Source organism: Erithacus rubecula, assembly GCF_903797595.1.
Source record: "Erithacus rubecula genome assembly, chromosome: 1".
NCBI lineage: Eukaryota > Metazoa > Chordata > Aves > Passeriformes > Muscicapidae > Erithacus > Erithacus rubecula.
The window spans coordinates 39,422,793-39,711,150 of record NC_136658.1 but is presented as its reverse complement, the minus strand read 5'-3'; the positions used below and the strand labels follow the sequence as shown (position 1 = coordinate 39,711,150).

At 39.4% G+C, this 288,358-nt stretch overlaps 1 protein-coding gene across 4 annotated transcripts; it reads left to right on the top strand.

Annotated features, from left to right (window-relative positions):
- Positions 1–112,712: 112,712 nt before the first annotated feature.
- On the top strand, positions 112,713–249,737 carry PDGFD (platelet derived growth factor D). Of its 4 annotated transcripts, none has more exons than XM_079331872.1 (8): positions 112,713–113,301; positions 193,051–193,237; positions 197,125–197,305; positions 197,969–198,010; positions 220,440–220,499; positions 225,733–225,934; positions 235,416–235,630; positions 246,333–249,737. In XM_079331872.1, the coding sequence occupies exons 1-8, from the start codon at positions 113,172–113,174 to the stop codon at positions 246,465–246,467; spliced, it is 1,152 nt and encodes a 383-aa protein (XP_079187998.1). In that variant the 5' UTR covers positions 112,713–113,171; the 3' UTR covers positions 246,468–249,737. The 4 variants fall into 4 exon arrangements, with proteins under 4 accessions (XP_079187998.1, XP_079187997.1, XP_079188000.1 ...); XM_079331871.1 differs by having other exon boundaries at positions 193,033–193,237; XM_079331874.1 differs by lacking the exon at positions 197,969–198,010.
- The last annotated feature ends 38,621 nt before the right edge of the window (positions 249,738–288,358 follow it).

Here is a 288,358-nt window from a genome sequence, read left to right as displayed (position 1 = left end):
TTCTCAGAAAATTATTAATTAAACACCAATTATTTATGTAAATTTACAGGTTGTTTTGCCTGCCATTTAAAAATGTCACCCAAAATTCAACACTTGAATTCCCTCCCCAAGGATACAGCTAAGTTCCCTGGTGTTTTTGATGAACACACAGCTTAATTGATTAGGAGAACACTTTCCTATTTCCTGCCAACATCTTTTTTTCCCTTAAATGCAGTGCACCAATTACCGGGTCAAGGCAAGAACTGCATTGACTAGCTCTGTGAATCTATATTACATTAAGCCAATACAGTAATTTTTATCTACAGCAGCCTTCAGAGCTGCTCAGAAGTGAGCACTGGCCAGGTGGGAGTGATGCAGCAATCCTGTGGGCATTCCTCACCATTACTGTGTGTAGCAGTACTGTGCTCTACAAAGCCCCTTCTTTTTTCAATAGGTCCAGTTTGAGTGGCTGATTAGGAACTCTGAGGTCGTGAGGATCATTGATTTAAGTGATTAATTCCATCAGGATATCAGTTATGACAGGTGGTTGGTGGAGACGTTGAAAGCACTGTCTTCTTGCTCCTGATGCCACAGTTTCTCTTTTTGCATCACTGCAACACCAGAGATTTTTTGGCCCAAGGTGCAGAAATGACCTGAGAAACTGGGAACTGCCTGTGGATTATTTACTGGGCAGACAAAATCTCCCTACACATGGATTGAAGCATATCATTCCCCAGACCACTCCAAGTAGCATCAGAATTGAATCCCAGCCTTAGGCTTTGAAAGAGACATCTGAGAGGCTTTTAGGAGAATTAACATTTGTAAGTAAAATGAGGGGTTATGTTTTTATTATTGGCCTTTTACTGTGAGGCCTGTGGAAAATTCTGCTTGTACCGCAATGGAAATACATATGAAAAAATATAATTGTATTTTGACATGTTACAGGCAGTTAGATATGTTGATAGTTGGGTAGTTATGCATCAACTGTAAATAAATGTCTTCCATCCATCAAGCAAGCATACGAGCAAAGTGTCACTGGAAAAATACACATTGCATTAATGCAATCTCTGATGAAATGTTTTTCCATCTGTCACAAAATTTGCCACAAGAAATGAGAACTCTATGTAAGCTTTATTTTAATGTATGATTTAGCAACAGGCCTTTTACATCGTAAATAGTTAGTAAAAACAGTATTTCAGCAAATTTTTATTGACCATTTATTTCAATGCATAGGGTTTGATAGTATCTCTTTCCTCTTTCAGAAAGACTGGGATAGCATTCTATCTAGCTGGCATGACACCAAGAAAGCATCCTCTTTGTGCTCTTCAGTAGCAGATACCTTCTCAGCAGAGGTTCAGGCATCACAGTATAAGTTACCACATTGTTAGATACAAGGAAGAAGTCATTAACAATGATGGTGGCAAAACACTGAACAGCTGCCCAGAGATGGTGGTGGATGTCTCATTCCTGGAAGTATTCAAAGTGAGGTTGGTCAAGTGTCTAAGCAATTTAACTGAGCAGAAGGTGTCCCTGTTCCTTGCAGGGGGGTGGACTAGATGACTAGGTCCTTTACCACACAAACTGTTCTATGATTCTGCAAATGCTCCCTGGAAAACCACAAAGGAACGTGTGGGGCAAATAATCTTCTTTCTTTAGTCAGTCTGGGTGGAGCAGCTAAAATGGGAAGGAAGACTGTCATTGCCTGCACAGTGTGCAATTCCCTCTTATCACTGTGCTGAATGGTGGATGCCCTGGCCCTGCCTCTGTACCTTCATGTGCTTCATTGCTAAATGAGCTGCCATATGAAGAAGATACCAAGTGCTTCCTGGGTTTAGCTCAAATAGTTGCTGTCCAGGAGTTGAGGCATATTTCTACTGGTTTTGCTGACTTCTCTGCACTGCAAGAAAGCATCAAGTATTGACCGGATGCACCAGAGCATCTTTCACCAAGGTTACACCAGGAATGGACTTATTATTTCACCCTTTGAATGATGATGAAGGAAATAGATTCATTTACAGGAATATTTCAGTATTTGTGATTAGACTATGACCTGTGCAGTGACAGTATGTCTGACAGTGAGAATCCTAAAACTTCAAAAATCCTAAAACTTCAAAGTTTTAGAGATCAACAACAGTGGCAAAACACAGCACTACAGTCATGGTACCAGAGTTCAGTTTAATCAGGAGCATTAAACATTAATGCTGTAAAACTTACTCTGCTGATTGTGTTAGAATGTCTTCTACATGCACAGGCTGTTTGTACCAAAAGGCTGGTGGGTTGGCTGTAATACAGTCCCTACAGAAGCAAAGAAAGTTAAAATTTAGATTTAGAATGTGTATTTCATGATGTAGAGTTGCACTTGAATCTCTTTGGGAGTTCAAGCTAGAGAATTGCACCAGTTTTCCACAGAGTTCCAGATAATGAGAGAGTGAGAAAAAAAAAAAAAAAAAAAAAGAAAAAAAACCCCATGCTTTATGTTTTGTCTACCTTCTTATTTATGTATATTTAAATATTTTAAGCAATAAGTTTTTCTTTGCATTTAAATATAGTGCTTCTTTGCTAATATCCAGTGAATTTACTCTTTGAGTTTGCACAATACATTTCTTGCTCTATGAAGAAGGCTATAAATTCAGTATATTTCCTTTTTTTCATTTTTAATGCATTTTCACCTCTGTCATAAGTACATTTGTTGAGAAATCTGGAAGCTCTAAAGATAAGACTAGGTTATATATATTTTAGTAGTTTAGGGAAGGTGCCTGTTCTGGCCTCTGGAAAAACCTTGTGATGAAACTCAGAGATTCATGGAAGGAACCTGCTGAAGAATAAAAATGTTTGACTCATTTCCCTGGTGAATTCTGCAGAGTGAAAAGCTCAGAGGGGAAAAGGCCAATTCCTATGTAGAGGGTAGGTACAATTTTTTCAGTAGCATGCTTACTTCTACTACAGCCAATGGATGAAAAATGTGTGGAATTCCTATAAAACCAGACAGAAATGGATACTGTAATATCCAACAGGTGAGATCTTTAAATCATAGTCCTTTTATTTACTTGTGTTTGCTGGAGATCTTATTACTGCAAAACTAAAATTATTTTTCTGATTTTCCTCCTTCTGGGTGATATGCCTTGAAATTTGTTACTGGGTTGTAACTATTCTTCAAGAATTTTTCACCCTTCCCAAGTCATTTGATGTAGCTGTCCTTACATACTTTGATTTCTTTCAAGTGCTTCATTCCACTGAGGCTCTATCCAGGAGATGTTTTGAGGAAAGACAATGCAGCTGTTGGTGCTCCTGTGCAGTGTGCACAGTCCCACACCGGGCTGTGCTGTGGCTCCCCCCATTGCATACCCCACAAGGCCTTTTCAAATAAGCCAGGATTTTGGGAAAGACCTTGTGAATAGCCAGTCCTCTCCTGATCTGCTCTGGGTACACAGTCACAGAACACAGCCAGATCTGGGAGCTGAGAATCCTTAAAAAATCAGCTTAGCCCTGAAATAAGAGGTCTTCTAGAAGTTAGGTCAGAATGGATTTTGTATGGGATCCTAGGACAAAAAAGACACTGAGCTATGTACTCTGCATACATCTTTACTATTGCTTTTGCCATTGCAACAGCTCAAAGCTTCAGTACTCAGTTCATAGACTTTTTTCTGGGCCTTTTATGCAGTACAAATATGAAAATACCAGCTGAGTGAGCAAGTGAACACCTTCTGAAGAGAAAAACCAGCTGGCACGTTAAATAAAACAGTTCTGTTAATACAGCCCATTGTGACATTTACACAATGCACACAGTGACACCTGATGCTGATGACTCGTATTCCTACACTCTTGAAGTTTTACAGAAGCAGTTATTTCCTGCATTAAGCTGATGTTTTTGATTACCTTAAATCCAGCACTTTCTATTTGACCTTAACAAATGTCATTGTCTTGTTTTTCACATTTTCTCTAGTTTATATTGTCTGGATTTTGTCTCCACACTTCAAAAGCTTCTCACCCTTTCCGATTGGTATCATACTGACATTAATGCAAATTACTGAATAAGTAATTTCTTGAAGTATTGAGTGGGAGTAATCCTAGGACAGATTCTTCCTGAAGAAACCAAGACTTCCCAGAAAAATTTTCCATTGATAATAGTGCATTGAATTAGACATCAATAAGAAGTAGCATTACAGATGGAGGAAAGATCAAAGCAATGATTCAACAAAAGACAATAGCTGGAACAGCACCAGGCTGTGGAAGTTGTTTATGATAAATAGATTTTAACAGTGGGAAGTATATGTGAAGAGGGACATGCCACTTTGGGCTTTGGGGTTTTTTTTTTTTAAGCATCAGCATACAGAGAAAATTCTTTTCAGCAGCACAGTAAATCGAGTTCAGAATGAGAAAAGGATGTGCAATGGTCAAGTCAAGAGGGCAAAAGAGAGTTGCATGAGAAGCTGAAGTGTTTAGAAAGAAAAAGTCTAGATACTTGAGATACTGGACAAGAAAAACTTATTTATTCAGTGCCTAGGTGCAAAGTAATACCCAGGATGAAGCAACCAGCTCTCTACATGTACTTTGTTTACAAGCTCTTTAATAAAGATACTCAACCTAATTCCAGATGAGTGTTTAGTCCTCACAGTATCATGCAGAGATAGCAGCTTGCATTTAGCTGTGGATATGTTTTGCTACCTATTTGTAGAGTTGTTCAGCTGCTGAATACATTTAACTACATAAGTGAGTTACCTCAGCACTGTTTTTTTATTATGCAGGACAGATTTGCACCGAACAACACAGGGATTGCATAAGAATTACTTGCTTTGAAATGCAGACAAATCAAATATTTCAGAATCTTGCTGAAGTCACTGAAGTAAAAGCAGAGAAAAAAGAGTATAAAATTTGCAGTTTAGCTTAAGAAGAAATGTAACTCCATTCTTTTCATATGTTTGTTAACAGTAAAATCATCTCTCACACAATTAAAGTTCTGCAGTGATGTTTACCTATCCTGTACCCTTGGAGAGTCAAGACACTCATACTCTCCCTGTCCATTTCTGGCACAATAATTTCTAATCCCTGCTTTCAAAAGGAGGAAGAAAATTACTTAATTTACAGCTAAAATCTATTAAAAACTTTGAAATACTGGGAAACAAAAACTTATATCTGCCAGTTTAATCTGGAAGGAGAATGATGGGTGATAAGGAAGTTTCCGACAGGTACATTAGCAGCAAAAGATGAAGGGAGACTGTGGGTCTGTTGCTGGGTGAGAATGGGGACCTGATAGCATAGGGCACAAAAAGGCTGAGGTACTCAATGCCTACTTCACCTCTGTCTTCACTGGCAAAACTGGCTATCAATAACTCAAGACCCCTGAGGCCAGAAGGGAAGTCTGTAGCAAGGATTACTCCTTTTCAGTGAAGAAGGATCAGGTTAGGGAACATTCAAACTCAAAATATACTAGTCAATGGAACTTGACCAGTCAATGGATACACCCAGCAGTGCTGACCCTACTGAACTATGTGATTGCAAGGCCAGTCTGGACTGTCTTTAAATGGGCTCAGTGATGCTGGAAGGTTCTTGAGTCCCATAGGCAGGACCTCCCACCAGACCAGGTTCCTCAAGGCCTTGTCCAAGCTGGCCTTGGGCACTGCCAGGACTGGGGCATCCGCAACCTCCCTGGGCAACCTGTTCCAGTACCTCACCACTCTCAGAGTGAAGAATTTCTTTCTAGAATCTTGACCACAACTCTTTTCATAGAATAGAACCATAGGTAGTCATTCTTAATTTCTCCTGTTACAGAAAAAAATCTTCAGCATCCTGTTTATCAATAATTCATTGTATATGATTAGCTGGTTATCTCACACTGCAATCTTTAATATCTCACTGCTGCTAGTACCAGACAGCCTGCACAAAATGCAGTGACTGGTACAGTGGATAGGCTGCAAATGATGTCAAACTTCTGCAGCTTCCAAACATATGAAGTATATTTAGTTGTCTGAGAAGACACAGACATAAAGTCATTCTTGATTGCTGTGGGTTAAATATAATGCAATTTCACTGAAGCCTTTCATTTATGATGCCATAACACAACATGAGCTATGACCTCTAAACTAGTGAAATTAAATTGTTCATCCAAAACAATGTTGCCAAGCATTGCAAATGGAAAACATTGCAAAATCAATACTCTTTGTAACATTACTGCCACTTAACAAATCATACCCAGGCCCCATACAAAACAGCCCTAAATAGACTAACATGTAACTTTTATGGCTGAAAATGTGTAATACAGAGCAGTTGCAAAAACAGAACAGTTACTGGTAAGTTTAAACGTGGATATAATTTCATCATTACCATTTTTCTACTAAATATTTCAATGTTATTAGAACTCAAAGACCTGAAACTTCAGTGTCTTGATGCAATATTTTTAATTTGTTTTAAAGCACTGAATCAAGTAGTATTTCTTCAGCCTTATCTACTACTTTTGCTCTACAGCACAAATGTAATGAAAATTATTGAAAAAACGGCTAGTGATATAGCATGGCACAGCCACAAAACATATAAATATGTAAACCTAGGGAGTTAGGCTGATCTCTGGATGCATAGATCAATAGGATACATAAAATCAGCAATAAACAGTTATAAGATACAGGGAACAAGCATAACTTTTTCAGTCTTGCTAACAGAGTGACTAAACTTAAGCCTGCATGCCAGCTTTATAACAGTGTGGATGTCCCCTCTAGTGTGTACACAGTGCATGCTAACTGTACTTAGTGGTGTTTAAAATGGTCCAGATTGTGGCAGAACAGAGAATTGGGCAACATAACTTGGAAACAGCAAGTGGGTCACTGCATATTTCCAGAGAATTTCCATCTGCCTGGCTGGCTGCCCCGCTGCTGCCTGCCCAGGAGCAAAAGAGACAGGAGGGCCATTGCAAAAGGTGGAGAGAGCTTCAACCCCTGCTCCCATCAGCCTATTCCTTAGGCAAAAAGAGGAGGGAGAGGAAAGAGAAAGCATCTAGCAAAACAACTCTTTCCTAGTGGCACTGAGCTAAGAAGGATGGGGAGCACAGAGAAGGAAGCTGGAGGAGCAGCCAGGACTTCAGTCAGTGCTGAAGGACTGGGTGAAGGGAGCAGATTGGAAGGGACTTGCATACTGGCAAGATATCTAAATGCAGTAATGGCAATCATTCTTATAAACATTTTTCAGGCTAGCTTAAACACTGAGTTATCTACTTTAAACATACTCTCTATCCTGCTCCTCCCTCTTTCTGTTTTCTCCCTAAATCACTAAATAGATATTCCCATTAGAAGCTGTGGGAAATAGGTTGTTGTCAAGGTAGCTGAATATCTTATTCTTCCAAATGTGTGCAATTTTAGGTTTTATATTCAGTCTTTTAATCTTCTCCTCTGGCTCCTGTGCAATGTTCCACTTAAACTGATTTTCTGTCTTAGTGATTTTTATTATTTTTATATTTTACATCAGGTCTCTATTTATGACTCAGTCATCATAGTCATGGTTAAATACTGGTAGTCCTCACCATATTTATGCAAGAAGGGAATCAGGAACTCACTATTCAGGAATCCAAATAATAACAATATGATGGATTGAATTATGCTCTGATTAGTGAAAATTGTATGCCTGTCAACAGGCAGAAAGTCTGTCTCAGAATTCAGAATACAGAGGACTATTGTGTTCTGGTAAATGAACCAGATTGATAAAAAGCCTTTTAGAAGAGTGAAAGAAATCCCCAGATTCATACCTCAACTACTGCTCCGAATGCATCCCCCAAAACTTGGGACTCTGGAAAATATCGGACATTCTTATATTTCTGTTGCTGCAGAGTATGAGAATTTATATTATTTTTAATATAATGGAAGCAAAGTTAGCTTGAGAGATAGACTACATTCACAGAATCATAGAATCTTATAAATGTTAAGGCTGGAAAAGATCATCAAGTCCAACCATCAACCCAGCACCACCATGTTCAGCATTAAACCATGTCTTCAGTGATTTATCTACGTGTTATTTAAATATTTTCAGGGATGATGACTCCACCACTTCCTTGGGGAACCACTTCTAATACTTTGAAACCCTTTCAGTGAAAAAAGTTTTCCTACTATCCAATTTAAATCTCTCTTGGCACAATCTGAGGCCATTCTATCTTGTTCAGTCACTTGTTACCTGGGAGAAGGAACAAACCCCCCCTGGCTCCCCTCCTTCCAGGCAGCTGCAGAGTGATGGGTCCCCCCTGAGCCTCCTTTTCTCCAGGCTGAACACCCCCAGCTCCCTCAGCTGCTCCTCACAGCACTTGTGCTCCAGACCCTTCCCCAGCTCCGTGTCCCTTCTCTGGACACGCTCCAGCCCCTCAGTGTCTTTCTGGCAGTGAGGGGCCCAGAGCTGAGCACAGCATTGGAGCTGTGGCCTCAGCAGTGCCCAGGGCAGGGGGACGGTCACTGCCCTGCTCCTGCTGCCACACCACTGCTGGCCCAGGCCAGGATGCCACTGGCCTTCTTGGACACCTGGGCACACCCTGGATCATGTTCAGCTGCTCTCTGCCAGCACCCTCAGGTCCATGATCCAGCCTGTCCAAACCCCTCTGCAGAGCCTTCCTGCCCTCCAGCAGATCAACACTCCCACCCAACTTGGTGTTGTCTGCTAACTTGCTGAGGGTGCACTTGATTTCTTCATCCAGATTATTGATAAAGATATTAAACAGGGCTAGCCCAAATACTGAGCCCTGGGGAACACCTCTAGTGACCACTAGCATACTCTGGGCCCAGCCAATTTATTCTGAAAACACAGAAGACTAACCAGATATTTGTTATCAGTTATCTGAAACCTTGCACTGGTGGGCTGCACTTAGGTTCTTTTTATTAACATTTCTGTATGTGGCATACATTATATATAAAATTAATCTCAACTAACCGGCTTAAGAATTTTTCTTGAGACATTCTGTATTGTTCCAAAATTGTCTGAATACACATTATGTATGTGTTGAGTAAAGTTGTAGTGGAATACATAACTTGAATATTTCATAAAGCACATGTACGTTTATGTTTAATTTAGTTTATGCTTGCCACACAAAGTAAAAATGCATTTATTTTATTTAGAGTGATTCCCTGCTAACCAGCTAAGTCAGCTGAAATCGGTCATTTATTTTTAAAGTAAATCCAGTGCTCCTTCTGTCCCTGTTTATTCTTTATTTATATATACAGATATAATTATGTGTATGTGTCTGGATGAAACTGTAACTGCATTTTCCTCTGATTGTGAGCTTTAAAATTCTGCCATCTATATTTTGTTTCTGTGATGTCACTTCAGGGACATTTTATACTTTCAGTAGATACTGCCTTGAGGTTCTGGAAAATATACGGCTTCTTTAAACCAAGATAGAACAGATGGAAACTTCATTGCTTAAACAAATGGCTACAATTTTCCTCAGGGCACAAAATAATATCATGAACTTGACTGTGAACCTAGGAAGCTTCCAGAAGCTTTTAGTCTTTCTTTGTTGGCTAAGGATAGAATTTACAAATTTTGTTCAAGAAACGTTTTATGAAAATCTCTTTCTGTCTTTTTCTTTTTTTTTCTGATTTGAAGGACAGAACTGACATTCCTGATTCAGATGACCTTTTGGATTAAACTATTAAGAGATAGATTTTGCATGACAACACAATTTTCTTGTTAGCTGTAAAAATTACAGTGCAGGTGCACCAACCTAGACTATTTTAACAGACTTCACATTACTCAATTACTAATTCTTGCAATTTAATCTAGCAAAAAAGTGCTGATGTGAGATGACAAATAAATTTTCTATCTTTGTAGCATTTTTCATCCTTGAAAGAAGGCATAGAACTGATTCTTGCATAGCCTGTACCAGGCAGAAGCAGGACTATCATTTTCCCATAACACACATTAACGTAACTCACAACACATCCTCTGAGTCAGGGTCTTTATTGATCTCAGTTCAGAACATGCTTGTATCTTTGTGAGAGAGAGAATAATCCTAGTGCTTTTACAGCCGTTTTAATTTAAACTCCACTGATAAAACACATCTATAATAAGGTCTGCTGGAAGAGTTCCCAGCCCTGACAGTTATCTATAAATTAATGGCAGTCATATATTTGTGCTTGTTTGGAAAATATGTACGACAGCCTAAAGCAGATAACAGAAGTCACATCTGCTGGAGGATGCTTGCAGCAAAGGTAAGCCTTGTTACAAGTCTCTAGTTCTGGCAACACAGTCATGGTCCTAAAATAGTCAAGAATAAGCTATGCAGTTTAGTTCGAAAAACAAGTTCAATGTGTTTCTGTGAATCAAACATAATGACAGTAATAACCTATGGCCCAGTCTCTAAGTTGTTCTCTATGGTACTGTAAGTATTAACTTGATTTTGGCAAAAGTCCAGACTAGAATTCTTTGAACCTTAAGAAAATTGCTAAAGGTCTGTTCATTTCATGTTCTCTTGGCATTGCTTCAGCACCTGCAAATTAGTGAAAATAGACGAATCCTTAGCATCACATAGAGCAGATTTCCCCATGAGACTTACACACCAAAGGCTGTAACCTCCATTAATAAGTTTTGGGGCTGGGGAGTGTGACACAGCAGCTAGATATTCCCCCTATGTTTGGATTCTGCAGGCTCATTTCTTAGAATTGACAAAGCAAAGACAGCTATGCTGTGCTTGTAAACCAGGACCAAAGTGTGGAGTGAGAACAAGATGAATCTGACTGCACTTGTTTACACAGAAGACAACAGGAAGGCACAAAGGGAGTGTGAAGCAGCCATGGGACAGTGCTGGTGAATGTGGTGGGGAGTTGTCATAGCACAGTTGTAATCTGGTCAAATACATGAGTTCTGTTATCATCTCTACAGGATTTTGGGGAGGGACTGTAAAAAAGGTAGTGAGGCAGATTCCTTCAAAGAAGTTGGTCATATAAGCATGAAAGGCAAAGTTGGAAGAAAGGATATGTAAGGTTGTTTGGAAATTACCCAGTGCACAAGAGAATGGTAGCATAAACTTATTGGGAATGACAATGTGGCCTCCCAAAACCTTTAGGATTAGGGAGAAATCAGTATGTGAAAAATTGTGAATGTGAGGATAAGCTAACTAGGCTTATTGCAGTAACTGTTGTTATTGGAAGGGCTATCTAGCCAAATATTGGGCTATCACTGCAATGGCATTCTGCATCGATTCATTTATTTAGGGCAAGAGAAAAAGATATTGTAAGAACTGAGTCATAAAATCATGTTAGTCTAGATAAATTTTAACTATGAAGATGAGGTTTTAGACAGAATTTCAGGAAATACATGAGCATGCACACTGAAGACCTGCAGATAAGTCAGTCTGCGACAGTGGCTCATCTTTGAGTCCAGGTGATGGGCAGGTTGATGATTCCCACACTGACAAAGAAGACAGTTGTAAAAGATATGTTGGATAAAGACAAATTAATATGAGTTCAGCCATTTTTGAGATTCAGGCTTTGACTACACTCCCTGTCAGATGTGGGAAAGGGACTGAGATTTTTACTTCAGTAGATTTGTGCTTATTTATATTAGGGGATTATCCGTCTCATTAAGATAAAAATTGGATAGTGTTAATCTTTCTTTTGAAGTGCCTACATGTAAGTTCTGTACCCCATGAACAACAGTTCAATCCAACAGAATCACACTGAAGTGCAGTAATATACACACACTTGCTTATTTAATAATTGAGAAATAATGCTCTGCTATGCAGAGCACCTTTAACAGGTGAATATTCCTTTAAAATGCCCTATAGTAACAATTTTTATTACAACAATTTGATGTTTTCCTTAACACGGAGGGGGCCTAAATTCAATCTTACTTAGTATAACAGCTTATTAAACCATCCTGAGTACTGTGACTCCTTGTTTTTTGCCTCAGTTTCTCTTAGTGTGTACAAACAGAGTAGCAGTGCTGACTGCACTTGTCAAACATTCTGAGAATAGCTGAAAATGAGTGTGTAAGATGTGGGCTCATCATTTGCAGTTTTTTCCACACATCAGAGTTGCATTTTGCACATACAGGGAAATGTCATAGAAGATGAGTTTGTTTCTCATTTATTTAAAAATCTCATAATAGAGTACATAAAAGAGAGTTTGTATTGCAGTTTAGACATGGAAAGAAAACAAAACAAAACAAAAAGTAATAAAACATGAAGTCTTATTCTAGCTCATGTACTTCTTTCCTGAAATGGAGCCAAGTCCTAATACTAAACTCTCTGGTTTACCATAGTCAAGTCTTAGTCATTCAAAAAATATTTAGTAGTCAATGTTCTAGTGAAAAAACTTCATTTACATTTTGAAATATTACCATTTTCTCTCTCATCTATCAAAATTTCCCATTATCTCAAGACCAGACTTTCCATTGCCTGTGTGTACAATTTCAAGTTAAATAAGCATTTTGGGGTTGTCTAGGTTGTACGATTGAGGCCTTACGGAATAAACACTTATCCCTCAAAAATCTAAACAAATTAATTTTTTGACAAATAGACTGTTTGAAATGAAAGAATATAAAAGAGTGGATGTTATATTCATTCTGTTTCATTTTGCTGTCTGTGTGAGTGAGAACACTGGAAGTTGAACCAGTACATTCATGTGTGTAGGTGGTGATGACAGAAGGAATAGAAAGGTGGCACAAAAGCTCACATTTTTTTATTTTAAATAACAATTCAAATTTCAGTTTTAGGGAATAATCGTGATTGATTATACTGCCTATAATTTTGAAAAATGGTAGATGTGTCTCAGAGAGCATTATGGAGTTTATCCCAGATCTAGGATGTCAATAAAAAGACAACTGGATTGGAGTTATTTTGTTTATTTAAAAAAAATAAAAAGGAAAACAATGCAGTTCAGATATCACTCAGAGGGTAAAAAATGTAGTACTATCAATTGCCAAGCTAACTTGTAATTTTCATTACATTTGTGCACAACCTTGTCAATAACAGTTATAGAGCCTATTCCCACATGACCTCCCATGTACTCCACACTAACATGAAGTCTTCTTCACCATGCAAATGTCCTCATTACTCCCAAACCCATTCTTCTGCATAAACACGACAAAATAGAATTTTTACTCCTTAAGAACAGATTAGTTAGGAAAGTCAAAACCCCACAATATCTCTGTGGCATGGAATTTTACTCACAGCTGTATCCTGCTATCCATCACCCTAGGTAACACTTGAAAACACTTTTTATCCAAAGGCAACAGCAACAGTCACCCCAAGGGCATTTCTGACTCTTTTTTATTAAGTCATTATGCTGTTGGGAGACCTTCTTTAGAGGAAGAGGCCAATGATACTTGCTCTGTGACAGCCAAGGGATAAGAATTTCTTCATTCTTCATGAGAAGTGACTAATTTTGCCCCATTCTTGTCTTCCACTGTGGCATACACAAATTTGGGAGCACAATGTCTTGCTTTGCCAGAGTAAAGAATGGAGGCATGTTTGGGGCCTCTGTCTTAGAACAACTATCACTTTTTCTCAGAGACAGGCAATGAGTAGGAACCTTCCAGTGTTTATCTTGTTATGGAGTACTGATCAGGTTTTTTTATTTGAAGTATTAGAAATTGTTAATATAATGCTTTTCATTTCATGTTACATTCATAACAATCCCCTGCGTCATTCATCAGCCAGCTCAACTTATCAAAGAAGGAAGTAAATAATAACAATTAGTCTGTTCAGTGTTACTTAATAATAGCAAATCTACTCCATGAAGCCAGGAACAATCACCACTAAGTGTATTTATACAGCAGCTGAGAAAAATTGATTTATAAACCCAGATGCCAGGCTGCAATCTAATAGTGGAGATGTTATGTTGTAGAAAGCTGCAGTAATTTGGGATATGACCCCACTGAAAACTTTGGGAGAGAGTTTGCTGTTATCAGTAGTGACATCTACACTACATTTTATATCATTCTCAAGAGCTGCCCCCCAACCCTGGCTGATGTTCTTAATTTCTGCTTCACATCTGCACTCCAAATGAAATGCCCTTGGGACTGTCAGCTCTTCTGCAAGATTTTGCCTGCTGTCTTTTTGCTGCACAGGATCAGTATCTGCTACAGTCTCTCTGGTAGATATCACTTTGTTCCAGACCTACCTACAGAAAAAGGGCATCTCTTGGCAGGCACCCTGTCTGACGTGGCCTTATAACACTTGCACTGGAATGGTCCAGGTTGCTCAAAACTTTGAATCCTTAAGGTACAGTTGAAATGCCACTCTGTCCTCGTTCTATGATAGTAGGAAATAATTTATCTAGAGCAAGACTATCATTAAAAGTCCAGAAGAGAATTAGTAGTATTGCTTTTGAAAATTAGCTGTGCTGCACACTTAGATAATGTGGTAATAACATTGGATGCTCCCTCTCTGCCTTTACCCATCCCTATCAATGTTTATCTTCCATCCTTCCTTCTTTTCCCTACAACTCCATTTGTGGACAATATTAGGAAGCTGTAGTCTCCTCTGAGCTAGATGATAATTTAGGTTCTTTGGCCAACTGACTGTCCCCGAGTATTCCTGACTGCTGTCATAGGTACCAGCTCTTCTTTTATCACTCACTTTGCTTTTTCACCTTCTTCAATTTCCATTAAATAGACCAGAGGCTTTCCCATCTGGAGTGTCACTCTTTCCCTGGCAGGGCACTTGTTTTGGGTTGCAATACAGGATGTGGCCAGAAATGTGTATTCTTTCACCATCTGTTGCAGCTGGATGAGGCAGTGATTCCTTATCTCTGTGGCACATACCATCTGATAATGGGCCACCTTTAACACAAGATAGGGCAATCATCTTTATCTTTTCCACAATCCATCCTCCCTGCAGGAAGATATCATCTGCTGCTGGGCCATTGAGTCCCACTGTATGACTGATAAAATTACATCATCCCACTGGTAGATGCTCCAGCCAGGGGGAGGAGCCAAGCCTTTCCTACCCAGATAGAAACTGAGATTTTGGACAGCAAGATACCTTCTTTCCACTGGATTCCAGAGGAAAGTCAGACCTTTCCACATCATTCCTGGACCTTCACAGGAAAACTGCACCTTCTACAGCAGCACTGCTTCAGCTGAACCACATCTGCCACTGCAGGAGGATGCAGCCACCATTTAATGGAACTGCTACCAACACCCTGACTGACTGACAGGGTGTCAGGTTGCATTCTGACTCTGTCAGTGTTTTGGGATTGTTCTTTGTAATACTGTATTTCCATTTTAATTCTCCTAGTAAAGAACTGCTATTCCTAATTCCCCTATCTTTGCCTGAGAGCCCCTTAATTTCTAAATTATAATAATTTGGAGGGAGGGGGTTTACATTCTCCATTTCAAAGAGAAGCTTCAGCCTTTCTTGGCAGACACCCATCCTTCAAACCAGGACAGCAGTCCACTCAGGGCGCAAGCATGATCATCCTCATTTTCTTTACCATATTTGGCACACCTCAGGTCAAAATGTGCTGCCTGTGGAGAGAAGGTAAAAGTTTTCTGTGGAGAGAAGCTAAAAGTCTGCCGAGGAAATGGCAGGTCTGTGTCTGTGTGTCGACCCAGACAGATCCTTCCTGCTCAGCACACTCTGGGCACCCACCTACAGCTCCTGGAGGCCAGTGGGGGACAGAGCAAACCATACTCTGAATGGCACAGGAACATGGAACAGTCTCCCATCAGCTTCAGGGCAGAAAAACCACTTCAGTCTCCTCAAAAAGCAGTCTGTGGCCTGGTCTAAGCCATCCATTTTTCTTTCTGAGCTATCTTTACCAGCAAGTAGTGTCCTAGCACCTGTGGCTTGGCCTCCTGGTATGAAGAGGTCATGTACAGTTGTTGACTTAACTGCAACTTCCCCCATGCAGGGTCTCCAGAAGATAGGCATTCAGGTAGGACTGGCTAGCCATAAGGGGCATTTGAACACATTTTAACAGTGTAATTACAATCCTGTAGGCAAATCAGTGCATCATTTTTACAGTCATGAATGGGCAGGCCACAACTACTATGTCATCCATCCAGAGTGGTCAGGTCTTCAAGTGGCACAGCTGGCATCTTTCCTGGCTGCTGGGAGACTGTATATGATTGAGACAAAACAGCCTCTGAGGAGCCAGAAAACGTAATTTGGAACTATTTCCTGGTTAGGTGGACTGCAAAATCCATGAGCATCTGTCTGAGAGCTCCTTATCAGAAAGCCAGGCCAGGGACAGTCAGGGTGAACATGACAGCTGAGCATGGGAACAGACATTTGGAAGGTACTCCTGTGGCTGACCAGCACGAGCACTTGGCAAACTTGAGGTTGTTTTTACAAAGCAATGTCAATGTTTTCCTTTTTGAACTAATGAGGGATTACAGTGGCATTTTTAATGACTAAAAACAGATAAGCATAGATCTCTTAGCTTCTGGAGACAGAACATCCAGAAAGGCACTGTAGTCATTGCAATGTGACTCATTTGTGGCAATAAGGAAAAGAGCAACACACTTTTCAGACAAACCAATGTTATTGCTGCTAGGTTCAAACAGAAGCAAACCTTCATAGGGTTTATTTGGGAAAGAAGGAAACCTTTCTTTCTGATGCATCATTAGGAAAATGTTGGATTTGTTGGAGACTTAGCCTAAATAACATGACATCTAAACAACATGACATCTTTCATTGTGAAAAATGTTGCAAAAATCTCAGTGACAGTTTTACCTAGGTATTTTTTGGTACCTTCAGTTGTTTCTTGCTAATGGTGCCTTTTGCTCTAGTTCAAACCCATTTTTATCCCACTGAAATATCTGTGCTGAAGTCCATGCTGCCTAAGGCAGCAGGGTATGATATATTAGCAGGAAGTTAGGAGACCTTATTTCCATTCCTACTTCTGCCAGTACCAGCTTTATGACCCAAACCACCAACTTCCAAATTCCCTCACACAGTGAGCCTTTAAGGGAAAGTTTACATTAGATACATTAGATCTCTCCAGTATTTGCAAATATTTTTCATACTATTAATAAAACATAATTTGGCATAGGGTTAAAGGTTGCCTTCCCTCAGCATCCTCATTTTGTCCATACTAGTCAAGAGACATAATATACTTTCAAATCCCCCAGTTTTCTGTGGTATTATTTCTTTTGTGAGAACATGAGTAGAATATGCCTACTGACACTGCCTATCTCTTATCAGTTGCTCCCTCATGTGGGGATCTGTTAATATTATGTACAGTTCATATAAACCTTTTTTTACCTACCATGCAAAATCAAGAGTTTACAAGCTCTTGTAAAGTTTACAAGCAGAGGGACAATTTTAAATGCAAATATGTGAGTAACTGGGTCTCATAAATGTTATTGTTCATTTCCCTCAAGTGAGCCACCCTCTTACACAGCTTTGCCATACTGATAGGTCTGGGAAGTCTGCAAACCAAGAAGTAACCAGAGTGTTACTGTAGTTGGGATCACAGTGTGGCTATTCCTGCTATGTTTATAAATTGATGTTTCCTGTAGATGTAGCACTGAATTGTGGGTGCCACAATAAAAGCTCCTGGTCTCATCATTCCATCCCATAATCCACTGATAATGACAATAGCTGGTATAATTTTTTGTATTCCAGGTTTGTTATCGCAGTATATGTGAGAGAGACTGTCAAATTTCAGAGGGAAAAAAATGCCATGACTGTAAGGCTTGCTCAAAATTATAACAGCATGTCTTGTGAACAGTTAAGATAAAACATGTCTTGTGAGCAGATAGGTATGACAGGCCAGGGATGATATCATTTAGTTATAATTTCAGACCAGTATTGCCCTAGGCCCACCAGATCAACTCCTCCCAGAGGCACTTCTGATTGCTAGCACTGATCCACCCTCCATCCTACCCCTGTATCCTAAGCATGAAACAACTGGCTAATTCTGCCAGTGCTGATGTCTCATGAGGTGTATCATATCACAGAATCATAGAATGTTTTGGGTTGGAAAGGCCCTTAGAGATCATCCCATTCCAGCTCCCCTGCCACAAGCAGAGATGCCACCCACTAGACCAGGCTGCTCAAAGCCATCAGCCTGTTCTTGAACACTTCCAGGAATGGGACATCTACAGTTTCTTTAGGCAACTGTGCCAGTGCTTCACCACCCTCACAGTAGAGAATTTTTCAGTAACATCCAATTCAAATCTACTTTTTTCAGTTTAAAGCCATTCACAAATTTTCTATTACTACATGCCCTTGTAAAAAGATCCTCTCCAGATCTTCCCTCATCCGCCAGTGCTGTAGCCCAACCACAGAACATAACATTTCTTGGGTTTAATTTTCCCTTAGTAAAGCCATGTTGGTTGTCACCAACAACTTTGTTATTTTGCATGTGCCTTTGAATAGTTTCCAGAAGCATGTTCTCCATGAGGTTTTCCTTCTTTAAAAATGGTGATTATGTTTCCATATTTTCAGTTTTAGGAACTGCATTGCCACAGTTTTCCAAATATGATGAATAGTAGCTTAGGCACTTTGTGTGCCAGTCCCTATAGGATCCACAGATGCATTTCATCATGTCCAATGGACTTGTTCACCTTGAATTTCAATTTCCTTAGATGGCTCCTCTTCTGCAACTTCAAAAGTTGCTTCAGTCTTGCCTAATGTGTCAAAACTTGTGCTTTGCATCAAAATAAGCAATATGAGTGATTTCAAGCCTACCTTTAAAAGGCCATTTACATTTTTGCCTTTTACTCCTTTCAAATGTCTTTAGATTTGGATTTTTATTATAGTCACTAGGTAAATCTCTAATTTGTAGACTCAATCTCTCTGGGGTTTTACTTTTATATAAGTGGTACTTACTTACAGAAGATTTTACAAAAAATTAATGAAGGCATTTTATGCACAGCTTCATCCCATTGTTTTAATAAGGCAAGTCTGGTGAGAGATTAGATAAGAAAACCTTGAGTATTGAGATGAACTCCCATGAGTACAGAAAACATACAAAAAGTTGACTTACAGTTAAGGTTATTGAGAGGAGACTATGTCCTATACAAAGATATATTTGATAGAACTGTGTTTCTATACATCTCAGTGTCTTGCATGCATTGGCATACAATCAGTAATTTAAATATGCTGGTAAATTATATGTATTACTTTACATATCAAGACATAAAGTAAACTAGATATATTGGCTATACCAAAAAACCTTGATTTTGCTATTATTGAATGGTTTAAGAAAGAAAAGAAAAATCAGATCTTTACTTTTTCCACCTGGCAAGATATGTAACATTAACATGCTGCATGGGACATTTCAGCTTTATTTATGTGATGGACAGCTTGTATGAAAATTTCTCTCATAGGTTCAATATGAACATTTTATTGCTCAAGTCGCAAGAAGAAAACTCAGAATGACCTTTGAGTATCATATCTTCTTTTAAAGTCAGATTGATGGCTTTCCCTCTTTTCACTCTCCTGTGCCTTTTTCTCAGTAAAGCATAAAAGCCTGGAATAAAATCTCCAGTGTGTAATGCATAACTAATTTTATTTTTTTACTCCAAACCCTAGCAATTCAAAGCCAAGTAAACACCAGCAGGCTGCATTCACTTACACTATGCATGTTGATGCTAATTGCAGTTCCCTAAGCATTTTACATTGTTTGCACAAAATAGCATTGCTCTGCCTTCAAACAGTCAGTTCAGTGACAGCTGGAATGAGTTTATCTCATACTGCTTAGTGTCAGGTGCATTCTTACAGCTTTCCTGTCTCGTTTGGAGGGCTAATTAAGGCATTCTTCTCTCTTGTTTAACATTTACATTTAAACAGCTGCATCTCATTTGGATATAATGCAAAGATGGGCACCTGCCTTTCTTTCCCTGAAATAATTCTGGGCGAATTTTTTTTTTTTTTTTTGCTCCCCCTCCCTTCACCAAAGCTCCAAAATGTTTTTTTTTTGTGCTTATGTAGGGAAACAAACTGAAGCAGCTGTAAATGGAAAGAGCTGCTCTTCATTCCCAAACAGGGTGCATCTTCCCAGGATCCTTCACAGCTAGTCTCCTTAGGATACTGGGGATGAGAGCAGAATGCAAAGCAGAGTCCTTGAGCCTTTCATCACTCTGCTGGCTTTGTCAGGCTCTGGTCACCTCAGGGGCTTCTTCATTGTTCCAGTCCTTTTTGCATCTGGGGTTGTTTGGTTGTTTCTTCCCACATAAACAAAGAGTTTACAGGAAAAAGAAAAAAAGTAAAGAAACAAAGCCTAAACCTTATTATAGCAGAAAAAAAAGGCAAATGTAACCAAAGCAGTTCCATAAAACCTCTTGTTCCAAGTTAGCAGGAAGGGGAGCAGAGGTGAAGCCCACTTTGCTTTCAGAGGTCAACACTGGCCCAAGTTCTCCAAGGAGCCCAGAGAAGAAGCCAGGAGTGCAGCTCAGCCTTCAGGCACTCAGCATTTTGACAGATTCAGCAGCACCTTTCACAACAATCATGGTGCAAGGTACAAGCGTGTCAGATGTACCACCTTTTGTAGTTTTCTCCATATTTGCAATCTCCATCTTCAATAAAGTGATTTCTTAAGATCATGAAAAAAAGAAAGAATATTTCCAGGAAGCAATGAAAGATCCAAGGGCAAAGATATACATCTCCATACATCTCTGTGGGACAAACACCATCATCTTTGCTCAACTTTTTATGTTTTTTTCTTTTCAGTAAAAAATTACTAGGGACATTATGTATTAATTCTATGCTTGAAGAAACTCTGTATTAGGCTGTAATAATACAGATAATAATAGTCTGTATACACACATGAGAGAATTAATGAAAGAGGAAAACTAGACAGTGATCATACATTTAAGGGCAATATGTTTATTGATATATGTAAATGATGCCATATTCTTATTTCTAGGCAATTGATCTTCATTTCTCAAAAGGAATGGGGAAAGAAAAGCCTTCTCTTTTTGGGGGAAAGAAAAGCCTTCTCTTTTTGGAAAACATAATGGGAAGCAAAGGAATGCTAGAGAGAGTTGGGGGGATCAGTGGTGCTCCTGGGGATTACTTCTTTCCCTGCCAGGCAGTATCCAGCCTGCAGCTTGGTCCCCCTCTGCTTTGGCCCATACCTATCTCTGCCCTTTGTCCTTGCCCTGGAGGAACCAGAATTGATGCTCCCTTTCATCTTTCTCCCATTCTCAGACTTCTTGCCTGATACTCCATCCTGCTTCATTGACTCTAATTTTCCTAATCTAATATGATGGCTCTTTGGAAAGCTTCTTTTGCTATCCTACCAGCTTCTACTTGATGGCTTTGCTCTGCCTGTCCTGAATTCCCTTTCTTCATCCCTCAGTCTACAAGCTGCTTGCACTGGTGTGTTCTTCCTAATCACACCTCATTCTCTTCTAATTTCAGTAATATAGCTTCTCCTTTGGTTTGGTTGGTATGGTTGGGGTTTTTTTTGTTATTGTTGGTTTTGTTTTTTGTTTTGGTTTGGTTTGGTTTTGGTTTTTTGTTGTTGTTGGGTTTTTTTGTTTGGATTTTTGTTTGGTTTGGGCCAGGGATTGGTTTAAAGAACTTCAAGAGACTCTTGGCATAGGGACTCAAGAGGGACTGGAACAACAATAAAAACCGAAGAAAAAAGATGGAAGTCCCAAATAACATTCAGTATAGGACTGCACACAGATAGGACTTTTCAAAAGACTTAATTATGAAGCTATAGCAAGTCTCAGCATGTGTAAATTCAACTTTTTACCAAAAGGTTTGTAACTGGGCACATTATTGAAAATTACAAATGGTACATCTGGTTTGGAGGCCAATAAAATTTTCAAGTTTGTATGTGAAATTATGGGACACTAGAGAATCTAAAGCTGAAGTGTAGCAAGGAAACATTCATCTGACTACATATGAATGTCTTTATTTGAGCTTGCAGTCATTGAATATTCAAGGTACTAAAGGAAGAAATAGGCACATCTATTGCAGACTACTAAAATAGTACAAGCATCCATTATAAAGGTTCCTAGGAGAATTATCTCACATAAAAAGCTCTGAAGTATAGATCTCTGAAATAAGGTGAGATTGATATCAAAATTCAACTTGAGCAGCCTCCTTTCCAACCTCCTACTTAAAAACACCCAACAGATATTTACTGAACCACTCTGTGCAGAGCAGTATGAGTCCTGAATATAAAATATTACTGGAGCATTGCATGTGGAATGCACCAAGCAATCCTGAGAAGACAAGCTGCTTCCTAAAACAAAGAATTTTATTATTTTTTTTTCTTTCACCTAAAAAACATCAACCTTTTATGTTACAGCAGAAGTACATTGTCTCTGAGGAACAGGACTGCACTGAAGACAGATTGTTGCTTCTCATAACCCATTTCTGTACATATAAGCTTTCTGTTCCTCAAATATTTTAATGATATAACCACAAGGGAAATATCTACATTGATCACTGTGTAAGAACTGAAGCTTTTTAAACTGCCTATCCTTGCACAAAGGTTTATTATCAACTTGAACAGTAGTGCAAAGTTTGGAACAAGGAGCTGGGTTTGTTGCCAGATTTTATCATCAGAAAAAATGAAGACTAGATGAGATGGTTGTCATCTTGTTCTGGTTTTAAAAGAATATTTTTCTACTAGAATAGTCAGCTCCTTCAGAACCTAAACTTCCCTCAGGAACTTATTGATTTTCACATACAAGTATCAAAAGGCAGTCTTTAAATCTCTCAGTTTAATTCAAGTGATGTTTAAGTGCTTCATGTAGACCAGCTGAATAATTTCATTGAATTTGAGTAATTGCATTCAGTAAATGTTTCTCTGAGAATGTAGAAGTATTTTACTTGGGTTTGTAATTTTTTTTTCCAGTTCAAATTCTAAATTACAGCTTTCATATTGTAGCTGTATTTTCCTCTGTCTAGCCTGGTTGACATCTTTCACTGTAAGTCCTTTCTCCATTATTAATAATGGATCCTGACCTTTTTTCTTTTTGATAAACAGTTCAACCTGCATTAAGACTAAAGTTAGGAGAAATAATACATGATAATAATGTGTGATCCATGTTAAAAGATCATGGTGGTGTTTTCTTTGAGCCACAGTAAGGCCATTCTATGAGGCAAGAGATTACACCGCTGTGAAAATTTAACCAAAAAGAACTTTTTCACAATTGCTTTTCACACACACTAAAAGATGCATTCTTGAATCTGTTTCATCTCCTGAAGTTGCCTGAGACATACATTACCTCCCCACCCAGTTCAGTTGTTCACTCCTCTCACCAGTGTAGGGCACAAGGATGTCAGTGCTATGACCAGAGATCAGATGAGCACATGCAGTACCAGAAAGAAATTGGCACAGAGTTTGAGAGACATTTTGTCCTTTCTGTGAATGTCTCTCAGGCAGCAGAGTTCTTCAGATGGAGAAGTAGGTTTTGAGAATACAGAAAAGTAAAAGTGAGATGGGAAGAATGTAGAAAGTGGGAGGATTTTCAAGTGTGAAGAGAAACAGAGATTTGGACAGGAAAGAAACTACTTTTAGGAGTTACAAGAGAGTTAATTGGTCAGAGGGAGGAAGAGTAAATACTGGATATGCAAAATGGAACTTAAAATGTTGGAGTGATTCTACAACTAGCCACTGATGAAGGTAGCAGGATACATATGTGGTAGAGAGAGATCAAGCTAAAATCTCTGGCAGTTCATGCCCTCTGATAAAAGCACATGAGCAAATAGTCAGAGAAAGCCAAGGAGGTCAATAAAGCCACCAAGAAACAAGGGAGAAGATGAAGTGAGTGTGATGGAGTAAGACAAACTCAGGACTCGGGCTGTGTGCAGGTAAGAAGACATTAAGGTCAGTAAAAGCACTGACAAGCAGTTTGAGATGCATGTGAAGGTTTTTGCATGAGCCAGGAGACCCATGAAAAGATTAGGAACTTTTGTGGGTTATATGATGATGGTTTGTAAGGATGATAGATTATGTGGAGGCAAGTCCCTCATCTGAAGCTGAGTTCTGGTTTTCCTGCAACCAAATAGTACAACAGCAAAAAGGTGGTTCCAGAGAAAATGGCTTTCAGAAACAAAAAAAAAAAAAAAAAAAAAAAAAAAAAAAAGTGACTCTATTTTACTGAAAGATAAAGAGAAGATAAATAAGAAGGTGCAAAATAGAGACATACAAACTAATGAGGAGCATTCAGGTTTGAATTGAACACTGCTCTGTACTTTCTCCATACCTCACTGTAACAGGGGGACATCTGGGGAAAGGCAGATGTAAAACCAGTAAAAGAAAGTGTGTTTTTCCTGCTCAGGCTCTAGAACACCTGCTCATGAGGCACTAACACAGTCAAGAGCTCAGCATGACTGAAAAAGGGATTGAACATTTGCATGGATCAGGCCATGCAAAGTTACAGGTTTATAAACTGTAAATAAATCAAAAAATATTGGAAAGGATAGAAGCCTCCTGCCTCAGGATGTTTCCCAGCTTTTAACAAAACAGCAAGAAAGATGTTTCTTCCTTAGGGGCAGTTTTTGAGATTTCCAGTCTCATATAACTCAAGACAACTTTATCATATAATAACATTATATTAATCTTCTCTGATTTTTTGGTGATTCTCTATATTTATTGTCATTAATTATGTACTTTTCTAGCTGGTTGTTGGTCACATGCACATTTCTGGCTATGTTTGAGCAATCCCCATGATGTGCCAATCACTGACTGATAACTCTTGTCTAAAAGTGTGTTTGCAGAGTCTACTGGTCACTCTTGCTAGGGAGGGCCTTTAACACACCATTCAAATCTGACTTGTACCCAAAGGTATGACTGCTATTGTTAGCACTCTGGAATAGGTGTTAGTCATGCATTAGCTGCAAATCTGACCTTTCTCACTTAAATTAGGTGACCTCCTGCTGGGGGCAGACTGTTTCACAGCCTTCTAATGCAGGGGTGCCTCTGCTTCACTCTGGGGAAAGCTTTACACCACTGCAGGCAGCACATGGGCTCCCCATTGGTATCCATATCTCAACATATGGCCAAATTCACAGCAGGGACAGATAGGTGAGGACTACCACAGAAAAGCTTTATTGTACATGTCCCAGCCTTTAAAAGTCTGAACTTTCAGGGGCTCAGATTCAGCAAAGAACTAAATGTGAGCTCTAGGAACTGTATATCCTTAGGTACTTTGTTAAATAAGTGCCTTTCATTCCAGCTCTCCCACCTCTATTTCTAGCTGCTACTTGTGAACCATAAGAAAATAAGAATATTGCTAAAAACAAGCCATTCAGTGCTGCAAAATGATATACAAGCTCCTCAGTGTGTGCTAGCACAGGATCTTCTGATGAGTTACAACAGTACATTCCACCCAAGTCCCAGAGGGGTGCCTATTTTGGTGTTTCAATTTAAAGGAAGAGTGAGATTGTGAAACAAATTGCCTATTGTCTCTTTTTGTTGTGCTTTGATTTGCACCACAAAATGGTCTTGGAGCACATGACCTGGATTCCTCCTGGATGGAGCTAAGCTGGAAGATGTGCTCCTGGGTGTGCACTTAATGCACTCCAGCTGTAAAGGACACTCAGGTCATGGGACTGGTTTAGTCCTAATATAAACCCACTGAAATGGGCATATTGCAGATGTCAGGCCCTAAGCATCAACTGTTACTTCTACAGGTCTTACTTTCCTTCATTGCTAAATAATACAGACTTAGCAAAACTCACCAAGACCCAGACAAGTATAAGAGAAATTACTGCAAATCTATTATCCTGTTGCTCTTTCAGATTCAATATTCAGGCAAAATTACCATATACTGATGATCATCTTTTCCTCAGAGGTACCAAGGCATTTATCAACATGATATCTAAGCACTGTAAAAAAAGAAAAAAATGTTGTGAGCACTATTTTAAGTCTAGTTTTTTCTATTTCTCCCTCCCATCTATCCCCTCTCCAATTTTTAAGATTTTTTTTAACTTACAGTCACCTGCAGTTACGATTTCTGTAGCACTCCCTTAGCAAGTATACATCTCTAACTAATAAAAAGGATCCTCAATTTAGGTACAGTGCTTGGGGGATGCAAAACATTATGTGACTGCTAAGTACTATTAAAATGAAGAGAAAATAGATTAATGAGGAAGGCATTCTGCTCCAAGATGAAAGGGGCTGTATTAGCTTTTCATACAAAACCTTGTAGGGAAATCCTGTTTTTGTGAACATCACAAGCTTCTGATAATTTGTTTGTGTAATGTCATCAGAACCAAAACACCTTCCCTGTTGATCTTTAAGTGATTAAGCAGGTTACAATAAGATGCTGAGGTAGATGGATGGCATAGTACTTCATAAGATAAACAGAACAGGAAATACTGATTCTCTGGAAAATAAAGAGGAGAGCCTTGACTTGACTTTATTTCAATATTAATGACACGATTATCATTGAAGTTTTGAAATTTTTGAAATTTTGAAGTTTTTCTTAAATTTTCTATTTTTTTATGTTCTACTTTATTAAGAACAAATTGTAATATTTCTGTTTGCAAATACAATTATTTCAAAAGATTTAAAATTTACTTGTTTATAAAAACCAAACCAAGTTAAAAAAACCCAAGTTTTCCTTTAAAACTTAGTGATGATGGCCAAAGATATTTTGGACCAAATTGCTTGTGAGCAACACTGTACAGTCAGATAGGTATAAGAAAACCATTTAAATTAACTTCTTCTGATTTATCTTTGGATTTCTATAAATCAAAGCTCTGCTGTAGCTCACTGCTCAGCCACTTCTCACCAGCTTTACAAAGGTACAGCTGGACACTGTCTCAAGTGCCAGGTCCTAACCAGACCCTTGGGGCACTGTTTCAGTTTGACCCTAATATTCTCACTGCCATTGTGGAATCTGGCATAGACTGAAAATGCCAGGAGGATAAGATGGGCTGCATTGTACTTTTGAATAATGGCTATTCTTCATTGAAAGGAGAATCCCTCAGAACACATTAATATGTGCTTAAATATGTCAATATTTAGATAACATCACAATATTAAATGGAAGTAAAGCATTTTCCAGATATATCTGCAAACAGAGTTCATTATTCATAAGTTATCCAATGTGCAAACATTCTTATTCAGTAAGGAATATACCATGCAGAGATTTTATTGCCAAATACCTTCATGTAGGCAGGAATTTGATGAAAACAAGATGGAAGCCCCTGAAAGATAGAAGTATCTGAAAGGCAGGAAACAGCAGTGTCTAAATTTAATGATGACTCCATTTCAAATCAGTAGTACTGGGTCTGAAAAAGAAGAATCCAAATAATTTTTCTCCATAATGCTTAACAACACATATGTTAATTGAAACAGTGAGGGGGTGGGGAAAATAATATAGTCACATGTTGTAAGGCCAGAAAAGGCTTTTTTCACACAGTCCTGCAGTAATAGATACCTCAGGATTTTCCAGAGTTGTACCTTTGACTTCCAATATTCTCTTATCCTTCCTCCTATGAATGGATTAAATAATCTCACTCTGAACTGATCTTATTTCACTCCCAGGGAAATACTTAAATTCTGTTATCGAGCTGCTCTTCAAATTCCCCCCAGGCTGGCTGAATTGGGTGAGTGTATCAAACTGACTGTGAAAAGAGCCTCACTGGAATCACACTGTAAGTCATCCTGGGAGCCCTTGCAGCTCTTGGCCACAACATGGACCCTGGGCTCCTACTCCTCATCTCCTCCCTACAGAGGAGCACTACCAGACCTGTACTCCTCCTCAGCCATAATTTCTCTATGCATGTTAACTCCCTCAGCCATAACTGAGTGCTCCCTGTTCAGCTGACTCTTTTCAGGCTGCTGCCTTCCACAGCACAGTCTCCACACTGCCAGTACACTCTCTGCTGCTTACAGATGTGTAAGATCCAGCACTAAACTGTTTTAAGCTTTCAAAACTAATAAAAGTTTCCTGGCAAAGGTTGTTATATCATCTAGAAGATATCTCTGTGAATATTTAATGGGTATTAATTTGAAAGAAGAAATTTAATTTTTTTTTTTCCTGAAAAACATTCTATGTGATCTCTGACCTAAATTTTTTTATTGTTACCTTGTAGAAATGAAGTTCAAAGTAAGTAATTTGTGGTAATGTCCTGCTAATTCTGCCAAAATATACATCCTTAAACAAGTACAGGTTTCATTCCAAACCTTACTTTGGGATTTCATACAGTCATGAGTCAGATTTTCCATCCTGCTAACACCCAGGCTGTTCCAGTGGTCCAAGCTATGCAGTCCAAGGACCAAGTCATAAAGTTTACATTTCTCAATTGGACCAGTGCTATACCATTTCCTACAATCACTGCCTATCTGACAAGCCTCTTTTCTGCCATAATGCTGGTATGGCCTTTGTATCATTGTTGATGTGCTTTTTCAAGAGAAAAATAGTGTTGTTACACAGCATAGCTTCTGATTATTCAGGCTTGATAAAACTCAATATTGTGCACTACAAATGGCTGCTTCTGGCAGATGCTGTTATCAGTTCTTAAAAGTGCTGGCATTAGATGGGAAAATAGGCAATAGGAAAGAACAGTTTCTCTCACCCACATTAACACAGCAATTTACTATAGCAGTGGGAAGTTCTTTTTTGCCTTAAAAATGATAATAGAGAAGAAATATTAGCAATTTTCTTTGAGCATTAATTGAATTGATCTAGTTCTGATTACCACAATCTGAAAACAGCTTCTGCAATGTACAGAGGATCTAATTATTCCCAGAAGAAATGTCCTGTAAATCTGAGGTATAGTAAGTATGTGAACAGACTAAATATTCTTGCAGTTCATAACCCTGTAGGTGTTTCTCTTCTTACATGGCAGAAAAGCAAACAGAAACATCAGAGGCAAAAGCAGAAAGAACAGCTTAAAAAAAGGGTTATATCTGGCAGACAAATGTACACCATGTGGCCCCATGTGCTCTCTTTGAAATCTAAGTATGCTAGAGGACTTCAGAGGGTTGTAGGGAGAGTCAGAACAAGGACACCAGGGCACCTCACAAGGCTTCAGCAAAGAACAGACTGTTAAAAAAGAAGTTCCAGATTATCTCCTGCTTGACAAAAACAAGACTGTTTTGTAAAGGCAGCATCTAATGCCATGTGGCTGAGGATAAAAGAACAGCAAGAGTCATTACCACAAGTAGCAAGTCATCAGCTTTCTCAGTATGCATGCCCAATCCTTTAATCATTTACCATACACATGCATCTTAATGGGAATTCTGCCAAAGTATAAACTGTTAGATTAACTGCTACAAAATCTTGAAAAATTAGAGCAAATGATCTGTACAGGAATGGTAATGCTCAAAAAATATCAATAACTTTTGCATTGGCAGCTGAGCCATGAGCAAGAAAATAGGAAAGCCACTTGATCATGCCATTTACTTCACTAATATGCTCAGTTTTTGTACAGAGTATTTTCTGAGATGCTCCTGCCATGTCACCTGCTAAAACAAGCCCACCCTAAATGTCCTGGGTACAATATCAGGTCCGAATAGGAACAGTTTCCTGAACTTGTTGGAATTTCATTAGGCAGACAAAATTATTTTTGTTTCATGGTTTAATAGCATGCTACTGATGTTATTTCTATGGTAGAAATATAAATGTAATCCAGTATGGAATTTCTTATGCATTTCATTTGCATACTATGTAGTGCAGGAGTGATTAACATTGCTCACGAACCTAATTTCAAAACCTGAGGTGCCTGGGACACACCTCTCCAAAAGGCCTGAGAGGAAGAGGCATCAAAAGTAGCACTTGATAAGTGGACAATGACAATAGATTGCCAGACTCTCTGTTGCAGAATGGCTGAACATTGAGCAGAGACCCCATTAGCATCCACCTCATCATTTCTAGCCTGCTACTTCCCCTATTTGGCGACTGAGCTTTCCTTCCATGTCAACAAGGCCCCAGACTGCTCCTAACCTAGTGAGCCTACATTTATTGATAAACAAAACAATATTCCTATTACAGGAGCTTCCCCACTAAGCCTACTACTACTACTACTACCAAGCATCTTCCAAAGGGACTAGGATCTCACAGAATCTATAAAATGCCAAGAAGCAGTGCTGCTGTGAGCACACTCATCTGCACTTTTGAATGCTAGATTACTCTGATCAACAACAAAGAGAACATTCCTGAGGCATATGGAGGGAGAATCTAACCAAGGCAGTCTACTTCTAGGCATCTGGCCTTGCTGTATAAGCAGTAAAACCAACAAACAATTTTGGAGAGTAATTGCCAGAATTTAGGCTATTAGTATGGACCTAATGTATTTCACTGTAGAGGTGGCTGTTTTTATCTCCTGCCTTGACCTTGCAATGGTGCCCTGGAGCAGCACCTTGCCTTCCTCCCCTTATGCAATGATGGGCTGCTTTGAACCTGTCAGAGTCTCATTCTCACTTCCAACAGAGTTAGAAGAGGACATTAGATGTGCCAACTCCTGGTTGTCCTGGTAATCTTGAAACACAGTCAGAGGCCAATTTAGGGTACCTTTGCTCACAGCTGCAACTCCTTAGAGCCTGCTTTACCATGATCCAAAAATATGAGGGTTTACCTAGAGTTTAGTAACTAACCTTAAAATCATCTATAAAAAGGATCACTGGCTGAGGAAGGGGCATCAAATATTTTCACTTGGGGGATTTTGGTAGTTCATTTTTCCATAGAAAAGCAAAGTTTGTAATAAATGTAATTCATCCTGAGTTTTATATGTTCTATTGATAACAGAGACTGGTGTGCTGTTATTTCAATCTATATACACCATAGAAGTCTCAATAAGCACACGAACTATAAAGAATTTCCTGTGCTGCAGCAAAGTGTTTAGTTAGTTCTGTAAATAGGGACTTGTGGTAGTGATGACTATTATTTCAACAGGATTTCCTCAATGAAAGCTTCCAGAATCATCTCTGATTGGTAAACCCATGAGTTCAGTACAATTGATGCCTTCCCACCCAATGATCCATAGGCTGATAGAAAGATAATTCTTTTTTCTTTGCCTCCCCAGAGACCAAAGTGTAGTCATATGAGCTATTTTAAAAGGTTTTTTAAAATATAGTATATGCACACACTCTTCATTTGGGCATTAACTCACTAGTATGATTGGTGCATGTTTTTCTATTTCTAAAGCCTTGCTTTTCATTCACCTCTGTCTCTGTGCTGAAATCCCAGCCTTTCATAGGCTTCCAATAGGTAAATTTAAATGGCTAACCTATATATCTGATGGATGCAAAACCAACTTGGCATCATTATGTCTCAAAACACCCTTTTGTGGACAAAAGGCAATCAAGTTCAAAGGAAAGCAAAACATTTCTTCCTTTCTACATTACATGTTTGTCCCACATATTGAATAAACAAAGTTCAAATCAGTGATTTCTTACAAGTATATATCCATAAAATTGGTAAAATAAATAAGCTACTTGTATTTTTTCCTGAAAAAAAGTGGAACTGGAATGAAAATCCAAGTCAAAATGGGACAAAATCAGAGTACTGAAACAGGTAGCCCAGATTTCATCCTTTCAGCATTGAAAAGAAAAAGTCAACTCATCCAGAAGAAACAGGAAGGGAAGAGAGGATTGCAGGGGCAGGCACTTGTGATTTGTGCCATTGTAAAAGAGACTCTGAAGTGTCTGATCCACTTATAGCACATTAAACTTAAAGGAGACAAAGAATCCCTCCTGAAATGTTCTGTCATCTCTCACAAAAGTGGGAATCAAACCTTTTGCAGAAAAACCTCACACCAGGTGCTGGGCAATAGAAGGAATCTGGGGCTCCATTTGCTCACACCTCAGCTGGAAGCAGCCACTGCGCTGGAGGGACTGAGCTGCTGTCACCTCTGGTGGCCCAGCTTTTCCCCAATGCCCCTTGTCTTGAGCTTTCCTCCTTCTCTTGGAGAACTCTCCTGTGTTCAGGGAGAGTATTTTCAGTATTTTCTTAGCATGTGCTCCTCATTCTGCCTTGCTTTCTTTTCTCCAAGCTCTGCAGCACAGGCGTGGATGGGAACACAGCCTCTGCCAGCAGCACCAAGGATGAGCAGTTCTGACTCCTTGAAAATAGGAGACAAGACCTTGGCCCACCAGGAGACCTTTCTCACCATAGAGGAGCACAAACACATTAATTATAAACATATGGAATTCCTGCTTCATCTTTTCTTCCTTTGCATCACTGAAAAAATCTATTTTTCTGATATCATGCCCAGACAGCAGTTGCCATTTGGTGTCCAGACAGATGTAGTCTCTCTAATTCTTAACGTTCTCAAATTCTCAACTTTCTGCAGTGACAACATTAAAGATCAGAAGATTAGCTCAAATACTGAGAGTAGCAAAAAGAGCAGATGAATACCCAGGGGTACAAGGAGAGGCAGAGGGAAAAAGAAAGGAGGAATATCTGAATTCATGGCAGCATGGTTGAAGTGTTTGTCTTTAAAGTGTTCAAAAGAATATAATGGTGATCTAATGAATTTCAGTCTTACTTTTTAAGTCCTCAAATATACCCTGAAGCAGAGTGAACTCTCTTTATTGTTAAGTATCAAAATAAATGTTGTGTGGTTTTGTTGGGCATTTTTGTTTGCTGGGGGTTTTTTTAAGTGAACATGAGTTGTCAGTGTACAAAAATTATTCAGATGAGGCCTTACAATTGTGATACTGAAATTTTTTTTAGAACTGTGCTCTCCTGATTAATTTTCAAAGGTTGACTTGACCTTCAAAAGACTATGTTTTCTGTCCTTTTTCTTGTCATTTGATCAAAGAGGCTTTGCCTCTATCTGGACAAGCTGAAATCACATAAATGCTCCTTTCCTTTCCTTTTTTTTTTTTTTTTTACTTTTCTGGGAGGTTCCACCTTAAATTTTGCTTTCTTGCTTTTCTAGGCAAAAAGTAGTGTCTGTATTCTAGCTGCTGACACCAGCTTTCACATCCCTCCTGAAATTTATTCAGCTAATCGTGCCTTTTCAGTTAATACACTTACATGGAACTAATAACATAATCAAAACACTGAGAGGTTCCTTGTAATAAAATATATCCTGACTCACTGTGTTTCTACTTTGACCTTGACAATGAGCTTTTTTTTTTTTTTCCTTAAAGTAATTAGTTAGATGGCTACTACTCCCTCCAGAAATTCTATTCCTTTTTGTGATCTGAGGGGTGTGTGAAATATTGCTTCAGTGTTTTGTCAGTTTTTTAAATCATTGCCCAATTGGGCTTTTTCTTTTCTTCATGGACACTAGTGTAAGGACTAATTTCTAATACAGATGAGAGCTTCTGGCTGAGGTGAGCAGGAGACATGTCAGTGGTCACCAGTAAACTGAAGTCATTAAAACCCAAAAATGGCAGAGCTACACCCCAATGATGAGAACCTGAGATATGACTAAGAAGGAAAAAAATAGAATTTTTTCCATGCACCTTTTCTTTCAGCCAAAAGTAAAAGAAATATTATGTTGGTTAGAAAACCAAATGATACACATTAACTTATAAGGGGTTTTTTTATGCTACTCAAGGCCAGGAAATGAGTCACAGTCCCATTTTCTTCTACAGTCTGGACTTTCAAATAGGACCACACTTTCCATGAAGCACTGTGAGGGAAGAAAGTTCCTCACAGCCTTAGAGCCTCAGAGCTGGTGAGGCTGTCAAGAAATGGAGATATGGATATCCAAACCTCTATCCTGAAGTTCTGTGGCCACAAAATATTTCAAATTATCTATTCTCTTCCATCAAAGAATTTTTTTTCCCCTAAAGGAAAATAGTGATATTTTCCATGGAAAATCTATCTAAAACTGTTTACTGCATAACAAGTTTCATCATTTTTTTATCTCCCTACCTTATTCCTTTTCCCCTTTCTCAATTTCCTCAGGGAAAAAGAGCCTTGAAAATTGAGAAGATGCGCAAGATTCCCTGATCATATTCTCTCTCTGCTTTTTTTTTTTTTTTTTTTTTTTTTTTTTTTGTGCAAGAAAACTTGAATTTTCCTTAGCAGCTGCTATTACTTCCAGCTAGGGATCTTTTAGAAATATATTAGACCTCAAGGAAACTATATTTCCACATATAAATTATACAGTATTTTACATTCTTGTAGAGAAATTTGCAAAAGAGTCATTATCTGAAAGGACACCTCTAAAAAATCAGATTTATGAAGCATCAAGCTTTAAACTAAAACATCAAAACGTGATATTTTAGAAAATTGTGTCAGGTTGGACTAAGAAAAACTTACCCTTAGTTTGCAAAACTTAGGGCCAGGAAAGTACATCTCATTCCTTTCTTTCTTCCTTATAAACCTTTTTACTTTTAGAATAGTTCCTTATGTGTGACCCCATCGTCCAATGTTACATAACCTGAAACTATCTCTTTTTTGTATTGATCATCTCTAGCCAAAGACTTAAGGGATACACTCTGCTGTTGGATCTGCAATGTAAATGACCTTTTTTCTTTTCCTGTGCTAAATTCCTGATACAGCTGGTGCAAGTTCTGTGCAGACAGGAGAATAGCAATCTGTTCTTACAGGAACAAGAATGCTGAGAAATTGAGAATATTTTCCTTATCATTATTTTACATGAAAATGCTATGGTATTAACAACAGAATATGTTAGCATGCGCTAAGACTCAAACTCCTTTTAAATCTTCCTTTTGCAAAAACATTTTTTGAAACATGTTTTCCACCACTGAGCCTTTTTTGAAAGGATCTTTAGACAGGAAATCTTAAAGAGAGTTTGATCATGCATTTCAGAAAATACAAGGCTGAAAAAATTCCATATGCTGCATTTTCAAAACGGCAATAAAATCCAGTTCATATTCCATTTTTCATTAAAGATATATAGGAATGAATAACATTTGAGAGTTATATAAAGGTTGTGCCAGTAAAGCTTTCTTTCTGCCTTTTTCTAGCACTTATTCTATGTAGGTCATATAATTTACAAAAACCCTCAACCCAACTTTCCAATTGTGTCATCTCTCATAACCTTTATCAAGTCTTTTCATATCCTCCATCACTTTCAGACATGCCTGGTACCCTAGGTCTGCCTACGTACACCTCTGGGAGACAGGGAGAGAAAACAAAAATGTAAGTTATATCCTTTAAAAATTGTGAACATCCATCAAAAACTTGGGTTAGCCAAGTAATATATGTGCCTAACTTTCTTACAAGCTTTCATAGGATAATTGTAGCATTGGGAAGCTTTTGAGATGTTTTGTTAAACAGAAAACACTAACTTTAAAATCTCTGGTACAGGCAAATGTTGACTATTGTTACAGTTCTCACAACATGCAGCAATGGCCATGCTTCACCTTTCTGTAGTTAATTTGGATCACAGTGACTGAACAAAGCTACCTAAAACTAAAGGTAAGGATAATGCTACTGTGAGAACTCTGGAGAGGATGGCATGGCAAAATTTTATAAAAGACAGGATACCCCAAAATATTGCTCTCAAAAAATATTTCAATTTGCATCAGAATTTCCACAACTTAATAAATATGCTTCATGAAGTTTGAGTGATTGATTTCCTAGCTTTAGCTTTATGCAAAGTTTTGCTTTTCAGACTGCCAAACTATGATCATCACATGCACACAGTACTAACCAATTATTTGTTTTTTAGTGTAGCTACTGACTGAGAACTCCTTACTGAAAATGTTCCTGCTGTTCCACTTGGCATATAAAGAGATAAACTTACCCAGTCCCGGAAACAACTAAGAAATTCACAATATCTTACATCTTAATTTGAACTCCAAGAAATGAAAAAAAAAAAAAAATCCTAAACCTTTCAGAAGAAACTCTAAAGACAAGCTGACACTTTCTTTTTAATAAAGGATGTTGCCTCTGCACTGGAAGGCATCCACTTCTTGTGTTGTACATGATGCGCAATTATTTATATTACAGAAAGATAAAGCCCAAAAAGTAATTCTGGATTGAGCTAAGCATTCACCTCTGCAAAAGGTACTCATGGTCCTCCCCCACCCCCCAACACTCCAATGTCAAATTTTAATTATTAACTCTGACAGCTTAGTCAATCTGAAAAACTATTCCCAGAAGAATTGAAGCAGAACTGAGTGAACAAAGTTAGGAGTCAAAATCATCTGTCTTCTAGCACAGACTTGTTCCTGAATGATCTTTCCTCTCTGACACTGGATGTGAGGGGAAGTAGACTCTGCTTTGTTGTCAACCTCTGATTAATTAGCTCGTGAATTTTGCAATTCCAGAGGCTTGAACATGTTTATGTAATTTGTACATAGTATACATAGTTAATAGAGAATACACTGAGCTCAGGGGCAGGCTCCTGTTATTGTTGCATAAAGCAATCTAAATAGAGGGTTTTTTTTTTCAGTGCAGCATTATTAATTCCTTCCCTGTTATTGTGTAACGTGAGGAACAGAAGGCCTTTATCTCCTTTGTTGGCTGCAGGCTTTCAGCACAGTTTAAACACATATTTTGTTCTGCAAGTACAATCTGGTTCAAAACTAAATGCAAACAAATGCAGGTTGAAAAATGTTTTTCTAAAGAAACTTTCTCTAACAACCATCCTTCCCCATAACAATCAGTTCCCTATTAAGACTGAACAGTCTTCACTTTTTATTACAGATTTTGGAGTCTGCTCTTCCTCTGCCTCAGTATTTTGTCTCTCTCTCTACAGACATGCCAAGCTTTCCTTTTCAGACACATCCCAGTAATGTTCTCACCAAAACTGGTGTAAGGCATGCAGAAGCCCCATGCCCCCAGCCCTTCCCACCAACCCAGGCAGCTCTGTTCCCAGTGTCCCTGTCCCTGTCCCAGCAGGCTGTCTCCACTACTGGAGGAGCACTACTATGGAACAGGGCACTAGCAAGGCTCCAGCTCTTTGGGAACCCACCCAGCACTGTGCATACTTGAGGGAAAACTCTCTCTGTGGCTGAGAAAAGGATGAAAAGGAGTAATCTTGACAGCACAGCAGAACAAAAAAGGAGGAAGATGCAAAAATTATTTCAGGGAATAAAAAATAGACAATAAAAAATTTCCTCTTCCACAAAATTCCTTTACTGTTGAACATCTGGATTCAAAGCTATATTCCACGTGGTTTTTGGTCATTTGACCTTTGCACATCTCATCCAGCATCTTGCTGGGTTGGAGGCCCTTGTGTTTGTCTGATGGGCAAATAAAAGTAAGTGGCATTGGCAGGAACCTGAAATAACTGCAGATACCATTAGTATATGTGAGAAACCACATTAAACTAATTTTAATCTGTGATCCTGCCCTTTCTAAATGGAAGTTCTCTCTGCTTAATATGGTGTGTATCTAGAGAAATCTGCAACAAACCACTTACCTGATTAACCAGGCAAAAGGTATGGGAATTAAATGCCAACAGATATTTCTTCTCATGCCTCAAGCTTAAACATCCTACTCTCTACCCTGAAATATACACTTTAATTCTGTATTTGGTGAGAACAGATGACAGTCTCTGCTGTAAGACTGGGAATTTGTTGGTAGCATAATGCTTTCAAATAGCCAGGAAGCTGCCTTCTGTTCTGTGCTGGTGAGTAGAGGACTCAGTGGGCTGACACACATTTCACAGCTCTGCATATTAGAACTTCAGATTTCAATTATCACTTCAGGTACACGTGAGTGAGAAAAGAGGGCAGAATTGTAGTGGAAAGCTCTTGCAGGCATAATTTGTGCTTCTTAATGTGCTTGGTTGTGAAAGAGAAGTACAAATGACCTACACAACACTATTTAGCAAGTAAGAGACTAAAAACAGATGTAATCATTAACCCTTGGTTTTCTAGCAAAAGAAAAGTCTCTATTACTATTTTCTAGTATATTTTCCCCTAACACTTTCAGACTGTCCCAGAGATTCAGATCAACTATCATAAACATTTACTAGCCCTCTGTCACAGATGACTACCACATTCACTTTGATGACCATCAAAATCAAGGTTCAGAATCTTGTGAAAGAAAACTGAGTAGAGAATGAGGCCCAAATAATTTTCAGCATTACTTCCTTTAAATTACAAATACTATGAACCTTACAAATACTATGAATCTTACAATGTAGGCTGCCAGAGCAAACAAGCAAATCAAAAGAGGAGAAAAAATAATATAAAACTCTACTGTTCAAAAATGTTGGCATACCTCACTGTTTTCCATCAGTTTTCCATAGCTTTTTTGGTGCTACATATGTTCATTTTTCTTCTTAACAAGTTATGTGCCAGGCTCCCCCCCTCTAGCAATGCACTGAGAGCCGCTGTGACTTGCCTGACTCGCTCTGGGTGTCCATGGTGCAGGCATGCACATCTGAATGGAATCACGGATCTTTTACTGTCAATAGAAATTGAGTTCATGCAGTCAGTGGAGAATAAATGCAATTCATTGTCTTCAAAGTCAATAAACTTTGTTTGATTAGACCTTCACTGTAAGGCAGAACAGGATGATTACTTCACATACAGATCCCCAGCCAACAACTTCAGTTATCTAAGTATAGATGTCTCATGTCATGTTAGGTACCATGGTTCATCTCCTGGTGCCTCACACAGCCATCTCAGAGAGGAGCAAATCTATTGGAACTCTTGGCACAAACATACCATCATTATTTAGAATTTCATGACAGTACACAACAGCTTCAAACAGACCTAGATGCTGCTGTTCATGCAACTGCAGTGAGATGAATCCCATGAATCCCAACTGTCAGGACAGAAGAGCAAGTGAAAAAACGCAGGGCTTTTTAAGCTTAGCTCCAAGCCCTGTAACAGAGTTTTCATGTGTCACACAATGGCAGTCAGACCTGACACTGTGTCATACTACTGGCCTTTGGGAATTTTCCTACAAAATGTAGAAGAAACATTTTTGAATGCATTTCTTTTGGGGGTTGTTGTTATTGCTGTTGTTGTATTTTGGTACTGTGTAACCAAACAAGTCAGGCAATAGAGAAGAAATAGAGACACTAAGACATCATGAATCCAAAAGCCAAGTCTTAGATCAGCAGAAAGCACAAGAGCATAATCTGGCTTTCTAAATTCTAATCTGAAGCCAAGGCTCTGAGCCACATGGATTCTGTTCCTACTTCTTCCCACCAGTTTCCTATTCTTACTCTTTTCCTGAGTACCACAGCAGTTGAAACAGCAACAGAGAATGAGACCAGTTCTTCTAATTTTTCTGACTTTCTTTCCTGACCCCAGATGAGCACACTTCTTGTTTCCAGGCTGGGACACATTTTTTGTGAAGTCATCCAGCTCTCCCTCTCCACTGAGCCCTTCCTGGCTGCCTGCTGCTGTGTTTGCCTGTAAAACACACTCTCCCCTGCTGACTCTCAGCAGGCTAACTGCTGGCATAGATTTTCACATTTTCTCTATTGGATAATTACATGGAAGAAATCCACACAACTGAAATTACCTGTCTGTAAAGATTCTACTTTTTCTGGGGTGCTGAAGCTAAAGCTGGACTTCCATCCATGATACCACAGAATGAATGCCAGACTTTTTTCCAGTCCCTGCCCTTCTCAGGCTTCTCTTGCTACATGCAGTTCTAGATCATTGCCTGGCACACTAGCTAAGGGAAACCTCAGACAGGCTCTGTTCCATTTCTACATGAAAAGAAACAGTTTCTTGAATGAAATTGATAAAACCACTCCAGAATAGAAAACATTAATTAGAAGTCCCCAGGAGCATGTACAGAGGAACTAAGCACCTCACTCACTCCCAATTCAGATGTCACTCACTGTCAAAACTGAACTCATTGCTACAGTTATGCACACAATGAGGATATTCTTGGAATTATGGTGGTACAATATGGAAAACATTGATGGACATACAAAAATATCTTACTTGGTTTCATATTCCTAGATTTACCTGTGCCCCTTAATCTGCACAAACACTGTGATATTCAGAAGGTTCATGGAAAATAAGGAGGAATGAAAGTTGGGTAGGGTCAGTGTGAAGAATTTGCAATCTCAGAAAGTAAGCTGAAGCATTTAGATACTAAATAGGGAGTAGGTGTTTACTCCCTTGAAGGCTGAGAGGTCCTGAAGAGACACCTTGACAAATTAGGGAGCTGAGAAATCACCAGCCATATGAAGTTCCATAAAGAGGCAGATTCTGCACCTGGGATAGGGCAACTGTGGTTGTGTGCATGGACAGGGGAATGAGATGATGGAGAGCAGAGCTATGGAAAGGGACCTGGGGGTCCTGGTCAGTGGCAAGTTGGGCATGAGGCAGCAGAGCCCTGGCAGCCAGGAGAGCCAGCCCTGTCCTGGGGGGCATCAGGCACAGCATGGCCAGCTGGGCAAGGGAGGGGATTGTCCTGCTCTGCTCTGAGCTGGGGCAGCCTCACCTCCAGAGCTGGGGGCACCTTTGGGTGCCACAGTATAAGAAAGATATAAAACTAATAGAGGAAGGCTGGGAAGATGGCAAAAGGCCATGAGGAGAAGCCATAAGAGGAGTGGCTGAGGTCACTTGGTGTGCTCAGGCTGGAGAGGAGGAGACAGGGGACACCTCTGTTCGTCACAAGAGAATACACACACAGTCCAAGTTATGCTCACCGTTGCATAATCATGTCAAAAGGTCACTTGACTGGTAAGTTTTTAAGATTCTCCTGCTAAGTAATGCTCTCTGGAGTTACCCTTAATAGAACAGATTTACACTTCATTTATGGAATAATGACAATAAAAAGGTGGCCTGACAGAGAAAGTGGCAGGAACTTGCTGATATTTTTAAAACAAGCATCAAATAAATCAATCCACTTACCCTTCTCTTGAGCTGCCTTCATTATGTCAGTTGTTCAAAAGAAGTTGTGTGACCTCGAAATACAGTAATCCAAGCATTCCACGTTTTCCTTCCACCCTCTCCCTAATTTTTGCAGCTGTGTTTGGTCATGCCTGGCTGTCAGATCAGGCCAGGGCAGAAGGCCATAGCTAAAGTCACCAAAGGCTGGCACATTTGGCTAGGATTCTCTACTTCAGTATTTCTTTCTGTACATGAAATATGTTCTACAGGCCTGGTGCTAAAAACCATATATATTGTATGTCACAGTAATAATGACTCTGATACAGTGTGACATTAGGCACATTCAGAATCATGATATGGTGTCTGCTCCAACTGCATTGCTCAGTGTCATATGAGGCTTTCACTCTCGACCTTCTGAAATATTAAATATTGATCAGAAGGCATCCCTGTTAGCTCCAGAGGCTCCACAGCCTCTGAATAGGGATACACTAGGATCTCTGCGCTCCAAAATCTATTAGGCAAACTGAGAACATCAACACAAGCATCTTAGTCTTGTGAAAAATTCAATTACAGATCTTTTTGTTTTGAAGGGGTTTTTTTTAGGTGCTTTTAAAAAATCTTCTCCAGCTACAGTTTTCTTCACCCACCCCAAGTTAAATATGTTCATGGCGAAAGAAATTTCAATTTCATGCATCTAAATTTGCCTCTGTAACTGTTTATCTGATAACTGCTGATATACTTATCCAATCAGAGAGCAAATATAATTTCTTTTCAATCTATGAAATTAAATGGTGAGGCCTAAATAACCAAAATGAGCTGCTTTCAGATCCCTGGTCCTGCTATATTTTGAATCAGGTGCATTAAAGTGAAAATTTAATACAGTGAAATAAGATGTCCAGAGACGATGTGAGGGGGAAAAAATGACTGTTGGCTAATTTAATACAAATTGAGTGCAAATGACCTGGTACTTTTTAATAAAAGCCACCACAGAATCACTGTGATACTGTATAGACAAGGAAGGCTGAACTACCTAACAACCTATCATGGATGTTTCAGCCAATACAGACTGCAATACAGATGCCATGCAAAAGTCATTTATATATCAGTTGTTTGGTGACTTGAAAAACCACACAAAAAATTCATGTCAACATAAGAAAATACTCTGAGGGATTAGAATAACATCATGCCTCTTAGCTTAGTGTTTTTGACAATGTGTTAAAAGTGTGGCTAATTAGAGACAGAATAATACAATCTATAAAATTTTTAGTTTTGCATTGAAAAATAGTCTTCTAATTTGGACTGAACACACCATTTGCAGAGAAAATTGAAAAGAGATGCAGTAAAGCATATGAATCATCTTCAGTTTCTTAGACTGTAAAAAAAGGGAGGAATTTTAGTTACAATTAATCTCTTACTTTACAGACAGTAATATTACTAGTAATGCCTACATGTTTTCACAGGAGTAAATAAACTTTTTTTTTTTTTTTATGTTTCTACAGTTTAAAAGACCAAGCATCCCTCTGTCCTTCTTCTTTGAAGAAGATTTATTCAACACTTTGGATTTTCTGAATGCCCATGTAGGTTATCTTGCACTGTTACACATTTCACAAGTGCCTGTGGATCTAGATTCCCAAGGTGTACTGGACACAAAACCCAAGGGAAGTACCAGAATTTCATATACAGTCATTGGGGAGAGCCAGACACCAAAAGGGCTTCCAATGTCACCTTTGTGTGTACTAACAAGAAATGAGAGAAATTATTTTCTTTCTTTACTTCTTTCAGTGCCTAAGAGAAAAAAATTATAGCCTGAAAACCCTTCCTGCATTACCACATCCCTTCCCCTTCATGTCTCTAACAGCCTGCTAGCCACACAGGTAGCAGGAGCAAGAAATTTACTGCCACAGATCAAGCTGTAGATCCTCATCAATACTCTTGTAGAAGAGCTGAAGGCAAAGACTAACCCTTCCATTCTCCATTGAAAAGTTGAGCCAGACACCAGAAGGGAACCCTTTCTACTCCTGTACTACTTTAGAATATAAAGTTTTAATCCATTAATCTAAGAAATGCTGCGGTCCCTTGTCCTCAAACAGCAGCTTCAACATTCCTTCTGCCTTCAAGGAGACTTGTAAGGTCACTCATTGCCATGTCAGATGCTAGGGGAAAACACAGGCAATGGCAGGAAAGGAGGCAAATTCAGGAACATAATTTGTAAGGTAAGACTTTTCCACAGGGAAGGCAAACTACATCTACCCTGATAACCACCGTGAAGCAGATCAAGCTGGAAGTGGTGCAAAGGAAACACAAAATGGGGGGGTGGTTTTGCATTTACAGGCTGGAAATTAATTTTTTCAATAAAGCAAGGGCTGCAAGAATTTCTAAGGAATTTTGACCAAGTCTGTCTCAGAGGTATTCAAGACAGCATTTACTTTTCCAAGAAACTGAAATTGTTCTTTGGACTGTTGGGAGTTGGACTGTTATTCTTTTCCAGAATAATTTTCTTTAACTCTCCAAATTCTTCAGTGTACTTATGTGAGTGGTCAAGGCTGGATGACAATTGTGATTCTCAGTGGCCTTGAAATCTGTGAGGTTCAGCCTTTCTATCATCAGTTTCATAGATGAGTAGATGCTGTTTTCAGCCTTATTTGTATCTGGTCAACACTTGCATTTTCACTTGTTATGGAACTTCTAATACAGCATTCTTCTCTGCAGCAGCTGCTCCTCAGCTCATTTCAAACATTTCCAGTATAGTGCTGTGATGAATGACTAAGCTGAAATGGTTGCAACTTTTTGAATGTGGCTCTTTAACTGGAACCTACTGGAATTTGGTACTTTCAACAAAACTTGACCTGACTGTATTAGTAAAGAAAGATATTTCTCAACCTGGTGTCATAATCAAGGAATCAGATGGTAGCCTGACTTGTGTTTGGTTAATTTTGGCACATGACCACTCTGTCATGGTTTTATGTTAATAAAATGATAGCAATTACTGTCTCCAGAGAAAAACTATGCAGTGTGAGATATTCAAGGCCCTATCTGAGACCTACAAAAACACCTAGGTTAGGTTGCTAAGAAAAACCTCCCTACAAGAAAAGGGCAGTTGTCATTAATTCTTTCCTAGTGTTCAGGTCACCTTGGAGATTATACAGACATAAGGAAATCCTAGTCAAGAGTATTAGTGGTGTTTTTAGTGTTGGAGCAATCTAACAAAAGTATCAGAAAGAGAATTTAGAGTGTTATTTGTTGTCTGAAGTCAATTAAGGTCGGTAGAGATAATATCTTTCATTAAGCTAACTTGTATAATCTTAAAAAGGTAAAGATATTTGATTAGGGGTGCTTGAGATATTCTCACATTAAAAAAAAAAAAAAAAAAAAAAAAGGCAGCATAAGATTTCATAACTGTGGAGTGATTCAAAGGCATTCAAAGAGCCATACCTGCTCTAATTCAAAGCAGGTATGTCAATCAATTAGGTAGGGCATCTGAGGGAAATAGAAATTTATACTTGCTCAACAAGTAACAGGAAGGTGAGAGGAGATTATGGCCACTCCCATAAAAAGCTGCTGATAAAAGTATTCTGTGCTCTTTAAAGGAGCATTCAAATATGGCAAAACAAAGTTCTTGTTCCATACAAGTGTGTTTTTCAAACATAATATCAAAACAAGCTTTTCTGTACTGACCAACAACTTTTGAAGCCTTAAAGAAGAGGAATTAAAATATTCTCATCACTCTCAGACACAACTTCATATTTCATGTATGAAATCTGAAATAGCATATTTTTTAAGTTTCAGACTCTGAGCTAGAAACCATGCAATAATTTGTGAATTTGGGATTGGATGCCAAACCATTTTGGTATAGGAAATGACAATAAAATTATGTCTTTATTAACTAATACTAATTATCCCAAGAAACTTCTTTGCAATTCATATGCTAATTTCACACAAACTGCTAAAATTACTTTTGTAAAAGCTGTTCAAAAGATTGGATTTTAATTTGCTTATCTGTAAAGAGCTCATATTTTTCCTTTCTTACTGGCTTGCTCACTGTTGGAACACCAGTGTTTTGTAAACATCCATCTCCATAACATGTTATTATCACCATCTCTTTCATTATCATCTCATAGCACAAGATCTTCTACTCCCAAATATACCTATAAAGAGTCCTTCCTCTTAGTGCAATTCAACAATAAAAGTTACTGAAATAAAAGGATGTTTCCCAAGCAAATGATTGTAACAGTCTGGATCAGGGAAGCAATTCTAGTTACTACAGCAAAGTATCAGCACAAAGTAAAAGCACATTTATATATCAGAGAACCATATCTGAAGAAGACAGAGCAATGTTACATAGCTCCTGTCTGTACCAAAACTGTAGCAAACTGCTGTATAAGTAGGGAGGGAAAAAATTTACTGAAAAGCATTATGAAGGTGATAGATTTTTATGAATTTACTAATATATACTCTTGCACATTCAAAGGCAACTCCTCCCTTCAAAGCAATCTCAAAATCTATTAAGCATTCTTCCCTTGTGTTCTTTTAAGAAGCCTAACTTTATTTCTGTCTGGCCTGTTTTGAGTGTTCCAAAAGATTCACGTGTTTTGTTGTAAGTATTGAATACAGGTAATATCTGAGCCCTACTAGTATTCTGCATAATTTACACTGATTTAAACAGGTAAAATGAAAAGGGCTCATATTGTAGAAAAAATTATTATAGTCAGATTTGATTTTCTTTGATTTTTCTGGCCTTGGTTTTCTTATTCAGAAGCTTCCATTTTTCCCTTATGCCTCCCTGACATTAGTGAGACAAACTGGACATAAGTAACTTATGTTATCAGGTCAAACAAGCTCAACATGATTATTCATGGGCCAGACAACTGTTCTGAGAAAATTTCACAGGCATCTAAGCCTGGGAGCTTTTACATTCCACTTTTTTCTCTACATAGAAGAGAATGACTATCACTTATTGGCAGAAAGAGCCATTGGAACACTGTGGCACAGAAGCCTCTTTCTGCCAGAACTGTCAGAAGACACATGAGGTATCTGGTAGCCCTACTTATCCTAGGCATCAACTCTCTGAAGCCAGCAGACTACAAGTCAGGGTGCAGTGCAACCCTGGGAGGCAGAAATGAGGTAAAACTGTGTTGCACAACCCTGGAAGCTACTGCCCAGGATGCAAACTGGAAGAAAGCAGGGAGCCCCTAAGCTTCATTGTATGCCCATTCCTAGTGGTGAAGCAGTTATGAAGAAGGGGAAGCAGCACAATCTCCAAGTCTGCACAATAAGAATGGGAAGATTTCAAGCATCTCTACTCTTCTTCCTTCAGTTCTCAGATACAAATGCATTGCCTGTTCATGCAAAGCCACAGTTCTTCGTATCCAGACCCCTCACACTGTTCATTATTGTTTCTAAGCACAAATGTATTGTGTACATAACATCAGAAATTGCATTATCTTGAAATAGCTACACTTTTCATCATCCTTCCTTCTCCCATCTTATGTCTGCCTTAATTGCTTCAATCAAAACAGCTCTTAGAAAGAAGCATCAGCTAGACTTCAGGTACTTAACAAGATTTAAGTCCTTCTGTTTCCTCCCACATAATGTAAGAGGATGAAAATAAATGGCCTTCTACAAACAGATGATCTGAGTATTCCCTGACATCGTATTCCACTTTGTGACCAGAATGGAGCTGTTTGGGGTTTTTTATTCCCAGAATTTTAAAGAATGCTCCTTTTTCTTGAATCTTGCATTTTATGAGTGAGTTACCATTCCCTTAGGTCAGGAAAAGGAAGCTTTGCTAGCCAGAGACAGCTGCAACATAGCTGATATAGTATATCCATTATGAGTTTGGTTTAGTCACACATAAAAGTTCTGTTGATTTAAGTATTCATGTGTGTCTAATTCTGCTGCATGAGACAGAGTTTTCAGGCATCTGTGTGCAATATATCTTTCTATTTACCTTCCATGTGAAATAAGAGAATAGTTTGTCAGTCTTGAGCCTGATTTTTTTTGTCTGTAGTGCTCTGCTTTGCCTTTTGCCATGTGGGCATCCCTGCATCCCACTTTTCAATTCAATTTTAGTAAGGAAATCACCTTAATTGTCATTTACAGACAGTAAGAGGACAACTGGCACTGAAATTTTTCAATTTGCATCACATAGGATTTCTGGAAGTTTACAATTCCAACTTCATTTGAATCACATTTTCTAGAAATTAAATAAAATTGCATGCTAATTAAGGGGGGGGGGGTTGTGGGTGGGTCCTGATTCCTTCTAAACTCATGCAACTCTGATAAGTCAAACCAGCTTCCCTAAATTTAAATCAGCTGAAACCTTAGTGTTGACTTTTTTTCTACAAAGAGTTAAGAAATGGGATAAAAGACATATAAAACCAGATTTCTTGCACAATCAAATGAAAATTTTAACCTTTAATCTGTCCAGGTGTTGAGTAAATGTTCTTTAATTTGGAAAATATACCTATTTAAGTAGGAGAAGAGGCTGGAAGGAACACCACTGGTATTGCAAAGCACACTGCAGGATTCACCACATCATCCAGCTGTATCTTGGGCCACTGTCACTTGAGAAAAAATGAACTTATCCACATGCCTAAGATTTCACACTAAATTTTGTTATAGTCCCCATGAAATCAGTGCAGCTATTGCCTTAAATAACTGCACAGTGGGCATTTATATAAACAATGGTTGTAATTTGGTCACACAAACAGGTCTCTCAGAGATCTGTTGGCTGAATGATAGATAAAAATAAATAATAGCAGAAGTAAAAAATCCAAAACTGTGTCAGTACTAGAAATGCACATTAAATCTTGAAAAAAATAAAAAGAAGTCTCTTTAAAAGTTACTGTAGGAAGTCTTTTCACTTGTTCAGGAGAAAGTCATGTAAGCACAGCTGTGAGTGAATGGGATTACACATAGCTCAACCCTTGTCAGCCCAGTAACATATAAGAATTGTTTTCCAAATGCTCCTTGGAAAGGGAATTACACCTTCTGCCTTCATATCCTCTTAAGAACTGCTGCACCAGAAGATAAAACCTTGGGTCAGTCTTGTCCCAGGGATTTATCTTTATTCCTTGACTGAATAAAGGACATTAATGAATTGAGTGGAAATTTCAAAAAAGCATTAAACTTTCACTCATTTCTGAAAAATTGTCATTTTCTGGCTGCCTAATTTGTCACATACAAAACTGTATAGAAATACATATGCCACCTGGTAACATGTTATTGTGTACTACCTTTTATAATGCTCTCCAACAGGTGGTCAGATTAGTAAAAATATAAGGTCAATATTTAAATCATGGAGTCTTTACATATATATATATATATATGTATGTATGTATATATATGTATGTATATATGTATACATGTATATGTGTATATTTTAATTGATTCAATTTATAGACTTTAAAGTTAAGTCACATTTTAGTATGCAGAGCTATTTGGTGTGGCCAGTAGAATTTTATGCATCCATTCACAAGAGCTGTAAATTGATTTTCTACTTGAAATCCCAAGGTTGCTCAGTAATTTCAAACTATTATAGAAAGATAATTTTCATTATATTTCCAAGGATCTCATTAAAGACTAAATTTGTTTTTAACATCTTCTTGCTCTTCATTTTCACCAAGCATTTCTGTGAATCTTGTGCAACATTTTTAAAAAACTGTAAATAATATGCACACTAATTTATAATTTTTGTGGATATTGTCCATATGTATGCAACTGTGTGTGAAAAGGAAGAAATTAATTACTCCAAAGCTATAGTTTATCTGCTAAACTTATTAGTTACATATGGATCACAGAACAGGATCATAATTTTGTGTGAAATTTGTCTCAGTGTTTTGCAAACCCAGCAAACATTGTTAACATTCTGTCAATTTGCATCTTCTGTTTTCGGCAATCTTTTTTTACTATTATTTGTTACAATCAGAATAACATTATACAGTCTTTTACCTATCTTCCTTGCAGCCTCTCCAGGAAAAACACATGGACTCCTGAACACTCACAAACAAACAAGCCCAACTTAATCAAACTGTTTTTTTCAGATGAGAAGGCAGCAGAGATTGTCACAGCAAATGTGTTACTAAATTATTGCAAAGCCATGGGGAGAGCATGGTAAATTATGCCAAGCCATTGTCTTCTAGGTCAGAGAGTGGGCACAGATACCAAAGCAATCCTGAATTCAGGGCTGCAATCCTAAATCCTGTTAGCAAACATTGCAGCACAGATCCCTGCACTTTTCACTGGTATTAATCAGCTGGATACACCCTTGTGCTGCTTAGCCAGACTGCCTCCAGCCAGCCAGGGCAGTTCAACCTGATGCTCACAAACCTCTTGCCTGTGCAGCAATGTGTGGTACAGTCTATCTTTAGACAAGCCAGAAAGAATGAAAATCAAGAAGAGTCATGAGATGAATTTATTTCAGTGATTTTTAAAAGTTCGCTACAATTATATACTGTATAAATTTCTTCAGCATGTGAATGAAATGCAGCTATGCAACTGAGGTTTTATTCTTTAAACTTCCAAGGAAAAATATTATTTGCATTCAGAAATATCTGCAATTATTTCAGTGCTAAAATTATTAATCTATTATTTAAAAAAATCACTAGAAAACAGACTATATCCTGTAATGATAATTTTGTCATTTAGATGACTTCAAAGTAAAACCTATACATCTTCTCCCCCTCCCCCACATTTTTATGCAATCCTTCTATCAGGATAATTTTCCTTAAAGTCTGAAATACATCTCAAGTCTTTATTTGTAAAGGTAAGAAAAATAATAATTTCTATGCACAGGAAAGCTACCTTCATAGCATAGGGTCACAGCTAATAAAAGTCCCTACTAAAGATTTGCCTTTATGTCTATTAATCAGTATTTCTACCTTTTCTTTCTCCTCTTGCTTTTAATATAATTATTTATTTTTACTAAATGGTTTAAAATGCTGCTCTGCATGCAAGCTTGCGCATGTAAAGCATTGATTCTGCAAGTGATAGCAAATAATTGAAGTATGAACTGCTGAATTCTGAGTAATTTGTATGCAATGTAAATCCATACAATCACTTGCAGGAGTCTGTCATGGGAAAAAGCAGAAGTCTAGAAGCTATTCAGAAACCTTTTTTATCTATCCATCTACCTCTCTGTCTATTTCGACATTTTAGCTTACAGCAGTGCTCAAAATGATTGCAATAGTTAAATCTGTATCTTAGCTCCTGCTTAAATTCCAATCTTAAAAGGATGAGAACTCAGAAAAATCCCCTCCAGGCTGGTTTGACATATGGTTTCTGACAATACTACAGTGCAGCATGGTGGGAAAAAGACAAGTTAAAATAAATTTCAGGATGAATCTTGTACACACCTAGTCCCACCCAGGAGTCCACCCAAAGCTTGAAAACCGGGCTCATGAGAACCTCATGCAGTTTAAACAAGGACAGCTACAAGGTGCTGCACCCAGGTCAGGGCAAACCTCAGTGTCAGCACAGGCTGGGGATGAGCAGACGGAGAGCAGAGCTGAGGGGGACTTGGTGGGTGAGAGGCTGGACAGGAGCTGTCAGTGTGCACTCATCCCAGTAAACCAAACGTGTCCTGGGCTGCATCCAGTGGTGGCAGCAGGGCCAGGGAGGGGATTCTGCCCCTCTGCTCTGTGAGACCCCACCTGCAGGGCTGCATCAGCTCTGGGGCCAGCACAGGGAGGACAGGGACCTGCTGGAGAGAGCCCAGAGGAGAGACACCAGGGTGATCAGAGGGATGGAGAACCTCTCCTGTGAGGAAAGCTGAGAGAATTGGGATTGTTCCATCTGGAAAAGTTTCTGGGGTGACCTAGCTGCTGCCTGCCAGTACCTGAAGGGAACTACAAGAAAGATGAAGAGAGACTATTTACAAGGGAATGTAGGACAGGGGGAATGGATTCAAACTGAAAAAGAGAGTAAGTTAGATTAGATATCAGGAAGAAATATTTTAGTGTGAGGGTGGTGAGGCACTGGAAAAAGTTGTCCCATGCCTGGAAGTGTCCAAGGTGAGGTTGCATGGGGTTCTAAGCAACCTGGTCCAATGAAGTGTCCCAGCCCTTTCTCTATTACATCAAACACTCTGTTTCCTTTTCCTGATGGTCCAAGACTATTTCTCAGTTTATTTTCAGAGAAGTATTTTCATGCCTTCTCCTTCACTAGGTATCTTATGGCTCTATCATTGTAAAATGTCACTGCTTTCTTGTACCCTTACACTTTGACTGTGCATTGCAATACACAGTTTTAAGAGAAATCTATTATGAAATAGAGCTCTCTGAAACAGAAGGCAGCCCTCTGCTGTGGTGGCACTGCAGTTGGGATCTAGAGCCATTAGCAGGTGTTTAGACAATACAATCAGCAAAAATATTATCACTGCGCTGAACCATTGTGATGGAGTTTCTAAGTCTCCCAGAAATTAGCATGACATCCTGTATGCCTTCACAGGCACAGAATTGTCACTGAAAATTTAACTTAACTGCAATCCTACTGAGGGCAAACATGCATTTTGCCCCCTGTATCTCACTGAGTTTACCTTAGTCTGAATATATTGCTTACTCTGTGTACTTAATGCATTAGGAAAAGAAGCCTGCTTTAGTCAGAATAAACTACAGGAGGTTGAAATGCAACAGATAAATCATCAGTAATTACAGCTTCATATCTCATTTCCCCTAGAATGACAAATGATTCCTCATTCTCATGTGGCCTAACAAGCCTTCAAGTTGACTCCTTATGAGCCGAACTATGACTTTCTTTTCAGTACAATTACTAACTTGTTCCTTTGCATTATACCTGGAACATCACCAAAAATGGTTATTTATTTAGCAATCAGAATACTGTGATCATAAGTATTTATTTACTACATCACCTTAAAATGTCATTGAGACACTGAGTCCTTACTACATTCTAAAATTAATGAGATCACCTCCCTGCTCTAAACAACTTTCATGGAAATTGTCAGAAAGAAGACACCAGCCCCAGCACAACAAGTTGAATAACTAAATAAAATTACAATTAACCCCCCACTCCTTTCCATATTTAACCACACAAAAATTAATGAAGTTTTAGTTATGAGAAGTCATTCCACACAGAATAATACTACTAAGTTGTTCTCCACACATCAAAAACCAGTTCAAAATCACATGGGTCTGATTGCCATTTGCACAAAAGCCACTAATCGCCACTTTGGCAGTATAAAGGAGCTTTGAAGTGGGTACAAATTCTTGTTCTGCATTCTTATTAAGGCTCCTTTCATCTGTCAGAAACATCTAAAAAAAGACAATGCTCGTGTCTCCAAAAACCTCTCATCTCATTGTAAAATACACTCAAACTCATAGTAGTTGTTTATCACAATATAAAATTCAGGGAACTTACAGCTCAAGAAACTGCATCAAAGTAACTGTGTCTTGTGTAGCACTTTACACTGAACTGTCTGTCTACAAAAGTACTGATAACAGAGTTTTCTGATAAGGATATAAAATCCTGCATCTTATTAGATTCTATTAGATTTGAATAGAGTACCAAGTTGTTACCCCTGGGTCTGGCAGTAATGATCACTTCATTATACAAAGGCAGGCTTTTCAATAGGAAAGTGCTCTGCTATTTCACCCTCATTTTAATCTTCCTGTCCCATTTCAGAAAAACAGATATATGATTTAAAGAGGAACATGTGATTAAGTCATTATGAAACAGTCCCAAATCAGAAAGATTAGCAGAGGGATTCTTGCCTATAACAGATCTTGTTGGTGAGGTGCATGTGTGGATATATCTGTAGATATGAGGCCCACACCCATGCATGTCAAAACACTTTCAAATGATGTTGGACATACAGGTGAATAAAAACTGATGTTATTGGAAACAGTCTGAGTGTACAAGCACAAATAAATGCTCTTGCAAGAATCACATTATTGACTATGCTCTGACTCCTCTCATCTACTTCATGACCTTTCCTTGGCCTATGTTCTCTAATCATTCTGTAAAGTCTACAGGTCACAAAGCTCAGTGTTGATTTCAAAGGTCTGTTGCCATCTAGAGTAAGTTTTTCTAGCTGTACTGCAATCCTCTACCCCTGGTCATTCATGGCTGAGACACCACCAAAACATGATGAACAGGAAGGAAAAATGGTTTATTTTCATTTGTCCTGTACTTCAGCAGTAAGGTTGGTATGGAAAACAATTTGCAATGCACCAGCCTAACATTGTACCAGGAAACCACATGGCAAGTCCCACCCACACAAAACAGCTTGAATTCCCTAGTGTCACTTATCAAAAACAAAGAATCCATCAATTCATTTAAAAAACAGCAAAGAAAAAAACAAAACAATAATTCCCAATGACAACAAGAAAATCCAACTACCACAACACAAAACTTAAAGAAAAAGAGATGTAAATTTGAGCAGCAGTCATATTTGAATGAGTCCTGACACTACTACAGTGTTTGAGAGAGATCTGTCTTTGTATTCTTTCATAATGAATGATTTTAACAAGCAGGTTTCAGACAGTGGAGTGGGGTGTTCATAAAGTCCAACAGTAACTTGGGGAGAATGCCACCAGTCAATAGGGTCTAGGGACAAACAAAAAATTGACTCAACTGAGAAAATGCAGGAAATTATTTTCCACATCCTGGACTGGTCTGTCTTGATGCATTTCTCCCCATCCTTAGCTATAATTCCATGGATAATACTAAGATTTGCAGATGATCCTTCCCTAAGTGATTATTGTTTACTACTTTGAATATCATCCACTCATAGCTGGCTACTTGCTGTGTCTGCCTAGCCATGAGCTATTGCTTCTGTCTGTACAATGGATGGGTTTCAGTCCTAAGGTGTTTTTATTCTGATTTTTAGCCGCTGCCAATACAAGGAGGGCATCTAGGCACACAAATGGTAGGCTCCATTTGTAGGAATACTCTGATATGAATATTCTATTAACTTGCTTGTCAAGGAAATTGGTTTTGCATGAATCTTAATTTTAAGTGACTAAAGGGATCACAAATATTATCTTGGTGATTGGTTTTGTATCAGTCTTGCAGCTATATTTCTAGTTATAGTTCCCTGGATAACAGAGAGCAATTCATCTCCGTCCAAGGAACATATGTTTTTTAAATAGTACCTGTAAATCGTTATTAAAGGCAGAGTAATTGTAATTTAACCAAGCAATATGTATAAAGTTATTTTAATCTTTTCTCATAAATCACTTATCTTAGCCATTCAATCAATTAAGTAGAACTCCACTAAAGGCCTGCTAATTTGAGAAAAATCTGCTGGTACAGAGACTTTCAGTACTTCAAAGTGTCCTCTAGACATTATTTTAGGAGTGGCAGATTGAAAAAAAGTCTTTCCTCAAGTAAGAGAGCTCTGCACTGCTTTCCAGAGAATTTGGTTGACTAGCTCATAGGTATATCACATCAAATGAAATTGAGAGGAACCAGAACACTGTAAAACTAGGAATTGTTGTCTTCCAATGCTCATCAATAACACAGACAATATATCCAAACATTACCTCACTACCCATATGCACTGCAAATTTCATTTCCTGATCCCAAATTAGCTGAATGAGCTCTGACTGTATATAAATGTTCTTCTACTGGTAAGCAAGCACATAATCTTATTCTTGGAGAAGAGCTTGTCAAGATAGACTGAATAAAATTGAATGACTATTTAAACTATTCTGTCATTTAAAAAAAATTTTGGTAGGCTATTCTTTACTCAGAGATTTACTAGTGCAACATGACAAGTCTTATCATACTGACGATAAGTTGTTTTTAACAGCAGTGTTGAGTTACTCAGGAATAAAACTTTAGTCTGTAATTAGGGAAATAGAATTGTTTGCTGTCACACAGCACTGGAACATCTCACATCTTTAGTTTAAACAAATGTGTGCCACATATGTCATAGGAAATCTACCTTTCAGTTTGATCCTACTGGATCTTTGCCAGCATAGAATTTGAGGGCTTGAAAAGTGAATCCTTTAGTGGTACATAATCCTGGCACCTGGTGTCTTTAAAACCACTGCCTGTCAAACCAGCAAAAACAGATGTTCCTGTCAGTTTGGCAGTGCTGTTGCAACAGGTTAAATTGACTGTATCTATCTTTATAAGGAAGACAATATTTATAAATTTTCTGACCTCTATTTTTCTAAGAATCATTAATCTGCTTTGCAGTTTATATACTACAGAAAATACACAAGCCCTTCTCTTTGGCCATCCACATCTTATGTAAACATTCCCTACAGTAATTATCCTGGGTACTTGCAAGGAGAATTGTCTTCAAATGATCTTCCACTCTTTAACTCACTCTATTTCTTCTTTTCTTTTCCTTTTCTTTCATGGAGTGTAGATGGACTTAGTACAACTTGCAGGTTCAGCCAAGGCTATCAGTCTAAGCTATAGTCTCAATCAATCAAGATGGTAAAATGCACAAATTTCCACCTCTGGCTAATCACAAGCAGCTTTCCTAAGAGGAGTATTATCTATCTAGTTTAACCACAGTGACCTACCTGCACAAAACCTCTGTACTGTCTCATAACAGTGATATTACAGTCATCTGTAATATCAACAGCAGCCTGTCTTCCTTTTGCATTTATATTTTCAAGAAAAAGGATCTTCAGCCATAAAGTCCTGTTAGAAGGATGTTCCATTCCCCCGATCATACCAGTAACTTTTCCCAGTATATGGTACTATAAATAAAGAGAATTGCACAGGGGCTATGAGGGCAACCACAGCTTCAATGCTTCCTAGTCTTTACAAAAACAGCAGAACCAAACCTGTTCCACTATGTTCTAAATGCATGACTGTGTTTTTGTAGTGTCTTCACTTTGGAATACAGACTCGTCCTGGTATCAACTTCTGAAATCCGCTGCCTCCAACACCACCCAGCTGCTACTGAAGTTTGGTCTCAAATGTACATTCATTTGGTCTAATAAAATTAATTTAACAGCACCTAAAGAAAATAGCTGAAGCAATAGCAGAGCCATGAATGTTTCTCTCTGAGAAGCAACAGAGTGAAAAGGTAGGAAAATACTTGGAATGTGGAAAAAAACCCCCAAAAAAACCCCAAACCGAATATTGTGCTGTTTTTAAAATAAGGAACAAAGTAAGAGATGAACTGCACACTGACCATTTCGACCTAAATTCCCAGCAGATTTTGTAATAAATAAATAATCTAGACACTAGCAAACAGCTGGCAAAATACATGCACAATGGCTATCATGTCCTTTTCAAAAACATCTAGTATTAAATCAGTCTAACTGTCTTCTACAAGCAAGAATACACAGATAGCAAATACTCAAGTCTGGACATGAGCTATCTGACATTTAGGAATTTTGACTCCAGGTAGCTCAAATGATGCTTACAAAACCAAGTTATGAACATATTATCTAGATTTAAATATTATACTATTTATTGGGGTTTTTTTAATAATATATTTACCAGCAATAAAATAGAAGAACATCCAGCATAAAGTTTCACCTGGGTTTGGATTTATCTTTCCCTTCATGACACAGATTATGAAGTAGAGTTTATACTTATGAAATGTGCAAGAAATGTGAAAGTGGGAGTGGAGGGCAGGATTCAAAGTAATCTTGACAAAGTGGACACAGGGAGTAGCAATAATAAATTAAATTCAAAGGGCGAGAAGGGGCAAGTTGTACACTTGTGCAGGGAACAATCCATTTGAACAGAATAAAGAACAACTGCTTAGGAAACACTTCAGAGTAGGGTCTGAGATTACAGCAGATGACAGCTGAATATGAGTCAACAGTGCCACACTTGTGAAAAAAGCAGCATCGTCTCCAGATCATACTGAAAGAATAAGAATCTGCAATTCTTGAAGAAATTTCATGCTGAGGCAGATGCAGCATTTGGATCAGTTTTGATCAAAACTTTCCAAGCAAGAAAGTCCAAGAGAGAATTTTCAGAATGATTAGAAGTCAGGAAATTCACCCATAATTGTTTAGCTCATGGTGTGAGCTAAAACCAGGAAGACTGAAAAAAGTTTAATTGTTTTGTCCAAAGAGGAGAAGATTGAGGAGGTAGCTGATAACAAAGTATGGCTGCCAAACAGAGAGAGAATAATCTGTCTTTCCTGCTAATGACAGCTAGTACAACAGATAGGAGGTTGAAATTGTACTAAGAAAAATTCAAGGAGGACTTTAAAGATGTTTTTCCTTTGGTAAAGATAGTGAATTTCTGAAATACACTGCAAAAAGGAAAGAGAGAAGTTGTTTAAGAATAAACTAACTAAGGATTTACCAATATATATCTTCTGGGACACCTCCAAAAACATCTTCTGTTATACTTTTTCGTCATTCTGTTACATTTCCTTTTTCTGGGTATGGATTCAACTATTTTTTAATTTTCTATATAAATGTTTTATGATATTAGCTAATCCCGTTAAATCATCCCTTGGGATGAGGTATTGATAATAATATCAGCTTCTAGAAAGTTAATAAAATGTCCATTTATTTGAGATATGTCATTTCAGCTTTGCAGTTAACTATCCTGCATTTGAGCACTGCTGAGCTGTTTACTGTTGCATCTTTGGGATTTGACAGTTTTTATTTGATAGATGTTGATTTATTCTTTCAACATTATTCATTTAACTACATAAATAATACTAGAGATGAGCGTTGAAATATCAACGCCTTACACTGCTGCATGGGTGAAACAATACTTAATAGCAGACCCAAAAGTCTATGTGGTGGTTGCATCACTTGTAACACATCAAACTCCCTTCTGAAGGCTTTCTTGAGATGGAAACATTTTTCATTTGTGGAATTAATCATCACTCTTTAATCCCTAAAATGGGGTGGCCAGATCCAATTAAGCCAATGCTTATTGAGGGTTATCCCCAGCCCTTGCAATCTCCAAAATCCCTCCTGCTCTCTGTCTGGAAGATTTCTGTTAGGCCTAGGCTCAGACTTAAACGGAGTCCAGACTGACAGACTTGGAACTGTGCCTGGCACTGGTAGCTTGTCTGCCTTTAGCCCATTTTCTGGCACCAGTCAGGACTGGACTTGGCATCTGATTTCTGATCTCCAGACTGAATCTAGTTTAACTGAGGCATTCACTGAAAAAAGGAGATGGACAGAGATTGCCTTATGCACAGCTATTTGCAGTCACATATACTCCAGAACATGAGAGTCCAGACACCACTGTAGTGCCATCACTTCTTTTTATCTACCTGAAGAAAGCCCCAAAGCACACACGGGGCTCCTCTGAAAACCTCAACTGTTTACCACTGACTGCAAAAGAAGGTTAGGATTGTTTTATAGATCCTCTATATTATCTTGCAATGCAGTGCCCAAGTTGGAAGTGCTTAAGAAAACACTTTAGGTTTATAGAAGGATAATTATTCCATAGTTCTGAAGCAGAAAAGAAGAATTTGCTTTCAAGAGTACTCTAGAGTTATGAGTTCTTTCCTGTAAGGGTGGTGTGACACTGGAAAGGCTGCCCAGAGAAACTGTAGGTACCCAGCTCCTGAAAGTGTTCAAGGCCAGGTTGGATGGGACTTTGAGAAAACTGATCTAGTAGAAGGTATCCCTGCCCAAGGCAAAGGGGTTGGAACTAGATGATCACCAAGGTCCCTTCCAATCCAAAGTATTCTATGATTCTATGGTCCACCTTGAACAGAAGATACCTGAGAAACCTGAATAAATTTTCCCTGGATGTTCTTCCCTGTTTGCAATAACTACAGAAGCACACTACAAAACTTCATGTAGCTTTTAAATGACAATGTAAGGTTACATCTATCCAGTCACATGATGTTGGAACCCTGGAAAATGAGGGGTTTGGGCTTTCTGTGCTGACAGGCACTGACCCCCAGGAAAATACTGCTTTTGACCTGAGGCTTTGGAGAAGGCTTCCAAAATTTGATAATAGAGCTGGGATCGCTGGTGTGTAGTTTGAATAGAAGTGTGTAATACCCTGTGGTGGAAAATTTGAAATTTAAGGTTTTAAAATATAGTAATATATATGAACCAAGATGGAGGTTTTAGGGCAGAGGTTTCTTTCTTGTTCGACTTCTTCTTTGTGGGTCTAAGTGGCACTTTTGTAATTGGATAGAAAATTCCACATTGCAAGTCATGTGTGATTAGTTATTGGGTTAAAAGTAAAAATAATTTAGGTGTTGGTTCTTAATTGAACAGACTGGCCCTTAAAAGACTTTGTAGAGAGAGAAATACATTGCCATTTCTGACTTGTTAACTGGAAGTGCTGTAAAACTCACTGTAACATAGATAAGAATTAATAAACATCTGAGTCCGAACACGAAATACCATCTCTAGAGCAATTAATCCTGACTCTGGAAAGAGAAAAAGAAGATAAAATGCAATAACATCTAGCAAAACAAATAAATTTAACTATATTAAGGAGCTGTTCTACCTATAATCTTTCTATACAAACTTCCTCTGACATCCTTGTCAGATCTGTTATGGACTCAAAGGAATACAAAGAACAGAGGTACAATAAAGGTACAACCTGTTCTAAATCAGTGTGAAACCCCTGCATCAATGCCATGGTTCCAGTTTCCCCCCAAAATACTGTGACTTTTCCCAACTGATTTCACTGAATTTTTCCTGATAACCTTCAGCACTTGAGAAACAAAGAGTCCTTTCTGAGCTCTTCATAGTACTGCTTCAGTACTGCAAACCTCAAACTTGCCATTCCAATCTTACTTTACATATTGATGAATATCACATTATAGCACCCAGCTACTAATAATCCACAAAGAATGGCCTGCCATTGCTTTATTTTCAAAATATAAAAACAAATTTCAAAATCTGGCCTTTCTTTGTATGTCCCTCCTTTAGTCAACACTCATATACAGGTGATATTAAAGCACATTATGCAATCCTTTAAGACTGCATTATCCATGAGTAAAGGATGCATCCATCCATTATTCATGGGTAAAGGATAGGTATCCATGCACAAAGGAAAAGTACTGCAGTATGAAAAAATGAATGTGATATATAGTAGAAATAATCACTCTATCTCAGTTAACTTGGCTTCTGAAGGATTACAGAGCAAAAATTAAATTTTATTTTATTTATTAATTTATTGCCTTTAGTTAGCATGTGCTTTTCCAAGATGCCTTGGAATTGCTGTCAATAAGAATTGAAAAATCTGTCTGTACAAGTTTCTATTAGGTAGCAGTGTACATGTTGGGGCAGACTTTTTTTTTCCCAGAAAAGGTTGTCACAGTGTCACAGCTTTCTGAGCGTTCATTCAGATGATAAAAAAATATTTAGGAGAAACTGATAACCTGACAATATCCATTCATGTTCCTCCTATCCCTGACACTGCTGCAAGCCTAGTTCCCACTTCTTCAGAAAGGCCATGAATCAAAGGGGCTCATGATCATATTTGCAGAAATCACACAATTACCTCGTCATGGATTTATTCAAGGAATGATGCCCTCATTAAGAATGTATAAGGCTTTAAAAATACAACAGACACCATCACTAATAATTCAATGCACAATGTCAATTTGATATGGCATGAGACAGCCTTGCAAAGAAGATGTACTTCTGACTGGCTTTATGTGTCTTTTTTGCATCATGTTTGAAAATAGGCCTGGATGCAGTACCAGAAGCTTTTTGGTTTCATTTCTTTCAAGTTGAAGTCTAATAATGACAGCAGTAACTCTGAAATGCAAATTAATAACAGCCACATGGAAACAATATGAACTGTATCATGATGTATTAAAGATATCTTAACTCACTACAGTGAATACTCTACTAAACTTTTGAAATAATGCTTGGAGTTGGAATATCATATGATAAGCAGTGCGGTATTATTTATTGCCCTGTCAATCCATCCTCATCCTCACCATTAAGTCTTTCATTTATTCAGTTGTCTCTCTGAGTCCCTGTAAGCCTTTTCATAAAATGGGATCCAGGGATTTTTCAGGCTCAATTTATCATACAGTAGAGTTTGAAACATCATATCTTTTCCAGTAATTTATAGCTGTGTGACTAATAACTTTTTTTCCACGACAGTGCAAACTCAGCCAAGATAGAAATATCACTAAGTTATGACCACTTGTCTGAGATACAAAACCTCACAAAAATGAGTTGATGGTTTCAGTAGACCACTGTTCTCAGCAAGACCCATTATAATAGACACTAATACCTACTCATACCTCCAAATTAGACTGAGCTAGCAAAATTATATTTCTTAGATAGTCTTCCTATTATTCCACATCACAGACAAACAACAGCAGTTCTATAGTTTTCACAAAATAAAAATTCAGGCTTCATGGAAGTGTTATAAGACATGGTCTTTCAAACACTGTTTTTTTTTTCAGGAGACATAATTTGCAAAGATAAGATGCTAAAGCAAATGTTATATTAATGTTTTGAATACTGATATAATTTCTATGCATAGAGGAAGAATTTTTCATGTATTTCTATGGCCATGCCAATAATGAGATAAAATTTCCTTGACTAACCAGGTATGTAACACACACAATATGTATATTGTATGTACTTGATGTCTACAGTATTGCATGTATTATTACAGGTGCCACTGGGGTTTCACCTGCTAAACATTTGTTGTGCAGCATTCAGTGCCTGTACAAACTTTCACTGAGTTGTGCCAAGAAAACTTTATGTTATCTATAAATACCAACCAGGTTAATTAAATCTGATATGCAGCATACTGAATATAAACTTGCAATACAATTAGGAAATACCACTTAAATCTAGGATACATTTGTTTTACTCCTGACTGCTCTTGATTCTGTGGTTCTGGACAATGTCTCTTAATATTTAGTCTTCCTGAGTGACATAATTACAGATTTATAACTTCCTACATAGGCCTTAACTTTAAGGGTTGGTGGGTTCAGCTGGTTGCAAGTTCTTAGTCACAGATACTCCCAGAGGTGGAATGATGTTGCCCCAAAAACTCACTGTATCCCATTAGAGTTAAAGTAGTCAGTAAGAAAAATTGAATTGCCTAAAGCTCCATGGAGAAATAGCATAAGCAAAGGGGACTGGTAAATATAGAGGCAGGACACTTAAAACACTTAGTTTTTTATCAGTAATTGTGTCCTTTAAAGATATATTATTTAATCTAATTTAATAATTTTAGTGCACTTTCTATTATCTTTAGCTTCCTAAAAACTATTTCTATTTCTTTTGGAAACTTTTCAGTTTTATAAATGAAAAATTGCTTGATATACTTTTTTGCTCTTCAAAAAATTAAGAATAGATAAGAATAGTCACTTCTTCCTTCCTTTTGTCTCACTCACTAGATAAATTGTTTTGCAGAAAAGTTGCATGAAATCTAAAGAAGCACAAAGTTTTCCACAGTGCAGACATTAAGGGCTTATGTGCAAAAGAGCTTGAAAGCTTTTCCCATGTCTCCTACATATAGTTTATTTGTTTATGGCTTATCAGGAAACTAAGCTTTCTGAAGGTGCTTGAAGTTGTGTTGCTGAAGACAGGCAACAGCTGACAGCAAGCAAGCTGACAGATTCTTTGCTTAGAGTGCAAGAGACAGATTTTCAGCTGAATGATGGAGCTATCTGGTTCCAACATTAGCCAAGAACTCTCCACCTCAGCAAAATGCTGCAGTCTGACCCTCTGCTGTGATGCAGGATGTTTAATTCCATCCATGAAATTCAGGAATCTAGCCTGCATACATATTGCCAGAGAATGCTCTAATTCAAGAGCTCTGCTGCTAAAAGCAGGCAGTGAGTGGCTTGCTCTCATAGAGTGTGCTTTTTACACACTTTTTACACTCATGCTCCTGGCTGTAGTGGCATGGAAATTAAGCTGAAATGTGTTTTACTGGATAAAGCCCCTTTGGCACTCCCTCTTTGCTGGTTCAGCCATTCCCTGTTTAGCCTAATAAACACTACTGCTGCAAATCTCATCTTTTGGCACTCACCCTTCCTCATTCACTGTCCTTCAGTTTTGTCTCTACTGTATTCTTGAAGCCAGGCCACCACATCTTTGTGCTGTCACCCTGGCTGCCATGGCAGGAAAGGCCCTTGGGCAGTTGCATTGTCCATATCTGTATTTTTCTCCTTTTTCTCACCATTAGTTTTTCTGTTCACTGACTAGTTTCAAAATCTGTTTTATGGAAAGACCTGGTCAACACCTGAAAAATATCTGTATATACAATACTTGTAGCAGTAATCAAGCAGATCATCAAGCAGATGATGAAGCAGAAAAGAAAGAACCTATTAACATCCCAAGTAAACAGTATGGTGATACAGGAATTAAAGATGTCATTGGTGCTACAAAACATAAGAAGAATGAAGTTTTACCTTCTTCCTCTCTTTCCCCAATGTACCAATCATAAGAAAGCTTCACTTGGATCTCACAAAGTGACACATCAAAATCAAACAGCCATGGGATACAAATCTGCACAAAGCCAAGATCTTTTAGTTTCCTGTACTCAAAATACTACTTGGATCACTCTATTCCCAATAACACTTTCACACAACAATATCAGAAGCAGCCATCAGGTAGGCATAAGGATTAATTGTCAACAGATAATTTATGGGAAAGGTTTTGATTTGCTCTGCTTACAGATTGTCAATTTGCAGCCAGCTTCCTACTAATGAAGTAATTCACCAGGTACTTTTCACTCTTTAAAGGTGCACAGGATATTCACACCTTCAAACTAGAACAGAGTAAATGGTTGTATCGGTTATCCCACAGTTAACTGTAGCAGCTCCTTTGGATAGAACAAAATCAATCAATCCATGTTTTCACATGATGCATAATATGTTTCTAAACTTGTAGTGAGTAACTTGAAAATGCCTCACTGAATATTTTCCCTTTTTCTGTCAAGCAGCATGTTCTGGCATACAGCTAAAAGGATGATGGCCAACACTTGTACTTTTGTGTTCTGGCTCCTAAAAACAGGTGTTCTAAAAAGACAAATGCACTTTATAGATCCAGAGATTATCAGAGTACCCGAAAGCAACAAATGTTAAGTTGTAGATTATGAAACAACAGCATCAGTTTTCTATCTGGAAGGAACAGAAGTGAATTTAAGAACAGCAACAAAATGGGATTTTTGACAGCAAAACCTGAAACAATGTTACCTAGTTCCCACTGCAAAAATTAGAAAAAAAAAAAAAAAAAAAAAAAAAAAAAGACATAATAAATACCACAGAAAAAAGAGGTAGCATTTCAGTTTGTTGCAGGCATAGAATCATAATATCATAAAATGGTTTGGCTTGGAAGGGACCTTTAGTATCATCTTGTTCCAACCCTCTTGCCATGGGCAGGAAACCTTCCATAAGACAAGGTTAGAATGGAAAGTTCACAGAATCTTTTGACTTATAGATTTATTTGTTCTTTTTTCGTACAGAGGTATAGTAGAGGATGAACTGAGAGGACACAAAGGAAAGAAAGAAAGAAAAAAAGAGCTATCTAAAAGCCATGTAGCTATCACAAAATGTCCAGGGGCTTGACTAGACCTATTCTTTTTAGGTTGGCTAGATGGTAAACTAATGAAAGGCAAAACTGAAGCAACAGATATACACAATGTATACCCTAACAAGTTTGTTTACAAATAAACTGAAAATCTGTTGTCAGCCTTGAGTGGTGGTAAGCAAAAATTTAGTAAAGAACGATGCTTCATCATTTCATGGCTTTGCTCATGAGTGAGTGTAGGAATTATATACTCTGCCTCAGATTCACAAGGAATATCTTAATTTTATTTTCTCATTCATCAAAATAAGTATTTATTGAAAAGCAATAAAATGTTTCTTTTCAGTACTTATGGTTTTTCACCTCTTTGCAGTAATTGGTACCATGTAGAAACTCATCACCATACCTCTGCTAAGACAGGAAACAAGGCCTTAAAACTCACTATATTGAATTTTCTAAATCACATCAGAGTGGCAGGCTCATTTTTCATTAAAGTGGAATTACTCATCCCACTGAGGTACTGTCCATGCGGTGCAACAGTTGCCTGTAGTACTTTATTTAAAGATGCATCTTTGCAAAGGCTTCCAAAAATTCAAAATACAATTCCTTTTTCAATTATTTCAATTTCAGTCTGATCTTCAGTGCTGTTTTCTTCGAAAGTCAGAGGAAAACATGGTTCTGACTATAAGAAATGTGCAGAAGCCAACAAGACAATATTCCTCTGATGCTGAATTCCATTGCACTGGTTAGTCACCACTCTTACTATGAAGGACCAGGCAGACTCATTAGTGCACAATGTAAGGATCACTCAGGATGCTCATGCAGGGGGCTGAGGAAAGCCAGTAGCTTGCTTGTGGGTGTGCTACTCTCAGAGGCCAGAGACCAGATCCAGCTGTATCTAGAGCTCATCTGAAAAGCTGGCTCACACTGTGAAGCCAGAAAGTCCAAGCACTTAACCAAACACTGCTTAGCACCAGCCCTCTCTATTTATCTAGGAGATAAGTAGATGAAATACCACCAAACTGGGCCATGGAAAGAACAAATCAGCAGTGCAAATGGTCAATGTCCTAGCACTTTGAATACTTTTCTGAGTTGCTTGTTCAGTCCTTGAGTTACCTTGACAGACACACGGCCACAACATTTTGCTCTCCCTATCCCTGTAACCTCCTACAAGGAAAGCAAAATTGAGAGATCATACAGCACATGGATTATGGGCAGAGGCTGGAAGCACAGGGGTCATGCTTTTTACAACATGCATGCTGAGAACCATCAGTTCTTGCAAACCAGCAAGAGCAGATGTGTGATGAAGTACTCCTTAATGTTGGGTTACTATTGAAAAAAATGCTTGTTTGCTTTCCCCAAGGCTTCTCCTAAAGTAGTTAGGCCTGCCATATTTCCTGAAAGAAAATACTGCAGTTCTACCAGCCTATGATAACTAAGTGGCCTTCTGAGAGGATAGAAATAATAGAGAGGAACCTGGTTTCCATATCTCTTTTATCAATTTACAGACACTATAAATACCAATTTGCAGACACAGCTGCAGAATAAAAGGATGCCTGTTTTCTGTATCAGGCATCCTTCACCCATAAATCATTCCAAAGCTAAACTCAGTAAATAAAAAATGAAAGGAAGGGTGCAACAGAAGGATTTCATACTCATGAATTTAATGTCAAAAGTTTCAACTCCATTACATTTATGCTCCAATTTTGGGGCCCCAAAGTAAAGCTCTGCCAATGGAAGAGCCCTCACCTCAACATTACTGGGAAAGCCCAGCTCCTTCTTGAGATCATCTGTACAACACTGAGGTAATTTAAACTCTCCATCTAAAATAACATACGAATAATAGTGTTACTGTAACTAATAAGGGCAGCAGAAGGGACAGGCACCCTTAAGTATTCAGATCCTATGTGATCCTTTAGAGAAAGGAGGAGAATAAATTTTGGATTTTATTGTCAAAAAACTAGAAGGGAGTAGAAGTGAGGGGTTTTTTTGAGCTTGTTTTTTTTTCCTAGGTTTGGGTCTTTGCTTTTTTGAGAGCATGTTGGTGGTTTTTTGACCAAGCATAAAGGCTTTTCCAAGATCTTAGGAAAACAAAGAAAAAAAATGTCTTTCCAATGCCACAGCTAGACAAGCTCAAACTTGGTAAAAAAATGTCAACCCATGTAAAAATTAACTGAGTCCTTTCTCTAGCAGTTTCACAGTGAAACAAATACTGTGAGCAGTGACCTAGCTAAAAACAACATTTTTTGAACAGTTGAATATACAGCATTTGAACTTCCAGTTTTAAATATCTTCTTGCTGCTCTACCATATTTTTCATGTTTTTTATTTTTTGAGGGGGTTGGGCAGGGGAGGAAAAACATTACAGTCAGGTGAATTCAGCTGAATTTGTAGACAAGCAACCCCCTTATGGGCATCACAGAATGACTGAAAACCACCACTGGTCTTGTTGCTCAAATACAGCAAGCTCCCTGTGCATACTAATGTCAGAGACCAATTTTTTTCATGCCAGAAGCCCATAACTCACCCAACAGCTATTTTCAAATTTTCTGCATTGGGTGAAGAAGAGGCATTGAAAACGTGAGTTAATCAATGGAGGGGAAAGCATAACAAACAGAAAAATGGAAGAGAGGTTTTATTCAGTGTTTTAGGCTGAACAATAAATGTTTGGGCGAAATTATTTCTAAATATTTCTAAATCTATTACAATTAGCATGTTAGACAGTTTTCATTTTATGTGCTGTGCCACTCATTAGATATAACTTCACTGAAACAAAATCAAACCAGAAATTTAGTGTATTGTAACAGATCTTGTCATTCTCAAAGGAAATTGTCCAATGTTTCCAGCCTATCTGATGCTCAAGTTTATTTTGTCATTCAATATAGGATGACCTTGGCTACCAGTTAACAATGGACCTTGTCTACTTAATAGAGCTGACAAAAGGCACATAAAAGACAGTGGAATATACATAATACTTACTAACTATGGCTAAATCCCACATGGCACAACTTTAAGAAAGAACACTTATGTCCCATAATCTTTCTTTATGACTGGGAGGGTTTATTTCTCCTATAGTGTCACAAAAAATCTGGCATGCAAAGCCTTGGTCTCAATGAAGTGTATAAATCCAAATTAAGTTTCCTTATATACTGAGATTACAAGCTAGGAAAAAAATTGGACAAAACATCCAACTAACATAATGGATATTCAAAAGCTAGAGAAGCTAAGAAAATTGAGAATGTAACTCTTGGCAGTATTTGGGAGAAGCCATTAAGAAAGATGGGGTGGAAAATGGACTAGCAGAAGAAACTTGGCTGCACCACAAATTCTGGCCTTGCAAAGGCAGATATCACTTCTCAGTTCCACCACAATAAACACCACAGTACACAACTAGATAAATGTTGTTTATACATATAAAAAATTATTCAACAACAGGGAAAACAGTTTGCTTTGTGAGAGGATGGGTTAAAGGATTTCTCTTCCCATTACTTCACATTATTTGTCCTGTGTGAAGAAGGGCAGAGAAGGGAAAAAGAAGGTACAGCTGGTAGTATGTGACCTGGCTTCTGAGTGCAGAATGGGGGTAATAACTTAGAGACACCAGTCTCTTCAAAACCCACATTGTTATAGCTGAAGACATGATTTCTGATAATTCAAATTTTGGTACATCTTCTCTGTGTCCAGGGAGATCCAAAGGAGTCCCACTGTGATATTTTGTAAGCTGAAAGGCAAGTGTAGTCTCCAGAGGTGCTGATGGTATTATCTGACATAAAAGCTGCAGAAGTTTGTTTACCAAAAGCTGTGCATAATTTAACCAACTATTTTCCTACACTCTGTTTTCTAGATGGAAGATTTTTCAAGCTTCAGACAGAAAGAGAACAAAAGTGTTTATTACATCTGAGAGAGAAAAACCCTTTTCTACCATATGACCTTTATATTTGTATGCATGTATTGCCCAAAAATTAAAGTGGGAAAATACAAATTGTTTAAGCTGCAGTATAACTAATATAATTTGTTTCCCTTTCCTAAGAGTTATTGTCAATACTACAGAAACTTGAAGCAGGTACAGAAATTAAGTTAATTTTAACAAGGATTCTATAGCTCAAGTGTGTGTTATCATATTCTCATAGGCCCAAACTCTGCTCTTTTTAAACAAAGTTTAAATTTCTGAATTCTACTTCCAGTTCCATGAAGGCTGAAACATATGTAAAAATTAAATAGTTGAACAATTATTTTCATGACTAAAGCCTAAAATGTAGCCTACATGAAGTTTGACATTACACTCAAAGGGCATTATAGTTGACATCTTTAAAATACCTGTTTCAAACAACCTAGACTTTGATAATGTTTAAGACCTTCTTGTAGAGCAAAAAGGGGCATTTTCCATGAGAAGCAGTTAAATCTCTCCATGAGATTCCTATGCAATCCTTTCTTTTTAGCATGCTTAGCTATGCAGATTAAAACATGCAACTTATCTTTTTCCAGCTTGGCCTTCAAGACTGGCACAGTTACAGGTTTAACTTCCACTCTTAGACTGAGACAAATTGCTCTATCATTACTATTTTACTTTTATAGTCATTCCAATCTAAAATTTTGCCTTAGTAGTGTGGCTTTTTATTAGCCTTTTGAAAACATTGGGTCAGAAAATTCAAACTATAAAGCAGCCTTTACTCGGTTATTGATTCTAACCCTTTGATAGGTCTGAGGAAGTCAGGTACATTATGTCTGGGCCTTTGAACATTTTTTTCCTTTTCATTTCAGCAAGCATTAACATCAGAGACATCAAGCTAATCCTTTCAGCTTCTAATCAGTGTTGTGGGCACTTTTATTTCATCAACTGAGCCTCTCTTCAGCAGTGAGAATTTTAACTTGAAATGTTAATGATTATAACAATGTCACTGAGATGACATAGTGTCCCTTTCTGCTGCCTGCAGTTTTGTAGGAAAACAAAGTTACTGGAAGTGGCACTTGTTCATGCTAGGGAAGTACAACACTACCACAATCATCTTACATGTGTAAACTGACTTTTTGGAAAACACACTATCCTAAAGTGCCACTGCTAATAGTCAGCATAGATCTGTCTGCTCTGGTCAGTGCCCTCTTTACTCAAACTCCAGGAGGTGTGAGTTGGCCTTTCTGGTACTCAGTGGCATCTCAGACCTCAAGAGTTTTCCTATGGTGGGTTTTTACCTCCTCTAGAAGATATCTAGAGAGATGCCACGGAGGAGTCAGAGAGAGTGAAAGAGTTCTTTTCTGACTGAACATGTTGAAAGCTAGCATCTCTTATTAATTGATCAAGCTTGGCTTTGCTTTCCCTTCTTCCTCTCTTGTGACCAAACAGCATGAAATAAAAGTGAAAAGAGTGCCTTTAATTTACTTTTGAACAATGTGGAGCTGCTAGGGATCATACTTTAAGCCCCCAAGAAAACAACAACAACAAAAAAAAAAACAAGATAAAACAAAACAAACAAATTGGGAAAAAAAACCCCACAAAAAACAAAACAACAACGAAAAACTAAAAACAAACAAACAAACAAACAAAAAAAAACCCACCCAAAACCAAACCAAAACAAAACAAAAAAACCCAAAAAAAACCAAAAACAAAAAAACCCAAACAAACACCAAAAATATTCCTTTGGTACAAGCCAGGATTTTCATGTAAGTCCCAAAGCCCCAGTTCTCAAAATCTAAAGAGAATATTAAAAGCTTCTGATGATTAATCTCCCCCACCACATTTACAAGACTTGACAGTACTGAAACATTTAAAACATTTTGTCCATTATAGAAGCACACTAAAGAACTTAAAAAGTTTTCTTATTTTGCAGGGAAATAAAACCTTTCTCTTCTACCTGCTAGGAAACTTTGATTCAGAGTGAAGGGAGAGACAGTCACTGGTGCTTGTGATATAAATAAGGCAGAGTAATTACTCATTGCTCCTACACATAAAGGCACAGACACTTCTAGAAAGATTATCAAAATAATAACTGTTCAAGATTTCTAAAACCATTAACAAATCTCAAAATTTTACTGTATTCAAGCATTGGTCAAACATTTTTTGCTTACTAGTTGTTTTCTTATATTAACTGCAGAATATTTCAGTACTGGTGGAATATTTTGACCTGGCTGAAAGTATACATGCAAAACACTTAATACAGAACTATGGAACTCGGAAATGTTTATAAAACCAGAATTTTCATCTCTAATCTGTGCTGCTAAATACTTTTAAAAGGCTTTATTAATAATGTTTGCAGTCAAAATCAACAGCAAAACCATTTTTTACAATTCTTATACAAATTAATTGGTTTAACATCTGCAAAGTCTTTCTAAGAATGAGCAATGATAAGCAACACCACTATCCCTCCATCAAACATTTACATGCAGAATCAGTGCTTAGCAAAATCTGAATAAATAGTGAGGGTTATCTGCCCTATTACAGGTCATGTTGATACATCATGATAGGTCAAGCTCTTAAAATAGACATTGTGCTTCAGAGTTTAGAAACTTCTAAATTTTATTATAGGCTTCATTGATACACTTCTAAAGAACCAAGTTCCCTTCATAACATTGATTTTATTTTATGAACAGGTGGGGCTGCAACTCATTTTTCAGGAAGGGCAAGTCAGGTACATTACTGTTAAAACCAGTGGGCACTGGTGTTTCATTCCCTTGCACTCTACACTGCATATAGCTTACAGCAGAAACTGTCTTCATTTTGCCTGCAGCTTTCTAGATGGGTGGTGGTGTTTATTTAGTGATCAAATTTGGACTTTCCCATAATTTATGTACAAAGACTACAGAGTTCTCAACAAAATAGTGATTTTTACTTCCAAGCCTTTTTTGCAGTATTTGCAAAAGAATATGGTGCACAGCTCACAGAATTATGTTGACTAATTCTGGTAACATTTTTCATTGGTAAAAGTGTGTTTTGGATTTATTCAGAAGTTCCTCTCTAAGTAAGGGTTCACAAAGATCCTTGGCAAAAAGTAAGACACACAGACTAGATCTTTCTGGATTCATGTTTGAATTTTCTTGAATTGTCACTATTCTGACTTAAAGATGGATCTTGTATTTTCCATGAGATGGATAATGTTGGATAGCTTTTTTTCTGCCATTTTTTTAATGCACCCTGGTCTTCTGCTTATGAAATAATCTATTTCAATTAGGCAAATATTTGCATGCAGTGACCAACTTTGTCTTCAAAGCATTTTGAGGATGTTCCAGTTTTTTAGAGCATTCATCTTTTTTTTATTATTATTATTACTAATTTGGAATTCCAGTAGTAACATTTGGTTTATTCTTTTTTAAATAAGGGGGAAAAAATCCTCAATAATCTCTATTGATTGAAGTTTCCAAAAAAATCTTTACTTTCTAATTTTTGCAGTTAAATTAAAAGTCAGTACTAACACAAGCAATAGTTTGCCAATAAATGCAAACTACTTTGGCCTTTCCTGGGTCCTTCTAAGACAGCTGACTCCTAGAATAAATGACAGTAGCATTTTCAAAGCTGCTAAATTATTCCAATCCAACTGAAGCAGATACTGTCTGGCATGAAGGATTCTAAGACTGGTGAATCTGAACAGACAGGAGTAACTGAGTGAGCAGAATTCACTGCTAAAAATGTGATAAAGAGCTTAAGATAAAAGGAGAGATTTATATTGAAATAGCAGCTTACAGTAGCAGATCAGTTTAATTTACTCTGCCATGTAGTAAGCAAAAAGCGTGTAAAAGGTGGGTAGACAGATTTGACTTGTGGATCAATATTCTGTTGATCTCTGGCCACAAAACAATTAATCTCTGCAGTACAGGACAAAAGTAAAGGGGAATTTAATGTCAAATCAGTTAACCACAATCTGAAATTGAAAAAGCAGTATTGATAATGATGGTTAGCACAAGTTCCTCCTATTAAGTGATATCATCCAGTGCATTCATTGCAATGTATTAATTACACAGCGCAGTCCGCTTGATCTGCCAGGCTAACATCATAGCAATCAATTGCAGCAGTGTCCCCACCATTCTGTTAAGAACTACATTTCCTTAGCTGATTCCAAACTTCTTAGAGAGAAATTTAATTTCAGCTATCTGCCATAAGCTCTCTTTATCTACACAGCTTGCGTTTTGGAGGGAACACAAATCTTTGAAAAATAGATTCTGACACAATATCATCATTATTTTAATATATGTGAAAATTCCATTTGGAGACCAGATTTATTTGTCAGGTCTCCAGTCAAAAATCAGTAGACTTTAAGAGACACAAATAGATTCAGAGTTCTTAAACAAGAAAGAAAAAAAAAAAAAGAAAGCATGCAGAGATTGATAGCACAGGAGATGATGGTAAAAAAAGAGAAAAGGAGAGGAAACAGATAATTAAAGTCTTTTAAGAAGAGGATATTTTTAAGGAACAGATACAGACATAGTGTGCATATTAAATTAGTAATGGCAATGATTAAAAAACCCCACTATGCAACTGGAATAACTGTTTGAAATTACAGGAATATTCCAAAGACTAACATTCTTACTTCTGGCCATCCTCTCAAGTAGTTGAAAACTCGTCCCTCATTTTAAAAAAGTCAGACCTTGTCAGCTCTCTCCTGATGCTTGCAGTTTTACCATGAGTTTCTCACTCAAATAGGTTAAATAGATTTTTTTTTGTTCCTCACCAGAACCAAGGCTTCTCAGTTTTCCTCATGAAACAGGAGTAGCCAAGCAGACACACTGACCATGTTGGACTGAGATTTATCCACTTGATTTCAGCCAGCCACCTGAGCTCCCTGATCAAGAATTATCACTGAGGTTCCAGTACCACCATGGAACACAGCACTGCCTTCCCACACAGCCACGAGTCAGATCTCATGGCATCAGCTCAGTGCAAGAGACCCTCGCTAGAACCACATGTATTGGGTGAATTTGGAACACAGCACCTTCCCTTTATCACAGCCACTGCTCTAAAACTGAGCCAGGTAACATCAAGACTCATGTAAATGTCTGCTCTAAACTAGTCACTCAAGGATCTCCTTGTAAACACACAGAAGATGTTTTTGTTTTTAAGGTTTGGTTCATCTGATCTATTTTAGCTGTCTACACGCTAAATCTCAGAAACTCCTATTTCTCTCCACTGATTACAAAACAAGGTTCAACAAGAAATATGAATTTGGTCAGATAAATGCATTGCCTCCTTCTTTCACTGGCTCTCCATGTGCCACCCTGTATCCTACTGTAACTTCTCAAAAAGGCATTCTTCCCTATCATGCACTCTATTTTTTTTTAAAGAACCAGTTATTTACCTGCAATCTCTGCTATTACTGATCCTTGAAATGAACAGGACAGAAAAAAATAATATTTCAGGAAGACTTTTTGCATGAGTTTAATGTATTTCTTTTGAAACTGCTTCAGATATATCAATTATATCAGTCATTAGGGATTAAAGAAATGCTCTTGTTTCATTTATAATCTACCTTGAGGAGAAAACATGAACCAGAGCTACAAACACTTGAAATTTATAGTGGAAGAGCAGCAGAAAAAAAAAAAAAACAACTAAAACTACAACAGATAATGGAAGTATGTAAAGGGGCAATACTGTCAATTAGAACTAATTTTTCAATGAGAAACCCTATCAGTGTAAATATTCACATTACAGAGGCTTATAGTCTCAGCTATTAAAGAGAATGTGTACATATATGTAGATTCACTTGGGGAGGTAGAGAATAAGAATTGTTGAGCCTTCACCATGATGTGCCATTATTGACTGCACTAAAAATGAATTATGGCATTTTAATATACTTACTGATATTGGCAAAACTCCTTCTGGATGAATCACTGCACTAGAAATCAGGGAAGAACTATTTAATCAAGATCACTGGCCCAAATGCAGGTCAAACCCAAATTAGTAAATTCTAAATGGAAACATATTGGTAAGCCAAAAAATTAATTACTCCTGAATGAATTACAACTTAAACTAAAGTAATGCTACTGAGTACCTGCAAGACATGAACATTCTTAAGTACATTTTGCTATCACAGCCATATCACAACCCTGTTCCTACTTCAGAGGCACTCACAGCTCAGCTCTGCAGGGCATCTTTTTTCCCCCAGTTGCCTCAAAATGTCAAAGGAGGTGTAGAACATATAAGCACCTCCTCCAAAGTGTCAGAGGAAATGTTACAAGGGTGTGTCTCCAGAGTTGAACAGTGATATCAGAGGAGTAACCAGGTTGACTCAGGCAGCTCTCAGCAGAGAGTAATGCCAAACTTAGACCAGCTCCTGGTGTATAGCCAGTGGTGATTAGCTCATCAGTGGTTACAGGCAATGGAGGCTTTAAAACAGCTCCACCCATACCTCTGCCAAAGGGACTTGAGTCAGCTGTACACAGGGGGTGCCCACAGAAGAAACAGACAGAGCAAACAGTTCAAATTCCAACCCAACTCGAATGCTTAATTTTTAGACTACATCTAATTGTTTATATTCCAGGTGTTTTCCTTTTTCCTTTTGCAATGTGAGCTGGAGACATCAGAAAACATGTGGATGGTTGAAATGTACAATAAAATTAAGGAAGGACGTAGACTTGTTTTCTCTGAACTGTATATTAAACCATTAAACATTTGTTGTTACATTCTCTGCTGCTGTAAAGACAAGTACTTCTACTTAATCCCAGAGAGATGCACCCACTTAGACCTGTAAAACAATCTGACCTCCTTCAGTGATGAGTTTGTCTGCATATCACTCAGGTCAGAAGCACTTGTCTGTGTTTTCTTGGTTTCTACCTTTTAATGGCTGCTCTTTGCCCTTTCTGCCAAGAGGGAGTTAGCAAGTGAACTCAGAGCAAGATATTATTTTTGAGCATGAATAATGTTTATGTCCCACCAGTCCAGCAATCCTTCCTTTCACACTAATGAGCCATCAAAATCTGTGTTAGAGGATCACTAATATTTCAGGAGGTTAACATGTACCTCATCCAATTCTAACACTTCGATCACAGAAGCAGGAATTTGGGAACAGAGCATGTTTTATTAAAAAGGAAAGGAAACATATGGAAAGAGAAATTCATTCTCATGACTTAGGAGTGCCTGTGTTATTTCAGATATTTATACTGGAATAAAAGCTTTCACTCTGACCCCATTTTTCCACTGTTTTTTCCCACAATGACATCAGTCTTCTGACATGATTATAGTCTTAAAAATGCACAGTAGTGAGAGGTCAAAGATGGGGCAGAGAAGCAAAAGTTAATAGCAGTGATCATAACAGCACCTCATAGGAGGCATTTGCTATGTATCTTCAAGGCAATAAGTATGGACAGAGAGAGGCCCCTTTTGGCACAATGGAGGTCACCAAGAGGACCCCAAGAATGAGGGTTCACCAGAAGTCCAGGTCACCAAGTGATGCATGGTAGACATAGGTGGTGTAGCTTGTTCTCAGACTCTGTAACCTGAGTTTTATCCACCAGGAAGAAAAATATCTTTAGTGTAAACATGAAGCTCAAAGGGCTCATGCAGTGCAGCAGCAGAATGCATATGCTTTCAGCAATTATAGCAATATGCAGTTCAGAAACCAAATCCTCTGCAGAGATAAAGGTGGAATGTGCCCCTTTTCCAGCAGGAAAAAGAAGGGTGGTTTGGTCTCCTGCCCTCGCCTTGTGTTAGTACTTGTTTGTGCCCTTGGTGGACTCAGCAGACATATTTATCAAGAGTGAAAAAATAGCCTCCAGGTCATAGCATCCCACAGTCATATGCACTAAAACCTCCCTTTCTCAAAATGCAATCATTCCTTCTTCCTCCTCCTCCATCCTTCCATCTCATTCTTTGAGTTGGATCTTTACATTCTAATTCATCTATGAAATTCACTGGAATTCACAATATAGAAGAGAGTTGCAGGGTCCCCAGCTACACTGCACGTAGTATAAGAAAATTGCAAATCAAATAGGCTTACCAGCAGCTCTCTGGTCTCTACTGTAACCTGTCAGCGCCACTTCTCTGCAGCAAGTGACAGCAACAGGAAATGATGGGAGGCTGACTGCTGTCTGCACTGCTGGGACCCAATAATATAGTATTTCCTTTGTTGTACCAGAGGAGCTACCTAGACCTCAGAGATGAATTCTCTAAGGAACTTGCAAAATACTAGCAGCCTCTTTCTAAGATATTTGGAAAACCACTGAAAAAATAATTGAGTGATCTCTTGCTGCCTGTAGCTGATTCACAATTTGGTGAGCTCTGCAGAACTATGCTAAACAGAAGCATCTGTACATTTCCTGCTACTGCTATGCTAGCTTGGCTGTTTCATTGTAGCAACATAACAAAACACATCCCAAATGGGAAAACTGACTGCAGCTGTTGTGGGGATGGCTTTATTTTATACTACATGCTCACAAATTATCCCTTAGCAACTCATGGAGTTTTTTCAGTGGTCCAGTCCACTACTTGAAGCTTTTGTTAGATAATCTCCAATAATCTATTCTGAATGTCAATTAGAAGAGTTCAAAATAGGAATGGTTTTGGCTGGCGGATGAACACACTGTCTCAATTCTCAAACAATCCGAGTTCAAGTCACTGCAAGCACTCATCAGAAAAAAATATGGATCTTTAACTTCTCAAACCTTTTATGGCACAGTGTCTTGGTTTGAAAGACACATGTCTGCTAAGGAAGGCAGGAGCCCCTGTTGGAATGCACAAATATGACCCCCTTTCATATGAATTATTACAACTTTGAAATTAAGGGGTTCTCAGGCAAAGGTATGAGAATAAGAATAATAGTTCTTTACTGGTGTGTACAATAAAGCAAGCAAACAACACCAGCTGCAGCATTAACACCAACCAGAGCAGGAGCCCAGGGACCCTTCTCAGCCATGGGCAGTTTCCAATAGTGCAGTTCCGGGCATGGCCAGCGGGGGCGCTGCTGGCTCCTGGCCAGGCAGGGCGGTGCAGTGATTTCCCGCGGCTGCAGGGGGCGCTGTGGCGCGGGGAGGGCGTGGCGATGGCGGTGGAAGCAGGCGGCAGGAGAAGATGAAGAACAAGCCTCTCCTACGAATCTCCAGGGGTGGCCGATCCCAGCACCCCCTCTGGACAGCAAAGGAGCTGCACAGGAAACCTCTGGAGAAGCCAGCAAGAACGGCAAGACCTCAGGCAGAGGGTGAAAAGCTACGGTGTAGCATAAACCCGGTGCAATGGGGGAGGTGGGGTGGAGGTTGGAGCAGTCTGGCTCTAGAATGCAGAAAAAGGGCCCTCGGGCTTTTCTCACATGTGCTGGCTGGTTCATTGGATTCGGGCTCTGTGCAGGATGGGGGCAACTCACCTGGGCGGTCCCAGGTCCTGGTGGGGCACTCATTGGCTCTGGGCTACCCAACAGCAGAGCAGCAAAAGAAGCCCAGCCAGCAGGCTCAGTCACAGTGCTGAAACAACAACAAAAAAAAAAAAACAACAAACCAAATCAAAAAACAAAAAACAAGAACAAACAAAAAAAATCCCAAACAAACAAATTAAAAAAATAAACAACTCTACCAAAACAACAACAACAACAACAACAAAAAAAAAAAAAAAAAAAAAAAAAAAAAAAAAAAAAAAAAAAAAAAAGAAGCCTCCAAAAAAATAAACAGAAGCAGGAGGCAAGTGCCACAGAAACAGCAGGGTCTCTGGTCAGAGACACTAGTGTCCATTCAACCCACCCTCTGAAAAAGAAGATTTCCTCTTACCTCACCTCCAGCTCTCCAGAAACCACAGCTCAGCTTCTATTCCTTGTGACAGCCCTGGAGCCAGGGAGGATGGGGGTGGGACAGGGACAGCTGCCACCCCTGAGCACACAACAAAACAAATACAGATCAAAGTCCCCCAAAATGGGATGGGATAATAAACCATCCCCAAGACACACAGCCTGATTTATGCAGCAGAAAACCAAATCTCTTCATGTTGCAGAATAGAGAGGAAAAACATCAGTTCAAAAGCCGCTCTATGCACTTCCCATATGGATATGGCAGCGAACAGCGTGGCAGAAAGTTTGTTCTGCTGTCTCTTGGTCTCTAAATGTAAGGAGAGGCAAAACACAAGAACAGCAAATAGATCAAAAGTCCCAGAAACTCATGAAGAAGGATGAGTAGACTTATCTCAGAGAAAAAAAGACATGAGGTAATCAAAGTGGGTTAAGATACGGTGGGTTACACTTTCTCATTTGTGAACAAACTTATGAAGACCAAATCTTTCCTTGTCATGCTCAGTGTCACCTGAGGGAACAAACCAGGGCTTCAGAAGCCCCTTTTGGTCCATGTGCAGGACAGAGCAACAGCACCCTGCTCTTGCCTCCACATAAAACCACGTCATTATTTCTGCAGATGTCCTAACAAAGGGCTATGGAATGAATACAATAAATGTCCAGACTAGGTCCTGTCCAGTAGTTGCCCAGTTGCTCTGGCTGAATTATTTTGCTGTTAAACAGCTCGAGTGAATTTTTGAGAGTTGCCCAAAACAATGAAAATAATTTTTAAAAAGCACCAATAAAATAAACCAGGCCCTCAACACTGAGCAGGTGAAAAAGATTTTTTTAATATATATTTATTTTACAAGAGATAAACACCTTCTGTTTCTGTTTCTTCAGAAATATTTTCCACAAAGCAAGCAGGAATTTCAGCCATTTCTTATCAGTAACTGGAGCTGACTAAATCACTCAAAGAACATCTGTTTTAAAAATACCCTACATCATATTATAGTCTTCAGTGAAAATAAAAGTATTTTAAAAATCACTTTCAACTGGATGTCTAACAGATTATAAGTCAAAGGAGAAGCAGACGAGGAGAGATAACTGGCTGTGATTTAATACTGTGGCTAATTTTGTCAAACCAACTGCCCATTTTGTTTGACACATTCTACTAGTTATTGAGTTACATCTTCCTTAGTATTTATTGATATAAGAACCAAATAATTCACTCTAACTGGCATTACTGTTGTAAGACTGTGAAATTCAGTATGACTGAAACAATTATAAATTATTAAACTATTTGCTCCTTATTAATTTTCATGTAAATGTTCAAATGCTATTCATACTTCCAGACTTCAAAAATTTAAGGAAAACTAAGCCAAAAAAAGCTTTAAAAAGAGAAGGGGTGGGAGGGCAGGGGAAAGGCAACTTAAGTATATTCTGTCTAGAATATCTAGAATACAGACAATTGCAGTGAGCTGGTATCAGTTTCTAGTGCAACTCTACAAACAGTTGGCATGTAGATGGCATAACAGTACCACTAGTCAAGTGTAAATCTATATGCACTACGTTCAGACTGCAGCTAAGAAACACTATCAAGACTACAATGGAACAACAAGAGTAGCTTTTACTGAAACACAAGCATCAAAACCCTCTTTCTCCCCATGAAGCTAAAAAACCTGATCTTATATTATATTTGATATGGTTTAGAATGCCTATAGTAGTTTTTCTGTGATTCTAGGAAATGCACTAAAGAAGACTCATGGCTGTTTCAAGCCCATACACCTCAATTTACTAACCCACTTCACTTATTGGAACTGTTGCAGAGGAAGCTGGATCTGTATTTGATATATTGGCAGAAAATACTCCAGTTTACAAAAAGTCATTAGCTTTTTATCAGAAGCATGTGACAAGCAGACTCAAGAGGCATGCAGTAAATGGTTAGTTGTTAAACGTGAATTAAGTAAAGCCAGAACAAGATATATGATCCCCTATGCCAACCTTTTCTATAGCTCTTCCTATAATTCTGCTTCCCATTATTTACCTGAAATAAAGTATACAGATTTTCAATATCCAAAAAGATGAAGACCCCACCACTCCTCATGGTAGCCACTCCCCAGTTTTTGGTCAGAAAAATGATTTAAACAAAGCTGTCTTTCCCTCACAGCCTTTGGCTTTTGCCTCTTCCCTGCATCACTGACACACATTAAAGGTGTCTCCCTGTCACTGCTTCAAAACTGTGAGTCACATTCTGTCATCACCTGCTTAGCTCCTGCAACCTGACTGAAATTGTAAGTTAACAGTAGGCAGAGGTGTTGAACTCAAGAACAAGCCACAGGGAGGCAGGAAGACATTCAAAGCTCAGGCCACACAAACCATCAGATATCTCTGAAGAAAGAAACTCTAAAAACCTCAAGCTGTGGCCCCCAGCATCACAGCAACCAACCTTCAGCAACCAACAGGCTGTGTTCACCCTGGGGGTCCTTCCTGTAGACACCTGGATTTTGCTGAAGAACGACCATCCTCCAAGTTTCAAGGCATGATTGCTCACTGGCTCACTGTCAGAAACAGTACAAGATAAATGTGGCTTTGGGCTACACTGCTACTTGGAAGTATGTATTTTGTCAAATTTTCCTGCTTTTCATGGAAAAGATACCAACAAGGTATGTGAAGAGATAACAGCAACTCTATCAGATTGCAGAGAAACTTTGAAAATGCTATACAGAATCTGAACCCATCTACTTTCAAATTTGTGATGTTTATACCTTTTTCAATAATAATTATTCTCATAGGTCTCTAATATTCCTCCTAAAACACCTTAAAGTTATATTGGTTTTAAGTAAGGACACTCCAGGTACTTCATCTTACTGTAGTTCTTACTTCTATGCCTTTTTAAAAAAATAGTAACTATTTTCTTAAAATGCATTGAGAACAGATCTTTCTAATTTAAAAAATTTAGCAAGTAACTGCACTTGGTAGGTGAGGAAAGGCCCACCTAAAGACATAGGGAAGGTGGGGAAATGCTCCTTTGTGTAGCAATCTTAAACAACACTTACATGTTTTTAGACTTCTAGTCTTGACATGTTAACAGATGTTAATGGGTTCGATTGCAGACAATTTTTAAAATTATTTTTGTGTTTTATAAGGAGGTTGTCTGTGTCAGGCAGAGCGGGTGTAGTCTGAAATATGTCTTGAGAAAAAATAGCAGCACCATTAAATTCAGTCTGAAATGCATTTAAAGAAAAAAGGTAAGGGGGTTTGATGCTTTTCTGTGTGGTTAGCAGTATTTTGACAACAGCTGGTCTTTTCATAAGATGTATCATGATCTCTTAACAGGCAAAAATAGTCAATGTCTCTTGCAGTCACTGAGGCAGACAGATTTGATTCAAGAGATATATCACAGCTTTCCTAAACAAAGCCCAGGAACATGGTGTTGGACACATGCAGCTGATTGTGGACATGGGAAAAAATTCCTTTAACCAAGGTAAAAGGAATATTTGCCATACTGTGTGTTCATTCCTAGTAGGAAAATAGCAGTCACTACATGAACAGCACACAAAAAGCCTGACATAAAGCCCATTAAGAAGTAATGGGAAAATTTCTGCTGTCATAAACAAGTTTCAGATCTGATGAGACTCATCCCTGAAATTCTTACATAAAGAGATTGACTGTAGTTTTTGTAAACATATATAAGAAAGAATAAGTTCTTCAAAATTTTTGCCAAAATTTCTGATTGCTGTCTTTCCAAAGTGCTTATAAAAAAACAGAAATTCTGTCAATCTTCTGTAGACATGTTCTAAGCAAAAGCACCATTTAAATAAACTGCAACTATACTGTTAAGACTGTCCTTATTCACATGATTCCTGCACTCCTCAAAGGTCATCAATAAAGAGACATATAATGATATAATTCACAAAGGGAGGTCATGTAGTACATCTTGTCCCTGGACACAATTATTTCTGCTTAAATCACTCCTGACCTATTTTTTTTTTTATTCTAGTTATGCAGATTTCACAGTATCCCTAAACAATCTATTTCAGTGTTCGGCTCCTTCACCATTATAATAATTTTCTTTCTCCTAAACTAAACTTCCTATGTTCCTCTTTCTGCCCATTCATTTTCTTCTGCACTAATCTACTGTGATCATTTAATTCCAAATGTGTGCTTCAGTATGTGCCATGTTTCAGAGTACCACATTTCCCCTCTGATTTAACTACTCTTAACTAAAGGAATACACCTGATGGTGGTTTCTTGCTTTTTTCCTAATGTACATATCTAGATAATAAACTAACTCAGGCTGCTGATGATGATTACCTTTTATGGTTTATTGGATTAATTAGCATGAAATACATATCATGTGTGTCTTATCAATAACTTGTAGAAAAATCCATTATCCACTTATAATTTAAAATGCATTCAAAGAATTTCCTTTCAGGAAAGGGAGTGAAATCTTGTGATTTCAATGAGGATCATTTGGGCAAGATTTGGTTCATTTCCCTGAGCTTCATGTAATCCCATTCACTTTTCTTGTTTTTCACTTTTTTTCAGGTTTTTGTTTTTTGTTTTGTTGGGGGCGGGGGGGGGGGGTTGTAGTTGTTTTTTGGTTTTTTGGATGCAATTTCATTTCTTCAGTTTCTTCTCTGATTTCTGTTTGGTTTTCTTCCCTGATTTGGGATTTTAGTGGGACTAGATTCGGCAAGTTTTGGTCCTTTTCACTGTACCTCATTTCATCTCTATACATTTATTGTAGTGACTGCATCTGATGTTTTTCAATGGCAATTTTATTTTTCATATCTCCTTTCTTCACTTGGTCCTCCTATTTCAAGATTTCATTCCCTTTCTTGAAAGGAAGAATTTCCTTTCAGGAAAGGGAATGAAATTTTGCCTTTCAGTGAGGATCAATTGGACAAGCTTTGGTCCCTTTCCATGCACTTTAGGTCATCCCAATTGTTTTTCTTGTTTTCACTTCCATTCAGTGTTTTGGGGTTCGCTTTTTTTGTTTGTTTTTACAATTTAATTTCTTCAGGTTTTTTTCTCTCTCTTTCTTTACCTTTCTTCCTTATTCTTTAGGGATTTCAATGGGAATAATTTTGGCAAGTTTTAGCCCTTTTCACTGCACCTCATTTCATCTCAGTGCAATTGGTTGTAGTCTCTGCATTTCAGATTTTCTGCCTTTTTTCAATTGCATTTTAATTTGATAATATCTCCTTTCAAGAGAGTTTGTTTCACTTTTGTTCTCTGATTCCAGGATTTCCTTCAATTTTCTGAAAGGACTTTTTTTCATTGGTACTTCAGGCCCATTGCAGAGCTGTTAACACATTCAAGTAAGGTGTTTGCCCTGTTCTCATCTCATGTCTTTGAGATTCTCTGTGTGCCTTAGGATCAGTATATGCCACACCTGGTCCCGCCCTTTTTTGCACCTGGAGCTGTGAAAGGCAGAACAGGCAATAGTGAACCCACACTGACGGGCTTTGGGCAACCCCTTCCCATGGCTCTACAAGCCTCCCTATACCTTAGCTTGGTGTCTGAATCATAACAGAAGGTGGGGAATCTGTGTCTGTGTGGCTGAGGACACAGGGACAGAGCCTTGTGTGAGCCTCTGGCTCTGGAGAAGAAGGAGCAGCTGCCATCTGTCACACTATGAGCAGCCCCTGTCCCCTGCATGGGCTCAGCCAGCCTGCCAGTGCTGTGGTCAGTAGCAATGACCCTTTATTCTCTAAATAGAGCATTTCATCTCACAAGTCATAATTATATGAATGGGTGTTCAATCATTTAGTACAGAATTCCTATCTTTTAGTAAATACTGAAAACGGAATGGTGGCTGTTACTGCACAGGATGAATTGTACTCACTTGGAGAATGATGACAAAGTGTTATTCAGTTCACAGCCCTATAAGTTGTTCCTTGACAAAGTATTTTTTTGCCCTGATCCAAAGCTAGTGCACATTATTTCTTCTCTAGTCTACCTGTGATGATTGTCAAGATTATAGAGATGTACAGACTTTGTAACCACCTTCCAAGGTAAATCAACACTAATTTTATTCACAGGGATAAGGAATATCTTTAGGAACAGAAAGTTGAAAATGTCTGCAAATTTTGGATGCCCAGCCTCAAAGTCTTGAGGCTTGGTTTTGTAGGTCTCCTAGCATAATATTTATCATTCATCTCATACAGACTGTTTTTGTAACATCTGTGTACCACCAAAATCCCTGGGGATTGGTATTTGTCTCCTCTGACCACTGGAAAATACACTACTGACATATATAGAGATGTCTGTCTCTATAGACAGATAGACAATTGAGTCACTGGAGGGTGATCAGTACTTCTACAGCAGATGACCCCTTTGATTAAGATGAATAGCAACATTAAATGTTCCCGTTTCTCTCCACTGACTGTAACAAGAGTCTAACACAATCAGTCCTAAGGACAAAGGATGCCTCTTCAGCATCACAGACTGGTGGTTATGGAGCAAGTTCTCTAACTGCATGAACTTTTCTGCTTCCCAAAGCCTTGATTCTGTACACTGATATTTTAAACACTCATACAAGAGGGGGAAGTTCTGGGTGTCACCAGGGCTATGTATGATGTTTGCATGATATTTATTGAATAATGCATAATAACAGTAATATCAAAAGCCTTTTTGCTTCTAATTTATTTTTTCTTATTCTACCCTAACATGATTCAGGTCCCAAACAGTAAAAAATACTTCAGTACTATAGTTATAGCTCCCATGGGTACTTACTTACTGGTGCCATGTAGCAACACCCTTTATTAAGGATAAAATCTGAGCAGGAAGGGGAAAAAGTCAGGCCTTTTTTATGAGCATATTTCCCTCTGCATAATTCTGAAAAAAATATTTTTTCAGCAGCAAGGTGAATGCAAAGGTCAACCAAAATAAGCAATAGATTGCTTCTCAGACTTGCCAAATCGACTGTTCTCCCTTACCATGCCCTCGCCTTAAGAGCAAGAGAACCCTATTCCAGATTTTTGAAGCCAAATTTCACACAGAGATTTAACAGAAAATATGTGTGCTAGTTTGTTTTTTTTTTTTCTATTAGCTTTGGTTCCAGAAAATTTGACTTTTATTTTCCTATGATCTCTTTTCAAACACCACCATTTAGATTACCCAAATCCAAGTTTCTTAGATTGTCCTACACATGTCAACAGAAAGTATTTTTTTTTTCTCCGAGTATGTAGAGTGTCATTCCCCAGGCACCAAGCCATTCAGTATCCATTCTACCCTTTGCATGGCAAAAAGAATATTACTGTGCATGGTGAAGGTCTTACCTGTTCCCACATTTGCAAATCTTGGCAGAGAGGTCTCTGCAGATTCTCCTTTGCTGCTGGCATCCATCCCCTTGCACAAGAAAATCAGCCTAGCAGTCATTGTCTGTAACCCCTGTCAAAGGATGTCTGATTTTAAACAGCTTTGCAGCTAAATACAAAGGACATTAGGAGATGGTGTGTAGGAAATTAGATCACTCTCACTTTACAGAAGTCCACTTCTCAACTGTACCCGATTCAGCTGCAGTTTGACATGGATCACAAAAATGTATTGTCCTCTAACTCCCTGTAGTTTTTCCTTCCCTTCAGAAAAAAACACCATGTAGTAGGAAACAGAAAAAGTATGTGAAACTCAAAGGGTGTCATACCCTTCTGACCTGGAGTAAGCCATTCCCCAGTATTTCCAATTCTTGCCATTTCATTAATATACAACAGCAGTAGAACAAAACAGTTATCTTCACCATAATTACAAACCCTTTGTGACTTGCAGTTACTTACAACATATTTCAGGCAAGCTTATGAGAGGATGTTGGCAGAGATATTTTGGTAGTAATCTGCAATGTGGAGGACCTGACCCTGTTCAGAATACCCTGAGAATCACACCATGTGCCTGAGAGCACTATCCAAACACTCAGACAGGCCTTGACCACATCCTGGGGAGTTCCAGTAATCAACTGCGCTCTGGGTGGAAAACCTTTTCCCAGTATCTAACTTATATGTCCTCTGACTCAGCTTCGTGGTGTTTCCTCAGGTCCTGTCACTGCTTGTGAGACTGAAGAGATCAGTGCCTATCCCCCTCCTCTTCCCCTCACAAAGAAGCTGCAAAAATGCAATGGGGTCTGTCCTCAGTCTCCTCCAGGCTGAACAGACCCTGTGACCTCAGCCACTCCTCATATGGCTTTTCCTCCAGACCTTTCACCATCCTTGCTGCCCTCCCTTGGACACTCTCCTATAGTTTAGTGTCTCTTTTATACTGTGTCACCCAAAGGTGCCCCCAGCACTGGAGGTGAGGCTGTCCCAGCTCAGAGCAGAGCAGGACAATCCCCTCCCTTGCCCAGCTGGCCATGCTGTGCCTGATGCCCCCCAGGACAGGCCTGGCTCTCCTGGCTGCCAGGGCTCTGCTGCCTCATGCCCAACTTACAACAGGTCCCTTTCCATGGTGCTTTTCTCCAGCTTCTCACTCCCCAGTCTATACACACATGCAGGGTTGCTCTGTCCCAGGTGCAGAATCCAGCACTTTCCCTTCCTGAACTTCATACAGCTGGTATTTGCACATCTTTCTAATTTGTCAAGGTCTCTCTGCAGGGCCTTTCTTCCTTTGAGGCAGTCAACAGCTCCTCACTATTCAGTGTCACTGACAAACTTAATATTCCATCAAGCCCTGCATTCAAGTTATTTATGAAGATGTTGAAGAGATGTGGGCTGAGGATGGAGCCCTGTGGAATCCCACTAGTGACTGGATGCCAGCCTGATGTCACCCCATTTACTGTAACTCTCTGTGCCTGACCTATGTGCCAGCTGCTCACCTATAACAGGATATTAGTGTGACTCTTCTTCCATACCCTTGCCCCTCAGATGCATTCCCTTCTTTGTAGTCCAAAATATGACAGTCCATGAAAAGCTTATAGCAACAGAAATAACTATCAATTTCTACTTCCCTAGTGCATAGAATTTCATCTTATTCCCTGTTCCTCCCTATTCCCTAGTGAGCTTGCACATCACTGCAGGACAGAAATATCTAGGCAATCAGAAAGACTGTATTCTTCCTCTATTTAAATTCTTTAGGCACATTTATTTTCTCTTTCATCCAGTTTCTTGTTCTTTCCTGATGGAAGATTTTGACTTGCTAAAGCAGAAAAACAGGAAAAACTCAATGCAATTTTATTGCATTCGTGTCATCCAAAATTAATTTCATCTTTAACAATTAGTCTGTGCCCCTCCCTGTAATACTTCTGGAAGTTTTTCTCTTGGCTTTCATAGCCCTGAAAAGCAGGCTGAGAGGGATGGGGTTGTTCAGGCTGGAGAAATCTCCAGGGTGACCTTATTGTGGCCTTCAAAATGTAAATGGGACTTAAAAGAAAAGAGAGAGAGAGAATTTTAACAGGGCCTATAGTGACAGAACAAAGGGCTGGTTTTAAAGAAGGTAGGTTTATATTGGAGATAAGGAGGAAATTTCCTATGATCATGGTGGTGGGACACTGGAACAGGCTGCTGAGAGAAGCTGTGGATGCCCCATCACTGCAAACATTGAAAGTCAGATTGGATGGGGCTTTGATCAGCCTCAACTAGTTGAAAGTGTCTCTTGCTATGACAAGGGGGTTGGACTAAGTTATCTGTGATAGTCCCCTCCAATCCAAACTATTCTATCAGTGTTAAGACATGAAATTAGGACTCCATCACATATTTTATGGATGCACCTGTGTAATGCAAAGTACAGCATTATCAGGGCAAACTTTGCCTGTCTTTGAGCACATCTCATCTGGAGACCTATTTATAAATTTTAGTACATAAATTATCCATCATGCTGTTTAGCTCCCCCTTAGAAGGGGGACTGTCACTACTGCCATGGCCAGCATAAATTTAGTTTTGAAAGTACTAAACAATATTTTGGAGAAAGCCTGTGCTTTCTCAGATTCTCAAACTAGTTCTTCTGCTCATCTCACTGTGAGGGTTTGAACTAGCAGGACACATTCTGAACTAAATTTACACACAGTTAAAAATAATTCCAGAATATTTAAGAAAGAGATTGGAGCTGTACCTAATGCAAAGATCTGGGAAACTGTTTATGCTACAATAACTCTTCCAGTAAAAAAACAAGAAAAACCCCAAAACCAAAACCAACCAAACAAAAATCCGCCCAAAACAAACAAACAAACAAACAAAACAAAACAAAACAAAACAAAAAAACAAACAAAAAAAAACCACCACAGTGTCTTCTATCTCTATTTGGCCTTTGTTACCACTATGGATATTCCAAGTCCTTCCCAGAATTTACCTACCTATCTCAGATAACATGAAGTAGCTTCACTAAAGTATCTGGCTGAGTACCTCATTCAGAAATATCTCTAATTTACATAGGTAAGACACTGTTACAATTCCCTCACATGGAGAAATAAACTGAAGTTCTTAGTGTTTTACACATGTTGGACGAGTACAATAATCTAAGAATCTTTGATTACTGTATGTTGAGTAGTCCTTTAGACATGTTTTGTGAAATAAATTTGAGTTAAGAACTTCATTTCATGGATTTTTTAAAGATTATAATGCTCTTTCTTCTGAATGAAGAAGGTTTCCTAAATCTGTGGGGAAGAATAGTATAGTCTAAAGCAAGCTCATCTCTTTAGGAAGGAAAATCACATTCTTGTTTTCCATAGGCAAGTTATTGATCAGATATGGGCTTTTTCCAATCCCTTTCTTTTCCACCAGTCACTACATCTGAGTATTGTTCTTCAATCATCTATGATCTTGGCAACTAAAATTCATAACTAGTGGAGTCACAGACTGAATGGAGACACGGTTTCACAGCCCTTTGCAATTTTCCAGTCACTTCTTCCCTCTGCCCACAGATGGCAACAGTCTGTTTTTTCTCTGGTGCAAAAATTATATCCATCTCAATTGAACAAAGTTGCAATTTAGTTTGGTACTTACTGTGTTTCTCTTAGTGAAAAGTTTGTTCCTCTGATAGCTTGTCTTCCTTTGGATACATATATGGAGATATATATGCACATACACAAAAGCTAGACAAATGTAAATATTCCTCATTCCCACAAACTTCACTAAGCACTTTTCTGTCTTTTTTTTGCTAGACAAATGAAACAAAGGCTTTATTACTCTACTCAGTGATAGTTTCAGATCATGGTTGTCAGCATAATTAATTTTCAAACTGACCCTGCATCAGGCTGTAATTTTGTTCCCTTTGGAGCGCTGTTTCTGCACAACATGAACACTGCTTGGTGTCCAATGCTCTTGCTCTGAATACTCTGTGGATTCAGCATGAGGGTGATCCACGAATCTATACAGTGATATAGGTTTTTTTCTCTTTTATCCCAAATAATTTTCTTGTAAATTGCAGGATGTGATCTGTTGATCTCTGTCATAACCTCAAGACTCACTTTTATAGCATTAATGGTCACCTCAGACTCCATCATTTTATACAGGAAATTGAGTGTCTTTCTCCTCACATGCATCACTTCACATTTATCTACACTAAATTTTATCCTTCATTTTATTGCCCAGTCACTCCATCTCATATACTCCCTGTGTAGCTCTCCATAGTGGTCTCCTGTCTTTTTTATTTTGAATAGATTCATATCATCAGCAGACTTTGTGACCTCAGAGCTCATACTCTTCAGCTCATTTATGAATATGTTGTCTGGAGAACAAATGTATGCTGTACAGAGAAGAGCTCTCAGTGGCAGGCACTGTGAACCTTCAGCACTTTGGTACAAAAGCACCTACCTGGAAACTTTGTAGAAGTGACTGTCAAATTCCAATGGCTGGAGGATTGCACAAACTGTCTTTTGATGTTCCTTATGGAGACAGGTGCACTAGGCTGCACTAGAAAGGCAAGAGAAAGGCACACTCAGACACATAGGAAGTAAGGAAATAGTAATTCCCAGATGACATGGGAAAGATTGTACAATATGATGACTACATACAGGTTTTTTAAGTGCTGTAGTTATAATTTGTTAAGAGTGAGGAAGATGCCCTGACCACTATCCAAAAGACCAGAGCCATATACATTATCATATAATTTCATTTATATTTCTATCAAAGTAGACTTCTACACTCTTTGAACGGTTTTCATTGAGAATTATCTTGGGTTTGGTGTTTTTATTCTGCTATTCCATTGCTTTAAATCAAATACAAATCTGGAAGCAAGGAACATATATCATATTGAAATGGAGTTACTATTGGATAAATTATTGGATATATTATTATAAAAGGGCATCTTCTTTATCATCATGGAGATTAAATGTCTTTGGAAAAACATCAATCATGAACTGAATGTACAATACCAAAACAAAGCTGCAGCATCTAACTAGACAAATATAAACTTTGTCTCTCTAAGTAAGACAGTAACAAAGAAGATATTTTCCTTCTCTGGTAATTAATTACTTTCATTTTAAAACATATGTTGTAAAGTGAAAAGTATCAGAGATCACTAGAACTTTAGGCAATCTTACATTTTACTAAAGGAAGAAACTCAGTATTTATGGAAAAAAAATCTGAAAATTACAATAAGCAGAATCTTGAGAATAAAAAAAGAGAGAAATTTAGTGACTGGAAGCTCAAACAAGACAAAATCCAATCAAAACTAATATGCTTGAAGTGAAGTAATCAACTGTTGAGCCAAATGGACTGTATTTCTTAATACATTTTGGTCGTGAGTTGGTATTTTTATACAATGACAATCTTACTGAAATTAGTTATATTCCTGTTACGCAAGCTGGTTTATAGTTGATATTGCATTCGTCATGCTTAGGGCTTTAAAACAGACAAAGATTCTGACATAGGAGTAACTGTGTCTGAACTAATGCTTATGGAGAGTTCAGAATATATATAAATATAAATATATATATATATAATTATATATATATTTATATGTATATATATGTGTATATGTGTGTGTGTATATATATATGTATATAAAATATACATGTGAAATTATAGTGGATACACATGCTTTATAAAGTGTCAGGGTGCTCACAGACCCTTATTTCTACATCTCTGTGGCCAAACTGCGAATTCATCACAATTGCATGAAACTCTCTATCCACTTCAATCACTTATTTGGGAAAGAGTTTCATATTAGAATGTTCCTTCAGACTAGAATTTTAAGAATTTAATTAATATTAATTTAATTAATATTTAAGAATAATTTTATGCACGGTGTTAACTCTCTGGTACACTCCAAGTCAGAAATACCTTGGATATAACAAACTGATAATTTGTGAGGTTTTATTCTGTCAACTCAGGATCCAATATTTTCATCTTCTGAGCAGAGGCAAGATACAGTTGTTGGTCTTTGTGTGATGACTTATCTAAACAATAACTGAGAGCTGCATGTCTCATTATTCTTTAATTTTTCACTATTTTGTAGACCTAAATTATCCTCTTCCTGATGGGCCAGTTTGTACCCAATATTCCCAGAACCATCCCTGCAGTATCTGTCCCAGATGATATCATTTGAAAAACTTGTTCCACCAAACTACACCAAAATCATTGCAGCTTTAAATGCTTTGGTAAAGTTTCATAATTGCATAATTAGTCCATTAACTCTTGTGTTATATGATGTACTTCTCCTGCGAAAACTCACATCCTAAGGGATTTTGGTATTTGTATTAATATAATGGAAGATTTTTGTCCTTGTCCTTAGAATTCCACTGAAAAGTGCCATTTGGGAATGAATTGATTAGTCTTAATCACAGACTTGGATTACTAAATATTATGTATCCAGTATAAGCAATTATTTTGCCCCTTGCTATTTTTTCTGGTCATGAATAATGAATAATTTGTCACTAAATAAATATTAGTGGCTCTTATTAGTACCTGCAGCAACTTTTCAGTTCTTACTTTTGCTTGTTTTAATACATGCAATATCTACTGTGCTAGGTCAGCATGATAGGTTTGGTTTTTTTGGTTTTTTTTGATCCCACAGAGTAATTCTGCACACGATTAAAACTGTATGCTTAATGCTTCAGGTCATCCAAGGGCTCTCTCTGTCATAGTTCTCACAGCATTGCTTCTCAGTGATTCCATTTTACTTGCAGACCTAGGCATTACCAAATCTCAGCTTTTTTTCTGATGTATTGGCTTTCCAGAGCTAGAACCAGTCTAGGTACATTAGCACAGCTCTACTTATTTCAGTGGAAAACTTCTTTTTATTGCCTAATCCATTCTTTCTTACTGTTAAAGCTGAGTAAGGTCATCTAGTGAAGGAGATCCCATATAGGAATCGATTCTCCAGCACAGTTATCAAAAACTAGGGAAATAAAACCCCAGCCCCATTGGAAAACTCCAGCTGTTCAGAAAATCATTTGTTATAGTTTGATTATGTGTTATTCCCAGGTGACATTTAAGAGCCTCATGTTATTTTTTAATGTCTGTAATGATCCAATAGAAAGTGCACTTGAACAAATTCCACAATGCATTTTAGATGATGTTGCTTTCCTGGGAAAATTGTACTATTCCTCATAGTGTACAATTTGTCTGTTGTCTGAATTTTCTATTTTCTAGTTCTAATCTGATACCTGTAAACTTCATGCCTTTTTTTTCTACTCACACATGTTTTCTCTGCTTCTTTTCTGCATGGGATCACAAAACTGAGCTGGGCTGCTTATGAGCATGGACTGTAGGAATTCCTGCTCTCTAGAAAGGGCTTCTTACTGAGTTTGCTTACTGACCAAACATTTCAGCCACCGTCAAAGACTGACGTGTCTGGTCTTGCCCAGGACAAAAACACAAAGCATCTGCTGAACCTTACTGCTAAAAGGATGTGATTAGTACCTGCATTTATGCTTAAATTTTATGCAGCCCTGGGAAGGTTTCCAAGACTTCTGTAATTTGATAATTGATAATTTGATTAATATTTCTGTATATATTGGTTTCACCTGAAAAATACTCCGGTTCTTCACTTAGAACCCCCATGTCCCAAAGATGTACACAAGGTACAATACTGACTGGATGAAATTCATAAAAAAAGATAACAGGGATGTATTTTTCCCTCTCATAGCAGTGAGGCAGCTCAAAAACTTGGATCTTGACAGTGGTATCAATCAACCACAAAAAAAAAAAAAAAAAAAAAAAAATTGAAGTTATCACTTTCTATCACATAGAAAATTTTGTAAAAATCTATAGGAAGACTAAAATGAAAAATAGCTGAGAGATATACTTGGCACATCTGAAAGAGCACCTGGTAGATTTTAAGAGGAATTTGGAATTGGCTTAGCTCTTTCAAAATAATCCATTTTTAGTCACTAGACCTATTTTTTTTTTTAAATACTTGAAATACATTTTCAATACCTTAATATTCCTTAAGATAATTATGTTTTACTCAAATATATCTAAAAACCAGAAAATATTTATTTATACACATTTTAAACTTTTTTTCTTAGCAGCAATTGTGTAATTTTTAAAAATTTATTTCCCCTCCAGTTGTTTTCTGGATGGTTTAATTGTTTCTGTTTTTTTGTTGGGGTGGTGGGGTTTGTCAGTCTATACCCTTAATGTTACAATATGCTGAAAACCTTGGGCACAGAGCAAAGCTCTATTAAAAGCTTTCAGTAAGATTTCCCTCTCTACTACTTCTGTGGCTCATCAGCATTCCCATTCCACAAAATAATTAAGTGGGTGCTTATACTTAGGCTTGTAAAGTGGTTCAATTTGAAGATGGATGCTGCAAAGTTTAAAATAAGGCTCAAGACATTTTTCAGACTCAGGGCCTCATTATTTTCCTTATATCTGAGGCATGCTGTATCAAAGGGCTACAGAAAATCGTCCAGCAGTAATGTAATCATAGCTGCCTGAGAAGACAGGCATGGAAAAGTCTGTAAATAATGGCAAAGCTTTTCTTTAGTTGAAATAGTACAGCTGGAAAAGCCTTTACATTGAGTCTTTTACAATTTTATGCCTGCCAGTGCTGTAGGATTTCTGCCTCCCTTGAGTGGATATGTAGTGAGAGCTCTAAGGTGACTTAAATATCACTCATGGAATGCAAGTTACTGCAGCTGAACAATATATATGAACTTCTACAAACTATGTATGGCTTCTCTTTGCCTATATAGGAATTTCAAATAAAAATGCTTTATATGTGAAATTGTCTTATGCATCTTTTACAATTTATACAACTCAGAATGCCCACTAGCATTCTATGACAAGGTACTTTGCAATTTAGATAATTTGTAGTGTCTCTAATAGAGTAGAAAAATACAATTTTGTATCTTTCCTCTTTTATTTTGTATCAAATAAAGTAAATTTTGCCATGTGTAACCTTTGTCAGTGTCTTTCTGCTGTCGTCCATAAAGCAAAGAAAACTGCATGGAACAGCTCTATGTTCTCTGGCAATGAGGATTAACAAACCACTGCACGAAAGACTGAAAAATGCCCCCAATAACGAAAAAGTCACAATAAACTTCGGCAGCAAGATGAACTTCAGAAAAATCCCATTTTTTTATGCCTTAGGAACTCATACTGAACTCGTACTGAAATTTCATTTGCTTTGACTTCTAGGAAACCATCTCTGTATTGAATCTCCAGTACAAGAGAATACTACAGAGAAATATACTAGAGATTACTGAGTACAAGAAATTTTATTAAAGTGCACATTTTTGGGACTTTATATGATATACAGGCAACTCCATAAAGAAATGTTGAATACAGAGGACCAGAATTTAAGTCTAATAGGTACTTGACACAGCTCTTCCACTGATGTGCCTCATCATCAATTTAGCACTTTTGAACTTGCATGTACTGGTCTTTAAAATAGCTGTCCAAAATCTGCCAAACTCACAGGGCCCTGAGAATTTAATAAATAATATTTGCAAAGTAGATTCCTATCTTAGTATTGGAAGGATTTGATAGATTAATGTGACTTGATTAGGAAAGATACTGGAGGACACAAGGGTAGGAATTAGTTGCTCAAATACTTTATAGAATCAGTCCCCTGCACTATATGCACTAGATGTGTATTTAAATGTAGATGTTTATATAGCAACTGAGACTGGGACAGTGATTGTTTTATCAAGTGTGACAATGCAATTTCCCAGAAAAATCAGTCATGCTAAACTGCACCAAAGGAAAGAGTAAGGAACCTCTACTTCATGACCAGCAATTAATTTTTATTTTCTTACATTGTTCTACTTTAAATTACACAATGAATCAGATAGTAAATGTGAGCTACTTCTAATTAGGAATATTTTTGGAAAGATCAGTTCCAACCACTAGCTTTTTATCCCATTTTACAGCAGGTATTAATTTTGTATAATAATTCAGTCTTATCTTTTGCAGTTCTTTTCCACAGTATTTTGGACACTTACCCTATCTTCACAGAATTTTTGCTTCAGTTTTGCATACTAATAACAGATTCATTTATTAATTGAGTCAACCATTTTTGACTCAAAATAGAGCCAAATTTCTCACCCTTTTAAATCTTGAATAGAAAGCTAAGTCCAGAGCAAATTACTCAATTGAAAATACTGTGAAAGCTATGTTATGAGAAATAAATAACACTAATGCTCAGAGGGCCTTACAGAGATTGCAACAGAAGTCTCTTTCTATGGCGGCTTGAGATTATATGATACATTAAACATCATGGTGGATCACACTGCTTTTCTGTGGCTTATCAGTCAAGAAAGACAAAATCACAGATTAATTTAGGCTGGAAAAGACCTCCAAGATCATCCAGTCCGACTGTTTATCAAGCACTTCCAAATTCCCACTAAACCATGTCCCCAGTACCTCATCTAACCTTGACTTCAATGCTTCCAGGCATGGGACATCCACAACTTCTCTGGACAATTTGTTCCAGTGCCTCACCACCTTCACAGTAAAGGATTTCTTCCTTCTACCTTGACCTCTTTCAGTTTAAAGCTATTCCCCTATGTGCTGTCACTACATGTCCTTTTAAAAATCCCTCTCCAGCTTCCATCTAGGTCATCATCAGGTACTACAAGGCTGCTGTATTCTTACTCACGAATCATCCAGTATTTTCTGTCTCCTCTTGAATTCTCAGCTTCAGAACATTTAGTAGCAATGAGTTATACTGATAGTTCGCTTGCTTATCTGCTTTATTTTTTTTTTTTAATGTCAGCTTTACTCATGTTCATGTGTCTGCAGCTACACTCTGAAAGTTCTCCCCAGACTATGAGATTAGCTTGGGGAAAGAATAAATTATGCACTATATTCTAGACATAAGAATAAAAATCATTATATTCTGTTCCTGTACATAATAATGCTAGCATGAGAGAAAAATTAGCTTATTAATGGCATATGAAGTCTAAGAGTTTTAAGAGATAGTCTAACCAGGTATCACATTCTATTCCTCTTTTATGTTGAAGAAATTGTGTTCTCTGATGTAATGCTGTCAATCTGCCCTTTCCATTTTCTGTTACAGCCAGTAGCAGTAATTTTTATGTATCTCATGCCCTTTGGGTCTAAATTCTGCTTAGCTGTACTTAGAAGCCAAGTTTCTAGGTGCCTTTGAAATGCTAGAGAAGAGAAAGCCAGAAAGATTGTCCAGGGCTCCATTTACTTTCTATCTTATTTTAAAAGCACATTAAATCAAGAGCTTAAAGCACCCTTGCTAATTACTACTCACTATAGTTAATCATAGGACAAGATGGCAAAATAGCCTACTGAATCATTTGGACAGACTGCACAAGGATTTGATCTTCTGTGGTGCTGTGTCTTGCATTTCAAATTGCTCAGAAAATTCAAATCCATGATCTGAATCAGCTAAACACTGCAGCCTCTGGGTTCAGGGCTAATACCTGTGTACACAGGATAATAATCTCCTGCCTTCTCAACATTTTTGAACAGTAGCTGGCAAGTATCAGTTGCTTCAGTTATAGGACAGAAAGCCAAATACTTACAATATTACAATGGGATATGGTATCTACCCTGTCCTTGTAAGCACTTAGAATGAGGATTGACTGAAAAGTCCACTTTCCCTTGTAAATGGTAAATCAGTACCTTCTAAGAATTTTGTTCTCTCTTGCATGTATGATATTAATCCTGTGATGCCACTGCAAAGGGGGGGCAAGAAATATGAAAACAGCCAGACACATTCTGCAGGGATGGATCTGATGTCACAGCAGATAACAATGCCCATGGATGCAGGAGGTACTAGAAATTTTCCTACTGTGTGCAGCAGCTGACCTACCCTAAACCTGGCCTTTGATCACTTCTTATGAATAACATGGGCAATTAGTGAATCTGCTTTCAAAGAACAGAATCTCTGTTTTCCAGTTCTTCTGTAAAACAATGGCAAGTTGTAATTAATAATGCATAACAGAGGTATCATGGAGATATGAACATACTTTGAAAATGGCTCAGATACTATTTTAGATGGGGAATGATTTTAATTGCATCAGTTCCACATAGTATATTACATAAATTGTATTAAAGACATGGTAATTATTTATTATTTTTAGTACTACTAAAAAAAACCTCATACACAGGTTATCTGCATTTGCATAATGATATAAAAGGAAATCTAATACTCCATACATCCACATAGTGTAATCTCTAAAGCATCCAGGTAAAAATCCTTATATTTGCTGGAATCAGATCTCCAACTTCTAGATGCATGTTCTCCAGTATTTACAATCTTAAAATCATAGACACAAAAATCATAATCTTGCTTACAAAAATGAATGTAACAAAAAGTCTTTTTCACTCACTCACTCACTCACTCACTCACTCACTCACTCACTCACTCACTCACTCACTCACATACCTAGGGTCTGGCTAGGTTCATCCATGAAAACCTTTCATATGCAAAAATATTGACTCTTAGAGTAGTAAAAAATTAATCCCTGATGATGTCATGAACTGAAAACAGGACAGCATGGCTACAAGGTCTTCATTAAGTTGGTGATAAGTATCTGGGTGATAATAAATTCAAAAAAAGAAAGTCTGTGAAGCCCTCTTCTCCAGCAAATACTTAATTAATCAATGTCAACCTGACACACAGCCTAGTAATCATATTACCCACACATTTTTGGCTAGGGAATGATAATGCACTTTGCTGAATAAGGTTGCTTTATTATTCAAGGTTTAATGGTCTGAGATGAGAAATTGTTTGGTTGGAATTTGGATTAAAAACAAACAAACAAAAAAATCTATTGAGGATATCGATTATATGTGATTTTCTCTTGGCCCACAATTAAACTGAATTTTACATTTTTTTTTCCTCTGTAGATTGCTGATGAAAATTCATAGCATGATACCAAGAAACTAGTTTTCTTCTATATAATCTAGGGCAGAGCTCATTTTGCAACAGATGACACATAAAGAAAGAGCTGGACTGTGTAAAAAAATCAAATATAAACAACACAGGAATTTCTTTTGTCCAGAAATAGCTTCTTTCCTTTAATCAAAAAGAAGCCACAATATATTATGAGCCTTATAATGAAGATGAAAACACAATGATCCCCAGTACAAAACCAATATGATTTTCCATTACATTAAAGCTCATTGCAAAGCTATCCACTTTAAACTATGCTTTACAGAAATCATAGAATTGTTTAATTTGGAAGAGATCTCTAAGATGATCAAGTTTAATCCAGCACTGCCAAGTGCTCCACTAAGCCATGTTCCTGTGTGCCATGTTTCCAAATCTTTTAAATACCTCCAGGGATGGTGACTCCACCACTGCTGTGGGGAGCCTGTTCCAGTTCTTGGCAACCCATTTGGTGAAGAATTTTTTTCCAAAAATAGTCAATTCAAACCTCCCCTGGCACAATTTGAGGCCATTCTGTGTTGTCCTGTCACCTGTTACCTAGGAGAAGAGACTGACCCACACCCCACTGAAAACTCTATCCAGCTCCATAGAGTAATGTGTGTCTAAGGGGTGCAGCAGTTGCTGACCATTTCCCCCTGGGTTATAGGGACTTCACTCTACTTCTCATCCCTGTTTTCCAGCTCAGAGAACCTGGGAAACAACCAATCTTAGTATCAGGGACTGAGGCAAAGAAGGCATTAAGCACCTCAGCCTTTTTTTCAGCCTTTGTTGCTAAGTGTTTCCCCTCATCCAAAAAGACGATGCTTGGCTCTTCTTTTGTTTTTTTTTTTGGTCAAGGTATTTGAAAAAAAAAAATCTTTGTTGTCTTTTATGGCAGTAGAGAGATTAAGTTCTAGTTGGGCTTTTGCCCTTCTAATTTTCCCCTTCATAACCTCACAACATCCTCTCAGTCTTTGTGAGTTGCCTGCCCCTTTTTCCAGTGTTTCATAAACTCTCATTTTCTTCTTGAGTTCCAGATAAAGCTCTCTGTTTAGCCAGCCCCTTTGGCTTATCTTTTTGGCCTCCCCCTGTGGCTTTCAGATCTTCTTGAAGAATGTCCAGCCTTTCTGCACTACTTTGCCCTTCAGGTCTGCCTCCCAAGGGACTCTATCAATTGAACTCCTAAAAAGTCTGTGCCCTATTATGCCAGGGCACATGGTGGGGTAGAGCAGTCACGGAGGAGCTGCCTCATAAGAAACTTATATTGGAACATGATAGTACAGTGTTCTGATTATGTATCACATCCTTTTCTTTAATGAATCAAATATAGTGTGGAAAATACAAAGTAAAATGACGAGAAAAAAAAGAATAGGGCAATAAAAATAAGTTCACCAAAGCACTAAATCAGAATAAAATGAATGAAACCTTTAAATGTCATTTTAGTACCTACATGCAACAATGGCCTTAAACAGAGAGAGTAGAGAAAATATTAGAAAGGCCAAGCATGGGGATCTCAATATTTAGAAAGTTTGCCCTTTGTACCTTTCACACTGCAAATTAGAGGGAAGAAGAGGCAACACTCAAAGGCTAAGAATATGATCTCTCAGCACAAAAAGAGCAAAAGGATAAAGAGAATACAAAAGATGACAGCATTTGGATAAAAGCCAGTCACATAAAGATATCAGCACAGAATAATATAAGAGATTGGCACACATCCCAAATCAATTATGGAAGATTGGTGCAGCATAGACCAATATACATGCCTTCAGAAGGCGTAAGATGTGCATAACAAAGTTCAAGAATAGCTACAAAAAAGGGAAGAAAATGTGAATTTTGGGAGATAGCAGGAAAATGAAGGTGATGCTAATTATAAATCAAAGGAAGGCACAAATGTATTATTATTTCACTATACCTGTTTGCCCCCTCTGTATGAACTACACAAGGTCTGAATTCACTGATTACAGGCTCTAAGTTTGAGTTAGATTACAAAAACCGCAATTCAGTGGTTATGGAACATACTGAGACACCTCATTCTGTTATCAGGTAGATTGTCACTTGATATTCAGTGACTTCAGAAAAGATAGAAAAAAATGGTGTCAGTTCCCATAAGCTTAATTTACTCAAAATTGAGATATTCTTACCAAACCAACGATATGTAACATGATGGATTTCCATTTCTAAAATTAATATTGCTTTATGGAGACTAACAAAAAACTTCAAATAAACTACTGCTCATGAATCAGTGCTTCTTGTAAATAAGCCCAAGGCCATTTCCATCACTCTCTCAGAAAGGGAAAAATGATCACCTTGGGTATCTTAAAACTCGGGGCAAAGGTAAAGTAACACTACTCTGCAGGGTATTTCACCAGACATCAATAATTGGCTACTGAGGCTACAACTAATAGTTACTTACTTGGACTACAGCTCAGCTGTCCATCAGATTGAGACTGTGTTTGAAAATACTGACAGGAAGTCAAGCATTAAAATCACCTACTGTTCAACTTCTATGAATAGCAAACTACCACTGCTGATTTACTTTAAACCATAGCTCCTTCCTCTGCAATTATGTACTGAATTCCAAGCTAAGAATGCTCATCTTCCTTGGATTTATTTTTTTTCTTTGTGCTTCTCAAACACCTAATATAAGAGCAAGCCTTCTAATTTTTCATCTAAATCTCTGTTTACACTATTTAAAGTATAACAGACTTTGAAGGGCATTATCAGACAAACAGAAAATTGCCCCTTCCACCTCATTTACTTTTTCTTCTGTGTGTTCAGCAACCAAATTTAGAAGAATGCATTATTATTACTTCTGTAGAGAGTTATTATCCTTATTTTGTTATGAAAACTACAAGAAGATGTGATCAAAAAATAGTCAGACTGTAAATCACAGACTGGTTACCTGCCTTACTGTCATGAAGCTACATTACTAGAACTCATCACCAACTAGATCCAATGAGGAACATAAAATAGGATCTTTCTCATGCAAATATATGATTCTGTGTGTGTGCAGGTGTGAAGAGGTAAAAGAGTCAGCTGTAAGAATACAGTAAAAATAGTCACATAACTTCTATTTCAATTACCTAAACAAATTCCTTACTGTGAGATTTGATCAGAAAAATTGTCTGAATGTTTTTGTAAAAATCTGTAAAAAATCTGCAGTAAGCCTCTTTTATCTCTTTTAATCCAAGAAAGAGACTAATCATTTTTCCTTCTACAAATTGTTCTTTTCAGATCTCAGTGACTCAGCTGATTCTGCTCCAGATTAGTTTTCTTTGACACCTGACTAAAGACCAGAGCTGCAGATTCTGTAGTCCAGAAGTTTTAAGCAGAGATATTTCTTTCATCGGTAAATATCTGTAGATATCTTTGTTGAAGTTTTTGCTTAGTTTCTTAGATCTGGACCAGAACCATGATGTGCTCAGTCTAAAACAGCTGTCTGTGTGTAGCATCCCTATGTGACATTTTGTCAGGCAGATCTGCACAGGGTAAATTCAGATATCAATTTGATGAATACAATTCGTTCCCACCTGCAGTGACTTTTGATATAAGGTAGCTGCCAGTATAGCCACACAAGCAGCAGCTCTCCAAAAGATCTTGGTTACTCAATGAGTAGTCCCATGGTCCTTATTTTAACTGTGGGTGGAGAATGGTAGTAATGCAAATACATCTAATAATGTGGTGAATTGGTCAGTGTTAACAGAATGACTAAAAGGTTCATGGTCCATTTCTCTTCTTCCTTCCCAAGTAAATCTGCAACAGCAATACAGATACAATTGTAATGCCTGAATATCTACTGTGCCTGAAGATCTCTTCTGAAAATCAGACTTTCAAAATTAGTAGGCAGCTTTGGGTTTGGTCTTTATTTAAAGGTCAAAATCAGTATTCTGGTATCCTGTGGTAAAGTAAATCAAGTCAGGCTCAGAGCTGATGTCTCCAAAGCCCTTTTACAATATGTTAGATGTTTATGCCCTGCCTAGGAAGGTCACAAATTCTCATACACTGTTCACTGGGTAATAATGGCTAATAAGAAGCTCACATGGCCTACCCTGCTTAAAGTAAGTTTTCATTGCAATACAGCCAGAGCAACCCTACAGCAGAGCCTCTAATGCTGATCTTATTGACTTCCCACATCCATGGCAGCTTCTAAGCAAGCTAAGTGCAGATGAAAGAAATTTAGGAAGGAAGGAAGTACAATAGTATCTAATGCTGTTTGGTGAGATCGAAAGACTTCTTATTGCTCATAAAATATCCACAAGACTTACACCAGGAAGACACATGTCTTGTAAGTTTAACATCAACTCTGTCTGAGGAACTGTGAATCAGGCAGTACAATCACCTCTTCCCAGACACTGTAATCCCTGAGCTGTTTTCAGTGATCATATCACACAGCTTTCAGGGCTTAATCAAAGTCCTTCTCCTTTTAGACAAGCCTGTAACATCAGCATGCAAAGCCCACATATGATGGGACAGTGCAGCCTTGCTAGGAAAAAACAGAGAGAAAATTTCGTAATGAATGTTAGCCTCATGAGTTAAACACTGACTCGTACTTCCATTTGTTACCTGATAATTTTGTGCAATGTGACACTGGACAAATAATTGCAGTTCATGTTTTCCTTATTTCTGTAGTGTGAATGTTAACAAACCCCTAAATAACTTCCAGTGAAAGGCTCTGAGGATTAGGCCATTTCTGTGAAAACTCTTGATAATGAAATGTCCTTACTAACTCCAGAGGAATGCTGAACATGGTACTAGAGCTGAGCCCTGCACAGGCCTACAGAGCTGCCCTGCAAGCTTTGTTGCATGGCACAGAACTGAGAAATAATGAAAGTTTTTCAGGGGAGAGCTGGTAAAATTACCTATTATCATTTTGTTCTCCTTTCCTACTTTTCAACACTCTTTTCAAACGTTAACTGTTTGAACTGTAATGCAACATTTCAAGTGTCTATCCCAGGCAGATGTCTTTTTATTCCCACTGAATAACTACTATACTGCTATTAAGTTTGCAATGCCAAACTTTCAAAAAACATTCTGTGCAAACTTAGTTTGGTCTCTTGCATAGCTATTACAATGACAATTAACAATATGATCAGGGACTATTTTTTCTTACAATCCCTGCCTCATTCAGTGCACAAATTAGAGGTCAGCACAGAAGGCAGATATCTGCCTTCAGATATCTGCAGCCCCGATGTCTACAGCTGAAATACAGTACAGTTTGTGCTTTCCTTAGTTTCACAAGATAAAAAAAAAAACAAAAACAAAATAAACAGGTAGTTCCAGTGTGCAAGTTCCAGTGTGCAATTTAGCTTACTCTTAGATAGATAGACACATTAACCCTGTTCAAAAACCATCAATTTTGGTCTATGCTACAGAGATATCTATGGTTTGATGTTGGATTTTATTTCGCAGATCATATACCATGGATGCTACGGTGTATAGTGAAATACATCATCCCTTTTCTCAAATGGGATTGGGATGCAGAAAGATTAAGTTTCCACTACTTCTAGACATTAAGATTTATAGTGCTTGGTATTATTTAGCACTACACATATTCAAGAAACAGCTAACAACAATTATTAACTTCAAATATAGTTATGCATGCTCTGAACTTCTAATGAGACTCTACTGTCTCCAGCTGGGCATCCAGAAAATGAGAAACATAGAGCTGAAAAACAGCTCTGAGAAATCTGGTTTTTGTCATCTCTTTAACAACACACAGGTGGGTGTAGAAACCGTTCCACGTCACTCATCTGCCTCACGGATTCAGTTTTCTTTTCCACCCACCTCCTGCCCCACACACTTCATAAGTTTAAGCACTGCAAAAAATGATGTAAAGGTTCTACAAATTATCTGTCTTTGTACTGCAAAGTCGTGATTTATACCCATTAGGCATATTTAATCCTCTGAAAAAAGTAGTTTTCACACATAGTAATTACAACATATGCCCTACATATGCAAAAATGAGACTGAGTTAAGTTTCATAGTGTTTTATTTCAGAAGTGTTCTAACTCCTGATTGTTAAGTTTTCTTAAGTTAGATGTCTAAATCTGTGCTAATCACCCATATTTGTCTTACTGCATGAAAAAAAGAAAGTCATTGGAGGTGGGGAAAGGGCAAGGGGAGCTCAACACTTCCTAAGTTAATTATGAAAAGAGCATGTGAGATCAAGCACCCTCTGGTGGCACCTGCTTTTCTCTCAGACTGTAAATGGAATATACCATGTCTACATCAGATTTAGCCCTCAAAATGTTGTTTACCCTTCTGACTTTTGCTTTTAAAAACTATGTTTAGAGAAGTTTATTCTGACATTTGTTTATTGAGTACACCAGTTTTAAAATGCCCATGATTGCTGTAGGTGTGCACAAATCTTTCTTTACCTGGTCTTTTTCTTCTGCATGTTTTTATCTTCTTCTGCCATTTTCAGAGGTCTCTGAAGAGGCCCTGATATTTAATTTAATACTTCTGAATTAAAATCAAGCTCAGTAAATGACAAAATATATTTTACTGTGCATACTATTTCCTAGGAATGCATTGAATTAGTATGCCTTGTTGGGCTCTCCCCCAGGAGACTGATTTAGTCTAATAATAGTGCAAGGTCATTAGAAAACTATCAGCATAAATTCTGCTTAACCAATGCCAGGTGGTTAACTAGTTTGTGTTAATGTGTTGTGTGCATAAAACTATGAACTCAACTCCTCTGTATGACAATGTGATCTCAGGAAAGATTTGGGCAGCCTGAATGTATTCCCACTAATCTGGAACCAGAAATAAATCATTCTCAGCAGTGCTCTAAGGTAAGTTGAAGACTCTCATTGCCATCCAAAGAAGATTCAAAATATTGTTTTCTTAGCAAGCTATCTTAAAAACTGCATATATTTAAAATAAAATCTTAAGTATGCTTAATGTGCTTTCTCCAATATTTATAAATCAATTCCATTTGAAAATGTGGTTTCTTGTATATTTTAATCAGTTTTATATGGGTTGTTTTTCTTATGATATAAAACAATCTTTGTAGCAAAAAAAACCAACAAACCCACACTGTAAATGCAGAGTACATTTTACAACAACAAGGGTGACTGGAAGGCTCTGCACATGGGCCAGGGCAATGCCCAATATCAATATGGACTGGAGTAATGAATGGATTGAGAGCAACCATGGGAAGAAGGGCTTGGGGACATTAGAAGATGAAAAAATGGACATGACCTGTCAATGCGCACTCATGGCCCCAAAAGCCAACCATGTCCTGAGCTGCATCAAAAGAAGTGTAGCCAGCAAGGCAAGGGAGGTGTTACCCCCCTCAATTTCCCCTTTGTGAGACCCCTCCCCCTGCAGTGCTGCATGCAGATCTGGAGGCCCCAGTGTAAAAAAGAGAGCAAGCTGTTAGAGCAGGTCCAGAGATGGACCCTGGAAATGGTCCAAGGGCTGGTATACCTCTCCTATGACAAAGGCTGACAGATTTGGCAATATTCAGCCTGGAAAAGTCTCAGGGAGGACCTTATTGACTTCCTTCAATATCCAAACAGAGCTTATAAGAAAGATGAAGGAGACTTTTTACCAGGAACTGTAATGGCAGGGCAAGGGGAAATGGTTTTAAAGAAAAAGACGGGAGGTTCAGACTGGATGAAAGGAATAATTGTTTTGTTTTTTTCTGTAGGGAGGGTGGTGAGGTACTGAAAAAGGTCACTGATAGAAGTTCTGGTTGTCCCACTCCTGTAAATGTTGAAAGTCAAGTTGGATAGGGCTTTGAGCAACCAGATCTAGTGAAAGATGTACCTGCCCATGGCAGGGGGGCTTCCCTAAATGATCATTATTGTTCGTTCCAGCTCAAACCATTCTATGATTCTATGATAGAAGCTCTGAATTTTGAGCCTCAGAGTTTTGCATTTTTTACTTTTATGTTCTGGATTTTTCCAGTTAATGATGTCAAATTATTGATTGTGAAATGACTAAAAAGGCTTCATTTTGCTGTATCTGTGAAACACAGGCAAGTCAAGAGGAAACATGACAAGCTTGTTGTCCAACAACATAATTAAACTCAGTACCAAGAGGGTCAGCAATGGATAAAGGGTTCTCCATTCTACATTGAACATCTCTCACTGCAAACCAGAATCTTCCCCACTTAAGATGTTGGAAAATTCTTGCGTGGGAAAGAACAATAAAAATAAGGGTTAAGGTTTTTGGATGACCAGATTTAGGAAGTATCTTCACTGCACATGTGTGCCCAGACCTCTAAAAGGGTTGAAATTACCCATGAATGAAAAAAAAAAAAAAAGCCCAGCATCATGGCTTGGCAGTTTTGAAGCTGTTGACAATATGAGTCAGTGGTGTTCTGTTGAACTTAACAAAGGATTAAAGACAAGCTTTAACTTGGAAGGACAAGGAAGAATTTTACATAACTAAAAGTTTCAGTCCTTATAAAATCTCTAAAATACTTCAATAAACTTCTGATTGTATAGGTGGAGTAGAGTAATTTACACAGGACCCATATGTATGATAACTGCACAGAACTTCAGCCTTGGGAAATCTTCAATGAGCAAAGGAAGATATTTGATCTCTTACATGTATTCTGAATTGAGCACAAACTGCAGCACAGCAGATGACAAGAAGTTCATGTGCCACCTTTGTGGTGCCAAGACACGAGTTACTGCTCTCAGGCTTCAGCATCAAGATGCATTTTAGTCTTTATAACAATGCTCGGGTGATAACTCTGAAATTGTTTACAAGATAATAATTTACAGAATTTGAAAAATGTTCCCATGCTGAAAACATGCTGAAGAAAACAGATGCTGAAGTCAAGAGAAGGCAAATGCATCTTGCCCAGAGGAGGGAACACAGAGGAGTCAGAAGGAATGTCTGGGCACTATTACACACCTCTACACCTTACTGTTCTTTGTCTTACTAAAACTCATTGCTGTATTTGCAAAGTAGTATCTGCTTCATGCAGACAGAAAGCATGAATTATCATGAAAAATTCAGAGTCTGAAACCTCAGATCCTAGCCATCTCATACTACCAGTAGTAAAACATTCCTAGAATTTCTTTAAAATTTTAGATGACAGTTTTCTAACTTGAATGTATTGAAGACAAACAAAATCTGACATAAATTTGACAGGTGAAAAGAAATTGATCACAGAAATAACACAAGTGATTAGGTAGAGATACAAGGTTTGAGGACATCTCCTTTACTAAATCCAAACCAATAATTTCAGATCACTTGCATCAAAATATTTAAGACCAAGCACAGGATCCTGATAAACCATTACTGTTTATTCACAGCACAAGATCCAGAGGGGAAAAAAAATTTAAAAACAGTCATTAATCACTTGAATTACCTAACATTGATGGTGCATGATTCTCTGTCTCAAGATACTGTAAAATTGATTTCCTACTATTTTAAAAGCAAGTTCTAATCTTTTATTTTTCTAAAAGATACCCTGCTTTTAAGCAAACAAAGCAAGAGGTCAGACAGCAAAATGGTTTGGCTTACCAATGCAAGAAGTCAAACTACATAATGTCAGAAAGCACTATTTAAATGTGCAAACCTGGGAACAGGGCTACAGAAGAAGTGCAGTCTTTTTTAAGCTATTACCTTTTTGTTATGAAAAACTTAAAACAAAATGTAGCCAAATATTTTTAAACCCAAACTTATGTCTAAATGCTGGTTCCACTGATATAACTGGGAGGTAAAAATCCTACTTAACCTCAGGAGGGCAACATTTCTTATTTCATTATGGATTATATTCAGTTTTTGAAAGCATGACTGAATATTGTGTGCACACTATATGTCAATTGCTACTGTCACTAGGTACCAGGGAGATACTCTGAGTTATATAGCAGTTTCTCAAAATTTAATATATCAGCATGTTCAGCTTGGGATATCGTTTTTCTTTCCCTTCCTGTGTGCATGTTGGTGTAATATTTGTCTCACCATTTGCAGTGGAGAACTATCCAAAAGTCACATAAAGCTAGCAAAAGTCATTTAAGAGTTGGGACCAGAAGCAGGTATACACTGAAAGGGAGAAGGGCACAGCATCCTGCAGTGGTGCAGGCACAAGAAGGAAAATCAGAAGACTGAATAAATCAAAGCTGCCTGCAGCTGTTCTCAAGAATGGGCCAGACCAGTGACCTTGCACAGGTGGTTGCTGGAGGAGGACAAACAGCAGCACCTCTTGCAGGTCTGTGGCCCAGATCTAATGTTCAGTGGTTTAACATGAGGTTCCACAAATCAATGCTGTTTGTAGTGATACCAGGCAGAAATGCTTGGGCTTGTGTTTGATAGGTCTGATCACCTAAAATGATCATTTAATTGGGGATTTTCTATGTATGTTATTGAATCACTGCCTGCAGCTCAAGTAGGAAATCTGGCCATAGATCCCTGTGCTAGACTTTCTTTCTTGATGCCATGGTGCCTGGGGCAATTTTCTAAGTAACAAATGACTCTGCCTGTGTTTTCTAATTCCAGACATATAATAACTTTGGTTGAATTTTCTTTACATTCTTTTGGTCTTCCATCATGGTTAAAATTGTTTACTTAAGACATATTTTAGCAAATCTGCGATGTTTCTCCATTCTACTCTATGCACCTCTGCTCATTCTTATTTTTTATTCACAGATTATAAACTGGGGGATGAGGTTATTGCCCTCACTTGACTGCCCTCCTATATAACAGAAATCACAGTGCCTGGAATTAATCCTTGGAGATATATATTTCTTCAGTTGTTGTTTTCCAAGAAATTGCAGAATCACTTAAAAAATAATCTGTGGCTTGTAGCATAGAACATATGAACATGCTTTCCTCTGTTGCCTTTACAGACTTTCTAGAAATGATCAATAGACCCCAAGAGTTCCTAAGCACAGCTTGAAACCACTTGACTGGTTTTAGGAAAACATAAAATCTTGCCTATCAGATTTTCAGTGGTGAAGAACATTGATACTTCCATAGCTTTCTACAGAGAAAAATGTGCCTTTTACTTCTAAACTTAACTTGTCTCTCTTCAGCTTTCACCTTGATATGTCATTGTCCACTAGACAGAACAGCCCTCTAGAATCAATATCCTACCTCCGGGAGGTAGCTGTGACCCTTCTGATTTTCCCTTTGACAAGCTAAACGGCTTGTGATTTTTTAAGCTTTTCCCTGAGTGGCATGTTTCTCAACCTCCAGCTAACCCTGTGGTTCTCCTCTCAGTGTTTCTCGTTTTATTATGATCCTTTCTAAGACTTTATTCATAGGAACTTAAGGCAGCAGTTTAATAATGACAGAAGAAAGCATAACGTCCCTACTCAAACTGATATTCCCTTCTTTAATTAAATATTCAAGGATCCCAGAGAAAACTCACAGAGATCATGAGTTTTGCCACTTAATCAACATAGTTTAAGTGTTCTGGACAAACAGTGCATTTGTGCTCCACAGACAAACTGTATGACTCTGGAGCATCTCCCAGTGAACAAATGATAACAGAGATGGCTACAGTCCATTGTCTTCCTTGATAATCCATCCCCATCGTTTTATTTTCTGCATCAGTGCTTTGTAGGATTAAATACCCTATAACTATGCATGTATTTGTTCCCTGCACTCCCTCCATAGTGAGTGGAGACAAACTGGACCTTCCAAACCACCCCAGCATGACTGCCAAAAGCCTCTGGGCTAGAGGGCCCTCTGATGGGAATCCAGTTCTCTCCAAGAACAGTGAGAACCTGTGTGACTGCTAACACCAGGCACTTCCAGAGGACTAAAATGAGGTGGATGCCACAGGCACTGGGCAGTGCTGCCAGTGGCTATTTCAAAGCATAAGGTGGGCCAGGGCTCAGCTTTACACTTATATCCAGTATCGACACATCTGTCTTAACATATCACCAATGATATAAATCATCCTCTTGTTACTCCCCCAAAGTTTTTGTCATCTTCAAAAGTCACCAGTAATAGCTGCATTTTGCACAGGTTATTATTGGAAATGTAAACCAATGCAGACACAAAAAACTAGCCTATATGGCACTCTCTCAAAGAGAATCCATTTAATAATGCTTCCCTTTTTCATAAACGTTTTTAAGCCTGTCATTTAAGAAGTTTTGAAAACATTTACTAGGCACGGCTTTCATTTCATATGATTCAAATCATACAGTACCAATTGGTATGTTATGAAAGCCACAATTGGATGCTATTCTGCTTGTCAACCAGATTTCCAAGTCAGCATGATAAAATTTTCCAGGTTGATTGAAAATAATTATATTATTTTCTTTTTAATTTCTATTAATTGAGTTTCATATCAGCTGTGAACACTTTTTAATTAGAATCCCAGTTGAGCTGACAAATCCACAATTAGCTAGGTTATCACACTTATACATCAGTGTGTCCTTTTGTGCAGCAACTGTGACTTTCTATGTCTTCCTGTAGAAGCCACCTGATGCTTTAAATTATCCCAAGCACTTAGAACACAGATTAGCCAATGTGCTAGAATGTTTGCCAGAAAGTAAAGACCCGGTGATATGCTTATAAAACTGTCGGAGTATAATCCAAACTTCTCTCTCTTTAACAGAGGTTCTGTGACAACTTATTATAAAGATACTTTTCTGGGTTTTAGTGGGTCTAGAAGTTATTAAAATTAACTAAGAAGCTGTAGCAACAGCCATTGGAATGCAAGCCTTTCCCCTAACAGTCTACCAATGTTAGTTTTGCTTCTCAGTCCCAAAATCTTCTTGTACACCTGTACATCAAATTGGAAAATCTGGTGAAGGTTTTTTGATACTAGGGCTAAAATAAATATCTGCTAATTCACAGAGTTAGGCCTCTGTTTTGGACCCCACAAAGTTATTCCTTGTTTTCTGATGTGAGAAAGAGACTTGTCTGTTCTGCTACAAAAATATTTTTTGCTTGAAAGAGTGGCACCATCCCATGCTTTGTACAGGGAGAAACAGAAATGTACCATGAGCATATGACAGCAGTTTTGCAGGGCTCCTCTTAGTATATATCAAAGCCACTGGTGGTGGAATCCACTTGCCTGTCTCCACCATTGTCTAGTTTATGAGGCCTCATGCTGTTTTGCTTGACAATTCTCTAAGCAACCAGAAATCTCTACTACATAAACAGGAATTTCATCTTATGTACCACAACAGTATGTACTCTTAAAAAAAAAAATAAAAAAAAGGAAAAAAGAAAAGGGCTGAGGAAACCTCAGTTCTGTGCCCTGATCAGACTGAAAAAGTTTAAACTATTAAGCCAGGGAGCATGTCAGCCAAACAGCTGTGGAGTGTTTAAGGTAAAAGCCTCTCTTACTCTTCTGTTAAAGTTGGACCTTTGCAGCCAGGGAGGCATGAGGCCAGAGAGACTGTCTCTAGACCCAGGTCTTGGGAAGACGTATGGATTTTATATAAGCAAATTTATCCGGATGAATTTGGATACAGAAAGAGAAACAGCCTTGGAAATAGTGCCATTTCTTGACTGAACTGTGCAACTGCTCAGATACTGTCAAAACACCTTTCGTCTGACTTTTGGCTGGAAGGTAATCTGTCCTTCGGTCTCTTTCTCTTCCACCTTAAAATGGCCATTTCCCAAAAGAGAACCAATTAAGGGTTTCAGCATCCAGAATCTAAAAGAGAAGGACGGCCTGAAGGCACTAAGAAAAGCAAAACTTCACCACGAGTTGTGGCAAAGATCAGAAGAGAGCTGGGGAGCTGGGATTTTATTGGTTTGTTCTGGAAGTTCCTTGTAAGGTAACTGAAGAGAGGCACACATTGACTGGATGAACAGAGAACATCTCCCAAGCTCCCCCCATACTCATTCACTCTGTCCTCTATTTGACTTTGTTTCTATTTGGATGATTGAATTGGCCACCTTCCCTCTGTTCACCCAGTTCCCCCTACCCCTGAAATGGGCACCCAAAATATAGGCACATCTGCTCACAAATGAAGCACAGTTGGAGCCTTTCCCATTATCTACCACATGGGAGCAGGATTAGGTTCGCTGTCAGTTTTGGGGAACATGAAAGGGATAAAGAAGCATGAATTATGCATAACAGAATTGCACCCTACTGGTTTCTTAAGACATACAAGATGTTTCAGTCCCATTGTCATCGTAGCATGCTCTTGGAGAAAATGCTTCACACAGCCAGAGGCAGTCCTCGCAGTATAGGAGGACTCATCCAAGACTCCTGATACAGCACCATATTGACATTCTTCTGCTAGTGACGTATGTTTCGTGTTGTTAAAGATCTGGCAGCATGTAACAGTTTGTTAGACTGGCTAAGACCGCACAAAATGTTGTAAGAAATAAATTGAGTAGGGAAAAATTTATTAGAGAACTGTTAAAACCTGAATGTTTTTTGTTTTTTTTTTCCAGCATCTTCCTTTTGATTATTTTCACGATGGCTAATGGGAAAAAAAAAGAATATTAAACTAGCAATCTGATCAAAACCCTCACATACCTTTGGTTTAGACCTAAACTCTTCCAGGCAGTAATACAATCTTTTAATACCAGACCAAATTTAATGAGGGTCAAAATTAGTAAGAACTTTTTATGAAAGGCTTTGGACAGTTCTTGGCATGACAAGAAGCCTGTATGTTTCTCACGGGGGCAACTTCGGGTTATTCACCAGTTGTCTCGCTGAGTGCCCTCGCTCGCCCTGGCACAGCTGGGATGTTTGAGTCATTCTGCCCAGCGATGCCTTTGACGCGGTCACCGCGGCCCGAGGGTGACGGGACCCCCGGGTGTGCAGGCGGAGAGCCCTTGGCTCACGGCTCCGTCCCACCCAGCCGCCAGGAGCGCGGCGATCACCGCGCACCGGGGGCAGCCCCCGCCCCGCACCATCCCCCCTGCCCCTCAGTGCCCGCAGTCTCAGGGAGGGCCGGGCAGCGCTCCCGCCCCTTCCCGCGGGCCCCTCTCCTGCCGCGGCCCCCGGCGGAGCGCGGGGCGCTGCCGGCGCTGCGGCCCCGGCGCTGGGCGGCGGGCGGGGCGGTGCGAGGCGCGGTGCAGCCCGGCGGCGGCCGCGGAGGGGGAGCGCGGCTGCGGCAGCCCCCGCCTGCTGCTGGGCCACGGCCGTGCCGGACCAGGGGAGTGGGCGGCGGGCCCGGCCCGGCGCTCCGCACCTCTGCCGACTTTGGCCGGCCCAGAAGGGCAGCCCAGAGTTCAGCATGCAGGAAGTTTTGAGGCAGCTCGCAGAGTAGCGCGGCGGCGGTGAGCGCTGCTTCGCGTGCTCTGGGGTTTGGGGCTTTTCTTGCGGGCATTCGTGCCTCTTTTTCTCCCCCTGCATACAACTCCCCCAAACACACAAGCAGCCCGCAAGAACCAAAAAGTCCCGTAAGGGGAAGAGAAGGCGAGCGAGGGAAGCACCCTCGGCGGGAGAGGAGAGCCCGTTTCTTCGCAGAGACACGGTCCCGCTCGCAGCTGGTCCCAATGCAACTGCTCATCCTCCTCCTGCTCTACGCCGTCGTCTGTGCGAACTTCTGCAGCCGTCAGGGCACCACCGCTCCTGCCCAGAGCGGATCTATAAAAGCCCTGCGGGCTTCCAACATCAGGCGAGATGGTAAGTGTCCTGCTGCGTTATTTATGCCCAAGGGCAGCTTTTTGCGGGGGAAGCCCTTAGGCGCGCCTCGGGGGTGCCGCTGCCCTGTCGGTGTGCCCGGAGGACGGCTGGGGTCGGTCCGGGTGGGGTCCCGTCCCGAGGGTCTGCCAGGTCGTGGGGTGGGTGTAGGGGTACGCTCCGGGGGCGTGTGGCCAGGCGGCTGGAGGGAGCTGTGGGCTGAGGGGACGACTCTGCCCGCGGCTGCACCTCCGGGCGGTCCCAAACTTCTCGGGGCAACTTCGGGGAGGTCTGCTGGGAGCCGGCCCAGCTGGGCTGCGGGGGCACCTCGCTCGTCACAACGCGGAGTGCTGGGTCCCGGCTGCCCGGGCGGGCCCCCCCGGCCGTCCCTCGGCACCCCGGGCCCGTGTGCCTGTGATGTGCCGGCGGCGGGACAGAGCGGGGCAGCGGCGGCTTCGCGGGGGCTCTCAGGGGCGGAGTGTCGGCGTCGCCCAGGGGCTCCTTGGCGGGATCGGGATCGCCTCCCTGCCCCGCCACAGCCTCGCTGCCTTCGACTCCTGTAAGGGCTGTCGGCGTGCGGATTGGGGCACTTCCTCGCCCGGAGGGTGTGAGCCCAGGGCTCGGTGTTCCCTGGAGCTGCCGGGCTCTGCCCGCCGGGGCTGGCCTCGTCCCCCGCGGTGGCCGGGGACGGTGCGCGCCCCTCAGGGCAGCAGCGGCACTCGGGAAGGGCGCTCAGCCGGGCTCCGGTGCGGCTCCCTCCGGTTCCTCCGGCAGGGATGTCCTGGGCAGCCCGCAGCAGCGCTGTGGGACCAGGTGCCTCGAGTGAACGTGGTCGTGACCCCACGGGGAATGAGTGGGGAGACTGCGTAGAAATAGCGCTGCTGAAATTCACCTCTAGAATCCAGGATGGGAAGAGTGGTGGGCCTGTGGCCAGGGAGCAGCCTGGTGTGTTCAGCCTCACGTGGCAGAACTTGCTCTTGCACGCTGCCGTGTGCCTTCCTGCATGGCAAAATGCGGGATGTTCTCCTTGAAATGGACAGAGTTAACATCAGTGTTCGAGTTGACATCTTCCAGTTGACATCATTTATATATCGTATAAACTCTTTGCAAAGATCCAGTCACTTGAGCCATTTCCAAGACTGTATTTGCTAGTGTTTATTTTCCAGCATGTATACAATGAATGTAATGGGTATACAGTTGATTTAGGAAAATGTTTTTGTTTAATGTTTGGAGCCATATTGAACTTAATATTATTTTTTATGCCTTTCCTAGTCACTGAAAGAAGACTTAGAGGAGGTGGAGGATTTTTTTCTTAGAATGGAAATGTTGAGTCAGGAAGCAGGACAGAATTGCAGTTGTTTTTGATACCGAAGTCATATTTAATCTCATTAAAGAAAAAAATAAAATAAGTATGTGCAATAAAAGTACATATTTGTTCCTTCTGTTTCATTCTTTATAATTATTCTGTGTTTTATCAAGCTTCATGACTTGTTAACCTGCCATCTTCATAGAAGGAATGAGACCATCTCTGAACTAAGCTAAGCAAGCTTCCACCCAGCTCAAACTTCAAACAGGCTTTTTTAGTGAAAAATTTAATGCTTAGGACATCAAAATGTGTATGACTCTGATCTTCTCTGTACAGTCAATGAAGAAATCATTAGTCCCTAATAGAAATAAAGTTTTCATACTAATAGCAGTATGATGGGTGTTTTACTCCTCAGAAGGCTTCCTGTGGTGAAATTGCTTCGTGCAGTGATGAAGAGAACAAGCCTCTGAAATGATTAGTTAATTGCTATCTTTCTAGTTGCGATAATTTAGGAATTTGATTAAGCTGTGTACCTTTAAAATTATCCAAGTTAACTTGTAGTGGTTGATCATTGGTGGGTGCTGGTGGTGGGTTGCATATTTCTGTGTAATTACATCCTACCTCTTGTCTTTGCTGGACACGTGCTACTGAGCCTTGCAGCCTACAGTGACTGTGCCCGTGCTGAAGTCAGACACGTCTGCAGTTCCTGAGTGGATGTCATGGACGTGCTGAAGAGGTCACAGACATGGATGAAGACCACATGCAGACCCCTAGCATGCTGCAGCCTTGCTCTCTCCCTGTGCTTGGGAATCCTGTTGCTTTTTCTCTGCAAAGGACCATGGGTTCTGGTGGGGCCAGTGGAGCTGAGTGTGGGGCTGCAACATTTAAAGCAGGTCTGCTGCTGATTCCCCCTGATTTTACTCAAAACTGTTGCTCGAGTTCCTTGAGCGAGGGTCTGTATTTGTGCAGGCAGAGGTTTTGAGCAGTATTCCAAATGTTGCATGCATGTGACGAGCTCACAAGCAAATGCTTAGACCACAATTGGCTGTAGGCCACTAATAGTATTTCTGCCTTTTATAATTTGCAGTGTTTTTGTGTTGTTTTGGTCTGAAGCAATGATATGGAACAGCATGAAAGACATGTGAGTTGCATTGCTGAGTCAGACAGTATTTTTTGCTTTGTAAATATTTGTAGACGTGACAATACAGAATGGGATCTGAGAGCACACGTTGCATTGGGCTAAATGTGTTCCAACACTCTCAAAACACACAGCAAAGATAAAAAGTAGTTTAATATTATGTTTTGGGTTGGTGATCATGATTATTAGGTTGTGAAATAAAAGAGATACTGAAGAGGAAACAAGGCCCATTCAGTTTCAAAAAAATACCTTGGCAAGTCCAAGACCACCTGCACATTTTATTTAAAAAAAAATCCTTTGAGTTCCAGTTTTCTTTTGATTCCAAGCAGGATAAACTAGTGGTACTGCATACACGGAGTTTAGTATGGAGACTTGGTCTTGCTTCCAGCCAAAACAAACCTTTTCAGTGTGCATGATTCAATATTGCCTTTCTTCTTTCAGACTAAAAGAAGTTGGCCTATTTGTAATTGCTTTTACTTAAGACTGAAGTTGATCTGATAAGAAATCTATAAATGAGGGCAGCACGTACAAAAAAAAATTGCCATTTAATGACTACCAAACCTAACCAGACTGTACTTTCTGCTGAAGATATTAAGAATATAAATAACTTGCTTACAAGACATCCTCTTGTCCTAGTTGAAGGACTGTCATTGATGACTCAGCAGTCCAGTGTAGCACTAATCAATTTTTTAAAGTGTCCTGGAGGTGCCAGTGACATTTATAGCACAAGTACTGGTATTCACTTAGAGTGTTTATTAATGCTATTAAGTTAAGTACTTTGAAGTTCATCAGAAGAACATGGAGGTCTTCCAGATGCTTCCATTGTTTTATTTTAACTCAGTTTCCCAGTTTGCAGGTAATACTGCCTAATTACAAGAAGTCTGATATTTTGTTTCTCCTGTTTTGGTCGTTTATGTGTACTTGGAGATGAAAAGTAGAAGATAAAAAGTGGTAAATAATATTATTTACTATATAATGTCTAACTGAAACATCACATGTTTTTTCTTATCAGTTTTTGAACAAACATCTGGGTAGTTTATGAAAGTATGCCTAGTCTGTATCTTCAGACTAAGCATCACCATACATATTTTAAACTTCAAACTCGAGAGTTTAAAGAAAAGGCAGAACAGAACAGACAGCATAGTGTCAGGTCATTTCAGTATGTAAACAACTGCAAGCCATGGAATCAGTATCTTCTGATGTGGATTTGAAACCATAACATCAGATGACTCGAGATGATTCCGTGCTCTTGTGGTTTTCATTATGAATCCAAAAATAAAGGGAATTTTCGAACTTTGCTTTTCTTGTGCACCACAAAAATACAAAGAAAAAAACTGTACTTTATAATTCTGGGGAGCTGCCAATAGCTTTTGGCTCTTTAAGGGCCAGTCCAAATGAACGTGTGCCATTAACTCTGCCCTCTTCTTCCTTGTATTGCTGATACCTAATCACAGGTAAAAGTATATGGTGATTTGGGTGGTGTTCTCTCACCAAATAAAGGCTAAGTGTCTGCTTTTGGGAGAAGATTGTGGTTTTTTCTGTTTTTTGATTGTTTGACTGGTTGGTTTTTTAAAGAGAGTAGGTTTAGATTAGATACTTTAAGGTCCCTTCCAACCCAAGCCATTCTACGATTCTATGATTTTATGGTATTAGGAGAAATTCTTCACTGTGGATGTGTTGAGGCACTAGGACAGGTTGCCCAGAGAGGTCTGTTCAAGGGGTTTTATCAAGCTGATCTAGTGCAAAGTGTCCGTTCTCATGGCACAGGGATTGGAACTAGATGACCCTCAAGGTTCTTTTCCACCCAAAATAAAACCTTATTCCATGATTTTGTGTTTCCATGATTCTGTGAAATGTCTCTGGTATCACAAGTGGTATAAACCATCACTTTTGGAATGCACTTACTGAGTTATTTTATAATAGGCATGTATACATTTTTTAGAGGACTCTGGTAGCATAAAATTGTGTAAACTGTAAAATGTCCAAAATAAATTGTTTTTTATAGGCTTTATTTCCTTGTTTTCTACTTTTTGTAAATAAATGTGTATTTCAGGCTTCGTCAGTTTAAAAAAAAGCCTTACTAATTTCCCTGCTGTAATGCACTTTGGTCTACGATTATCTGACTTTGATGATGTCTCTTATCTGTGTAATTAACATTTTGGACTGAAATATCAAAGAATATTGCATGCGAATTCCAACCCTGACTCAGCAGCAAGCAGCATAAAGGAATTCTCTAAAGGAACTTGAAATATGTTTTATCAGGCCGATGTATATCATAGTGGAAGTCACTGTAAATTCTTCAGTCTCTTGAAACTTCTTGGTTTTTGTTTGGGGCTTTTTAAGTATTGCTATGAAACTGAATTAGGCCAGCTTGAAGGGTTGGAAGAGAAAACTTGATAGCTGTATTGCTTTAATTTGTAGAAACTGAACAGTGCTGAAAATCTAAAATAATGTTGGGAGTTCTTTTCCACTGTTGTGCCACAGAGATGTTGGGCTTTATAAAACATCTAGGAATAGGCATAAACAGAAAATTCTCAGGGGATCATTAGTGCAGTAATATTCATCATGTGCTTAAATTTGACCATCTTCATAATTCTGTTAAAGGGATTAAAGCCGTACAGAAAAGTGAATATGAAAGTTTGAACAGCTTTTATATAAATGAGGTGAATAAAAATAACTATTTTTTGATGAATCAAGTGTACCTAGTATTTGCCAAATTAGGAATCGTAGAATTGTTTAGGTCAGAAAAGACCTCCAATATCACCAAGCCCAGGTGTTTACTCAGCACTCATACCATTGATCCAGATGCTTTTGGATCCTTGGGCCTGTCCAGATCCCTGTGCAGGGCCTTCCTACCCTGTTAATTTTGCCCACATCAGCCCTCACAGTGCTGTGGTTTTTGCTTTGGTAGGTGTTGATGACACAGCAGTGGTGTGGCTACTGCTGAGCAGTGCTGGCACAGCATCAGGGCTGTCTCTCTAACATTCTGCCCCTGGCAAGTGGCTGGGAGGGGGCACAGCCAGCCCAAATTAACCAAAGGGGTGTTCCATATCATATGACATCAGATATAAAAGCTAAGGGAGGGAGAAAGAATGGGGAGCATTTGTTATTTTACGTTGTTTACCTTCTGAAGCCATCACTATGCGTGCTGCAACTTTGCTTCTTGGGAAGTGGCTGGATATCACCCCCTGATGGAAGGTAGAGAATAAACTTTTTTCTCTTTGTTTATACACACCAAATTTTCACTTTTTTTTGTCTTAGTAAAGTGCCTTAACTCAAGCTACAAGTTGTTTGTCATCTTATTTTCTCTCCCTTGTCCCACTGAGAAGCGAAGTGATGGGGAGGCTTGATGAGCACTTGGTGGCCAGCCAAGGTACCCCCACTACGTAAAGTCCAGGCAGACAACATCCACAGCCTTTCCCTCACCAACTGAGAGGGTCACCTGGCCACAGAGGAGATCAGGTTGGTCATTCAGGACCTTCCTGTCCTAAAGCCATGCTGACTGGGTGTGATCCCCTGGTTGTCCTGCATGTTCTGCGTGATCACACCTTGGTGAGCGGTGCCATGACTTTCTCCTGCACTGAGGTCAGGTTGACAGGCCTGTGTTTTTCCTTCTCCTTGTATCCTCCTTCTGGCTGTTCTTGTATATGTGTTTGCTGCCCTCCAATTAACTGGACCTTCTAGATTGCTAGTGCTGTTGGTAAATGGTGGATTGTGGCTTGGTGAACACTTCTGCTGGCTCTCAAGACCCTTGGATGGATCCCATCTGTCCCCATGGACTTGTGTCTAAGTGAAGTAGCAAGTCACTAACCATTTCCTTTTGGATTGTGGGGGCTTCATTCTGCCTTCTGTCCCTCTCTTCCAGCACAGGAGGCTGGATACCTAAAGCAAATTGGTCTTACCATCAAAGACTGAGGCAAAGAGAACATATGTAACTGTGGCTTTTCTTCAGGCTTTGTTGCTGTTTTTCTCAGTTGTATTTAGTCTGTCAAACTAAAAAAAGTATATATATCATAGGCATGAGTCTTTTGTACACGCATTTGCAGAATAATCATAAATATAATTTTTATCTCTAGGATATTGTCTAATATAGCAAAATAGACACTCACCTATCACAGAATCACAAAATATGTTTAGTTGGAAGGAAACAAGAATGGTCATTGAATCCAGCTCTTAGCCGTGCACAGGATCCCCAAAAGTCACCCCGTGTGCCTGAGAGCATTGTTCAAATGACTGTGCAGAATACCTAAATTAAGGACAGAAGCACAGAGATTAATACACTTGATATAGTTGCTTCCAAATCAGCATTAAAATAATAAAAATATTGCATTTGGGCATTTGTTTTAGAGAACAAAAAATAAACCCCACACCCCAGGTTTAATGTAATTTTTTTTAAGTCCTAGTGGAACAGTAAACTCAGACCAGTATTTCAGCCTAACTATTCATGGTAGTTAAGGTCTTTATGTGATGTTGGTAGCTATGTAATTTATGGAATTTGGGTTGAAAGCAGTAATGTTTAATAATGTCTGGAAGTTTTTCAGGCTGCTAGTTGATGTTCCGAAAGTGGCTTTTACATTATTAAAACTTTTGTTAATTGTAAAGGAACTTACTAGAAAAGGATTATCAAGGCAGAAATTTCTTGAACACAAATTCACTACATTGTATTTGTCATTACTTCTTTAGACTGTGTGTAGCAATTGCATAAAATGAACAAAGCCACAAAATGTATATTATTTCTACAGCAAGAAACTCCTTTGGGGAGCTATAAATTAGAAGGACAGGGAATGGCTTTTATTTGATACCTCTAATATACTATATGTACAAAAGATGCAGCAGGAGTTTATGTGTTTTATACTCCACTCTTTTCCTATGGATAGTCTGGCTAACATTAAAATATATTTTCAGCAAATGCAGACTTATCTCTTTAAAAACAACTAAAATGTATTACAGGACTGGCACTGAACACAGGGTAGGCATCTGCAGATGATACCAGAGTCCCAAAGGTCTCTTTGACCAGACCATCTTCATGTTGTCTCCAGAGCAGTAATTGTGGTTTCTTGAGGTCACTTCCAACCTCAGCCATTCCACAATGGCATCTCCTACAGCTGAGGAGGAGTGGCGATGGGTGGCACACATTGATCCTGAGAAGTGGTGCTCGCCTTTCCTATCTCTTCCATCCTGCGTTTCCTCTTTCCCAATCTGCCCCTTTCTCCATGTGCAGCAGTGGCAGGAACATGGAGTCTGGCTCTTTACATCTCTGGGCCCAGCTGTGTCCCTTTTCTTGCCATCCCCCTCCATTCCTTGTGTAGCTGTGCTCAGTTTTGTTTACCCAGCTGAGAAACCTTGGGTTAACTCTCAAAAGATTTTACATGATCCCAACTCCAAAGAAGGGCTGCTCTGGCTTGCTTTGGCTGTTGTGCACCTGCAGGGATTTGACCTCAGGATACTAAAACGGGCCCAAGAGATACCATGAAGGCTCTGTGTTGGCATTCTCTGTAGTAAAAATTTGCCCACTAATGCAGGGAAATTTAGCAGTAATCTTTTAGTCAATTGATTCAAGCTATATTCAAGTATTGCCTCCAAAATTCCTGCTATTGTATTTATGAGATTGATTACATTATCCCACATTTTGGATAAAAGAGAACACTTTTATTGCTTCTGGTGAGGTGCTCTTGGCTGAAATACTGGATTGCATAGAGTTGTTTGGCAGTTTGTTGCAAATCAGTCTCCTGTTTACAAAGCTAAGGAAGTGTCCTGTTTACAGAGTGAAACTGGAGATACTTTCTTTTGGGAGTTTGGGTTTGGCTCTAATACTTTTGGTAGTGAGTAAATCCTACATGATCTCGAGCTTCCTATTGTACTTGAGTAATGTTCAGTTTCATGTTTCCTTTTTTATCTGTATCCCACGCTGTGAAGGCCAACATCCCATGTCTCTGCTTTGGTAATTAGAGCTCTGAGTATTTGGAGATGATGCAGGAGGACTCACGTTTACCTTCTCTTCAAACTTCCTGCCAATGTGTTTTAGCCCTGCTGTGCTTGGGACTTGATGATATTGAGACTCTGTAAAACTATTTATTAGCACTAGGTCCCTGAAAAGCTTGAAAAATAGCCATTTTGACTTTTGTTGCACTAAAATCAATGATAAAATTTCCATCAACCCTTCCTGTGGCAAGGCCTGGCACACAGCTCACATGAATTAATACAGGATAAAATAAAGTGCTTAGGAATTCAGTGATGAGTTTGTAATACGAAGACTCTTCAAAATGTTTAGTTTGAAAAAGACCCTAAGATTGAGCCTACATAGGAGCACCAAGCCCACCACTAAACCACATCCGTTAGTGTCACATCTACACATCTTTTAAATACCTCTAGGTGTAGTGACTCAAAGGCTTCCTTGGGTAGCCTGTTCCAGTGTTTGACAACCCCTACAGTAAAGAAATCTTTCCTAATATCCACTCAAAATCTCACTTGATAACACTTGCTCTTGTCCTTTTGCTTGTTACTTGGGAGATCAAGCCCCACCTGGCTACACCCTCCTTTAATGAAGTTATGATAAGGGCCCCTTGAGCTTCCTCGTCTCCAGGCTGAACATCCCCAGTTCCCATGGCCACTCCTCATCAGACTTGTGCTCCAGACCCTTCCTGAGCTTCATTTCTCTTTGCATATGCCTCAGAACCTCATTTTCTCTCTTGTGGTGAGGGGTTTGTGTGCAATACTCAGGATGTTCAGTTAGTGTCCATACACTGAGACAAACCAAACAAATCCTTTGCACTGATAGAGATGGAAGAGTAGCTGATGTAGTTACAGATTGTGTGTCAAAAATACAGAACAAAGCCTTGTATTCAAATGTCCAGTTTCTTCTATACTGACTACCTTATGTGTCACCCACAGGATATCCTACAAGTGACTTCAGCTGCAATACATTTCTAAACAAGACCATAAGGAAACCTGTCAGTATTTTTCAGTGTCTTGCATTGTTTCTGTTTGTTTCTTAAAGAGGCTCCAAATGTAATATGCGGGGGTTTCTGTTATTGTTTCTTTTTGGATCAGTTGCAAAGGATTTTTCTCATAGTTGAATGTTCTAATCTGATATGACTCACAAAAAAAGTGGATTGAGGATGAAGCAGAGACCCAGACTGGTTAGAGAGAAGGAATAAAAATAGACACACAGAATGTTGTTCACCAGAAGTACTGTGAGATCTGGAAACCCTTTATGTACTGTTCTGCCCTTTATTTTTCAGCCAATTTTCTCGAAAGATAAACCCTTTGCCTTAACAGACCAGTGGCAGTAATGCTGAGTGAGAACAGCAAGTAGGTGCTGATAATGCCTAGGGATTCTTTGTGGAGATGGACCAACACAGCTTCTTAGTTGTGATTCCACAGCAGGGATAGTCACTGATAGGAGTGATTTCACTCACACATCCAGATGTCAGTACAAGGGTTTAAGACCTCCTTGCAGAAGCTTACAGAGAATTTGCTGCTTTGGAATTGATTGAAAGCCCTGGAGTTATGGCAGAGTTTCCCTTTGTGGATCAGGTTGTAAGCCTGTTCCTTGCTCCATTAGCCACATCCACATTGCTTTGTTAGGTTTCTGAATGTTTGGCAGTGTGCACAGTGGGATGCTGGTTTGCTTTGTCTCTGTCTGTATGGTGTAATCTGGGGTTCCAAAACCACCAGGTATGCATGTATCACTGCTGTTCTAGTAAGGTGTTTGAAACTGTGAGAAAGGTAAAGGGATTCTTTGGTGGTTTTTTATCCTCCTAATGGAAGAAAACTGTATGTACCTGAATAGGTTTGGTTTTATTTTTGTTTGGAATCAGTACTTGTCACCTGGGAGACTTACTGACATGATATGCATTTCTCACCAATTTGTATAATTTATAAGATCCTTGAAAATTAAACTCCTGTTTTAAACAAAATATAAAATTCTTGCACATATATAGTAGTGGTCTGGCTGGTGTGTGTGGTCTGCTGTTACAAAATTTGCATGTGCAAACATTTGAACCTCCAGAGTCAGTTCTCTGAGGGTGCACATCCTTTTTACAGGATATTCAGGTTGTCTTGTGTGATGCCTCTGAGAAATGGCTGCAGTGATGACCCTGTCCTTGCAGAGCCCTTGAGTAATGCTGTCTTGAGTCTGTTCTTGGACCTGCATGGCAAAGTCTCATCTCCATACATACAGCCTGCCTCCCAGCAGACTTCGAGAAATGAGTAATTCTCCTCAACATAGGAACAAGCATCACTCCAGAAATAAACTTGTTTGCACTGCAGAGGAACCTCATGCTATAGTCTGGCATGCATCTCAGGACTAATCCTGTACCAGTGTGGCAAGCAAAGGAGGATGAGAAGTGGACCAGTATGGCTGTTCAGCCTGCTCTTTCCCCAATCTCCTAATTGGTCACAGCACACACAGTAACCCTTCCTGGGCAATATTCATGCATTTGGAAATATTTTCCTGCAGACAATATCACTATATGTAAATACCTTTAGTTTCACTGTAAGGGTTGCACCCTGGCAGCTTGGAGAGGCAGAAGTGCCACCCACAGCCACTGCTGCAGGTGGGCAAAGACTGGAGATCCTTACCAGGGTGCAGCCATCCTTGAAATACTATGGCCTTGTCTGTCTGCTGCTCAGAGCTGCCTCTGTTTTTGCAGACTGAAAGCTATGTGCCATACTGAGGTAAAATATCAGGGCACATGAATAGCCAGTTTTGGGGAACAAAGAATTACACGAAATGACAGTGTGATGTCCTTTATCAAAATCAAATATCTTGGTTTTCACATGCTTGCCTGAATGGCACGCAGTGCATGGGAGTTAAATAGCAGTCTCTTCTCCAAAGAAACCCTGGAACAAAACAGGGAAAGCTATTATCCTGGTTTTGTTACTTTGCACTTTTGTTCCCTGGATTTGGTTTCATCTAGTGCATAAGGACATAGAGGAAGGTCACGAAGAAGAAATCATAATGACTTGATATGTCAGTTCAGTTTATTTTCTTGAAGAATGACTTTAAAGGCTTTTTTATCAATGTGTGCAGGATATTTTTCAAGGCTTGCAGGAGCTCTCTTTTTTTTTTGTACAGGGATTTTGTCTCAGGATTTTTCTCCAATGACTGTGCCATTTCCTGTTTCTCCTGCTGTCTTCTGTGCCATCACTAATGCTTGCAGGACCTAAAGTTAAACCTTGTCAAGCAGATTGCTTTTAAAGCTTACTTTAGGCAAGGGGAAAAAAGTGTCACCTGTTTTTCTTATCAGAAGTGAGACAGAATATATTTCTATATATGCTTTTGCAGTGAGGAGATTGCAAATTTAAGTATGTGCCTTTGCAGTTGCGACAATGAATTGCTAGTACATCAATTTCAAAAGGGTGTTTGAAGGTATCTTCAAAGGTATTTGGCCAAACCAGAACAAAAATACCATGAGCTGCCTTGTTTCTTTCTAGGGCAATAGCCAACCTAGTTCACCTAATGCAACTTCTGCTTCCCTTCTGTTTCCAAAGGTGGAAGACAAGCATTTCCTTCAGTTATTTATTGTCTTGTTTATCACTATTGTAGACTTTTTTATTTTTATTTTACATTTACTGTGGCTAAAGCAAAGCCTATTCTTAAGAGACAAACCACTATGAACTCCATAGTGTTATTATTATCTTGCTGACTTGATGTTCTTGCCAGTTAAAAATTGCTTAAAATTGCCAGATAAAATAGAGGATCCAATGCCAGCACGTGAAACCAGCAGTTTTTAAAATTGGTTTTGACAGAGGTTCCTGTGCGTGCAGCAGCAGCTGGCAGAGCTTTTCACAGAGTTGAGTGGGCCTGGTGGAAGAGCTGACTTGAAGAAAGCCAGGGAGCTCCCACTGGGGGCTTGGCTGAACCTCTGTCAGAGAGCTGCGTAAGGCATGCAAGATACACTGTGCTTGCTTATGATGGACACTAACAAAGAATACTTACCCATAATGATTGATGTACAATTTCACATGGAGTGTCCAGTTTTTCCTGCACATAGGCACAGCATTTCTGTTAAAAAGGTGGTAAATTTTGACTGCCTGATGCTGAAATCAGGCAGTTAGATGGCTCAGAATAAGAGAATAGACTGGCAATACTCAAAGCTGAAGATTTCTAGAACCTGTCAAATCCCCACATTTACTATATTCAAAACAAAGCACTGCTCTCACAAACTTTTCACTAAATATATGCTTTTATAATAAAGCAAAGTAAAGCAGACAGAAAGAAAGCATCAGAGAAATTTCCATTTCATTTTTTAGCCAGGACAAAAAAAAGGCACTGTCCGATCACTGAACATGCGGGTTGATGTGGGTTTGGCCTGAAACATACTTTTCTAAAAAAGAAATTCAAAATTGCATTAGGTACAAAGTTGAATTGACTACACAGCCTTGTTAAATGTTCAAAATAAAGAGAAGAGATGAAGTAAAATGTTGAAGCTCTTTTGTTGTTGTGGTTGTGGGGTGGAGGTTTGTGTTTTGGGGTTTTTTGTTAGATTCATTGTAGGGCCAGACACAGCAGGAGTAAAGTGTGAAATCATGCATATTCAGCCAGGTGCATCACCCACCATGTACTGAGTGTGATAGGGGAGATGAAGGAGCTGCAGGCCTGCCTGACTTTCCCAAATAATCTTCCCCTTGGATCTACCAACACAGTGCAGTAGAAGTCTGGGTTATTGTAAATGATTGGTAAGGCAGAGCGGCCAGAAGGAGTTGGATAGTGTGCTAAAACTCCTCCCTACTCCCTGCTGAAGTAACTGCTCCATGTCTTGCTGCATCCTGTTGTTCCAGTGTGCTCTGGATGGGGCTCCCTTCTGCCTCTCCCCCTGCGTCTGTATAACTGAATCCACAGCTTAGCCCTGTGTCAGCAAGCAATCTGATACATTGCCAGATGTGACTTTCCACAGTTCCTCCATGTGGTACTGCAGCTCTTGCTAAGAAAAAGATGTCCCTGATCATTACAGGGTAGTTGGAGTAGATGAGCTTTAGAAGTCCCTTCCAACCAACCAATTTATGGTTATATAATTCTGTGAAAAACAAATGATGTGTTTAGTCTCTGTATTCCTGACTGAGCTGTGTCAGAGAGACAGTCCATGTGCTCCTCATGTAAGGTATATGTATATTTTGTGCATTTGTTTGTCAGTGCATGCCATTTTTACTGCCTGTGGAAAATGGACACTAGGTGTAGATCCTATCTTCATCTTGTGCTCACTACTGGGAATAATGCAATTTTAAACACTGTGTGATTGTGTTCAGTTTGTAAAAAAGTAATCTACTGTTTATGGCTTTATTTATTCAGTGTGATTTCAGTTGCAACTCATCTCTTAATAATGAACAGTAAATAAAATGCTAATCTGTTTTACAGTTTCTGTGTTGTGAAAGTTCAGGTACTTGGATAACTTAATTAGCACTAATTTCCGTAGTACACTGATTAGTTTCTCAAATTTGTCAGTTTTTGGACATCTTTGCTGTAAATAGGCAAAGTATAATGGAGCTGGTATTGCCACTGTGGCTTGAGGTCTGTCTTTTCAGTATTAACGAATATCTTTACATTCATACTGTATGAATGTATGAATCCATATTTGACTTTTAGTAGAGAAGAGAAGGAATAGTATATAAAATAATTGTGGCTTTTCTCCCTTGTTGTTGACCGAGGAGAAAGGAACATTACAGAAAACATGAGAGGGAATATCTTCATGTGTTCTTCCCTCTAGATCTGGTGTAGGAATGCTGCTTGTAGGCAGAGAAATATTTGAGTGAGGAATACAGCATTGTGTCTCCTAAATCAATCAGGATCACTCAATCAATACTGGGACAACAGCTTATTAAGTATGTAAATTATGAGTTACTCTTTCATTATCTGTATTATCCTTCAGTGATTACTGTCTCTGTCCTTATGATTATTCTGATAACTTCTGAATTGAAACATTAATACCTCAGACAGCTCCTCATAAGGAAATTCTCTACTGCAACATGATTCAGGATTGCATTCATCATGCCAGCACTGAGGGTGTTAAGTGGAAGTCTTAGCAATTCCCTGGAGTTCTCTGGTATCTAGTGCTCTTAAGGATCTAGTTTTAAGACCTTGACCATGTTCTGCCACCTTCTCCCACATCCTGTTTGTCTAAGAGAGGTGTTCCTGTGCTCATGTGCGTAGCAGCTAGTCTGTCTGTGGCAATCAAACAGCATGCAGTCTTGCTTGATTCTAGTGCAAATATCTGTTTCCATAGAGCATTGCAAACATAATATGCAGTCTCTACGCTGTAACATTTGCGTTTTCCCCTTGGCTCTTCCTGCCGGAACAATTTCAGAATAATCCTTTTCTGTTTGCCTCTGTTTTGCAAAGGATTCCTGCTATGGACTGAGTGACATTGTCAGCCAGTGAGAAAGTTTATATGTCACATATAGTTAGGACTTCTGTCGAATAAGTGCAAAGTTTTATGATTCATTTAATTTCACAGTCCCTGGTAGTATGCATGGTCTTAAGCTGATGCTGATCTCTCAGTATCTGGGACCTAATTCTGAATTCAGGAGTCAAAATGGTGCATTTTTGTTAACAGGCCCTACAACCTCCTATTTAAAATCTATGCAGGACTTTTTATTGTTCTGATAGACTTTGAAAAGCAGGTCACACTTTTTTTGCTTCTATACAATCCTAAATGTGTTCTTCTTAGTTATAATAATGGTTTATACTTCAATGAAAATATGTTGTTTTGAAGAATTGATATCTTATGGTCTTTATGAAATTAGTAGCTTTTTGAAGGTCTGTTTACTTTTTCTGTATTGTTTACATCTGTTGCATTGCAGAATGAATGCTGATGGTGCTGCTACACTCTGGAGACTATTCTGCACAAATCTCCATAAAACCTACAAACTTTTCTTTGTGATTAGAGCTCAATTCTGCAATAAAAACATTCTTAATAAAAAATGCATGCTATCTAGTTTGAAAAAGAAACCCATTTGAAATCATGGCAGCTTACTTGAAGATGTGAGCAAAACGTAATACTTTGCAAAATGCAAGGCGTGTTACTGGATAACCACAAAATGCCTTCATTGAAATCTGTCAAATTCTACTTGAAATATTGCTGTTTTCTTAATTATGTATGGAATTAAGAACTATTTTTATCTGTTGAGGTCAGCTTAAGTTTTGCAACCATGGCACAGTGAAATGCAGTTCATTAAATATCAGTATGGACCACATTCACAGTAGATTGAATAATGGTGTTGGCATTTCTTTTTTTTTTTTTTTTTTTTCCAAAAATCTGCAGTCTTCAATTGCTACTCTACAGAAATTTTGCTTTCATTATTCCTGTTTTCAATTTACCTGACAGTTGTAGAGTGAATATTCATTTTTCATTTTGTTCAGTTCACTCAAAACTGAGAAGTCAGTTTGGAGTTATAAAAGTCCCCAAACCAAACATATCATAAACAGAGCAACTGGTTTTCTCTTTCCGTCCATAAGTAAACAACAAATGTATGAAGTCAACACTGCCGAGAAAAACATCCAGAATGAAAATAGGAACACACCTGCACAGATGCTTTCAAAAATATTTAAATTTTCATTTTATTTTGGAGCCCATGAGTCATTTCAGAAATATTGCTGCTGTTGGGTGAGTAGGACCAGTGAGAGTTGATTAATAGGCAAATTTTCTTTGTTTACTAAGTCAAACATGTTATGATACTTCTTTTTCTGATATTTTCAACATTTTTAGGTTGTTTTTGTTAACTAAGAACTATTTAAAATGCTGGGAATATACACCTTCTAATTGGATTCTGATTTCTGTCTAAATGGAGCTTAATGAAAACCATAGTCAAAGCAACTTTACTATGAATATGTTCTCTGACATCTTAAAAATCATAAAATTGAGGCTGCATCATGTATGTATCTTGAGACAAAATAGCTTTAAATATTATTAAACATAGTTCATCTTCCTAGACAGCAGAACTACTTAATCTTGTGCCAAGTTATATTTAATTGCAGACAGTGTGTTCTTGATGGCAGTGTCATTAAATATTCTTTTAAAACAAGCAGTCTCAAAAAGTAAAAATGAAAACTCAGAATTTCTAACATTAAATGTAAAGCTACGCTTCCTACCAGTACCTTTAGAGCTGAGTTGAAATCTCAGATTTGATTCAGTCCATCTGCCTACCTCCACAATAGATCAGAAAATAGTCATGAAGTCAGTCACTTTATCTCAGGTTGTGGCTGCAGGCCTTTTAAAAGTGTATGTGTGTGCATATGCATGTGCAGCCATCTATATCTGTGTGTTGGCTTGCCTTGTGCTTTAGGGATTCATACACATTTACATTTATATTCAGTCTGCCTTACATTTTAAATTAGGCTGAAATGCAACTGGTAGAGGAAAGAAGAGTTCATTTTAAAAAACTTTGGTGGTTTGAAAAATGGGGCATCTTGCCAAAGCTTCCCTTATAATTGAGGGGGAGAGAAAGACACCTGCAGAGAACTGCTCATCCCATTTGTTTTAGATGTCCACCTTCAGGTGGGATGAATTACCTTCTGCTTGTGTCTCCTTTTTGCACTCAGAGCAAGTCTAGGGCAAGTAGGTCACTAGCACAGCAAGCTCACAAAATGTACCTAAAATTATTTCAGCTTTTAATACTGTCTGAGAAACGTGGTTTGGATCTTCTTGATGATCTCTTCTAAATGCTGCATCTTTAGGTAAGATTAAAGATTTCTCTAGAGTGATGAGCAATGGCATTATAGTAGTTATTTCTGACTAGCAAGTCGTAACAGTCCATTAACTCTGTGAAATGGGAGCTTCAGGAATAAATGTTCACTGCCACTGCTTCTGGGATAAAATGTGGAGGGTTGACACTGCTGTTGGAGTAAGAGAAGATTTAGGATTAGATTCAGGTTTTTGGGTTTTTTTATTTTTTTTTTACTCCCAGGATCTCAGGCAGTTATTAGATAGACTTAGGCCAGCATATACTCCACAAGATCTTATGTTAGCAATTTTTTATGTGTACAGAGGTCAACTGAGATTAATATGTCTCACCCTTGCCAGCTGGTTTAGCCCTCATAATAGTATTAGTATCTGACTCATGGAGAATGAATTTATCAGAGGTTTCTGGCGGGGTCTAAAATCACTGCTTGTAGGGAAGCAGCTCTTGGCAGCACCTGGTTGAAGGTACACAGTCACAAAAATTGAGTCAGGGGCTGCTGCAGATTTGCAGGTACTTGGAGGGAAAAGAGAGGATTGAATACTGCAAAGAACATTATAAATCTTTTGGTAATATTCATAGGAATATACTTCGCGTGAATGTGTAAGTGCAAACATGAATTTATATTTTTTGAGCCCAGTATCTTTCTACCTTGTGAATCTTTTCAGTTGTGTTTGTGTCACAGCTCAAACAGCTCTTTTCCCTTCCCCTCACTTAGCTCATCCTGACCAAACCCAGTCAGGCATAATGCTGACTGAAAGATCTGTACCTGCAGATCTCCTCCCTGGAGCAGCTGTAGTGCATGTAATCATTTACTCCTACATGTGTTCCTGCACCTCAGACTGTGCATTGGGAGAAACTTGGTACCTATTTGCTGCTCACATGTTGTAAGACTTTCCCCTTGTTGATCAGAAGACACGAAAGCAAAGAAAAAAATAAATAATCTCCAATATATTTAGGATTTGTTTTATCATTTTCTTCTTTAAAATACCTAAATGCAGATATAGAATGTCTAAATCTTACTGTGTTAAGATTTAAACCTAATTTATTTCATTGAAATAAATTATTTGTACATTTGAAATACTGCAAAATTAAGGCTTTTTACTGGTAGTCTGCCTTATAGAGTTCAAGAAGTATTTGGACCATATTCTCAGGCACTGCTGTGACTCTTGGGGATGCTTCTGTGCAGGGCTGGGAGTTGGACTTCTTGATCTTGGTGGGTCTCTTCCAACTCAGCTTATTCTGTGATTCTGTCAATGCGAGCTGCATTCTAAGCTTTTCCCAGTGTTAAGGCATACCATAATGTTTTCCCCCTGGATTGACTGCTGAGCACTGAGGATGAGGCTTTTTCCAGCTCCATGGGAGACATCAATACAGTCTCCTCTGTTTTCCTGCTAGTCTTCAGAAAGCTTACAGAACTGAAATACCTTTGAGGCTTTATCCTCAATTTAGCCAACAGGTTCAACAGTTATTAGGGGAACTCACAAGTGGGAATATAGGCATAGCACAAATCCACACTGTTGATGTTATTGAGTGCTTATGGATTAAAAATAGATTTTGTGTATACCTAGAAGTCCATTTATGGAAACATTACAACTTGAAATCAGGCCTCAGTGCTGCCTAAGCTCTCATCTCACAGGAGTGTGGAATAAGCTAGCAGTGACTTCAATGGGAATAGAGTATTAGGGCTTTCAGAAATTCCCATCCAGTCATATTTTTATTTCTCAGAGAGCTATGAGTACTTCAGATACTAGAATTTAAACACATAAATGAACAAAGTCGGTCATAAAAGGTAGGGAATTTCTCTTGTTTTTCAAGAAGAGAAAATTAATGCCTCTTTTAAATGGCAATAGCCAAAAGAAATTAATGAAAGCAAGAGTCTGGAGAGATTATTTTCCATTAAGAATGAACATAAGGTTGTATATCTAAACTTGCCAGTAAAGGTAGTTAATGTACAATTCGTATCTAAAAGTAGAACATACACATAATATAATAAATTACAGTTTGCACAGGAGAAATAGTAGAGAGGTAAATCATATTTTGGATATTGGACTGGGATTTATATTGTGTTACGAACACCAGGAGTCTGTAAGGATTGTTCAGCAATGGCTCTGAAACCAAAATAATTGCTGTTAGAAACTGAGTATGCTCTGACCATCCAAATACTGTTTCTGGTTCACACATAGTGAATTTACAACACAACTAAAACTTCATAACTCAGCATGTCCCATTTCTTTCTTTTCAAGAAAAGACACAGCCAGTTCTTACCCAGCCATTTACATTAATTTAATTAAAAATTAAAAAATATTTGTAACTTGGGTGTTTGTCATCACAAAAAATTTGGTATAATGGTATAACTATTAACTAGTTGTCTTCTCAAAGTTAAGCTTGATAAGCTGATATACAGAAACATTCAGTGGGGACTTTGAGTGATGCTTTTTTGTCTTACTGCAGTGAGGCATTTTTATTTGGGTAAATGTAATAAAAGGACTAGTAAGTAGAAATGCAGAAGTGAGAGGATATATAAATGGCACAATATAGAAAAGCTAAAATGGGATTCTTTCTTTGACCCTCTTTGGGAATATGATGAAACCAAATTTAAATGAAAAACAGTAATTCTGTAGAGGTCTCATAAGGACTTACTTACTCAATACATTCACTTGTGTAAATTCATGTGGTAGAAGGCTTGATTCAGAATATTTCTATAGGGTATTTGATTGCATCTAATGTGAGACTAATGGTTTAATATATTTTGAGCAATGATAAGATGTTTCTGGACTTCACCATAAGCCCTGGAAGATAATGACATTGCTATCCTTGTTTCCAAAGTCCAGTACTGGACCCTGAATGAAATTGAATAGAAACTGTCATTAAATTAACCAAATGTTTATAGGGCTAGGAATCCAAATAGAACTTAAAAAACCCCAAAAAACAACAACAAAAAGAAAAAAACCCAAAACCCATGAACCAAAAGATGTTTTGCTTTGTTATCTAATATTACAGAATTGCTTGTGCCTATTGTTTTAAGTTGCCCTTTGAGGAATTTGGCACAAGCACTATCAGTAGAGAGTTATCAAGCTGAATGACTGATTTGACCTGTTTCATCAGAGTTTCTTCTTGGCTCCTATTGCTGTGCTTAGATTGAACAGAAAAGCAAAGGCAGATGTGTGTAGTATGTTGAAGATAATGATTTGGACAAGCTGTGGCCAGTTTTCTTCTCCTCTGGTAATTATCTGTTGACACACTGAAAAAATTCACTTGGAAGTGATCAGAACCAAAGGACCTCAGCATCAGTGCTCTCTTGGACTGAATAACTGTCCTCTGGGGGAAAGGCTGGTTTAGAATGAAGGAACTGAAGAGAATAATAGCATTTCATATCTAAATTTTAGTCTGAAAATTGAAGGCTTTCAGCACTCATTAAAAGTAAAGCTAAGGTACTCCTTTCTCTTCCTACAGCTCTTTGTCTTTTCACTTGACATCTTCATGAGGTTCACAATTGTTAGGTGGCTTTTTCCTCCTTTCTGGCTTGGTCTTAAAAATGCTGGGAGTTGTGGTTCAGATACAGCAACAGATGTAAATGTGTTTAATCCTGGGAGTAGGTTACTTAGTGTCCTTCATGTTTTGCAAGCCTATGGTCTCTCTACCCTAAGCAATAGTCCACTTTCAGAGACTTGTTTTGTCTTGTGCCTGGAGTTTCCTCATCTTGATTGCCCTCTCCCATTCTTCAACTGAGCTATTTCTGTCCATTTTTCTGTGCAGCTCATTTCACTTTGTATCCTTTGGTAGGGGTAAGTACCACCTCAACCCACAGGTTGGCTTTCTCTTCTTATGCCTTTTTTGTTATGCTGTATTAAACTAATTTTTTGGAGGTATGAGGTTTTGCCTGTTAACAAAGTTGCATTTGTCTTCCTGCTAGGCAGTATTACCAAGGTAATTTCCTGCTCTTCACACTTCTATGAAATTCTTTGCTAAAATTCACATACTTCATTTGTGCCAATACTTCACCTTTGTCCTTTTTTGCCTGACACTGCAGTTGGAAGGGTTGCCTCAGTCCAAGTCTCTGTATACAGATCAAGTGAACTCCATCTTAAAAATAGTATATTCTTTACTACTGCTGGTACTACTTGTGGGCTGTAACAAAGCTGCTTAGCAGCCTACCTACCATTCTAGCCATGATTTGTGTGTTCCAGGTTTTCATCTCTTTGCTCCCAGATGAACTCTTCCCTCCATATTGGGTGTTCCTCTTTCTTTGAAACTAGCACTGTGGTGTATTTATAGAAAATGATCATGTTGTGTACTGATAAACTGACACTTGCTAATAGGAAGATGTTCTGAGTAGTTTTGTTTCCTAGTCCCTTCTGGAATGCAAAACTAGCGTGCTGGTCTCCAGTTTTAGCACATGAGGGCTGTACTGCTGTTCATCAGTGGACAGTGTATAAAGAGTGGTTGAAGACTTACAGAGATGACAGATGAATTAGGTTTTGGGTGCTAAGCTATTAAAGTGCTTTCCTGAATGACAATAAGTAGTTTTATGAACAGTAAATAAAGGTTGGTTTCTTTAGGGTTTTCAGTCTTTATGATGGGAGCCAGTGTGGATTCCCTGATACCTGGTGAGGGTCCTCTGATTGTGCAGCCTTTTCCTGAGCCAGTGTCATTAGCAGAGTCCCTTTTTCTAGCTGGCATCCTGTTTTCTCTTAACTTGCAGAAATACTGTACCTTGCAGCTTCTTTTCCTACCTCACATTGGTTCCAATTGGCTTGAAGGTTAAAAATCCAGTAGTGGATATTGACAAGGAGGTATGGTGACTTAGTGTGCCTCTATGGGTAACCAGCTCTAAAATTTGGCGTGTAAATGTGTACCTTGTACAGAATCCCTTTGCCTATTGGATGCTATTGTCCATGCTTCAACAAAAGTGGAGTTATTAAATTACAGCTTAACAAGTGCGTGTGTCACATAATTAAAAATAGTGAGATAGTTTGACAACAAATATGTATGATTAAAGAGTTTTTATGGAAGCAGTTTGAAGGCTGGTCTCTTACCTGGACTAGCTCTGTCTGTTTATCACAGTTCTTTGTGGCAAGTGGAGATAATGTTGATACTCTTGAAATACCAGGCATACATGACCCATTGAGATGGTTAAGTGTTAGAGCTCTAAAGCTTTGCACCTCTGGGATTTCCTGTTGGCTTAAGTGGAAAAAAGTGAGCAAGAATCTTTGATGCTCATGATTTACTGGATGTTAGATACTGAGATCTCCATCAGAATGAGTCTCAACTTTCAACACCCATTTTTTGAACCTCTTGTTCTCAAGAGACTTGTTTATTGGCCCTGAATCAAGATAACACTCAAACACATACTGCCATTCCATTGACTTCAGTAGCACTGAGCTTCTTTGTGCCCATGTGTGTCCATTGTATACAGGGGGCTGATTGCAGTGAACCAGTGGCCTAAAGGTGAAAATATCCTTCCGAGATGCACTGTCCAATTCTCATACTTAGGAGATCACAGTGCTATGTGCCAGCAGCCAGAACGAGAAGGGCTCTCAGCAAAAGTTGCATGTTACTGCACAGTGAAATGTGATCAATACCTGCATTTTTTTTCAGAATTACCTAATATATTTGGTATTATTAGTTGATGGAGTTATTTTTTCTGTTGAGAGGGATAATGTGTTTTAAGAATGAATGAGGTTAATATAAACAGTATGGTAATAAAAGAAACTTGAATACTTTTTTTAGGGTGGAAAGACTTGGGAAATCATTCTCTTACACTGAAATCTCCATGCCATCTCTGTATTACTGTTATTTCCATTGTGGTTGCTTATCACCCTGCAGATGTTGAGTTGAAAGAATCATCTCCCCATCTCTCTCATTTCTTAACAAAGGCTATGGGGGTTTTTTGAGTTCTGGAGACCTTTTTCTTGTTTCACACCACTGTAGCTGAACGATTTCAGTGGAACTGGGGTACAAAGGAGAGGCCTGATGCATCACAGCTGTAATGCTGACAGTGGCCTTTCAAATAATGCTGTTGTGGTGGACTCACATGATTGTTATAAATGCAGAGGGTTTTATCCCAGGGTAGTTATTCTACAAGAAGAGTTCTTGCAGAACTGGTAAGCAAGTTATAGGCCAGAAGAAACCACTAGATTGATTCTGGCATTCTTCATTAAACAGAGTGCAGTATTTCACCAAAAGGTTATTTCATTGCAATGACATATTTCTGAATAGGGTTAGAGGAAATTTCTGTTTCATTACTTTAAAATCCTTTTTCAGAACATTTAAACTTGCTAGAATCCATTGTTAAGTTATTCCACTGGTTTGGAGTTAATTTAATCTCATTTTCAGTCTGAATTTGTCTAGGCTTGTCTGAACTGTAGCAGCTTGCTGAGCCTCAAATATAAATATTTGTGATATTGGTAATGAGAATAGAAGATGTGGACTGGCTAAGAAAATTTTCACTCTGTGAATTTCCTCTAGTGTGAGAGACTATTCCCAGCATCGTAAAGCAGTAAACAACTTGTTCTTTATGTCAGTTCTATACAGTTTTGTCACTTAAGAGACTGACTGGAATTCAGATTTTTCAAGATAACTTTGCACTTTATTACTAGACATTAAAATAAGATGGGATGTGAAGGCAAATAGCCTTCTATACTTATGTGAGGTATGTGCCAGGAGGATTTCCAGACTCAGAGCAGCTTATGATCTACCAGTGAAAATCATGGTCATAACACAGCTGCTTTGCCAAAAATACATACATTGCTTTATATCCTGGATCCTCCATGAAGGTGGTTATTTTGAGAAGAATTTTTTCCCCCATGATGTTGGGTCTGTTCCTTTACATGTGAGAAAACTTTGGAATTAGCTATTTTCCAGCTGAAAAAAGGAGACCTCTATCTCATGTCTTCTACCTGCTAGGACATTTTGTGTTCTCTCTGACATCTGCTGCCCTCTGCCCTCCTTACTGCTGAAGAAAGTCTCATATAAAAATTTAAAAGTGTGTACTCCTATGGTTGATGCTTTTCAGTCCCCGGAAACCTGGATTCCTGTGAGACAGTGACATGTATGCAGTTATTTAACCCATGGGGTCTGGAGAACATGGTTTTATGTGCAAAGCTTTTTTTTCTTTCTTCCTATGATGAAGAGAGATGTTTAAATTTTGTTTGGGAAATAGCTGAATACAATCACTGTCTCCAGTGTGGTGATCCTACAGATTTGGTGTGGATTCATGATACTTTGTTAGACCCACACATAACTAGTCTGAGCTGTTACCTCTTGTTTAACAGAAGCAAGGTATTGCAGTTTAGGATGTCATGATGAAAAAAGGACATTGTGAAGTTAACTGGGAATTATATTAGTCTATTAATTGTTGTAATAAAGCTTTCAAAGACCAAGATAACATTCCAGAAAGTTTGAGAGTCTTGCAGAGTCAGGAAAGAGTGAATATCAAGTAGTTTTCCAGGAGGAAAAAAAAAAAAAATAGATTGTGGAAGTGGCAGGCTTTCTGGTCAGAGAATATTTCTAGCATTACCTAACACCTCAGTAAGACAGTGAAACTTTGGCAGAGATCTCTCTGTGTATAATGTTAAATATTGTGCTAAAAAATGCTAACATGTGTTGTCAGTTAGTGATTACAGAAGAAATGCTGATGAAATAGTTTGCCAGAGAGGATGAAAATAGAAAGTGATATCATCTTGTTTATGGGGAGATGCAGTAGAACACAGACTTGCAGTGGGTTCAGTCACACACTTGCACAGATGTTCCCTGAGGCCGCCTTTCAGATAGATTTTTTTCCTCACTGAAGAACGTCCCACTGAAATGGGGGACAGTTGGTGACACCTTTCAGTTCTTCTCACTCAGTGATTTAAGCAGTGTGTACCTGAAGCTGTTCATCTGGGTTCTGTCTGCAGGCAGTGAACTGTGATGGGCCCATTCTGAGAAGTCTTCACCACACCTCAGACTGATGTTAAAGCAAGGTGATACTAATCTCTTCTTCTTTCCTTTTTTTTTTTTTTTTTCCCCTGACCTTCTGACTGTCTTGTGGGACTGGTTTTGTGCAACAGAAGTCTGCATCCCACTATTGGCATTTCAAAGCATGCTAGCTGTTTCTGAATTTCCATTCAATTGAAAACTTTGGTTAGGGTATTTCTTTGATCTATGACCTATCTTCTTCCTTCTTTTCCTTATTTTATTTGCCCTAGTCTCCAGGGAAAATATATTAGTTTACATTATTTTTTCAACTTCCTTTCTTTCTCTTTGTAAATGAATAGGCTAGGCCATGTGTTGCTCTGCAGAGCTTGTTGCACATGAAAGATGTTGCACAACTAGGACTAAAAGTGGCTGGAAAATCTGGAAGCTATGATGAGCTGCCAATTGCTGTGTTTGTGTCTTGTTGCTAGAGAGAAGTTAATAGGCTTAATATATGGTAAAAAAGATTGTGAAAAGGTAGAGGATAAATGAAAAATCATGTAGACTATTTACTGAGAGTCTGTTCCTCGTAATTTTGTCATTTTAGGTTAAATTTTACTTTCCTTGTAATTTAGCAGAAGTAACTCTGGTGGCTTAACTCTAGCACAGCACAGGCTGGAGAAAATCATGCAGCAAAAGTGGTTTAATGTGTGTGGTACCAAAAGTTGTAGAGTGGAATGAAGGGGCTCCAGTAGGTGTGATCATGAGTGACCTCACTGCCTGTATTTCTCTTTCCTTCACATCCTCAGGAGAGCCACACTATAACCGGAATGGATGCAAGTGAGTTGCATAAAAGTATTTCTTAATGCTTTGTTTCCCCCTGAAGGAGAGTGAACTGACCTTTCATTCAGAGGTCTGTTGCTTGCTGGTCTACTGCTGTTCTGTAGTACATGCGTTTTTCTTTCTAAGTATACCAATGATAATAGCAAGTGGCAACATTCAGCAAAAGGTCCTGAAGGTCAGGAAGCAATGAGCTGGGGAGGGAAGAACAGGCTGTGCTGTGGCTGGGCTTAGTGAGAGAAAAGCAGGAGCAGAGCAGGAGGAGAGGGGAGCTCCTTTCCAGACACTTGCACAGGAGATGGGTGTTGGACCTGACTGTCAGCATCTTGAGGTGCCAGCTGCTGTCAGTGTCAGGGCTGTGGAGAGCTCTGCTGGGCAGAGGATGTGCATCTGCACCTCATTTGCTATAGTGTGATGCTTGTCTGCTAGGAAATTCACTGAACTTAAAATATTCAAAGTTCACTAAATGGCGGCAGTGGCAACACTCCTGTGAGTAACAGCTGCGCCTTTTGACATCATTCAGTAACACTGCAGTCATTCAGTTCTCTCCTTGCCTTTTACATTAAAGAGAGGAGATTGCTGTGCCTTGGAGATGAATGTGGACATTTCTCTTTCTTACCCTTATTGATTTCCTGTTATAACTTGTAGCATAATAGTGCTAATAGCCTGAATGCACTGTTTTTCTCAGCAATAAATGATGTGATAAACTACTGGTCCTTTTGTCTCTTAATTTGCTCTGGCAGCCACATTAAGGCTTTTTACATAGCACAGGGAGAGTTTTATTACTTTATTCAATTAGAACAGCAGACAACCTGAATGAAGTATGGAGGTACAGATTTAGTTCACATCTGGTACCCAGAAAATCTCATGTCCAGGACTGGATATTTATTGTTACACACAAAATGTCAGCTTTAGGTCTCTGCTCTTTTGACATTCCAGCTGTTTTGGCTGTGGAGGAAACCCAAACATTGAATTAGATGGGGTAGGAAGCTTCAGATGTCTTATCCCACCTAGTCAGCTCTCTGGCTGTGGGGACTGCATTTGTGCACACCCACTGTAATGTTGATTATGTTTTGCCATCAGCATATGTATAGAGCTCTGGTTAGCTGGGGAAACATTCCCAAGGAGCTGGGCAAATGCCTTGGCAGTTATTTCACCTTAAGCTTTATGGTGCTGCACCTGTACTGTTACAGGTTTCCAGATTTAGGTAGTTTCAAAGATAATGCAGTGGTTTCCATGAATTGCCACTGCAGCAGACCATAGTCATGTCTGTTCTAAAGTCTCTGAGATGAGATCCATCTGAAAGATACTGCTTATGTAATATCTCATCTCCATAAGTTTCTGGCATGTATTCATGTAAACTTAGTATTGTGACTTTGAAGGTAGTACTGTGTAACAACTGAGAGTGACTGTCATCTACATATCAACCTCAAAGCTGTTCAGCTTTAATATATTATTTTAATATACTGATGATTTTTTTTTTAATGTCAAGTTACTGTACTATAAACTGTAACAGCTACTTTGTACAAGTTCCTAGAGAAAATGGATTTTTAATAAATACTTTTCTTTGGGGTTTGTTAAATGAGATTAACTGATGATAATTAGAATATGATATGTAGGACCTTTGCACACATGTTGTCAGGGCTCATTGAGCGACATTTAAACTAGATTTGAAAGGGGAAAAGACTAAAACCAGGGTCACAATATAAGCGTGGGGACATCACACCAATGTTGGAGAGATGGTGAGCTAGCAAGGTCCTTCTGTGTGCCATCTCAGTGGAAGTTGGGGAATGGAGATCCAATCAGCAACAAAGATGGAAGGGTTGTTGATGTGCCTGAGAATGGTCATGTTGGAATTAGGACTTCTCCCCCACAAAATGCAGTGGGGTCAGTAGTCCGTGAAGTACATCTACACCAATGCACATACCATGGGCAACAAGCAGGAGGAAATGGAAACCATGGCCTAGCAGGAAAACTATGACATTACCATCACAGAAATGTGGGATGACTCACACAACTGGCGTGCTGCAATGGATAGCTACAAGTTCTTGAGAAGGCATAGGCAGGTGTGAGAGGTGGTGGGGTAGTCCTGTATGTTGAGGATTGTCTTTATTTCCTGGAGCTTAACCAAGACCATAGGTGACCATAGGGTTGAGCATTTATGGGTAAGAACCAGGGGGAAAGCCAGCAGGACAGCTGTCCTAGTGGGAGTCTGTTACAGGACACCCAACCAGGATGAAGAGACACATGAAATATTTTATAAGAAACTGGGAGAAGGTTCACAATCACTAGCCCTTTTTATTGTGGGGGATTTCAACTTACCAAATGTCTGCTATAAGTACAACACAGCAAAGAGGAAGCTGTCCAGGATATTCCTGGAGTCTGTGGAAAAGAGTTTCCCAACACAGCTAGGGAGGGAGCCAGCTAGGGAAGGTATCCCCCTGGACCAGTTGTTTGAGGACTGGTGGGTGGTGTGGTGTTTGGAGGCTGTCCTGGGCACAGCAGTCATGCAGTGTCAGTTTTTGGTTCCAGGAGAACTTGGACTTCAGAGGGCAGACTTTGATCCATTTTAGAAGGCCAGCCAGAAGAGTCCAGAAGAGTCCTTGGGACTGAGTCATAAAGGGCAGAGGAGTCTAGAAACACTGGATGTGCTTTGAGAAGGAAATCTTAAAGATGAAGGAGCAGGCTGTCCCCATATGTTGAAAAATGAGCCAGTAAGGAACGGAGATTATTGGATGGCTGAATGGAGAGGTGGAACTTGGGAAAAAAAGGAGAGCTTGTGACCTTTGGGAGAACAGGAAGGATACTTTAGAGGACTACAGATGAGTACCATCAAGTTATACAGGGAGAAAATGAAAAGATCCAAAGCCCAGCTAGAATATAGACAGGCTAGTGCCATAAAACACAACAAAAATATGCTTTCAAATACATTAACAGCAGAAGAAGGGGTCAAGGAGAATTTCTATCATTTGCTGGTTACAGGGGGAAATACAGACTCTCCAGGAAGTGGTAGAGCCACTACCCCAGGAGGTCTTTAAAAGACATGGTGCTTAGGGACATGGTGCTTAGTGATGAACTTGGGAGTGCTGGGTTAATAGTTGAACTTGATGGTCTTAAAGCTGTTTTCAAATCTAAATGATTCTATATTTCATGTTTAAGACATATAAACATTAGCTTACTAGTTGTTGACAAACTGCTTGCACGTTGGTGGCGGCAGAATGAGAACTGAGGTCACATGCCTTCCCCAGGGCCATAAAGACATTCAGTGCCTAACACAGGGTAGTTTCTGGCTTTCTTAGTGTAGCCTCCTGCACGCAGAGACTGCTTTCAGTTGTGCAAAGACTGCAATAACACAAGGTCGAGCCAAGGAATATAAAATCAGAGTAAAGCTGGAGACGTTTCCTCTGCTACACTCTCCCAGCTTTCAGTAATCAATATCACTATGGAGGCTTGCTGAGCCATAGTTTGCATCCAAACCATCATATTTTACAGTTTATGATGAATCCATCCTCTACAAATGCAGAATATTTTTCAAACTCATATCAACCTTTTCAATTTCCTGTTACAGTGAGCTGTAATTATATGCTGCATAGAAGCTATTTGATTTTGGTGTCTGTAACTGTTCTGCTTGTATTCCACAATATCCATTTTCCTCACTGTGATGCAACTTTCATCCTGTTCCTGTGCAGAGGGTAAGAGGTTTTGGAGAGTGTGGCTCAAAGTAGCTGGTTGAGCATGGGCACATGGTGACCATCCTTTTGCCCCTTCTCCTGTGCCAAATCATGTGTGACTGGAGTGATTGGCCTTTTTTATGTGACATTCCTTAGCTGTAGGAAAGCAAAGAAATATCCTTTTAAGTTCAACCTGACCATTTCTTGGCCTGCTTTCTTTTGGCAGAAAAACAAGGTGTCAGTGGCACTTTTTCTGACTTCCTGGAAAAAGACTGAAGTGAAGTTATATTCAGTAAAGTGTCTGACCTTCCCCGCAACCTGTGTGTTGCTAATATTTTCTCTGTGTTGCTGTCCCATTTTCAGCCTAGGAAAAGCATTTAATTCTTGGAACCACTAGCCAGTTATTTCAGTTAGTTTTAGTTAAACATCCTAAACACACTTACTCCTTCTAATTAAAACAGAGAAACTTAAAGTCACATGTGAAGTATTTTTTAATACACAACCAGTTGTATTTTAGATGGTGGATAGCATAGTATATAAGGTGAGAATTAATACCTGTTGAGATCTGAGTGGTTTCTGTTGTTTGTTTTTAACATTGAGGGGGAGCTGTATGTGTTTGGTTTTGTGCTTGAATGCTGGACTGGTTACTCAGCTTTCACAAGAGAAAGGAGCAGGGAGGAGGCTGCATTCTCTCTTAAGCCCACCATGACTGTGGTCTTCTTGCAGAGTGGTGCAGATCTTTGTGCAGTAATGTGTCCCTCTGGCACGAGAGGGACACTACAAGTGTAGCAGCATCAACTTTGCAGTATGACATCTTCACAGATCTTCCAGCATTGCTCAGAAATGCTCAAAAGCCCTAAGTGCAAATTTTCAAGGCCTTTCCACATTTGCTTATTAGGTGGAATTCTGTTTTGTCTGAGGATGACACTTTTCCTGATTCTGTTTGATTGTTCACTGGAGAATTTCCCACGTCTTTGCACAGCAGCAATAGCATGTCTGTGCAGCTCACTCATGTTCTTCATGATAGAAGATTTCCCTTTCTCTCTTCCTTACAGAAATAGGAGGGGAGGTGGCAGGTGCTTCATCTCTTTCCTCTGCTGGGCAGCTAGCCAGCAGTTTGTGGAGAATGTGTCACCTTTTGCAAAGATCTATCAGTGGAGGGAAAAATGTCATTGAGAGACCTTTTGAGTGCATTTGGACCACTACTGGACTAACAGACAAGGATCTCAATTAAATTCTATAGAAATAAAATGCTTGCTGAAAGCTCATGAAACCTTTAATAGAAAATTTAAAAAAAAAAAGCTCTCAAAAGGCTGCATACCTGCAGTATTATATGTGATAGGTCAAAATGCTAAGAAAGTTTAACACCTTCTAATAAATCCTGTGGCTTTTTAGAGTAATTCCTCTTGAACTCCTAACATTTCTGTAGGTCCTGGGTGTAGTATATGTGTTCTGTAGGAGTGCTCTGCTACAGCCTGGCTTGCTCTGTAATGGTTTGTTTTTTTTTATGGTGCACTGATTATCCATGGTGCTGTGTCCTGGCATCTCCCCCAGTAACTTTTTTGCCACCTCAGAAACTAAATCGTGCCTTAAGTTAGTAATTTTCAATGAGATAATCGATGATCTTCTGGGATGGAGTTTGGCCTCAGGAGATAACTGATTTTCCGAGTTCAGCTGGGCGGAGCAGCTCGGGTGTTGGCAAGGAATGGCTCCACACCCACCAAAAGTACCCTCAAAGGCCCAGGAGTGTTGTCTGTGTGAGTGCAACGCCTTGTGCTCAAGATACACTACATGGGCCACCCTGGCAGAAGCCAAGAAGATAAAACACCTAATTCCTGTCTTGCCCTGGGAAGCCAAGATGCTCCAGCACCTTCTATTTCCTCGCTGAGGACGCAGGAATTAATTAAGGCTCCTTGAATCCAGACCTCCTGTGTTGTGCAGGTAACATTGCAACAATTGTGATGCTGGAGATTATGAGAGCAGTGAGGGGTCTATATCAGAGGTCTGTAGCCACCAGGTACTGTGGTGGCAACATGGGGAGTCAGGTGGAGTTAGGATTGTCCAAGATCCCCAGTTTTGGGATTGTGATTCTTTTTGCGCTGGGAGCTGGAGTCGATCGATGAACCACTCCTCCTCCTTCTGACCCCTGAAATGGGGCTGGGCAGCTCAGTGGTGAGGTATGTGGGCACTGTTCCTCTCCTCCAGCATCCCAGGAATAGCAAAGTTGTGTTGTAGTCATATCTGTGAAGTAAACCCTCTTGTTTTACTTTCTTGGCTCAAAGCATTGAAATAGGTTGTTTATACAGGTATGGCGCTGAACAATCTCTGGTTTCTTCCAGTGGAAATAAAGCAGGCCTGCATTGTTTTAGCTTTTTGTGGCCCACCACTGACTAATTCTTGCTGCTGTTTCTCTCCTTGTAGTACAGAAAGGGCTTGGGATTTTTCTAGTGCCAAACCATGCAGTTCAGGCAGACTTTCTGTCTGTCACAACAGCAGTCTTTTTCTTGTGCCCAAACAGTGTTTGACATGACCAAACTTCATTTATATATTAAAGTTTTAATGAAGTGGCCTCTTTGAAGAAAACTGTTTAGACTCCTTCCAGCAATTGTATCTCTGCAGAGAGTGGCCAGGCACTCCTGGAGTCTGCCAGCCCATCTTTTCCAGCACAACGTTTGGGGAAAGCTGTTGCAGAGCTGTTTGAGGACAAGTGCTCAGGAGGCTGTTGGCTACACTGGAATATTCAAAGCTTCACCAGTGATGGTATTTTATCTCTTTTATGCAGAGCTAAGAAAAGACTGCATAACTGAGTATCAGGTGAAGCTTTTTTGCCTTCACTTCTTCTGGATACAAATTAAGCAGTGTAAATTTGTCGTCTCAGAGTGATAAAGGACCTGTGATATTTTCAATTCACAGCTTGAAGAATTTTAACTGAAAGCAAATACTTCAGCAGCAGCATTTCTGAAAGAGGAGTTCTTCACATTGACTTCCCTCATTTTGTTCTTCTTTTTGCACTTAGTTATAGTGATCATTTACAGGTTTGAATCTGTTTCTATGGGAGCAAGAAGCAGTATTGAACACTTTCTCCTGCTTCTTTTTCTGGTTCATTTAAGTACCATTTCTTCAGTCAGATAAAGTACATGATGTTTCCTGTAGTCAGCTGTGCCCCCAAGCCTCAATCACTTTCCTTGCAGGACTGTGAGGAAGGTAGGGAAGCATGGCAGAGCAGGGCTGTGATGTTGGGTGCAGTACAGCTGTGTGCTGAGCATGATGTCTATGCACTGGGCTCACCCTTGGCAGGAGCTAATCCTGCTCCTCACGTGTTTGCTGTGCAGAGCTGTGGCCTCTGACCCTCACCAGGACTCTCTTGTTCAGGTGCAGCTTGATCTGTGGTCTCTGCACTTATGTTAGCATCTCTTTTGCAACCCAGAAACTCCAGGCCCACTCAGATCCTGGATTTACGAGTTTCAGTAAAGCAAACAAGCCAAAAGGAGTAATGCATTTCTTCCTGGATAATAATAATTGTCCCAACTTGCCCAAGAAGAAAATACGGGATTTACTGAATAATGTTCAAAAGCAGCATTCCTAAAATGCTTCAAAGTAAGAACTACATGTGAAATATATTTTGCCTTTTGCTATTTTTTTGCAAGTTTTGTCATTTATAACAAAGTAATTAATTATTTTAATTTTTGACTTGATGTGTTTATTTCTAATAACTGCATTCAAGGCTTCAGAACTGTAGTGCTCATCCTTTCATCCTGTGCTTTTATTCACAAGATGCAATTAGAAAGAAAGTTGTCTCTTAAGCTTTTTGTTTTGGTTCTTATTTCCTCAATTCTTTGTTGGTTTCAGCTTGGAATGAATTATTTAGTGAACCAAAAATACTTAAATAAACTGTCAAGAAAGATACATTATCTGTATTTGCAGAAGAGACTAGTGCTATCAGAATTGGGTTCAGCACTTTGTGTTCTAGGTGCTTAACCACTGTCCTCCATTTAACTTGTTACTAATAAACCACTTCAGGTATTTGACTTGTTTTAAAACTTTAACAACAAGCACATATTATTTCAATTATTCAGTGTAAGTAAAACAGTATTAATAATATATGTTTTAATAGACACAATTGTTTTCATTCTTTTAGAATAGACTTATTAGAGACAGATGAATGCAATAGCATAATTTATAAAGATAGTGTTTATATTCTCCTTGGTCCTTTCTTAACTGACCCTTACTCACCTGTAGTTGGAACAAGAGGCGCCCTTGAGAGCCAAGTTCCGTCTGGTTCTTAGGTCACAACAGCTGAAGCTTGTGCAGAGGCTTTGGAACCCTAGGCACCCATTCATGGAATCACATAATCCTTTAGATTGGAAAAGATCTTTAATGTCATCAAATCCAGCCATTTACCCGGTGCTCCCACTAAACCATGTTCCTGAGTGCCACAAGTAGAAGTCATTCGAATACCTCCATGGGTGGTCACTCCACTGCTTCTTGGCCATCCTGTTCCAGTGCGTGACAGCCCTTTCAGTGAGGAAATTTGTATCGATACCTAATTTACACCTCCCCTGGGGCAACTTGAGACCATTTTCTGTCATCTTTTCACTTGTTACCTGGGAACTTTTAATAAGGCTCCCTCAGCTGCTCCTCACAGCACTTGTGCTCCAGACCCTTCCCCAGCTCCGTGTCCCTTCTCTGGACACGCTCCAGCCCCTCAGTGTCTTTCTGGCAGCGAGGGGCCCAGAGCTGAGCACAGCATTGGAGCTGTGGCCTCAGCAGTGCCCAGGGCAGGGGGACGGTCACTGCCCTGCTCCTGCTGCCACACCACTGCTGACCCAGGCCAGGATGCCACTGGCCTTCTTGGACACCTGGGCACACCCTGGATCATGTTCAGCTGCTGTCGACTAACACTATCATGTTCTTTTCTGCTAGACAGTTTTCCAGTGACTCTTCCCAGTTCACTTACTAGTGATGTTTTAAAATCAGTTAGTGTTTTTTATTTAGATCTCCTCTTTGTTGTACCCTTCCTTATCCTTTATGAGGCTTTAAAATTCTGTTTCAGGGATCACGTATCAACTCCCACTCACTTTTTATGATGATACATAAAAACTGCTCTCGGAGTGTATGTATTCTAACAAAGCAGTCTGCATGTTGGTGCTCATTCAAGGTACCATTTTAGCCTTCATTTTTCATTTACATTCACAGAAAAGAGAGGTTCTGAATCTTGTGGTCGACAGTTTGGACGAATTGGTCTTTTGCCAATTTTTTTTCTTTTCTTTTGTACTATGTGTCATTCTTCTGCAATACTTTGCTGGGGATCCCGGATGTTCATCAGGAATGGTTGTGCTGTCACAGTCTCTGCAAAACAGCCAAGCTGGGAAAATAATAGTTGAACAAATTTGATGGATTGAGCAAACATGTAATGAGGATCAAGGGAGCAGAGGAGTGAAGCTGCAAGGAACATCTAAAGTAGTGCATTTCCCCTCTGTCTCTATTCTCCATCACTTTGCTTGGCATGAAGGAGCTGAAGCCAGCTGCCTTCTAACATTTGAATGCAGCAAATTATAGCAGCTGATTTTCATCTCAGACAGCCTGTGTATGATCTCCTGCCAGCATAGAAGTGGCACAAACACACTGCAGTAGGGCTAGGAGAGCAATCCTGTGACACAGAAACAGCTTGGTAGCTTTGTGACATAGAGGACCATAGACCCCACTGTGAAATCCAGAGAGCTCCCATTCACTGCTACAGAAATTCCTTAACCTTGTCTGGAGCTGGGATTACCCTGAACTGATGCAGATCACTTCTATATTAGTATTATTTTGGCAACCATTTCAGTCTTCACAATTATCTTATTCTTGTGTAGGAAGGAAGGTACCTGAAAAATGGCACACTTTGTCTAGTGGGAATTTGTAATCCAGTTTTGTCCATCTAAAACTAAATTTCTCCTGTTCTAAGGTGTATGGAGATTGAGCTCCTTTCCAAGGCATCCTCTCTTGGCCATCCTCTCTTGGCCAGCTACAGAAAAAGCCTTGAGGTGACAGAGATACCTTGGCTTTAGATGACTGTACTTGGATGCACCCCATCTTGCTTGAAATGCATTCATTTATTACTACTTATACGGAGAGAGGAGAGAAAATTACATGTGTGGGTTCAAGCTGGTAAGTATCTTGGACGCAAAGTGAGAAGAGGGCAGGAGTGTCCATTCCCCTCTGGGAGCTTTGTGGGCTAGGTGCATGACTGAAGAAGCCAGCTCAATCTTTCTGTTCAGAAAGCATCAGCGACCAAGTGTCAGCTTTGCCTTCTTTTTCTGGAACTTTTGGAACTTTCTACTTGGAAATCCTGGATCTTCGTAAAGGCCTGCATTCCTCTGTATTGCAATGTTGATTTCATTGTGGCTTTTCTTGTTGAGAAATGTTATTGATGATCTTTCTATTTCCAAACATACGAGCAAAGAGTGGCCAAAATATCTGTTTCAAATCTTGTTTATTGGCAGAACTGCCAGCTTTCTCACTGGGGTTTCTCTGGGAGCTCCAGCCTTTCCACCTCTGTCACAGGTCCCAGCTGTCACGCCTGCTGCCGAGGTCTCTGTGCCAGACCTGAGCCTTGCTGGGGGCTGGCAGCCTCTGCTCTGACCTGGAGCCAATCTCTGCCTCCAGACTCCAGCCCAGGGACACCAAGAGTGAGTAGAGCTCAGCTCAAGGGCAGGCAGGCAGTGAATTTCCTTTGGCCTGAAGGAGGCTTTTGAGTTTGGTTTTTCTTTTTGTTTTTTTTTACAAGCAGCATACCATTTGCACATTTCAATCCCCAATAATATCAGATCATTGCAGTGAGTGAAACCACAGAAGTGGCCAGAGTTAGGAGAAGTCTGTCAAAAGCAAAACAGTATCAAGTTGTGGTACTTTGCCAAAATGTGTTAGGCCCAGATTGTATCTAAGTGAATATAAAAGATGAAAGTGGGGGTCAGGGACAAGGTCAGGCATCAGGCTAGAGATTCACTTTGGCTAAGAGGCAGTAATTGCAGCCTGTCAATAAGCAGAAAGGACTTGCCAGACAATTCAAAAGCTTTATGAACAACCATGGTTTATTCTCAGACAAATATGTGCTACAACTGTTGTTTGTTTTTATGTTCATGAGATGAGAGATTTTTTATATCTTGATGAGTGATTGGAGTGAATAGTGTGTCTTAGGTTTCTCTTCTTGCTTAAATATGTAGAGCTAAACACTCTATACATTATATTGTCAGATATGAGAAAGTTGGCACTGAAGCAAGGCACTTTCCAGTCCTCTAATAAACTAATCATAGAGCTCTCACAGCCTCAGACAGCTGCAATGGCTGTGCTACTCCTGTAGACATCTTTTGCATTTGGGGTCAAGGAAGTGACTTTTATTTGTATGAACAACTCCTGCTGAAGGAGTGGCCTCACTGTGGTCTCACAGCAGCTTCACTGACATGATGTGAATTAAGGTTATTTAGAGGGAACAACACAATAAACTGCAGGATTGTGTTGTTCTATTGACATCCATTACCTGTGCTCCAAAAAAATTGGTGTCAGTAGCAGAGTGAATGGGAGGGGTCATGGTCCCTTGTTCAGTTACATATTAGCATATGGATGGGGAAGACAGATTGCAAAGAGGACACATAGTAAAACGATTTTGGATAGTTGGGGAATGATGAAACCTACTTGATGTGTAAAGCTTGTTTTTTTAAGGATCATGCACACCTTTTTATTGAGTGTCTGTTGTACTCCACCTCCTATGGCTTCCCTTAAGTTGTTGTGGAGTTGTGCTCAACAGCCACTGTTTCTGAGAAGTCAGAGCTGTAGAATGCCCCAGTAGGGCTGGTCCTTGTCCCAGGAAGTGTAGCCCTGTGGTTGTCCTGGGCCTTCCACCAGCCAGCCTTGGGTGACTGCTGTGCTCTGACGTTCCTTTGTGAGAAGTGTCAGATTTCTTTCCTGGTCAGACTAATATCCATCTGGTCTGGGAGATTTAAAAATTACACATCAAACCTAGGGAAGGCTTTATCAGTCTTTCTCCACAGTCCATGGAAAGAGCTATCCACCTCTGTAAGGGGGTCCATCCAGTACTATCATCAGTATCTCTGGTGGGTGGTGTGAACTGTCCACTGTATTTCTGGTACTCTGGTGACAGCAAGGGAAGCTTCAGCTTGATTTCATAGGACTAAGGTTTAGCAACTTCATTCTCTTTGAGACGACAAGAATAAAGCTGGGTTCTAGCAAGAGTGTAAGAGTATGGCTGTGTGGGTGTTGTAGAGCAGTGATTTAGAAACTGCCTTGCATGGAAAGAAAAAAAACCACAGTCATATTTTAAACCTGCTGGTTTCAGAGGCAGAGATACAGGTTTCCTCTGCATTTCATTAAGTGTTAAGTTAATAAATTTTAAATATATTCAGTTTTCTTTCCTTTTTTGAGTAAGATTTTTATTGTTTAAGTAATTAAATGCTTAAATGGTTTTATTTTTGATTTAGTCTTTTAATAGGAATAGGTAGAGATGTTATCATGAAGATTTGTTTGCTTCAAGGTTCTCTGGTCCCATTTTAAAATAGGAAATACTCATAAGTTCCTTACCATTTTTGTATTAAAATTTAATACTACTTTATTGGTTAGCTGTGATCAAGAAGAAATTGCACCTACTGCGCAAGAGCTGCTATTCCAAAGCAGAAGAACAGGGTGCTTAACACCTTTTGACAAAGCTGTTTTAGACACAGGGTAGTAAAAGCTGACTCTGTTATTGGAGTCTGAAATGCTATAGCTGCATGTAAAAATGTGTGTTAGAACTGTGTCATTGCCTCAGGCAGAGGCATCCCCCTGCTTTGTGACTGATTAATGTCATCTGTGCCTGCCGTGTCCTGTCCTTCAACCCTACGAATGCACTGCTCAAACACAGTGAATTTTCAAAGTATTGTGATTGTACAAAAAAGTATAAATGTTTGGGATATTTGAAATATCTGAATTACATTATAGTGGGAATAACTGTGTGTTATAACTGAGACTCTGCCAATGTCTCCTCTGCAAGAGTGTTCTGCTTTATATTCCCAAACACATGCCAGACTTTAACTGCAATGCATTTTTCTTTTATCCTTAACATAACCATGCTATTTAGATACGTACTTTTTCTGTAATGGCCTAGCTTTTGCCATAGTTTTTGACACTGCACACAAATTATCCCTGATGCATTTAGGCTGTAACTGAGGTGAGGCCTTTGTATCTTCTTTTTAGTGTAGAAACAGACATGATAAGGCAAAATATGCCAGACATAAACTGGAAATCAAAACACATTTCCATATTAATTTCCTAGTTTCTTTTTTCTTCCTCATTAAGAACTTAAAGAGGCTTGTGTTCCTGATATGAGTTCCCCTTTCTCTTCTTAAACTGATAGTTATAGGGGAACAGTAGTTCTGTAATAGTAGTTTGCTATGGAGTCCTGTGCAGATGGCAAATACAGAAGCCTGAGGAGGTTTGAATGTAGTAAATGCTAGGTCTGCATAAGTAGAGTGAAAGAGGAGTATGGCTGCTTGCAAAAGGGATTGTCTAGAGGTTGTATTCAAAGAGTTATGGTCAGTGGCTCAGTGTTCAAGAGGAGACAGTGGGACAGTGGCACCAAGCTGTGTGATGCTGTTGAAGCACTGGAGATTTATTTTCTTGTAGTTTTGTATAGTGACCTAACTACAACTGCCCTTTAAAAATAAATGCCGTGTTTGGTGTCAAGAGTAAATGTGCATTTTAGGTTGAGATAATGTCAGTGTCTGATCTGTGATGTCTTGTTGCTTTGAAACAGAATGAATTTCAACAGATCAGATTAGGTTTATGCCATCAGAGTAACTGTACTGATAAATTTTTCTGTAAGGTTTTGTTGTGAACTAAGCAAATTATACTACAAGGTCATGAAATTCAGAAGCTGCAAGTTAGATTTCTGTTTGGAACTTGAAAGCAGATGAAGCAGTGCAAGCAAGCAAAATCATTCCTGTGTTGTACTTTGTCACATCATTGATCTTAGTTTAGTTGATAATTGTTTTTAATGCACTGAAGTTTCCCTCATATTTTTTTCTTCAGTCTTATACAGTGTTCAATATTACAGTGTTCATCATCCAAAATTTCGGTTGTATTCTTGTGGAGCATTGTAGTGGAGCATCTTATTGAACTAGTGTATCATGTCATCATAGATAATATTTTTACAAGTTGAAGCTCTTACGTGAAATAATTTTGTTTTCTCCGACCACAATCACAAAACATTTAGCAATTTTAAAAATGTCTTGAAACCAGTAGATATTATGGCTTTGCTTTCAGAAGAAGCTTTTGCAATGTTAAAGGGACAGTACAATTGTAAAGTTTTTGTTACAGTGAAGTAGTTCACCTTTTACTCTGGGTAGACATTTCAATCCTGTAGGAATGTGGTTTGTAAATTGGTTACATTCTGCAAATGTACTGAGGGTGAAAGGATGAATGAGAAGGATCAGTCCCTGTTCAAAGGCTGGCCTCTGGTTTTCTGCACAAGAGAATAACGTTGCTGTGCTCATGTTCCTGATACAATAGAAAAAAGGTTAATAGGGTGCAAAATTTCTCGGTAAGAAAAAATAAAAGCTGTTTTGCTGAAGTGTGTGCAGGTTTTATAAGCCCTTCTCAACTTCAACTGCACCTACAAATAGACCCTCTAGTTTTACTATGGCAAGTGAGTGCTCTTGGGCTCAGTTTTGTATACTGCATGACATGTCTGGAGGAGTTACAACCTCTTGAAATGGGAATGGTTTGCTGTTTGTTCTGTGTGTATGTATTGAAGGGTGTAGGTAATTGCACATTGACCTTTTGATATAGCAGCCCTTACAATTGTGCTATAATAATCATCCTCCTTTCAATTCCATGGAGAATGGAAACTGCAGTTCTGCACATTGCTTCTAATTTTATGTATGAGCTTGTTTAGAGCCACCTATCATTGAAGAACATGCTGTCTCCTCGCTGTGGCTTTGAAAAAGTCTGTAGCACTGCAGTAGTCTACTGTATTTGATGACATATGATGCTGGATGCAGCAGATCAGGCCATTTTCACAAATGCATCCTGGCGTCAGCCAAATGGAGTTGCTTTATACCTCTGCCATGATGAGAGGTGGTGGTGAACACTGCTGCTTTTCCAAGTGATGGTGACTGATGGGCATTCCCTTAATGCTGGCCAGGTGTGGAGTGGGGCTTCCTTCTGTAAGGATTTTCACCTGCAACCTTCTTTAAAGCACTGTAGTGGCTGGTAATTAATTACTTCCTGCTGATATGATGGCTTGATGTTGTTCAAAGGTATGGTATTACCTTTAGGGGCATAGATGTCTTTGAGAACAGTTCTTGACTTGTCAAAGACCTGCTTTGGTTTGGTTTGATTTTAGTTGGGTTGAGGTTTTTTGCTTGTTTGGGTTTTGAATTTGGAGTAAGGAGAGAGTGTGTTCTAGTTGTCTGTCTTCTCACAAGAGAAGTCAGTGTCCTTCTGTGACACTAATTTAAGAAATACCTTTAATCCACATATCAGGTTTAGTGTCCTGGCAGTGTGCCTAAATCCATGAGCTGGTTTCTGTCAGAAGTATAATCTCATGAAGCCAAATCCAGAGCTTCTGGCAAAGCCCATATTTAAGTACTGGTCCCGTGGCTTTTCTGTAGATGTTAATGGTGTTAAATCAACAGAATTACTTCAGAAAGGATCAAAGTTCCAGGGGGCAGGAATGGTGGTCCATGGAGCTAAAGGGGGGCTTGGCATTGGGACTGCACTGTTTGGAAACATGAAGGCAGAATTGTTAATATGGTGGGATCAGGAAACAAAAAGTCGTGGGCAGGTTTTGAGGGGGATAAAAGACAAGGTGTGAGAGTCAACCATGGGAGAGACCTTCCAGCAGAAGTTAGTGATAGGATAGAAAAAAGTAATGAATATTTTATAAGACAGAAAATAACAGGAGAGGAGCTACATCATGCTCAAGGTATAGTGATGCTGGCATTGCCATGTGCCTCAATTCAGAGGCCTCATAATGAATGATGGCAGACATTGAGTTGTCTTTGTGCTCCATGCTCCTAGAATTGACTCCAGTGGATCCAGGAGATAGTGTATTCTGGGGATATAATGGAGAAGATTTGCATTGTGTCCCATGCATATTGCCAATTTAAATACAAGCAAAAGCAGTCAATAAATTTTTGGAGGTTATTGTTTTGAATTTCAAGCTTTTTTCCTTTTCTCAGCTTCTTAAAGTCTTCATCTTTCTCTATATCCACCTTATGACTCCTGAATTATGAAATTCAAAAGGGGTCTTTGTTTCCCTGGTATATAGTGAGTGTGTTTGTAAGAAAGAAATAGATACTGCTAAGAGGAATCCAAGGAAACAGTTCTTTCCACACCTTAAAAAAGCTAAAGCAAATTCATACCAAAAAAAAGCTAAAAGGAATGTTGAGGACTCAGAGAACTAAGCAAAAATTGGCTTCAGTTTATTAATGGTTAAACTTCTAAGATAACCATGGAGCCAGTGTTGCAGCTTTGGATTTAGTGTCCATTGCTGCCATTAGAAGTACTGCCTGTTCCCCTGGTGTCAAATGAGCACTGTGGCACTTTCCCATCATTGTACAATACTGCAAGGGTCACTGGAAGGAAAGCTCATACTAAATCCAGGTATTTGCTTAGTTTACAAAGCCTTGTTTTATTGCTGATTTATCATGGGGTAGAAAGTGTGGGGAGGTTTTCCAGCTGTTTCCAGACACCTCCTGCAGGGACTCTCCCCTTCCTGACAGCTGAGGCCACATCCCCCTGTCTGGCATGACAGTTGTACTGCCAAACAAGAAAGATAGCCACACAAAACTCAATGTCTTTAGTGTATGGCCTTAATTCCCCATCTGTCTAGCATCCTGCAGCTATTAGAGATGGATAATTTTCCTACAGGGTAGAAAATATTTCCTGGAGCTGTGGATCATAGGGAATTAGGAGTGCCATTATGGGGTCACTAGCTGGAGAGTCTTTACATCTCAGGCAGGCCCTTTGGTATGTTATCAGAAATGCATGGGGTTTTGTAGTGACTTTGCTGATATAACTTGTCTTAATTTTTGTTGTTCTCAGTTACTGTCTCTCAAAGTTTTTCTAGGCAGCTGTTTATCATTGGAGAAGTGTATTTCCAGTGGAGAAGAGCAGATGGGCACCTCACTTCAGACTCTCTAGGGAATTAGCTTTGTGAGTCTGTCTTATAAGCAAGTTTGCTTTAGAATTTGCCTTTGTTTTGGAAGCAGAATTGTGCATTTGGCCAGAGTGCTACCCTGCCTAGGAGTGGTGAGGTTAGCATGGGCCCAGTGAGTGTCTAGAATCTGAGCTGCAAATGCATCTTCCTCTTGATTGTCCATGTTCAACACATTCTCTCTTGGGTCAATCAAGTTACTAACTGTATTTTAATATAAATTCTGATGCTGTGTGTCCCTTCTGTCTAATACTTCATACATCTGTGTGTCTGGATAAGTTTGCATGCATTGGCAGAAAAATTACCTCATAATTCTGTGTGGCTATAGTAAAATTAACCTGAAAAGTTAACTTGAAAGGAACAGGAAACTGCCAGTAAAAGTTATTAATGGTCTGTTGGTAGAGAAAAAGCTAATGTCACTTCTTCATATTTACAGGAATTTTCCTGCTTACAGGATTCAGGCAAAGCACCAAAGGTGCTTAAGCAATACTACATCAAAGAAGTGAGTACATAAGGATTGAATGTGCAGGTTTGGAAGAGGCTTGCCAGACTGGTAGCTCCATCCTTGTGATTTTACATGTGTGGTTGCATGGCAGAGTGCCTGCAGTTGTGCATGAAGCAGAGAAGCTGGGCATCGACCAGGGCAGGGAGGTGATGTGCTCACACCTGAAGTGGGAAGGTGAGGAGTTAAATAGCACAGGACTGTGATACTGGAAACAAAGCATTTCATCACTAGTACTGTTAGCAGGAATTTATGGAGATGCACTTGTGCAGAGTGAGCTCAAGAGCTGTATCAGTGTTATCCCAGAGAGGGCTACTCCCTGTTTCTCCACCTGAAACACCACCCCCTCTCCCAACAGCATCTTCCCATATCCACATTTCCTGCACAAGAACCTGCCTTCCCCACCACCGCAAGGCAGCAGCAGGCAGCAGCAGCCCACTCACACCTTTTACCTCCTTAGGTATTCTGCCCACCCCATGGGCAACCCGAGATTATTCCCTCTCTCTCACCCCAGAAATAGCAGACTCTCCCCATCTGATCCCTCAGAGCTGGCTGGAAAGCCCAGAGGCTGTGAGCCGGCGTGGGAGGAGGTGTTTGGCTGCTCAGCCAGCCATTCTTTGTGCTGCCCAGGGAAAAGGCAGCCAGCTAAGCTGAGTGTAGGCTCTGGGTTTGACACTCCAGCTGCCAGTTGGGCCATGCTGCTGCAGCACATTCCAGCCATGAGCAGTGTAAAATGATACACCAGGAGTACAGATGTGGTTTGATGGCTGGCACTTGCTTCCCAACATTCCTGATCTGTGCAGCATGAGCATCACACTTTCTCTCTTCTCATTTGATGAAAAAAGGATGAATACACTGCTTTTCTGCTGTTTAGGGACTTGAGTCAGTTCTCTCTCTTGGCGGAAGAACTGAGGTTTGGTACAACTTCCACTCAGTATGGCAAGCCTGTAAAGGCATCTGCTATTCTGCTTGTGTGCATGCAAACATGTATGCACTTTATGCTGTTGTGCTCTTAAAGTGCAGTATTGGTTACACTATGGGAAGGCAACTGTCAGGATACTAGGAGAAACAAATTGCAGTCACAGGAGAGTTGTGGTCAGAAGGCACCTCTGAAAACCATCAAGGCAAGGTCAGCTGGAGCAGATGACCAAGGGCTGTGACCAGCTGCATTTTGAATATGAAAAGATAAAACTCCACACTTTCTGTGGGTAGCCCTTTATAGAATTTGGCCATTCTTGAGTCTAAGTTTTTTTTTATGATGTCTAAATGAAGTTCCATGCATTTCAGTTTGTGCACCATTAGAAAGATTCTAGCTTCACCTTCTTGATGCCCCATCAGGTATTTACATACAAGTGCCTTCCCTTCTCTAGGCTGATCAGAGACAGCTCTTACAGCCTCTCATCATATGACAGGTTCTTCTGTATATCTTTGTGTACCTTTTCTGGATTGTCTCAGTGTGTCCATGTCTCCCTTAAACTAAGGACCCCAGAACTGGGCACAGCCCTCTAGGTATGTCTTAGCAGTGCTTTGGCCATGCTCTCCCTGATGGATCCAGGAGGCTGGTGGCTTTTGTCACAGGGACACACTGCTGGCTTTTGTTGCACTAGGTGCTTACCAGGACCACCAGGTCCTTCTCTGAAGCCTTTCAGCTGTTTGGTCACTGTCTGTCCTGGTCTTTGGCATTATTCTCTCACAGGTTCTTTGTTGAACTTCATGGGGTCCTTGTCAGCTGATTTCTCCATTTGCTTTGAGGTCTCTCTGGGTGGTGCCAAATCCATCTGATGTACCAGCCACTCCTCCCAATTTTGTATCATCTGCAAACTTTCTGGTGCACTCTCTTCTATCATCCAGGTGACTAATGAGGATACTAGACAGTATTTAGTAGATTCCAGTATGAACTATAGGGTGCACCACTAGTGATTTGCTTTCAGGCTGCTCTCTATTGCATGTCAGTGACCACAGCCCTGTGATCTTGGCAGTTTTTAGTCTGCCTCACTGTCCACTTACCTAGACTATGCTTCATCTGTTTATAGCTAGAAAATGCAGTTGCTTCCTTGTCATTTGTCAGCTGGTCTCAATTCCTATTCAGCAGCAGGCTTGCATTTTCCCTAGCCTCTCTGTTGTGCATGTAATTGTAGAAGCTTTTGCTGTTGTCTGTAATCAGATTAAACTCCAGATTGGCTTTAGTATTTCACAACTGCATTCCTCCATGTTCAAGCTGTTTCAGCATTTCTCCTGTCCCTGCTTCCACCTCTTAATACTCTTCCTTTTTATGATTGATCAGGACCTTAATCATCCATGGAGGCTGCCTGCCACCTGCACTTCCTGCCTTTTGGGGATGGACTAATTCTGAGCTTGAAGGAGGTGATCCTTGAAAGTCAACCAGCTCTTGGACACCTCTTTGCTCTGGGATGATATCCTACTAAGTTCTTCCAAGCAGGTCCCCTAGCAGGCTAAAGTTGATTCTCCCAAAGTCCAGGGCTGTGATCCTACTGTTTGCTATGTTCCATCTTCTCAGGAGCCTGACTTTTACCACTTCATGGTCCTGCAGCCAAAGCTGCCCCCAGCCTTCTCATTTCTGATCAGTCCTTGTTGATAAAGATCAGGTCCAGCAGAGCTGGACATTAATAAATAATCCTCAGACACAAGGGTTTTAAGCCTTGACTGTGAAGTTAGTTACATTTTCTTGAGCCATTGGTAGCTTTTATTTGTTACTTTTTATTTTTCTTGAATGAATGAAAATTCAGAGCACCATTCCCCACAAGTCTTGGTCCAGAAGACTTGTACTGTGGCCTGCTCTGTTTCTGTAGGTGCCGTTGCATGAACATTACTTCTCTCATGAACTAAGTATTCTGTATTTCTGTGCAGTGGCAGTTAAAGAAGCAGAGCCACAGTATAGTTATTCCTGGGCAAAATGTTCAACATTGTTTGGAGACAGTGTGGCCTTAAATGTGGAGCATGTGAGCACCATTCTTTCTGAAAAGCCTTTTTAAAGATAAGCCAAAATTAAAGACATAACAAAAAATTGTGTCTTTTTTCCCTCACATTGCAGAGAGGTTAAGTTGGTTCTGTTGTCTTTTGTGTGTGCTTGTCACATTGATCTCTTCCTGGCCTGTTACCTGTGCCAGTATGGACATGTCTTCCTGAAACTGGGCTTCAAATACCTCAAGTCTTGCATCTGATACTGCTTTTATACCAGGTTTAGTTTGACTTTTTTTCCTAGGCTTGAATTCTTGCCCAAGGACAAGCCAATGTTTGGCTCTTGGCTTTTTTGGAAAGTGCTGGGGGTGAAATAATCAGTTCTTCACTGTCAGTGTATCACTTTTCAGTTGGCTAGCACAGCAGTAGATTAAAAACTTAAGTGGGTGGAAACCAGCTTTAATTAATTAAGATACTTCATAACTATTTCTTATGTTACTGTTCTCTGAGAACACAGTCACCCATGAATATGCTGCATTAGTTTAAAAAAGACTAATTTCTCCAAATAAGAAAGATAATTTTATATAAAAAGCTATCCACTAACAGTCTATGTAGATATTTCCGTTTATTTATTTTTTTTTTATTGCAAGTGGATCTTGTTAGCATGGTTCATAAACAACTAATTTCATTGAATAACTAATCCTGCCTTTCTGCATTTTTCTCAACTCATGGACCTCAGCTGAGTGGCTTTGGTGAAGATGGGGCCAACATTTGCCCTGTATATGTTTAGGTAAGTGTTGGTAAGAAGCTGTACAGACAATAGGACAACATGGTATATTGTGTTATTCAGTATTATCCCTTTCCCCCAGAACATTTTTATGACTGCCCAAGCTTTTGATCACCATCTTTTTACATGATCGAATTCACTTTCTGTGTCTAGAGGCTACAGAGATTAAAAAACTGATATCTCTTAGAAAATTAAGCTTCAACATTCATCTTCAATATCTCTTCCCAGATCTGTGGCACTCCCTCTGGTGAGTACTTGCCAGGAATGCTTTTCATGGGTATTTATAGCAGTATTTTTTGTATAACTAAATCTTTATGATAGACTTTGGCTTTTGGGCTCGTTTTTATTCCATATCTCTACTTCAGTTGCACAAGACCTGTGACATGGGGTAATCCAGTGGAATGAGTAGGGTTTTCAGTTTAATATAGGCTTACACAAGTTTTGAGGCTTTGTGCAAGTTTTGGAATGTAATTCAAACAACACTTTACAATATCATTATTGAAGTCTTCCAGATATTTCATAATATATTCTGATAATTATTGGCTTCATAGCATATTGATCATTTAAGTTATCTAGCTGAGGAAACAATCTGGGTGAAAATGAAGATTAGGTATGTGAGATACTGAAAATGCATCAGTAGGGATATTTCTTTAAGAAAAGTAAATAGATCAAAGGTCTCAAAACAGGAGGAGAGGGAACTGACTGACAGCTCAACTGTCTATATATACTCCCTTGGGTGAAGATCTCTGATCCAGAATACTGGGTCACTGAGATACTGGTTCAAGTCAATGAGGGCTGGCCAGTAAGAAATTTCAATGTTTGTTTTGCAAGTTGTGTTGTCATTTCACTGATATTCTTTCTGTTGTGTACATGATGCCTGATATGAATTTCCAGATGTGGAAATAGCTTGGAAATGGCACTAATAGCTTGGAAATGTGCTAATCTTGAAGAAACAAATAGTCTTAGCATCATACCTGGGGGCCTCCCTCATATCTATCTATTCATTCTACTCACCAGGACTGCATCCCTCTCTCAGCCAAAAGTAAGCATATGCTTTCTCAATTTCCTGGGAGGATTTAAGCAAATGTGTAAGAATATTACATTACTGTAAATTTAGCTTCTTTCAGAGTCCTAAGTTTTAGTAAAAGTAATGAATTCCCAAACTTCCTATCATTTGTCATCATATTTTTATGTACTTTCCAGTCCCGGGAAGTCACTTAACCCGATATTGTCATCCCCCATTCGTTTTGTTTGTATTTTTTAAAATTATTGGCTGTTGATTTCAATTTGAGCGGATCTAGGCCAAAAGATCATTTTACCTGGTAATATGGTAAAAAATGCTGCTTAATAACCTGAATGACTTAAGGGATGAAGAAGCCTGTTATTTTTGTTTTCTTCCCTCAGTTAATTCATGTTGGTTTTCATCCTTTCTTATCTTTATTTCATTATCCTCACTTCTTCATTTGTGAACTTACAATAGTTGCAGTATATATGGGGAGGGGAGAAAATAAAAGAACCCCTGATGGCAAATGCTACTGAGGTTGTAGCTCTCTTAGAAATGTGGTGAATTTCAAGAAGCTGCAATATTCAGCATGCTGTGATATGCTGTGTGTTATGATAGCTGCCCTGCTATCAGTACTGAGATAGCTAATTTAAAGATAGCTCCAATATGTTCCCTTGAGCTCTGCTGACTCCTGGAGTGTTGACTGTGAATAAGTACTCTGATTACACAGTGAATCAGTATTCTATATAATATATGGGGTATACCCAACAAGATAATGGAAAATGGAAAAGGAAGAGTGCTTTTCTTCATTTGCAGGTATTCAATTTGACTGTAGAAAATGAAAAAGGTGAAGAAAATTATGTGAAGGTAGTGCAGGATACCGTTATGATAAGAATTACTGTGTCCATTTCTTCTTGTGAAAGGGCAGCATTAAAATTCAGACCATCCCAGCAGCAGGCACAGCATCAGTGCCTTTCAGGAGAGAGGAAATGCAATTCAACAGTGCTTGCATTTGTCAGCAGATCACGGGATTGGGAAGGGGGAACCCACATTAAAGGTGTCAGCATTTCTGCACTGACTTTGGGTTCCAGAATAGTGTATTGTCTCATAATTATTTCCTTCACATTCGATCCAGTGAACTTTCCTCCACTTCTGCCATCCCACATCTGTTTTGTTGCACAGCTGTAACTGGTTTAGAGGCCTTGTAATAAAAAGGAAACCTCTTTTCTTTCAAAGCAATCTGTAGTTTGGCAGGGAATAAAATGGCTACTTCAGCAGTGGTGACAGAAAAATCTGCCTTTCATTGACAGAAAAAACTTTCTTCAGACTCTTGTTTAGGAACACTGTCTACAAATATCTACCCTGAAGTACCTTAGGGGTTAACATGTAGCATAGAAATACAGTTTAATATTTTATACTTCTTAATAATTTTCTTTACTGTGTTTCTCTTTGAATTCTCAGTCTTATGCTATAGTGTTTTATTCAATTTCATGCATTTCTTAGCTGCAATGCTGTATTGCAGTGTCACTTCTTTATCTTTTGCAATAAAGCACTTACTTTTCTTTATAAATTGAGTTTCTCTGCTAGTACTTTTTCAAGGACCCTCATTTCCTATTCTGAACATAAATTGTATGTAGCATGGTGGCTTTACAATCCAAGAAGTTCTAGAAGCCCAGACTTGATCTGAAAAAAAATTTGGGTTTGCAACCCAGAACAGAAAACAATTTGGAGTGCAAAATGTTATTTGATGAGCCAAACAGAGTCAGCACAGCCTCTGAATGCTCTCTTCCTACTCTCAAACCATGCAGAAAACAGGGACAAAACACATTGCACCATTTTTGTCATGCATCCTGAAATATTTTTCAAATCTCTAGTGCCTTCTCAAGCTGCAGACTCAGCCTTTGGTGAGAGACAATGTGAAGTTGCCTCTGGGCAGTAGGATGGCAGATTTCTGCTGCAGTTGTCTTCTTCAGCCATTCTGTCTCCCTCTGTTTTCCACAAGTTCACCTCAAGCCATTCAGCAGGGAATTTACAAGCTATAAAACTGCATTATTCAGTTATGAAGTAACAACCTCATCACCATGACTTCAGCAAGGGCTCGTAAAAGGCAGCGTCAGATTTACAAGCAGAGGAATTGCCAGCTTAGTCTAACAGATGGTTTGCAATGACAGACCTGCTGGTTTTTGTAACTCAAGTAGGTAAAACTCTGATGACATGTTCGTTGATAGTCTTTTTCTTTGTAAATTATTAAATGGGTTAAAAATAAGGCCAAATACTTCATGTGGAGCATTTTTTGGGGGCCATATAATATTGTATTCTTGGATGTGATTTTCTACATTGCAAATGCATGTTCTTTATTGCTTTTACAAAAGGGGTCATGATGCAGAAAAATGCTGTTCTTCCATGTCACAGTTTGGTCACTTTCCCATGTATAGTTTGTCAGTTTTCTGTTCTTTTGATGCTTCTTCAGTATGAAACCCAAGTATTGTGTTCACCCTGTGGGTTAAGCAGAGGCCGGGGTCTCAGCTGCCTGCCTTTACCTTTGCTCTCAAGGTACTTGTTAACTGTTTTTGAAAAACAGATTCCTCTTTTTTTTCTTGGGAACTCACCAGATCTATGCAGTCTTTCAGATCTAATTGCCAGTGGCTCAGAAAGGTCATTTATTTCCTTCTCACTTGAGGCTGTATTTCATAGCATTTATTAGTGAACTGCAAAATATTAATGAAGGCATCAAGCCAGTTTTTTTTTTTTTTTTCCTCATAGAAGCATGAAAAAGGGTGAAAGACAATGAGATCCTTATATCACCCACACATATCAGAAAGAGTATTTGGAGTATCTTAAGAATTGTTCTAATACACAAAATCTGTTAGTGCTGTCTGGACCTATTATTAAGGACAAGCTGGAACAGATACTGAGAGGGCTTTCACAGTACTTCAGAATAGCTGTTTGCCTTTAACCCTACCAGGACCCTGTAATATTGCAGAAGGTGTTGAAAGATATTTAGAGATCATTAAAAGATTAGGCATTTAAAGATGATTTTGTAGGTACAGAGTCATCTGCATGAACCTGGAGATCTTATTTAAGTCCATGACTGCCTGCATGGAAACTTCTCGTTCACAAATTAACCTTGTAATATTTCAGCAGTTATTATGACATATTTAATTAGAAACATCGAGACTTCATGATAATGTCAGCATAATTCCTATAATTTTTTTCTGATTGCATGAAGTCCTGTAACTCGTGGAAGAGTGGGATGTTGTCTCATTTTGGCACAAGTGGTGTTCTGGTGGCATGAGTCAGTGACAGTTTAAACAGAGACCATATCTGCTTCTGCTTGCAGTGATTGCCCATCTGTTTCTTCTCTATTATTTGCAATCATTTATCTCCAAACTGAGGAAATATAAAAATGGGTATTCTGGTTTTGTAATAATGGTATTCAAAGTCTGATTCCACACTGTTCTGAAAATATATACAGTGAAAATTATACAGTTCAAGATTACAAACAAGAATAATTTCAAGAAAAACGCTCAATGCATAATGGACTTAGCAAAATTAATAGTTGCTGACATTACTATTTGCCCGAAGGTCAGAGTGATAAAAGTCTGGTTGGACAGAGGGACACTGTGTATCATCATAAGCCTGGGGTGGCATGGACATGTTGATGCTGCCATCCCATGGGTGTATTGAAAATTATTGAATTCTGAGATTGCACAGACCATTGCAGTGTGGAGGTGATGCTGAATTATGTTCCAAAAGGAAAAAAAAATATTTGGAACATCAAAAGGGGAGTGGATGCAGCTCTTCAGCTGGCTTCAAAGGTGGGAGCTGTGAGGCATGGACAGGACAGTGATCCATGCTCAGGGGCAATGTGAGTATTGCTCATGGTCCCTTGGAAATGGTCAGAGTGATTTGTTTATGTTCTGATGGATGCTTGGGAGAAAATGGAAGAAGTCTCCACTCCTGACTGCTTTTAACCTTCTCTCCAGGAGTGCCTTTTGAACAGCAATCTCACAGTCTCACAAATCTCACATTAAAAAATCATGGTATTAAAAAAAAAAATAAAAAAAAGAAAAAATAAAAGGAACAGTTGTGTGAAAATGCATTACAGGAGTGACATGCCTAAAAAACACCATGTTAAATCAATAACATTTCTCACCAATGCAACATGAAAATGTGATGATATTTTAATCACCTAAAACTTACTTTGATACTTCTGAGTATCCTGTAAGTGCTATTATAGTCCTGGAAATATAGGGAGATACTTCTGAAATTTTGAAGAAAAGTAGTAAACTGTACACCTTCAATTGCTCATTGTAACTTAACAGATTTTATGTAAGGAAGGATGACAAAGTCTTTCTCTATCAGGTAAATTATTGTCATTTAGTGGTTCCAAATTACTCCAGTAGCCTTTGTGGACTTTGCAATTATTAATTATTGATGAGGATCAATTGAGATTATACAGTTCCATAGATACCATAGCACTCTGGCCAAGGGTTGAATTAATGGATAAGGAGATCATTGGTGCAAATCATAGAATCACAGAGTCATTAAGTTCGGAAAAGACGTCCAGGATCAGTTCTAACCTGTGACTGAACACCTCCCTGTCAAGTAGACAATGACACTAAGTGCCACATCCTGTCCTTTCCTGAACACCTCCAGGTTGTTCAAGACTCTACCACCTCCCTGGGCAGTCCCTTCTAATGCTTGTAAAGATTTCAGTGAAGAATTTCTTCTGGATGTCTGGCCTGAACTGATGCAGTGTGACTCCCTTTGCTTTTGTGCTGTTGCTGGTTGCCTGTGGGAAGAGGCTGACTCCCACCTTGCTGCAGCTTCCTTGGGTTTGTGCCAGGTGTGCAGGCTGATTTTGCACATGTGGAGGTTAAAGCTTGTTAGCTTTTGTACAGATTGATGAATGCAATATGGGCATGAGCCCTGCTGGGTTTGAGTACAATTAACGATAATGATGCATGCTATTAAAACCTGACATTTATTAAGCACAGACAGATTTCAAGTCTGCTGCAGCTGTGGGCTTGGGTGTGCCCTTCCCTGTGGGGTGCGTGTCATCCTCCTGAGCCACACCAGCACTGGTGGGACAGCAGGGGAGACTGCAGGCTCTACCCACAGACCACTTCAACTCTCTTTCCAAGACAGTTGTCAGGCTTCTGGGAACAGGAAGCTCAAATCTTCCCCCAGTCCAAAACTCCAGGTGGATGCTGAACCCACACCTCATTGAGTTAAAGAATTTGTCTCTGCCATTAATTTTTGAAATTGTTAACTGCATTTGTCAGAAAGATTGTATACATTTTCTACCGATTTTATTATGGCTTTCATTTCATCTAAGACAATTCCTCCTTACTTCTTTCATTAGAAATTGCTCAGAAGTCATTTTTATGCTGGCACATCAGAAAATGAGCCCAGTTGTACTTCAAAACAACACTTCAAAGGTTTTATTGATTTTTGGGGGTTTTTTCAGAGGACTGTTTTACCAAGGGCTTTCAGTGAAGTTTTTTCTTCAACACTTCTTGTAATATACAGTGCTCTGAAAAGTCAAAATGTTGTCTTCTTAAATGATTAACATTAAAGGGCAAAAGCATCAATGCCTGAGGAGTAGAGTAAGTTGAGACTGATGTATATGAGTTAGTAATGCAGGTTTTTCTACTTAGATGTACAGAATTTAGAACTATATCCTGGCAAGGAGGCAAGATAATGAAGGAAATTCTCGGGTTTTTTTTTTCTTTTAATTATTTATTTTAATTTTTTCTCTGGGAGCTCATGTTCAACTTCTCAGTTTATGTGGATGTGTGCATATTTTATTCAGTCTTAATCTACAAAATCTGAATGTTGTAATGTGATCAGCACTTCATGGTGGTCTTTTTAAATTGTATACAAGATTACACTCATGAGTTGTATGTGTTTACAGGTACAGAGAAGGGTGAGAGCGAACAAGGGGGAAAAACTGTGTTCTCTGGGATATGAGATAAAGATTTTATTGTAAGTCTTACAGGGTTGGTCTGTATTACTGGAGATGAGCCAGGGCACAGTTATGCACTGTTCTTGGAGAAGTGCTGATAACCCTGGTGTCGCACCAAAGCAGAGGGGGTCTGTGGTGGAGATGGATCAGGGAAGCTCCTGAACAAGCAGTTACAGTGTTCTTAAAAAGTATCTGTAGGATTATTTCTCCTATCCATTTGCTTTTAAAGCTACACTCGATTCACTTACACGGCCTGGAGTTTCTCCTTTTATTTCTGTGCTGGGGAGAGAGCTCCAGTGCTGGGCACCATGCCCCTGAGGGCAGCCACCACTCAGACTCAGCACACTCAGAGCTGGCTGGCACACCTCCCACCCTGCGGTTTGCACCACCCACCAAACACCACCCTGTGTGTTCTGGAGGAGGGATTGGCTCAGCTCAGCTCCACGCACAGTCCCACTGAGCGTTCTTGGAATGACGTCTCTTATGAAGACTTCATTCACTTCCTCCTTTTGTCTCTTTTTTTTTTTTTTTCCCCCTCAAGATTGATGACTGTGCTACACTTTGACAGCTTGGGATGAGTTTTTCCAAGATGAATATCTGCCCTAAGCCATATTATTTTAATTATTTTCTTTAGAAAAATGATGACAAGGAAATGTCAGGAATTTCTGGGAATAAAGCAGGCAAAAAAAAAAGTTTGTTTTCTGATCTTGATAAATGCGTTGACTTTGAGTAGCTATAACTGCTCTGACTTTGACGATAGCTTAAAATTTGTCGGGGGTGGTTGGTGGTCTGGATGAGGGGCTGAATTTCCTATTAAAAAAGTAGGTTTTGTTGTGCCACTCCTACACATAACCAGGAGAAAGGCTGTGTGTTTGTGTGCACTGAGTGGATATTCCATAGAGCTCCTGTGAGTGAAGCCACGTGGAGCATCTCCTGATTGAGGCTGTAGACAGATTTCCCTGTGGTCACACCAGGGATTCCTTGGGGAGCACAGAGCTACCTGTGCTTTCTGTGACATCCCAGTTGGCTGAGTAGTGTAGAATATTGCTGTCTTGTGTAAGGGAAGCACTGTATTTCCAATGTTGACCAGGAGGAAGGGACTGCTCAGGAGGGAGTGCCACACTCTGCTCCTCCATCTCCAGGCAGTGGGTGATGTGCTGCCTCATGTCAGGTGTGCTGTCTCCAGCACAGGAGCTGGAGCATGCACCCGTGCACCATTGGCTTCTACAGCATTTGGGGTCACTCCTCACACTCCTGACTCCCAAGTTGTGGTACTCAGAATACTCACAACTGGCAGCATGAAGTTGCAAATCACACTCTTGCCACTGAACCCAGACAGCAGCAGTCACTGTGGGAGTCTGTTTTGGTGTGTGCCCTGTTTAAGTTTGTTTCTTACCTATGTAAATGCTTAGTGGCTTTATCTATGCTGGATGTTTGAGTGTGAGGTAACTATGATATACATCCCAGGCATGATTTTAGATGAACTAGGCACTTTGTTCTTTGTGCAGATGTAAAGAGTGATCACACGGTTTGGGGGCTGGCCATCACATGTTATTAAAAAAAACAAAAAAACAAAAAAACAACCAAGGTTTGTGATGCCACAGCAGCACCAAATGGTGGAAGGGGAAAAAAAGAAATCAAGCTCTACTCTTTTTAGCCTCTTTGTTCCTCCTAAGCTGTGCTAGTTTGGGGAGGCTTGTGGATAAGAAACAAGGAGGAAGAAATGTCTGCAGTATCCAAACTTGTGCTACTCATTGAGAACACAGAATCAAATCCAGGTTTCAAGAAGGAATCAGAAACAATATATTTCTACAAATTCAGATAAAATTGTCAGTGTTGTCATTTGTAGTGTTTATTCAGATTCTATCAAGTCTGTTGTAGGCATGAGTACTGTCTCTCTGGTTTTAAGTTAGTGGAGGGGAAGAAAAGAACTTGTGATCTTGTCCAGAGGAAAAAAAATTGTGAATATTTTTTCAATTTCTGCAGTCCCCAGTTAGGCATGATCAAAGTACTCCTGAAGTGATTTAGCTCTCTGCCTCTCACTAAAACTTAATACAAACCATTCACTTCACACTGTGTGTGAGAAGTCCCCTGTTACTCCAGTGAGTGCTGTGTATTGACAGCAGAGCAGGCAGACCAGAAAGCCAATTAATCTTTCCTGAAACTTCACTTGCTGTTGTTATAGAAGCTATGTTAAATTCCAGCAGCTGCTTAAAACTTGTGGCAGTGCTCCCAAAGTCCTCAGCCCTCTTGGTAACACTAGATGCTGTGTCAAGGTACCCAACTGTGATGAAGGGGACTGAAGCAAAGAAGGTTATTGGACCTTGCCAGGCGTGTGAGCAGGTCCTCAGTGGATGGGAATGGGTACTCCCCAGAGAGGACCTGGAGAAACCAACAGCCCCATGCCCTCACCTGCAGCCTCTTCCTTCAAGGTGAGCATTGCCATACCAAACAATGAGCATCCTAAAGTGAGATGATTCATGTGCTTGGACCAGCAGATAAATTCTGAATTAATTCTGAATCCACTGAGTATAAATGGAGCCTGTGGGACAGGTTTAGTGGGATTTTCAGCAGCAATGACATGACCTTCTTCAGCATGTTCGTATCCCAGTCCTGGTTCTGCTTAGGTCACATTTCCCAAACAAAAACTAGTCTTATCCTCTACCGTCAGTACTTGTTGGGTATCATTTTTGTCCTGAATATGGCAAGAATAAAAAAGAAGAGGAGGCTACTTTGACAAGATGGAGTCCAACACAAGCAGTGTCAGGTTAAATTTACAAACTGTTAGAGCAGTCCTGTGGAGAAGAACTTGGAGGTACTGGTGGCTAAAAAATTGAAAATGACTTGGCAGTGTGCACTCACAACCCAGAAAGCCAATTGTGTTCTGGGCTGCATCCAAAGCAGTGTGGCCAGCAGGTTGAGATAATATCCCACCTTATGTGCTGCATCCAGCTCTGAGGCCCTGAGCCCATTAAAAAAAAAATGGGACTGTTACAGCAAGTCTTGAGAAAGGCCCTGAAAATGATCAGAGGGGTGGAACATAACTCCTGTGAAGAAAGGCTGAAAAGGTTGGAAATGTTCAGCCTGGGGAACAGAAGGCTCAGGGGGGATACTACTGCAGCCTTTCAACATATAAAGCAGGCTTATAAGAAAGAGAAATTTTTTACCAAGGTGTGTAGTGACAGCTCAAGGGACAATGGTTTTAAACTGGAAAGAGGGTAAGTTTGTATTGGGTTTAAGGAAGATGTTTCTGCAGTGGAGATGATGAGATGGTGGAACACGTTGTTCAGAGAATTTGTGGATATCCCATCATTGGTAGTTTTCAAGGCCAGGTTGCAGGGAGCCTTGAGGAACTTGATCTAATGACAAATGTCCCTGCCAGTTGGCAGGAGGATTGGACCAGATGATCTTTGGAATACCCTCCAACACAAACCATTCTAGAACAAGTTGACATAACTTGTCTGACCTGATCATTGTAAAGTTTTCATGTCTGTTACATGCAGGAGAGTGTAAAGGAGCATAAACGAGTTCCTCAGTGGCTGGTAGGGTCATGCATGTTTCTAACTATGGCAAACTAATTATGGCAGTCAAGGACTGCAGATCACAGAACATAGTTTATAATCAAGAGTTTGATAGAACGTAAGAAGTTACAGGTAAGCCATGATAACTTACACAGCCTTTGGCAGTCAGGACAAGCACTGCAGATGTGCTACAGCTGAGTAGAGTGGGTCAGTAGGTGATGTGTAGATGATGTGATGTGGGCAAAGGCATAGGCCTGCTGCAGGAGTTTTCAGAATGCATACGAATGGTGCACAAGTGGTGAAGGGAGAGATGGCAGCTTAGACCACTATTTCAGCTATACAGCTTGCTGTGAGACTACAGGTACAGCTTATGCATGGCAGACATAACAAATACAGGACCTGGAGTGAGAAAGTGCTGCCAGCAATACATACCAGAAATATGATGGTGGAACGCCAGTAAATATAAGTTGTAAGGGACTACCTGTTTCTTTTTCTGCTTATCAGTACATCTTTTGTCATAGATACCTACTTTACTGGATACATCAAAACTCAGCATGTCAGCTATTAATTGAAATGAATTATCCCAGGCTTGGGGTGTGCAGCCAGGCTTTGATGTCTCACTGCCTGACAGTGATGGTTTCTTAATGGCTGCTGTTGTATTATGTGAAAAAGTACACAGAGAAGTATATGGGCATTGCAGTGTCAGGTTTGGTGATTTACTCCATTTTCTTTGTGTTTAGTATTGCAGAATATCAATGTTTTCAGTCCTCAGAAATGTGACACTTGTACGAGATTTGTGACTGTTGCATCAGTAAGGAGCTTGGCACTCTGTCAGCTTGGCATGCTGTTGCCTCTGCAACTTAATCTTGAATGAGGGAAAGCAGACCCCTGAAAACCATGAGCATGGCCTTTTAAAATAAATGTTTGTCATAAGTTTGGTTTTAAAGCACTTCAAAAAGACTTACATGACTAATGAAACTTGGTGTTGTTTTTATTAGAGTTTTACCTTTGCAACAGAGCAAGTCTTCCATGAAGGTCGTATTTGTTCCTGAAATCAAAAAGCCAAATCCCCTTCTTTGGGCTATTTCTTACCTTGGAAATTTTTTTTTCTTGCATTGTAGTTCTAAATAACTTTATAAAAGTTGCCTTTTTTTTTTTTTTTTTTTTGACTAAAGCATATCAGACCTCCCTGATCTGAAGTCCAACATGCTGTTCAGTTCCATTATAGAGTCTTCTTGCTTCGAGTGCATGTGGACATTGGTGTGCAGCACTACATACTTCCACCAAGATAGTTTTGTCAGATTGGCATCCTGACCTGGCTCTGGAGGACCCAGAGGAAACCAAACCAATTGTGAATAGCAGAATGCCACCATCCCATGGTCCATCATAGGGCTGGCTGAGCTACACACAGTTTTTCAGCAAGCATGAGCTACAAATAGCCCATTATTTAATTTTTGACAACCAAATGCACACAACCTTATCTCTGCTAGGACAGATAATCCTAAGGGGGCAGGGAGTGAATTTTGCATATGTTATTCATGCTTGTTAGAAAACAAAGAGAATGCAGTGACACTTTCCTTGTTCCAGTCATTTAGGTCCATATGTAACTTCAGAGACATGAGAGGTTGCACCAAGTGCTGCTGAGGGACTTCAGATCCCTTTGGCAAAGGACAGGTGCTCCCTTCAGTCTCTCCCTGAGCAAGGGTGATGCTCTCTGAATAGCTATCTGGCTCTCAATTTCAGAAGTGCTGTTTATTGAATATGGACTTATGAAAACAGCTATTTAAAAAATCATATTTTCCATACTGTATGCCTACGTGTGAACTGAATGTCTTCAGAATACTGAGGAGCAGCTGCTGGGTCCCATAGCAGTTTTATCTGTTTCATATTATGAAGCCAAAGCGCTGCTGCAACGAAAAAATTCTGCAAGGTTCCTGAAATTTTTTATTGGGTCACAGAAAACTATCTCACTTATAATTGAAGTGTATATATCTGTCTTGTAAATAGGAAATTTTTGGTTCATTTGTATAAAATGGGAGGTTTGAAGAAAAAAAGCAAATCTAACAAAAAAGACTACTAACAAAACCCTTCTCCCCTCATAGTGATGAACATCTTTATTGCTTGTCTACTTATACTGCTGCTGTTTTAAGATGTTGCCTGGATTGCACAAAACTTCACAAGGGTGCCACCATAACTATTGAGTTATTGCTATCTAACTATGAGTTAGATTATTTGTTCTAACCCTCTTTTCTTTACCCAGTATTGTAATTGGCTTCTTTTGTTATGTTGACCCTTCGGTTTTTCTGAAGGTGGGTTTCCTATGAAGGATACATTGAAAGTACCTTCTGTACACATCGACCTTTTCCATCAACAGGACAGCCATTAACAAACCTCCTTCCAATGTTTAGGATCCAAAGTGGAATAAATTGATACAATTGCTGATCTACTTTTCTGCTTTTTCGATATGTGTGTACTTTCAAAGCCAGAAGTAGGAGGAGTGGTTGGGATCCATAATGAATGGTGACAAGTAATGACCCTCATACCTGTCAAACACAAATACGCTGTCACACTGGATGAAACTGAGATGTAGAGATGTTGTCTGCTTTGTTATATAATAATTTCTGGGAAAGGACAGGGTTAGAAATTATTTCAGTTTGGAACTACTTTCTCTGCATTCTTTTTCCGTGCGTTATTTTGCCAGTTTTAAAGATACTTTAAATACCATGTACAGTCCCTGAGATGTGGTTATGTCCTCAGAGTCTGTCACTGACAGGGCATTTGGAGAATTAAATTCCTACCTGAATTTAGTGGAGAAAAATGCCATTATTTTTTTGGTTGTAATTGTAATTAGTTTTGCTCATTATCCCTGGAGGCATCTAGAAAAAATCAGGTTCATGAACATATATTCCATCCTGCTGCTGGAATCAAGATGGAAGACTCTTGTATGCTGAGTTGTTAATACTTCCCTGTAAGTATCCAAGTGCCATATCTCTTTTCCATATGCAGGTGTTGGTTGCCACAAATATATGTGCTTGTCAGGCTGCTCCTCTCACATGTTCTCACTCTGCTTTTCTCTGGCCACAATTACATCTGTGCTATAACTTCTCTTTTCTTCTTCTAATAAAGGTTACTGTAGAGGTGTTACCACCATTTCTAATTGCCCCAGCCTTGGCCAGCAGCACATCTGTCTTGAGGCTGCCAGGAGTTGGCTGTTCCTGACATGGGGGAAGCATCTGGTAGCCTCTCACAGAAGCCACCCCTGTAGCCCCCTGCTACCAAAATCTGGCCACACAAAATCCAATGCAGCATTTTGTCAGTTAACTCCTGATCTCTGATCTTCACATTTGAGGTTAAGAAAGGGCGATTTTGGCATCATCTGGTTCCCACGGATCTCTCTGATCCCTCTTATTAAGACACTCAGTCTGAAATGGAGAGTGGGGCTGCCCTTTGAAAATGCTCACCATGAGCCCTTGAAGGTCAGGTGCTTGCTGTTCATGTCATGTTATTCTGCCCATTCTGCCAGTGTTTTACTGCACAGCCTGGAAGAGATCAGTGAAGTGCTGCAGTCATGACATCTTTGGGACTTCTTTGCTAGAGAGGTCTTCAGAAGGCTACCAAATGCAGTGAGGTAAAATTAATAAGAAGAAAGGCAAAGATAACAAAACATTCAACTCAGAAGTTGAGCGAGTGAGGGAGACAGTAGGAAAACAATCTTCATTTGTTCTGCTGTTTGCAGAACCATTGTTTCTAATCGAATACATTGTTAATAATCTAATGGCAGTGGGTTATAGCCTGTATCCTGCCAAAGTTAAAATGGATGTTCATGATTCTCTGTTTTGATTTTTCATCTGTGAACTCTCTGTCTGACAATAATGTATTTGTTGATTCTTGGATACATATCAATCCTTACCTTGTCCCAATTTTTCGATTTTTTTTTTTTTCAATTGACACTGTCATTATAACCTGTAGATCATGGATTTAGACATTGATTTGGATTTGGTGTTGTTGGGTTATTAGTTAGTTAGTTTGTTTATTAATTAGATAGGTAACTGCTGCCTATTGTCTCTCAACTGCTCTGAAATCACCTCTTCAGTGAGGTTTGAAAGAAGAGGATCCCAAATTTTACTTCCTTCCTCCATGCATTTTTACTCTATCTTCAGCCATGGACTTTCTGAATGAGGGCAGTCCTGTGTGTCCCCAAGACCTCTCTAGGTATTACTGTAGTCTGTGCTAGCACCTTTAGGAACAACCTAGAGGCATGAACAATAATACTCTTCATATATTATTGAGTTTCTTTTTCACAGTAGTGTTCACCAGTTCTTGTATCAGTGATGCATGTAAAACACAGAGAAATAATACTACTCTGAGCTTTGGTTGTGACTAGATTGTTCTCTGCTAAAATTCTTCCTCTCTGGGAATTGTTTATCTTAGTGCTCCATAAAGCTTGTTGATTGTCACAAAAAATATTTTTAATCCCAATTGTTAATTGTTAACTTTTATTTCTGGAAATTTGGTATTGTGCAAAGATTTTGCTGAAGCAAACTGTGCAGGAAAGAGTGCATCAGGGTCAGATCTTGGGTCCCTAGTCAGTTCTGAGTCTTTTTCTGTAATGTAATTGCAATATCTACACATAGAAATTGTCATTGAAAATGTTGCAGAAGAACCTAATTGTTATAAGAAAAACGCTCTGAATTATTTAAATCCAGTCACAAAATGCAAACACATGTAAGACTGCAGTAGGGATAAGATTTTCACATTTTGGTGATGAAGTTAAGCAGACCAAAACAACATTGCCCATGGTTTCTCTAGAGCAGAAATTAATAAGCATTACATAAAAAATAATTTGTACTCTGAAGAGAATTCTGAGAGAAGTCCTTCTTCTTACATAGTACATAATGCTATTGCAAGATCAGTAATTTTTGATATTATGAATTCTGTCTACTGTTTCTCTTCTCTTTAATTTTTTTGCCTGTATTCTATGTATTTTTTTAAAGAAAAGTTTGGAAGTTTTTTTAAAGAAATTCAGCAATTAATATATGATTTTAGCAACCACTTTCTAGTGGTTAACTATTCACAAAAATAAAAAACATAGTGAAATAAAAGTTATTGATGTAATGGTGAAGTGTTTTTTCCTTTATGGGTTTATGAAAAGGTCTGTTGAAAATACAGCTTTCTAAATAATAATTGAATCTTTATATTCAAGATCAGATGTCACTTTACAAGGGAAATGTTAGCATTTTACTTCCAATCTTTCTCTAACTACTTTTGTACTGCTTTTACCATAATTACAGCCCCATTTTTCAGCCTTTTCCCTTCAAAAGAATCAAAGTCAAGAGTCGATTGGATCCATACTGTAGCCATCCATGGCTGGAAGGCAATTTCATTTTCTTCAGTATTTTAAGCATGTGCTGCTACCCCAGAATGGACACAGATTATTGAACAATAGTGAGATAATAGAGAGAAATCTTCAATCTCTCATTGTGTTGAAAATACTGGCTTTATTCTGCCTTTAAAGATTAATAGTTTTCCTGGGATATATTCAGTTTCTTTGATGTTTAAATATTAGAAGCTATAGCTCTTTCAGATAAAGTTAAATAGAAGTGATACTTCTGTTCAAATCTTGATGGTTGGCAGAATTCTCTCACTAATATGTCACCCAACTGCAGGGACTTTGTACACCTTCATCTGATTCTCATACTAAAACACTTGGGTCCAGAGAATATGAGGTGTATAATGATTGGATTTTAAATGTGCTTTGATCAAGGTTTTGGGTTTGGATTTGATTTTTTTCCCTTGTTTTTTGATCTGTCGAATTCCCAGGGGAGTTTTTGCACTGACTTCAGTAGCAGCTGAACAGGGCACATAGGAGTCTGAAAAACACAGTTACTTTGCCAAGGAGTTGTTTTCCTTGATCTGTTTAACCAAGCATTGATTTTGCTCCCCCATGTGCTCTGAATGCACTTCAGAATTAAAGCCTGCTTTTATTAGCAGTTTTTAAGGCAGAGAACAGTGTGATGTCTTCCTGAGCATCTTTAGAGAACAGCAGCATCACAGCTCAGAAGAGCTTTGCAATCTATGTGTGTTAATTACTGCTAAAAATTATTATAATAAAGTAGGTAAGATTCTACTTATGGGTTTTGTTAAAAATGGAGTTCAGCCCTAGCTGAACCCATCTCGTTGGCATGCAGTAAGGAAGTTGTTTAAATCAGGAGTGGTTTAGCTCTTCTCTGTTTTCCTCATGGTGTTCACTTCCAGGAGAAAAGCTCTGGTCCCAGTGTATTTCATCTGCCCTTCCTGCACTACTCAGTCTGGCATAAGAAGGAGGGAGACCTCCAAAAATCCACTTCTAAACGTCATTAGTGGGACATGGACACAAAAAAGGAGAAGATCAATGAAAATCCAGTATGCCCAAAGGCTTTTTTTTAAGACAATTCAATTAGTCTATTAAAAATGTTAATTTTTCTTACAAACTTCCTTTACTACCCTCACACCACATATAATTTTTCTACTGGCAAATCATGGGCCATATAATTATTAATGGATGTGAATATGACTTGTTTTCTTCACGTTCTTCTATTACTTGTCATTGTTGCACTTACCTGTTTTTTGTGCTCCATCTCCAGTTCTTTCCCCATACTGCCAGTTGCCATCACAGCAGTTTTTGCAGAAGGGTTCTTTGTAACCATGTGGTGCCTGGCTCAGGAAGCACCTTGAATCCTCAGGACTCCAAGTTGCTGCCATGATGGACTTTAAGAGCTACAGCCTTGTCATGGAGAGACATCTTGTCACTGAAGGTGTCCCCAGGCAGTTGTGGCATGCTCCTCTGCCAGCCCAGGAGGAAGGATTGTGGAAGCTGTGGGCACGCCTGTCCTGCACAGCAGAAACCAGTGCTGTGTTTTTTCCTGAGTGTTGTGTGTCTGTGGTTAAGCTAGGTGTGAAAACCAGAACTTCTATAGACCTTGCTGTGTTCAAAGGGGGAAGCAGATTAGAGTTGTGTTGCCTGTCATCCTAACCAATGATGTACAAGCTGGGGGTTTTTTGTGTGATTGCAAAAGGAGGGGAGGGAGGAGAAGGATGGCTCACACAGCAGATGATGTGATTGATCAACATGTTAACTAGTGTAGCAAAATCCCATCTGTTTATATGGTTTACATCTTTCCCAGCTATGAAGCAGGGATGAGAAGAAGCACAGAAACAAAATCCATCATTAATGAAAAATTGGAAACCAGTCCTGTTACTGATGAAACTTGCACAATTTCAAGAAGAATAAGATCATGCCTTAAGAAAGAGTCAACATGAACATCCACTAGTACTATCCTCCTTTAATTCTGACAAGAGAATGGAGCTTTTTCTCTCCAGATCTCTGTTTTTTGTTTAAAATGTGGTTAAGCCATTGGCTGTCTTCTGCAATAATTGAACAGAATCTTGAATAAAGGATATTACAGCAAGAGAATCTTTCATAACTATTTGCTACTTACTTGTGATTGGATTTTTTCAGTTTCTGTCTGCCTGGTTTCTCTTATTTCTGTTGGCAGTGGAAGTGAATGGGATAGTAAAACATACTGATATCCAGACCAGTTCTAAAAATTGCATTTCTTTAAGATTGCATATTTTAAAATATGACAACACTTAAAAATTATTTGTGCTGTGAGCAGATTCTGTGGAGTAACAGCGCCATGTCTGCCTTGCTTCTTTCCGTCCTGAAAGTAGCTGAAGTGGCTTTAATTCTGAGTGAAGCAATGTTTATGGTTTCTTTAATCACTGTTTACTTTCAGTAAGAGAGCTTTTTCGAGTAATGTGAGTAAAATATATTCTTCTATCAATCTGTCTAAACATTAAGAATGCTATGTAGAAAACTGTTATAATTTAATCATAGATGTACTCATCTGGGGGGAACAAAATCACCAGAGGCATGCATGCAGAAATGTCTTAGCTGTGTATGCAGATTCTCAAAAAAAGGGCTGTGAATGTATAATTTTGCATGCACAGAAATTCAGACTATCAACATTTTGACTTCTGTCACAGTATGTGTGCTCCATGGCATGCCTGATGAAAAGCTTTTGTGATCTGCCAGAAGATTGCTATTATCCCTTACCAACACAGAATCAGGGGTAATTCATGACCACTCAGGCTGTGTTTGGGATCTCCTGGATATGGGCTGGGGCAGAGGGTGCAGAGTAAAGACCTGCAGAAGGTGTGGTGTTCACAGGTTGAGAGATGGCAGTTTTGCAGTGAAGTTAAGAAATTGCCAGAATTGTAGTACAAACATGATGTCCAAGTGGTATTTTTTGGATCTAGCTACAATTTGGAGTACAAATAATATGAGTAATGATAAATGTATTGATTCTCCTTGTAAAGCAATCCAGTGTCCAATCTCCCTGAATTGCAAATTTTGTCTGAATCCCAAGGTAATTTAGAACACTTTGGTGATATCTATTCAATACATGGCCTCCTAGGACTACAATCTTTTTCTCATTCTGTTTGTCAACACCTGTCATAACAGAGCCTTGGTCTTAGTCTGCTGGAATTAACTGTATATTAACAATATTTCTACTACTACCACGATGCTAATAATTTATAGCTCTAACATACCTTATATCTTTCCTAGCAGCCAAGAAAACTCCCTTATCTGCCACTGGTTTTGGAGAGTAATATTTTCTTTCATATCCTTCCACTAACCTTATGTACTTATGGTAACATCAAGTGCATTGACAGTTTTTGTGGCCTGCTCCTTTAATTTCTGAGAGAAGATACATTCTTCTGGCTTCCTCATGATTAGCCATTTGTTATGTTCTGGTAGAAAGTCATTCTCTGCAAACATTTTCCTCTCTAAGAGTTGGTGCAGTTTATGAGTTCTTCTGTTTTGGGGGGAGAAAGAAGTTAATCCCTACATCCATTCTAATCATTCTCATTTAAGATAATAAATCCCTGCTTTTTAAAATTTCTCGTTTCACTGTTTATCTTTTTCAAGCCTGTAGTTGGCCTGAGTTTTTTTTCCTTTAATATTTCCTTTAACAAAGTGGTGTTGCCAGTGGACTTTTTTGAAACCACCTCCTCCAAATTCTTTTTTTTGAGCTGTCTCCTTCCGCTCTTGAATTTCTTCATTAACTATTATAGTTCATAAAGACTGATAATTCTGTGTCTTGACAGAACAGCAACATTTATTTGGAGAATGTGAAGAACTCTGTTCATATGTAATTGATTCCTAAGCTTTTAATGACAAGTTGGCATTTCTCTCAGGACTTGCTTCTCAAAAGCAGTCTTTTTATAGCCATATGGAAATATTTCAGATGAGTAAAGAAAGGGAGGGAAAAAACCCTGAAGTCAAATATCTTATACAATGATCTGGCATTGACAAGATTTTAAATGAATTTTGAAATAAGGCTCTGAAAGTGTCTATATGTCTATGTCAGTAACAGACATTACATTAACTTTTAAAAATCCACAAATGGTTTAGGGTCTGAGTGATTTGATAAATGGTAAACTGTGTATTTCAAAGTCAAATTCTTACTTCAAAATCTGTGAGGTAGTGGCAGTTTTGTTCAAAAGGTGTGACCAGGTAAGGGAAAAACCATGAGAGGAAGAATGTTGCCTGGGTGGGAGCTGTTTGTGGATCACATGAGCAAAACTGGTTTGTACTGGTTGAGGGACTGACATTCTCTTGAATCACGTGGAAGTCCCCAGTGCATGTGGGTGAGACTTGCAAGGGTGCCTGACATACTGATCTGAGCAAATTCTAACAGCACTAAAAGTGTGACAAGAATGAGTGAAAATCACAAATTTTGCTGAATTCAGCTATTAAATTTATGTACAGAAGATAATTTGAATATGACAAAAAATTAATAATATATTAATGTTTGTGTAGAAATAGACGAAAATGTTTTCCTCTGAATCTAACAACTCAGTCCATGTTGGTATAATTAGGAATCTTCCCCAACTCAACCTGCAAATTAAAAACAAAAGCATGTGTAAGTTTTTCAACTCTGTTGAATAGGTCAGAGACACACCTTGAATTTTCTCTATGAGTAGATTTAGTTCAGTGTCTCATGAGTTCAGTGTAGCACTGCACTGAGCACTTACTGATCCTGCTCAGATTAAAGTTTCTCCTCCACTGTTCACCTGCTGCTCTGGTCAGATCCTCAGCAGGTGTAAATAGCTGTGATCAGTGTAGGGATGCTGCTGATTTACACAAGCAGGTGGTCTGGTTCCAGGCTGTCTTACTGCTCTATGAAAATGCATTTGGTAAGTGAGCTTCTTTTGTAAATGTCTGAGCTGAGTTTATTAACATCTTAGTGTGCCTCAGACAAGCAAGGGTTGGGGGTTTTTTTTAGAGTATTTTCACTTTATTTCTTAGGAGAATGTTATGTTTATTCTTTCTTTATTACTTAAAGGCTGCGTTGGAGAAACAAATTGTCCATTGAGATGTGTTTATTGGAGCATTTGTTTTGTTCTTGACAGAACGGTTCTCTGCATCCATTAAAAAGTAGGAACAAAAAAAATAAAGGCATTTTATTTAGAGCTTTATGTATGAAATAACCAAGTAAATGTGTATGAGGCTAGACTTGAACTGGCAGGTGGGGGCCCACCAGTCCCTTAATTATAGTGAATGAATCAGGGAAGAGACTCAGCCTTTACCTTGCAGCTGTGTAACAGACAAACCCTCAGCTGGTGGGAACCTGGGGTTTTGCTGGGCTTTTAGGCTTTCTGGTTGCTTTTTGGGGAATGCCACCTTCTTCCAGTGCATTCCAGGACTGACCCTGCTGCTCCTCAGCAGGGAGGGAGGGAAGGAAGGAGGAAGAGAGAGGGAGGATTGCCTTCTCCTTGGCAAATATTTGCTGCACAAATCTTGTTATTGTCTGCATATGTCAGTGTGGGCTTAAAATACTCATACAGACCTGCAATTGAGAAAAGAGCATGGATGTGGGCAGCCTGTGCCATTGCATACTCCATCCTGTCCATAGCCTGTGATGTGCTTGAGGAGCGCAGTGAAAGCAACGGCTCTGAAACACGGCCCCTCATTTTGTGCAGTCAAAGGGCAAAGACTGGCTTGGCAAATCTGCTGTGTGGGAAGGAGGTGGTCTGAAATGTCTCTCTGTGATTCCACCTGTGCTCCTGCAGCCTCTCTTGGCTGGTGTCTGGTCCCCTCCCCTACCGCTGTGGCCGAGTCCAGCATCTCACTGGTCCTTGCAGCTGCCCAGTGCAGCCGTGCGCAGAAAGGAGGAATGGCTAATCATGGAGTGTGTCAGTGTCCATAACAGCTCATGAGCTTTACCATGTGGGAACTTTGTTTTAGTAGCAAATGAGAAGGTCTGAGAAAAATGGAGCTGTTGTGAGATGGGGAGCGTCATGAAAATTGCAAAGAATTAACCACTTTAAATGAAGTAAATCAGTACATAGGCCAGCAAATGATAGGACAGTAGTGCTATGTAGAGTACTTAAACTGCTCACAACTGATTTTGGTAATGCAGTGTAGCTTTCTTTTACCAAAACTGACAGTTATTTAATTATAGTTTATACCAGATTATATTAAAGGTCATAGTTATGGTATTTTCTTATTTACAATCTAAACTATAAAAAGACCCAGGACATTTCGCCCTAGGGAATCCAAAAATATTTGCTGCTGTTCATTCTTATGGAGTAATCTAGAATGTCTGCTGTAAAGCAGGACTTCTGAAGTCTCTAAATCAAGTAAGGTTTAAAATTTCATCCTTTGATAGACTGTTCTTGCATAGCTTCCATAGAAAAGACTGAGATAAACTAAACAGGAGTAAATGAAACAGGTGGAAAACTCAAACAGCAAAAAAGGTGGTCTCTGGAATTCTTGCAAATAATAAATAGAAAACAGAAAAATACAATTTTGATACCAAATTTGTCATTAATCCAATTTTTATATGTGTTTTTTCAAGATTTTTTTCTTTCTTTCTTGGGTCAAATACATGAACTAAAACATTTTTCTGACATTGTGTATTTCATTGCTATTGTAAGTAGAGATGTTTTTTGTCTTACTGGACTGTAATCCTAGATGTCAAAAAAATATGTTGAGTAAAAGCCACTTGTTTGGGTAGTCCAAGGAGTGCCAAGGTATGCTCACGCATTTCAAACATTAGTGTGGAAAACAGTTTTCACAGGAAATGGTGCAGTAAGTCCCTGTTTCCCTTGAAGAGCTCTGATACAGGGTGTTCACGAAATGATGTGAGAGTCCTGTATTTATTGGACTTTCTCACCCTTTTTATCTGTTACATAAGCCTCTTATCTGGCTCCTCTTTGGCCAAACAGCTGCTTGGAGCTGTGTTTAATAGTCAGCACACAGCTGTGCCCTCTGAGCAGACAGCACCTCAGCACGTGGTGTTCACCCAGATGTGCAACATCAGTACCAGCACAGAACTGGGCTGAGACAGGAGTAGAAGAGTCTCCTTTGACCTCCCCATCTAAACAGACAGAGGTTAGACGGTCTCACCTGCAGGCTGCCAGCCTTGGTGGCCTGGTGTTGATCTCATGTTCCACATGCTCTTTGGGAGCTGCTCTGCTCCTGCCTCAGCCAAGCATCCAAGTCCTACCTGCTGTCCAGCCACATGCCACCCCTCTGTGCATCTCTCCTATTTTACCATGCAATCTGCATCAGGACGTGTAAAGCAGAACCTGAGATTGTTGCTTTAAACCCTCTGCCATGACCTACAGGCATTTCTCCTCACCGTGAGGCTTTCAGCCAGGTGGGGGCAAACTGGGTTTGGTTGGTTCACCGTGTTTCTCTGGAAGCTTTAATGTGGGTGGGTGCTGATGGTGTCTGCTGGTGAACTTTAAGTTCTTTCATGTGTTTTCTGAAAGCTGGAGGAGTGAAATGTGTCTCTTGGTGTTTCTGCTGGTGAGATCTGTACCCAAAGCTGGTTGAATTTTTCATTGTAACCACTCAATTATTTTTTAGTCAAAAATTTCACTGAATCCACAGTCAAAGGACAACTTCGAAGTTTAGTTTTTCTCCAGTACAAATTGCACAAGGGCTCCAGCTTTCTGTTTAAGAGTTCATTGAAGGTCCATGAAAGTGAATGATTATTTGATTTTCCAACAGTATGTTCAGCCCTGCTCAGAGCATAAAGATACATAATGTCTGCTCCCTGTGGAGTCTTAGTGAAGTCCTGGTTCTCATTGCCTCCATGTAGGTTTCAGTGTGTTTTCATCTGCTCTGTTTTGCCTCTAACTTAACAAACCTACAAGTAAGTTAGGCTCTTCCTATTTTTCATCAGCATCCCTCCATACAGCCTAGGAGGAAAGTTTCCAATAACTTCCTCTTGGTAATGATCCAAACAGCTGTTTTTCCAGAAGAGACTTGGGAAGCTGAGGTGTGTAAATCAAACCTTTGGAGCAAGCTCCTTTTTCAGTTTTGGTTTTGGCATACAGTGGTCAGGATGTGTCAGTACTGGTATGAAAGATGGTTGCTGCCTGTGATACAGCAGCTCCTGAGCTTGTGGGCTATGCCTGTATCATCTTCCCAGCCACTGATCCCTATATATTGGCAGTGAATGAGCTCTCCTGTACTTGTACCACATGTAGTTTTGTTCCCAGGTGAAGGACAAGGGAAATGCCTAGATGATCCTTTGGTGCAAGATCATAACAATAAAGGAAGGCCACAGCCAAGAATTTTATGTGCCTGGAAACTTTGTTGAGTTGCAGTATCTATCCACGTGACAGCTCTGCAGCATTCTGATGCCAAACCTCCAGAGAAAATCCTAAGCACTTACAGGAAAGATCCCCCACACTTCAATTCTTGGTACTTTCAGTATGCATGACTTAAATTGCTTTCCGGACTGGGAATTTTGTTTCTCAACACGGGTTTTATGTAAATGATGTAAAGCTGCCCCTGTGGCCCTACTCTTGTTCTGCTTTCATGCCAGGAAAAGATCGCAATGTCTTCGGCTCTCCTTGCACCAGTGCTGTGGTTTTCAGCAGAGGAAAACTGAGGCATGGGGGCAAAAAGGGGGCTATGGCATGCTCTGCTCTGGTCTGAACTGTCAAGGACTGATGACAGAGTGCCTTGGAGTAGAGAGTAGAAAAGCTGCTGAGTCTTTACTCTTTTGGCTAAATCTCAAGTCCTGGTCCTAGTGCTAGGAATTTCTCCTGCATTTTACCTCCATCCATTCCGTCAAAACTGGACAAGCCATCTTTGAAGCAGCATCCGGAACCCATCCATCCCTTGAGAGGAGACAGAGGTGGTCTGAATTCTCTTGAGCAAATAGAAGACTCACAACAGACTTCTCTTTCCTTGGAGGAGATTAAGCTGTGTCCTGATTTTGAGAATAGAGTTCATTTTTTAGCTGTTAGGCTACTGTATAAAAAAGAACAGACTACCAGCAATCATATTTCAATGCAATGAGATCTGCCTTTTTTTGAAAAGACTTAGGTAACTTTATGTTATTAGGTATTTAGTGCACCTGCCTTAAAGGGACTGAAATATCCCCACATATCTTTGCACAGTTGATTGATATATGGGCTCTAAGAGACAAAATCATGCCCGTGGCAAATGCAGTCCAAGGAAAGGATGTCTGTTAGAATACTATTGCCAGACTTTCCATTATAAGAAGTGACCTTTCACTCCCTTTCAGAGATTTTGTATCTTCATTGCTGACACAGAGGGTAAAGAAACATCACATCACGAGAGAAAATTGCCTTGATTTGTCTCTATAGAACATATCTCCTTTTACTGCCTAATGTTCCAACATGTGACCTCCACTCTGTAATTGCCTATCTATCTGCTGCAATATGTTCAACGTGAGAAGACTTTCCCCTTTTGATTGGATCTTCTTTTTCCTTCTATCAACATTTTTCTTTCTGAAAGAAAAATTCCATGGCTTGTTCAGGCTTAGAAGTGCCTGAATGAAGCAGTTTCTAAAATGTTTTAAAACAAATTCTCTTTTAAGACTTCAGCTATGCAGACTTATAAGGCAAAAAGTCCTTTTGTGGTTGTAAAAAAATGAAAAATAATGAAGGGAAAACAGAAAAGGAATATATTTTCATTGCACCAGGAGAATTTGAAGGAAGCTTCCCATAAAGGTTTACTTTCTTGAAGCCATTGCCTAAACAGGAAAATTTGGAGTGTCTAAATTCACAATGTGCTATTTCTTTGCAAAACATTACGAGCCGATGTCCAGTGTTGATATTTGTGCTTAATAACAATTGTGTCTCTAATTGGCACCATCTTGTCCAAGGCACTACACAAGTTTTATGTACCAGCCTTCTTACAAAGATGTTGGCACTCACTGCAAACATCTGCTTCAATTATCATGTTTCCCTTAAGCTCTTTGCGGCACCAGGAGAACCATTTCCCTCTGTATTTTTTTCCCCTCACAGTTTCTCAAGGTTTTCTATGTTTTTATACTCATGATCGTGGGTATATATGCATTAGTCTTACTGCACATCATTGGAACTACACATCCTTGATATACACATTTTCTTCTTTCATACTTAATTATGAAATCCCAAGAAAAAAAATACACAGCAGCATTCAGTTTGCTGTTGGTTTAAGAGTCCAGCAGAGGTGCATTGCAACACTACCACCCATCATGAAATTACTAGCAGTTTAAAAATTGTTTTATATATTGGCCTAACATATATTACTTTTCTAAAGACACTCTTGCTTTTACCATAAGACATTCAGGATGTTCTTTTGTGTTGAAGAAAATCGCATCAAGAAGTAAAATAAAAACAAGTAATACAAGTCACTGCTAAAAGCAAACATCTCTGAGTTTTGTATCTTTGTAAACATAATTAAGGAATTATTTTCTCAGCATTCATCTGTGGAAGTTTAAGCAAAATCCCCACCAAAGCATACAAAAGGAGAGCCTTCACCCCACCAAATTGCAGTCCTGCCTGTTTTCCTTTTCAGGACTGTTCATTTAGTTCTGTATGCTAAATGCAGTTATGATGGTGACCATCTCACCATAGGGAAAATAGTATTATTAAATGCAAATGAAATTATGCTTATTATACTGAGAAGCATAGAGACAGGCTGCCTCTTTGAATTATGTGCCTAGATTTCCTTATCAATTGCTCATTTAATAGTCTCATAAGTGGTTTTTGCTGAGGTCACGTTCAGCCACAGATTGCCTGAGTAGCACCAAGACTAGTGGGTTTGCTCTGCACAGAACCACAGGCTGACTACTTACCCTTCTGTTACCAAATGGATGATGGCTCTGAATTGAAATTTAGATGTCTGGAGTGTTTGGATACCTCAGTACTGGTGTTGTGCACTGGCTAATTTTGTTTCTTTCAACTAAAGCTCAATTTTTAGTTTCTTTTGTAAATCCTCTATGAATATATTCTTGTAGCAAAGACATGCACAAAGCTCAGGGACTTGGCGTGAGCTGATTGTGTGTGAGGTCTGAATTTAGCTGAACATGCACAGAGCATCTTTTGATGTTGCCTCCATGGCAGAATAGGTCATGCTTTAGATTTGAACTGTGGTGTTGCTTGGAGTATCTTTCATGCTCCTGATCAAAAGAAGAGGCCTGTTGATAAGAGAAGGAGCAGGTACCTGGAGCTTCTTCTTTGAAGTCCAGTGGCAAACCATCAAAATTTGTAGTCTTTCATCACCTCCCATGGGATTTAGGTTTCCTTTTTAATTGCTCATTTGCTGTGTGGTTAGTAACATGATAGGTGGTGTTAAAGTGCTATTCTCTTTTTTTCAGTCTTGATCCAGCAAACGCCTTAAGTATGAGCTTAACTATGAGTTTAGTGTGTCCTTGAAATAAATGGGGTTATTGAAGTTGTATAAAGCTGAATACAACTTGAAGTGATGTTTTGGTTGGATCTACTGCTTGAATATACTCCTTCATATACATCCTTATTCCAGATTGGCTCTTTTTCAGTTCAGTGCATCTATAAGAGACAACTTACAAATTTTAGCATGGTGGGATTGTGCTATACCTGTTTTATCACTGACCATCCCAATCCTTCCCCTCCTTTGGTTTGCCTTCCTGGAGAACTGCTTGTGAATTGTGGTGGGAGCAGACCTGACTTAGCTGAGTTAGGCTTCTGTCATTAAAAGGACAGAGATGTCTAGCACTGGTACTACCATACAGTATTATATTTTGCATTAGGGAGCAGAAGTGTGATGATGTGTTTGCTGTCTAGGATTTATTTTATTGTTAAGCAAACAAACTCACAAAAAAAAAAAAAAAAAAAATCCAAAAAGCCTCAATTTTTAACAAGGAAAATGACCTTACAGTTTTACATCTTCCCAACAAGCTACAAAATACACTATTTTGATAATGAACTGCTTCATCTTTTCATCTGATTTACACAGAATCTTATGGATAACAAAGTTTCTGCTTATTGGGGTGGGGGAGGGAATTAAAGCCAGTGGCTGCCTGAACAGACTGCCATAAATACAACTCACTTGGCATGCCTGTCCCTGAGATGAACTGATTTGTGGTCTGGATTCAAAAGTGTTTTACTGTTCTTTCCTTCTCTGTGGATTCAGCTATTTAGATCAGGCTAATTTTCAACTGGGGGAACTGAAGAGCTATTATTCTCCCTGAAGGTTATCTCATTTGTTTAAAAACTGGTGGCAAACCACTGACTGCTGTATTTTTTTTTATTTTTTTAAGACAACAGCAGTGGGGGAGAAGAGTTATATCTGGAAAACTCCCATGTGCAAAACCCCCAAGGTCCTTTCCTGAAATAACAAATACTTTCACAAGTAATAAAATGAACTTCACCATGATTCTCAGAAACTCTCTCCTCAGCTGTACCAGAGGATGAGCTCATCAGGTTACACTCCATGGCATTTCAGAGGGTATATTTCTTGTCATAATACATTCAGAGTATGGTATTTTTTCAGCCCTTACCACTGTGTCAAAGTTGATTGACCAACTTCCCCAAGGGGAAGATAGACAGAAGCCAACTTACACACAAGACAACACCTTAGGGAGTGAAGCTCCCTAAGAAACCTTGGAAAGATGGAACTAGGTATTCCATGTTGTTGGTTAGGTCCTTAGGCAAGGTCGTTTTCTTAGTTCTTCTTTTTTCTAAAGGAATTGACACTTACAGATTCTCCCTGCTGGATATATCATAGAACAGATGTCAGATTAGCTATTATCAGTTAGAAATTGCCTTTTAGGCTGGTTAGGTTTTTAAAAATTATTGTTACTGTTTTGCCTGTAGTAATAGGGATGTCATGGCTAGGAGGAGTAGCTTTAAGAGGAAAGTGTTGATACGTTGCTAAAGCTCACGAGGAAGTGCAAACATAAAAAGATAAAACAGGATGAGTTTTTTCTTTCTGATTCTTGTTGCTCCTGCAGCATGGCCTAGCTGGGAAGGGGAAACATGGGATGTGATGGGCACCCATGGTGGGGACTCTTTTGAGACAAGCACATTTTGCTAAGTATTGAACTGTACTTCCCTATTCCCACTCTGACACCCAACTGCACTCCATGCAGGGGGAGGAAGGCAAGCACTTTGGAAAATGCAGCTGCCTTGAGTATTTAAGTGGGAGCTCCTCTAATTTGGACAGCTGGACTATCATGTATGCCATTATGTTTAAAATTAGTGGTTGCAAAAGAATTAAGAGAAAAAAAATGAGAGATTAGTTCAGATAAATAAAATATAGAGCAAGCTGCTTTGCAATCAGCTCAGACTCTCTACAGGGAATTGCCTCACCAAAAAGGATTTCTTCCAGATTCCTTCCCACTCATCTTCCTTATGAGATAGTTTTTCTCCCCCAGTGCAAGGATGTGTTTGTGACTCCTGCCATCTAGAATATCCTCCTTCTGCGTATGGCCTAAACGGCCTTTTTGCCTTATGACTTAGCACCTGCTTTTATTCATTGTGAAATGATTTTATATGCTCTTTAGTGGATGTGACAGGCAGTGCATTATGCACTGTCGTGTTTTATTTACTCCCATAAAGCACTATGGAATGCAGTTAGAATGTGACATCCCAGGACACTGAGTGGTAGTGCTGCATTGTGCTGTGTTGCAACATGGGACAGTTCTGTGCCTTGAAAGATGCACTGTCTTTTCCTTTGCCTATATCTTTTATTTGTTTGTTTTTTGCCCTGGCTTTCCCCTTGGTGGATATGTGATTTCCATGAGTTCCCCCAATGCCTTGTCTGCTTGGAAAGATCTTATTTTAGTCTTGTGGCTTTGTGACAGAAAAGGTACGAGACTTGCTCTCATCTCCTCAAGCTGTTTCCCAGATGCTTGATGATTCATGAGGAGCCAACCCTCCGGGAGCAACTCTGGGTTGGCTGTGTTCGATCTAAGCCTGTTAACACTGGGAAATCCCAATGAAAATCCCCTTAAGAAAATTCTAGTGTGTTTGATTTGGGTTGTAATTTAGTGCATGGTGAGGAGGGTGAGAGGGAATCAAGCTGTTCAAAGCTCCTGAAGAGTCTGCTCCAGCATCAGGTGAAGACTTTGAATAGCTTTAGATTTCATCTCATGTGGGCTATAGAAGCAGTATTTATGGCCAGTCTCAACAAACATACTTTCGTCCTTTGTGGAAAGGACTTTTCTCAGAGTGGAATATTTTAATGTTCCTTATTTGACCATAGTGAGAATTTTCTCGCCATGCTTCTCTCCAGCCTTTCCTCTCCAATCACTTTATAATTTCCGTGTTTACCATGATGGAAATAAGTCACTATGCTTTGGTTTTTAAGTATCATAACACACAGCTCTACTGCTCCATGTACCTGTAAAAGCTGGATATTGCAGAGCTGTGCCAGCCATTTCAGCACTAGTGTTGGTGAAGTGTGACTGCCTTGTAGGCAAAGCACTGCAATCTGTGGGATTCAGAGTTTAACTTAAATGAACAGCTGTGACAGACCCTCTTCTTGATGTACAAGAGAGCAGGTAGTGTTCATTCTCTGTTGGTGTGCTGCGTGCACAGGTGTTTTATTTGGGGGCACATGTAGGAGCACATTTCAGAGATACTGCCCCCAGAACTCTAATTTCAGCATCGGACGACACGAGGGCAAATCCTGTGCTAGGACTGTTTGGGAAAAGGAAACCTTTCCCTCAGAGTCATGAACCAGATTGAACCATACAGTGAAATGCATGGTGACAGATAGAAAATGGCAATAGTTTCCTGTCCAAGAAAGAAGAGTAAAGGACTCTCAGGCACAGGATGAGCTTTGCCATGTTTTATTGCAGTAACTTTGTTCTGACTTAGGGAATGGTTGTTTTTCACTAGAATTTGTTATCATCATATCTGTTTTATTTTTATCCCTTTTCTTGGATGCTTTGGATAAAGTCCTGTGAAATATCATGTCCTCTTGGTGTACTGGGTGTTTTCAGAGTCCAAAGGTCCTCAGGATTTCAGTAAGAACTCTGTAGTGTTGGCTGGACATTTTGTTTCATTCCAGATCAGGGGAGAAAAAACCCCCACAGATGTCTTATTTCCCTTATTTTAGAATAAAAGCAAATACAAAACAGACTTCAGCATAGATGTCCCTGTTGAAAATCGCAACAAAACTATTCAGTGGGTGGTCTTTATTTTCACCAATTTGGCACTTTTCCAATCCAAATTGTTTGGTCAATGCAGAGCAAAACAAAACTGGCTAGTTCTGCACTTTGTGAGCTAGGGCTGTGTTTGCTTAGAAAGAGTGCCTCAGAGTCTAAAATCATCTTAGAAAGATATCACGATTGGGTCTGTGGAGATAGTTTTATAATAAACACAGACTTTTTTCTTCTGAGTTTCAGGTTGTTTGGAGGCTAGAATTACTGTGTTGTTGGAAGTGTACAATGAATTGTTGTTAGAAAACCATGCTTTGCTTACAGCTGCATGCAGGAAGGTATTTACAGCCAGGAACCAGTGAAAAGCAACCTGAAAAATAGATGTACTAATCATGAAATTTATACCATTTTTCTGTATTCCTGTTTTCAATGAGCATTTATAAAACAAGTAAATGTATTTCATATAAAGAGCTTAGAAAACTTTAGTTACATGTTAGATTTTATTTTAAAAGTGAAGAGTTAGATTAGCATGTGAGACAGATGGCTGCAGCTGGTTGCTTTGGTTTTGTATTTCCAGCATTCACAGAGTGGCTTGGTGGAGATATTTTCTCCCCATTTGTTCTTCCTCAGTAGCCAGATTCAGGAGAAGGCACCAGTTTTCTATTTCTATTACTTGCAGTGGAACTGGAGGTTGACATGGCATTCAGCAGAGTGGAGTGATATTCAGTTTAAGATAAATGCACCAGAGTTTAGGTGTTTGCATGAAATCAAGTGTACAAATTCATGTAGATCACCACACATGTGGGGAAGGAGCACAGGTAGCTGTCCCACACTTAGAGGCTCAGAGGTGTGTGTCTTGGCTGGGAACTGAAAGCTGCTGTGGTCTGCATGTTGCCTTGGAGCCTTCTGATCCTCCAAATTTCCACATACCAAATTTGTCAATGCACAGAAGAATGGTTGTTGCAGTTCTTTGATGCAAACTGACCCAAATTCCAGTATCAGGAACAGCTGGGCAGTGCAGGAGCATGGTGCAACTGCCAAGACATTTTGATTTTTAGAGAGCTGGGTCTTGACACAGTTCCTGTAATCCTTGAGCCAGGGATTTACAACAGCAGAGGTTTTACCTCAGTATAAGCAAACTTTAAGAACAATTGAATGTTTGCTCAGGCAAAAGTTGTGGAATTTTAATTAAGTAAAGAATTGGCTATTTATCTTGAACTTTCTGATTAAGATGGTTGTTGGGATAGAATGTGGCCTCAGTTACATGGGTATATAAGCATGGAATAGCTGTTTGAGTAAATGGACCATAGGCAGAAAATTGTTCACACCATAGAAATAAAATCAAAACATGACCTTACACGTTTCTGGGAAGAAATACTTCAGCATAGTAAAGAAATTTAATTTCACCCATACTCACTTTCCTGTAGCCCTTCTCTGCTGCTTTTGTTTAGAGGGCATTGCTCCTCAGAGCACAAAATTTGAGAAGCAGTTTGTTTACCTTTTTTATTTCAGTCTGCCTTATTTTGTTGTTCTCAAGCTTGTAGCTTTTATTAGAGTTTAATTCTGTTTTAAAACCAAAGTGGTGAGAATGGCATTATAAAATCAATAAAAATGTAAAAATAATTGTACATTTCTTGTAAAATAAAGAGTCTATATACTTGAGCTCTGTTGTTCTTAATGTTTAATAAGGGATTGAATTAAGAGAAAATACACTGTATTTCCTATTTAATAACTGCTCCTAGACCCAACTTTTTATAACTTGAAATGCAAATAATTGTGCTGTGTGTTTTTTGCTGTTGTGTTTTTTGCCTTCCTGTAACTGGAACAACATACTAATTTCTACAAGTTGTGACTACTAACAGAGAGCAATCACCTCACAGACTTGTACCGAAAAGAAGAGAGCATCAGCGTGGCAGGGAGCGGCTGCATCCACAGTCCTCGCTTCCCCAGCAGCTACCCCAGGAACCTCCTGCTGACCTGGCGCCTCCACTCCCCAGACAGCACCAGGATCCAGCTGGCTTTTGACAACCAGTTTGGGCTGGAGGAACCCGAAAACGACATCTGCAGGTGAGTGGCAAGCGAATGCTTGCAAGGGCTCCTTAAGTGCCCCTTTGAGCTCGCTGGTATGAGGCTGCAAAGCAAAACCAGGGCGTCTCTGGCTGGGTCTGGGATGTCCTGGCAAGGAGGACAGACCTTTAAGCTGAAATTGATCTTTGAGTTAATAAATAAGCTGAGCTGTCCTGGACCTGAAGCAGTTTTGTCAGGCTTTAGTCCTTCTATAATATTCCAAGCGCAAGGTACTGGTATGCTCAAATCCAGCTACCATAGCATATCCCACTTTATCCAACAATCCTACTTTAATAGGATTTTGTCCTCTGTCACCTCTGTCGTGTTTCAGCCAGGCAAGAAACATCTTTTTCAGTAGGTGGAGGGCTTTAGGAGGTTTGAGTGACTAAGTAAGTATTTATTTTGGGGTGTGAGGGATAGAAAAAATGCTTTGAAAAATATAATTATGTTCAAATTAATTGCTTATCTTTAGTTTTACTCTTTGCTGGTACAGGTTTAAATACAGATCCACAAACATCAGTGTGCTGATGCATGCTGATGTATCTATAAATCTATCAAAGCCCACCCCACTACATCCCACTTGCTTTGGTTCCCCTTTTAAGCAAAAGTGACCTTAAGCTCAGATGATCTGGCTGATTAACCTAGGTGGATAAACTGTTTTTCATTAGTAGAGTACAGAGGTGAATCTTGCCAACATTCACTGAAACAGTATAAATCCATGTGTTTGTATTTCTTTTATTCAGCTCTCTTTCTGTGAGGGAAGACAGGCTCAGGGTTCCCATGCCCTCCAACAGGCAGATTGCTGTGATGCTACTTACTGAAAATGCTCAGGTCTGAGCTTCCAGCTCTGCCTGATCATGTTGTTACTTACACCTTATCTGTGCAGAGAACTTGGTTGTTAGTGTTTCTGCACACCCATCCTCTTCTTATCTTATCTTTGTCAATTAATTTGTGTTTGTAGGGTTTGGCATCTCTGCAGGCATTTTACAGGGTCGATTCTTTTTTTTTTTTTTTTTTTTTGTTAAATTTTCTGCATTACTGATAGAGGGAACTGTTCCTACAGGTTTGTTATCCATGTAGTAATAAAAGAATGTATCCTAAAATTGGCTCTCCTTCCCTGCTCCTTGGCAGCTCTGCTCTGGTGATGTTGGTCCAAGATCAGCAGCAGAATCAGTAACAACAGTAACCTCCCAGTACCCCAGCACTTTCCCAGATTCAGAGCCTAATGCACACAGAAGCGGCCTGTTAATATTTACATAGTGGATAAACTGTGGCTGACCTGAAAGCATTGCAACTTTGAAACAGAGGGCTAATTTACTGTGGAAAAAAAGATGAAGTATTCTCTGTCAAAAGCTATTGAAGGTGGTGGCACAGTGAGTGAAAAGTCAAGCTGTTACTGGCATTGTGTGCTTGGAGAGCATCTTGGAAGACAGTCTGCTTGCTTTTCCCAGAGCAGCTAATTTAGAATGCAGAGAAAAGCAAAGACCTGCCATCATCCATAGTGTCTATAGAAGCTGGAGAAATATCATATTCTTCCCTGCAGTAAAGCTTTCCCTAGAGTTTCTGGAAGACCTTTATTTGTGTAGTATTGCTTCCAGAGTGAGGAATTTTTTGGTCAGACAGCTTGTGATGGCTTTCAGTCTGTTAAGTACTGTGTGCAGTTGGATTTTTTGATGATGTTCAATGTATTTTTCAAAACTAGATCTTTTCTGCAGCTTTAGTCCCTGCATTGCTGCTTTAGAGAGACAGCCAGGACTGGTTTAATTGAAATGAATGTGAGAACTGAGCATATGCTTGAATGCTGGGCATACTGGACAAGTAATTCAGAACCTCTGCACCTTACCTTGCTTTTGTATTTGCTTTTCACCTTTTTTTCTCCAGAAACTTCCTAGTGTTTTCTTTCAATTTTTCATTAATGGTAATTATTGTAATTTGCATACTGTTAAGACTGAACTGATTGAAATTCATTCAGGCTGAGGAATAAAAAGGTATATTTTAGCAGGGCTATATTTATGCTGAGCTTCTGAAGAAGGAGAGGAAATATTCAAGGTCTTACAGAACATTCAAAAAGTGCTGTTACCATTTCCACAGGCACTTGATAAGAGATGATTCTGAAAAGCAATTAAATTACCCAGCCTCTGAGGCTCCTTGGATGCAACTGAAAATACACCTATTTCTATGATCATTGCAGCAAAGCCTCTGCTGTTGAAAGCAGATATAATCCTTGAAAGTCCATGGATTTTCCCTGGTTTTGCTACTTTGCCTGGCTTCTGGCTTCCAAAAGTGGGGAGACCAGTCAGGATGACTTTCACCAAAGCTTACAAGGTTATCTGCTGCTGAGCACCACAGCTCCTTGTGTTGCAATCAGCATTCACAGTTCTGTGCTGCCCAGGGGGTGGATGCCTGGGAGCTCTGCTGGGTACCACATCCATCACCACCAGGGAGTGGGAGCTGGGGATGGTGGAGAGAGATTGAGACAAGTTTACCTCTGCCTGGAACTAAATTTTGGTGTGTTACAAAAAAAAGAGTATTTCAGCAGAGTTTGGGCAGATTTAAGTGGTGGATCTGTTATTTTCTTTTCTGTGCAATTTGGGGTTGGTGAATATAAAAGCAGCAGAGCTGATATTCTCAAACCACATAGTACTTGTGGTTTTCTTCTCATGGGCTCTCAGCAGAAAAAGAAAAGCATGTCTGTTATTTGCAGAGCTATTCAGCTCCCACAAATGGGCAAAGAAGAGGGTGCTTGGCCCAAAGACCTGGGGGTGGGGAACTAGCAAGAATCATTTAACAGTTCTGAACTCCCTCTTTGGATGCTTTGATAATAGAAAACATTCCTGGTAAAGACCTCCGGAGTTTTAAGGCTTAACTGTACTGTGAGGATGGCACTCAAGCTGCCCCTCTTGTCATCACCTCTGCCTTGCTGGCAGCAATGTGTGGGGCCTAATTCTGGCTTAAAGATATTGAGAGACCTTTTGTCATAGATTTAGTAAAAGCAGAACTTTATTCTCTGTCCCCATTATTCTCCAGCTCAGTAACTGTACTCATTTTTTTATTTATTTGTATTGTCGTTTATACCCAAGCAGGCAAATGTGCAGGCTGGAACAGTGAGTGCTTCCACTGTGTCCCTTCATCCCTAGGGTTTAGTGCCTTCTGCTGCTGGCAGAGCCCTCTTTGGGCTCAGGGACCTCTGCTGTGGCACAGGTGCCTGGCCAAGATGTGACTTTTCACAGAACATTGCAGCACGCAGAGCAGCAGCATGCTATCCTGCTTGAAAGCTAGACATAAATCTTTCCAAACCAGCTACAGGAGCAATGTGTCACCTGCAAGGAAAGTCCTGAAAAGCACCTCTCAGTAGCATGCTCTGCCCTGAGTCCATCCAGCACCTCCCTTTGCTCCTGGCACAGTGGCTGCCCCTCTCTAGCCCTGTGACTGACACAGCCTGTGGCTGCTGCTGCTGCTGCTGCAGGGAGTTGGGCGACCACCAGAAAGTGCACAAGTGCTTGCAGCTGCTCAGGTTGGGCAGCATGCCTTAAATAATATTTTATCAGCTCTCTAAATTATTTACCCACCACATGAAACGCAATGCGTGTGCTTACTGTATACTAAGCACATGCAAGTGCCTCTTATTGCTGCTTTTAACGTGGTAGCAAATACTGTCATGTTCCAGGAGCACTGAAATCAGTCATTGGAGCACTCAGGCAGTAGCCTGCAGCTTAGTGTATTTTGTGGCACACGAACTTGCCCACCATTTGTAATATTTAGTTTGATATCTTGGAGTGGAGAACAGGGGACAGGTGTCTTTGGGTCTTCAGCTGTGCTCCTGTCAATGTGCAAGCACCCTCTGTAACCAGAGTCAGCAAAAACTCATTCTTCATGCTCTTTTTCAGGTATGACTTTGTGGAAGTGGAAGATGTATCAGAGACCAGCACAGTTATTCGAGGACGGTGGTGTGGACACAAGGAAGTACCTCCAAGAATAACATCAAGAACAAATCACATAAAGATAACCTTCAAATCCGATGACTACTTTGTGGCTAAACCTGGATTCAAGATATGTTACTCTCTTGTGGTAAGTCTGCTAGGGATAACAGGGGTAAGAGGCAGCTTGCAGTGTAAAAGAGCATCAGTTCTTGAAGATTGAATGGTGTAGCTAACTGTGGGATCGAAATGCTAGATGACTGAAAGTAATTTTATTCCAGCAACTGCATTAATGCAGATCAAAGTATTTTTGACATAGTGTCATTAAATATAAATTCAAATCAAGTTCAGTTCAAGATTTAGTCTAATAACATGTTTCAGAAGTACTAACACTTTCTACACTAAAGCTGCACTGCCACTGCCTTGAGAGATGCTGCAGAAGTAGCAAAGAAATGGCTGCTCTTTGAACCCCTTTTTCGTGTTCATTCGAGGTCAAATAAAAATACCTTGAGGGGTTATGGCTGTGATTCTCAGATGAAGAGTAGTTTATTCTATATGCAATAACAGTCTGCATGCAAGACAGTGTGCTAAGGATTACACTGCATTTTTAATCAGATAACAACATACCTCTGTATATGCAGAAGCATTAGTAGTGTATCATGTACTGTTTCAATAACTTGAAAACCTCTTCTTTTGTTTTTATTTTCGTTTTGTATTAAGGGAGAAGGAATGCTCAGTACTCTTAAATAGCATTTGATACAAATGTGTATTCCTTTGTATTGCTCTGATTAATATTATAATGCTTTTGGTGCAGTGTAGCTCGAAAGAGGCAGATTTTGCAAACACTCAGGAAATGGTAAGCAATAATTTATTATACTGTATCATTGTATTTTCCTATCCATCACACTTCTTATTCTCTTTTTATTCAATCCACTGTTCTTTAACAAGAATAAGACAGCCTGGAATAGCAGTAATGTTGTAACAGGAAAGATTAATTGTTTGAGTCATTTCACTTCCACCTCTTGGCTTTGCATGCATGTGTGCCTGTGTATGCTAAAAAGAGTCCATAAACAGCACATTGTCAAGACAGAGCAAAGCTATAAAAATTTGCTCCCTTGCATTTGAATTGTTAGGCTTCTGGTGGAGTAAGGCATTAAATTGTAAGTACATTCTGACCTCTAATTTGAAGATAATCTACTAAAACTCAAATGCAGGCAGAACCGTTTATGAAAGACCACTGGGCATAAAAATGAGAGTGAAGCAGCAGCCTTTCTTTATACTGTTTGTATTTCAGCACAGCCACAGAAACTCTGCTGCATTTAGCAAGTTTTATTCCATAGAATATACAGATAGTCTGATAGAATTAGGCTTTCCAAAAATGAATGTTATCACTAATAAGACATGGGACTCTCTGCACTAGAAAGCTCAGAAAAGGCTACTGTATTTATCTCATTTCAAAACTCTGAGTAAACAGAGAATTTGCAATCTGGCAAATCTATTTGCAAGAATAATCTCTAAGGGCACCCTCTGAATGAAATGCTGCTTTATTTCAGAGAAGAGCCCTGTACAGGTGATTGGTGGTATTTGTGAGGTGGGGGCTGATTTGTACTTAGCTGCTCTGCAGATTCTGAACCATCCAAACAAAAACTGCAGGATTGATCCTGAGCAGAGTCAGCCCTTATTCCATAGTCCCCACAGTTGCCTTGAGTGCAGTGCACAGATATCCTGAGCACTGCTGACCCCTGAAGGTTGGACTCGCTGTGTGTTTCTGGTCAGTAAACCAGGGAGCACCAATGAAGCGTGCAAAAACACACAGGATTTTTTATGAAATTAAGGACCCTTTTTTCCTTCCCTTTCTTACCTTCTCCAGCAAAAGGCTACTTCTGGGGCCTCTCTTGGAACATGGTGCACAAGACGTGCAAATCTCTTAATCCCCTTTTTCTTATGTTTGGGGTTTGGATCTGCGTGGTAGTGGTTTATTTGTACACCAGACTCTGATAATTTTCCAGAGAGAATAAAGCAAGTGATTTGGAATTTATTGATCAGCTCCATCTTGTGTGCATCATGCCAGAATGACTGGGTGAATTTCTCACAGTTATTCATGCAGCCAAACAGCCTTGTAGCCTGACTCTTTGACCTCTCATTTATAAATCTTCAAGGAAGTCAGTGAAGCTCACTGCATTTGATGCAGATCAAGCTTTTACTTAGATCAGCACTCTGTGTGAGGGACAAATAAGGCACCACAGAACTTGGCAGAAATGTCCTTCACTATCTTTGTATACTTGTGTTTTCTTATTAACTTCACATTTCAGTAGAAACATTTCACATTTAGAGAAACAAAAAGGGATTATTTTTCTAGAGAACATATAAATTAGACTTGTATCACTTCTATCACATTTGCCCTTGTGAAACAAGGTATAGAAAGTGAACATGCCATGTAGGATGAAAGGGCTTGATGGGGTTAAAACTCAGACTGATTCTGGAAAATTAGACAAAAAAGATACAAGGCTAGTCTTTAATAGTATAAGGTTGAAAACTATATGGATATGTGTGACTATTTAACTGTCCCAATATAAGATAAGGGACAAGGGACATGGGAGAAATATCTCTGAAATAAAGTCTGACCATCTAATTACAGCATTCAGCAACTTCTGCTTGCCAAGGCTGTCTCCCTCCACCTTCTTCCTCCTCCTCTTCCCTCATCCTCTGTGTCTTGGCACCTCTGCCTCTGCTCTCCCCTCTGTGGGTCTGAGGGACTAAGAAGGCTGGAGGGGGAGCAGTGATGGTGTCTTGAAGGCACAGGAAAGATCCAGCATGCTGTTGCCTGCTGCCTGTCCCAGATTTGCTCTTCCCTCTCAAGTTAAAGCACTCCCTGCAGTGGGAGCTCCAGGCTGCACCTGGCTCCAAGAATTTGTTACTGAGTTGAGAGTGTCCCCCTTCCCACTGCTGACCTCAAGTTGCCTAGGAGTCAAAAGTGTCCTAAGCTCTCTGGAAAAAGTCTCTCCTCCTCTGTGCTGGCTGCAGGATGAGGTGGGTGTGCACAGCTGTGAGGGTCTACACACCACACTTCACATTCAAAGCCCCCAGTTGTAGCTGTGCAGTTTGTTGGCTTGGTCTGGGTATCCAGTATAGAATTGTTTCCCTTGAACCTCTATAAAAATTGCCTTTTTCTTTAAGATTCACAGATCTAGAGGAAAAAAGGGTCTGGAGCAAGACCTAGACAGCTATTAGGCATGAGCATCATTTGATTGCAATTTTTTTTTTAATTCCTCTCTACCATTATCACTTAAAGACATTATTTCTCAATATTTTGTAGTGCTTTTTCTTGATTGAGTTACCTTAGAAGTACTAAATTGTATTACAGAAGGCACTGAGGTATTCTAGAGTGGCATTTTATTTGTTTGTTTGTTTGTTGGGTTTTTTGTTTGGTGTTGGTTGGTTGGTTGATTTTGTTACATTATTTTTTACTCTGAGGACATAATCATTCACAACAAACAGTGTAGAAATCCATGAAGCAGAAGAAGATAAATTTATATAATCCCCTTTTTCCTTCTGAGGTTCTTTCAATGTCGTAATTATGGAAAGGAATGTTAACAAGATTGTACCCCATGTTTTACAATTTAATTTTCATGGACATTTAGTATAATAGTCTAGGAACTCATTCAAGATCATGTTTCAACAATAAAGGTGAATGTTTGAAATTAAAATTCCCAACTCTGCATCTAATTTCATTTTAATGAGGCAGCTAGAAAAGGTTGGATTCCATTTGCTAATTGCAAACATTATTTTAAGTTTATTGTAAGAGGCACATAGTTGCTGTACATTTATAACAATAAATTCCTATTGCTTTACTAATTGTTTGGTTAATCCTAAATTAAATCCATACTTTGGAACTTTGACTAAAATCATAATTGGAAACAAGGGCCACCAAAAATTAGGCACATATGTATATGTACTTGTATAAGCATCGTGTAAAAAGATGTAAGGTTACATATACATCCTTTTACATATACATGTGACATGTGATATTAAGAGGAGAACATAAGAACATATGTCCCAAGATAAGCTTATGCATCGAAATATGTATCAGCATGTTAAATCCAAAGTAATTTTGGGTTGTTTAAAAATGAATTTTTATGGAGGAGGGAGCCATAAAGAAATTAATGGAATGGAGGAGAGAGGAACTTTGAGTTTGGATCTGTATTTGGAATTTTACAGGGAATAGCTTTCTGCTGAACACCGTGTGTATAGGTCACCACTCCTATGATCAGAAAGACAGCAGTAGTCAGAAACAGAGATAAGACACCACAATAAAATTCTATTACTTTCCCATGCAAAGAATATTGACCAATCAAAGTTTGCTCAAATTCTAGGCTTAAACTGTTTAATACTCACCTGTTAAGTTCACAAGAAAACAAACAAAATTGGAAGACAAATGAAAAAATGAAAATGGGAAAAATAATAACTTGATCCTGATACTTGTACTCACTACTATCACTGATTTAAGTGACTAGCTCCCTGTATTTTACTACACTTGTCTGCTCAAGTAGTGCAGCAGCAGGCTTAAGAGTTTTTATAAAAAGTCAATAAATAAATGCCCTTAAGAGTTAACACGATCACAAAAAGACTCCCCAGTGGGAATACAGATTCATAAATATCATAAGGAATGATTAATTCCGAGCTGAAGCCAGTCTGGAAGCTGCATTAGTCTGCTGCTCTACTTCTGGTTTAGCTTGTCACTTCTTTCACAGAATGGATAGATAATTCATTTCTGTATCCAGGACAAAATATTCTGCCTGGAACTCCATGTAATATATCTCATGTGACAACAGGAGTGATAATGGTGCATCTATACCTTCCCTGCTATTAGATAATCCACAGAAGGAAGAACAGTAAATTGCTGGGAGTACAAAAGGAAATAATGGGGTGGAGTGGCATGTCTTGGTTAATAAAGTGGTCAAACATGAAATAGATTTCACAATGAAGAAAGAAGAACTTAATCGTGGACCTTTCATCAGTTCTACTACTTTCTCTGATTTCAATTTTGATTGTCTGTCTATGCTAGATAGCAAAGACTTTTTAAAAATACAACTCGTGCAAAACACATAACAATCTGTATGATGAAACTTCTATTTTCCTTTGACAGAAAACTATTTTCTGTGTTTTGCTCAAGGCATACTGTCCTCATAAAATTATCTGCCAAAGGCTCATCTTTCAGGAGAGAAATAATTAAGTCCTGGGTTCTAATTAGATAAGACTTGCTGAAAATCCTTAACATTACTTCTCCAACTTCACATAAGCAGGGAATTTAAGTGATTATCTATGCACTTTTTTTTTTAACTTTAGAAGATGTTAAATTTTTTTAACAGTAACCTAAGATGGCAGCATGTTAAAAATATATATTACTTCTCAGTGCATCTTGAGACATGAAGTATCTCAGAGTAATTTTATATGGGGAGAAGGAGTGCTTTCCATTTAATAAGGGTTCCTGAGACTCCAATAATCCTCAAACTGGTGCTTAATTCACAGGACCTAACATGTCCTTCAGCAAAATTTGATGCAGAAAGAAAGGTGGCATCATAGCAAAGCAAAGCAGTGTGGTAGGCAGGCACATTCTGGTTCTCTGAGCACAGAGCAGCACAAAAGATAGTGAAGGATACAAAAAAAGCAAAAAGTGGGAGTCAGATTGCTTGGCAATAAGGAAAGACTATTCCTGGATTCAGAAGGCATGTCTGGATGATCAATTTCACAGGCAGCATTGGCTGCTCCAGGGACAGCCAAAATTTCTAATTCAAAGATTCATTCCGACATTTGCACCAGCCAAGAGCTTTTTCTGCCTTCAGCATCCTGTCACACCTTCCAAAACCCTAAACCTTTACTGACTAACTCCAAGTCTTGTCCAGCCAATCTCTTTTCCTCCAGTGTGGGAAAACTTGCAGGTTTTCAAATCTGAGATGCACCAGGTGAATACAGTATATGAGTCACAGGCAGCCTGGGGGCTGCAACCAGAGCAGCCAAACCTGACTCAGTGTTTCACAGCCAGTTGTCCAGAGCACCCAAACCTGACATGACCCAGCACTTCACAGCCAGTTGTTCCTGACTGTATTGTCCCCCAGTGTTCCCTAGACTCTGGTCCTAAAGTGGTCCTTCTCTTGGCAGGTCTTCTGAAGGTTTGATGCCCCTTCCGTGTTTACTCTCATCTCAGACACTAAGATTGGTCCCAATCCTTCTGCTATGTGACTCTCTAAATTTTAAACTTCATTAGGAGTCTCCCTGTTTTGTGTCTTAATTTTTAAAGCCATTCAAAACCAAAAGATTTCAGGGAGAAGAGGAATCACCTACCAGCTTGGCATTAGAGAATGCTACAAGCACTAGATGGAAGGACTGATATAGGATCATCCAGGAATGGTAATGAAACAGTGGCAGCAGCAAAGACAAAGGAGGACAGTGAAGTATAGTCCAAGTTCAGAAATAAAGGTTTTTGTGGGTAAGGCAAACACACATAGTAGAAAAGTCCACAGGGAAAGAGAAGCCAACAGAAATACCAAAATGCCATGGTGGGAGAGGTAGGTGAAGCCCCAGAAAAGCAAATATTCTTCAAAATGAAAGGAAAAAATTGCAAAATAAAAGTACAGAGTGGCTGTGACTAGCAGTATCAAGCTTCATGAGCACACAATGAAAGAAGCCTTCCCTCATTATTAGGAAGGCATCTACATGTCACTTGTTCATTACAGTCACATGAATGCAGTTTCACTTGGACTCGAGGGTGAATGGCAATAAGGAAACATTTTTCAACAAGGTGATGAAGGGAAGGAAGGGCTTGTGTAACCCAGAAGAGTCATAGTGGCGTGGTTCAGAAGGAAAAGAGGAAAATGAATGGGAAATTTTAAGGAGAAAGTGGCCTTGAAATAAGAGACTGTGTCCAGGAAAGGAGGGAGGGCAGGTATAGATCAGGTAGAAAGCAATACAAAAGTAAAACCATTTTACTAGATCAGCTCTTTTGGCAAAACCTCTGACTGTGAACTTAAGGACTGGGTTTGAATATATTTAAAAAGTGAAGAGTCTACTGGGAATGTGAATGAGTAATTGAGTTATGATCAGGGAAATACAGACCTTCTTGCACGGAAGATAGCAGAACCAGAAGCAGAGGGACCGTATAAACACACAGAAGCTCCTGGAAGCTGTCAGACTTCAACTGATAAAACAATTGTTTTAATCAGAAAGGAAAATAGACCTTAATGCCTGTGTTTTCTCAGCTGCAAGCCTGTGTACCTGGCAGTTTTGTTGTTTGAACAGCATGAGGGAGAACTGGCCATTTGCTTTCTTCTGTCCTTGATTTGTTGACAGCTCAGTTAAAGTGTGGCTTCTTTGCAGGATGTTGTCTTTGATCTGTCTTAACATAGCAGTAGTGCTGTTATAGTCCAATTCCTGCTGAAAATGCTACGTCTTCACCCCAGTCATGTGCTACACACTGGATGGGAATTCATCAAACTTGTGGTGGTGGCAGCCAAAGATGAGCACTTAGCACCTTCAAAGGACTGTATAAACACAAATGTGTTATTTTCAAATTCAGTATCCTATCTCAAATAATTGATTCTAACAAGACTTAGAGGCATTGTTAATTTCAGACAGTTTTGGATTTTGAAGGATTGCATTTTTTGCAGTCAAAACTTATCTATTTAAAGAATTACTGAGGAAATTAGTGACCCAGAGGAAATTTCCACCTTTCCAAGGTAAGTTAGAGAAAAGACACCAACAGGAAAAAATTATTATGTGCAGTATAAGAGAGTTACTTAACTATGTTAGACAAAAATAATCAGAGACTCAAAGCCTTATTCAGTATGAAGATGATTTCTTGCAAAATACAGCAGAAGCAAATTGGAAAATGCAAATTCCAAGAAGCACACATTGATATTAGCAATGAGATCATAGCATGTAAGAATTGCAGAATAAGAGCCAAAGGAATGTTGCAGTTGTTGGGAGGCATGTAATACTGAATAGCAACTTCAGTATTTTAATTGAATGAAGGGATCCATGGTATCATAGCAACTGGCCATGATCTTGCCACTGTATTTGACTAAGTGAGGGCATGTGTGAGGATTCACAGTGAATTGTCTGCCCTGTTAGCTTTCATGCTGTTGTGGTTTAAGCCCAGATGGAAATTAACCAGCACAACAGCCTCACTGCCCCTCTTCTCTCCACCCTGTCACCCTGGTGGAGTGGGGAGGAGATTGAAGCAAAACTTGTATGTTGAGACAGGAGAGTATAATTGAAAATAAAGTGAAATACAGTATTAATGATATTAGCAAACAGTAAACACAAAGTGATGTTCTGTGATGTGGAATACCCCTTTGATCAGTTCAGGTCAGCTGTCCCAGCTCCCTCCCAGTTTCTTTTGCATGCTTCCTGACTGGCAAAGCATGAAACTAGGAGAGAAAAGAGAGTTCTTGACTTAGGATAAACATAACTTAGCAAAAAAATTAAATCTGTGTGTTATCAACACCATTCTCTTTCTGAACCAGCACTGTAACAGCTACTGAGAAAAAAACTAACTCTTCCCTAGCTGAAACTAGAATACATGCCCATATTGCTTCCTGGTTCATAGTCATGTTTTAATCATAATGTATCTGGATGCATTAAAAAAATTCAATATGAAAGCAGATCATTTCACTGTTCTTCAAATGTCAGTCAAGCAGTCTCTGTTAAATAAAAATACAGAGTATATGAAAATTAGACTTCCAGTGACCCAGAGTTCATGATACTGGCTGTGGCAAAATTGTTCCATTGGACAGGTAAGAAATTAAACCCACTCCCAGACTTGGCAAAATCTTATGTAGTTGTTTTAATTAGGGAAACAAATCAATGATTCCTAGTAGTCTAGTAATCTGTAGAATTAATTTTGTTTAGAAAATGAATGGAAGATATTAAAGGTATTTTTTATTACAACTTCTCTGGGTAGATCAGTCAGTTTTTGAAAAGATTTAATACTTAGGACAATTTTAGAGCTTGCCAGTGTTAAAATCCGTAGTTCTGCTTCCCAGGTGTGTTGGACAGCTTTCTCATGGTGTCTATAAAGGAGTATTTTTAATTAACATCAAATATGTGTAGGTAGCAGAAAGTTAGGATGGATCCAACACCAAAAATCATAGTGCATGAAATGGAGGGGTACATTTTAGCAACAGCTGAAGAATGTTGGCATGTGAAATGATCATAACATATGAAGAACTTATTTTGGTTTGGCAAATCTGGAGGGTGTTTTTTGAAAAATTTAGTTTAAATGTCAGATTTGTTGGGAGAAGAGAGATGCCATGCTTGATACTGTAAAGTTTTAATTGGGCACATTTTATTGCAATGCTGATAAGAACCTCCTGGTTTCTTCAATGTGGCAACACTAGTCTGATCTACTACCATGGCCACAAAGGAAGAGGAAATGGTCTGCTCTTCCCAGGCCCTGTTCCTGTTGAGCAGCCTCTGCTCTAGATTTTCTACAGAAGACGAAGGTGCACGGCTTAATTTAAGTGCATCAGCTGTGTTGGGGAAGAGTAGGAAGTCAGTCTGCTTCATCTGGAAGTCTGTGAGAAGCAAATACCAAAAGTGGTGTGGTGCACTGAAACATGCTAGACCTCCAGCTGCACTGAGGAACTTGTGAAAATCCATCACAGCAGGTGTTGGTTGCAAGTTGTCTTTTAAATCAAAACAAGAATTGCATGTCTTCTCAGCCTTGTGTGAGAGGGGCTCCAAGGCACAACTTTGTGTTCTGTACTCCTCCAACACTATTTATTTGATGTGTGTCAGCACCTTGCGAAGCCTGGCAGCACAATCCTGCACTTGTTCTGTTCTAGCCAAGTTTGGGTTGCAGGGTCTGTTTCAACCTTAGCACTGTTCAATGTGTTTTTGTCATTCTTGGCAAGCCAGGGAACACAATGCATTGTGTATAATGGGTGTTTAATTGCTTACATAATAAATCTTTGCCTTGTTTGTTGCAACAGCTGTAACTGTTGTAAACTACTTGCATCTCTGGATCAGATGATACTGATTGTTTTAAGATTACTAATTATTAATTTATTATTTTTTTTTTTTTTTTTTTTTTTTTTTTTTTTATACCCAGTAATGTCTAAGGCAGACAAACCTAGAATTCTGATGTGAGGTCATTCAGCCAACTTTCCTTCAGGACAAGAATTTTCTGTATTGTAAATTCATTGCTTAATCATCTAGTATAATTTTTAAATATAACAAGTACATACAGAACACTTAACCATGGGCTAATAAATCACTGTTGCAAAGACATTTTTTCTTTCATAATAACTTTTAATTTTCTTTTCTTTTTTAATGCCATACCATTGCCTGCAATTATAGTCCTTCTTGATTTATGATAAAGAAGTCTGTTCTTTTTGTTGTGGGTGTATATCTCCCTTAGATATTTGCAGTGTGCTTTCACACTTCTTTACTTTTTGCTTAGTCAAGCAATGATGTCCATATTTAGCTTTTAATCTTACCCAAAAAATCAGGCTATTTAATCCCTTCAGAGTTTTTGACATTCTTATCAGAGCTGCCCCAGATTTTCCTAACTTTTTACAGTGTCTCTATGGTAGTGAACAGAACTGAGTCCAGTGGTTCAGCCATCACTAGGGCTGTGTTATGAGTGGTGGTGTTGTCAAAAATCATTTTGGCATCAGTGTCACCTGCCAGGTTACCCTGCTTAGGCAGGTCTGCACACAGTTGCCAGCCTGTCTGCCCTAACACTGGGAACGTGTCCTTTAATGGGTTTTCTTTTGTAAGCTCAGTCCATCTTTGGGCTCCCAGGTTTCCTAGGCTCCTCCTTCCATTCAGCATGTAATCTAAAAACACATTAGGTTGCATCTTTCCAGAGGAAACTTTCTTTGTGTTGTGTTATGATACCATTAGTGATTTTTGCATGCCCACAGTGAAGATGGTTGTGCTCCTGCAGTTCCATTTTCCATGGGTTTGGATACAGCATCATGACCTCAGGGAGGGTGCTGGCTTGCAGGCCAGGTTCCACCACTGCCCTAACACCTTAGCACAGCCTCAGACCTTCCCACCTCAAACAAAGGCACATCAATTGTAAAATGCCATGAAATTAACTTCTAAAATACAGTACAGAAGCAGATAGTGGTGTTCCAGCTTCCAGTTGGGACACTGTGCCAGCAGGGTGGGCTGTGTGGCCACACCAAAAGTGATGAACAAAGGGGTTTGTCTGCTGTGCTGTTTTATTCAGATTCTCACTTCTCCTGTGCCTGCCAGATTTACCTGGGCCAAATCTAGTGTAAGAAATTGCATGCCTACAAAATAGAGAAAAATAATTCTGGATTCCAAACCAGGAAGGTGAAAGGACAAAAATCAGCTTCAGACCACACTAAGCCTCTGGTCTGGTGATGTGAGAAAGCTTGTCACCATTCTCATCCCCTCCTTCCTTCTTAGGTGGCATGATGAGATCTTGGGATCTCCACACTTCCTTTTAACAATTCTTAGTTTTGTTCTGACTCTGTAGCCCCAGACACAGGTCATCAGAGAAAGTTTTTCCTCCTTGCTGGGGAAGCTGGTTTGCTCACAGGCTGCTGCTGTTGTTTGCTCAGCACAGTGGTTCTGGCTTCAGTAACCTTGACACTCTACACCACATTTCCAAAGACAGCCACAGTGCTGTGTAAATCTGACTTGTGATTTGCATGCATACATCTTTATTAAATTTACAACCTTTGGTTTTGCCCTGACTCGATAAAGTCCATGCATGTCTTTGTAATAAAATAGGCGACAGACGTGGCAGAGTGTTTTTGGTTTACCCTTACACATGTATATTTACACACACATCTTTTATTACTTGCAGGGTTCCCATCATTTTTAGACTTGATAGGATAAATCTTAGTTGAAAATTTTTGGCTAAATGGCACTATTATGTAAAATAACCCCCTGCATGTTGCTGAGCTTTGTGCTACTGCACTGAGCACCTCCACCAGCCCAGGGCTTGGGTTGTTATCATCATTCTTTGCCTGCAACCCTGCCTCTGTTTTTCAACCCAGAGATTTCTCTCCAAGCTGATTTTGAACATACATGGCATGCCAAAAAAAAAAAGAATTCTATTTCCTATCTCTTGTAATACCAAGAAAAATGCAGTTCTGTTTTCCTCAATTGTCAGTTTCATAACTAGTCAGAGCTTAATTAAGGAGGGTCTGAGCCTGAAACAACATCAGATTGTGCAACTCATCTGTTGCACTGAAAGTTAAAAATAGCTTTTAGGTTCATGGAATTAGTGTATCTTCTTGTTAGATCATTTTCAGCAGAATCAAATAACATCCAATATTTCTGTGACCTGTAACAACAGGTTGTTTTGGTTTTTTTTTCATTTTAGTAGTTTTTGTTCAGGAATATAGCTTTATTGTACAAAATGGTGATTTGTAGCAGATAAAACTTACTTTCTAGATCCCTTTCCTAACCTGAAGAAGCATCTTGTTTTGTTTTTTTTAATAATAATACTTTTGATCTTGGCAGCTGTAAAAATGCTTCCTTTCAATCAATATTTGCCATGTTTTATGAAAAGCAGTAATAAACTTTTCCTCAGACTGTAGGAATCAGGCATTGTGTTGTCTCATGTGTTCCTGATTCTTGGCACTGTTGTTGCCCAGCCATCAGCCATATAAATGAAGCCTAAAAGCAAGCTCTTGCAGGATTAGACCCTCTAATAAGGAAGTCTGTGTATCCAGAATTGTCAGCAGAGACTTTTCAAGGGGATGTATGTGAGTCAAGGCATAGGCACAAGGTTGCTTGCACACATCACATTTTTAGCATGCCTAGTTTGGAGCTAGCACAGGCCCCAGGCTGTTTCCAGTGTGCAGTTTGTTGTGGCCACTCTGTTTCACAGGGTAATGGTTGTGTCTGCAGACATGAGTCACACCGTATCTGATCAATCTCTACCTCATTTTACCACTTTGTATAGATGTAGCCCAGAAGTTCTTACATGGAGGTCATCTTCTCTTTCATTTTCTTGTCACTCCTGACAACACTGAGTGACACAGCTAATGTCATTTGTGAGCCCTGGGATTCAATGTTTGCACACTTACGGGTAAGTTTGAATAATGATTTTATCTTTGAGGAAAGAAAAATGAAAATAACAAAAAGCCCCTGAAACTTGAGAAAACAGCTTAGAAAGTATGAGGCTGATTTTTCCACTGTTGTAGGGTAGGGCAGGGTAAAAAATCCATCTTGGGACTGCAAAAATTTATCTCACAGCAAGGTCTGGGCAACAAACTTGAAACAAATTAAAAAAAAATTCTTGAAAGAACCTGGACATTATGAGGACAAGTATCCTGACTCCTCTGTGTGGTTTGTGTTGCATGCTGAGCAGGCCACTAGATAGAAATAGGCTGCTGAAAACTGCTTTCTCTACAAGAAACTGGGAATACTGGGTTGGTGTGGGAACCTAAACCAAGCACAAAGCAATTGCTGCTTTTTACAGATGAGGCAGAACTTATGTGCCTGACTGGAAATGAGATCCTGTTTCAAAATGTGCATTGTACTTAGGTGTATGTATTATCTCTGAGCCACCTCTCCTCTAAGCAGGTGTGGTGTACACAAGGTGTTATGTGCTTATCTTGTGCTGATGGTTAGGAAGAAACCTGAATGTATCAGTCATGTTCTTATTCAGGCCTTCCACCTCTTTTTGCATATGCATGAGGTTATACAGAAAAGTTGGCATTATTAAGCTCTGAAGAGAGAGCAAAAAGACCAACTCAGGGAAGATAATTTAAGGTAGCAGAAAATAGGACACTCTGCTCCCTATACACATAATTTATCTCCATCAGAAATATGTGAAAATAAGGTGTTTTCCCACCTTAGCAGCAACTTTGTGTGCTGACAGTGCCAGCTCAGTGCTGGTTCAGGTACATTTTCCAGGCACATTAAGGAATAGTTTAAAATAGATTAAATAGATTATTGATACTGATATCACACCCATTCAGGTTAAGCCTAACTGTGCCTGTTGTCTTGAGAATACCTATCTTCAGTTTCCAGAAGAGCTGCATGCACCCACAAATGTCTCTTTTTTCCTGAGTATAACCCTGTTCTGCACCCATGGGAAGGTGGTGAAGATGTGCAAATGCTCAGACATCCCTGCCTGTGCCCATAGTCCCTGGGAGGTGGTTCTTTATGGTGATGTGGTGTCCCCTTGGTGGTGATTTGTGTTAATGTGTGTCCTTTTGGTATGGGGAGAGCATCTCCTTGTGCCTGGGGAAAATCTCTCTGTGTGCAGGAATAAGTCACACTCCATGCTGTGCCACTGTGTCACATTCCAGATTAATGTCATTTTTTTTTAAATCTTTGTTCCATCCAGGCTCTTGGCACCAGTTCCTGAGTCTCTGTGTGCCATCAGATAGAGTTTATGGCTTGTACCTTTTTCTTCACTTACATTCTTTAAAGTGAAAGCTTGTTTTTCTTACCTGCCATTGCTTCTGACCTCTGGTAATCCTACCGTATTTCTTTGTATTAAATGGTATTTACAACTTCTTTTTATTTTTTTGCCAGTTTCAATTTTCAGTGACATTTTCCAGGTCATTAGTATAAAACTGAATTAAACTGTTTGTCTTGATTTTCAACACTTGCAAATATTTAGCCTATTATGATTTTACAGCCATCCTTAGTCTATTTGGTTATGCTTATATTTAGCCAGAATTCAAGCAAAATGTGTGACACACTAATAGTGGCCCATCACACACCCTCCTGGTCCTGAGATTATGGTCTCAGCTTGGTGTTTAGAAGGATTTTCAAGGCAACTTTTTAGTAAGCTGATCTTAAAACTGATGACATGGTTTAGTTAGATTGTTTGCAAAAGGTGGCAAATATAAGGTGTTTTTTACCTGGTCTTTACTGGTAGTGTCACTTACAATTCATATTTGTAAAATTATGCATAAGAGCAATGAGAAGCCTAACTGCTCCTAAAGTACTTGTATTTAGCTTTAACAGCAGTGATGTTTCTGAGGAATAGATCTGGATCTGGAATTTCAGTTGGAATAGTTCGATTTTTTCCTTAATTTAGCTGTTTGATAAAACTTAAGTTAAAATCTTAAAATCCTATGCCATGTGCAGTAAATTGACTTGCTTTTGATTACATAAAAAACCTGGAAAAGCTGAGAAAATGGTTCTTTTTTTTTCATAGATTAGGTTTTCTCACTATTTTTATGCTTATTGAATATCTTATAAAACCTGGATAGCACTCCTTTTTTGTTGTCCTAGAAAATGCAATGCCTTCCAGTCAAAGCAGGAGGATGAACAAATGCTTTGTTTTGCATTATCTGTGAAACATAACACATGCTGCTGCTGCATGCTTACTGCAGAATTAAACACCATCCTCTGACAGAGAGCTCAAAAAGAAATGGATCCTTCACAAAAAATCAATAGGCTGGGATTGTTGCTAGGATAGCTAATGTCCCTTACCAGTACCCTTCTACATTGTGTCCTCAGCTTTAGAATTGAATTTGCTTAGCTCCATTAGAGTTTTTCTTTTATTATTATTATTGCTTCTATGTTTCTCCCAAATCACATCTGAAAATGTAAGTGTGCATGTCTGAGCACTTAGCAGATCCTCCTGGCAGAACGATGGAAAACTTGGAATATTAAATGAAATTACACTGTATTTGTTAAGGATTATTTTTCTCTGATTATGGACCATGTTTAAATCTATAAAAATGTGTAGAAACTCAAGTGGAAAAAAGTCAGAAAATTAATAGCTTGCTCCTACGAGGTTTTCTCTCATTAATATTTTCCCTTGTATCCATTGTACTGGGGCCTTTCAGTTCATTCCCATTTGGTATGAGTCACACCAAGAAGGAGGACCTGAAATAACCAGCTGTCACTGCCTTCTGTTAACTCTGAAAGAGTTTTTTGCCCACCTGGACACTACCGGGCAAGTGAAATATCAGCTTTTCAGTTTTGCTCAGGGCAAGAGTCACCTATTACCAGGGAGGCTGCTCCCAAAACCCTGTCAGTCAGCATGGCAGGAGTTCACCAAAGTCCTCACAAGGGCACTAGATACTGACCTGATAGCAAGGGATCACTCCTCCCAAGCTCTCTTTGCATTTTGATGTGCAGCATCACCCTGACCAGAACCCCTCTGGATGTTTGCTTCCCACTGCCCTGGCAGAGCCAGCATGGGGCATCACAGGGGGACCAGCAAGCCCTGCAAAATGGGATGCCACCATGGCACAGGCATGCTTAGAAAATGAGCAAGGAGCCCCACTGCCTCCAGCCCGCTCCACTGTCTCTGCTGAAAGATGGGCACTGCAGACATAAGGCACCAAGAGTTGCTTCTGAGGGCAGGACTCCTTTACATACAATGGGAATAGAAAGGGAGTGAGGAGCAGATGCAGTGTAAGCGTAATGCACCTGGATTGCATCCCTGGACTGCAGTAAAGTGAGCCATGTGGAGATGGTGGATGGATGGAGGATAGCCTGGAATGGAAGGAAATGCTGTCTAGCAAATGTAGATGAACTTCAGAGCAGCAGCATCTCACCCAGTGTCACACAGGAAACAGTCCCTTGTTCTGGAGAAGATGGCACATGGCAGTCATGGGGCAGGAGTATCCAGCCAAGAGCTTCTAAAAGGTTGATCTTAAAGTCAGTTTTATTTTTGGGATGTTTTAGGGACAGCAGTATAGCCTGCAGAGTAGTATTTTCATGGTTTCTGCAGCACACACGGTTCTGAAGTGCATTGCTCATGAATGGGAAAATCAGAGTATTGGAGAGGCAAGCTGGATGACCTTGAGCAGCACAGAATTGATTTGCAGTGAAATGGAACAGCCCAAAAATGAGTAAAGAGGCCACTTATATAAAGATTAATAGCAAAAATATTTGCTGCTAAATGGCATATCACTGGTTATTGAAGAGGGGAAAAGAAAATTTCTCAGTGTACTAGGCATGGGACCAATGAGGCTGTAGTTGCATCTTTTCTGGAATACTTTGTACAGTTCTGGTCTCCATGGTACAAAGTTACCACATTTTTCTTGGACTGAGTTCAGGGACAATGGGAGAGAAGAGGACATTTCTTACTAAGGGCCAAGACAGCTTGGCTTGCTTAGTGTAATAAAACGGATGCTGAGAGCAGATATAACATCTCTTCAGAATTGCTGCAGGAAGCAAACTTGGGAGGGGAAGAAAAGGATAAAGCTGGTACTTACATAAGTGCAATAAAGATAAATTTAGCTTGGAAACAGCCAACCAGTCTGAGGGGTTTGGAAGAGACAGCCTGGGAGAGCCTTTCAAGTTTTGTACCCCAGCGTTTTAATTGCATAATCAAAATTTGCCATTCAGATAAAAATGGCAAAGGAGGAATTGCAGAATATTTACAATGAATGTTAGTTGATTTGTGTGTTTTGTTTATAATTGCTTAACTGCAGTATACAGCAGATTAGCTATTAGCAAATCTGTTGTACATGGAGATCTGAGGACAAGCCTCTGTGATAAATGGAAAAAATGAAGGTAATGCACAATTTGCACAGCATGATAATGAAGTCCTGCACACTTTCTTGTGGGTGTAAGTAGCAAACAGGATGCTCATAGACATAAGTGTCAACTGACATCTGAATTTTCAAAGGAGTAGCTATCATGTCATTTGAACAAGCATTATGTGACCTTTTAGACAGATCATTTACAAGTCAGTGTCTCAGACATTCTTCCGGTAGGTGAAAGATGAAGGGGAGTATTGGCAAAACACAAATTAAATATATTATTCTGCTTCAGTTTTACTTCAGCTCTTCATAAATAAATGCAACAAACTGAAATTAATGTAAGTCATTATTACAGCCTTAAACTCCTGATATTTTAAGTATCTTATGTTTCCTGTTCATTTATAGCTAGTAAATGTGTCAGAAAAAATCAAGAGGGATTTTGTATGCTGCCTTGCACTAATATTAGCTTAGCTGATAAGGTTATAACTACTGATATGCAGTGGCAACTGGGCTTAAGAAATTCAATTTACATCTTTTTTGAGGGGCAAGAATCACACTATTGCCTTTCAGATCAGACAGTTTGATGGCTGGCTGACCTTTTGTTACTGACTTCAAAATACTGTTGTCATGGATGGCCTGCCTTTATGGGTCTGCATCAAAAAATAGAAAAGAAAATTCCATATGATTAAAGTTATTTGTTAATTTCTTAGTAATAGCTGGCATCAGTGGTAAAATTTACTCATACTTCCAGTTTGGATATTGCTGCCTTCACATTTCAGCTACCTGGATTTGTTAATGCATGCACTGCCAAATAAGAGTGTATTGACATTGATAGTAGGCTCTTTTATCAGAGTATGGGTTATGATCAGGAGAGACAAGGTCAATTCACACCTAACCTTCTTGAAAGACACTGGCCCACACTTAATGTTTCATTTCCAGGCATAATTCCCAGATTACAAACCATCATTGCTGCCTGCTCTCCAAATTCAGTAACTTTTATTTTAATCTCTGGTCACCAGAGCTCAACAGAGCAGTGGTTTAGCCATTACTGTAAGAAAAATGCAGGCTTTTTAGTAGCCTGTTGTAGGTATCTTTCAGCATCCTTAGGAGATGTTAATATATACCATTCTGACACTAAATTGAAGCCCAACAATGTGACAAAAAGAAAATATGGTACAAGAAAAAGATGTTTCAAAGCATTAATCTATATACTTATATTTATAGAAATTGGAGTGTACTAAAATGCTATAGGAGAAAGTAAATTTAATCAGTTGACATGTACAGCCTTGAATAAGTATCACAGCATTTTTTTGAATGGAACTGTGACTTTTCTTTTGCCTCTGACATGTAACACCATTTCTGTTATACAGCATGTTCTGAGTTTGGAGTTTATTTGCTTGAAATATGTTTCACTTTGTATAGTACCTGTACATTTGATTGTTAGTGAGAATATAGGTACTATTGCTTGGGGCAGGGAAAAAAAGGAATATTTACAGGTTATTTTACTTTGTTGTTACTATATACAAGTTTATCTACCTATCAGCCTGTCTGCAAATACCTCTGAATGCAATAGATACATGTTGACTATTGTTCAACAATGGGTATCGAGTTTCTGTTTATTAATCTAAATCTTAGGATAATTTTGTCTCTTTTTTCTTCAATTTGCATTCTACTCTTATTTTTCATTACAGGCCTTCCATTGTCTTTCCATGCCTAATTATTACATTCCAGGGAGAGCTCACAACTTCTTTTTGTTTCCATACTGGAGTTCTTTGAACATGCCCCATTTCGCCCATGATTTGTGTCTGCAGGATTTTCTGTGTATCTCAGTACATCCCCTAGTCACATTCTTCTGTAAATTTCTAGAAACTGCTTTCCTTTTGGACCATTTCCAGTTGTGAAAATACCACAAATGGGGTGACCCCAGGCAGAGCTCAACGGTCTTGTTTCTTAGTTTACTTTATTCTTCCCCTTTCTCATGCCTGCTTGCCCCAAGAACAGGCCTGCATTTTGATCCTTCTCCCTTCTGAGTGGAAAGGCACAGTGAAGAAGGTGGCTCCTTACTGGGAGCTTACTGGAAGAGGACCTTACTGGGCCCTAATAGTCAGGAGAGCTGCCTGGACTCTTAATCAGAGCTCTTTTGAGAGCCTCTCCCGCTCACTGAAGTGGAGAGCATCGCCTCAACTTTCATGAGCAATATTTTGTAGTTGTCTTGTCAGATGAACAATTTTTTTTACCAAATCTAATCCAATCACCCCAGAAACCTGCAGATTAAGGAAAAGAATTGGCAGAGAAGCTTATAGAGGTGTGGGGCTGCTTCTTTGCACTGGAGAGAGCTGTCAGCATGCTGTGCTTGTCCTGTGATGGTTATTGCCTATCCCAGGCATCCTTCTCATAGCAGTCGTGCACCAAGATGACAAAAGACTAACCTACAGTGAAAAACTACATTAAAAAGGTGAATAACCACAGTGCTTCTTTCTTTTAATTTGAGGACAAGGCTGTAACTCAGCATAGCTGGAGGACTCACATGTTTTGCCACATAGGTGGTACAACAAAGTGAGTCATGCATGACAACATGCTTCTCAAGCTGGCGAGCTTCCCAGGCACATCCCTGGTGTTTTCCTGCTGCCTCTCTGTTCCTACTGACCCTACCAAGCCCCATGGCTTCAACACAGCAGAGCCTGTGCTGCTGCAGGTCATGGACCCCCAGGCTGCAAATCATCTTCCCCAGGAACCAGTGTTATCTGGCTCTGCAGTCTCATACATCATTGGTAGCTGTGATTTTGCATCATGATCTCCACTTGAAAGTCCTGGGTCAAACACTGACTATTCCCTGTGACTCCTTGACACTTATTGGTGATCAGTGGTGGGAGACAGGCTATAAAGTCGTCTGTGAAGGAGAGAGTAGCTTTTCTTTGTCTGAAACAGAGCCAGGAACACTATATCAATGTCTATACATGTTTAACTCTGAGGACTGACTTGGAATTTGTCTTGCTGAGCTGTAATTTTCAAAGTTGATGTTTGGAAGTCATTTTTCTTCATTGAGTGTAGGTGCTATCAGAAGATGATAGGTAGTCCTGTTGTTTTGCCTGTATTTTTGCTGCTTGTAGAACAGTTAATTCAATGCTTTGCTGAAGTCTCTAGTAAAGTTTTTGTTACCATGATACAAATACAAAAATAGAAGTACTGTTGTCAAGGTGATGTAGCCAAATTATTACCACTCTGTTGTTCCTGATTCAATTTTTAAATGTTTTAACTAAAAGTTTTAATGTTGTTTTAAGTAATGAAAAAACAATGTCAAAACAACCAAGGCAATCACAGGCAAATTCACACGAGCGAGGTAGAATGAATTGAACAGTTAGCACTGAAAATAGATTTGTCCTTCAGTTTCTGCTAGGGGCAATGGTGAGAAGGAGGAGAACGTTTTGTGATGATGAGAACCACTTTGATATTATTATTTGAAATAGCTGCAAGCAGAAGCCATAGATAATAATAATCTCCCAACTGTAGAGGTTGAAAGCGCTGAGAAGCCAAGAATGACTGCAGCTGCCTTGAGTGGTGGTGGAACAAAGCCATAGAGTTGTGAATAGTTTATGCAGATTGAACATAATCAGAGTTGAAATGTGCAGTCATCAGGTTTGAGATCCAAGAAGCAGGTGGTACACGTGTCTATATCAGGATTTTGGAGGGGTTTCCTGGCATGAACCAACTCAAAGAATCACAGACTAAGGAAATAGTTTTGATACCCACATTCAGATAAAACAAATTGTCCATCCCTTTGAACACAAGTCTACAGGCTTCTCAAAACATTCAGTGAAGCAAATTGTTTCTGTTTTAAAATAATGCTTTAGAACTCAATGCAACTTTTTTTTCCTGGAAGTGCTAAATGGAAGCTAATGACAGAGAGGAAATTATTTCCAAGTTTTGCAACTGGCAGCCTTTACCAGAGGATCCATGAGCTTTTCAAATACATTTTTATTTAATTTAAATTGTGACTTGTCAAGAGCTGGACAACCAAATGTGTAGAGAATGTGGCCAATGTAGGCATATTCAGAACGGTGTATGACTTGATTATAGCTTACAGATCTTTTTACTGTTTTTAAGAAAAAAATCTGCTTTGAAAATTTCACCTGTGTTTTTCTTCTGTATTCTTAGCACAAAATGACACATAATTCTTAACATTTTAATTGCTCTGCAGCTTCAGTGGTCACTTAGTGATGGGATTTCTTAATTTCTATTAATCTTAAATGCTGAAGAAGAAGAAACAGTAGCAGTATTGGAAAAACAGTCTTGTGACTTTTGAGGCATTTAAATATTTTTCTCTTTCAAATGAAAAACATTAAAAAGCCAAGTATATTGATTCTGGATGTGAAAGCAGCTCTGTTCCTTCTTGACTAAAGGAACATTTTATTGGTGAATTAGCAAATTATGAGATCAATTTTCTGTATTCCATTCCTAAGAAATAATTTAATATATGCATATGTATGTGTGGTCCAATACAGGATCAAGTCTAGTGAGCATCAGCTGTGCAGTTTCCTTTCCATTTCCCTTTTCACGTGCCAGCTTAAATCAGATACTGAGACAGTGTGAAATTTTAAGCCAAGGCATCGATCTATCTTCCTTACACCTTTTAATTATAAATTCTATTATTAGAAATTAAAATCTTGGTATGCTGTCACTTCAGTTCCCTTACCTGCATATTCATGCCGATCATTAGCTGGTCGCTGCATGTGTGTGTTTAATAACCATTCAGAAATGCTGCCTTTTTTTCTCATTTTTCATGGTTTAGTTATTCCAGTTGGAAATGAGTAAAGCTGCCAAAAGATTAAAGAAATGGCTTCTTCATTATTTCAGTAGTGATTGCTCATCACAAGTCAGAAAAGTGGATTGGGATTTAAGTGACCACGTGTCAGTATCAACTTTTTTGACATCTGTATCTAAGATCAGCCTCCAAGGCTTCCTTCATAGAGATAATGGAGACAAAAATGCATTTCACGGTGCACTGTCATCCCAAGTAAAGCTTCTAAAACAGATCAGATGCTTTGCACCCCAGAAATGCCAGGTTTAGTTGATTGTAAATGGAAACAAGACTAACTAGCTTAGTTGTTGGCTTTGTAGATGTCCAAAGACAGATGATGTGAATGCCATCCCTGTACTCAAATTAATCATAAATGCCCAGAGATTCTGTGCAATGACACTGTTAATGAGAATGTCCTGTGGCTGGGTTTTTTGATGTAACAAAACATAGTGAAGTGACAATCATGGACTCTTCAGCACAAGTACCAGAAGCTGTACAGCCATGTAAGCACTACCTTTCAAATGGATTAAACTGCCCTGCTTTTCACCTTGACTTAGTAGAACCAGGGAATTAGCATGTTCACATTCTTTCCAACAGATCATTTGGCAACTGTATTAATACTCTGATTGTAGACATACAGAGATGGTGTTTAATATTTATGTTGGCAGATGAATGTAATGTCCTTGACCAGATTAGGTCTATGCAAAGCAGCATATGTCAGATTGGTATTATTATTACTGTTATTGTTAATAATAGTAATAATAATAATAATAATAATAATAATAATAATAATAATAATATTTACACATTTGTCTCCAAGCAAGCTCACAAGGAGTTTATAAACATTGAAAAGGGAGGAACCTGAATGGAAGTAGTTTTACTGAGGTATTGAGGAGTGACACATGGCGAGGGACTTTCATATTAAAAAGGGTTAGAAAAAGTGACAGATGTTGAACGCTGAAACGTGTTTTAGATTCTGTTAGTTAATTTAGGATATTTCCTTAATGGTGATTTTTCCTATGTGTTTCTCCCCTTAGGATGATTTCCAGCATGCAGCATCAGAAACCAACTGGGAGTCAGTCACAAGCTCTGTCTCAGTAAGTAGTTTCTCACTGTTTTGCCCATGGATGGATTGATAGGGTGGCTTGAATCCAGCTCTATGAAATGGCATCTGTACAGAGAAACCATGTATTCACCTTTGAAAGAGGATGAATAAAGTTTTTATCCAACTGGTACTGGATTCAAACAGTATGTTTTTAGGGATAAAAAATTCAGGATATGCCCTTAGCTGTTGTAAATATATGAGACAGCCATTAAGAAATATTTCTTGCTTTCAAACTCATCCTACCAGTGTGAAAATACAAGATACAAACTTAAAAATTTAATCATAGAATGTCTTGACTTATACGGAAGACTATACATAAAGCAGGCTGGCATGAAAATGGATCTGGCCTTTCATTGTCAATACTGAGAATTTTTTTTAAAAAAGTTTCCAATAAAATATTATATATGAAGTTAGATACAGTTGCTCCATATTCAGCAGTGAATTGCAACGTGGGAGAAAAATTAAGAAAGAAAAAACCCCAAGTAATTTAGTATAAAAATTTTCTCTTCATTACATTTGATCTGTGTCATTGGCAGAATATCTGTCCTCTGCCATTTCCCAGTGCGGGGGAATGGCATAGTAGCATGAGAATTCATAATATGGGCAAGCCTTTTCTGTGTGATTTGCTGCCTGCTCTGCACCACTTCACAGTTCTTGTTAAGTCCTCTTAAAACACGTGAGATGGGGTAAGTGCTTAAAGCAGACTTGAGACCAATATCTGAAACATTATTGGAAGAGAGCTTAGTGATAGCACCTTTGTCACAGTAGCTTCCAGAAGAAGCTGGTGAAGGAGCTGTAAATAAAATATGGGTGAATTCTACTGATCAGGGTCCAATCAAGGCAGCAAGTAGAGTGAAAACTGTGCTGCCAAAATTAGAAGATGTTAAGCCAATCTCACTTGTGTTTACTCTTGAGTTTGCAAATGACACTTGCCCTTCATGATAGGACTCACTGATTGCCTGGAACCAACTGTGCTGAAAGTCTTGAAGAGTAATGTTAGCAGGGCTGAGATCTACTGGATGTGCCAAGAAGGAGATGCTAGAACAGTTTTACTAAAAGACACAAAGGCATTTTTCATTCTAATGTGGGCTTGAAAAAAAAATAATATGATGGAATATTTAATTTGAAAATATGGTAGGCTGATGTTTGAAAAGGTAAGCCTAGGGCTCCCTCATCAGGTAACTATGTAAATGAGACTAAGCCTATGGTAAATGCCATGTTAGTTAACATCCTTAACATCATAAAGTGTACAATATACCAAACAATAACCCAGTGTCCTTTTAATATTGATAAATTGAGTTCATCTTTTTGCATCTTTTTTTTTTTTTGTATGAAAAATTGTTTTTAATGTGTTGCAGCTAAATTCAATACAATTATTACAGGGAGCAAGCTGATGCCCAAGGTCACATGGAAACCTATAGCTAAACCAGAGGCAGAACCTCATTTTCATTGGTTTTCCCATGTCATTCTCTATCTAATAAAATATACTTTCTCCAGGACATTGCACCCACAAGTCCTTTTTATCCTCAGAGAACATAAGGCAGGGAGATTGAGCAATCTTTCACAAAGGCACCAAGGAAAATGTCTGAGGACATTCAAGTTCTTCAGGAGAGAAAGATTCAGGGATTCTGTTATGGTCTTGAGAGAGGCAGAAGGACAAATTCAGACCTGTCAGAGTTGGACAGGATGACATGCAATTCTGCTGATGCTCAGGTAGCATGGCAGGTCTGAGTTTCTTCTCTCAAACCCACAAGTAATCAAAAAAATCATTTTAGCATATAGCCACATTGCAATTCTCAGAATGAAAATTTTAGAGCAAATTCTTTCTTCCACATCTGAGGTCATATTGCAAAGTTATATTTTGGTTTGGTTTTTTTTGTTCGGGTTTTTTCTCAGAAAGTTTAAAAAAATGCTTCTGTCCTTAACCCATCATGGCAAACAGGAAAGAAAAGGAAACAAAATCCACCTCCTTATAAGGTTAGTTTCCATTATATGTAAAGTAGTTTTATGACCAACACAAAACTGTGATGCACATTGAATTGCCTGTCAGGCTCACAATAGAGATAGGAAAGCGAAAAGAATGAGCAAAAAGAAATTAAGGGCAAGAGCACATACCATAAAAAGATAACTTTGTGTTCCAGTAAATTAAAAATGTATTCAGTGCTTTTAAGAAATGCAAAGGAGGTACATAATGTGGAAGATCTTTGCTGCTTACATTTTCTCTTGCCCCCTCTCTGGATGTGATCTCAGAAGTCAGATTACAACAAGCACAAACTCTCCTAAAGCCAGCACTTCATTCTTGGCAGAACAAAAGAGGGGCATTTGGGTTGGCAGCTTTGAAGTTGCTTTTGGGCCTGTCACATGATGTTGCTGCCAGGAGGCTATCTCAGCTGTTGAAATAATTCCTCTTGATTTGGCTGTCACTGAGAAAAAGTTAAGCTTTCTTCTGTGTTTGAAGGAGGCTGCACAAATCTCTTGAGTAGGAGCTTTTATTTGAAAAAAAAATGGGGAATCCCAGCTGTCTGTATGAGTTTGAAATGCCCTGCATATTCAGAGCTTGACCTCCACTGCTGTAATGAAATGTACAGTAGAACATGTGGGAAAAAACCTCCTGAGAAAGCCACACGCCTGTGGCCTGGTTTTTATGGTCCTGTTTCTTCAGCATCCGTGGAGCATCTCACTTTTGGAAGGCAGTCAGGGTCTGATCTTTCCCTACTGGACTGCCATGAGTTCATCAGGCTCTCCTCAGGAAGAATTTAGATGCCTTTCCTTTTGTAACCACAGCAGCTGTTTTAGCACAGTGCATGATGCTGGCTGCAGCGTATCTCTTCTGCAGCATTGCTTCAGATAACAACATTGGGTTCCCTTTGCTGGTGCGAGATTTTGACTGCTGGGACTTCCATCTCCAACAGTCTTTGTTCCAAGCCATGTAGAAGTCAGGACAGAGGCTTCAAGGTGTACCTTCCTTTTCAAAGGGTCATAAATTTTTATAGGCCTCTGCACTGTCTTTTGACACTGCACTAGAAAGGCATTGCAGTCACAAGTGGGCCCACTGAAACTTCTTGGGCTGTTGGGTAAGCTGTAAAGTGGAGCTGTGCTTTCTTGACTGCACTATTTTTATGTTTGCTGTTTCTTCTTTTCCTGACTTTTAATAATTTAAAAATCCATCCATATTTTCAGCAAACGTATGCAGAAAAATGTCAAGAATTATCAGTTTTGTGATATAGCTTACCATTAAATAAAAGTGTTTTGTTTTAAAAGATATATATATATATCCTTGAAAAATATTATAGGAGGAATTGAAACACACAATCCTGTAAACAAATAAGTGAATTTACTCAAATGAGTTGACCCTCCAATTACGACCCAACTGAGTGAAGTTAATCACAAAGATTAATAGTTTAACATATGCATTTACTTGGGAGATGAGGCAAAGCAAGTATTTTGGGAAGCCATTAATTTTAACTGGCTGCATTACTCCAGAACTGGGTTTTCATGAAAGAATTTCATTTTCTAGGATTTTCTCCCCAACGTTTCAACAAACAATTAAAGTACTATACTATGCCTGTTGTTGGACAGAATTGATTGTGGTACTTTGGAAAGCAAGAGATCTGCATTAATAGTTTTTCTTGTACATATTTTACATATTATTTGGCCTTCTGCTTGGATAAGGGAAAAATTATATAGGATAGTGAATATCATGATTCTAAATAGTGAATAGTGAATATCATGATTCTAAATTGAGAATTTTAAAAATGTTTCAAATCCTCTCCAATAAAACTGAAGATGCTGCAGTCATTCTGTCAAAGTCAAATTGTGCCAGAAGTTCAGTGGGAACACTCAGAGAATGGTACTTGGTCCTTACTGGTGGAAAATAAGTATTCCATGTGGTGTTCTGATATAATTGTGAGGATATCATTTTGTTGTTTATATCATTCAAATATTCCTTGTTATGTTGCTGAGATCATAGAATTACAGAATGGCTAGGGTTGGAAGGTTCATTAGAGATCACCTAATTTCAATCCCCTTCTACTGGGCAGGGAAGCCTTTCATTGGACCAGGCTGCTCACAGCCCTCTCCAGCCTGACTGTGAACAGTCAGGGATGGGGCATCCACAGACTCTTTCAGCCACCTGTTCCAGTGTCTCACCACCCTGGCAGTAAAGAATTTATTCCTCAAATCTAATCCAGACCTGCCCTCTTTCTTTTTAAAGCTGTTCCACCTTACTTTATCACTACCTGCCCTTGTAAAAAGTCTCTCTTCATCTTTCTTGTAGGCTCTCCTTAGGCAATGGAAGGTCACAGTTAGGTCACCCTGAAGCCTTTTCTTCTCTAGGCTGAAAAATTCCAATTCTCTTAATCTTTCCTCCACCCCTCTGATCACCCTGGTGTCCCTCCTCTGGACTCTCTCCAGCAGGTCCATGTCCTCCCTGTGCTGGCCCCAGAGCTGATGCAGCCCTGCAGGTGGGGTCTCACAGAGCAGAGGGGCAGAACCCCCTCCCTGGCCCTGCTGCTCACACTGCTTTGGATACAGCCCAAGACATCATTGGCTTTTCTGACTACAAGCACATTGCCAGGTCATGTCCAGCCTCTCACTCACCAGCATCCCCCAAGACCCGAATATCATGTTTTTTCTGTTTAGTTAGTAAGTTCTGTTTTTGGTAAAAGGTCAGTTCAATGTCAATTCATCTGTGTTTTGTCAATCATTTAATTTTGGGTAATAAAGGGCCATTTTTCCAAGTCTCTAACCATGCCAAATTTGTTGTCCAAATTGACCAGAGAAAGACAGTCTAGTGGATTTTTTGCATTTATCTTTCTCTGCTGTGGCTTCTGATTTGCTTTATGTGAAATAACATCAGAACTGGCATCTCCATTTCTGTAGCCATGGCCATCATAGTGCTTTCAAAGACATTGTCACTACATCTTTGTATATATGCAAACCATCATTCCTTTTTTTGGAGTGCATGTAAATACTGACAGTCCACCAGTGGCAGTGCTTTTGCTCCCTGCATCTCCTCTGGGATTTGCTTGGGAATTTATTGGAATCTCTTCTCCTTACAAAAAGAAGACACAGGTATAGGAAAGTCGTGGCCCAGAGACTTGAGAAGATGGCCCTGAGTAACTGTTTTGCTCAATAATGAAACGAGTCCGTCAGTAACAGTTTTTGGTTGTTTGAAGAGGTGCTGTAGTCTATTGCAAGTGCACTGAGCTGTATGTCACTCTTAGGGGGTGTCCTATCCCTCCCCATCAGTGACGGACCCCACGCTCTCGGCGGAGGCGCTGGATCAGACCATTGCTGCCTTCGACACCGTGGAGGATCTGCTCAAACACTTCAACCCCGACTCCTGGCAGGAGGACCTTGAGAACCTCTACACTGACAGTGGGCACCATTATCGAGGCAGGAGCTACCACGACAGGAAGTCCAAAGGTAGGAGAAGGCTTTGGGACATACTTATGCACACTTTGGGACAAGGACAGGATATTACCTCACTCCTCATAGGAAAGTCCATCAGCCAGGTATTACATTCTGATGCTCATGTTCCTGTTGGAGTCACAGAGCAAGGGACCACCTATTAAAACCAGGGATGTGTAGTTTAATCCTTAACCAATTTCCAGGTAGGATCTCACTTGAGAAATCGAACTGAAAACTGCTCTTTTTTTAATGATAAATTCACAAATAAAAACACAGCTCTGCATGTTAAGACAGATGGTTCTCAGCTTTACCCTCTTAAGCATTGCTTTGTGGGTAATGTGTGGGGTTCCTAATTACCTGTGTTATCATCCTTCTTTAAATACCTGCTTAGGGACTGTTCTCTGTTGAGTGAGGAATAATCACTTTTATCACATTGTGCTTAGGGAAGCATCTGGTGCAGACACCTGTATGTGCAGCTGGTTTTTTTAGGATGTGAACATCTCACTGCTTTTCATTATGTTGGCAGGGAACATTATTATGGTTTAACATCTTTGTCTGTAATTGAGCAAAGCACACATTTCTGGGTTATGTTTCTTGTTTCCTTCTGTTAGTTCAAATCATCCACCAAATGGTAAAGCAAAGGGGCGTTTAGCTGGCTGTAGAAAGCCATAATGATAAAGAAACACTATTGAAAAGACACAGTTGTGCTCTGGAGTAACCATGCACTGAAAGGCCTGATGAAATTGCCCTTCATGTGCAGTGTAGATGTAGGAGGTCTGTTAGGATTCTGCAGGATGACAATCACTGTAGTTTTCACAGAAGATCTGAAGAATTTTATTAGATTTCTCTTGTTTTCATCTGTTTTCAAGTTGTGTATTCACATGCAGTGTTCTCTATAAATTTAAAATTATAATGCTCAAATCACAGTTCCAATTCTGTGCAATCTACTGTTTATTTACATCTCAAATCCCATCCCCCATACCTTAAGCATGTTCTAAGGAGGGAGAGAGAATTGTAGTTCTGTGCTTGTAACTTACTTTTATCAAATTATGAGGCTTTGCTCTTAAAAGGGATATATAGACTGCATCCATATTAGGGAAAACTGTATCAAGAAGTGTTCCTGGCCCTGAAATGCAATCACCATATTGCTAAATTGTCAGCCTGGTCATTGCTGCCAGGATCTGGCAAAGGCTACCTGCCATTCATGTGTCCACCTTGACTTGGAGAGTGAGAGGTGAATGGTAGGAATGTGAGCTGTCCTATGTTTGTTGTCCTTGGAGCAGGAGAATAACCTCAGGCACGTACAGTGTTTTAGTAGACACAGTGTACAGTTTCCAAGGTTGGCTTTCTTTGTTTCTGGGCTCAGCTCTTCAAAGGAATCTGTGATGGAGCCCTTAGCACCCATTCAGCAAAAAGTGAACCCCTTTACTTTGCGCCCTTTTGGCATGTCAAAAATTGCAGGCAGCCACTGTAGCCATTGTTGGGGAAAATCTTCACCTAAGTGTCACTGCATGACTTTCCAGAGTGGTCTGATCACTGTGGGAGTGTGTGGAACATGATCTGTGTCCCTTATTTTCCAGGCTGGATGTGGCACCAGTAGATATGTATAAAAAAAAAAATAATGAAGGATCTGTTCTGTTTTTAATAGAAGCTGATTAGAATTCTGTATCCTGTACTGATTCTGTTATCCAGATATCATTTTATTCTCAGATCATATTTGGCTCAGTATCCCATATATTTAAATACCCACATAAATATAACATAGCATTTGATGCTTTATTGATGCTAATTATGCAGGCTAGAAGTATCAATCTGGTAGTGCTCAGAAAATTCACATGCATAACATTTTCTCCATTTATGATGTATGTAGTTCAGCTTCTTGAGTAGCAAGGAGCTAAACATTTTTCCAGTTACAGTTTTAATACTTGACTTCTTTTAATAGGATTTTTTTTGTTGATGGTGATTTGGTTACAGGAAAAAGAAAAAAAAAAAAAGTTTTATAACAGTTTTCCATTTGTATTTAAACTAAAGGCCAAATTCCCTGACTGTTAGCAGCTCTCTGGGCTAAAGTACCTCACCACAATGAGATGTCTTAAAAATTTCAGTTAAGATTTTTTATTTAGTCATAAACTTTTGACAAGATTAAAGGCTTGTTCTTGGAGGATGTGAGGAGTAAGGAATAGCTTTAACAAATCCTTAAATTAGAAATGCTTGGTGGCTTTTAAACACAGACGGTGTGGATCTGTGAGGAATGTTTATAGGCACTGGGGTAACCTTGCAGCAAAGAGAGCAGTAGATTATATCATAATTTATTTCAGATACCTATCTGATTTGGCTTACAGCTTGGGTTTTATGTTTTTCATCCTAAGTTAGAACAGCCCTGAGGCAGGTAAGAACAATTAGATGTAATCTCTGCCTATCTCACAGCATTCTGAGACCACACCATATAAATGGTATAAATTAATCACTAATAATTTCACTGCTATCCAACCTTCTATCCATACCAGACTCTGTCACAATATTGAGCTAAGAGAGGTAGTGTTGCTGAATATTAATTCTGGTAACATGGATAGGTGATAAATTATATTTAAATGGTGTGTTTTCTTAATTTGCCAATTAATAATCTGCAAATATCAAGGTCAGGCAAATAAGAAGACAGTGTTTTATCATAGCTGAAACTCACAGAATCAGGGAATAGATGAAGTGGGAAGACACCTCAAGAACTTAAATGCCCCCCCTCAAGGCAGGGTCATCAATAGAAGGTCGCCATCCCAGGAAATGCTCAAAAGGTGTGTGGATGTGGCATGTGGGGATATGGTTTAGAGATGATTATGGCAGTGCTTGATTTATGGTTGTGTTTTGGATCTTTGAAGGTTTTTTCCAGGCCTAAGGATTCTATGATTTTTTTGTATTTGTACACATTAATATATGCATGTACAGATGAGTCCCTTCCTAGATATCTCTTGCAAGTGCCTCAATGTTGAAGGGTGTGTGGATTGAATATATATTTATGGTAACTCCATTCAGTCTACAAAATCTGATCTCACACCTCTACAATACTGATGCAATTCTATTGAGTTAAGTGCTTTTCTTTCTATTGAAACCATAATTGCATTTCTATTGAAAATTCTATTGCATTTCTCACTATTGAAGTGAGATATTGGTATGAAATGTGTCTCACTAAACACCACATGCAGTTTGAAATATAATTCTCTATATGTTCAGCAAGGTTTGCTGGGAGCCACTCAAGTGAAAGCTGACTGTAAAATCACAGTGCAATCCAGACTGGCAGAACAGGACAAAAAAGAAAGGGGAAGACGCATCCATATTTTCCCAATTCTGAAATTAGAGGCCTTATATAAGCTATAAACTATGGTGTACACCTATATGAAAATATGATAGACATTTCAAATAATCTCTGCTGTTGCAGATATACCCATAAAGGTTTGCTACCAATTGCTGAATTTTAGAAATTCTGAAAGTATGAATATTCAGCTTTATGTTCGTCCTAGGCTCTTAGAAAAACAAAGGCCATACCAAAGTATACACTTTAAAATAAAATTATTCATTTTACATTGCTGTTATATATTGTTGGCCTCAGTGTCACAGTTATGTGGTTATTACAAATATTAAGCATCTGCAGAAAGATATCACTGGCTATTGGGTTATTTAATAATGTTCATGGCAAGAACACAGGTAAGGAAGTAAACATCCGTGCTTCACAATTATGTTGAACTTCTTCCCAAACAGATTTCTGTTCTTCCAGAGAGTCATAACGAGAGTTCAGACATGTTTCAAGGAAGCATCTTCATCCTAGTTTAAATTTCTGAAAGCATGAATTTATCTGGTTAATGGTATTAGAAGAGCTTCTAAGAGATACTGTTGTAAACAGATCCAACCATCAATTAAATATTATTTAACTTTCCCCACATGCTTGTTTGCATTTATGTTTTGCTGTTGTATCTGATTTTTTACCTCCCATTGAGTAAGGATTTTTAATTTAAAAAAAAAGACCTCCGCCTGTGAAATGGGTATAAATGAAGTAAGAAAGGAAAAAGAACAAGTTCACTATTTCTCATCATAGAAGTAAATCCAGATGTCATGATTGCCCATAGAAGGGGTTGTCTTCAGAAAGGAATGGAGTGTTTTGTTTTGTTTTCCCATAAATAAACCTTGGATGCAGGAACACATGTAGATAGATACATTCTGATAATTAACAAGGCTACCCCTGCCTCTAAGCTCATTTTCTTTTTTGGAAGTGGTACACAAGAAGCCTTTGGCTATCAGAGGAAATTAATCAGGTGGGACATTCTTGCAATAGCATCTGTCTGCAGTGACAGCTTTACAAGTTAAATAAATAAACACTTGCTGGCATAACCACACTGCTCTCTGGAAGGGGAGTAGTGAGCTCAGACCATAGGTCTTCACAGAATGTTTCTGCTGTTCATTGCCAAATCAGTTGCCAAGATCAGGCAAGTTTCACCATGTTCTTAACATCGTTTCTAATTGTCATTACTTAAAATGGTCTAGCAAGAAGGTAGAATTTTAATGTTGTTTCTCAGAGGCTTGCAAGCAGTGGCCAATAAATTACTGCAAAGGTCCATGTACTCTCTTCCTTGAAAAATTCTGGGATGGTTGCCAGCAAGTTTCAGTGCATCAGACAGGGAGTGCAGGCATCACAAATGCTGAATGTTTGCTCATTCATGGCAAATTTGAGTATTCAAGTACATGAATAAAATATCTTAAATACTTAAATATTCTTAAATATCTGATAATTTAAAGTATTTCCTGTGCTTTAAAAACAGAATACCTCTCCCACCCTTCTTCAGATAGGAGCCAGGTTGTCTGTTGCATGCAAACTGCACACGTTCATTCATTTCACAATTTAATTCAGATCTACATTCCTACCTTTCCCCCCTGTGACAAATGAGATTTTCCCTCCCGTGTTATGCAATGTAATTGTTGGTCACTGCAGTGAAAGGTTTTCTTATTAAACCCTTTTTTAAAATGCTACTGAAACTTATAGCATCTTATTTATCACTGGAATAAGCTGCTCTTTTCCATTGATTACAATGAAGCTGTGTCGAATAGTTTGACCTGCTTTTGCTACTTGACCTGTACCACAGCTGGTAATTGGTTTTCCAGTCCATAATAGGCCTATATATTTTGCCCTTTGTTCCATGAAAGCAGCTATAATCCTACTGAAATCTTGATCTTTCATTCCTCTAAAATAATAGTTGCTGTATTGAGAAGGTTTGTCTGGGTGATGTGATTCTGCAGTAAGTGCAATTGGAAGATCTTCTTAGCTCCCATGAGAAGGATTTAGATAGCTCCCAAGTTTCCAGGTATATTTTAAAAATTGCTTATTGTCTTATCATTAAGTATGTGCAATGGAGCAGTCAAAACCATCAGCTATGTGTTGAAGTCTAAAAGCCACAGGATTTGGTCAAAATTTGGTATGGAGAAGGATTATTTCATCAATGTCAGAGCATTTAGATTATTTAACAAGTAGAAGATGCAACTTGGAAATTATATTTCATTTGTTATTGCCATATAATTGTGAGGATATCATTATGTTGGTAATCCCAGTATTCATTGTTACATTGTTGAGATCCTAGAATCTCAGAATGGTTTGGATTAGAAGGGACTTTAGAGATCATCCAGTTCCAATGCCCTTGCTGGGGATAGAGACTCCTTGCACCATACCAGGTTGCTCAAAACTCATCCAACCTAGAACACTTACAGGGATGGGGCATCCACAACCTCTCTGGACAACCTTTTCCAGTGTCTCACCAGCCTCACAGTAAAGAATTTCTTCCTAATATATAATCTAAGCCTACTTTTTTTCAGTATGAAACAATATCCCCTTATCCTATCACTACTTGCCCTTGTAAAAAGTCCCTGTCCATGTTATTTGTGAATTTTCCAGCTCAAGTTCAGCCACACCATAGCTTCAGTCAGATACAGCACTGCTCTGAATGTCTTTGGTGGCTTTTAGTGCCTCTAGTTTACATGCAGATCTTCAGCAGTATTGACCCCAGCATTATCCTGTGAGGAACACAAATATTAGCCAGCTGCCAGTTTTATTAGGAATTGCTGACCATTTTGCTCAAGTCTCTCAGATACTCCAGTTATCTACTGAATTTGTAGTGCACCTATTCCGTTATATCTCAGAAATTGCTGCAAGGATGCTGTGGATCACTTTCAAAAGCCAGCAGATGCCTCTGCTGCTTTCACCTCACCCAGCAAAACAGATGTCTCATCATAGCAGGCTCTGTGGTTGGTCTTGCTAAATCTATTCTTGATGTTCCCAGTCATCCTCTAGTCTGTAATGTGCCTGGGAATTCCTTCCATGAAGGATTTTCCCCATAATTTTATCACGAGCTGACCAGTCTGCAGCTGCCCTAATCCTCCTTGCCTTGCTTGTAGATGGTTTTGACTTGTAGCTAGGAATACCATGGCAAGGGGCTACCATCTCTTACAGCTTAGCTCTGCTCTGTCACTGATGCATGAAAAAAGTGTAGAAAGTTCATGGTCATGATGACCATGTGTGAATTTGGAACAGATAAAGTGTTAAAAGCAGCCCTAACAGACCACCTGTCTTTTTAAAATCAATCGGTGACCAGCAGCTGATGTTTTCTCCTCAATCTTTAAGGCCTTCTTTTTTCAGAATTAAATGTGGCATTAGGCACAGTCTCTGATTTCAATGCCTACCTCTGTTTGAGATCACAGAATATTTTGATGAATGCTTCAAGGTAAAGACATGCCATAGAGCTATGTGAAATGAGGATGGTTTTAAGCAGAGGGTTTCAGGGAAGGAAGGGGTAAACACTGAGCCCCAAGTATCCAGTTTAATGCTCCAGTGCATCTCTTTTATGTTTACCTTACTTTTAAGCTGTCTCTGATGCCGATATTCTGTAATAATACTTGAGAATTATTTGCATCCAGTCTAAAGAACCTTTTAGTTCTAGTTTTAAATTAAGGACTCCAGTGGTTTCAGTCCTTGATAAGTAAAGCAGCTGGATTTCACACCAATCACACCAAGGCTCAGTTACATTTTAGTCACAGCAGTGAAGTGATGCATGAAAATGACTGTACTGTAAAATCTCATTGTTAGATGGATGAGGAAATGGACTAGCTCCAGACAGTAAAACAATCCAAAGACAGTAAAAAATGCATATTGAAACTTTTTGCAGAGAGAGTTGCTCAGAAAAAAAAAGTGTTCTTTTGTTAAGGGCCAATAAGCCATGATCTAGAGTTTAGGATTTAATTAGTCAGTGGGAACTGTTCTTGTGTCAGTGTGGTGCTACCAGAGTACACAGTATACATTTTTCACAGAGTACACTGCATGCTCACCTTATTCCCACCAAGCACTGCAGTTCTGTAGAGCAGAATGAATTATAATGGAGGATGACTTGTGTATCTTTTAACTGTTTATTTAGGTTTTTCTTCTCTGCTTGGGGTTACTTATTTAATGTTTTCAGCATCACCAGAATAAGACCTTTCTGTTTATCCTAGTATCTCATAGATATTCCCCTGGATTGCTGCAGTGTCATGTGGCTGATTCAGGCTTTCCCCTCAAGCAATCTCATTAGTGATGAAGGCAGAAAATTTTCAGCACTCTTCTTCCTTTAGTCGATTTTTCCTTCACATCAGTTGGCTGAAATGAATACTAGCCAGATAGTGCTTTGCTTTACCAGTTAGCAAAGCTGTGGCAAAGGTCCTGATGAGATTGTTTAGAGGAGTGGGAAACACATCCCTGTGGGTAGAATTAGCCTGACAGCCTGCAGTGAGAAGAGGTGCCTTTGAAGAATGACAGTGGAGAAGAAAATGCCATCTGTTAAAACAAAGAAATCAATATACCCTGGACTTGCTAGTCCTGGCTAAGGACACTCACAGTGTGTTTTTCTCTCAGTGCATGAGTATACCACCAGTCCCATTGATTTTGTGCTTATAGCAGGAGGATGATCTATACCTCTTGTGGAGAGATGCTAGCTCTCTGGAGTGAACCACTGAGATTTCATGGGGGAATGTATCATAATTGCTATAAAATAGCAATTTATCTGCTAAATTCCCATTGACTGAGATAATACCTTGTCTGGAAAGTGAATCTGCTACGATTTTCTATAATAGCACTTCTGACATTTATGTATGTCTCTCACCTCTTGCATATCAGCCTTGTGAATATATCCAGGATAGAATATAAAAGTGCATGATATTTACAAATCAACAGCTTTTTCCACAATTAACTTAGTGATGTTGACAAGGCCTGAGTCGCAGAAAGTATGAAGTGTCTCTGTTGTAAGTTTTCATACATTTGTATTAAAGCACAGGCATAAGTGTTCATAGAACCAGAGTTTATGTTGACCTGTTAAACATGCCCTGAAAATCTGATATGTTCACAAACACTAGACTGTTACCTCAGTTCTCATTTGAGCCATCCCTATTTTCCTATTGATGCTTCTGTTAGCAAATACTGTTTTGAGTAGAACTCAACTCCACATGTCCCCCACTCCTGAATGAATTACTGAGCTTTGAACACTTAGTTGGTGGACAGAATCCTAAGGAGAGAAGACAGAAAAGGAAGGAAAAAGAACTCTATTTCTATAGAAATAGAACTCATTAAATTTGTTACTTTTGTGTGTGTCACTATTGTGGAAAATATATTTATAAAAGCAGGTTTTTGTTTTGTTTTAGCCTTACAAGCTAAAGCTAGGAACAGCATTTAAACTCACATTTGATAGTCTATTAGTTGTTTTTAAAGCTGGCTTTACTACTTGTTTACATGACAGATCTCAGATACCAGGCATTTAAACATCAACCAACTACTGGCATTCAATGGGCCTATTAATTTAGATTTTATTTATTTATATGCCTATAATAGTAACATTTACCAGATGAAATTAGTACTGCTTAGATTGGTTTCTCCATCTAAAAATGAATTATCTAAATTCTGTTCATAAACAGTACAGACAGGCATCTTGAGGAAGAAAGTCATGCAAGCTGTCCTAAATGCTCTTACCAAGTGAGGGATGAATCACTCCCCAAAAATGTTTCTCTTCTGACCACAGGAAGTGGCTTGATTTTGCCCATTAGAAAAAAAAAAATAGATCATAGCATCTATGTAACACAGGTATAAACAAAGGGGGGAAGAGAGTAGCAGAGGTGGAATCTGTTGTCTGAGGATCCAACAATGGGTGACAAAACAAATAAAAAGACCAGTCTTCAGCTTTCAGGCCAGTATTCTACTGCAAACCTTCCCTTCACCTTTATAGTTGGTGTGATCTATGCTATGGCAGTGAGTGGGAGAAGGATGACAGCTTGGATGGCCACCTGTAATGATTTAAAATTGGTAGGTTTATCTGTTCAGAAATCACTCCTATAGTTCACATATTTTTCAACCAGCACGCCATCACTCTGTGCTGCCTGGGCAGCAGCATCAACCAGAGGAATGTCCCACTCTAACCTCACTAATGAAACTTGTTTTGCATTGCAGTTGACCTGGACAGGTTGAATGATGATGTGAAGCGTTACAGCTGCACTCCAAGGAACTACTCTGTCAATTTAAGGGAGGAGCTGAAGCTGACAAATGTAGTTTTCTTCCCCCGCTGCCTCCTTGTCCAGCGCTGTGGCGGAAACTGTGGCTGTGGGACTCCAAACTGGAAATCCTGCACCTGCGTGTCAGGCAAAACAGTGAAAAAATACCATGAGGTATGCTCATCCTTTCTTTGTTACTTCTTTTGGGTATCTGTTGCTTCCATGGATACTGAAGTCTTTTCTCAGAGCTGTGTGTGCTGTTTGTTAATAGACTATATATGTGTGAGAAAGGAGTGTTTGCAGTATTTATGTTTTGCCACCTCTGAGTGGATGCCACCACAGCATCCTAGTGAGCTTGGTTTCAGGAATGAGCCTTACGTTGGACTGATTTTTTGCAGTCAAGGACTAATACATAAATATATACTAATTTATATGCTAATAAATAAAGTAAATGTATATGCCACTGGAAATACTCTTTTTAGTAACACAGGTTCCTTGAGATATTTGACATCATTTCCTCTTGTTTTAAACTTAAGCTCACACTTGGAAATTACAATTAAGTCACTTGTAAACTCTCTTCCCTCCCAGGTTATTACTTATAGGAGGCAGCTGAATCACTCAGCCTTAGCTTTTTTTTTTTGCCCTCACTCAGCAATTTTTTAGACAGGCAACATTTTTGCATAGAAACAATGCCCATTATTTTAATACCTTCAGAACACATCTAGAGAAGAAAAACACAAGGAAATAGCATTTTATACTCTTGCCTCTAACGCAGTATTTTCAGATGAAGACCTGAGCAATGTTCCCTGAAGTGAACATATCTAGGAAAGTTACTTGGTAGTTGCCTTTCAGTTGTTGGAAGGTAGGGTAGCTGCATGCCATTCTGACTTACTTCTGACACATACCTCTTGTAAGAGCCTGATTTACCACTTGGCTTAAGGCCCAAGTGAAAATGAGCTTTTTGGACTTTTAAACCTGGATGCAATGTAGGCTCATAATATTAAGGCATTATCTTGAGAGACCCTAGGGCTGCAGTAGCAGAGGGTTGTTGAAGGTCAGAACTTGTTCACATTGTAAGCAGTATGGTGACTCTTTTCAAAGGTGAGAGATATTTTCTCACTCATAACTGCAGAATACAGCATACTCCACATGCTAGGACTGGAGAATAGTTAATATTTTCTCTAATTTTAAACAAGATGCAGGGGATGACCCTAGTAATTGCAGAGCAGAAAGCCTTATCTCAGTGGTAAAAAAGTTAATTGGAAAAAAAATTAATAGGTCTAAAGCACCTAGATGACTATGAGCTGATAAAATTAATTCAGAATGCCTTATATATGAATAAATATTTATACAGAACCACAACATTGTACAAGAATGCTGAAAGGACTGGCACCTCCTGCAGAGAGCAAACAGTCAGCCAGGCAAGATCAGACATGGATTAGAAGCTGGTTAAGAGATAAAGATCAACGAGGTGGAAGAGACAAGCAATTTTCTAAATGGGAAAGGGCTATCTGAGGGTGCCCCCAGTACAAAGATTATTATTTCATGTGTGTTCAGTCTGGAGGGAGGTGAACAGAGAGGTGGCAAAAATGACAGGTGGCACAGGAGATAACGTACTTGAACAGCAGAGAAGGCTGTGAGAAATTTCAGAAGGTGTTTGTAACTGCTTTTAAATGCAGGTTAGAAAAGCAGCAAGCACTGGGATGAGTGGTCTCGACTGTTTATTCATATAACGCTGGGTGTGTGAGGGGAGGAGGAAGAAATCAGGGGTGGAAATTTGGCTAAAGGTCAAGCAGTGAATCACTGTGAAGAGCTTCAGGAAAACAGTTGTTTAGTGCAGTGATAAGAAAAAGTGACAAGTGACAGTCTTCTGTAGGAATGGAGATGAAGGGTAACAACACATCAAGTATTGTGGTCTGGATAAATTGGTAGGGGACTTACAGTAGGTTTTGACCATTGATGCTTAAAAGGACAAAGGCAGGACTAGAAAACAAAATAGAAGCACCAAGCGTACATCACAACAGATGCAGTAGGAAATACAGATCAAAAACATTCGTGAAAAAAAGTGGCTCAAAAGTTTTGGATCATTTAATTTAGAAAAAAAATCTAAAGAGAGGACACAGTGAAAGATAGGAAATAATGAATAGTAGCTAAAGAAAATTAGGTCTTCCTAAATAATCTTTTCCTTAAGAAAAGAACAAGAGAGACACTGGAAGGGAACTAATTTGAAATTATAAAAAGGAGCTGAGGTTTTTTTTGCAGTAAATCTGTATGGAATTTCAACACTTAAATATGAGTTGTGCGTAATTCAGAAGATTTCTGAAAGAACTAGAAGTCAAATATTAACTAAGGAATCCTGGGTTACACCTGTATCAAAAATTAAGTCAACTGTTGACAGTAGCTAGAAAGAAAAATGCTGATTATAAATATACTATCAAGCACTTACTTTTTTCAGGTGTTTGGAAGCACTTAGTGCTGGAACACCAGAATGTCACACTAGCCAGGTATTTCTCAGCATCAGGATGTCATGGCTTATGCTCTAAATTAATCACTAAATTCAGGAAATTCAACATTCACACAAATATATCACTGCTAGTTTATTTTCCTACTCATTTCTACTCTGAAAACCATATGAATTCAAGACAGTGTTTCATCTTTAATATTAAATGGCCTTTGTAAGTTTAAATTTAAATTTTATCCCTTAGGGATGAATTAACAGCTCACTGAGCAGATATTTAGCCATGTGTCTCCCATTAACATGAGTGGAAGTCATGCAGATAAATTCATGTATGACATACTAAAGATGTGTCTATTAATTTCAATCCAAAATGTTTTCCACTTTATTATTATTATTAGCCACACAGAGTTAATCAGTTTTATTCTTACTCTCCTTTGACACTTTAATTTTACATAAATACCAGGTGGAAAAGGCACTGAGGGGAAGACTCTCCACCTGCCAGTTTCAGAACCATAGAGCCAGTTTACTCTCTTAAAAGCCAATTTGGAACCCACTAACCTTATCCAAAGAGCCTTTAGTTGCATAACGAAGGATGGAGCCTTACACTTTATGAAATCCTCAGCACCATTAATTTGGTTAAAAAAGCTCAGCCTTCTACTCCAGGAGGATATAGGCCAGATTCAAACACAAGTCTCAGTTAATCTGATTTACAGAAGACACCAGAAGGAAGTATTAGGTGGTAGAGGAAGGAAGGTGTTTGAAGTAGCTGACATGGATGCCTTCTCTTGCCACACTGATTTTCCCTGACTTCTATCCTGGAGCTTCATCTACTGAGCTCCTGAACCTGCAAGAGCTTTGTGTCCTGCACATGGATATGCTTGTACTCAAAAGTAAAAATGTCTCTGGAGATCACTTAAAAGTCCCCTGGCATTTCTGAGCTATGCAGTATTCCTGTGTGAGAAAGCAGGCAAATTTTCTGGAAGCAATAGGCTCTTTTTTGGCTTTGTGGTGAGTGCTGGAGTGGCTGCATGTTGGCAGCTGTGGGAATTTTAAAGGCCAGGGTGTTCCCTGAAAGAGAAGCTTCTATTCCAGAGAGATTTCAAGGTTATCTTCTGCTTTTGCTCTAAATGCTTTTCAGTTCCCTCTCAGTTCCTGTTCAAAGCCTCCTACTGTAATCACTGAGCACTCTCTCCTGGCGTAGTCTCTCAGGACTAATAGTGTCACGTGGAGCCTTTAATTTTCCCAAGCTGAGAGTGCTGCTCCAGTTCTTTGAATGGGATGTACAGCTCTTTTCTATCATGTCTGACTGTATGAAGTGATGCAACAGCAGGGAAAAGGAGACCATGAGATGGCCACACTAAGGGGTAGCTTTTTCTTTTTTGCCCTGGGAGACGTTAATCATGAGATCTTCAGTTTTCTTTATACCCTGGAAGTTTGCCATGACTTTACCAAAATACTCAGTAGTTTTTAGAAATGAATGGGGTCATAACTTGGGTAAACAGATAATTTTATTGGTGGGTTATTTTTTTCCTTGCAGGAGTCTTGTGATGCTCTGTGGTTTTCCATGGCTTCTGGATTTGCTTTGGAGCAGAGCAAATGCTCTGGACAAATACTCATGACTTACCACATAGTGTCACAAACCCTTCAAACCAAACAGGCCAAGTCCTGGCAGTGTCTGAAATTATCTCTCAGGCATAGTCTGCCATAAGTGATACTGAGTTATGTTGCAATACTCTGTGCAAGGGAGACAAAGCAATACATGGAAATGGATGCAGCACACCTTAATCAAAGCTCAGCCCTGCTGCTGTCTAACTTTCTAAAGTGAACCTGATATAAAAGTGTGTTTCCCATTGCAGTTTATTTCCTTAAAAATGCCTGGAGCTGCTCTTCAGAGCGGCACAGGCTCTAGACGTGGAGATTCCTCAGCACAGAGAAGGTGTAGGGGAACTCAGGTCAGGACTCAGTTCAGCTGTGACTGTGACTGTGCTATCCAGCCTGCACATACCTCAGAGAAACAAGAAATCAGTTTCCCCATCTCATTTCTGTAACTGATGAGATGTGAAACGAGTTTCCATTGGGAGTAAGTGCTCTTAAGGTAGCAGCCAGAATTTGTCAGAATGTATAAACCTCTGCAAACACAGTGCTGAGCCGCACAGCTAAGGAGCATGTAAGGAAAAAAAGAAAAGTGGTGATAGCTGATTGCAACTTTTACCTAATTATTTGTCTGTCCTGTAAAGACTGACGTGTTGTCCACTATCCATGAAGTGCTTCTTTCCCCACCTCATCCCTTTTTGAAGCATTATGCCTCCATTCAAGTTTGATGTTGACTGGAGCTTTCACGGGACATACATTCAGTTAATTCTCAGAGAGAAGGTTTTCATTAGTGTTAGGGTGGCAGTTTCATAACCTTTGGTTGTCTTGAGAGAGGCAGTAGGTACTCCAGAGCACATAATACTGTATCGTGGCACAACTTGCTGGGGCATAAAAACAGCTTCAACTGAACCAAACATTGCAAAGGGAAAACAAGAGGAAGAAATACTGTAAGGCAGAAAAGAGCATGGGAGCACAATAGAGAGTTAAAAAGTGGAACTTCAGTAATACAAAATTACTGCAATGGAGTTCAGAAATGCAACTAATACTATTTGATGCTGCTGGGACTTTTTTCTTTTATTTCATTTCAGAAAAATGAGAAGGAAACCTTAAGGAGGCACTTGAGAGAGGACGATAATTCTCACCATGTATTTACACAAGGAAACATAAGATAACTGGTCAAAAATTATTCAAATGCTGCTGACACAACAAAGGGAATTTGCTAAGGGATTAAAAAGAGCTAGAATCATCAAAGCAGTGTGCAAGGAATATGGTCTGATTGTTGTATGTCCTGGAGTTGATAGTACATGTGTAAAGGAGATAAAAGGTTGTTATGGTAATAAAGGCACAGAATTAGCCTGACAAAAGAGTTAATTCATGGAATAATGTACAAGAAGCAGCAATGGGATTTATTTGGAATGCAAGTACAAGGAAACAAAATGAGTCAGAAATGACTGATAGGTCATGGGGTGAGAAGAGAGAGCGCAGAAATGCACTGAGAGAAAAAAAGTTCATTTTTAACTAGATAAAAAATAAAGTTCTTGGGTTGACATCTGGAAGTTAAGCAAGTGAGACATCCTGTGATACATGTCAGGACAGAGAGGCAGTTTGTGAAGGAGGAGCACCTGTGTCTAGTCAGTGATAGAACAACAGCTGTAGCATAATGCACACATAATTTCTGACAAGATCAGCCAAAGTGAGGGTTTAGTGATGTCACATATGTCAAAAACATCATAGGTTTAGTGAGTGCTTCAGGTGCTTGAGTTTTAAGCCACTTATTTCTTCCCATGTTTGTTGCATTAAAACCAGGTGTTTCTTATGCATACAAATACAAAAATAGAAACAATAATCCTATATATATTAAATAATCCCTTAGTCTGCCTGCTACTACTGATCAGCAAGCCAACTCATTTTTCATATCCCTGATACCCTATAATTATTTCTGGTAAAAATACATCTTAAGGTCTATGTCATTGGTTTAGGCAGTGTTCCTACTAGAGTAAAGGTCCTTGTGCTAAATTATGAACCACATTCCCACAATGCTTGGCTTCTTGTACTCAGAGCACAGCTAAACCATGGGTGACCTTTGGATTAGATAACTTTCAAAAATTGCAGAGTTAGATTTTTTGTGTCTATCAGGGCTTGGATCTGTGTTGAATGTTTTGCACTTTTGATGCTTCCTCTTTCATGAATCTCAGACAAATATAATTTGGTTTGCATGCTAGAATGGTGTTATTTTTAGATGTGCAGAAGGAGATTAGATAATGCTGCATAGCAAAATTTTAAAATAAGTTCTTCAAAGTACAAATTTCGCTATCTAAAATAGCATCCAGAGTTGCTCATCATCCTCTGTCACAAGAATATGAAGCTAATTGAATATTGGGTAAGCCATAGTCATATTATTGATTTTCTTTAGGCTTCTTAAGCTAATCAGAAAGAAAAAAAAAGCTGATTTTTGAATGAAGCTTCATTTTTCTGTTTGTGCTAAAAATACTGGTCAAGAATTTAAAAAAATTATGTTACTGTTGTTACTAATAAGTAAATGATAAGTCTAAAATGCCCATGGGGAACTTTCCCTTTTTGCTTTTTAATAAATCAGAAATCAGCCATCATGGACTGTCATGGGTAAATGTTGCCTGACTTCAAGGGTCAGTCATGCCTGGCTAGGACCATCAGCAAATGCTGATGTTCACCTCCTCTGGCTCTACCCACCCAACATTGTGGGTCCAGGCTTTGGGCTCCTTTCCCAGTCCCCAGAGCTATCCCCACCAGAGGTGGGTGCTCCAGGTGAATCATGCTCTGGTGTTGCTGCTTTACTGGGGCTTCTACTGGAGACATGCCACATATGGATCAGGGTGAGCAGGTTATCTCCAGCTGAATCCTCTTCCTGGCAGTCATTGCCACTCTGCTGTCCTCAGCCCCTGATCTTGAAGTGTTAAGGGTTCTAAAGTGTTCTTACAGACCTGCTGAGGTGATAGGGGCCATCAGCCCTGACTTCCTGTGCTCCAAGGTGGCAGGAGAGCACCTGCTGCCCCCAGAGCACAGCCCAAACTGGTACTGTACACCTCCAGGGAAGGCAGTCCTCAAAAGGCTGGAAACCCCCAGTTCCAGGGAGGGCTGTCCAAGTGCTGAGTGGGCCTGACTTTAAACAGGTGTGCCCTAATTCCACGTGAGGTTTTTCTGGCTTCAGCTTCCAGATCCTGGTGTTTGTCATGGTTTTGATCTCATTTAAGGAGGCTGGCATCCAAATTCAATACAGGATCAATGAGCAGGATTGCTGGCAGGGAAGCACATGTCAGCATTTTCTTTATATTTCCTACTACATTGCCCCCAAGGAAAGTTACTCGGTGGCTACAGCCATCTTACCTTGAAACTTCTCAGATGCTCAGTAAAATTAAAAAACATCTACAAAGTAAAATGCCATCCAGCTTGTTGTTGTTCTCCTATGGGGCTCTCTGCACAGAAAATGCCCTGCTACACTGTTTTTCATATTACCTATAAGCACCAAATCCAGCTCAGAACCAAAATAATCTGTCTTGATTTTATTTTAATTGTTTTAATAGTTTTATGAGCATAATTTACTCAGTGTTTGATGAGGGGGACATGACTGTAGTTACATGCTCTTTTTGAGGCAATGATCTGAGTAGCTGAGGTACTGCAATTTGATGAAAAATGACTGACACTGATTCTTTAATTTGAAAACTACAGTGTTGTACTTTTTCACCCCCAGAAGAACAAAAAAACAAAAAAACAACTTTTGAGCATTCTAGACCTGTCATATCTGTATTTTCTTAAAGCTACTGACCCCATCAAAAAATGAGTGATAAAGTGTCATGAACAGAATTTCTTTGAACTGTGCTCATTAATTCAGTGGTTCCTCAGCTTTAAGGACATGACCATGTGATAAATCAACAGCATCTATTTGCAGAATAAAGGGTTGTCTTCCATCTGCTTTGGTCACCAGAAATGGACTTACTTCCAGATTCTCTTCAACTCCCTTGTACTTAGATGAAAATAGAACTATTAGGTGGGAGTGAGACAGAGAGCTTTGAATATCAGTTATGTGATCAGCTATTAAAGTAGCTCTGGAGAGGGATCTGGACAGCCTGAATCTGAGACCAATTGTGTGAGGTTCAACAAGGCCAAGTGCCAGGTCCTGCACCTGGGTCACAGAACCCCAGGCAGCACTGCAGGCTGGGTGTAGTGTCAGGGAAACTGCCTGGCAGAAAAGGACCTGGGGGTGCTGGCAGAGAGCAGCTGAACATGATCCAGGGTGTGCCCAGGTGTCCAAGAAGGCCAGTGGCATCCTGGCCTGGGCCAGCAGTGGTGTGGCAGCAGGAGCAGGGCAGTGACCGTCCCCCTGCTCTGGGCACTGCTGAGGCCACAGCTCCAATCCAGGGAAGGGCAACAGAACTGGGAAAGGGTCTGGAGTGCAAATCTTACATCGAGGGAGCTGAGGGTGTTTAGACTGGAAAAAAAAGAGGCTTGGGGGGAACCTTATCTGTCTGCCTGCCTGAAAGGAGGGGGTAGCCAGGTGGGGTGGACCTTTTCTCTCAGATAACAAGCAGCAGAGCAAGAGGACATAGCCTCAAGTTGCACCAGGGGAGGTTTAAATTGGATATAAGGGAAATTTTCTTCACTTCAAGGGTGGTCAAACATTGAAACAGGTTGCCCATGGAAGTGGGAAGTTGCTAGTCTTGGAAGTATTCAAAACTTGTGGGATGTGGCATTAGGGAACAGGAGTTAGTGGTTGACTCGGCGTTGCTGGAATGAGAATTGGACCCAATGATCTCAGAGGTCTTTTCCCACCTAAAGGATTCTATGATTTGATAATTTCAGCTGTGTTCAATCACTGTTTTCCTTTCTTGTCTGAGGAAGTGCCTGACAGTTCATTTTCTTATCAGCAAAGCCTATATACTGTGCTCAGGCTTCTTGATAAAAAACACAGGGAATGCTGTCAGATGGTCTGTTAACTTAAATACAGTCCACATCTTTGCTCTCATCCCATTGCATATTTTGATTTGCATTCAGCTGGAAAAATCACATCTACCTACCCATGATCTTGCAAACTGCAGGTTGTCTACATTTGTCACATTTTGCTGGAAGACTTCTTTAAATGAAGAATTTATCATGGGCTCAGTGTCAGCATCTGTACTTGATTTTAAAACTACATTTTCTTTAAAAAAAGCATCTTTGAAGATGTGGTCTATTTTTAGCACTGTAATAATTGCAGAAAACTGATGGGTTCAGTTCCTTTGTGCTTGGGTTGACAGAGCAATACAGCAAATTGTCCTAGTGTCCATCGGGATTTACTGCATGCCAATGTTTGAAATCAGTTCAAAGATACTATATTTTTCTTGTTTAAAAAAAAAAAAAAAAAAAGAAAAAAGAAGAGAAAAAAACGAAAGTAAAATTGCATGTTTCTGCGTTTTTAACAGGGCAAAGTAATTCTATTTTCCCAACACAGTTCATACAGCAGCATGTCTGTACCTTGCTTAGGCACAGTCCTTCCTCTCAGTATTCCATAGGCTAAACATAAATTTCATCACAAAAGGGAGAACACAATAATAGATTGTGTTCAGTGCTTATCACTCTTATATCTCAGGACTTTTCTAGCCTCAAGGCATTAATGGCAGAGAACAAATGGTCTCATCCTGAGAGCTGCTGTCCTGCCTGCCCTTCCCCATCCTCCTTGCACAACATCTCTGGTTGTCCTTTGGCAAGTGCTTCACATTTACTTTCTGGGACTTTTTAATTCTGTTGAAAATGCTAATACTCTGTTGATCTGGCATACAGCCTCTTATTCTCTGTCATTTCCAAAACCGTCTCAACTCTTGTATGGTGTTACAACATCAAAATACAGAAACCACTTTGTAAAAAAAAAAAAAACCAACAAAAAACCAGATTGTTGAGTAACAGAGTGATCTGTTAGTTATAAATCAATATGATCTGCTAGGGCAGAAATGCTCTGTGGTTGAGGTGTCACAGACATTAAGATCCCACTTCCCAGTTGGCCACTGGCTTTGGGAAATCGTGCACTTAAAAGACATCTCTCCATCTTTGAACAAGCAAGAGAAATCCAGCTGGCCTAGCAGTCGCATGGCCAAGCTAGCTCTTTTTTTAGAACCAAAACCCCCTTCCTAGGGGTTTCAAGATATCTTTCCTCAATAGAATTTTTTCAGAAGTGTCTATTATGATGCATACTTCCCTAGGAAGTAATTTTTTTCTTGTTTTCTTGAAATTTTTCACGGTAAATTCTTCAGAAATCATTTAGGTGGAGGCAGAGATTTTAAAGGTAAGACAACTAAATTTATATTCCACAGAAATTCAGTGGTATCTGACATGCACTTTGTGCAAGTTCCTTCATCTTTTTTGCTCTTCACAAGTATTTACATATTGGACCAATTCTAACGATATGTGCTTCAGAAATTTAAAATTGCATAAAAAATATTCCTTGTTCTTTAGAGCAGAAATATTGTACAAGAGAGAGGAGGGACAGGACAACTCAAATAGGTATGGAACTGCAAAAATGAGCCAAAGGAAGCATGTTTCATAGTTCACATGCAAAGGAGCAACTCTGGACATGGTTAGGAAACTGCATGATATAAAAATACCTGAAAAAATACAGTCTGTCCAAGCTCCAGGACAAACATTACAGCAGGATGTCAAAGGGTGCAAAGAAAAAGCTGGAAGTAAAACAAAAATGTGTCCAAATTAATGCTGGTCAGGGCCATTAAGGGTTGTTGGTGCCCTTGGGGCCCCAACATTCTCATCCTCAGATCTCCAACAGCATTTTCTAATTCAATGCAATTTTGTTGATCCTCCCAGGTGCTGAAGTTCATCCCTGAGGCTGGGCATACCAGGAGAAAAGGCAGAATCAGGAACAACATGTCCTTGGTAGATATACAGCTGGATCACCATGAGCGTTGTGATTGTGTCTGCAGTTCAAGACCACCCCGATAAAGAAGGAAAAACAAAGAAAGGAAAGGAAAAACCAGACACACTAATTGCATCTTACCGGACATTTACTTTCAAGCAGGATTGCTCTGAGGACCTTTACTCACTAATCATTTGAAATTTGCTACTAGCCTGCCTTTGCAATTAGCAAAAATCATTGCTGTGCTGATTAGTGTCATGGCAACTAAACAGATATATCATACATTTATGTATCAGCATCCAAGAATTTAGGACTGTGGTTTATCTGTAGCTAGATTCTGAAGGTTGAGATTTTAAAATCTAAATTGCAGTCCTTAGGCACACAGTGCCCACTGAATTTAAATACCAGGTATGTAGGTATTTGTGGTAGCTGGCAATGAAATAGCATTGGGTTTGTTTTTCACTCACCAGTTCCTGCACTCAAATTCTGCTCCTATTTCTACCTCCTGAGCTCTGCTGATGGTAGGTAGGGTTTTATGGTGGGTATAAATGAAGAAGGAATTTGAGCCTGTAGGATTGCAAAATGGCTTGCTCTGCTCTCAGAGGGAGCTTCCCAACAAAATGAGATAGAATGCATAAAATCCATCATTACATGAAATTACACATCAGTAAGGTCAAGTCTCGCTGTTTGTACTCGAGCAAATCATGTGCTGAAATTAGTAGGTGCTTTGCATAAGGCAGGGCACTGGGGGTGGTAGGGGGTGCTGCTGCTTTTGCCATGGTGGCTCCATGCAGGCATCGCCCCAGTGCTTCTGCAGGAGGGCTCTGCCAGCTCCACAGGTGAATACCTGCAGGCTGGAACTGCTTTTGGTCACTGCCATCCTGATCTGGATTCATGCCCAGAGTGGCCCCACAGCTGCCCAAGAGGAGCCCCCTGTACACAGGAGGGGAGAGGCAGCCCTCCCCTTGGATCTCCTCGCAGCAGCCCGAGGAGTGCCGTGCTTGCCTGCGGAGGAGATGAAGACAGGGCACTTGTTTGTTGAAAATATTGATTTGTTTTGCAGTTGTGTTACTGGGAAACAAAACTGTGTTTGAGATTTAATTATCATTATTTGGTTTGGGGTTCTTTATTTGTTTTTTAACTTTGTCATATATTCATTAATCTTAGTTATCTGAGGTTAGTTGTCTCATTCCAGCTCTGTGTATTGCCGTGGTTAAAGTGTTGACAGTGAATTTCTTTCTTTTTTTTTTTTTTTTTTTTTAATTGCATTTTGCTCAAGCATATTAACTCATTAAATAGTGTTTGTCAGTCATGGAAAATGTGCATCATTTATTAACTTCCAGAAAAATATTACTAAATACCACCTCATAATAAAATTAGCACTTTAAAAGCTACAGCATAGCTTCCTATGCCTTTTAAACTATTACAAAAGTGCTCTAGCTGAAAAAAAAAAAAAATCCTTCCAAACTAGCTTTAAGGATTTTCAAATGCTGCTTCAAAAATGTAAGAAACCAGGCAGATTTAGGTCTAGCAAAGAATTGGAGTTTTGATCATGAATGTAACAGAGGGAATAGAGAGGCACATTCAATGGCTGAGGTTTTATGTTTTATAGTAGGCATAGGCTGCATCAAATCATCTTGTCTGTGTTGGCTCTTGTTTTTCTGTCTCTGAAAGAGTGAAGTAGGTTGACAATAATGCATTATAATTAGTGGAAAATGGCATGTGCTATAAAATAAAAGGCCTTCAAACCAGTATGTTTTAGTACTCCACAGGTTTGTAACAAAAGCGCCCTAATGTTCTCATTTTCCCTCTTCATCAGCTCAAGTATATTGTAAGTGCTTTTTTATAATTTAGCAAAACTTTGCTGAAAGATCCCTTAGAAATGTTGTGTTACTTTCTTTCCTGTACTTTAACCTTGGAGATTCAGAAAGTGTGGGGGTTTTATTATTTATATTAATTTTTCCTCTCTGGCTCCCAGATGTCTGTTTAAAAATGCTCCTGAATACTTACTTGGGAAGTGATTCATCATTTTTCAAAGCAATTCGCATTTAAAGAACAGCCCTGTAACCAAAGATTACCACCTTCATTTTGTAGTTCAGGACTATTTAAAGGACATCTCATTCTTTTTCTGTCTCTAGCTTAATAACAAGATTGACCCAGCCCTTCCATAAGTTTTACTAAGTTTGGAATAAATCTGCATGCAAGACCTTGGCCGTTTGGATTGTTTTTGAGATACCACACTCCTATTTGTATCTCTGACTGAATCATGCCTAAGCACTCTGATTCCATAGTTAGCATTGGTTGCAGGATGCACAAGTTTCACAAAGCATTGTGCTCTAAGTGGTCCTTTAATTCCTGACAGCCACGTGTTGTGGGGCTTATGCCTCCTGATCAGGGGGATTCAGCCTTGTTTGGGAGCCTAAGTTATCCCTAGAGGCAACTGGGAGAGGCTCTCCCATAGTGTGCCTTAGTCTAAAGGCTGAAATCACCCAATTGAGGAGCATTCCTTTCCCTCTGACTATACAGAAAGATTAGAAATTTGATTTGAGTATCTAAGTGGATTACAGAGGTAGAGAGCATGAATACTCCTTTTAAAGACTGAACAGCTGAGAATTCTGCTGAGTTAGATAAAGGCAGCCGTGGATGGCAGGGTCCAACAGAAAAATTCAGATGCAAATTAAAAAAAATCCTCTTTCTTAATGATGGGTTTACCTTCTTAAACATAAGATAAGCTTGTCACAAACTTTAAAGTATTACTCCTGGGACACTAATTGGCAGAACCCTTCACTGCTTCCTGCTGCCATACAGACACTGCTCCCAGCCTGTGAAAGAGGGTCAAGGATGGACTTTGTGTGGCAGTGTGGGGATAGTAACATACATGTGAACTAAAAAAAAACTCCCCAAAACCCAAGCCCCAAGATGCAGTGACCCTGGAGACCACAAATGTCAGCAATTTTTTTTCCCATTTACTTATTAGCAGTAATTGCAAAGGTGTATCTCCATACTTCTTTTTCCTTTCTTGTCTTTGTATAGTTGTTATGTTGTTTGCCTACTATTTTAGCTTAAATAGCAAAGCTGTTAAAAAAAAAACCTGATTCAGTTTTATTGGTGGAATTCGAGCCCCCCAAAATAAATACATTTTCAAAGGCAATTCAGCAAGAGTCCTAATTTCAAACCACTCATCAGCTTTTTATTTACTATATTCTTCTGGGATAGAGCCTACTTTCTCAAGTGCAATCTATGTATATTTTTTTTTATCTCAGTTAAATGCAGCTTTCCTGGCAGTACTTTTTACTTTATGCAGTATGTAATGTGTCATATCTTGATGAAAAAAATAAATATTGCTTTTGAAAGAAGATATTCTGAGTGATTATTCAAATTTGGATGAAGAAAAACCTGTTATTTGCTGAAAGACATTTCCACAACATGACACCATCCATACTCACAAGGTCTCCTTTTGAATTTTAGCAGTCATTCCCAGGAGAATCAGGGAAGGACCAAAAGGGCAATTTTCGGATAATCGGGTTTGACTCCCTGAGCTGGCAGAGCTTCCTTGTGGAGCAGCAGCAGTGTGACAGCAGCACAGCATTTCTTAGAGCCAGATTAGGGCACCCCACGGTATTTGATGCTGATCTCAGCCCCTGCAGGCTTGGCTTGGCTCCAGGAGAGATGTCTGCACTTGTCCTGCTGTAGCTGCTCCTTCCTGCCAAAGGGAGCTGCTGCAGAAGCTCTGTGTCTCACCTGAGCAAGGGCAGAGCTGAGCATCCAAAGTGTGCAGAGCACACTTGAGCTGTGCTTCTGAGTTTGGGCATTTCCTCCAGCTTTGCCAGAAGCAACTTCTGCTGTGTTGTGGCAAATAATAACCTTCAAAGCTTTGGTAACTACTTTCAATTTAAGGTTCTTGTGTTAAGCTGAAGCTGCCTTAGGCCTTCACTTGATCTTGGACTGAATAAGAGCATGAATTTTTTACCCAACTGATTATTCATGAACTAGATCCCGTCTGATAAGGGAAATGCAGATAGCATAGAATAGTCTGGGAGCCCAGCTTTTTAGTCTGTGCTTGTGCACAAGGACATGCATTTTTCTGTACAGTAATGCTATTGATCTGAAACAGTCAGCCATTCAGATGAGCCTGTTTTTCCCCTTTGGTTTGGTCTTTGTTACTCAGAGAAAAAAATTACTGGATACTTCTCCCCTTTGTTTTTTTAGAAGCAGTCAGAAGAAACATTTCTTATAAAGGAGTAATTTCTCTTGCATACAGCGAACAGGGCCATAGTTAATGGGTAGAGGAGATAATTTTTGCCTTTTGGAAATGCACTGAATACACTTCATAGACCAACTAAAGACCTGCAAAGTGTTCAAGGATGGCATAAAGCTTCTCCCACCTGGCATTGCTGCTCACCTCCATAACTAATGGCTAGCTAAAACCAGTTTGTCCCTATGCTCACAGGACAAAGGGTGTGTGAGTGAAAGCTTTAAGAAATCTGAAACTTGGAAAGCAGCTCTGCATCGCTTCATCTGTAAAAGTGTATGGTTCATAACATCATTCAAGAACTCACTATCACCGTTTTTCTAAAAGCAGTGGGTTTTTTAAAGATTCATCATCTTCTTTTTGAACACAGAATCTTCCTCTATCTAATTTTAAGATCCGTAACCACTATAAAAATACTTGCCTGTAAATTCAGGTAAGATTTCTCTTGCTCTTGTCCAGAGTGCATTACCCATACACACTGCTTAATGTAAATTCAGCAGAGGTCAAATTTGTACTTATTCTCCCAGGGACTCCCATGCAGCACATAATGGAAATTTAGAAATCAGTATTCCTGTCTCTCATTCTAGGAATTTTAACTTTGTTTATTGATGGTCTTAGCCAAATATGCCAAAATGCATAACATTCATAGTTTATTTGATCATTCATTGACAGGCTGTGAAAATCTGCTTTAAGTGTTCTAAGTCCAAATTCAATTATCCATTTCTTATCAAGAGTCATAGAATGGCTTGGGTTGGAAGGGACCTTAAAGATCATCTAGTTCTAAATGCTTCTCCTAGAAATGGAATTTTCAAACCAGCAAATGTTCTGCCATGAATAATAGGAGGGAAATATTCTAGGTTCAATCTGTCTTCTAAAATTGATGCGACTTAAGATGGTCTGAAATTGTTGTAGCAAAAAATTATATTTCAAACCTGAGTTTATCTAACCTGATTTTTGAAACTGAATTTTAAAACCTCATTTATGCATTGCTTATAGAAACCTGCTGTGGCACAGATATGCTTCAGTAAGAATGGAAATAGTTATGTAATAACAGTTAGTGTATTTGATGCTCCAATTTCAAGCTGACAAAGATTTCTGCTTCACTTGAAAGAATTTCAGCTTCAGAGCTAGTACAAAGCAAACAGGATTAAAATGACAGGGTACCTTCAAATATTTTGACATAAAGGGTCAAATTCTTTGACAAAAGATAAAAACCCTTAACTTTCATTCATTGCATTTCCTTAGAAAAATAATAAGAGCAGACATCTTAACCTTTTTGTTCTGAGTTTGGAGAGCATCATCTCAAGTAGGTGAGCTCTCTATTTCAGTCTGAAATCAGTTTACCCTTTCTGAGATGAAGGTAATCTGGAGAACCACCCTTGATATCAATGCAATTCTGTCAAATCTTTCACTTGAGAGTGCTCCCACTCTCAACAATTTTTATCAAAGAAAAATAAAAAAATCATTTGGTTTGGTAATACTGTACTTGCACTTGCAGGTATTATGGAAAGTAAGAGGATTCCCTGCCCCCAAACGGGGGACCATTTTACACTGAAGAATCCCAGACTGGCTGAGGTGGGAAGGGACCTCTGGAGATGATGTTGTCCAGCCCTCTGTTTAAAGCAGTGTCATCTACAGCACTACAGCAGTGCTCAGTCCTGTCCAGCTGGGTTTTGAATTTCTTCAAGGATGGAGGTTCAGCTCTTTTTACTAGACTTTATGTAGAGAAATGGTGAGGCATTACTTTTGACCAACTGTGTGGGGACAGCACAGTCTGACCCTTGAGGGCTGTGGCTCATGGAAGCATCTCCAGTCTGTGATGACACGGCCTTTCTCCCTGCCACATATATCCAACAGTATCACCAGGACAGTAAATTCCAGGACCAGAAAGAGTGTCTTAGGTGGTGTGGGACAAAGGGCCAAACATCCATGCCACAGGATTTTTCCCCCCAAGGTATGGTAACAATTTTTAGCTTAAAGGACCAAAGATTTCTGCCAGTGTGCGAGAAGGAGCCGAGAGATACATGACACAGGAGGGTGCCCCAGTCACCTCACCACAGCAGTGGAGACCCCAACACCTTCCCTCTGGGCTGCCCTGGAGAGTCTCAGGGATGTGGGATACCCACCAGCACAAGCCAGAGGACAGGATCCCCCTCACCCCACAGAGGGAGGGGTGGTCACCGCCGTGGCACCATCATGGGAGGGGATTGCATCAGCCTCCATCCAGCTGCCAGACTCAGGAGCCACCAACACTGTTCAGCAAGCCATCACAGGGATCCCTTATCCATCCTGGAAAGACTGGAGACTGCAGTTATTTTGCAGCTTTCAGACAGGTTCTCTCCTTGAGGCATAGGAAAGCAAATTGTCCAGCTTTCCCGGAATATACAGGTTGGATGCAGCGCAGAGCAGAGCCCCCAGAGCATCCTCCTGAACCTGTAGAGCACCTGATGTAAGAGACCTTCATTAAACTGTTCTGGTACCCGACAGATGGCATTCATTGCAACCTTTACATCAAAATACCAACCCTTGGATTCTGTTGTTAATTTATTTCAAAAGGTCAGGCAAGGATTTGTGTGCCCTCAAGGAATTGATCACATTATAGGAAGCTGTGCTTTCAGTATTCAAATCACCCCACATAGGCAAAATGCTGCAATTTTCTCAGTTAAACTGTATCTGAGCACCAATTACACAACTGATTATTAAATGAAGATAAGCCATGTAGGCTTGCATAAAGAAGACTAATTGTTTTTTTCAATTAAAATAAAGACACTTGGGTCCAAATTAAAACCCTGACAAGAAGAGGTAAGCAAATTAGTTTCACTGGGAAATGCATCTACCACATACCTGAAATGTTCAGAGCCAGTGAGTCAGCAATTTTAATAATCAAAATGGAAGTATCCCTTGAAAAGTCCTTCCACATAAAGCTAATTCAAAGAGCAAATGAAAACTAGTCCTTGCATTTTAATAGATAGCAATGAGCTATGGCCAGCATCAAGAGCTTTTTATTTCATCTGAGTTTTGTCTGACAAGCATTTTAAGAAGCTATGAAACTCTCATCAAATAACAAACTGCTGTTCTTTGCCCCTCACAAAAGTGCTGAAAACCAGAGACCAAAGGGTACTCCTTGAATAGACTAGAGCTCCCATGGACACACAAATCTACACATTTAAAAAAAAAACCACAGTGTATTTAGAATGATTTGTGGGTGTGTGCTGAGGGAGTTTTCTTGTGGATGATGTGTTTACAGGCAGCAGTTTGCTTTTAGTTTCCAAAACACCATGCTGAATATTCATATAGAACCCTACTGAATAATCAACAGTGGCTACGAGCTGGCACCCACCTATCAGCTGAAAGTGATAGCCCACCCATAAACCATATTTGAGGCATCTGCTAAGTGAACTGTTCCTCCCACTGACACCTCCTGCCTTTTCCACTGCATCCTGACACTAAACCAGATGAACATCACACAAACTGCAGACTGTGTACATTGACCTTCAGGAACATGCAAGTAAACACTCGACAACGAGTTTGACCAAAGAATCAACCTGATTTTTTTTTAGCTTATCAGAGTGAAGGCTGACACACAATATTGTTATTTACTCTTTATAAAATATGTGTAAGCCACACTATTACATGGAGCATAAAACAGGTAAAAAGTTGCCTGTAGATAAATGCTGGAAATTTTGGAAGACCATGCTAAAACCTTTAACTCAGAGAAAACTTATGGAGGATGCATGCTCCAGAAAAAACAAATTATCTAGGTGGTCCTGAAAACTAGAAAGGACCTTATGAACTTTCCTGCATGTTGAGCACCTGATAAGGTACTAAATAACAGAAAAACTTGCTGTACAATCGTGTATGATAAATTACTCTTAAGTTCTAGTGATTTTTCTGGTCTCAGAAAGTTTCTGGAGTAATTTCATCAACTGCATTTTGTTCCAAGCAGCTGCTTCTCCTCAGTTTAACAAAAAAATTGCAATAATTCTCTGATCAAATGCATCCTGGGAACTTATCTGTATATCTATAAATATAGCCACTCAGATATATAATTTTTTTTCATATACAAGTATACAAACTATTACATAACTCTACATTTCAAAATAGGCAGAAAAGGTTCAAATCCTCCACCAAGATAAAATTCACCAGTGGGCAAAGAGAAATATTCTTACACTGTAGGTAAATTTCCTTTCTTTAAAAATCACTGAAGGCTTTTAATGCAACTGGTCTGCAAGACAGCCTCATTTTTCTTCCAGGCTTCCATTGCTCACACAAGAAATCCTGAGATGTTGGCTCAGCACAGTTACTGAATGTTGTTAGTTGTAGCTGAAACTCTTCAGCTGGATTTCTTTCTGTGAATTTTGTAGTTTGGCTTTTCTGCACAAGTCTTGAAGGATTGCCAACAGCTATGCTTTGTCTTTTAGGTGCTTAAACCTACAACACATCAAAGAAATGTGCCTTTGACAGAGAAATTCAGTGCCCAAGAAAAGAGGAAACACTACATATACCTCAGCCAAGGTCTTTGAATTAGGCTTTGCTGTTGACCTCAGATACCTGTTAGAAGAACCCCAAGGTCTTACTGTCTCAAGATACAGCAAAGCCTGAAGATCTTAGGGAAATGGTGACCTGCATGAAAGCATTAACATCTTTATTTCACTTGCAAGCAGCAATCTTGAGCTGTAACTCCTACAAAACCCTCTAGCACTATCATTTCCACTATGGTGATAATTAGTCTTGAGTTCATAGGGCCACAGCCTAGAGAGAGGAGACCTTAAGGAAGTTGTCCAATGTGTATTACAGCAGTCTTGACAGAGTAGGAAAAGACACATGGAGGATGAATGATGAAGGTGAGCCTTCTTTCCTCTAAAAGCAGCAAAAATTAGTCTTGCTTCAAGACACTTTGCTTCAATTCAGTATCATGATTGTACACTGCTTATCAGTTATTAGCACTGGATAATTAACTGAATCTTTGGCCCAAAAACCTAGCATTGTTAAAATATCTGGTAACACATCCCTGCCCAAACTATTATCCTCTGACAGTCACAGTAGAGAATCAGGTCCATGCAGGGCAGCTAAACCAGGTCAAGGAAGAAGAGCAGAGAGGAAGAAGTGCTTGACCTTCTCAAGGTACAATTTCTACAGCTTTGGTTCCTAATTCATATGGCTAATTAGCAGGTGTTTCCATAAGGAGTAGGGTCTGGTGAGGCATGGGAAGAGCAGCCCATACCAGGTAATACAGCAGGTTACTAAGTCTTTTTTGGTGAAGGTTGAAGGCTGCTCCCAATGGACACATTTGTAGATGGAAAGCTGCATAATTGGACTGAGTTGTCACTGGTAGCTAAACACACCTCTCACTGAGCTTTGAATAAAGGTCATCTAGATTAGCTGTTCCTACTTGATTGTGTAACCATTCCCCACCTCTTCCTTCTAAAACAGTGGTTTTACATCCTATTGCTATACAGGCCTGAACTGGAATATGATGTTAAATGCAGTTATATTTGTTAAATATGGTCTTGAGATAGCATTTACAAGACTAGAATGCAAATATGTTGACATATTCTATAGGGAGTAAAGTAAATTCAAGCATAAGCACACTATGGCATTGCAAATAAATAATTTTCTTCATTGAAGAAAATTACTAATACAATGCTGTTTATTCACACACCTTAGACCAAGACAGTGCTTGCCAGCTAAACTATGATTACATCATCCATTATTTCACACTAAAATCTGTTGAAACTAAAAATAAATGATAGATCACTGCAAAGTTCTCTCCTGCATCTATTGGCAAACAATGCTCTCTGTTCCTTTCAGTGATGACTGAATGGCAGGATGCAACATAACAAAAAAGTCATAAAACCTGCAGAAAACAGAAACTTCCTGTCTATTAATTCTGAACTGTCTCTTAATTCTGAACAGCTAGGACAGAGTGAAGCAATGGGCAATTATAAAGTACATTCTGACTAATAACAGGAAGACTGAGTTCCACTAAAAGAATTATTACAAGAGAATGTACAAGTGGCTGGGAAATCTACCCTGCCCAACCGTTGTTTGGAATTCAGCTGAAATGGATTGTGTGAGGCAGAGGAAGCCATAGAAATTCCTCTTTCCTTTGGGAAGGATGGCAGATGGATTTGTCATGCTCATAGAGTACTAATTCTATTCAGGCATACAATGTCATATATCATGTCATTTTTGGTGTGGATCATTACAATTGTTTTGAGAGGTACTTCTCAGCAAAATGCCAATCCCTAAGCTCCCAAGCTTATTTGGGGCACATGCTTACAACTCACAGACTGATATTTCTATTATTTCTATTCCAACACAACCAGTTTGCTCCAGGTTTTTCAGGTCCCTCCATATCAGGTGGTGTGCAGAAGCAAGATTTCATTTTAACCCCATGTCCTTGTCAGTTTTATTCTCCAGTGAATTAACAAGTTAACTGATTCTGGTCCACAAAGAAACAGTTCTTCTTTCTGTGGTAGTCCTGCTGATTATTTTACAATAGATCTTGCCTGCAAGAAAGTTATTTTGGTGAAATGACAGGGCAAACTTCTCTGTGCAAATCAGAATAGCCATGCTTCGCTTGAGCCATAGTTTTCAGCTTATGCTGGGGATTTATTTACATGTCTCAAAGTGACATCACAAGTTAGAAAAACATTCTAAGAGCACGCATCCAAAAATTAATGCAACTCAGAGTTTCAGTTTCCCCAAATTTCCTGATATGTGATATTTGGAAAAATAGTAAAACTTTGAATATGTAGATACCTTCTTCACAAATACTTATTTTCTGTAGAGGCTTTCCTGAGTTGTTGAGGATAAAATATCACCTAAAACCATTTTTTTCTGAGAAAAACAGCCAATTTTTCAAACAGGTTCCTTTCCAACCTGTGCACAGCTGGTGATTTGCAAGCCCTGATTGCACCTACTGTCCCTGCAGCAACATTGCTCAGTCAAACCTCATCAGCATTGGCCAGTGATCATTTATGAGCAATGGGTGCCAATAAAACCTGTCAGAAGAGGCTGAACTCCTGAGCACTCAAGGAAACTGTAGATATTGCAGATGTAATACAGAAAGCTAGCACTCACAGGACTATTTTTTAAGAGACATAGATATGCTGATTCTGGTTCCAGAAAAATAAAAATATTTATCTAGTAGTTGTCTAGCATAGCTGATTGTATATTGCCAGTCACATTAAAGACAAACTGGGTATTAAAAATCACTTTTAAAATTCAGAATTTTTGTAGACACCTAATGTGCTCATTTACTCAATGTTGGGCCCACTGAGGTGTGTGATGCATTAGGAAAAAGCCCAAAGAAATAATTCAGCAGAATAATATGGACAGGATAAGCAATATGAATTTGAGAAGAGATATTATACTGAGAAACCTTGGGGCAGTAAGCCTGGTGGGAACTGTGAACAACCAAAAGCTCTGATGATTAACTTGCCGTGGCATTCAGGAATCACAGAAGATAGAACTGGTCTTACTAGATGAGGAATGGGTCAAGGAGCAGGCTTTAAAATATGCTTTTTTTCTCTCAAAAATCTTCTCTGTCTTTCTTACTGTGCTACAGAAATCCTAGATTGCAGAGAAACAAATGATGGAAGCCTTGCAGGAATTAAAGTGCAAGATAGGTGCTGTGGCATCTCATTTCTAGTGCTGTATTTCTTAGCAGCACTGACAGAATGATAAAGAAGATACCATTTAATTTAGTGCTGCTTTCATACTGTAGAGATAGACTGGATTAATTTTGTTTTGATCTAGTAAACAGAGATAGATTCTAAACACACACAAAAAAAAAAAAAAAAAAAAAGTGCAGTTTATTTCTCAAAACCTTTTTTAAATTATAGACAGTAAATATTATAATTGAGCTTACAAACCTGTGCAGTTTTTGAGATAGAAAACAGCATCATCCAGAAAGACCACTTGCAACAGCTGTTCTACAGTGAGGTAGAAATATTTATATACAGAATGTTTGAAGCATCAGCTTCCTGCAGTTAAAAAGATTTTGGGTTTAGGGTACACCTTTCAAGAAAAAGAAAAGTGCCAGAAGGATGTAAGGGTCCCAAAGCTGGAAGCTGAGAAGAAAATTCATCATAAACTGGAAAACAAGTTACTTTGTGTGTTGTTAATTCTGATTTGGTTTCGTGGATCTGAGCATGTCTAGAGGGTACAGCCTCAATCTCAGAATCTCAAAGTGATTTGCTCAGAAGGGAATGTCAGCAAAGCTTGTGTGTGCATGCTTAAGTTAATTTCTTGAAGGTAATCAGGTTTGGTAATGTTGTCACTTTGACTTAGGATGGTTTGTATTTCACCCAAAAAGCAAAGTTCCAGTAGCTTTGATATCAGTCTAGCAGACTTGAGCTTCTTCTGCTTGACCTCCACTGCTGCTAGAACACAGTCATGAAGTGAGCTACACCATGGAAGCATCGGCATTAAAATTAACTGAAAAGGAAAAAAAAAAAAAAGAACAACGCAACAAAAAAATATCCAAACCTCAGAATCATCCCTAAGCTGTTAGGAAAGGCTGGCTGGGGAAGGCAGTATCGACTTCTTCTCTGACAGCATAGTCTGGACCTTATTCAGCTTCATACTTTTGCAGTTGGAAGTAAATTCTTCATCATAAATTAGGTAATTTTAATAATTAATCATTTTAGCTAGCTAAACTCAAGTTTATTGGTAACTATTTAAGGAGGGAGGGAGGGAGGGAGGGAGGAGGGAGGAGGAGGAAGGGAGAGGAGGGAAGGGAAGGAAGGAAGGGAAGGAAGAAGGAAGGAAGGGAAGGAAGGGAAGGAAGGGAAGGAAGGGAAGGATGAAGGAATGAAGAAGGATAAGGAAGGAAGGAAGGAAGGAAGGAGAGAAGGAAGGAAGAAGGAAGAAGAGGAAGGAAGGAGGAGGAGGAAGGAAGGAAGGAAGGAAGGAAGAAGAAGGAGAAGGAAGGAGAAGGAAGGAAGGAAGGAAGGAAGAAGGAGAATGAAGGAGGCGGAAGGAAGGAAGGAAGGAAGGAAGGAAGGAAGGAGGAGGAGGAAGGAAGGAAGGAAGGAGGAAGGAAGGAAGGAAGGAAGGAAGGAAGGAAGGAAGGAAGGAAGGAAGGAAGGAAGGAAGGAAGGAAGGAAGGAAGGAAGGAAGGAAGGAAGGAAGGAAGGAAGGAAGAAGGAAGGAAGGAAGGAAGGAAGGAAGGAAGGAAGGAAGGAAGGAAGGAAGGAAGGAAGGAAGGAAGGAAGGAAGGAAGGAAGGAAGGAAGGAAGGAAGGAAGGAAGGAAGGAAGGAAGGAAGGAAGGAAGGAAGGAAGGAAGGAAGGAAGGAAGGAAGGAAGGAAGGAAGGAAGGAAGGAAGGAAGGAAGGAAGGAAGGAAGGAAGGAAGGAAGGAAAGGAAGGAAGGAAGGAAGGAAGGAAGGAAGGAAGGAAGGAAGGAAGGAAGGAAGGAAGGAAGGAAGGAAGGAAGGAAGGAAGGAAGAAGGAAGGAAGGAAGGAAGAAGGAAGGAAGGAAGGAAGGAAGGAAGGAAGGAAGGAAGGAAGGAAGGAAGGAAGGAAGGAAGGAAGGAAGGAAGGAAGGAAGGAAGGAAGGAAGGAAGGAAGGAAGAAGGAAGGAAGGAAGGAAGGAAGGAAGGAAGGAAGGAAGGAAGGAAGGAAGGAAGGAAGGAAGGAAGGAAGGAAGGAAGGAAGGAAGGAAGGAAGGAAGGAAGGAAGGAAGGAAGGAGGAAGGAAGGAAGGAAGGAAGGAAGGAAGGAAGGAAGGAAGGAAGGAAGGAAGGAAGGAAGGAAGGAAGGAAGGAAGGAAGGAAGGAAGGAAGGAAGGAAGGAAGGAAGGAAGGAAGGAAGGAAGGAAGGAAGGAAGGAAGGAAGGAAGGAAGGAAGGAAGGAAGGAAGAAGGAAGGAAGGAAGGAAGGAAGGAAGGAAGGAAGGAAGGAAGGAAGGAAGGAAGGAAGGAAGGAAGGAAGGAAGGAAGGAAGGAAGGAAGGAAGGAAGGAAGGAAGGAAGGAAGGAAGGAAGGAAGGAAGGAAGGAAGGAAGGAAGGAAGGAAGGAAGGAAAGGAAGGAAGGAAGGAAGGAAGGAGGAAGGAAGGAAGGCAGGAAGGAAGGAAGGAAGGAAGGAGGAAGGAAGGAAGGAAGGAAGGAAGGAAGGAAGGAAGGAAGGAAGGAAGGAAGGAAGGAAGGAAGGAAGGAAGGAAGGAAGGAAGGAAGGGAGGGAGAGGGAAACACAAATAAATTTTTAAAAATTCAATGCCTAAGGAGAAAACTGCAGAAAATTATGCCTTTGCATGGAATTGCAATGGCACAAAGTGAAACCATTCTGAAAAACTGCAAAAATCCTGGAAGTTGAAAAAAGCAAGTGTTCTGAAAATGATCAATCTTGCTTTAATACCCTTTTGATTACAGCTTTGTGACCCTAGCAATACCACCTGCCATGAGGAGCAACAGCTAGACTGGGAATTAGTGTTATTAATAAAATGTGATATTTTTCCTTGTTTGAATGTTCACAGCAGAACATGCAGGCATTTAAATATGTAATTAAATGTTACCTGCCACCCCTGCTGACTGCACAGTAAATAGCACCAAGTTTTCAACAATTTTTTTTTGAGTAATGCTGTGCCACAGTCAGCAAATGATTCTTGAAACTCTGCAGTCAGAACAAATACACTGTAAGTTTTACACAGTCTTTAAAAGAAGTACATACTTTAACCACCTTATTAGTTTCCAAAAGCATACATTACCACTTTGGATTTTGAGGCAAAATTCAACAGCTTGCCAGAGAAGAAATACTACCTGAGCAGTGCACACCAGCACTTTCCAGAGAGCTTACAGAATTTACTACACCAGAAGGTGTGTGTTTTATAGCCAATAAAAGCATGATTTCATTAAGGAACTTTATCATATGCAACACTACATGAGCTACCTCTTTTTTCACTACAGAAATTCCCTCTGAGATAACAGGGAAACTGTCCAATTCCCAGACTAGGAATTCTATATAACAAACAGAATATGAAACAGTAGAAAATTGTTTTATTTCAAACAAATTATGATTTCTAGGTAGTTTTTGGCATTGCCCTGTGAAGGATCCTGTTTCCCCAACAAAGTCTAAAGTTGTGGTTCCATAAATGCAAAAAAGACCTCTCAGGCTTATGTCAGGGCTCTTCTATGCTAGAACATTGCTGAGGATTGCAAAAGAAATTCCACAAGAAGCAGAAGCAAGTTTTTCTGGGTAGCAGATCCCAAGTAACAGGAAATTGCTGAGAAAAAAAGTAGGGACCCAAGGAAACAGAGTGAAACTGAGCTGGGGAATGTAAGGGGTGGTGTTTGCACCACCTAATTAGTGGTTTGTATCTGAAGTTTCTTCAGTCTTCACCCAGAGCCAGGATTAAGAAACACGAAGGAAACTAATTTTCTCGTGTTCAGGCAGTTGTTTATTAAACCTATCTAGAGCACAAGAAGTTCAGCAACATTTCTAGCCACCAGCTAAAAGCGAGTAAAATGGAGGTGAATCCCGCTAGCTACAAGGTCTTTTAAAGCTAAGCAGTCCAAGAGAGAATTAACACCTGTATTATTTATACTTTTTACCCAATAACCAAACTCCTGTGACCCACAGTGCAGCTCTAACTGTCCAACCAGAAACCACTACTTTAAACCATAAGAAGAAGGAAGATGAGCACTGAAAGAGACACCACCCAAAATCTTCCATCTTGTCCCATACCTATTATTGTGTTATAAAAACCTCAAATTTAAAATCCTTCACCATGTGAAATCACACACTTCTATTTAACTACACACCCTGATTTTTACTTCATCACTCAAATTTGGAAGCCTCCTCCAAGTCCTCAGGTGAAAAGCAGTGTTCTCCTGGGGGTCAGTGCCTGAAAATAGAGAAAGCTCAAAAAAACCCAGATTTCTGGGATCCAACAGAGGGAAGTTTAGGCTGGATATTAGGAAAAGTTTCTTCACCCAGAGGGTGTTTGGGCACTGGAACAGCTCCCCGGGGCAGTGGTCACAGCACCAGCCTGGCAGAGTTCAAGGAGCACTTAAACAACACTCTCTGGCACATGGTGAGACTCATGGGGCATCCTGTGCAGAGCCAGGAGTTGGACTCGATGATCCTGATGGGTCCCTTCCAACTCAGCTTATTCTGTGAGTCTGTGATTCTGTGATACTTTGATACTAGTAGTCACCTAATACTATTGAGATATTACACTGCATTATTTCTATGGACAGTCCACTGTTTTCCCACATGGCAATATCAGCAGGTATCTTCTTCACTCCTGTTAACATTAGTGGTTCAAGGTCTCTAGTAATTTGTTCACAACTACAAGAAATTTAAATTTTGTGCATATGTTCTAATACAAAAATGACAGCTATTTAAGTGGCTTTTTCACTATGATGGAGTCAGTCTTGCTTAACTGAGTGAAAGCAAGGCTCATCTAATTTTCTATTTGGATTTTATTGTGTTCTGTCATCCCTCTAGATGTTCCTTCTGATTCTTTCCCATCTGATTCTATCAAAGATTTTTATTTTTGTCCCTGTAGTTTCAACTACTATTAGATCACTTTTTATTTTATAGTTTGGAGAAACCACAAGTTTTCTGGGATGTATTTTTATAATCTTCAGAGGTGTCCTCTCATCATGGCTGTACAGGAGAAAAGATAACTCTGGTATTTGGAGCCTCTCCCATTCTCTACAATGACTGAAATATAGACCAGAAATGAGTACAGCAAAGATGTATTTAAGTTGCCACAAAGCATTTAGATTAATTATTTGACAGCAACTGATGAACTTCGCTTGATCTAAGGTCACAGAAATCAGTAAGAGACAGATTTCATTTCATTGCAGAATATAAAGAAGGAACATATTTACTCAAATTAAATTTAGGCATGGAAGTTTAGAATTTGTGTAAACCACAAGATCCCTTTCTAGTCAACAAGGGTGAGATTCAGTTGACCAGGTGAAAATGTCCATAACACAAGCATTCACAAGTAAATCAACAATAAGAATTTCCTTTATATAACCCTGAGAGAGAAATCTAAGGTGGATTTCTACATTTATTCAGAAGAATTATGCCTGAAAATGTTTATTTCCCCACTGCAATTTTAACAGCAAGCTCAGTATATGCACTGTAGACCTCTAACAACAGGTGAGATGAATCTCACTGTAGGAGTCAAAGGTGCCTCTGAGGTGAGATGAAGTACCTGCTGGACAAAGTTGTGTGTGGCTGGAACTGTGCTTCTCTGTTCCTATGTTCTTATCTTCTTTACTGAATTTATTAATGAAGTACAGATTCTACCTTGACATCTGTTAAGTATCTAACTGTAGAAATTAGTGCATTCTCTGGACATTGTACAAGCCACAAATTTCATGAATAATGCAACATTTAATCACAAAAATTTAGTACCTAGGTCCATATTTAAACTAATTTTTTCTCTACTCTTTCAAAGTTACTGAGTTCACCCAGCTGTCTTTGTTTTCTGCAGGAAGCATATGTTCCCAGCACTTAGACTGTCTGCTTTAATTTAAGAGGTCTATTGAGTTTAAGAATATGCAGTGCCAGTGTAATCTGATACATGTGAACAAACAGCAAAGTATTGACTGGGAAATAATGTAAACCAGATAACAGCTGTGAATTCTCTGCAAGACTGTAAACATGATACCAAGGGCCAGTACAAAAGAGTCTTGTTTAGTGTCTTCATTGTTGTCCTGTCTATGAAGTAAAAACTTTGGCATGTCTTTAAATGACAATCCATAGGAGGTGGAAGAAAGGAAGGCACTGTGAAGGCAGTGCATTATAAAGTCTCAGTCCAGAAGGACTCTGAGGGCCAGCCAGCAGAAATCACACAGATTTCAGTAGGGGGATGCAAAAATCTCTGTGCCCAGGTGGACTAACTCAGTACACCAAAGCCTGGGAGACAACCTGCTGAGTAGCAGCCATGATCAAAGGACAATTACTGCTGGCACCAGGCTAAACATCAGCCAGCTGTGTGCTGTCAGTGCAAATACTGCAAACTGCATCCTGAGATACAATGGGGCAATTTTCATCAGCTGAAGTGAAGGTGGGGTCCCCCCACATTTACCACAGGCAACACCAGGAATCCCATGTCTAGATTTAGTCCCCTGGTTCAAAAAACATTGAAAGACTGGAGAAAGTAGAAGACAGTGAGGAAACCTTGAGCTCATGGCCCATAGGGAAAGGCTAAGGAAATGGGTTTGATCTGGTGAAGAGGAGAGTTAGGGAAAAGCTAATAGTTGTCAGTGGCTGCTTGAAGGAAACTTAGAGAAGCAGCAGTGTGAAACTCATTTTGGTATAAGATGGTGTAAGAAGGACCAACAGCCACAGTTCCTGGCCTGATACACTCTGCATGGACATGAGGAAAATATTTTTTTTCAGCAGTGCAGCCCTGGCACAGGTTGTCTAGAGAGTCTTTCAAACCTCCATCCTTGGAGGCTTTCAAGACTCATCTCACTAAAACCATCATCTAGCATTAGCAACTATCCTGCTTTGAACAGGAGGTTGGACAAAAAGACTCCACAGCTTCTTCCCAACCATTTAAGTGACTTTCCAAGACTTTCACATAGTCCTGATGCATAGGAAAAGCAAAAATAGCTGAGAACTTAATTTTCAGAAATTAGTTAAATCATTTCAAGGCCTTTTAAAAATGTACCACATATGTAAATGGCAACTAATTTGTAACCTCTTCCTCTTTCTCTACCTTCCTTCCCCCAGGGCAGATCAACTGCTAGATAAGACACATAGTAAGAGGAGATCACTTGCCTGAACACAGATATTCAGAAACACATTTCTCAGATGCTCTGTGGTATCTGAGACACCCAGCCGGGACCAGCAGATGTGAAACAATGTCTGTAGAGTCTCAAACCCTTCTGGAAAGGCAGCTTGAAACCTGTATTTAGAAGGCTGCCTCCCACCTTATTAGTCAAATAATTTATTGTATTTCTGAGAAAGCATGGCTAGACTAACATTTCAGTGAATTTTTTTTGTTTAAATGTCAGTTGTGGCAGACAGTTAATGCTAGCAATAATCTGATACTGCTGATTAAAACATAAAATTGCAATATCTCATTTAAAACAGTTTTCAGGGTCTTAGGGCACTTCCTTCAAGTATTTGTCAGCACACCAAAAGGGATTTATGAATATCCTGGAGAGCACAACCACATTTTAACCACTATTTTCCTTTAACCCTGCAATCTGTGTATTCAAGACTGACACCGGTGATTATAAATAACAGTCATCCAAATTAATAACTGTAATGCTACAAATTTGGGAAGAAAAGGAAGATACAGTATTATCTGGGCAGGGTTATAATTTGCTGATATGCAACTCAAAATTTTAAGGAGAAATTAAATATCCACAGAAAATAGAAGACAAACATAGCTTTTTTTTCTTTTAAGTTACTGTTCTTCAGCAGTTTTGAGTGTTTTAAAAAATGGAGTAAGAACAGTTAAGACATAAAAAATATATATTATTAAAGCCTCAAATTCACAATGAATTGGGCCAATAGCTCTTGTTAGGTCCATATTCCAAAGAGAAAAGGGTTTCAGGAGTTGCCAAAGACACTGAGGAAATATAGGGATTTCGCTGAGTCTTGGGACTTCTGGAACTTTTGATTATTAATTCCATGTTTAATCACCTGTGCTGTTTTCCTCCCTTTGGTTGTTCTTGGGTTTTCTTTGTGTTTTTTATTTATTTGTTTTTCTAAAATATCAATCATCCCAAAGACATAAAAATTTAACTCAATCACTGCTTATTATACCCCCACAGTGTATACAGATACACTGGTATACATTTGCACATTCTAGTTGTCAGTTGTACTAATTAATATTTGTGGGGCCTTTTTCCTAAAATGCTGTGGTTCTGAGTGTAATTTGGTTAAATTAAATAGAAGAAGATATTCTCATGGATTCAGGTATTTTGTTTTGCCAATTATTCACAGAGAATTTATTGGATAAAAATAATGTGAACGTGTGAACATCAGTCCCACTCAGTTTCACTGCCTGGAAATACATACACAGCTCTGTGGATGACCCCCAAAAGACATTAAAAACTTAGGAGAGGTAAAGACAACAGTGTACACTGAGATAAAATCTCTTCAGATAGGAATACTAAGAATTAAAATTCACAATTAAGACATCAACCTAAACACTTGAACCTGTATACAGTCCCCAAACCAGTGTTTGGTTTTCAATATTTCTCTTCAAAGCAGCCACTAACTCCAAGTGACATTTAGCAACAGACTTCCATCCTTAGGGAATTGAGATTGATTTTCCACGGCTACCAGTGTAAAGACCTTTTGCCTGGGAGCACACAGTGGTACCAAGGTCATAGGATTTGAAGGCAGCAACTTTTACAGGGTTGGACTTCAGCCATGTGGTCATTACAACTACCAATTAATGCCTCCCATTTTATACCCTGAAGTCACCTGCAATTTCAAAACAGATTAAGCAAAATGGTCCCTACAAATTCATGGGGGCAATTCTCTGAAGTCAAGTATCAGACTCAAAAGAGTATGACAGAAGGCAAGACATAAATCAAAACTAATTTAAAAATACCACTGCACTAAGTGCTGGATCTGCAGTCATCACATGGTACAGGCAAAGTATATGCTGTTCTCTTTAATCCTGCTGCTGTCCTTTTTTGGGGAAAGTGGGTTTATGCAAACAAGGAAAGGAAGTCGACCTGCTTGGTAATCTAGGCTTCTGGCAGGGTCACATTGGTTTTTCTTTTTGAAGAATATTTTAGAGTCCCATTTCTCTTTTTACCTCTCAAGGTCCCACCTTGTTTGAAACAGTACTTGCTCTTAGGTAAACAATTTATACACAGCATGCACCTCCTCTCCATCACCATTTTCTCCACATATCTTTGGAATTCTGAGCCTCTTCTACTGCAAAGCTCGAGTATCATTCAGCCAGACAAGAAGGCAGAAGAATGATAATTTTATAGGGCATGTACAAACCAATGCAGAGAAAGTGCTGGTCATACACAATAATAATGAAACGCCCAAGAACATACAGAAACAATTTACTCCTGTACCATCCCTAAAAGTGTAGCCCTTTGGACCTGAAACAGAGCTGAGAACAAGATAACTGTATATGTTGAGTTGACCCTGACTGGACATCAAATGCTCACCAAAGCTTCTCTATTGCTCACCTCTGCAAATGAACAGCAGAGAAAAAATTATAATAAAATTCTCATGGCTTAAAATAAGAGCAGGGAGAGATCACTGTCCATCCTGGAGCCAGCTGGCATTGGCTCTCTCAGACCTGGGGGAAGCTTCTGGCAGCTTCTCACAGAAGCTGCTCCTGTAGTCCCTCCCAGTTCCAAAACCTGTCCATGAAAACCCAGCACACTGTAATAGACTTTGGAGACTGTTCCTTCCTTCACTTCCTTCCCATCCTGTGCTGAATACCAGGCTGTCTGAAAGGGTGCATTGCCTCACACCTGAGAGCAAACATTACCAGCTCTCTATAAACTCTTAGATACTGAAGTCAAGATAGGACTGAATACTTTCAGGGTCTCTCTATTGTCTGTGGAAAGAAATCTGATTGAAAGAGAATCAGAAAGTAATTTAGTGTATTCATGCTACCACACATTATAAAACCCTGTAGGTACAGGAGTTATATGACTGATATAAATGAATTAATTAATTTACATATGAAATGTGGCTTCTTTAGTTTTGTGAAGAGGCAGTGACTTAATGCCTTTATTACTCTTCAGAAGATGTTGCACTGGGTAAGATATTTATCCAAAATTATTGACTGCCCAGTAAAAGACTTTGAATTTAGAAGTGTTAAAGGGGCAGACAAATCCATGTAGATATATTTCTGAAAATTACTCTTCCAGCTGTTAAAAAGATGTAAGTGGAAAGGCTCAGAATTGCCAATTATTTGAACGATTTAAATGGGAAATGCTGGTTTTGTATTTAACATTTTTGCATTGCACTAATCTGTGCTGGCAGCAGAGTCAATGAAAGCTTTACAGGGAGTCTGAACACAATGTGTTTTTTCCTAGCCAGATAAATCTTCCCTGTCCCCACTATCCTTATTATCCTCCTGACAATGAATCTAACAATTGGAATAAATGTGTAATTGAGATATATGCTGCAGAGTGAATTTACTGTGAAAATATTTTGCAGGAAACAGCCACAAGTGAAGGCTCAAGTTTGTATGACTTGCATGTAGTTCTCATTGCTCTGGGGGACAGGAGACTCATCTAGAAAACAGGAATGTGCATCAGTCAGGAAACTGTTTGACTTCCAAATTCATTTCTGATTCCAATTCAGTAGCTGTAAGGCATTCCTAAGGAAAAAAAAAAAAAATCCAATTGCTAACAGCTGTGGGATTATTTCAGGTGTTTATTACCTCTGTTCATCCTGATTGAAAACAAGAACAACAAAACCTGAGCACAGGCATCACTTTGGATGAAAAGTGGAAATGAAATGGCAGAAACAAGAGGCAAAATTGACTGGATGAAAAATAGCAATTCCCTCATAATCTTCTCTTGTAAGCTGCCAAGTCTTGCCCCAAAGGCACTTGCTAAGATGATAGCTATAAGAATATAAACCAAAAAGCTTTCCTGATTCAGTCAGTCCAGTCTCTTGATGTTACATTCAGCCAAGTTATAACTTTCTCCTAATTATCTTTAGCAAACTCTGCCTTAAAGAGTGCTGGCTTTCCTTCCCCAGTTGGAGGAGCTTTGGAAAACTCTTCCAAAGAATCAGTCTTTAGAAGTTCAGAAAATTTCTTGAAAATTCTGACCTATTTTTATTTGTAACCAATTTATACCAGTTAATTTTCCTGCCAGAGAAGTCTTAGAGTTCAAATTACTCTTACCCACCTTGGGGAAATATTACACATTTTTACAATAAGCCAGCATCAATTTATTTGCAACCTACTTTTAAACCCTCCCTATACACCTTTGACCTTCAAAATCTAAACCTCTAGAAGAGGTCTACTTTGGAATACTACTTATCAACCAGACTGCTTCCTAGGAAAAAGAAGAAGTTTGGAATTTTTTTCTTTCTCAGGCTTTGAGGGTTTGAATTCCTTGTTCTTGGTTACCTTCCCTTCCCACGATATGCCCTTAGTTCACAAAAAAAAAATCCCACAGCATTAGTGGAACAGAGGGTATTGCACAAGAAGGCAAGTCAGATTCCAGCTGACAGGACAGAATATCTCTGGGAGGGAGCCTGACTCCTCTTTGTACCCAGTGCCCTGAAGTCAGCCTTTCCCTTCCCCACTGATAGAGAAAACTTGCTCAAGGCCAGGACAGCCACCCATGTCTATCAGCAGCTGTGAAGAGTTAATACTCCTTTCTCTCTTTGAAGGTCACTGCAGGTCTATGACTGATACCATCTGAACTGGGGAGGTGTGAGATCACTTCAGTATAAGGTGGTCACAGAAGTGTGACCAAAAGCCTAAAACACCTCTGCAAACACCCATTTCTCAGCTGTTGAGGCAGGTACTGAGGGCTGTGTACCCTTGTTACTGTCCCAGCTCACTGGGAAGATGGCCATTTCTTTCAGCAGCACTACAGAGGGAATTTCTCCACTTCTTTGTGAGATGGGAAGGTCTATTCTTCTGTCTGTGCCTCTTGGAAACACTTCAAGTAACAGGAAAGTGCCAGTAGAGGTAAATGAGTGCAAAGGAAAAATGCTGGTCAGTGGACACAGAGGTCATTTTCCTTCTGACATTTAGGAATTCTTTACTTAAATTATTTATAAACTAGGTTTCTCCATCACAAATATTGGCCAGTCATCCTCTAAGAGTCTGCTTTTAATTCCTTCAGTTGGATTAACTACAATGTAAGAAACAAGAGTAAATAATCAAATTTGGTCAATACATTCCCCCTTCCATCCACCAGATCCACACTCTATTTTCAAGGCTTATGTAGGTAGATCCTGTCAGTAACACAGGTGTGCATCAAAGGTCACATCATTTCAGTGCACCAGCTCTGATGCTGCATTGCAAGCTATCTCATTTGGTGAAATTATAGCACAATTAATGGCTACATTAAAATAGAATTTGCATTGGGGTACTTATGACATTCCCATTAAAATCACATTAGTTTGTAATGATTAACACTCTTTTACTGAGCATGGGACAAATTAATCTGTGGATGCTTTATTTTACCTGGACCCAGGAAAGCAACTTGCAGGAGTAGATTGGGGACATGCCTTGTCTCTGTTGTAGATAACTACTCAGTGCCTGTTTCAAATCAGAGCAGGTGGAAAGTGAACCTTAACAGGGCTCTGTGTAAACAAGAACACAAGAAATTAATGATTCACAAGAATGGCTGTGTGATTTAACACCATGCTTGCTTTCTCTATGACCAAAAGTGACCCATGACTGTTTCCAAAATTAGTGCATTAGATTGTTGGGATTTTTTTGTATTTTTTTTTAACAGTGAAGCGAATTATTTTGAACTTGCTGAAATTATTACTTTTCAAGCCTATAACAGCAGAGATCAATCAAGGTTGAACACACAAGTCCTTCACTTCTTCAGCCAATTCTTAGATGTGATCCATTGGTGTGGTACTTCTAACAAAGCTTTGCAGAGTGCAGCTCTTGATAGTGATGGGAAATAAAGCATGGTTTATGTTTTAGAGTGTCTGTCATTCTGGGAGAAGCTGAGTGAGTTGGCACTGCTCACCCTGGAAAAGAGACTGGAAAACAGGTGATGCTGTCTAGTTACCTGATGGGATATTACAGAGGGGATGGAGCCAGACTATTTTCAGACCATTGTGGTTATTCATGTTTCCATCGAGATCAACCTTAGCTTGTTCAATCTGTGCCAAAACTGACCCCAAACCAGCACAGCAAGCTCTGCTAGCAGCTAGCTAGCCAAGAAGACTTTTATCCTCTGCAGAAAATGCTTATTTGATGCAATTCTTTTGTAAAAATGACTTTAAAGAAAGAGAATACTCAGTACTTTTCATTTTGTTAGCTACTTGGTGATAAAATATTCAAGGCTACTGATGAGAAAATGTTGTTTCCTAGCTGAGCTATATTGTTTCTTTTCCAAACCAAAATCCTGAGAATTGTTAAAAGAATAAATTAGAAAAGCTCACTCTGAGGCTAAAATAAGGAACACAGAGCTCTACAACTCAACACTTCAGGAAATCAATACTCTTAAATAAAGGTTAGTTTGTTTGTCTCCATATTTTTTAGTTAACTTAGTATTGCCTCTCACATATACTTTACAGGAGATTTTTAACTGGTCAGCAAGAGGGATCCTGGAAGATTAACTCCCTGAACATGGAGCAGAATACATTTTGATTAACAGGTTGCCTTGTTAACAAAATTAAGTAATTAGAGACTAAATATTCATAGATGCTACAGAAGCCCATTGCAAAGATGCAAATAGCAGCAGTAGCATAATAAACAAGTCCCCTTGATCATACTTTGAGATACACTGCTGGGAAAATCATGATCGATTTATTCATGGCAGGCATAAATAATTTGCATGGGTTCCTTGTATGGAACTAATTTCACTTTCTGTCTTCTTCAGTAGCAACACAAGCATCATGATGGCTTAAAACTGTCACACAGTTGAAGAAATAGTGCAGAGAACCACTCAAAAATTGCCCATAACCTAAAATGTGTTTGATAAAGGCTAATCAGCTTCAGGAATCACCTTAATAAAAATATTATTATGTTCATAGAAGTTATGAATGCAAAGATGCAAAGACAAATCTATATTTTCAAAATTTAAAAGAGTTCAAATTTATTGAAAAAATGCACTGTATGAAAAAAGGCTATGGATTTGGACAAACAATTATCATGCACTTCTCATTTTTTCCTCTAAAAGCTGTGTATAAACCTGAAGTTTCCTGTATTTATCTCTGACAAGAGGAGCATTTGGGGAGAGTTTGAGCTAAATCACTTCAAGGTCATTAAACAGCTGTTGCTATTTGTTTTGTTTTATTATTAAAATATTCCATTCATATAAAGCACTTTTAAAGAGATCAACATTTCTGTTCACAATTCTTCATTTGTTTCATGACCAAGTTTAAAAGACCATATCGATTATAGACCAGTTAAATTCCTCTCCACAGTGACACACTTCTGATTCATCAGAAATTTAGAAGCCAGACATGCAGCTATTGTCTCTTCTCTGCTGTCTTTATGCTTGCACCAAAATTTGGTGTACCTAATTTGTATATATATGTAATGTAACCATTTATTGGCATATATAATGCAGAAAGATGCTTTCCTTTCTTCAGTTTTCTGCATAGCTATTTTTGTGTACAATAAAGGGTGGTTTTTTTTAAATATATCCTTGTGAATTTGCTAAACCTTGGCTGGAGTGTTCATTGTAAAATTTTGATTCTCACTTTGAAAGGCTGTGTAGTTTATGTGTGCTCTTTAAAAGCAGTTTCAACATTTCAGTGCAAATTCAAAAAGCTGTTTTATTTATTTGTCATAATAAAATCAAATCTAGAAAGTCTTCCACCTAATTCACTAACCACTTACTAAATGGCAACTTCTGTCAATATTTCTGAAGGTATTTTGAACACTTTCCTCTATGTATGAATAGAAAACTAGCAGATTTTTCTCCCAAGTAACTCTAAATATGTATTAGTGTATAACTATACAGTAAAGTAATGATTAACCTTTACTTAATCTTATCTACCAGTGCATTTCTGGATGACCTGGATGTGTAGAAAATGGAAGGACAGTTTCTCAGGGCAGATTTCAAAGGATAGGCTGAGGGATATTTTGTCAGCAAGCGATTTGTTAACATTCCCTTTGCACTTGTAACAATTAATAGGCTGCAATGACGTGCCCTAGGGAAAAAAAACCTCCAGATCTTGGAATTGGCACACATTTTTGTGCAAGGAAATGGTGTAAAGCAAAAGGTAGAGGTGCAAGTCACCTCACAGTCTGAAAGGTGCTGCAAAGTGTGATTGCTGTGCTTAGGTGTGCACAGGTACTCGAGCACCCATCAGACTTAGCTTTTCTTTCTTCCCACCACCACCCTTACTATGCACTGGCTGGTGGGAAAGTCCAGGACAGCTGAGTTAACAGAGGGTTCCCAAATCACCTCCAAATACATGGGAGTATATAGTGTGGTCTGTAGTTTTTTACTCATGGCAGTAGGTCTAGCTCTCATGCTTTCCTTGCTGCAAGCATCCTCAACTATGAGGCAAAACAGTGGCAACCATTACAGCAATGACAACTATCCAGTGAAATTTCCATTTGTTTTAGAGGAAGAGCTCATATTAACTAGAAAACAAAGGCTCATCTCTGGTTTGCATGACTGAAAAAATCGTCACAGAAAAGTGGAATCATCCTCACATATTGTGGCTCTGTAACTCTTGCCATTGGATTTTGCTTTAAACCAGGGTATAACTCCTGCAACAGGCTCATTACATCATTGTCTGTCCCCAAAGGGACAAGACAGACAGTGCACTCTAACAGATAGAGAATTATCCCACCAACATCTACAAATAGCAGAGTGATAACATTTTGCAAATAACAGAAGTGAAAGAAATGCATTTGAGTGCTCATTATATTAGCATCCCTGGTAGAAATACTCCTCAGCTCCTCAAAAATCCCCCAGTGTATGCATGATTACAAAATATGACACGGTGTCAGTCTGTTCTGCACAGTGTAGTGCATTGCTTGACAGCTAATGTGCTTTGCTGCACTGTTATTAGCTGTCTTGCTGCAATGCAGTATGTTACAAAGAGTAACTGTCTGTGTGGCTCTGCCCTGCTCAGCCTCGAATCCACAGAGTTAATGCTGGTTATCTTGGAAGGTAATAACATGATTTTCCAGCACACACCACAACAGCAATCATAGAGTTAACAGGAGCTGTGACTGTCAGCCAAATTGCACACTGAGCACAATTATTTGAGCCATTAATTGCACTATAGCATTTCCTCTTGAGATAACAGTGATTAAAATTTATGCTGATAGGTAACTCTGGAGTAGGACTGAAAAAAGAGATTTCTGAGTGCACATGCAAGTCACACCTTTGACAGGAGCTTGCTGATAAGCCTGGCAGTTTATCACTGCTGTAACAAGGAGTGTAAGCAGCATCCATGTGAAACAGCAGCATCCGATGGATTGAACACCAACACTGAGTTTACCAGGCAGAAAGATCCTGAAAGATTCGTGCTGCTGTCCATCTGCAGATGGTCTGAGCACCTCTTAGGTAAAATCAGCAGGCATAATGAGCCATTATTAGACACTCAGCAGGAGCCTCTGTCCTTGTTTTTCAAAGCAAAAGCTGCGCTTGCCGAGCTGATGAAGCTTTAGAGTCCATTGGCCCGGATCTTCAGAGCTGGTCAGATAACTAACAGGTATTGATTTCAGCAAGCTCTGTGCATCTGGACACACAGGCACTAAATCACTGTCACTGTACAGTCTCTCTGTCTCTAAGGGTCGTTTACCATCATCTAATAATGAATCTGAGTGTGCCCATCGTGGCAATGTCAATACCATGAGGTAAGATTTTGTGACTACATAAGCTTCATCCCATCAGCCACTGGTGCAAAGCAGTCCCTGCCTCTCTATAAAAGGTGATCTAAACCCAAGAATAACACAATCTGCATTTGCACAGATCACCCTGCTCTTAACCAGCTGCAAGTTCAGCTGTGGCAGTGCAAGCTAGAGGGACTGTGGTGTCCACAAAGAGCAACCCTCCTCACCTGAAATATTGAGAATATCATGGAAACTCCCCAGACTGACAAAGCTACAGGATTAACCATTGTGCCCTTGGTGAACTGCATATGCACACACACACACAAAAAAAAAAAAAAAAAATGCAGCCATGAGCATGGATCTACACAAGTTGCAGCAGTCAGCAATACTCAGCACAGTCCAACCATTCTATTGCAGGATGGGGACTGGGGAGACCAACCATGGGCCACTTTTATTAACCTGTTTTAACCTTCTAAACTCAAAAATCTGTCAGTCATGAGGAGTCATCATGAGAAAAAACACTGCTGAAATTCTGCTCATGTTCCCCTTTGAAGAAAAACCAAAAAAAACCCAAATACTCTGAAACTGATGAATTCTATCTTCTTTTTTTTTTTTTATTTTTATTTTTTTCCCTGTGGATGACATTTTGGACCCAAACACTTATCCTGTAACACAATTCTGTGTGAATGCTAGTACCCAAGGTCTTTAGGTGCTGTAGCCAGTATATTGTCTTTAGGCTTGAGTAGCTGGCACCACCACACTGCCAGAGCAGAGATAGCTTTGGTGATCTGCTCCCATAGGATGTACAGATTCTAGGAAATCAGGACAAGGATGGGCAAGCATGGCTGTGCTCTGCAGAAAATATTTTTTTCTTAAAGACATTGCATCAAAATCTTGCAGAGTGGTAATAAATTGCTTTAAGTGATAGATCCCTCTTATAAAATGTGATGTCTGTGTGAGGGTCCTTGGCTCCTGTGCATTCAATTGCCTATGTTTACAACACTGAACGTTGCAGTGTTGCACCACTATATGGTAAGTTCAGCAGGTGCACAAAAGACTCACAGTTCCCAAAAATTTTTTATTCTTTGGCTTGTCCAAGCAGCTTATGGGATGAACTGCATGGAAAGTCCAAGTGCCTTTCCCACCAACAACATCCTACTTACCAATAAACTGAATATATTCTTACTTGACCCTTGTCTTCAATCAACCAGCCCCTTCACCTTTCTTCAGTTCATAGTTTAGAATAAAGAGCAAAGGTTTAATGGGTTTGGATTTCTCTGAGCTCAGTTATTAAATAAGCAAATCACAACAGAATAATCAAATGGTATGTCTAAGCATATTATTATAAGTTTAAAAAATAGTGCCTATGAGAGAAATAATTAAGAATATGGAATGTCAAACAGATGCTGTAGGGTCAGGATTTTCTTGTTATGGGGGACAAAAATTATCCTTGAGTCCTACAAGAATCATGAGGATTGCAAAGATAGAGCAATACACCCCACTGCATTGTGAGACCCTGAGAAACAGGAAATCACTTGTCCTTTAATTTTAGTTCTTGTTATTGCATCACTGAAAGTTCACTGCCCATTAGACACCAATTGCCAAATTAAACCGGAATCCATGGGCCAAGTCTGACATGTAACAGCTTGCTATGTTCTTCTGAGCCTGACTTCACTGGGAAAGAGATGTGGAGAGTCTTTAAACAAGCCCCAAATAATGCATAAAATGTGCCTGTAAAATGACCCTCTGGAGCTTCTGTTCGGTGTTTGACAAACATTTCTTATAGATGTGCATCCCAGCCCTCTGCTGGTTCCTGCTCTTTCTCTGTCTGTGTATGTTGTTGGTATTCTCCCCACACTGGCTCTGCTGCTCAAGCAATCCATCACAGCAATCCATCTCCTATGTCAGTAATGTTGTTGCCAATCAGGCAGCAAGACATGGGTTGAAACATGAAATAGAAAACGACCCTCTTATGTTGAAGAAAAAAGAAACTGAAAATTGTCTAAATCTGGAGTTTTCAGTCCCAGGACTCATTCCCTATTGTCTGTTGTAGAGGAAGTTGGCACATCAGCACAGCTTGGGTACAGGACAGAAAAAAAAACTTTGATAAATGTCACAGCTGCTTTGACCCAAGGGTCACTGTCTAGGATTTCAGCTTTGTTTCCCAGAAATTACTGTAATTCTCAAGACAATTATTTGCACTGACTCATGAAACAATCTCAACTCAGATAAGGAAATTAACACAACTTAGTTTTCCAATTTTCAAAATGAGACTTGAGACCAATAGCCATAGCTTCCCCATGGCTCAGTCTCTACCTGAGTTTCCAAGTGATTGCATTGAGATTGGCTCTGCACTCCCATTCCTGGACACCAGATAATTTCCTTATTCACCTGAACTGCCTGCTCTCACAGCTCAGATCAGACATCACACTATCACAGAATCATGAATTGTTTTGAGTCCTTTGAACACCAGATCTTTGTTCCAAGTAAAACATTGTTTAAGAACAACTTCTTTAATTTGAACTTTGGTTGTATATTAGAAAACAGAGGACTGCCTTGCTACTGGCATATACAGGAAAGTGAAGCTACATGTAATGCTAGGAGATTGCTAAATCCTGCAACCTGAGAGAGGCAAGGCTGCCACATCCTCATAGCCCCAGATCCAGCCACCAGTGGGGGTGCCCTGGTGTCCCCAGAAGGCATATGTGCTTATACAACACATATATACACCACATGTACATATACACCTAGCTGGCCACACAGAGCAGCAGAGCTGGAGAACACAGTGCTCCAAAAGACACAAAATCACCAATGGCCTTGTTCTGTCCTCTGTCTGTCAGTTCAGGCAGAATGTCCCATGCTGGGAAATGTGATCCTGCAAGGTGAATTCCTGCAGCAGCTGGGCTCAGACACTCAGCTGTTTCAGGACTTGCCAGAGTTTTCGGTTTTCCCAGCTGCTGGCACTTGGACATAGGAGCCTCTCAGGCTGCCACCCTGCAGCTGCTGCTGTGGATAACCCTCTGATTTGCAAAAAACACACACACACACTGAGGTGGGTCTCAGCTGACATCCAGATTCCACAGTCTCTCTGATCTGGACCCTCTGGTCCCCCCAGCAGTCAGCTTGGTCTCTCCAGTCACCAGAGTCTCTTTTCCACCCCAGAGACAGGAGCCTCCAGCCCCTCATCTCAGTCCAAGGGCTGTCACTGAGAACCCCTGCACAGAGGACAGGGCTGTTTGCCTGGAAAAAGTCTATTAGTGGGGTTTAGCCAGAGTCCAGGATGGACTACACTGGTTACACATAGGGCACAGCCAGGCAGGTGTGCTGACCAGCCCATGCTTGTACACTGCATCCCCTTATCCTACTATTTTCTGACTCACCTCTCTCCAAAACACCATGGTCCCCCCTTTCCCCCATCCTTCACAGAACATCCCACAAATCCCCTGCAATCCTAAAATACCCTTCCCCTGCCCCTCAGTGGTGATCCTCACATCCTTGGCAGTGACCCCTTTGTCAGTGGGGTGATGGCAGCTCTTCCTTTGTCTTGTGGTGAGGAGATGCTCCAGCCCAGGGCCTGAGGCTCCCTAGAACATCCCAGAGGAGCAAATTTGGCCTCATGTCAGTGATGGGAACACCAGAACCCTGCAGGTCTCTGTACCCTAGGGTCCTTCATGGTAGGGAACAAGCCTCCAGGGTTTAGCTGATGCCCAAAGAGCAGTCACTTGGGACATAACTGGGGCTCCCCACACTGGTTCTCTGTGTGGGGACCACCTTCATGCTGCATAACCCAGCACAAAAACTACTACATGATTTGCCAAAGGCTACACAATTACAGTGCATCAAATGCTTCACTTTAAATCTTTGTCGTGTTTAAGTTCTTTTAAAAACTTAGTGCTATTTTCAGCCAACAGAATGTTGATTAAAAAATAAATCTGGGTTTGAAAATGCTTATCTGAATAAAGTCACTTAAGTACTCATTTCCTAAAATTTGGTCTCAGGCTTAAGTTGGTTTCTTTGTAAAAATGCCACAACAAAGTACATGTATTTCCTGAGCTATCAAGTTTCTACCTATAGGACAAATAGGAATTACCTGAAAACCTCACCTGTGCCTGAGCCCTCTAAATAGCCAAACTAACAGTGCAGGAACAAGTTGTCAAAAATGAATCCATTCTGATGCAGCTGAATTCCTAATTAAACCATATTTATTTATTATTTTGAGCTCCTTTTAATAGTAAGCTATTTTTTCATAAAAATAAAATAGAACAGGAAGATGCTAGCAGAATCATAATTTAGCCACTGTGCAAAGCTTTATGGAAAATGATTCAGTGAAGAAAGTTTTACTTAAGCTGACATGCTGTACTCCAAAGCTTATATCATAGTATATAACATTACAAACGAGAAATAAAACACATCATAGCTTTGCAAAGAAGAATTATTGCAAAGTGTGAATCAGTCATATATAAAAGGATAGGTTCCCCATGGTCTGAGGAACTTTAGTTGCTTTGTTGAACAGCTAGGCTGTTTTCAGAAACTCAGATACATTATTTATAATGTAAAGAATAATTATGAAAACTGTTTTTCTCATATGTAATCTAAACTTACTCTTTCAGTTTGAAGCCATTCCCCCTAGTCCTGTCACTACATGCCCTTGTAAACAGTGTCTCTCCATTTTTCTTGTAGTTCCCTTCAGGTACTGGCAGGCAGCAGCTAGGTCACTCCAGAGCCTTCTCTTTTCCAGACTGAACAATTTCACTTCTCTCAGCTTTCCTCTCAGGAGAGGTTCTCCATCCCTCTGATCCCCCTGGTGTCTCTCCTCTGGGCTCTCTCCAGCAGGTCCCTGTCCTCCCTGTGCTGGCCCCAGAGCTGCTGCAGCCCTGCAGGTGGGGTCTCACAGAGCAGAGGGGCAGAATCCCCTCCCTGGCCCTGCTGCCACCACTGGATGCAGCCCAGGACACGTTTGGCTTTCTGGGCTGAGTGCACACTGACAGCTCCTGTCCAGCCTCTCACACAACAGCACCCCAAGTCTCTCTCAGCAGGGATGCTCCTCTCCATCTGTTTACAGCCTGTGTTGATACTGGGAATGCCTTGATCCAGGTTCAGCACCATGCACTTCATCTAGTAAAACTTAATGAGATTGCCATGGCCTCCCCTGTCAAGCCTGCCCAGGTCCCTCTGGTGGCATCCTGTCCTTCAGGTGTGCACCGCTCAGCTTGGTGTCCTCTCAAAACCTGCTAAGAGTGCACTCAATCCCTTAATCTGTGTAATTAATGAAGACATTAAATAACACTGGTTCCAGTATGGACCCCTGGAGGGACACCACTTGTCACTGATGTTCACTGGGACTCTGAGTCATTGATCACCCTCTGGATGTGACTCTCCAGCCAATTTCTTATCCATCTCACAATCTACCCATCACATCCATCTCTCCAAACTGTACACTAACCCAAATTAAGGCAGAAAAACTGCAATATCTTTAATAGATTTTATATAGAAAAGCCTTCTTGGTGTGTCCTCCTTTTCTTTGGTGTTATGCTCACCCTGTCAGTGCTGTTCTGGGTACTAATGCTGGCATTCACTCTTTGAGGGTGTCAGCATCCTGGGGTCTTTGCATGGAGAAGGGCTGGGACCCGATGAGTCTTCCACCTTTTCTTCAGGAGAGGTTGGATAGTTATCCTGACTGTCTTGGGGTGCACATCGCATTATTTTTATAAATTTTCTCATCCTTTTTTCTTAATTTCAAGTTATTCAGCTTTGTTCAGTTCTCTTTGGGACCTCAATAACTAATTTTCCTGAACAAGTTCCTTAGAGCAAGCCAGAGGTTTTCACTCACTCCATATTGTCTATATAATGAGCTGTCTGGATGACAGCTAGCAACCTTTTTTAGGTAAACCATATTTTATGCTTATCTTTCTAAAAAGAATGTGGATTATGGGATGCATGCTTTCTTTCCACCCCCAAATACTTGATGGAGTTACATTTACATTCAAATCTCATCTTCTCTGGCTTTTTTTTTTTTTAATTCTCTTCTCCTGCCATAGTTTTCTCAGTTTAATTAGGGAATAAGTTAAATAACATTATCATAATATTAGTGTATGCAGTGGCCTTTAAATAAGTTATTAGCATGTTGTTTGACTCTTTGAATAAAACACTTGTGCAAAGCAATATTCCAGCACCAGGAACTTGCATTGCATTATACAATTTATAACTGGCATCTTAACTTCATACAAGCCTACTGAAATTTTAATATTATTTTAAATTTTATTTTTTAATTTTATGTTGCAGTTTATTTTAAATCAATAAGGATAAACGTTCTTTATTCGTTTTGTTGAGTAATGACTGAGATTTTGCACAGAGAATGTCTTGAAACACTTTCCTTTGTTGGGACTTCCTATACTTTCAGGAGGATCCTATAAAAGATGTACACAATGTATGTATTTTTGTCTTGGAGTGGCATGTGTAACAACAGATTTGCTACAGTGTAATTCCACAGAAAACAATTCTCTGGATTCAGATTATCCCCATTTATTTTTGTCAATCTGTGTTTCTCAGCAGGTTTCCTCTATCCATGTGTTCAGTCACTATCAGGTGTCTCATAATCATTAGGAGGCATTATCCTGACAGCATTCTCTAAAAGAGAGACACTGCAATCCATATTTTATAAACTGGGAAATGAGGTGCAGTATCCAACACAGACCATCTATGATGTCCACAATGAAGTTGTAGAATGATCCAGGTCCTTTGAGTCCCAGCAGGTGTCCCAGGCTCTGGATAAAATAACTCCTACAGCACTGTTTTTCACATTTGAGAGGATACAGGTAACAGTCCAAAGTGAAAAATACTGCCATCAACATTTTAATTTATATTAGAGAAATAAAAAAACAGAAATAAAACATTCTCTTTTTGTGAGATCTGTCCATTGCAAAACATGTGCTAGGTTTGGCAAAACTTTCATTAAATCCACTCTCAAACTTACACTGACTCATTTTGATTCTGTCAAATCATTCCTGTTGAGGAGCAGAACTCTGGGTTTTCCCATTACTTTCCTGCATTTTGAGCTGCCATTGCTCCACTGCCACACAACCTTTGAAGTATGGTCTCTGTGAGCTCCCAAGGGATTAAGCAAAGCTTCTAAATACTTGCCTGAAGTCAGTAGGATAACTTGAGGTGCAAAGCTGGTCAATGTAGGTACCCTGAGAAGCTGTAGGTTTCAGGGGCAGCTTCCAGTATCCCCTGCAATAGGCAGGAATTTTTTCACCAACCACAGAGGGATTTGGTTCAAGTTCATCTTCAGTTCAATTTGCAAAAGACATGAAAGGAACAGTAAATAAAGGAAATATTTCAACCCTCTTTGCTCAAGCCAGTCAGTTCACCAGGTCCGTGCTTGCAGTGCATGGTCACCCATGATTGCATGAAGCCATTCCTGTGCTAATGGGGTGTCTGCACTTTCTCAGAGGCATTGAAAACCCACAAACCAGAAGTCGAGCTCAGAGGCTGCCAGCAGCTGCAGAGGCAGCAAAGGCACTGCAGAGTCTGAAGGACTGTGGTGGAGGTCTGCAGGGAGGCTTAATAGGCTTGAAATGATAAAGTGAGTTGTTATCTATGAAGATGTATCATATTGATTAGAGGAGAGTAAAAAGCTTTTCCCATACCAGCAAAATATAAGACAAGGTGAAAGAAGAAAAATACATATCAGTACAAATGAATATGAATGATCCAATAGAGGCAGGTGCCACTTTACATCTCCCAGGCACATTAATCCATCAAAAATTACAGGTATTATTTTTAACTTGGGGAGAGTTAATGCTCTTTCTAGTACCTACTGTGGGGCTGTGTTTGGGGTTTGTGCTGGAAACTGTTGATAGCACAGGGATGTTTTAGTTGCTGCTGAGCAAGGTTTACACAGTGACAAGGCTTTTCTGCTCCTCACCCCACCCCACCAGTGAGGAGGCTGGGGGTGCACAATGAGCTGGGGCAGCACAGCTGGAACAGCTGGCCCCAAGTGATCAAGGGACATTCCAGACCTTATGGCACCATGCTCAGCATATAAAGCTGGAGGAAAAGAACCAAGAGGGACACACTCAGAAGGATGGAGATTGTCTTCCCAAAAAACTGTTAGGTGTGATGGAGCCCTGCTTTCCTGGGGCTGACTGAACACCTGCCTAACCAAAGGAAGGGATGAGTTAATTCCTTACTTGGCTTTGTTTGCATGCACAGTTTTTGCTTTACCTATTCAACTGTCTGTAATCTCAGCCCAGGAGTTTTCTCATGCTTACCCTTCTGATTCTGTCCCCCATCCTTCTGGAGGAAGTGAGCAAGCAACTCTGTGGGGTTAAACCACAACATTGGGGAACACAGGATTTGTTTCACTTTGTCACACATCCATCTTTCTTTGGTCATGTGTAAGAGGGAAAAAAAGGAGAGGCTAACAAAGTTTTCATTTTCTTAACAAGGAACAAAGGTCTGTAGCCCAGGGAAATGGTGGAGTCACTATTCCTGGAGGCATTTAAGAGAGGAGTGGATGTAGCACTTAGGGACAGGCTTAAGGGGGGATTTGGCAGCGCTAGGTTCATGATCTCAGAGGTCTTTCCCAGCCTCAGGAATTCTGTGATTCTATGAAACCAGCACCTCTCCATTACAGTTTGCAGACCTGCCTGTGCTGCTCGGTGGTGCTCAGATCCATGCTGCTCTTTGGAGGGAGGGCCAGCAGGGCAGGGCAGCTCCCCTGCCTAGGACAGAGCTCTGGGGGAAGCTGTGGAGACAAGGGAAGCAGCACAGACAGTGTTAGTCATGCTGGGAGGCAGGCAGAGGAAATGAAGCAGGAACGGAAACAAACAAGCAAACCCAGCTCAAGGCTAAGCTGCGTCCAGAACAAAGGTTCGACTAAAAAATAATTTATAGCATTGTAAACAAGAAGGGAAAACATTCAGCACACGGAATGAGGAAAACAGCTGTGCCCATTGCTCTATTCTCACACCCTCCCAGCCAGTGACATCCCCTAGGAAAAGATTCACAAGCATGCACGGAGTTCCCTGGGAGGGCAGTGGTGATGAGGATTGCTGCTGTGTTACTGCCCAGCCTGTGCAGAATTTGGCACAGACTGACACATTATTCCCACTAATGCATTTGATGTGTCTGAGCAGCTGTGCCAGACTGTCTTGGGGCGCTGCATACTCTGTATTTCCCTGTCCAACTCATCTTAAATGCTAAATGGGAAGAAGCAAACTTCATAGTGCATTGGGTATCTCGTGAGTTTTGATGGTAAGTCCTTGGGGTTGGAAGGAAGCTTTTTGGTTCAGAAGGCATAGGACAGAACTGTAGACTAGACCATGAAAAAAACGCATTCTGCTCCAAAGAGAGCAAAAATTATCACCTGAATCTCAGTGAAAAAGAAGTTGAAATGTTGTTTTGGCTGAGGATGTGGCTTTTTCATGTCCAAAGAACACATGAAACATCTCATGAAGTGAGAAAAACATATCTAAATAATCTAAAATCATGATTAAGGACAAAAAGCAGTGACAATACCTTGGCTACAAGATACTGGCCTAGGAACTGAGCATTTGCACTTACCATATTCCTCCAAAGTACTTGTAGCTGAGCACCCAGCTGTCAGAGATTCAGAAGCAGACAGGACAGACAGCAGATTGGATCCTGCTCACTGGTTCCCACATTCAAGGCTGCTCATCCTCTGGGGTCATTGGAGTTTTCCCACTCACTTCACAGAGGCCTGGTGTCACCACAGTCTGTTCTGCTTTGCTGCAAAACCCGCTTCAGCTTCAAGAATAAATCTGTAACATGTAGACTCACACAACTTTCTCATCACTATCAAAGTTTTTTTTGCAAGACTCTACTCGGGTTTCAGTCCTTTTGGGGAAAAAAAGTTCTTGCATCATTTTTAATCCCCCTTTTTCCTCAAAAGGTGTTTTCCTTTCTGCTCAAGGAACATTTTCTCAATTCCAGGAAACCAAATACCCACACCATGGCAGATACAGGTTCCAGGTCTCTCCAGAGACACAATGGACTAGCTGTCTAAATACCATTTCAGTTCTCAAGCCCTCTGCCCAGCTACAGCCTAACATCACAGCAGCTGAGAGCCTAAACAGACAGCAAGACCCATTAGGTGCTTGTGTTCATGTCTGCATGCTTGTTCCAGCACACCAACCATGTGTCCCTGCTGGACTGCTGAGAGCTCCATCACAGCCTCTGCGACCGACCCCATCTGAGGCTAAACAAGGTTATTGTCTTCACAAAACACAGACAAGAATGTTTCTTGGAGCAGGTTAAATCCAAGAGCTCAGGGGCATGACAATTCCTTCTCCCTGGAAGAAAACACAGGAGCATGACAAGACTGATCTATGAGTTATCTAACTACACTGCAGTAATTAGGGGAAAGAAGAGAGGACACAAACCACATCTATGGAACACATTGGCAGTAGACTTTGAGGTCTTTCATGGGAAGGATTGGCCTGGATGCACTGACTGGGAGTGCCAAGAGCAGGTGGGTATCCACTGCTTTTAAATGGCAGAGATTCATGAGGACTCCACTTCTATTGGACACATCATATTTATTTCTCTGTGTTTTCTGAAAATTCCCAGCTTACATGCCTGTGCCTCCTTGCATTGCACAGAGGAGTCCACAGGCTGCACTGAAGGTAGGGAGTTTTTCTGGCTGGCAGTAATAGCTGGTCACTACAGCAGCTAAGGTTCTGATTGATTCTGTCAAAGGAAATACACTAGAAATTATTACAACTTGCTCCAAAAGGTTCAAAAATCAAGAAAAAGACAACTGTCAGAAGTTGAAGGGTTTATACCTCAGCACTGATGATTGTAACAATATTTGGCATTAATTTGAAGGGGAAGGAAGATGTATTTTTAAAAATTTAGAAAAAAAAAAAAAAAAAAAGGATTGGATCTCAACCTGAACATTTAGTGTGATTTTCCTTGTAGTGAGGTTCTACTGGATTGTGAAAAGCCTCCAAAGCCTCCCAAGGGAAAGGATGGCAGCTCCATCAATCGGGTGATATAATTGCTGCATATTGTACTTTGGTAAAGCCTGAGAATCTCTTTCTGAACTGAATCCAGTCCAGGATATGCCATTCTAGAGAAAGCAGAATGCCTAATAAAGCTGCCAGAATATTTACTTTTTTTTGCAGATTTAATGTCTGTGAGTTGAACATGCATGCCATATGCTTGTAAGTCAAAGCATCCCTTTTATGTTTGGAGCTAGAGCTATTCCCTTGAGCATGGGCAAACTTGTGAAACTCTTTATTTTCAGCCTCATAGCTGTTTTATTATACCTCTTTCCAGTCCCTTATTTAATGAGGTGTTGGGCTCCTAAGTAAATCTTTGCCAGGTTTGTTCTTCATGCTGCCAAGATCACAGCAGCCAGTGTTCACCAGTCAGCTTCTGAGTTATACATTCAGGGTGGTGATAAAAGAAATAATGCAAAATGGTTACTAAATTTTGATCATACAGATATTGTAGTCAACATCTGGTATGTGTCTCTTCACATGTGCACATGGAAATATTAATTCAAAACCATCCAAAAGTGATCAATAATCATTTCAGCAAACCTTTTGATGGATCAAGGAATTACAGTGAGAATAACCATCCCTGGATCATTTTCCCATAGAGCATGAAGTTTATTACAAATTTGGTATCAGAAGCTCACAATTTAAAATGGAGAATCAAATGAATAGAATACTCTGTGATGTGCAGGGCATGTGATGAGGACATACTGTGGGGCTTTGAGGAAAAGTTGTTCATATGAAAACAGATTTTATATTTGGAATAAATTTTTCAAATCTTTTCTTCTTTTCCAAAAGTTAGAAATTCCTACCAGCCCTGGTAAATTCTTAGCACAATGGCTTTACCATCCTCACTCAAAACATCACATACTTTCTAATTTTGAGCCCCATGTTTGTTGCCACATCTAGGCTGAGAAAGATCCTTATATTGTTCAGCTTATTTTGCTTTTTCAACACCACCCCTGAAAACTTCAAATATTTCCAAAGAGCTGAAGGGCACATGGTTCCTGTACCATGTTTGGCTCTTTCCCCCACAGCCACCCATGCTGGAGCTGGCTTATTGCCCTTGAGCTGGGCAGGACCAGCTCTGGTCAGGTATTTGTAGGTTTTCCTATTAATTTCTGGAGGGTGATGGAGGAAATTAATTTCCTTCACTATTAGCATTTTGAATCCTGACGTCTCTCTCATGACTTCTAGTGAGATTAATCCACAGACAAAAGCAGTTGACCATACTGTGTCAAGTGTCTTTTCCCAGATGAAGGATGGTTCCACCCTGAGAAAATCAGTCTACTTTGTGTTTTATCATTTCTCCCAGATAGTTTCTATCTTGCTGCTGTCAGAGGTCCAGATTCTGTTTACACAGATGGAGGTGAGGCAGGTGGTATCTATGGCCTGCCTTACCTACAGCTTTAAGATCTTGACATTATTGTTGTTTGTATGTAAAATAAACATGAGTATTATTAGAACTGAACAGAAGTGACAAATAGGGGAAATAGATACTGTTTCTTTCATTATATTTCAATATTTGAGAGAGTTTATTTTCTATAATTTATTCTAGAAGATCATGCCACAGTTTTGCTGCATCAAAGCTTCTTCACTTACAACTCCACTGCATTTCTCTGTCTTTACTCAGAGACTCACACAAGAGTAATAAATTATTTTCTTTAAGAGAACTGCAGCATCTCAGGAGAATTGATTTAACCACTGCCTCTGGTTCTAACCATATAACTCTGGCTTTACACCAGCATTCCTGCACTGCACTGAGGACTTAGACACAAGCTTTCTATTTCCCTGAATTGTTTTGTGTTTTGAGCTAATTTAGTATTCAACTCACAGTTATGACAAAGACAAATACATGGCTGTGCTCATTGCCATCTCTGTCTGTGCTGTGCTATTAATTTGAAGCAATATATTTTGTGTGCACAAAGTATTCTGTTTACCTGAATTTTTCACTATTACATTACCCCTTAACTGAACTCAAAGTGTTTTTCTCTATATTTTACATCACTGTCATTTCATATCCTTATAGACACCCGCGTTTTTCTTAGGTGAATTAAATTTTGTGCACTAGATGGACCCATTTTTGTGGGAGCAGAATCACTGCTAATGCACTTTTTTTTTTGGTGCCTATCCTTAGTTCCATAAAACAAACCCAGTTAATTACATGCAGTATAAATTCTCTCATCATAGATTATCTTGAAAAAAGGCCTTCAGAGCTGGCAATTACTTACAATGTAACAGGCAACTGCATGACAATTTTCAAATTTCTACTTCTTTC

Excerpts from the sequence above, each read along its gene's own strand:
- PDGFD (XM_079331871.1), top strand. The coding sequence starts at position 113,172 with ATGCAACTGCTCATCCTCCTCCTGCTCTACGCCGTCGTCTGTGCGAAC. Across the intron at positions 193,238-197,124 it reads CCCGAAAACGACATCTGCAG|GTATGACTTTGTGGAAGTGG; the intron begins GTGAGTGGCAAG and ends GCTCTTTTTCAG. Across the intron at positions 235,631-246,332 it reads CAGTGAAAAAATACCATGAG|GTGCTGAAGTTCATCCCTGA; the intron begins GTATGCTCATCC and ends TGATCCTCCCAG.